Source organism: Rhamphochromis longiceps, linkage group LG2, assembly GCF_057381845.1.
Source record: "Rhamphochromis longiceps isolate RC_006_pf linkage group LG2, R_longiceps_female_GT1.1, whole genome shotgun sequence".
NCBI classification, from domain to species: Eukaryota; Metazoa; Chordata; class Actinopteri; order Cichliformes; family Cichlidae; genus Rhamphochromis; species Rhamphochromis longiceps.
This window is the reverse complement of record NC_140558.1, coordinates 38330713-38584035: the sequence shown is the minus strand read 5'-3', so window position 1 is coordinate 38584035 and position 253323 is coordinate 38330713. Positions and strand designations below refer to the sequence as shown.

The window sequence follows — 253323 nt, the reverse complement described above, 5'->3', positions numbered from 1 at the left end:
TGGCTCTTGAACCTTTGTGAGGCCAAAGTGAAAAAGGAAATGTGGGGAAAAGTAAACAACTTGTGTCTTTTTTTGGTCTCCACTTTTTGAACAGGCTTTCCTCTGGGGTCATTATTTGGGCTAAAATTACTGTGCAGAGCGGACAAGGACAGAGGGAGGGAGGAGTGAGGAGGAGGTTTATCCAAAAAGAGTGGGGGCAAAGAACCTGATTGCTTTAATCTCAGTGCTCGCGGCGCACCCCTTTTCATAAAGCTCTTTGGCCGTGTGATTCAGACCCAGGCCCCAGTGTTCTGCGCCCCACTATTGTTCTCACATGAAAATCAATTCCCTTGAAGACCCTCCTTAATCCCGTTTTTGGCGTCAACAATGGCCACTTGTGCACGGCCCTGATAGACTAAGAGCTGGGATGATGCGGCTGTCTGCTCTGATTCCAGCCCATTCAGGTAATGGCGGCCTGCATCACTTTGTAGTGCCAAGCACAGGACTCGACAGGAAGACGTTTACGATCATAATTTCCTGCAGAGCAGAGGCCCGGGCACCCTACACACCCACAAGACTTTTAATTAGGGCAGACAACCACAGAGATTAGAGATCTGCCTGTAACAATGACTGTCCCTTTGAACGGGCCTCAGCCTCTGTCCCCACTGAGCCCATATGGAGGGCATAGTGCCATGATCAGGCTAATAACGATCACTTTAGCAATAGCACACAGCAGTGGTCTCCACACTGGACCATGTGTTATGTAGATCGGCACAGTACTCTATATATACTAATACATACACAGAAAAATAATTATGATGTTGGCAGTCAGACTCAGCTAAACTTCTAAATAAAAGAGTCAAATAAAATAAAAGTTAATTTCTTTTTTCATCAAAATACTCAAAAGGAAATCAAAGCTTCTGAGGAGTCCTAAGGGCAACTCAGAATGGCTTCTGTTCATAACTCTGTTTTCAGTTTCAGGTAGATTTTCAGATGCTCGACCCTCTTTTTTTTGTCTCGAAGACAAAAACAGTCATGTCTCGGCCTGTCAGGTGCTGGTTTTCGACAAGTTCTGATGTCCGCTCATCTTTTTATTGGATTCATACATCAAAACAGTGCAGTTTCCATGATTGCTGGACTTCAGATATAAGCTTTGATGCAGCCTTCCTCTAACTCTCCAAAGACCAACAGGGAAGGCAGCAGAGAGCAGCATCACAGCAACAATCCCCCTTAATTACAGTCAGGGCTATATCTAAAAATTCCGGCTGAGGGATACAAAGGCCTAAGTCTACAGAAGAGATTTCATTACTCGTTCTTCTCCTTACCTTTCTGTGTTTGGCAAAAAAAAGGAACAAAGGAGGAACCCTACTGATTGAAAACTAGCAGAACAGTGAAACAACAGGACACAACTGATCGCTCATGCATGGCTGGGATTAGGATAAAAGTAGAAAGAGCATGGAGAAGAAAGCACACAACAAAAGAAACAGGGGACTGACAAACTTTTTTTCTTTTTCTTTTGTGGTGAAAAGGATGGAAAAAAGGTCTGGTCATATGAAAAGATAGAGCGAGAACGATTACCAAACAGAGGCGGTCCTTTTCAGCCTCTGTACGCCTCCACTCTTGTTCCTTTTAACCAGCTACATGAAAGATGACGCTCAGGTCTCTGGTGACCAATATGACACAAACACAGCAGATAAAAATGAATTGTTTATCATGATATTAGTATTAATCCATTCATTATTTGTTTAAAGGCAAGCTGGTTGCATGCCAGCTATCTTCAATGTGAATTTCTAAGAGCAAAAGAATGGGACTTTGTGATTCCCATTGACCAACTGGCTTGTGAAAGTTGTTCATTGCACACTAACTAACAAGACAGCAGTCTTTTCAGCCCCTGCCTCCACTAAGTGGAGATCATCCAACAATACTCTGAGTGCCTCCCCTGCTTTTGGACTCCGTTCAAATTGTATTCTATTCGTTATTTATCTCCCTCAACAAAAAAGGAGGGGAAGGCAAGTGATTAGAATTTCTGTCTTTGACTTCTTCTCATTTAAGGGGGCATTTGTGAATGTGGGGAGGTGATGGCTACGCCTTTATTTCAGCCGGCTTGTTTTAAGTGGTGCACCACTAGTCCTCTCTCAGTTTGGACTAAGGGTGAGTGCGAGGGCATAGTTAACTTGTCTGAAGGTGAATGAGGTCATATTCTAAGAGTGAAGTGAAGCACAAGCTTTCGAGATTGGCTCTGGAAATCTTATGGCAATTGTGTAGACATAAGTAAAGCTTTAACTCACAGCTAAACACGTCGGAGTGGCTGTTGTGTGGCATTCAGCGAAAGGTACAGATCCCAAAAGAGCGGGTTAAAGTGTAGTTGCTCCTTTGTGAGACTAGCTTTAGTTCTGCAGCTTTTAAGGCACTGCTGCAAGTGTAAAAGCAATAACTATATTTGGACTTCTTTTTCTCGTTCCTGTTTTCTTTTTCTCTTTTCTTCTGACACAACATAAAAAAATTATGTGGCAAACAATGCTCACATATTTGGCAAATATGTCAAAATAAACAAACCACTATGCATCTTTTATTGCAAATTGTTCCTGTTTGGTAAAAAATAAACACATTATACATTTCAGCTTTTTAACTAATTTGCTGAGGAAAAGTATTAAGGTGATATACAATCATTCAGCATGTTTTCAAGCTGCCGCAGAAGCCTCAAGCTCTCCAAGACCCAAAACAACACATTACATTTTCTATACCACACTGAATTAAGACAGTGTGGCTGCATTTTAGTTCAGTCGTGAGCTGTGAAATGTTGTCTTCAGTAAGCAGTACACAATTCAAATTACCACACTTCTGCAAATTTGTTGCAAAAAGTTTCATCATATTGTTTTGGGAAAATGGCAAAAACTAAAAGAATAGGGCCTAAGCTGAAAATAACGAGAATTGAATATTGTAAGTTAGCAGAATTGTGAGCATTGATGGATGTGAAATAAACCTACAACAATAAGAGAACTAAAAATTGGTTTGATAGATATTGTGTGCAGCACCACACCAGTGCGTCTCTGGGGTGCACTAAAATCCCCAAAATACAGCTCAGCATAAATGAAAGAGATGAGTCTTTAAGTGGCTGCTGAGGGAAAAGACTCTGTTGCATTGACCAGCTGTGCATGTAAAAGCAAAAAATAAATACAGCAGTGTGAAAGCTGTATACTTTGTAACGAAAAATAACAACTGTCTACAAAAAAGAAATCTAATCTAAGGCTTATAGTTTGCTCCCTAATAGACTTTTTCATTCTCTTTGAGTCAACACATTTTATAATAAATATTTTATTCCATTCATCTGAATGTTCACAATTCTGTGTTCTAAGCTGTAAAAAGAAACATTTAATCAGTGCAATTACTTAAATAATTTTTGATGATATAGGTTAAGATTTTTTTTTTATTTCATTGGTTTTAACCAATTGAAGAAGTATGTTTTGACAAGAAAGTCAATGTTTTACTTCGGTTTTCCTGCAGCACTTAAAAAATGAACAATATTTCTAATACTGGAGGACAAACATGTTAAAAGACAGTATTTAGCATACACAAATGTGTAATAATTAAACACCACAGAGGCCTCAATTTCATATGTATGCCTGAACATAACCTTGAGATCATTTCTGCCAGTCGTCTTATGTTCAATTTACAAAAGATGTTGAGCTTTACAAAAGCTTCCCATTTGTAACTCCCACACGTGCAAGGTATAAATCTTGATTTAAATTCATGCTATCAGGTTTGCGAGTTGCCTTTATATTATGCAAGCTCAAACAGTGCTTATTCAGGAGAACCTGTGGACCAATTGAGAAAAGCAAACTTTTTGGGAGATGAGACGTCAGCAGTGACAGAAAAGTCTAAAGCCAAGCAACTTTGAATATTTTGACAGACTAAATAGAGTAAGGTGCACCATCCCCACAAAAACAGTGAGAAAATCAGGTTGGGCCCAGCCATTGTTGAGAGGTAAGACCACTTCTATGTCACATAAGGTATTGTAAATAATTACTAACTTATATGTCAGTTGCTGCTTAAATTAGGATCAAAATCAATCATGAGTCCATTTTATAAATGAGGCCTCACACCTTTAGGTAGCAGCACAGACACTGTTGCCTTTATTCACATGTTTACTTAAGTGCTCCTTTGTCTTTTGAGGAAGTTCTTTCTATTATAGTGAAATATAAAACACACGTGTTGTCAAAGAGGCGTTTTGGAAAACAATAGTGTCTGTCCTTGAATGCATGGAGTCTATGGGGGATTTTTTTTTGTGCCACCCCCAATTCTCTCGCATCTCGTAGATGGCTCCTCTAATCGCCATGACTGACTGACCTTTAGGCCGGTCCCCTTCTGGGATTTACAGCTTTCACTGGCTTGACCTTTGCCACTCAACACTCCTACAGACACTCCCTTCACATGAATTCAGCCTCGAAGCTGGACAAGAGCTACTGCTGGCTGACGTGTAGGCTGCCACTGCTACCTCAGCATGTCAAAACCTCTCTAGGTGGTATGATTCAGTCAGTGGTTCATTAACCCCCACCTCCGACCACCCCATCTGCCCCCCACCTGCACAAAGAAAGTTTCCCTTTGGCCTGGAGCTAGGTAGATCTGCTTAAAGCTAGTCCTAATGACGTGTGCCATGGTAGGAGAGGCTAAATGCCACCGCCACATGTGGGGATGATTACAGGAAGTGGTTCAGAGTTCCAAGGGACCTCAGGACTTTGAGGGTGGGAGCGGGGGAACTCAGTTGGGGCACAGAGGCAGTGAATTCCCAGAGGCCATTGTATGGAGCAACTCAGCAAAAGCCTCATCTTGGCCAGGTCACGCAAATTTAGGAACCAATAAATTGCAGGTCTGATGGGGGTTGTGCTTTCTTTATTCTTTAATTAAACAACAGCCGTGCTTTGTCTCAGCAGAATTCAAGCAAAAGCTAACAAACAAACAAAAAAGGAGCCTGTGCTCTTCTTGGAATGGTCAGTACTTTTATAAGCTGCACAAAACTGCAGTTTCCAGGGTTTTGAATAAAATTCACCAGACTTAGGGTGACCCTTATTTGATAACCCTAGTCAGCATAACCCTCCTATTTCTAGAAACACAGTAGCTAAAGCAATACAGCATATCCTCTTCTGGGGAGCAGTTAATCACCCCTGGGCAAACATGTGTACTGAAGCGTGAAGGCCCCATTTCTTGCACACTTCATAATGAATCTTGCTTTACTCCGCTGCTATTCTTCACCACACTGACCAGTACAGCCAAATCAGAGATGGTATTTCTGTGATCGTCTGTAGTCACTAGAAGAAAAAAAAAACAGAGGGACAATATGATAAAACAATAAGAGTAACAGATTTGCCCTTTGCCCAGCAAACCGTTTCAACAGGCTGGAGGAGCATCTATGTCAGTTTTTATTTAGACTTGCCAGAATGAAGCTCATTCTTCCCACTTCTCAGTCTGTATACTTAAAAGGTCACAAGTTATTATTTATTGCTTTGTTTGACTGCGGCTAATGAAATCCCTAGTGCCTTAATAAAACAAGTTGGTAACCTCCTTCCCAATGAAGAGGTCGTTTCTCTCTTTTCTCACAGACAAACAAAAACAAAACAACAAAGAGAGGCGGTACATAAAGGAGCTTTGGTCAGATGGGTCACATGCTGTCCATTGAGTCTCCGGTCCATCAAGACCATTCAGCAGGCACTATAAAACTGGCAAGCTGCTTAAATACCTGACAGTAAGAAAAGAAACAAAAACAAAGAGAGAGAGGGGGGGGCAACAGATAAAATAAATAAGACAGCCCCTGTTACTGATGTGTATAGATGGTGCCGGAGAGTCACTGACAATTCAAGAAATGTGGCAGTGGCTACAAAAGACGGCTGGAAAATACTGAAGGAGCTTGCTGGGCACATTTTTTAGTCCTTTCCCACTTGGACCCCCTTTTGAGTCTTTGTCTATGCTCTGAGTCCATGAGAAAAGTCAATCACAGACACTTGGGTGAAGATTCTTGCTTTTCCTTTCCTTCTGGCAGTTAGTTCCTCAGTATTAAGCCTAAGCCAAGATACTCAATGTTTACATAACTAATTAAAGATGTGGATCTCTATTCCAGCAAAACAACAATTAAAGGAAATACTAGAAATACAGTGATTTTCCTGTCATAGCCTGATTAAGATGTTACTCATATTTTAGCCTGAAAATATGGCAACATCAAAAGATGAGTGGAGAAGAAAGATAAATACTGGGCAGTCATTAAAATCCATATTTATGCAGCCCAATTTTCCTTGTGAGGGAATTCAATGTGTTGGTTAGTTGGCTCCATTTGATCTGTGCTGAGAAAAGAGATGTCTGAACCTCCAGGGCTTGTGATCCCAGGCTAATGCATGGGCAAAAACAGTCAATTATATTGTAAATTACGGGGAGAGGGGCATCAAAACGTTTGAACGACAAAGTTTATTTTAATTTCTTTTTTATAGGCTATAAAATCTCTGGATTGCAAAGAATCGTGGAAATAAACAGGTTGGACCAGTGAGCATTTGGAGAATGAGATTTATCAACAACGACGTTTAATCGCAGCCAGGTAATGAACAATTTGTGCAGTAATGCAGCACTGTTCAAGAAGACAAACACACAAAATATCATCAAGTTAAAGTACCTTTTAAACCCACACACCACACGACAGGGACACAAGAAGTTTTTCGGAAACTATAAAGAACAAAGTTTACATCAGTGTCTCTTCAATCTGTTTCTACATCTGTGACTCTTTTTCTTGCTCTCTAAAAAAAAAAAAGCTAAACAGTTGGATGTTGCTTAGTCCTTTTATTTCCCAATTCCAGTCGAGTAAATGCACAATAGTATACACTCCCCCTTTTTCAACAGAGCCCCACAAGAATTCAAGATTCTGCAAAACTCTCAACAAAGACTTTCTTGCCTGCAAACGAACACTAGTATTAAAGTTTACTCTTTATTTGAATGGGAAATGGCTTCATCTTCAAGCCAAGGAATATATCTGTGTTCCATTTTTTGCCATTTTTAGCTACAACTCGGGATGCATGTGCATTTGAGTTGTGAGGAGTGCATTTGTGCGTCAACCTGCTCAGTCTATGTCTCCAACCCCATTCTGCAGGTCACAAATAATAACCTTAAAACAGTCTGCTGACCTTTACACACTTCTGACCGGCATGGTGTGACCCTCTAAAAACAAACAATTCACCACTATATTGTGAGGCATAAACCAAATTTTTCACGCTATTTTTCAAAAGTATCTCATATTACATGGAGGAAAATATAAACTGTTTTGCAAATTAATACTGAATGCAATTGAAAAATTTGGATCTTATAAATACACGCCATGCACCCCATGCTAAGACAAACGATAATGTGTGCACATTTTCATTGATCTGGGTACCCTTCGCATGTGCATTTCAAAATTGAAATTCCACTTTGTCACTGAGACCAGTGGGCGAAATCTAAATATCAGTTTATTCTCTGCTTGAGATAGCATATAGATGAGTAATCATCTGTCATAATCTTAGCAATGTTTCTTTCTGTAATGGAATAGATATTATGCCATTTCTTGCATGATGAGATGTGGTCGGCTCTCCCTTTGATCTTGTGCACTCACTAGGAAGAGGCAGATTAAAAGGTTCATGAAATCAAAATAAATCTTGGATTGTTTTTTAGAAAAGTGCTAAAATAAAAAAAAAAATGTGAAAAAGCTTCATGCAAAACGGTGTACATGTGGTGGCAACACCAACATCTGTCTCACGCTCATATAACCTGGTATATTTCTAATGTCCTCATTTGAAATGCACTGCCAGTCAGCATGCTGCAGATGCATTAAGGGATCACATGCAACCTGAAAATCTACACTTTTAGATTATGCTTTAACATGTGCCCAGAGATCACAGTCTATAAAATAATAAGCATGTCTTTGGTGATATTGCTGTGTGGTCAGAGGAAAGATGAGGGCTCCTTTTAGTGCTGGGCTAAATTCAGGGGGGTGGCTATTTGAAGTGTACACAGAGAGCTTGGTTTGATTGGAGAAATCTAGGGCTTCACAGAAGAGCTGCCCCTGGTACAGGAGGCGGAGAGTAGATTTTTTTTTTTTTCCTGTGGCATTTTTCCCCCATATAAGAAAAAAAGATGGGCACTGGAGCTAGGCTGGAACGTGATCATAGGCCAGCACCAGACCAGAGAGCTCCCCATTAAGGTTTTGGGTTATAAACAGCATCTGTTTCAAATGGGGCTAAGACTAGAGGAGCTCTCATTCCCTCTTTCCCTCTGCCTGTACCACAGATCTGGCACAAACCATGAAGTCTCTCTTTTCTCCCTTTGCTTTTCCCATCTCATCTCATTGCGTCTCTTTTCTCTTTCCTCTTTCGAGTTTTTATATGCCTCCTGCTCATTATGGTCCTTTTCTTTTAAAGAAAGGGATTTATTTAGTGGGTGGAGGTGCGGGGAAGCTGAACACAGTATTGGCATGCATACTAGTTCGAGTATAGTGCAATAACTTAACTGCTGCAAAAGTGACAGTAAAAACCACAAAATCACCAGTTTTCTGAGCTGGCTTCTGTAACCTTTTCCTTATTATTCCTGGAAGGAGCATTAAGAAGGAGAAGGTCATTTCAGAAGGAAAAGAGAATTCCATGTGGTCTTGAGATGAAAACAGTCCACACAATTTTTTCAAATCTTAGGTAAATGGCTTGATATTATAATTAATAATATTTTACCTCTATCTTAAACTGAAAAGAGTCTGCCAGCTGAGACCACTTTTCTCACAAGGACAGTCAAAAAGGCGGTGTGTTGCCCTCTGCTGGACAAGATATATAACAGCTTGCTGAGACGTTTCACTTCACAGTGAAACAATTTTCGTTATTCATCAGATTCTGATGTAGACATCACTGTTTTTTATTCTTTATTCTGTTGGTCTATTGATCTATTGGTGTATAATTAAAGTGGTCAATGGCACATCGGCCTGGTTGAAGAGGTTGAAGCTGCAGCAACATTTGTAGTATGAAAAACAACTGCTGCTTGAACCTGAAGAAGGCTACAGGCCAAAACACATCAGTCAAGCAATAAAGTTGTTTTTCATACTACAAATGTTGCTGCAGCTTCAACATCTTGAGACTTGGAAGCAGGTGAACTTGTGCCAGAAACCTCTACAGTATTTCCAAAGAATTTGGTCTGGTTGTAAATGTTTTAGAAAGTCAATTTCAAATGCACAGATAATTACCTTTCTGTCAGATGTTGTGCATCTATCTTAAGACATTACAAAACCTGAGACAGGTTCAAGTATCTTATGCTCAGAGCAAACAGGATGTGTGTTATATTTACACCAAGACCTCAGTAATCCTTTATGTGTGGACTGGTGTCATTAGAGACTAGCAAGAAAGGATTCTTGGGACATGCATTTCTTTAACAGACATGGACATTTAACTTTTATTTATTAGAAATATATTGACTATTGCTGTTCTTTGGACTGATACACTGAGAAAAAAAGAAATGTCACTTCATTAAAATCCAGCGTGCCTTTGTTGGTAAGTGATAAGGTGGCTGATTTCAAGTTGAAAGACTGGAGAGAGGGTGGAGGTAGGTCTTTGTTCCCGGCTTGATGAGTGTGTATGCAGAGCTCTAAGCTGCACGCTGAACACTATGTATTAAAGGTTACAGCAGATTGAGGTGCCTGGAGTAAGAGGGGGAGAAGAGAGGGAACGGGGTGAAAGAAAGGCAGAGAAATAAAGACTTTTTCTCAAAGAAAATCACTACTTTCTTCTATTCAGTAATGACATGACACAAAGTTTCTGCTTTGTTTCTCGCTTTTTACGGTGTGACAGCTGAGCTGAAATAAGAATTTCAGTTGGGGGAGTACGTATGTACACTCAGCCACTCTCTTTCTGACATCTGTGTCAAAATAAGCCCTTGGAAAACATATTTTTACCCATTCCGTTTCCTTCAAATCATCCAAGAGAGAGAAATTAAAGCATGTCAAATGGCTCACTGTGTGATTTAAAGGACTTTCTGACACAACAGTACTACACTGTAATCGACTGTCCATGATGCTTGGAATGAAAGGTGGGTGAGCACTGGCTTACACTATCATAGGACACTGTCTGGACTGAGACTGGCCAACAGATGGTCACCTGGATTAATGGAGTCAATTAATTCATCCCATTATGTAATTAAGGCTGGGGTAAAATGAGCAGAGAGGGTCAGCCTTAGCTTCCTCAGAGGTATCTGTTTATCTGCTTTAAGTCTTGAAAAAACTAAACAAAGCAAAAACAACAAAGCAAACTAGGAAATCCAACATTTATATTTTGCTGCATTCCCTGTATCTCACAGCTAGCCAGATATAATCATGTGTCAAAAATGTGTTCAAAAATCATAACAAAAATCACTTAATAAGTGTAATTTCATCCTACATTTAGGACTGCTACCTACTCCGAATCTTTGATCTTGATTTTTTTTTCTTTTTGCTATGGCACACCCTCAAAAATGGCAACATGTCTAGAGATGTTGATGCAAAGGTCTAATTTTTATTGTTTTAATAATGAACATTTTAAAACTGAATAAATTCAACTGCATTCAAACAATAACTTCATGTCCCATACAGTAAATACTGTATCTATAACGTAGTAAATCTGTTGTCATGACACCTCTTTGCAGTAACCCGTTTGTGTCCACTAGAGGGAGATCTAGTGTAAAAGTAGCAAGTCCCATTTAACTCTGATCTGCTCCCGTGCACACACTGACTTGCTGAGAGGGGATCTGAGGTGAAAACACTGTTTTGAGGGCACAGCTGATGAAATGTTGAATCACAGTGAGAAAGGGATGACATGAAAGTGTTGACATCTTACTGTTCACTCCCTGCCTTCCTCCCCTAAGATCCGTGAGCACATCCATTACATCTGGATTCAGACAGAATTAAGTAGTCTTCATTATGTGGCTTCCTGCATTACTGCAATAGCTTTTTCCAACCATCTGCAAGTCTGCTTGCATATTTAAATTTGCTTTATTGTATAATAAATCCTCTAATTGCTCATGTGGTGAGAATGCATGAGTATCGGGGCTGAAAAAAGTCAATGAATGATGCAAAGCATTTCCTGTCAGGATCAATACATCTAGACTTAGGCTGCCACCAGTTACCTCATGTTTCAATTATAAACCTCACTTCTATTATGTTGAAAGCTCCCTTACAACATGTGCACCGAAATGCAAGATGAAAGAGTACAACACTTCATGAAGAGCATAACAGATTATCTACTTGAGCTTTAAGCCACTCAGTTCATTCCAATCAGAACAAACTGTTCTGAAAGCTAAACACTTGTCGTTGGATGGTATTTAATTCCACCATTTATATTAGGGTATCTTACAAAAGTGACATTGTGTTAATTTGGCTGAAAGGGCAAAGATAATAGCAGAAAACCTCTCAAATAGGGACTTCGGAAAGGCATTTCCCAGTGGGAGGCATGCTCATTGGGGGGTATGTCCGGCTGGAGACCTCCTGTGCACATGGGGGTGAAACACACATACACACAAGCACACACACACACAGATACAACCATTTTGTAAGCTCACCTACTCCTATTAATTGCCACTGTGTAATCTCCCAGGGTCTCCACACATATTAAGAACAGTCCCTGTGCTCATTTAATTTAATGTAGGTTAGGAAGAAAAGATAAGAGGCCGGACAGTTAAGCTGATCTTTCTTGCTGCCCCCTTGCTTGGTATCTTATTGAAAACCCAGCCCAGCCAGAAAAGAGGATGTCGTCTAAGACATGACTAATCTTGGCAGAAAAAAATCCTTGTCTGTTCAGTGTCTGAAAACAACATCATCTGTGAATCCATTGACCTTTCTGTCTGTTTGCCCTAAAATACTGTCATTTGGGAGCTGGTGGATTAGACTACCTGTTTATGGGTTTGAGGAGCCTTAAGGTCTGAGTGATGCAAGAAAATAGCATGGACATCAGTGCGGCCAGTGGGGTGTCTCTTACTGCCCTTTGCTGGATTGCATTTGCTACATCAAAGAACCTTGCATTCTCAGTGCTTACACCAGAGCAAAGCTATCTGGTTTGGAGATTAGTTCTCACTGGGAAGCTTGAGAAAATATTGTTGGTGCAGCTCACTTATGGTTAGAGTAGGTTAGAAGGTAGAGTAGAATAGAGTAAAATAGAGCAGAGAGGCGGAGGCAAGAGCAGAGGAGAGAAGAAGACATGAGGTGCGATGAGGTGACACCGTATTTACTCATTATATTTTTAGCTTAGAATTTTCAAAGTCAGCCTGTGAGGTGCTGTAATTAAACATTTCAAACTTCACTTGGAACATAACATTCCTCAAATAGAAACTTTACTGCACTGTGAAAGCTTTTACCCAACGTAAGTGGAAGAGCGGAAGGACAAACCTGTCTCCTTATCTCCTTTGATCCAAGCGAGATATGACAGTCGGGTGGCATGAGCAAGGAACGTGCCTCTCAGGTGTTAATACTGTGCTGATCTCATGTCGTAATATGCAAATATACATAATATTAACCCCCCCCCCGAACCCCGAACGAATTGCAGGGTGGGGCCTTCATGGATTAAGCTTGTTCCAGTGTGTCCCATGGATGCCTGATGGGAATATAATCTTGGGAGTTTGGAGACTGGATTTGGTCATGCTCATCAAAGCCATTCCTAAACAGTTTTTCTGGCTTGGAGGAAGAAGGTGGCTGGCGTTGGGATGTAGCTTTGTCCTATGTATGTAGTGTATGTCAAAGACAGGGCCTGGTGTTTCCACGCAACAGATTTCATTGTAGCAATGTTCATTTAACTCATCAGTGGTTTTAATGCTTTGGTTAATTGGTGTGATCTGTTATATATCAGCTTAAACATAAAAAAAATAATAAAAATAAAAATAAAGGTCTGTAATTTAAGAGTAAAAATAAGCAAGTCTGCATTTTTTTTTGATTCACAAACATTCCCTTTGTTTTGTTTGAACCAATTTGTTCGTTTGTCAGCAGATGGCAGCATTGCACAGAAAATGTAGCCCAGAATTCAGAAAAATGTCACAGGGGCCTTAATTAATTCCATCTCTTTCCTTGATGTATTTATATCTACTGAATTTTTGCTCTTATTGGGAACAGTTGCTTTTCTTGCTGCCACATTTGTTTTTACTGGCATAACAATGACAGAATGCACAAGAGCATGTTTTGACAAGAGTCTCCTGGGGCTGTTATGATGTGCACCTAGGTCACTCTTATGATTTCTCTGCAATACTATCTGTTTGATCAGTGAAAATGAATGGACAAGTTGAGTTCCATAATAAAAAATATTATTTAAAAAAGCTTTCTGCTGTCTTCCCCCCCCCCCCAAAAGAAGTACAGATATGTTTCAGATTCCTTCCTGCAAAGAGCACAGCAAATAGTTTGTAGTGCATGTAAGTAAGCTGTTCTGTCCCTTATCATATTTCCACTTGAAGCAAACTTACTCGAAGCTTGTATCTTCCACATGGAGCCCTAAGCCCACTTAGTTGTAAAGAGCCTTTACTTGCTCCCGTATCTTATCACGGGGCTGGTTAATGACTATGCAGAGTAAAATGGATCAGCTTGACAGGCCGTGGCTCTATTGGGAACATTTCCACTTATGAGTGCTAACCTCTAGAGCCACTTTGTGTAAGCACTAATACAGTTTGTGGCTGGCTGGCTGTGGACCCGTAATGCACCAAAAAGGAAATAGAGGCTGAGTGAAATCAGGACGTTGGTGCAAAAATGAGATGATGTGATATGACTGAGGAGGAAGGAGAGGAGGATGGCTGGTGCACTGAGGAGATGTGAAGCTGCTAAGAGAAACATGACCCCGGGGCATTTTCCCCATTGCAAAGAACTGTGTAAAGTGAGATTAGCTGGACTGCAGGGGATATTAACACTGGAGTCTCTAGCGCAAATAGCTCGTTTATCAGAGTCTCGAAAACATCCCTAGACAAGATAAGGTGTGTGGTACTTTACCACGCACACTGTAGCTGGCAGTATTCTCTGGACTAACTGGGCATTGAGAAAAATAGTATACTTGTTCATATGGTCTTTCTTCTTAAAGTGTAAAACAATAATCCGCAACCTGCCAATCCATTTCTGTTTTGCAGAAATCCAACGAAATCTTTTGGAAGCCTATAGCATGGCTAAAATTACTCTCAAGAAAAAAACAAAACAAAACAAAAAAACTGTTACTGTCTCTGAGGGCTTTCTCCCCAAAACAAATGGCAGTAGTAGAATAAGCCTTTTGTAGCCAAAAAATAATAATAATGATGAAAATTTTTTTTTATGTGAGTTTGTATGTGTGTGAGGAAGGAGGGTTTTAAGTTCAACATTGTTTGTTGCTGGCTATAAGAATAGTCATATTAACAATCAACTGCAAACAGAGAAAAACATTTGTCATTTTCATTTTGTATATGCCAGTATTCATTTTACCCTTGAAGAAGATGAAAAGTAGCTGCTGCAGCCTTGTAACACAGCTACCCACCACAGGCAGACATTTGTATGACACTGTGTTTAAAAATGCATTTTTCCACAAAATCTTTACACGACTCTGATCTTCTTCCTTCTCTTTCACAATTTTTCACACTGTTAAATTAAGGAAAGGCATACTTTTTCTCTCCTGCTCAAACTTTTCTTGACACAGAGGTCTTGCCTTGGCCCAGTTCTGTTTCTTTCACGTCTATTAGGCATCCAGGGTCTTCAGCTAAAATTAGCGTTTTCTTATTGAGCTGCCTTTGATCAAGACATGGCATATACCCTACCCTCTTCACACCTGCAACCTCCGAAAGAGTCTAAATTTATCTGAATGACCAACCTTGTTTATAAGATGTAAACCGCTCTCGATAGCTCAGGCTTTAAGGTTTATAAAAAAGATCTCTATCTGCAGCCTGACATTCAACGCTGTCAGCCTCCACAGACCAGGCATGCTGCTATTACATAACCACAATCTGAATATGGGAGAGAAGACAGTAAGAAACAGACATACTGTACTGATGATAATTATCTAGCACTCCATCCCAGTGCTGTAACATCCTGATAATACTGAATGTACAGTAGATCAAAGACACAAACTTCAAATTCAGATTTCTCTAGATGCTTTGAAAAGTGACTAGATGTTATCTCATTTGTGGATGGCATTTATACTAAAATAGTCTTTGTCACTGCAGAGAAGAATTTCTGTAGTATTTAATATCTTTTCAAATAATGGCTAATTAAATGTTGATTATTCTGTAATCTGACTGCACATCAGTTAATAAGTGATATGTCCTTAATAAAACAGTGGGCAGATAATTTAAATTACATTACAAAGATAAGGACAGTCTTCATTTCTGTGTCAATTAAAATTGACACAGCTGCAGTTTAATAAAGCAAAGACTAAGTTGAGATGTGACCTAGACATCAAAGAGGAATAACTATCTTGATGAAGATATCGTATCAAACTCAGCTATGTGGACTTAAAAAAATAAAAAAGATGGATGTGCTCTATTGATTTTCTGGCCTGAGTTTTCTCATTTCTTTGAGGTACAATGGTGCATTTTTGTTTACTCTCTATTGATTGATGACAATAGCTTTCCCATCTAGCTTAGCCACCTGCCATCTGGCTGAAGTAAAAATGAGTTTGTGACGTTGTTGTGGGAGAGAATTTCTCTTTGTTATTTGTGGAAATGCCAAGTGTTTATACAGTGTGAACAAATGTGAATACAACCCTTTACGTTATCTCTATTATTTAGCAGAAAAAGGATAATCTTCCTGTCTCCTAATGTTTACATAGGATTTATGAGACATTTGCTCCATCACAGTTTGTATTTTGGGGTCTTACTGTGTCTGATTATGATGTTGCGTCCTTCTGGGAGCAGTGAAGTTAGGGTTAAGTGCTGTCAGGGGTTAGGTTAGGGTTAAGGGCATGAATGGCATGATTGGACTTGTAAATCAAATGAAGGAGGAAATGAGGCAGAGAGAAAGTGAATGTCCGTCTGTTTGGAAGGAAGTTCAGCATTTTATTTTCCCTGTGATACATCTAAAACTTTGTGACCAAAGGCTTCTTGGTACTGAAACAGCTCAGCGGGCTTGATGGAAGCCTAGAAAAGAGGCGTTGCCCTCCCATGTGTCAACAAAGAGTGGACAAGACAACCGCAGACACGGAGTGCTTCCCCTATGTCTCTACAATACAACAACATAAATGCATATAAGACCGCATAGAGCCTTATTATCCTCACAGAGCACTTTACTCTCACACTGCATGCTTTCTTGTGGTTCCTTTGAAAGTACAATCGGAGCCAGAGCCTTTAGACCCTCCATTATGGAACCAGCTCCCAGTTTGGATTTGGGAGACAGACACTCTTTTTATTTTTAACATAAGAATTAAAACCTTCCTTTTGATAAAGCTTAAAGTTAGGGTTGGGTCAGGTGACCCTGAACCCTCCCTTAGTTATGCTGCAATAGCCTTAGGCTGCTTACTGTTATTGCACTGAGCACTTCTTCTTCATTTAATTATTTTTATTCCCTGTATGTTCCTCAGTAATTATTAACTCTGGCTTTTTTCTCCCATGCAGCTTACCCCGAGCCTAGTCGGTTGGATCTTTCTTTCCGTTAAAAGTTTTTCTTTCCCACTGTTCATATGAATATCATGTGATTCTTGGTTTCTTTATTATAGTGTCTTTAATTTATGATAAAAAGCACATTGAGGTGACTTTTGTTGTGAACTGGCGCTATATAAATAAAATTAATTGACTTGAATTAAAATTTTAATAGAAGGGTTCTGAAGTTAGAGATTGCTATCTAATTAAAGTTAACAAATTAGTTACCTTTTTCATCATTCATGAAAATATAAATATTGCAAAGTAGTAATTTGCACATACAGTGTGCATGTTTGTAAAAATGTTGTAGTAATAGGTAATCCATTGTGTTCATGACTATAAATGCACCTTTGGTTGCACAGCTATATACAAAATGTGTATGTTACATGTTTGTGTTTGCAGAAGCAGTCAAATATAATAGTCTAAGGAGCTTGGAAAGAAAAGCATCTGGAGTTGAAGATGTTTCACCTCTCATCCGAGAAGCTTCTTCAGTTCTAAGAGCATCTGGTGGAGAGTCCCAGATTTTAAGCCCTATGGGAGTTTCCCAAGAGGGTCATGGACCCCTTATTGGTCCTCTACTTAATCACACAAGTCAAGGTGTGAAAACGGGTGGGTCATAATCAGCCAAGGTTTCAGGTAAACCCATTGTGAAACCTAGCCCCACCCTATGAGGATGTGAGTGGGCATCCACCTCAGGATGTCCACTCACATCCTGAGGTTAAAAGGCCCAGGATGTGAGTGGGCATCAAGGTGTCAGGGAAGGGATCTCAAAACTGGATTATAGATGACAGACGGTTGTTGTCGTAAACCACCGCCTCTGTTCAAAGATGGTCGCTCACAGTGGACATAGATGGCTTTTTTCACTCCTCTTTCAAACCATCTGTCTTCTCTGTCCAAAATGTTAACATTGGCATCCTCAAAAGAGTGACCTTTGTCCTTTAGATTCAGATGGAGAGCTGAGTCTTGTCCCATGGAGGTGGTTCTTCTATGTTGTGCCATGCCTTTATGAAGTAGTTGTTTGGTCTCTTCAGTGTAGAGGTCTGAGCATTCCTCGCTCACTTCTCAGATGAGAGGTGAAACGTCTTCAAAGAGACTTAAAGAAATCCAGACGCTTTTCTTTCCAAGCGCCTTAGACTACAATGATCTGGATGGTAAATGGTAAATGGCCTGCATTTGTATAGCGCTTTTCTAGTCCCTAAGGACCCCAAAGCGCTTCACACTACATTCAGTCATTCACCCATTCACACACACATTCACACACTGGCGATGGCAAGCTACATTGTAGCCGGCGAGGCTGCCGGACACTGGTGCCACCGGGCCCTCTGACCACCACCAGTAGGCAAACACGGGGTTAGTATCTTGCCCAAGGATATTTGGCATGCAGGCAGGAGGAAGCCTGGGATCAAACCACCGACCTTCTGATTAGTGGCTGACCTGCTCTGCCACCTGAGCTACAGCCACCCCGGATGACTGAGAACCTTCACAAACTGTCAAATATAATGTTTATGTACTTTATTCTACACTAAAATGGCTGATTTCAACCATCAGGAAGCTAAATGAAAATTAATAAATTGTACAAGCAGTGGAAAGCAAGGCAAACTTGCTACACTGTCATTTGTTTGTAATAAATAAACATACATACATACATACATATATATATATATATATATATGTATGTATGTATGTATGTTTTTGCTTGCATGAACAGTAAAATGTTTTGTAGAAAATGTCTCCTGAAAAAGCATCAATTTCTAGCTCTTATCAAGTCTCTATTAACAACACAAACTACTGCAATGAAGTCTAAAACATCTCCCCTTGTAGCATAACTGATTAACTCTGGAGCAAAAAGCAGAGTACTTCTACAGTTTGTCATAGAACATTAGACGTGTTGTTTGAGATTTAGCACCCTGCAGTAGAAAAGAACAAAAGGTTTCAGCTCATCCACATGATGTCATATTATTCTGTCAGATGGGCTGGCTTTAACAGTGTGACTAATCCAGAAAGGGTAGACTCTCAGTTTAATATTTGCAAGAACACTAATCAACTGAAATGTCACAGTCATATTTAACTATTATAACTTTCAGCATGACACTTTCTTCCTTAGTTCCTTACAAATATTTTTTGTGTCCATCTGACTATTTGACCATTGGCGCACTTTTCTTTCCTATTGCCTCAAGGCCTCGATCTCCCGGTCAATTTTTCCAACTTTCCATTCCCCCTGTACCTCCTGATCTACCCACAGGATCAGTCTCTTTCTCAGTGTCTCCCAGTGTGGCTCCTCAGCTGCTGTGCACACTGTCCTGGGTGACATGAATTAATGATAACAGCAGCAGCTTCACAGAAAAGGCTCTTCGATTACATAAACCAGGCAATTCTGCAGCAAATCCAGTTTTTCTTCCATTTAATCCAGAGTACCTTCTACGAATGACCCTTTTCACCTTCTTTTCCCATTGCCAGTGCCTTTATCACTCCATACAACAACTGTTGCAGCAGGTATGCAAGCATATAATCTATCTATTGAGGCAACATAAAAAGGCATAGTCTGATTTCATTGTTGTTGAAATTCTTTTTTACTTTTTTACAGTTTTTTTTAAACTAAAATCAAGTCAAATGATGTATTAATGTGCTTTCATAGAGGTAGGCACCTTTTAATGAATAATTTCAGGGCAGAAATCTTGTGTTATCAGGAGGCTGTTGTATATGATCTCAAATTGAAAATGACCTGCCTCAACCTCGCCAGAATGCCTGAATAGCATGAATATCCTCTACATCACGATCTCATTATGCATTTTCTGCAAAGCTACACAGAAGATTGTAACTAGACACTCTCCTCTATTAGGCTTTTGTTAGAAAGCCCTTTCAAAGAGCAGGTGAGCCATGATAACACACCCTCAAATCTATTCGCAGAGGTATTCAACAGTAGAGGTTTCAACATAAAATGGGTGCAGAACCTTCAGAACTGTGCTACCATCAATCTAAAAATTGTCCCTTCAACTTTTCACATTGTAGGCGCAAAGATGGCTATTACTCTTTACAAAGTGATGGTATCCCAGTGAATTACCTAACAGTTACGTAAGGTAAGCACAATAAGTAAACAAAATTACTGTTCCAAGATGGGATTATCAATTTATTATATTAAAAAATAAAATAAATTGATGCAGTCATGTTAATGTATAATGTAACCACATATCATATATGTTAAAGAAATGAGCTGTTATTCTTTGCACTACTGGTAGTCCCCCAATAATATAACAGATAAAAAAAACTGTTGTTTCCCTATAGAAAAACAAAGAAACAATTTATTCTTTAAAACTCATGTTTGACATTTAAACTTTTCATGTCACAGTATGGTTTCTACAATTAAAGCAGGCATTAAACACAGCTATCTCAGGTTTTGCAGAACAGAATGTCATGAATTTCACAAATAAACAACCTACCTGACATGAATACCACAGTACTGAGTCATTTACATAAAAAAGACAGTTGCACTTGCTATAGTTTACACTCTTTTTTGTTGTCGTTGTTTCTTTGTTTATTTGTCTGCAAAAATCCCAGTTTCTTCTTACTGAGTCCCCTCTTAAAATCTTTCACGTGTGTGTCTTCTCTGTGCCCCTTTTACTTGTCCTCATGCCTGTCAAACCTCCACTATTAAAGTTTGCCATTTAAACTGTCGGGAACCAATTAGCAATGGTTTAGCTGTAATGGTTACGTTTCCTCTCTCTCCTGATGCAGTTATCGCCCAATCAGATGTTATAAAGTTCTAAAAATAGGCTGTTTCTGTCATTGTATTGATACATTGTGCTGCACTGAATGAACTGAATTTAATTTACACAATTCTACTATTTTACAGAATTACACAAATGACAATTGTGCCAATTTCTTTGGTTAATATATTCTGTGTAATATATCCAACATGGGTTAAATGCTACAATTGTACTGCAAATGGTGTTGATGTTACTCTTTTCTGCCTGAGCAGTTATGCTTTGTGGCCAGGGTGAAATATCTCCAGAAACTCCAGCCTTAACGTAGTGGCAAAAAGTAATTCTAATCCCCTCTGACCTCTGCAATGATGGCAAGTTTGCACAGCTGTTAAAAAGTAGTGAGAAGCAAGAACAAACACAGTTGCTGTAATGGAAGTGCCATGAATAGTTCATAGCAGTTTTCCTGTAGGCAGCAGCAGCATACCTTGAGGCCTCTGAATTACTGCTTAGCTTTACAGTGGGAACTCCTCCAAAATTACATAATGCAGCAGTAGTGCACTTTGTTTGCCAATAAGCTGGAACATGATGGTGCTCACATTAGATTAAATTGGGATTCTTTCAGTGTTGAACACACAAACACTTTCACCACATACACAATAGATACTGTTTGCTTATGCCTACATCTACATCTACATACATTACTGTATAAACTAGACTTTCCTTTCCTTTAATTTCACATCTGAGAGTAATTACTTACTTGCCTCTTGCTGTTTAAAGTACAAAAACACGTGGCTATTTGTGCATGTTTGTGAAAGTCGATTGAATTGATTTATCTAACCAATAATCCTGATTTGTGAAAATGATATTTGCATATGATCACAGCTTAAATGCTCACTTTAGAATACATTTCATCTCTGTGCCTGCTGGAAAGACATCATGGAATCTAAGCTGATTAGCAGAAGACAGAGACCCTATATTGTAAAGGAGAACAAACCTTGAATGAAGCAGGGACCTAAAATGGAGGCTTAGCAGGAACACAGCTACTGAGCATGTAACCCTAAATCCCCTGTCTAAATATTTCCATTAAACAAGCCTTTATTTAGACATCATTAGGGAGGTGCCTTTCAGCGTTTGGCTCAATGCTTATTGTAGAATTGAATCAAAGCTGAGTTTGAAAAGAGGAGGGCTTTTGGGAAGAAGAGGGTTGCAGTGAAACATTGCCTCCGTCATGTCTCACTGTTTTTGTCTTTTATTATTGCTGCCACCACTGAATGACCATAAACAGCTAATGAGACTGCTCAGGAAAGGAGCGGAGTAATATGAAACCTGTACAAGGCAAGCAAATGTGATTTAAAGTGACTAATCATCAAGATGTACATCTGGAGCCTTAACCAAACTGTGACCTTTAGTGCCTGCGTGGAGTGGCTGTAATTAGAGTCAGGAACTTTAAATCAATACAATGATGCACTGCAGATTGTATCCAATGTGTCACAAGACTAGATTGATGAGGAAAGGCCTTTAAACCTCTGGGACGTGTTGTACGTTACTGTTGTGATGAAAATCTAGCTAAGTGTGAGGTGCTCTATTTACCAACTAATCTATGTACTAGCTCTTTTTTTGACTGCAAGTTATTACCCAGAGAATGCAATTTACAAAATTAAGTATAATTTTCAGGTAGCTGGCAAACCCCTAAAGCTCAGAAGCCTAGATCTCGATTAGGGTGCCCTTTGGAAGATACACTGTGGAAGTATTCTTAAGTGGGAGAAGCCCAAATCCAAAACATATTGGAGGGAATTTAAGTTCCATTTGGCCTACAAACTTCATGGAATCCTCCATGAATACAGAAAAAAGATATTCTAATAACCCACTACAAAACACAAATAAGATATATCACATGTGCAGCTGCAAAATGATGAGCAAGAGGTTAAAAATACAATTTGTGAACATTTTCCTTTAAATAGTCCAGTCATTGGCTGATCCATATTAAGTAGACCTTTACACTAACATTGCTCCCAGACATTGCTCAGAGAGCTTATTGATTGTGGTGGACAGCCAGACACCACAAATGCATCCTCACTCACAAATAGAAGAATTAAACATGTCCTTACAAGACCTGGGTATCTGGTACAAGTTTGAAGAGGGATAAACAATTTTTTGTAGAGAAAAATGAGAGAAAATAAGATAAGAGTTTGGCCTTCACCCTTACAGTGCTACTTATGGTGAATTGTTCTTGCCTGTGGAAAGTGGACTGCAGTATTTCAGCATGAAAGAAAGGCCACTGAAAAATATCACAGATTCACTGCTTATGTCAGGCTGGAAGATACTGAATAAGCATAGCCTGTCCGAACTCACAATAGTCTGAAAAATCCCCACAACCAGAACGCTGTCATGTTATATCGATCTGTCCGTGTAATATTTTGCAATTAATCTCATCATGCTGACATTTTCTTCATGAGACATTTTTTTTTATTATTATTTACTTCATCTGTTCTCCTTGCAGTGCTGCTCTTCTGTGATTTTTGATAATGAGAACATTCTCATTTATCTCTGTGGTATGACAACTACAGTGCAGAACAACTTTGAGGGCTGCTTTCTAAATTCCAAGCTACATGCCACATATGACTGCACCCGCTTCATGAGGCTTGTTTTTCTTTTTAATCCAAAAATGTGTCAACCAAGAACCTGGTTATTCTCCCCCAGACCCTCTAGACACTGATTAAATATGATCAACCATATTCATCACTATTCAAACAATATCTATCAGCCTTTGTGAATTACCTTGACTTTTCTCCATTTAGGACCACAGAATTGGGTTCAGAGTTGGCCATGTTTACATTAAAATATGTACTTATGAAGAAAGAGTTAGCTGACCCTGTATTTTGTATAACCTGAATGTAAGTCTATTTATTACAATGAGCTACTTTAAATAAAGTTCAATCTATCAGGCCAACATGCTGGGCACACTGTGCAAATTACATCATCCATGTAACTTTAACATATAAAACATCAACAGCATGCTCAAGATACTACATATCAAGACTGAAAAAAATCTGAGGAGTCAACTGCAGTCTCCATGACAGCAAAATCCAAAGGTGGGCGGCAAACTGTTCTCCAGGGACTGGCCCCCGCAGTGTGACCCTGATCACAGACATTTAAGGAACGGAGCTACTCGCCTTTGTTGTCCTGACCTGACACCAGGCTGTCGGAGGTACGCACTTCTGCTCTTGGCTATAGCATTCTTAAAGGCATATTAAGTCTTAAGATGCTTTATTAAGGAACACAGTCGATACACAATTATAGCAACTTGCATAGTGTTTGGTGTGGACTGCCAGTAGGAAGAATGTGTGGGACTGGATCTGCATACTGTATTTGGCTTTCTGTGTATGAGCATGTTGTGGTTAAAGACGCTTAACATATAAAACATGTATTTGTCATAAGTAGGTCATGAAATGAGGAAGATTTGATGGGCTTGCAGATGCATTTGCTGCATGCATGTACTATGTGGGTGTGTGCATGAATGTATGAAGGAATATAACTTTTCTCTGTTCAGAGACTGACGTCAAAGCTTGCCAGGACAAAATTGATGTAAATATGGATATAATTGTACATATATATTAACACACTTAAAAAATATAAAAATAATCTAACAAAAACTCCAGGGACAATGATGGTTGTGAAACACTGTAATAAAATGACTCTAACTGTAAAATTCAGAAAAGATTGCTAGCCAAACAAGCTATTCTGTTGAAGTTGTATGATCGACAGGGGTACATTTCAGCCCCCTGTTGAGGCGCAGCGGGTGAATGTGTTAAAGGTGGAGTACTCGGTCTCATAGTCCACAATGCAGACCCCCTGGGAAGGGTAATCACCATGAGGCCAGCAACAGTCAGCACAGCAGTAGCCCCTCGCCACAAAGGCACTCCTCTACAGAAACATGGCTGTGCTTTTGTGCTCCCCTTCTCCCTGAGTGTGTCCCACTCCAGGGGGCTTGAGAGGCACCACAGGGTGCCCATTAAACCATTAGTAGTGGAGGACAGCCCTGACAGCCTGATATACAAATACGCACACACTCACAAATACACAAGCATTCAAGATCTACACATGTACTGCAAGTATGCAAATGTCCCAAGCTGGCAAAGCCAAAGTATTGTTTATTTAACATCACTGTCAGCTGTTAAGAGCCTTAATTGCAGAATAATCTTTAATTTTTATTTGTTCCCTCTCTCATTTGTCAGCATAATAGCTCATTGACTTTTTCATTTACTGGGAGACTTGCTTATTGAATGTACCATTCAAGTTCAGTTGTTAACTGCCATGCTCCACATGTTAACTGAAATTTATACAAGCATACATCAGAATAAATTACAGGAAAAAAAGAGAAAAGTTCAAAGCAGCACAATAATCATCTCTATAATAATGGCAACAGTGATAAAAACAAACCATAGAATGTTAATGATACTTTACAATTCATCACTGATTGTTAAGACTGGTTTAAGGGGATGGATGGTTCATTAAATCTGGAGATTCAGATTCAGAACTGAATATCTCATCTACAGGCTTGTTGTCCTAATTATAATAGTTTCCTCAGGTTTTTAATTAAGAGGCCATACCAAGAGGAAAGAGAACATTTTGAGGGTTAAGAGACAAACCTTAAGAGGTATATGCCATCAAAGTTCGTCAGCATATTGTCTTTTTAGACCAGCTATGTAGTCATGGTATATATTTGATAGAGCAGAATTCTGTCTTCAACTTCTGACATAGTAAAACTTTGTGGCCATTAAGAAGATGTGATGGAAGTGGGGTTGATTTAAATACATTCAAACTGTCAAGCATTGCATTCCAGCCTGGGCTTGGTAGATTACTAATGTCTGCAAGCTTTCATACCTTTCATATCTTTCTACGGAGCTTAATTGTTGCAGAAAGTTTCAGGTTTTGCAGTCTTTTGAAATTTATAGTTCAGACATTACCACTAAAAACTAATGTTGTTCTACACTGCTGTCTCTCAGCCATGACCATTAAGGTAGTTATGACAGTGTCATTGTTTACAATAATGTCCTCTCACTCAGTCTAAGAAGGAAAAAAATCTGCCCATGACACCTGGCATGCTGAAGGCTGCAGCCAGTGTTTCTATTCCTCAACACTTGCCACAGAGACCACTTGCTTACTAATTTTAACACACAACCCACATTTTTTTATCTATCATTAACAGTAACAAAAGGATCTCAAGTCTACAAAATAACGAGTATCAGCAACATCATATTCATTCAAGTTAGATTCACTTTATATACTTCCCCCTGTCTATTACGTTGTTGACATCATGTCAAAATAATGGGTAGGTACAGGAAAAGAAGACAGCTTCCAAGATGCGATGACATATTCTAGACAGCGTCAAACTGCTGAGGGTGTCTATTAGAGTAAAATAGCTGTGATATTATTAGAAACAATTCATTATACGCTATCTAATTAACTGAGCAGTTGGAACTTAAATTATTTTTCAGTTCCAAATTATCTGTAATTAATGAGTGTTTCTAGAGAACAATGATAGCTTTTCTTTTTGACCATAAAAGACAAAACCCGGAAATGAACATAAGTGTTGTGTAGTGGTGGGATTGAAAAGTTTATAGAAACTTCACTATGCTTCTTTATTTATTTATTTAGAGTCTTTGCATTCTGAACATTTTGAACTTTGAAATTTTTCAAACTGTCAAAAATATTTCACTGAGAACTCAGTGGAGAAAGAGGACTACCAGCACATATCTCAGAGATAGTTGGGAAGGACCGATAAGATATTTTTAAACACAAAAGGAATAGCATATTGGACTGATGACTATCATTTGAGTCATGTTGTCATCAGAATGATCTATAAAAGTGGCACAAAGGCTTGAAACTGTCGCCAGAAGAAGTAGCCTATAGGCGAGCAGCTATTATTGGTCATGGCTTCTGTCACACTCCCGAATGTTGTTAGAACTCAGGACTTGTTTATGAAAAATCCAGTGAATCTTTATAGTGGGGAGTTTTTTGCTAGAATTATATTCTGGTGTTACTGCAGATTTATTTAGCACCTGCTTGTGTCCGTCTGTCAAGTTTTATGATGTGACATGAGGCGACATGTCCATATGGTGTTGGTGTTTGTACGTGAAGGAAGAAAAAAAAAAAGAAAACAGGATTGTGACAGTCAGAATCGCTTTCACAAATACGCCTCACGGTAATGTTAATGCAACTTCTCCACACGTTTTAAACTGTCCAAGTTACTTGCTTGTGGTGGCAGATTTGTCTCCCAGCATCTAGATTGTCAGCTAAAAGGATTTAATATTGTATATGTATATGAAAAATATATGTGGTAAATATTCTATACAGGACGAAAGTAAAATATTCTCTTCAGTTATGTTTTTGAGGTCCATCAAGACTTACAGTGCACAAATCATGAGAACAAAGGGAAAGGCTCTGTTTCTAATTAAAATTTCATGACTTTAAGTTTTAAAAAACCTTTCACTGCATTTTTCAGCATCACATGGTACAACATACCAAGTTCAGCATAAATAGAACACAAACTATATTATATTCAATATATAATATTAAACAAACTTTCATAGAACACATCTCAGCTATTTAATGCTCTTTTTCAACACATAACATTTATTTCTTCCTGTTTGAACTAAAAATAGCTGTACCTGACATAAGGGTTCCTCTGTGTTTAAGGTGAGTGTTGGCAGGTGGACCGCAATGTTATTTTACACATGCATACATGCAATGCGGTAGCCTTTACTGCAGTCACTGTGTAGAATAGTCCATATATTTTAGCGGCAGCTGGTAAATGCATATCTCATTGTGTTTCTCCTGTTTCCTTGAATCTGCTGAGCAAAGAAGTGGGATGCCTCGCATGCTCAAGATTATTATACAGTTAAAATTTAACAGGTGTAACCTTTTTTGTGGACACAAAACCTTTGAATGTGCCTGTAGTTTCCTGGTATTGTGTTTTCAGATAGTTCTTTAGTTTGGGTCTCTCCAGGCTTTGATTGCTTTGAACACAACTCATGTACTCTGTTTTTTACTAAGAAAAGCAAGAAAAAAAAAAAAAAAACAGCTGGCAAATTCATGAATGATTAAAAGCTACAGCTATTCAAATGATGCGGTACAGTGGATTGCTTACATTAGCATTCTATTAGTTTTTAAAGACCGCAGAAAGACACTTTCAAATAAACTTGTCATGGCTGTGTGCAGGCAGGCAGAGAGGAAGGACCCAAAATGCAGGACTCACAAAATCACAAATCAAATCACTTTTTATTGTCACATCACATGTGCAGGCACACTGGCACAGCACATGCGAGTGAAATTCTTGTGTGCGAGCCCCACAAGCAACAGAGATGTGCAAACACAACAACACAAACGAGCAAAATACAAGAATGGCCAACCTGAAACTAATAAATATATGTACAATATATAATAGTGTATGCATTTCTGGATGTGTATACTAAATATTTTCCTACGTGTGTGTGTGTGTGTGTGTGTGTGTGTGTGTGTGTGTGTGTGTGTGTGTGTGTGTGTGTGTGTATACACATTTTTACAAATTAAATAGTAAAAAAATAAAATAAAATAATAATAATAATAATAATAATAATAATAATAATAATAATAATAATAATAAAATATATAAAATATACAGAGTTGAATATGTGCAAAACAAGTGGCACTTATATACAGTATGGAGTGCATAATGTTAAAGTTCCAGTAGTGAAGCTGAGGTTTCTATGACGTGTTCAGCAGTCTGATGGCCTGATGGAAAAAGCTGTCTCTCAGTCTGCTGGTACGGGACCGGATGCTGCAGAACCTCCTTCCTGATGGAAGCAGTCTGAACAGTTTATGGCTGGGGTGACTGGAGTCCTTGATGATCCTCCCCGCTTTCCTCAGGCAGCGCTCATGGAGGCAAAAATGAACTCGGAATAAACTGCTTTATTGCAGGCTGCTGATAGAACAGAAGACTAACTAAACTGGAAAATACAAACTAACAAACAAGCAAAACAGGTAGCAGAACACACAGCGTAAACTGAAGGTGATTAGACATTAACGACGCGACAGAGAACAAAGGAAACACAGGGCTTATATACACAGGGGAGTAATCAGGGAATGGAAAACATGAGGGAGACACAGCAAGAAACAATTTACAAGGACGCAGACAGACACTGAACTTAACCTAGAATAATAATCAATAATATAGAAACATACCAAAATATAAGAAACTGAAAAAGCTGGGTCAAAATGACCCAGAACCGTGACAAAACTCATACTTCAGTCTCTATTACTCCCTGATGTATCCATTCCTATTTTTCTTTAGTGATACTCACTCCTGAAATCATTAACAGGCAAATGGATCAGTGAATGTGCTTGTACACCAGGGTTTTTAATAGTTTTGCAATTTTCATTAGTTTTTTTAATTTTATTTATTTTAATAGGTAATAAAATAATATCACTACAGTAATCAAATATGACAATTTTTTCACCTCATCATAATGTAACTGGTAGTAAAAATTGCTCCTTGTCTCGGCAAACCTCTGACAAATTTTGCCTATGGATACAAAGTTTATAGTGGTTCTGATGCTGCAGCTTACACTCCAGTATTTTGTTGGCAATGTATCAACTTTGAATTTATGTAATGAAGCACCTCCTAAATCTGAAATATATTTCTGCTGAATTAGCCATAAACAAGCTTTGAGCTTGTTTAGCAATTCACTTGAACCAAAATTACGAACACCCGGTGCTGCAAGAGTTAATGGTCTCATTGGGGCCAAGATATATGTTTTATAGTTGCCTGGTATCAATGGTTGTTCATCTGCCCTAATTTTTAAAATTTCAGGTTATATGTGTAATGGTGAAATGAGGTATTTTAGTATTGGCTTGACTGCAGATATCTAAAATAATGAAATGGGTTTGAAAGCTAATAAACATGGGTTTGGATATTTTAAGTGCAGTGCCTTAAAGGATGCATATACTGAACAACCACACAGTGCACTTCATAAAAATACACACATAAATACACAATAAAACAGAAATTATAACCCTGATTTTGAATATAAAAACCCCAATACTGCTAGATCGTTGTCTACCACGCGTCAGTGAGAGTCAAGCTACAGCTCGAGCTAAGTCAAGCGTCTATTTGTGAATATTGTTACTCATTCTTATTTCCTTGTCTACAGACCTCCTGGATTACCTCCCCTGTGTGAATCTGTGTATCAAGTGTGAGGAAAGGAACCGCGGTCGAGTATGTGGAAAGTTGGAGAGCAAGTGATTCCCCGTCCCTTACATTATTGTATATAGCACTGCCCTGCACTTCATGTATATACACCTGGTGAACTCTGTGAATAAATCTTTGTGTTCAGCTGATTCAGGAGTCCTGCATTTGAGTCCCCCGCATTGAACCTTAACAGTTCTTTGCTTTGGCTGTATGTTTAGTTATATGTTTTTCCATGTTGTCTGACCAAGGTGTCTCATGTCCCCTTCCTGTTTACATGCCTCCTCCTTGTGCTCTGTTTCATGTCTCCCCTGTTTGTTATGTTTGTCCGTGTATGTTTCTTCATCCCGTCATGTCTCGTCCCCTCTTCCCACATCCCCTGTGTTTAAATCTCCCTCTTTCTCTCCTGTTTTCTCCCTCTGGTTCTCCCTCGCTCTCTAGCTATCTTGTGTCAAGCTTGCGTGTCCCAGGTTACGTCTCCCCTTGTTTCCTGTTTCATTTTAAAAGTCTTGTGTTTCCATGTTCAGTGTGTTTAGTTTTGCTTTCCCTGTGGCGTCATGTTCAGTTGGGTCAGCTGTGTTCCCCATGCATTTCCACTTCCCTCATTACCCTTCTGTGTATTTAAGTCCTGTCTCACTTTGTTTAGCATTAGGTTGTCTGTTATTCTCACCTCATGTTCCATGGATGTCATGTTTCTCTAGTCTCTGTATTCTCGTGTTCTTGCCATGTTCATGTTTAGTTTTACGGTTATTGTTAGAGCTTTTCCATGTCCCGTCTTAGTTTTTTCCCAGTTTTGGTTATCCTTTAGTTTTTCACCTTTGTTCGCCTGTGCTTTTGTTTTTGTGGTAGTTATCAGCCAAAAATGAATGCCTCGCTTTTTGTTAAACTTTAGTCCTGTCCCTCCTGTATCTGCTTTTGGGTCTGTTCCTCAGACACATCGGCCATTCCAGCCATGACATCCTCCAGGATTTTCTGCTAGAGGGTAAAATTTATATGAGTGTTCAAAGACCTGAAGCAGCAAAGCAGCCGCAGGTCGTCACAGTACCGCCACCATGTTTGATTGTTGTTATACTCTTTTTTATGAAATGCTGTGTTAGTTTTATGCCAGATGTAATATGACACAAAACTTCATAAAGTTGAGATTTTGTCTCATCAGGCCACAGAATATTTTCCCAAAAGTCTTGGGGATGATCAAGACATTTTTTGACTTTGTTCCCCTTTCCAGACTGATGGATCTCACTGACTTTGTTTTCCTGTTGTTTCTTTTGAGTTTTTCATAATGTGTTGCTTTTTTAGATTTTAGAACTTCTTATCTTTGTGCAATTTCTTGATTTGACAAGTATAGCAGTAATCAGACCAAGTGTGGCTAGTTAAATTAAACTCAGATTTCCAAAAGAATGTGGTTCACAGTTAATTAATGATTTAACAGTTTTAACAACACTATACCTACATATGCCCTCCTGGCACTTGGAACTGTGCTAGGTAACGAGCTCTCACAAAGTGTCTCCATACACAAGTCAATCAACCTGATATCACATCAAACCATGTAATAGATGCACCAGTCCATGTCCGTTTGAAGACAGACGGCAATTATCAGTGCCGGAGAAGCGCCCGAGAAGACATCGCGAACACTTCCTGGCCATCCAGTGTAGATGTCAGTGAAACTGTTGGGAAGACAACATTGGAGAAACGTGAACATTTTATTTGTACTGTATAATCTGCAGATTCTGACAGAAATCTGCAGCTATCCTTTGAAGCACCGCTCCTCTAAAACAGCAATAAGGATCATTATTAGGTTATTTACATTATTATGTAAATAACAAAATAACTTAAAGCAAAAATCGGGAAACGTAAAGTCCGAAGTCTTTATATTAAGGGCCATCAGTCAAACAATACTGTTTGCTCTGGGTCTAACCAGAGCGCGCTGTGTGTGACGTCTTCTTTTGCGCATGCTTTGAGCGTTCACACTAGGGCAGCGGTCCCCAACCTTTTTTGCGCCACGGACCGGTTTATGCCCGACAATGTTTTCACGGACCGGCCTTTAAGGTGTCGCGGATAAATACAACAAAATAAAACTAGTACCGGTACCGAAAAAAGAAGATTTATTCATAACACACGGGAAAAGACCCAGGAAAACCGAGTTAACGATAAAAACCATAACAAAAAAACCGCTGAAAACCGATAAAAACCCTGAAAACCACACATTTCACACCTGAGCCTCAACTCTCGCGGCCCAGTACCAAACGATTCACGGACCGGTACCGGTCCGAGGCCCAGGGATTGGGGACCGTTGGACTAGAGCATGTTTGCTGTCGCGTTTTATTTGTAGTGTGAACAAGCAGACAAAAAAATCGGATTTGATCAAAAAATCGGAATTGAGCATTAAGACCTGCAGTGTGAACGTAGACACTCCAAAACGTGAAATGTACACGCATGCAGAAGTTGCAGTAAGTTGCAATAACTTGCAGTAACAGCAGAAGGAGATTTTTTTTCAAGCCAGCATGAAAATAATCAAGGGGAGAGCATTTAAACAGACATTATTAACACATTTACATTTACACAGTTGCCGAGCTTAATTGATTCTGACAATTACGTTGGAATGTATTTAATAAATTTTTTGTTCACTACCGACTTTGTGGCTTTAAACATATCATCTCCCTCTGCTGGTAATGCAATTTGTGCATGCGTGTCCATAGACTGGTGTATCTATTACATGTATACCATATACATTTATAAGAGTGTTTATTACATCGATACCACAGACATTCAATGTTTTCATTTGGCTCTTTGAATAACACTTAAAACAGTAGAGTTGTAAATACTGGAGCACTCAAAGCAAAAAAAAAAAAAGTGCTAAAGTATCATCATCAGAAATGACAAGAGAACAAATAGAATTTCTTCTGTATGAAATAATGCATCAGATGCTAAGAACAGTGACATCCTATATTTGCCATCCTTGTGTGTATCATCACTATTGTCCATTAAATTATTATTATTTAATTCAGATATGTGACGTGTTTAGCCGCTCCCATTCTGGCCTCTGAGGTTATTTTGGTATTTTCAGAAATCCACAGTACTATTTGCTCAACCATTGTGAATTATCTTGTGACACAGATTTTGGATATATGGGAATCTTTACAGATCACTTGAAGCGTGACCATTTATTAAGTTGAAAAATTGAACAAAAAACTCATAATCATTTGTTTAAAAATAAATGTGTAAAGAAAACAGAGCTTTCAGAAGGAGGACCAGTAATTAAACCTGTGGACAGAAATTCATGGGAGTTTCAGCTTTATCATGCAGGGAGAACATGAATCAATATGTACAAACATAATCTGTCAGCTGGTATTCTAGGTGACGCAAAAAGTCCTGCCATTGACCATTAGAGACCATGATTTATAGCCGTTTGGGAAATGCTAGCATTCTCCAGAAATGATGAATTACCTGCTGCATCCTTCGGAGTGGATCAATACATTGAGTTCATGGACTGGTGTTGTAGTGTGTAGTAGTTCTGCATTTACCAACTCTTCTCCATATGCTCTCATTCTTGCTCTCTGGTAAAGTGCAGTTCAGCTTAGCCGAGCAGCAGCCTTACGCCTGCGGTGAGTTTCTTAGCTTAATTTCACTGGCCTTCTCCATCTCTGTCATCAGAGGGCTGTTTTTGGACCTGGCTAGCACATTATTAATAAAGCTGATACATTCTCATTTGGCCCGCCATGGGAAATGAATTATTCTAATGGGTGTAATTCCACTGTCACTTCAGTTCCCCCTGCTTTGCATGTGGGCAAGATAGATGAGATGTGTGATTGAGTGGAACAGTGACTTTGATACAGCTATTAAATGTTCTTAAGCTGAGTGAACAAGACTCAACTGTCTGTGTGGGGTCTGTAAGAAAACACTTTCTCAGAAGCATGTATTTTATCAGGGTTTTATTTAAGCAAGCATTGTAAGACATGCAATGTTCAGTGTAGGGAATCATTTAAAGCAGACCTTTTCTCATGTGTAGCTCTATATGTGTATTTATAGGACTCAAAGACCAGGATTCTAGTTTGTGTATAGTAACACTATGTTGCTCTATATTTATTCCACCATGCCTTAGCATCAGTGAATTCTTTCTTTGCTATGAGCAAAAGTTAACCACAACCACATTGACAACTATGAAAATCTTCTGCTATCACTTGGTTCTCTCTCACTCACTCACTCTGTCAGTCATATGTTCAGTTTAACGATGGTTGTGAAGCTTAATTGCTCTTATAGTGACATCAACTTTATTATTATTATAATTTATGTGAGTGTAAGATATATTCGCAACGAGAGGTCCACCAGATCTTAATTTGGCCACTCCAGAACCGTCTTTTTTCCAGCTATTCAGAGTTGGAGTTGCTGGTGTGTTTCAGATCATTGCCCTGCTGCATATTCCAAGTGTGCTTGAGCTTCAGGGTTTATTTAAGGATTTTCTGCTCTCTACCATAAAATCCTGAAATCAGATATTCTCATTTCAGGATTTTATGGTATAGAGAGCAGAATTCGTGTTTCCACCAATTACGCAATTTGTCCGGATCCTGAAGTGGCAAAGCAGTCCCAGACCATCACACTACCACCAGCATACTTGAATGTCACTATAATGTTCTTTTTATGAAATGCTGTGTTAGATTTATGCCAGATGTTACAGGATGCTAACCATTCCAAGTAGTTCAACTTTTATCTCATTCGTCCACAGAATAATTTCAGTTATGTTTTCCGACAATGGTAAGACAAGCCTTTGTGTTCTTTTTGGTCCAAAGTGGGTTTCGCCGTGGAACTCTCCAATGCACTGGTAGTTAAAATCAGAAGATAGCCAAAGACCTGGTATCTATATTGTACTGGGATGGGAAACTTTTTTGATGATTGGTACATCATTCTGTGTATTGGCCTACATCATTATTGGAAACTATGGCTGTGTTAAACTGAGAATTCATTTTAACAGAGCATCTGAGAGAGGAAAAAAAAAGTAAAAAAGGACATACATAGGTCCACTTTAATTAATAAATTTATATATGTATAAAGTAGAGACTGTGTATACAAACTCACCTCTCTCCTCAAAATCTTTTGGCTGTTCATTCAATTCAGTCAAGCCAGTACCGCCCAAATATGAAGAATGCTGTTTGTTTATTGTGATGACTGCTCCATTTCCACTATCACCCTCTCCAAGCCAATCTGTGCGCTGTCCATCTCTTTCTCTGTATAGCTGTCTGTGTCTGTCTTTCTCTCCGCTCATTTTCCTGCCAGTGTTTTGGTTTAGAATAATTCAGCTCTTCTACACCCAACTTTGACGAATGTGCTGTCCGTGAGATATATTAAAAACCCAGCAACCAGTTGGCATTGCTTAGTTTGGTAGAGAGCCATATTCTAATTGGAAACAGTGTCGCCATGCTGGACTCTAATTATGGTTTCCATAGAAACTGCAGAAAAAAGGATTTCTACAGTAGAGGTGAAGAAAAAAATAAAGGCTGCACAATATGGTATGCTATCATCTGTGGTTCTCTTGCTCACATACTGTCATATTTTGTGTGGTTACAAAGAATTAATGCCCCATAGTAAGGAGATGGTAAGTTCTTTTCTGCATTTCATACTGTATGCTGTCTCACTATGTTTAGACATGTCTTACGAAGGAAGATAGCACAGGACTGCGAAGTTATTAAAGTTCAGAGTCGTGGGCTCAGTGATCCTCTGGTTATTGTTTTCAGCTTCCACCTCTGCTTATCTGCCTTTCTAAACTTTCTCAACTAAAATAACATGATGCACACATATGGAGTTTTAAAGCACAATGGAAGCATCTTCCAATAATGTGCATTCAGTTCATGTGTTTGCTAAATTATGAATTTAGCAATGTAAACTGATGCAAAACATTTATGATCCTAAAATGATCAAATAAGATAGAATTATATCATCAACATCCAAAAGAAGTAATGCAGATGGCCATTGGTATCTAAAACCAAAATGCATTTCAAAGGTGCATTTGCTTCCTTGCAAAAAAAGTACTTTTTGCTCTGTATTTCTTGCAAAGGTTCTAAGTCTACTAATCAAAATCTCTACTTGTATGTAGTTGACGTCATTATGCCTTGATGACGAAGATGCTGTCACATAAAAGGCTAAGAGTCTGCTAAAATCAGTCACAACTCCCCATGGAGTAGTGTGATATGTGTAAATGTGTGCATGTGAGTCTGTGTGTCTGTGCGAATAGGATAATGATGACGGGGATGATATGACACATGTAGGCGAAGGACAGCGCCTGTGTGTTCCTGAAAACGTGCTTTGCTCCATCTGCTGCTGTTAGGCAACCAGCTGCCTGCCTCCCATCGGTCCAGCAGCACCAGGCACAGCTACTCTGAAACCATGGCAACCAACTCTCGTCTGTGTGCTGCCCAGGATGACCCTTCTCCTCTTTCCCCCTCTTCTCATCCTCTTTTTGCAAATAATGTCAAGGGTCTTTAATTTCTAAAATGATTTGTGAACTCTTCCTGCTCCTCTTGTTTAAAATGTGCTCTTCAGATGTTGAGAAATGCAAAGCAATGTTGTTACATGTGTTGCACTGTAGTCCAATAAAATCCATGTGCTGTTTATATACAGTGGCACTGGGACTGAACATAACCTAGTGCAACCAAGTGCACCCACTTGACACACCCACATACACACAGGCACATTAACTTTGAAACAAGCTATCGTTCTCTTTCCCTTGGCCTGGAGGAGACACAACAAAACAAAAGATTTCTTCCAATTACTAGGGGCCTTTCTCAATCTCCTGTTGAGAGACTGATTATCAGCGCTCACAGTTTCAGGCACCTCCCATGCTCACCATCTCTGTTCTTACCATCATCATCAGACATTTTACATTACCTATTGTGCTTAATAGTTATGAAAAGAAAAGAAAGCAAAGAACAGGAAAATACACACAACTATATGGATAAAATTCAGAATAATTCATAATCAGTGAGTAGAAGAGTTATCCCTATTTTTATACATGATGATGCATTAAAGGCTAAAAAATTTATAATAATAAAAAAATTTATTAACTACGTTGTGGTTCCCAACCTTACTTGATAACTCCCTGTTACTCCAGGAAGATTTGGATGAGTATTTTCCATGAGCATGAAGTTCCGATGCCAAGAATGCCTGATGTTACGTCTCAGCTTCCATTTACCAAAAATAATTCATCAGCTATGTTTTTCCCTCTCATTCATGGTGAACTACTGGTATAAAGTGCTTGGCTTTGGGTTTTGCTAAAATGGAAAGAGTCTTAAATATTACATTTTACACATCATAACTGTTGATAATTCCCATGTTTACATCAAAATAATAAAAATATCCAAAGAATTTGGTTATCATTTGTTTATAGTGATACACAATGTATTGCTTAGCAATAGTTCAGCAGCAATATCTTAATACTGATTAAGACAGCTGTTTGCTTAAGCTGCAGTTATTGATGTTGTCATGGTCCTGGGTCGGTGACCCAGCGCTTTTAGTTTGTTATCATTTTCTAGATGATGATTGTTTAAGTTCTGTGTTATTTTCGATCTGCCTCTGAGTCTGCGTCTGTATCTGTCTGTCTATGGTGTCTCCCCATCTGTTTGTGAATCTGTCTGTTTAGTTCAATGTCTTGTCTGGTTCCATGTATCTGAGTTTCCTGTTTTATTGTGAAGGTCCGTGTCATATGTGAGTGTGATCAGTTTACGTTTCCCCTGTCCCGTCAGCCCAGATTTCTCCCAGCTGTGTTGCCCTCCTGTCTCGCATCCCCTGATTACTGGTGTGTGTATTTAAGCCCTGTGTGTTCTCCTGCCTGTTGCCGGTTCGTCTGTGTTCCTCCGTGTCAGTCTGTGTAACTCTGTGTCAGTCTGTTACCCTGTGTTCCACGGTGTCCTGTTCCTCGTCTGCGTCTCTCTGCTATTCATCATCCGTTGTCATATGCTCCCAGGTCTGTTATTTTAGCTCTCCCAGTTTAGGTGTCTTTAGTTGTTTGTTATGCCCCACTGTTTGTTTGCCACTACACCTCTGTAAAATAAAACCACCGGTATCTCATCCACTGCCTGCATCTTGGGTCCTCCTCCTATATCCACACGGCTCGCCTCGGCAGCCGTGACAGATGTGCTGATCTCGTAACAAATTAAATTTTGAACAGGGAAATGCAGAAGTTCTCTTAATCATAAAATCAGCATGCATTTTTTTGAAATGAACATGATTAACCTCCTAAGACCCGAACTCTTCCACGGCATGCATTTTTAATTTCTCTTTCATATTTGGTCATATTGGGGCCCAATGAATATAAAAACAAAGAATTACCAGATTTTTTTTTTTACCTTATTTTTGTTTTTAAGAAAAATAAGAGCCACATATGAGGATATTTGTTAGAAATGTTGATAGAACAGTAGCAGTATAATGTCCTCGTAAGTGGATATCAGACCATTGTAGAGCAGAATTGAGTATTTTGGTCTAAATAACCCAAAATGTGATGTCCACGTACGTGGACGGCAGGTCCTAGGAGGTTAAAGTACATTTGTTGACATAAGGAGCATAAAGGTATCCTTGCAGGCCTTTTGACAAGCTAATCATTAATGATTTTAAGTTAATGCAGTGCCTTGTTAACAGAAGTTACATATTATTTGGATAATATAAATATGTACAAATACAATTTCCAGCCATGAATCCTATTTTTAAACATGCAAATTTTCCACATTTTCATTTTGTTACTTAACCACAAAAAGACGAAATCAATAATGACTAATGCTCACTAAACCTATCTTGCTTTGATTGGAGGAGACAGGGGTGTCTATTTTCCAAGTCATCATCCATCTGGTTGATGTGTTTATGCTTGCCATGTATAGGTGCACAGGTATAGGTTGTTTCTGACAAATAACGAAAAATTCAGAAAGTGCACCATGGATGTTGTACAGCTATAGTGACACATGTCACTAAAAAAACTACCAAAAAGAAGGCAGAATCATTTCATCACACTTGAACAAATGAACAGCTGTCACTGCTTAAACATCTGCTGTTATTTCACTGATTAGGATGTAAGTATACTTGAAGCATGCCTCATTTTTAACACCGTAGCGCACACTCTTGCTTTTCTGCCATATGTGCCATGTAGTGTTTAATTGCTTTCTTTAACACACCAAGAGAACAAAAGAAACATTAACAGCAGAGAACAGGTTCTAAATCCATGGTGACAAAAGTTTTCACTCAAAAATAAGTAGGCTCTGCTATTTATTTATTTAGTTCTTACTTTAAACATTATGTATCTCTACAGTATATGCTCTGTAACTTTGTGTGTGTGTATTTGTGCTTTTCTGTATTTATTCTGTAGACTCATATTACGAAAGGGTTTTACTAAATGGCAATGTTGGAAAGTCTTGTGTTTTTGTGTGGGCCTGTATTTGCAAATCTTTGTGCACAAACATACATATGTGATGCTGATTAACAGCGGGCGACGGAGATACCTTCTTCTTGCCAGCTCACCCAGTGATACTGGCAGACAGAACTGCCTCTTGGTGAAACAAGCTAAACTCTCTGCTTCCCAACGTAAACACTGAATGGCATTATGCAAATACGAGATCAGATAGTTCACTAAAAACATATTCTATGTACATATCCTGTGTAAAAAAAAAAGAAAAAAATGGTTCAGCGGGATTAAGCTGCCATCATAGTACTGAGGTCATTGATGTTTAGGATTTTCAAAGGGCCAACTTAAACAATAAGAGTGTGATGTCCATGTAAATTAGTATTAAAATATTAGACTAACTGACATTTTTAGTGGGATATCATGTACTTAAATCAGCTTGGTTTATCTTAATTAAGTAATTTAGACAATTAATTAATTATTTAATTAATTATTACATTCCTTCAACATGGTTTACATTTTTACAAGTTCTCAGTAATAGGTGTCATTTTGAAACAAAGCATTCACTTTTTTTGTTTTTTAAATACTGACCATAACAATTTTATGTGAGCTATTTATACTGATTGTTAGGCATTTTTGTGTGTTATTTGTAAAGGTTGAGCTACCTAAAAATCATAAGCCTAAACAGCTTGATTACTGCTATGTTACCACAAACTTTGATTTCAAGCAATGTTTAAAACTACACATTTACTTATTTTAACATTTTGGCACAGGTGAGACATTTTAACCCTCACATCAATAATAAAGACATGATAAATAACTGAAAAGGCAAAGGAATGCTTGACTTCAAAGGAACGAATTGGCCACACCTGTCATTTGAAGCGACTACTTTCAGCATTTTGTATATTTGGAAAGACTTTCCCTCTCACTTGATGAAAGTTGATGAAACAGTCATTTTACTTGATTACCATTGTCCAGGCACACGTTAGCAAACAGTGTATGGCCTCAGATACACCATTTAGGAGTAGCATTTAAACCTTGTGCCTAAAATTCTGTAGTTCCCCCTTGTGATATCAAAACAAGTTCTCAAGCCAATCCTGAATCATTTTTGCCATGCAGCAATGAGCATTATGGGGTTTAAAGAGGCTCCTGCCTTTGGGGAACGCCAGTGAAACTCAAGGGATTTGTATGGGATCTGCAGTTTTCTATGAATATGTCACACTAACATTTCCATGAAAGCAGAAAACGGACTTTTCTAGCAGAACATCATCCACAGTCATGCTGCCTTGGGTCACTTGTTTCCTTCCCATAGTGCATTTTGCTGCATCTCTTCCACAGATAAATGCACATGGCTGTCAGGATGATGTCAAAGAAAATGTGATACAGCCATGGTCCGTAGTCTAGTGATGACGTTTGTGTACCATTTAAAAGCATTTTCAGAGCAAGACAGGGGTCAGCCTGAGTACTCTGGCTAGACTGTTGCTTCATAGATATGCTTGTACCGCCATTTGCTCCCCATATGCATTAATGAGCCCATGACCCTTCCGCTGTCTGTATTTAACCACTTTTTGTAGGTACTGACCAAACTCTGAACCCCCTCTTTTGTGTGTTAAGATATATCAACCTCATGCACCAGCTTTATCAATTTATTTATTTATTTATTTATTTAGGACAGTGCATGTTAATGAACATAAATGTAAAAAAAAAATTACATGAATGTAAACATACCAGATTATAGCCAAGGGCTAATTTCCATCTGTTTCCATCAATCATGTTTGGCTTTGCTTTTCAGTGACATCTGGTAAAATGGAAAAACACTAGAATCATTAAGATGGTCATTTTGATTCTTTTGGCATTTTAAAATTATGTAATTCTGTTAGAAAAAAACGCTATCATGTATTTTGTGACTTTTCCTAAATGGGTTTATTCGTCATCTGGTGAATTTTTGGTCTGTGTGGGTTACAAAGAAAAAATGACAACGATTTGATGACAGTCATTTTGACCTTCATAGAAATTGATGTAAAAAGCTCTGCTCAGCCGTCACAGCAAGCCTGGTTGCTGAGCAACACGTATAGTTTAAACAAATTTAGAAATGAAGGCCACTATATCATGACCCATAGCTAGCTTGATGTCATTGATAGATAAATATATAAAGGGCTAGAGTTAGATAATGGACAAAAAATTATTACAGGGCTGAATGGGTCTGGGATGGTCGGGGAAAAGTCGAGCAGAATGGAAAATCGGAAAGCGGACAGGTTGCTGTCTGTACAAAGCAGTGGGGAACCTTAGTTCAACCAAGCACAGTACAGACTGTGGGAAACTAATCGAAAGCAAGTAAAGGGTGAAATCCAGAGCAGACCGACTGAATCAGGCCTCAGAAGCAGAGCTAAGAAGGTGAATGGCTGAAGACTGGGATGGAGCAGAGTGGATGAGGGATGACAGAGGCCATCAGTCTGGTGATGCTGAGGCACTGATGTACAGTGGGAAAAACCTTCGCTCTTCTAATTTTATAATAATTTTTAAAAATGTGTCCCTTATTTTGTTGTTGCAAACTATAATGTAAGTTTTAAAATGTGGTCAATGACCTATTCAGTCTGTTTCACAGTGAAATTCAAATGTATGTTTTTTGTTGTAAGTCCTGTGATCTCATTTGTATGTGATACAAACACACCGCAACAACGTGATGGTATACATGCTACTAAACTGATGGAACTCATCATTATACCATGGTGTTAGTGTGTGTAGCCATTTACCTGACCATTTGCCAGGTTTCAAAACTGGCGTGTTTGATTCTTGCAAAGGTGTTGCTCTCATGACTTATTCAGTAACATCGCTCCCCGGCCAATCAGTGGCATGCAGGCTGTAGATGTCACATTCTCGGCTCAACTCAGGTCACTTGGAACACCAGCCAAGTAGATACTAAAAAGTACCTGGTACCAGGTACTACCGCCTAATTTAAAACCATAAAAACTGAGCGTGGTCAAGCTGAGCCAAACAGGTACTAGTAGAAAGAGGCCTCAAGTGGCAACACCTCAACAGGTACCAAAGTATTTATATTTAAATAAATAAATACAGTAAAACAGTAATGAAAGGGAAAAGACTAGTAGTTTATTTCATGTGAGCAATTTTGCAAGACCAAGTTACTGTGTTTGCATTGCAGGAATAGTTGTCAGATATAAGATGCTAACCCTAAACCTACAACCCTTAAAAATCTAACCCAACCCTTAATTCCCTGATGTAACCCTATCCCTAAAGCCAGAACTTCTATAGGCAAACAGTAAATATCTCTATTTATATTTTACAATTAAATTGATTTTTTCCCTCTCAGTTTTAGCTAGAATACCATATGGAAACTTTACAAATTTATTACAATTTATTGTTTGATAGCGCTGAAGTTTGGTTATGCGTTTTGGCAAAGCTGTGTGTGTCTTAATTCATTCTGCAAACAAATACATCCACTTTATTATAATACTGTTACAAGGAACAAAAGTGACTCATGCACAAAACTCAGTACTTTACAAATCACTTGCAAAAACAAACACTGCATTCAAAACAATGTTATCTCTTTCAAGAAGAAAACACATAAGAGTAGACATGTCTAAGAACACCAGTGTTGTTAATAGAAAATACTATGATGAGCAAAAAACAAGACTGCTAACCTTATCAGCAGGCCTTTAATATCTTGCTGTAGCCTGTGGCAAACTTGTTTCATATTTAAGTGATAGAACATATTATTTATTCCAGAAATGTCAGCAAAGAAGTTGGTTATGTAAAACATCATTTATATAGCGATGAGTGAAATTTATAAAAACTCCATCTACATCATCTCATTACAATGTAGCCACAGAATCCCACAGAATCACAGGTAATTCTTTTCCTGGCCAAGCAGTGATGAAAGTATTGCCTGATGTAACAAATCCAGCCTTAGTATGCTTCAGTAGTTAAATCCCCTCATGAGTCTTCATTGTTTGTAGGAGTGGTATGCACTCATGGGGATTGTTCCTTCCAGCAGAATGCTGAAAACTTACACTCAAAAGATTTGATAAATTGCACACATGCTATTGAATGAAATACAGGACAATGTGCATATCCGATGGACCAGTTATATAGTAGAACAAGCTGGGAAAGAGTTTATATCATGTAACGTAGTTAAAGAACATGGGCTATCACAGTAGCTAGGCTAAGAAGAGAGAGCAAAAAGAGAGCAAAATTATGGCTTCATGTTGAGAATGACCACCACAGATGTGATGTTTCCTTTGAGAGTGTTGATGGAGAACTATAGAGATTAGTGCCAGGGATGACGTGTGACAGAAGGATAGCAGCAAGGCGGGAGGAAATGGGGAAGACTACGTAGAAGGTTCATGGATGTAGTGAAGTAGGATATGCAGAGGGTTCACGTGACAGAAGAGAATGATAGAGATAGGGTGAAAGGGAGGCAGATGTCCTACTGTGGTGACCAAAGGGAGCAGCTAAAAGAAGAAGAGGTCTGAGTATGTGCATAACTATTCACTATCTAAGTTCGTCATTTATAATAAGTCACACTGTTGACAAGACAAATCAAAATAAAATAATCAGTCAGAGTGATAGTGTGAAAGCTATTTCCACAGTAGTACACCACTTGTATAAACAGAGACAGTCACTTAGCGAGAAAAGAATAATATGACACAGAAAGCACAACAAAGCTGCAATTGGAGGGAGAGAGAAAGTGATCGTGCATAAGAGATAAGAGCAGGAGATAGCAGAGAAGAGAGCCATGAGAGAAACTGAGAAGGCATTGTGACTATGTGAAAAGGGGGGAGGGAAACAGTGTAGAATATTGAGGGATGAAAGAGCTCAAAATAAATGGGTTGGAAAGACTCTCATTGTAATTTTTTGGATCAACAGTACTAATAATCCAGGCATCATGACTGGACCAAGCTTAAGTATGGGCTAGCTATTACTCACAGTTACTAAAAAGTGTAACTGTTACATCCTGTTTTAGTAATTTCCCATCATTAAAGTGAGCAGTTTACCTTTAAGTTTGGGTTTTGATGTGATAACTTTAACCAAAATATTAAAAACATCAGGGATATATCCAAAATCAAGTAAGTATTGCCAATGTAAGAAGGGAAAGAGAATTCAGTGGAAAAATCTGTTGATGAAAATCATCAGCAGTAAGAAGGCACTACTTGAAAACTGAGAACTACTTTTTCTTTCTTGAAAGGTCATAGCTGTAATGAGAGTCATACTGAGTTAGTATTCTCTTTCATATCTATAGATGTGTTTGTTTTCCTTTCTTAATGTTCTTAATCTTTTTGGTGGACACATCTAATACCAGTACAGGGATTAAGATGGTACAGATACAGCAGATTTTTTTCTGAGTTGGGAAACCAGCAACATCCTTGCTGCCTTTACAGAATTGTTTTGATTCTTATGGCCAGCCTGTGATTAAAAAAAGAGGATAACCTTGGATGTAGCTTTATATTTGCCCGTTTTTCACTGTAAACTTCCTTTCACTCTTTTATGTTCCCCCTCAGCTTTCATGTCTTTAAATCCTCACACCATTCTCCTGCCATATATTTGATGTCAAAACCACGAATTTGCAAGGATATAATATGCAGAAGAAGAAATAGATTTCTGTCTTTTTTTTTCTTAGCCTATTCCACCAACATGATAAGGGCAGCAGTATTGATTAAATCCCTGACCTCGTCTTGTGCATGTCAGTCCTACAGGATATTAAAGCTGCACTTTTATTTTTGACTAGGACACGCATCATAGATGGCATCTTCAGCATCTTCTGTTTTAGTCTTGTTGTTTACCACTGATAAATGTTCAGTGTGATATCAAAACATTATGACACATTTCATGTGTCCTCACTCTGTAATTTTTCTCAGATATTCTGAAAATATCCGCTCACATCTGTCTGATCAGGCATCTTACAGTTAGATTAGATTAGTTGTCATTACTTTTTGCTTTTTTTTATTTATTATTCCTTATGTCTCATATATCATTTGATAAATGTGTTCCATGGTAATAGAAGTAATGGAGGACCAACAAAAACATCCTCACACAGCTGTTTACCAAATGCTGTGCTATTAAGTAGCAGAATAGAGGAAGAATACATTTATGCTGCAGGTTTAATGCATATTGGATGCAGCTGCTCCCTGCATGCCAATTCTTAGTCTCTTATTATTGCTGGGCTGCATTATAAAAGAGGTGAGTGCTGCTTGCCTGACTCGCTCACTCCTAGTTACATAACACCTGACCTCATCCACTGCAGTGAGGCAAGAGCTGGGATTCCCTCCTGCACGTGGAAATAAGCAGTGGGGAGAAAGGAGTGAGACAGAGAGGAGGAAGGGGGAAAACCATGTTGCATAAAGAAAATAAGGGTGGTCACTGATGCAAGGAGAATGTAACAGAAAGGTTTACTCACATCCCTTCAAAATGCAGATTAAATGTCATCATCCTAAATGGATTCTGTTAACTAAAACAACACCAAGAAATGAGTAATAGTTGATTCTTGACTCTAATGGACATCTTTAATATACTTTGTTCAGTATGAGTGACTGACCGTGGAAATTCAATAATAAGAAGGGGTGATTCACAGTGATGGAGATGACAAAGTGAGTAGTTAACCATGGGAATAGTGAGCCAAGTGTTTCCTATGGTCCTGAGGGCTCAGCTTGGCTTTCTATGACCGGTTTGATTGATGTGTGTTTCATTGTACTGAAGCAACTCCAGCTGGAACAGGTAAAGAAGTAGTGACAGAAAAAATTGGAAGATTGTTTTTGTTTTTCAAATGTACCACAGTTGCATAACACCTCATGCCAGTTATTTGGACAGCTATTGAATGAATCCAATTAAACAAAACAACAAACAAACAAAATTGACTTTAAGACAGAAAAATAATTGATGATGTAAGAATGGATAAAATTTATTTATATAGCAATCTGGTTGCAAAGTGTTCCAGAGACTTACACAGAGCCCCAAAGACAGCAATATCTGTTGGATATAACACAGGAAGAGTTTTAATTGCATACTATGTTCACATGGACCTCACAAAAATGTTTCAGCATGTCCCATATTCATGAAATGTTCACACATTTTTTTTTTTTAAGAAAATGATGTAACATCTTTTTTCTTTGGCATGGTGTGGAGGAGAGTGCCTGAAAAGACAAAAGACAGTGAGGACATGACCTCGGATAGTGGTTGCTATTTGAACCTGCAATATCAAAGTGGATGAAATGTTTCTGATCCACTTCTCATACATAAGTTCTCAAACAACTAACATGTGTTGTTTTTCCCATGCAACGGTAAACTCTCACAACAATCAGACAATAAAAGAAAAGCAGGAATAAAAATATAGCTGGTCTTTTATCCATTACGTCCCCTGTTGTGATATAGTCAATGCTGGGTTTCTTATTCAAAAAGATACTGTATCACATGTCACTTGTTACATTTCTTAAAAGTGATGCAGTGCATTACTTATTTATGTTACTTGTTGAAGAAAGTAATTTGTTACATTACTCATTACTTTCTCGTTCCTCCGTAAAATCATCTCAAATGCATTGTTACAGAATTACTAGTTAACAATGAAAACCTTAGGCTACTGTTGCACACCGACACAAATCCCTATCTGGATAAGGACATGCATACAATCTTTCTTTTAGTGTTTATTTAGGAACACAAAGCCGACAACACAAAGCAAAGTTGAAAACCAGCCCAAAGAGACTTTAAAGTGATCAGCGCAGTGTTTCTACTTTAGAAACGTGAAACAAAAGTAAACAATGTGAAGCGTAATGTGTAATGTGATGACAATAATGTGTTGCTTTGTAACATGTTACATCCAGCATCCATCTTTTTTAATTGTTTAATACTGTGCACAATTTAAAAGATGTATATTATCACACCTTTTGAGAATCATTTTGTCTAATGTACATAAAAATAGGCCTTCTAAAGATTGTCTAATGTATATAAAATCAGACCTTCAAAAGATGGTATTATACATTTTATGTTAATTAGCTGCACAAAAAGATGATCTAACATCTTTGACAAGAAACATCAGGCTTTGGTGTCAGTTCCTCAGTTTAAAGAGGAAGAGCTTCATGCCAGATAACATTTTCCACTGACATTTAATTATCCTTCAGGGAGAAATGCATTTTTAATGAGCTGGAGATAGAAGCTGTCTCTAGACGTTAACCTTAATAGACGAAGAGACAAAACAGCCACAAGGAAATACTGTAATTTATTTTAATTTTTGCTGGTTTTGTGCAAAAATGACACCAGGCATTTAGTGATCACATCCTAATCACATGCAACAACAAGAAGATCATGTGGATTAATTGCTAAACTAGTGTTTCCTTATGTGTATTGACCTTATGTGGGTTTCCTGTCCCTTTTTTATTTGTTCCATTTCCACTTTTTTTTTTTTACTTTAACTTAACTTTAACTAATTCTCAAATCACTTCAAAGAGCACTCTTATAATATCTTAAAGCTGAGAATATAAAATCACATTAATGAGGACTTTGTCAAACCTTAAGAAGTGAAATGTACCACCTTTATTCACAGCTTATATAAAGTTATCTTTTGTGAATGTGTTGCTGTATTTTTATCCCCTTCAGACTTAATCCAGTTTTCCTTGTGCCTTGAGAATAGGTATGCCAGAAACCTGTACTCTGTTGTTGCAGCTGCATGTAGAGCACGCTTTAAACTAAATTCAAATTTCCGTGTTTCAAATGTTCTAAAATGCCATTCACTGCCAGTTTTAAATAAGCTATAGAAGTAACGGTATCAACTCCCATTTATATAAGCATTTCACATTTTACTGATGACTCAAAGCACTTTCCATGTGGTGTTTTATTCTATATGCTTTAAGCCTTCATCTACTTCAACTCAATGGACAATTGAGAATCATCAGTGAATTTAACATGCATGTCTTTGGACTGGAGGAGGAAGCTGAAGTACCCAGAGAGAGCCCATGCAAGCACAGGGAAGGATCCATGGAGTATATCACTGTGAGGTGGCGGTCCAATACTGCTGTGAAACTAACCTGGCCAGCATTAAAAAAAAGACAAAAATTATGTTAATGCTGACTATAATTAAAATAAAACTACGCTATTACACATTTTCAAATTGAAATTGAAATTCCCATGCTGCTATAAACACTTTAAAAACACAAATACTTACATTTTGTGACCAGCTGGCATGACCAAAACAAGGACATAACCCCAGCAGTACATGGGAGGTTGGCAAACATCGGTGCCTCCAGTTTTCTTCCTATTATAGAACTAAACAGGTATTTTGCTAGCTGGTGCATTTACCTCTTGGAACAAACATTCACACCCACACATGTATGCACATATAATATGGTGTGACTGTGTGGCAGGCCAAACATTGTTTCTCCTTACATTGTCCCTAATTCACATCCAAAGCTGCTCAGTGTTACTAACTGGAGATTATTCATGTCTGGATTATGGTTATGTTAATCTGACTTTCCTGACTGAGACTGAAATATGTGACTCTTGTTGGTGGGTTAAATCGCTTTGGAGCTTTTCTGATGCTACATTGACCATCTTTTTTTCTCTCTTTAGTCTAATTGCTCATAATGTATTATGCAGTCTTTGACATACAGGTGGACTGCGTGCAAAACATAAACCCAGTGCAAATGATGCCAGGTAAAACATCCAGAAGGTCATGATGTACAGCAGACAGATGTGCAAATTAATACACCATTACTGGATTTTACAAACATTGCTTAGATGGGACAAAGGGTTTTAAAAAATGGATTTTCCATCAGCTTTTGTGTAATTTGGCATACTGTGTGGTCTAATTCTGTTATCTAATTCTGAAAAAATGCATTATGCTGTAACTAAAAGCTTAGATGATGACGCAATTTCCCTGTTTGCTAGCCTTGAAAGTAGCAACACAGTTTTTCGGTAATACTCGGTAGGTGTGGTTGTTTCCAAGGTTATTTAAGAACTTGCCAGAATTGCTCTGGTAACTAAGATCATCCTATTAGCTTTCTGTTCATGTAATTCCAGATTAACTCAGGTCAGTTACCTACTGTAAGATATTAAGGGTTTGAATACAAATCGAAAAAGCTGCCTGCCTTTCTTTCTTTCTTTCTTTCTTTCTTTCTTTCTTTCTTTCTTTCTTTCTTTCTTTCTTTCTTTCTTTTGCACTTGATCTCTGCATTTGATTTAATTGAACAATGACCATGATGTGGATTTATTGACTTTATTAAAACCAAAAAAATGGTTCAACATATTTAAGAAGTGTGACGGGAAAAGAGAAAGCCCCACCAAGGCGTTACAACTGTCTGCTGATGTCAGTGTACTAGACACCAAAACTGGGGAATATTACTTTTAAGGAGTTATGTTTTCTATCTAATTTGGCATTCAGCATAACTACTGTAAATCGTCAGCACTCTGTAGGAACTATGACCCATAATATTAGACCAGAAAAGAAGAAACAAATCAGATGATCCTCTATGTACAACCACTCGGTGATGGTGGGAAGGAAAAACTCCCCTTTTACAGGAAGAAACGCTGACTGAATCTGCTACCATTGACTGGAGGTGCATTCATCCAACCAACTTACTTTTACCATTTTCCAGCTCCTATCTCCATAAACAATCCATATTAAATAAAATTAAGAAGAAGACGCTACACAATACCAACACTGTACCTTTAATGGTGATGTCTGGTGCTATTTGTAGTGGGTGTTCTCAGCGTACATTCTGTGGGCAGTGTGTCTTTTTTGTCTTTTCTATCCCTGGTGCTCTGATACGGTGGTAGCACTGATAAGCCGAGGTGTAAGACACTTTCTGCTGAGGGTAAAATGTTGAGAATGAAGTTGTTGCTTTTCCTGTGCCTACCAGGGCACATGGGGAGGATGATGGAAGAGAGGTTTTTAGAGGGACAAAATAACAGCTAACTCTATTTGGATTCTCTGCTCTCAAAGGGCACTGAGGTGCTGAGGGCCTGGCAGGTTTGGCACATTGAGGGTTAGCAGCAATGCGTTCCATTCGATTTAATTCCTCGACCTGACGCTTTTTCCTTGTATGAGCTGAAGGCCTGCAGAATGTTAGTCAGCTTATGTTTCTAACTGTTGCCACCTGATAAACACTTTTTGGGTTTTGTTTTGTTTTTCATGTGAAAGCTCAGGCATATACATGCCAGGACTATACAGTGTTTTTACAATGACTAAACCCAAGTGTCAATCATTTCTGCTGTTTTTCCTCAGAAGGTCTTATGCACAACTTTCTTTCTTCATGCTAGCAGATGTATTTTTTTATCTGTTACTTTTTTTTCCCCACTCCAGCCTCTTTCGTCCTTAATATCGCCAGGGTTTGGAGCTATATAGCTTAGCATTATTCAAGTGTGTTATCTGCAGTTTGCTTCTTAATTTGTTTTGGTTTAGTCTGCTCTCAGGAATTTCAACTTGTTAAAAAATAAATAAATAAATAAAGGTTAGCGTGAAAATAGACCACTTCGTAACAAAGCACAACTTCCATTTACCCATTTCATCTGCAAATAATTGTACTGAGTAAACAATTCGTAAATTGTCCACAGCAAAATGACAAACAGAGAACGAGGAGCTGCAGCTGTCCCTCGTGGGAGGTTTCTCCACCAGCGAGTCAATTAAATTCAGTTGTCTGTGCTGCACTTAACTCATTTTGCTGTAAGTAACACCGTGTGCAGAATGTAAGGAGAAAAAAAAGAACTTTGATAATACGAGTAATTTCATGTGTTGGCTTCCTGACTGGGTAGAATTTTTTTCCCCCACCCAATAAACGAGCCGCCACACACGTATTCTTTAGTAACCTTGGTTACAAAGGAAAGTCTAATCGCAATGGATAAAACTGGTAAATCTAAAGATCGATGCATATCTTCTATATGTTTTGTAGGGTTTTCATGGCTATTTTGAAGTACTAATGAGTAGTAACCAGTAATATGCACTTTAATAACAAATAGCATTAAAAGAACAAGTGTGGCCCTGCCATTAGTTTTTTATGAAGCACATTATAGTGACATTCATTTAATTTCTGTTTGGGTAACTAATGTTTGCCTGAGAATTAAAACTGAGCGACACCACAATAGTGATGGAAATGACAAAGACCAACAGAAACGAGAGACTGGGTGAGAAAAAGGAAGCCAGTCAGCCTGCGGTGGAAGTGATAAAGGGTAATGAGTTATAGCATTCACAGGTACATGGTGATCACATATATCACAGCTCCGTCAGCTCTGGCTGATTCGTGACAGAATATTTCTGCCTGATCTCACTCACAATCTCAAATGATTATACACTGAAGTGGCAATGGCTTTGCTTGAAGTCTATATGTGTGTGGCTGTGTTTGAATTAGACACTCTGTTTTGGGGGGGCTCCATGCAGACTTATCAGTCTATCCAAGTGAAAATAAGAGTAACTGGTCTGTGAAGGAGAGAAAGAGAGAAAGTGGCTTCTTTTCAGATCAACATCTCTGAACAAAGCCGGAAGCCTCCGTTAATGAATTGGACTGTCCCATACTAATGAATGGAGTCTAGAGATGGGCAAAGGAAATGAAGGGAGTAGGGGGATGTCAAACTACATGAACGATGAAGTCGCTCATATCAGGGCCCATATTACAGAAGCCTATTAGTCCTCCTGTCTCTGATGGCAATGGGCGTAATGAGGTAGTCTCCAAAGACCAGATTGATGCCTGTTTTAACACTCACACTCCAAGGATGATGAGAGAGCTTATTCTGAAGATGAACAATGGGCTGTGATAACCAGAAAAAGTCTTGTTTGCTCCTGGAGTGTTGTATAATTACAGAACTTAAACTTTATCCCAGAGTATGAATTTCTTTAAGTTCATTTTTAAAATCTTGACATGCGACATTGCAATCAGAGGAATGTGACCCTATGTTAAGCAAGATGCCATTTCTCATATTGAGAGGTTTTATCATATTACAAATAAACTTGGTAGGTTAACACACTGTAATGCCGTCATTTGGAGTATTCTTCCCTAACTTAGTTTTCTCAACTGCCTTAGGTGATTATCCCAGCAACCCTGCGACCCTGTTAAGGATAAGTGGAAGAGAATGGATAGATGGATATTTTATTGTTATTAATATTAAGTAAAGACTTTTTGAATCATTTTTACTATGACCAACTCATATTTAGCTCCTTGGAAAAAGGCAAACGCATTATTGCTTACATAATAATTTTACTCAGCTAAACCAGCACTTATTCAGGCAACAGGAAAGGTTACAGCTGTGAAGCGATTTCCAAATACCCAGTCTTCTACCACATTGAAAAGATATTGATTTTTTTTTTGATAGAATAAGCCCTTTAGGCCTGTGTAACACTCAGAGGCAATTAAAGGCTTTTTCCACCTAGGTATGACACATTGATGTTCACAGACAAGAAAGATGCCAGGAATTAGTTTATGTTCAAGAGTTTCTCAAGGGTGAATGTATTTCTGGGTACAATAAAACACAGATTTATTGTTTAATTGTAACAATCTAGTGTTCTGTATGACTGCAATAGCTAATGAGTGTAATAAATGAAGTAAACGACTGAACAAAGAAGAGGACTGACACATTTTAAAAGTATATCTTAATATAAATATTTTATTCAGTGCATTTTTGTGTATACAACAAATAATAAACAACTGGAAGTTATCAGCCAGCCACAATGTCTGCCTGTATATGTTGTTTCATCAGAGTATCTGTCTGGTAGTTTGGAACACATGATCCAACATGGGTTAATACACATAGCCTACATCATGCAGCTCTAGACCAGAATTTCCCTGCCTTCTCCCATGCAACAGATAGGTTCACCTAATAAAGACCACCTCCAGAGGAAACCAAGAAAAGAAAGTCTCCCAGAAGCATGTACCAGAAGGAAGTTATGTAGCTGAAGGGAAGCGTACATAGCCCACAAAAGGGTCCTTTTTGTACATATGTGTTTGTACATGCCCAGTGCAAGAAAGGGAAGATGTTCATTTTTGTATGACTTTATCTTTTTTTTTTCTTCACTTTTACAAATATGACGTGTCCTATAAAATGTTAAGCCACCTAAAAGTCCACAGTATTTTTTTTAAATATAGAAAATATTGTCACCACAATAAGTTACTCAAACACATAACAAGCATCCTGGGAAGGGTCATTCACCATCCTATGGTGAAGTGTATCAGTCAATAGAAGTCGACAAAAAAGGATGGTTGGGGTTTCGAAGTATGACACAAGCACAAAGGGAGGAACCGATTACGAGGACAAGAGCTAGAGACATTGTGACACTGTGGTAACAGAAGGGAATGGGGACACAGGATAGTCGTTTCATACCTCAGTCATCGAGTGTATCATCAAAAAGCACGTCAAGCACGCTGCCAACTCCAAAGTGGTTAAAATCACTTCCTTTGTCTTTCTTTTTTCTTTTTTCACAAACCTTTGCTTTCTCTCATCAAAAATGTACAATAAAAAAACAAAAAGATCCAGCTTTGCTTTTATACTGACTTGGCTTTCAGCGGCTTAAAGGGACACTCTTTTTCTGTCTTTGGTTTGCTGGAACCATTTTTCATTAATGAACAAAGATGCAAATGCTTAACGATGGCAAGGGAAGAGAACAAGAAGGAACATAATCAGTTATTAAACAAAATCTCACAGCTAATTCAGAAAATTAGCAAAAACTAAGGTGCAGCTGTGGCATCTCCAAATTTTTAAAAAAATAAAATAAAGGAAAAGGTAAAACTGCAAGAGAGCCACACTGCCCCTTATATCTCAGGTCAGTTGTACATAGGCTTCATTTTCCCATGCTAGAGAGCTCAGTCTCTGAGCGTGTGCACTAGGACGCAGGAGAGCTACCATCTGGCTGGCCACAGTCTCAGTAGCACTAGGCTGTACCATACCAGGGAGTTTATAGGCTTTGTATTCACAGAAGCATGGATGAGACAGAGATCAGGGCTTGTACGGTACCACTGCAACCTTGTAGACCAGCACCATTACTGACTGCCCTGAACACCTGCATGTCTAACTTCCCGTCCCTGTCTAACAGATACACGCGGGCTTGGTGTCTGCATGAAGAAAACTTACTGTGCACAGTAAAGTAATTACCAAAATAAGATAAAAATGAGCTAACTGGTATGCAATCATCACAAAAATAGAGTGTCTAAGGTCGTCAATAAACCTCAAGCCCAAAAATAACGTTTTAATCAGTTCCTTAATTCCAGAATGATCTATGTGCTGTTAAGTTTCTTACTGTTGATACTGTTTTGATGATGACCGACCAGGATGATAGGTGCTTTTGATTGACGGTGTCTGGTTGTTTATGTGTGATTTGTTGTCCTAGCTAGTCCTGAACCGCTGATCGGAGAAACAAGTCTGCTTGGATTCATGCTCTGCTAGAGGTAAGGTTTCACGGTTCGGCCCCAGGCCTGGGTTGGGCTACCAGGCTACGTTGATTCGTTCTGGCTCACAGCTTTCCCTCCATTGAGTACTGCTGAGGCACTCCGACTCTTGGTGGGTGTGCCACTGCCAGAGCGGGAGAACTCTGTCAAGTCGTGGAGAGATGGCTCTCTGTACATTGCAACTGTGAAAACACAAGAAAAATGCAAATCAGGCAAACTGACATGTTTTAACAATATTAGTGAAAGAGGCAGTGTTTTGTCCACTGGTTAAATGTCTGTTTAACCAGTTGTAACCATTATATTTCCAGATCAAAATACTGCCGAATATAGTAATTTCATGAGATGTTATCTGTCTCACTTGTCACCATCCTGGATTACATCATCCATTACGGCAATTAGCCTAAAAAAGGAGAGCTACCACAGCTGAATTACTGTCTCAGGCAGTAATAGGTGGCAGCTAGGGAGGATAGCAAAGTTTAATTGTTTAGTCAGCTTATTAATCAGATCATAAGCTATAATTACTCCTATCACCAGAAATACAAAACTTGTCTTTTTTCATTACTTTCAAACATAAATATCATCATGTACCCAGGAAAAAACAGATAATATCTATGTATAACATGTTATTGTTGCTGTGCTGTTTGTTTTCTGTGATCTCACCATAGTTGTTCTTGCTTGACAATTGTTTTTGCACTATTTTAGCACATAAACATTAAAATTTGATAAATAAAGAGATTTACATTTTAAAAACCTGTGTCAGTTGATTAATGGTTCAAAATTAGCTCAGTATCGCTAAGAGACCATCCTTCTGCACACACATAAAACTACCTGCTATATTATTGTTTAAATGACAAAATAATTATTTGTCTTAGTCTTTTCTATGCATTAAAAACCTGTTCATCTAATATTTTGTGACGTTATGGAAGATTGCTCTCAGCTTATCTGTCCAAGTACTTTTTGGCACCACGTTATAGTTCCCTCCAAACTGCTGAATCAAGTAGACCCTCTTGGTGCTGAAGTAAAAAGAAAAATCTTATATTCACAGCATGACATTATAAATTCAAGAGTTGCTAGTGCTTCAGCTTTGCTGTGTGTGCAGCACTGGTCCAGTCTGCATTTAACAGCACCTTTTTCAGGAGAAATATCAGTAATCTGAGGTTCATAGTCTTTGGTTTCAGGATGTTGTCAACATCCTTCTGCCTAGCATGCTATTTGATGTTCATTCCTCAGGGAGTTTGTGGCTGAAACAGCAAACCCAGTCCTTCAGACACTTTACTTAGTCCAGCATTTTTTGTGTCAGCGGCAATCCAGTGCCCATCCTTGTATAAAAACATAAATCATTGGGAGGATTCGGTTGGGAAACTGCTGATTGGTTCCAGTCTTGTTTGTAACAGCAGGCTATTCTGTTATTACAGTGATAAGTGACTGACCTCAACATTACGGTACTAGATCATTGCTATCCTCAACACCTCTGCTATTTTATGTATTTAAACCCAGAACTAACCATATTGTCATTTTTCACATTTCTCCAAACAAATCACCTAGTAGATGCTACTCCACATAAAAGCAGGTGTTTGCTTCATGTATCAGGAGTTTTTGGGAGAGTTTTAAGAGGCTTTTCCACTTGGACTTGAAATGACACGAGCTAAACTCGCTACATCCAGAGGAACACAGTATGAGAGGCTGTAGGCTGAGGCTCACAGAGTGCAACCAGAAGAGCAGTGAGTAATGTCTGAAAGAGATGTCATCGCCAGTGTTGAGACAGATTCTTAATTGGTGCCCTGTAACACTTCTCCCTCTGAATGATTTCAGAGGGAATGATTCTCCAGTGCAAAGTTATTTCCAATCAACTCGCTACATCTGAAATTCAAATGAAGATTTAATAAATATTGTGCACTACAGGATACCATACTAAGTTTGTACACAAGAAGGAGTATTACAATAGTGTCTCATATTATATTTGCTATTGAAAAAAAGAAAAAAAAAAACTATATTTCCTCTCCAAGTTAAAATGCAGCCACAGTCGATAGTTTTCGGTATCAGTTACAATTACTGTGTCACATAGCCTCGATCTATCCTCGTTATTCAATTCTTCTCTTTCTCTGTATTTGTCTGTCAGCATAAAGCAAGCCAGTCATTCACCAGCTGTTTCTCTTCAGTGTGTTTGAGACCCTCTGGATGGCCTGTTAAATGAAGGTGAAAAGCTATTATCGTGATCTCAGAGGGCAAATATGGGTTCTTAATAAGATGCTGGCTGGGGAAGCTTCCCTAAAGACACAAGAAGGGGGACCATCGATTCAGCAAATAGAAGAAATGAAAAAATTAACTCTAAACTGGAATATAAAGCACTCTACCGCAGCTGAAATACTGAAGAAAATTCCTCATATACTACTAAGGTATTCTTTTGTGTTAAGATGATGTTTTATGATTTGGTTCTTTATTGCCATTAAAAACGTAATATTTTAGGGGGGGATTTAACGTGGGTGAGTGGCAGATTTGACCCCAGGCATCTGCAATAGCCCTAGAGCTTATAGGTCACCTGCTTAACCCAGTAAGGTACACCAGCACCCGAGCGATGGCCAACTTGATGCTGTCTATGATTGCATAATAACAATAACAACTTCCTCAAAGCAAGCAAATGCACACTTATATTGCCAATATCTTCGACTTTAAGAGGTGTGCATAACAGCTGAGTCCTTATAAAAAATCTTCCTCATTCAGTCACTTTTGTCAGTTATTTGCAAAGTTTACATTGTGTGACAATCAAATTGTTCGAAGTGAAGAATACGGCCAGCGAAAGTACGTTCCAAGGACATGCACTTGGATAATTAAGCAGAGTTTAAGAGCCAAACAAACTTTCACACGACTGTATTCTGACAGAGACAATGTTTAGCAGGTGAAAAAGGACAATTTGAAACATTTTGTCTTGTTGCTGTTGCTAGCTATTATTACTGGACAAAAACATTTTTGTAAAGTGTCAGGTTGTCTACAAAAATAAAAATGAAAAATGAAAAATGAAAAATGTCAAAGCAGAATCCCAATTTGGCTGAAAACACAGAAAAATGAAATTTTCAGTCAAAGTCAAGCTTCAACATTCCAACCAGCTTCTTGGTCGTTTGCTTTCAACTGTGTACTCAGCTGAAGTGAAAATAAACTGAACTGTGAAAATTTCTACTTTACAGGAACAAAGACCTGCTATTACATCAGAATATGCCAATAACTGTGTTTCATGTGCAACCATCTGATGTGCCACAATCTCAAACGTGAAATTTGAGCTGCAAAGCAAAGATGGGTTCAAGACTAAGCACAACAATCTATCTCTTCTCCAGTTCTACAAACTATGTATGAATATGAACAATTTCCCCATTTTGAGGAGGTGGTTCTGAACCAATCTGAACCAAGTTCAAGCTGCAATTATCATCATCAGTACTACCATCACACTTCAGACACCCACCCAAAAAAAGGTTGGTCCAGCCACTGCATTTCAGAGACTAGTGTGAAATACAATATGTGGGGAATATCTGGCTTTTGAAGAATGTTACAAAAATTTAAATGCCTCTTAATAGGAAAAAAGACTACCATTGATTTAATATTCAATCTTAACATAATTTTAAAAATTATAAACATAATTTTTTTCCAAAACAGCCAGTGTAAAGCCAACCACGTACCGCATTTAATGCAATATAATGCTAACGTATTAATGTAAGTTTGACATGCTGCCATGTTCTCAGTGAATTTACAGTCCTGCATGGGGACTGCTAGTGAAAAGTGTCAGCCTCGCTTCGCATTGTGCCTGCAATGGAGTGTGACCAGCTTGAGGAAGCTATTGAATAGGTTAATGTAAAATTCTCTGAAGAAAATGCTTAGTGTAAAGGAGCCATATAGAAAACAATGCACTTAGTTTTTAGCCAATAATATCTACAAAAAGGTCTAAAATATAAATAAAATAAAAATGGGCTAATTGAATGGGAAAACTGATACCTTTTTGAAAAGCAACCATTTTGCAAAGTAGTGTTGTGTGTACATACTTGATTATATGCCAGTATTCTCTCTCTATTATTTCTGTTACTTGTCAGTATTTTTCATTTTCAGGGAAGACTACAGTAATAATAGCTACTGTTACCTTTTACACTTTTGAATATAAGCAATTAGAACATTAATGCAACCAGGTATGGATAATACATTCCACAAACTAGTTCCTATCATATAACAGATATATTCTGAACCTTAGTATTGAAAAGTAAAAAGTAAAAGCTCTGGAAAGGCCTACCTTTTAGAGGTTTGGGAAGAAAGTGGGCTGCTGGCTTGTTCTTCTTGACATGATTCCCCTTCATGATTTCTCCTTCCTTGTTCAGACCGAGGTACCAGCCCCTGCCCGACTGCTGCTGCCGGTATATCATGGAGGAGTATGTCACATAATAGTTCTCGAACACTGACTCCTTGAATTTGCACTCCGGTGTAAAGTGTTCCTGTCAGAGGATGAAGACAATCAGATATACAGGTAGTTGGACAGTAGTTTACGAGATCTAACGTTAATTTAAACTATATCTATAAATGGAAGCAGATGAAATAAATAGTTAATTACTTGATAGTGAAACCTAATCATGCTACATGTGCTGCAAGTTCGACAAGAACTGTATCTTAAGTTTCAAGCGTCTGCTTTAATGTGCCATGATAATCTTCTAAAATCTATCCGTTCCATTTACTGTAGTGAAGAATGTAGCATAGATAACAGTGATATGACAGATATAGAAGAGTATTAATAAAACATACAGGCAGATTGAATACTATATTCTTATTTGGTCCTAGCTGTTAAATATGTATGAGAAGATCATTATCTTTCTGAGTTAGGGAACTTTATGTGTACTTGAAGTTGCACATGCATCTTTTAAGGTTTTTTGAATACTTCTTTTCTCTGTCACTGATCTACTGGGTGTGGCAGTTTTGAAGTTCATCTTCTGGACTCCATACTGTGCAAGAGTTCATATGCCCTTTGAGTTAGGTTTAGTATCTAGCACTTGTATGGGTTTTTCTCATTATTGCTACAACAGCATCACTGAGGCTTATTTCCCCTGAGACAAGTGCCTATGTGTGCGTGCATGTGTGTGTGTGGGTGTGTATGTGTGTGTGTGTTGGTGGTGGTGGTGGGGGTATGTGCTTAGCTGAATGTTTGCAGTGTTTGTGGAGCTGCTTGGATGGTAAGCACAGAAAACAGTGTCTAATCTGTTAGGAGACAATTTCCCTTGAGAGAGATCAAGGGACAGTGCGTAAGACTGTGCATAAGGCAAGTAGGGCAAGTCACTGGTGATTGTTCCTGCTTTAGAGTTTTCTTCTTTGGACACTTTGAAAATGGAAGTACATAAAGTGCATGCAAACACCAGCATGTGCACAGTTAGTCATATAAGATAAGATAAGATAAGATAAGATAAGATAAGATAAGATAAGATAACTCTTTATTGTCATTGCACAGTCATACATAGTACAGTAGTACAATGAAATTGGAAAAACTGTCCTACGTCGGCACTACATATAACACAACACGACACGATATGACACATCACAACGTAACAAACAACACAACACAGTATATTAACTTAGTATAAAAAAGAAGAATAAGTGTATGTGTATTGCACACTGTTATTATTGCACATTAATTATTATTGCACCTTGTTATAAATATAAATATTATTGTTATCGTTTTAAACATTGTTACCTCCCCCTAAAAAGTCCAGGGAGGTATCCAGTCAGGTCAGCTATTTGCATTGATCAGGGCTATTGCCCTGTTGTAAAAGCTGTCCTTGAGTCTATTTGTTCGGGACCTCAGCAGCCTGAACCTCCTGCCAGACGGCAGCAGCTTAAACACCCGGTGTCCTGGGTGTGTGCAGTCCCGTAGGATGCTGCGTGCCCTCTTGAGACAGCGAGTGCTGTACAGGTCCTTCAGGGAGGGAAGAGGATGTCCAATGATTTTTTGGGCCATGTTGATGACCCTCTTGAGTGCCTTTCTGTGTGCTGTGGTGCAGCTGGAGAACCACACACCGATGCAATATGTCAGCACACTTTCAATGGAGCAGCGGTAGAAGACGGTCAGCAGCTCCTTCTTCAGGTCCATTTTTCTGAGGATTCTCAGAAAGTGGAGACGCTGTTGGGCCTTCTTTAAGACCGCAGAGGTGTTAGAGCTCCATTGGAGGTCTGTGTCTATGTGCACACCCAGAAACTTGAAACTGGAGACCCTTTCCACGCACTCCCCGTTGATGCTGACAGGCTGCAGCTCGGACTTCCTCCTTCTGAAGTCAACTACCAGTTCTTTTGTTTTGGTGGTATTGAGGTCCAGGTTGTTGTCTGCACACCAATCTGACAGCCTCTGAACTTCAGCTCTGTATGCAGTCTCATCTCCCCCTGAGATGAGCCCCACCACAGTGGTATCATCTGCAAACTTGATGACTGTGTTGTCTGGGTGGGAACTAACACAGTCATGTGTGTACAGAGTGTACAGTAGGGGACTCAGTACACAGCCTTGTGGAGAGCCGGTGTTGAGGCTGAGGGCTGAGGAAAGATGAGGCCCCACTCTAACTCTCTGTACACGGTCTGAGAGGAAGTCTCTGATCCAGCGGCAGGTGGTGGAAGGAAGTCCAATTTCCAGCAGTTTATCTATTAGTCTGTCCGGGAGTATCGTATTGAAAGCAGAGCTAAAGTCATATGTAGAATAACCAGTAAAAAATAAGGATGCCTCTCACAGATTAGAGTTAGACTCAGTCTTAATCCAAGTTAAAAAAAAAACCAAAACATGACAGGTGAAAGTGATGACGTGTCTCCAAGGCCAGCAACCCAGTGTGAGAGCATGACAAACAACATGTCACTACCAGACACAGTCATCTGCAACAGCGTATCTTTTTTTTTTTTAACAGTTCAACAGTGTCACTTTTGTGAGCAGTAACAGGACTTCAAAAGGCGGAATGTCATGTGTGATGGTTTGGTTTGAAGCGTGTATACAAGACAGTTAAAGCACACAAAAGACTGGAATTTGTTGAACTTGTTAAAACAGCTCTACCACATCACACTGAGCCTTTTGTCACACAAAGCCTCAGAAGTTACTCAAGACATAAAATCTACACCTAGCTACAGTAACTGAGAACCAAGCTCATTTATCACCCCCTCTCACTGATTTAGCCTTCACAGACCATGCATCAAAAATCTCTAAAAGAAGCAGAGTGAAAGTGAAAGAAAGATGATGACACATCACCTTAATAAGATGTATCCAGTAAGCTCAGACCTAGTTCTCAGTTTTGCTTCAGCATCATGAGTACCAAAATTCTACTGATAGATCAATGTTTCCACTACCATTGAAATAAGAGACAGACTCTTTTTTGCATATCTTATGTAATTTACAGTCACACTAGTCTCTCTCCTTGCCTCCATTCTGGGCTTTTCCGACTTTGTGTCTATGTGTGTGTCTTTCTACCATGGGTCGAACTACCCAATTACCAGAGTTACTAATAATCTTGTATTCAAATGCATGAAAACATATTAAAGGCTTCTTTTTTTTTTGCTTTGTATATTATCACCATCATCTAGCTTTCAAAAATAAAAATTAGAGTGTAAGATCTTCAGTCATGTCCGTGCAGCTGTAGGCGGGCCTATAAGTTTAAGCAGTTATGTAAGTGGCTTCAGTGTGTTCTTACTGGATACCCAAAGATCGTGCTTTATTTTTAAAAGAGCTAGAAACTCCACATCAGGAGGTTTGAGGTTTGAGGGGTGGTTACAGAGCAAGTCACAGGTTTTTCAGTCTAAAGACTGGAGTTTGCTTCCTGATTTTTGCAGTTTATCCATTTTTTCTTTCCAATTTGTTTTTTTTTTTTTTACCACTTGTTATAATTATTCCTTCTTAGCATTGCATTGGAACCTACTATAAGAAAATATGTTTGCATGTTTTTAAGTTAAAATATGCCCCCTTGTGATGCAAAGGGTCCTTTTCCATGCATCTTTTAGGTTGGAAACCTCTCTCTCACTACTTAAGACCAGTGTGTCAGGACACAGATGAAAATGTCACCCTGTGCATAATTTTGAGATACCAGAAGTTTTGACAAATCAGCATTTAAGGCCTCAAGGAGGAGAAAAAAAACTGCATATCTCAATTGCAGCAGCCTCCTTCAGCAGGACAGTCACTCAATGAACTACAAAAACTACTTTGAACACAGAGCACAATGATCCATGGGTTGAAGTAGAACAAGCCTGAGCTGGCAATCCATTAGCAGGGGCACAAGGGGCAACATACATAATATGCTGGTGGTTTTAATGTTGTGGCTGACCAGTGTAGAAAGACTAAGCAGCAGCCATCTCAGTTATGCACGAGCAGCAATTGGAACCAGAACAATAAGCTACTCTGAAGCCAAGAGTTCTGTTCTACCTTTAATAACGAGCCCATGTGGGTTTGGCTCATTACTCTCCTCCTGGAGAAGAATAAGTCCGAGTCTATTGATAAACAGACAGATACAGACACACGCACAGTTAGAGCCAGGATGGAGGAGAGGCTATTGGCCATTACAACTGTATCTGAACCGATCTCTGGACAGAAGCCTCGCTCAAACTGACGCAAAGAGGGGCCAAAATGGCAGGGGATCCCCATTTCTATTCTAACAGGACTGTGATAGACAGAAACATTCAGACTCTTTGGAGTTTGCTCCAGTAGCATTTTCTTCAGTCAATAGCATGCTGATTGTTCACTAAAACCAATCTCCCAGTGAAAAAATAAGAAAATCTTGCATCACTTTAATCACGACTCGACTGCTAGACGAAGCAGGGGGAAATCACTTTAAAAATAGAAAGCAGCCTTGTCATCTCTCTCAAAGCATTTCTCTATGGTGGATTGGCTAAATAGACCTTTAATGATTCCATAGCGCTGCATGGCCTTTTCAATGTGCAGCTATGAAAAGTCATTTTCCTAATGCTTCACAGCTGGCAACCTTACTTGGAAAAAGTTCAGAAAAGCTGTTTCACAGATACCAGAAATGGCTGAAGTAAATCAGATGAAGTAAGTCTCCCGTGTGTTTGATATAACCTGGACAACTACCCCTGCTGTGCTAGTACATCACCTTGTTCCTAATAATGAAGCCTGGAACTGTTAATAAATTTTTTACATTTAATACAAATGGAAAAAAAAAATCTGTCCTTGTCTATTCATATATTCCTTCTAAAGAAGCTTTGTAAAGGATGCTTTTATTTAACTTTATAGACCCTCTTTGTATTAGCATGCTCTTTGACATGCCTGGTAGGCAGAATAGAGATGGAGAATTAAAGGTTATCTTTTCACAATTTATTATCATGAAAAGAGTCCCTTTTTATTCACACATTTTTAAAAAATATTTCCCTGTTCATTAATTACACATTGAATTGTATGATTTGTGGTTCACAGGTTGGCTACCCATATATTCTATGTTATAAAAAAGATGTCATACCAGTAATTCTTAGTTAGTAATTGAATTTTTTTGTGTAGTTTTTTTTTATCATTATTAAAACTTCACAGCGTTCATACTTAGGTTTATTAAATTTTGCATTTTGAAAACGACAAATGAGCTCTCATTTCAGCAGTCACAAGCTTATCCAAATGTAGTCTTATAAACAAAAGGCTTTTATTGTCAAATAATATTGCATACAGAGAACCGTCTGCTGTTTTACAACAGCTGAAGGCATGGTAGTATTGCCTGAGCACGGTCTAATAACTGCCTGTAGGAGGGAGACATTTAAAAGCTGATGAAGTGTTAAACATACTGTGCTAAAGGATGTTTCCTTGTCATTTTAAAAAATACATTGACATGCATGGAAAGACCCACAATCTCCATCTGGGGAACCTGCACACACACACACACACACACACACACACACACACACACACACACACACACACACACACACACACACACACACACACACACACACACACACAATTAAACAAATCAAAAGTGGTATGGGTAACCGTTAAATGAGTATTCCATTAGCAAAGCAATCATGTCAAGAAACACTGTCAGTTACGATGCACTCTTAAATTGTTTGCTTCAGGGGAGCAATTGCAGCCCAGTAATGTTTTTCTGATCCAATCAGCTGGAGGAGAAATACTAGCATAATGGAACTGATCTCCTCTGTAAATATACTGGCTGGATTTCGACGAGACAAGACAAGCCAAATCAATGCTATGTGCGTATTCAGCTGCCATATCAAAACAAAAATGACACCAATTATACCAGTGCATTCAGAACTGAGTGTTGTTCTTTGCAGACACATTAATTCACAGTGACTGACTGGGCAGTGGAGGCAAATCTTACTAAAACTGTTTTTTCACTGCCAGTGAAACTGGACTAAAAGGGTTTTTTCTGGGGTTTTTTTTAACTTTAGCTAAAGAAGAAGAACATACTGCCAGTGGTGTTCAGTTGTTTGGGGATAAATTGAGATTTTTAATCTAGTGGAAAAGACCCTTGCAAATACCAAACACAAACAGGCACACCCACATAGGGTACACATTTAATTTACAAGCACAAGCACATACACACAGCACAAAGTAGTTAATGACACAGCTCAATGGAGTGAAACCATACAGCAGTGGCTATTTACCAAAGGTATTGTGCTTGCTAAATAGCTGAAAAGGCGAGCGCCAACCACATATCAAACAGGAGTGCACTAAAACACAAATACATAATGTACAAGGACATAATACACTTCTTTGATACCCTTCTATCTGTAATTTTATTTGCTGTGCAGTGCTAGTTCTGAAGAGCGTTCATGGGATATTTTCTGTAATTACAATTTACAGATGACTCTTGAATGCCCCACATGCTGACAGCTTGTATTTGTGATTGCTGACACAAACCTCACAGGCAGTAGATTGTCATGAAAAGTGAGAAAAGATTTTTTTTTACTACAAACACATGTTTTGGTTACATTTTAAAGAATAAAACATGCCCTTTAATGGCCTCTGAAGAAAAATATTCTGAGTTAAAATGCATTTCTAAACATAAACTAAAATAGTAAGTGAGACTTCAAAAAGAACCTTTTTCTTTTCCAACCCACTCTTCTGATGATCTGTCCTTTAACTTTTGTATTTTTTGGCACTTTTTAAATGAGCATGCAGGACTTCACAGAATGTATGACCATTGTATAGATTTAAATGTCAGGTATTTTAGCCTATAAACTTCAGTAGTTGCCTGATAAATATCTTCACCCCAAGAGCCCTGAACTCTCCATTTTACACGTATGCTCACACACAGCAGTCTAGACGAGACTCAACTGGAGCCATAGTGACTCACACTAATTCAAATTTGACCCACCAGGAAATTAATAACACCACTTCTAAGGCACCTCGTGAGATATGTGCACACACCTTAGCTCAGCATCTAAAAACATGCTTGCAGATCTGAAACTATATCAGCAAGGATTGTTTTATCCATATTAAAAAGCAGTGAGTTGGTAACTGCATGTTTTTGTTGATTCTTTTAGATTATACCAACAACAGTTATTCCTTGTTAATAATATTAGTCGAATTCTAATGCTAAACATGCTTCATTAATTCTGACAAAGGAGAGAAGCAAACAGAAAAATAGAGGATAGTAAAGTAAACTACATATTAATTGGATCTTCCTCTCCCACACGTTAACACTGATAGATGAATATATTTTCACTGGTGCATTCTGTCTCACCCACACATGTGCATTCTTTTTTCTCACTTTTCATTTCTCTCACACTACCTTTTTCTTGGTGTATGTCTCCTGCTCCTAAATGTACGGAACACGTCGTAATGTATGATCAAATACACAGGGAGGCAAAGCAGTCTATGCTCCAAAAGGTATTCACTTATTGGGATCAAAGGAAATGCAGAGCACTGGTTGAATCTAAAAATGCATATACATTTATAATAAATGACAAAATAATATTAGTGTCTAAAATGTAATCTGTAATCTGCCTATATATGAATTTCGGGAATCCCCTTTGTTTTATTACAAACGTGTTTCCACACTTATTTATGCACAAACCAATGAATGCAGAATAACTATATAACTATATCTATAATATAGCAGCACCACTCAATTCCCAACCCAGAGCACATTATCTGCTGTTCCACTGTTGATTAGGATTCTCCCTACAATAACTGACTCCTGGCTTAATGTGTGGCTAGAAGCCAACACTTTACCAGAGCAGCTATCCCAACAACACAAATACTAATTGTTGGCTTTCCATTCACTTCGGTTTCATTTCTAATTTAGCTGAAATAGAAAACTCAACAACCCAATACTTATCTGCATTCATACAATTTAAAAAAGAACAAAAAACAAAACAAAAAACTACTCTATTTGATCTGAGCTCTTTTATATCTCTTTATATCTATTACATATAAAACAGCATATGTAAAATACTGTTTTAGCATTTTGCCCTGGGATTCCCTCATTGGATAGAAACTGAGCTTTCAATATGGTGATCCAGATACTTGTTTCCCTAAAAGATGTAAATATATATAACTCACATCATCCCACAACATCTTTTTCACTTATAACACTGATCATGCCGCCAGACTCAGCCAGAATCTCACCAGGATGAGAAACAAATGGGGTAAAATTACATTACACACCATCTAGTGTTGTAATGACTCATTATCTATGCAGATGTCTTACCAGTGGAAAGTTCTTAGTGTGATTATATAGACTTTGAATTGGATTTTGAGTTCAACAAGAAGGCATCAGTCAAACATTTCAGGAAACCTGGTCAGAAAGTTTGGAATAAATGAATATCATCTGCATAGAAGTGACAGAACCAGAAGTACCACCGTCAAATAGTCTATTTTGTAAACGGGTTTTAAAATGTTATTTCAAATTCACAACAGAGTTGTTGCAATCAAATACAACACATGTAACCAAGACTGAAATGTAAAAAAAAATGCATACTATGCCAATCTAAGGCAATAGATTGAGAGTGTTTGCTAGCGCTGTCCTTAGAAAACGTCGTTTTTACCGTTTCTTGCCGCTGTAAACGCCACTGTTTTGTTCAGAAAAAGTTGAAATGGAGATTCTGGGTCGCTGCATCTTGTTGCTGTGTCATCTTAAATCAGTCGTGTGATTTTGACACGCCGGCGCGTCCATCGACCCCAGAGGGTTCATTTTCATATAACAACTATTGTTATGTTTTTAATTTTCAGTCTGTTTTTTGAGGTCATTATTTTTATGCTAACATTATTTTTTAATGCAGACACTTTCTCCTCAGTGATGTTTTTTTTCCTTCAACTTCTGTTAATGTTTTGGCATGTAGGAAAGGTGTTTATAGAAGGGGATAGCCAGAGCACAATTTCCATATAATCTGCATAAAATTTGCATAAATCAGAGTGATTGTCACTCTTCCTGTCTGACGTCTGCCTAAAGCACGGATATATTCAAGCCTACAAACCGATGGAATGGTAAGAAAATATTTTAATAGATAAAGTGAGTATCTCAGAGACTTTCAGTAAAGACTGAAGGCTGTTGAAACTTTCTCACTTGACTGTAGATTTTTTTAAAAGGTCATATTCATATCATCTCAAATGAGTTTAAGTCTTTGCTAGAGCTGCTGGTTTGAATCTAACTGTTTTTTTGCAATGCCACCTCTGCAACAGGCCAATCATTTTGTTTTAATACATATAAATTGACTGGGTTATAGTTTACTTTTAATTTGCCAGCTAGCATTATTGCTTGCTTGGTCGTGGCTCAGGCAGTAGAGCAGGTCATTTACTAATTATAAAGTTGGTGCTTTAATCCATGGCTGCTCCAGTCTGTATGCCAAAGTATTCCTGGGCAACATACTGAACCTTGATTCGTCAAAGCATGAATGTGTGTGAATGTTACATAGAAAGCACTTAGGCATAGAAACAAATGACTGAACTGTTGAATGAAACATGTATTATAAAGTACCTTAAGTGCTCAAGTAGAATAGCAAAGCACTATATAAGAACCAGTTTATTTACTGTATGTACACATACTAAATTCTGCCTTACTGGATGTTGAACCTGCCAGATATTTTACATGTTTGTAAGACATTGTATAGCAGCAGTAATACTGGCCTCTAAGAGGGATATCAAAGGCTTATCTGCCTTTTACTATGGGTTAATTAGCAAACATAATTGAGTTAATGTTAGTTAATGCTCAAGTGGATCTCTGTAAAATGTGCATATGTTTATTAGTCAAGCAAACTTTACGCCTGATCCATTTTATTTTAGGGGGAAAAACTGCAAAGACAAACAGACACACTTGCAGCTTGGAAGTTCCACATGAATTCATAGTAGCAATTGCTTTGTCAGGGAGCCAAAGGCTTAAGGCTGATATCGGCTTAAGAAGAATGTCCCAGTATGTCGTAAACAGCATGCAAACTATCCCTGGATTGCCAAACTTTCTTCAGTCCCTCCCACCACCACTTAACCTTCACACCAAAGCACCAGCAAATCTTTGTTCAGTACCAAAAAGAAACTTCCAGAGCTGCAAAATAAAGCCAACACAAAAGTGGAAAAACCTGGAGTTTAGTTTCTCCAAATGGTAATCAGACTCCACAGACTTTCATGTTGAAATGTCCAGCTTAGCAGCGCTGAAGAATTATATTTACGTCAGGTACAGAAGACATTTTTGGCTCTGTGGATAGTTTCCTTTTTCATGGGATGATCATTAAAGTGGACTTATCTGTGTGCTGTTAGTGCCTTTAGGATCATTTTAATGGATTATGTGACTTATGTCATGGCTTTTGTTTTGGTACAGTCAACTAAAAAGTTTATGTCTTAGTTTTGGTGAGTGAAATTTCAGTATTTTGTTACTTTAGTTTGTTACTTGGCAACAATTAGCTGATATGTCTGACTATGCATTGTAGCCATACAGTAATGATTGCAACTTGCTAACCAAGATAGCAAACAATAAATGATAAATTTGCATTCCACTTTTCATCCGTCCAAGTTCACTTGTGGCTCCAAAAAATCAACAGAGGCCAAAATATTAATCACGATGGTGTGTGTGAAGTACAAAACCAGCGAGTGACTGTGGCTACATATTTTATGCTGCTCAGTACTTTTCAATATTTTCTTTTCACATTTAAGGTTTTAGCTCTATTGCCAATTTCAAATTTAAAGTAATGGTGTCAGCTCCATATAAACCTATTTATTAAGTGGTGCTTGTGTGTGTGAAAGAGTACATTCAGGCCAGAGACAGAGTGGCCAGGAGGTTTGATCGTCTTCTTTGTTCATCTCATTATTTTCAAAATGTGTAACAGATAATTTGTCAGCAGCAACTGCAGAGTAAAAAGTCACAAGATCATTAGGTTTGTTGTTTCCAAGCTTGATGCCATTAATTATTTGGGAGACCTTTTACCATAAAGAACAATTCTTAGTAATTTGATTATGAAGACATTCCGTCTACAAGGAATGTGTACATGGAAGCCCTCTGGGTGCACATCTAACCAGCCTGTCAGTCTTCTTAGTGGCACCTGCCACTGAGAGGTAGTACGGTGGTGGCATTTGCAAAAAACAAAAAACAAAAAAAAACCCCACTAACAGGGGTAGGCAAACAACTGAATGATGCACTTTTTCACTGCTAAACCTGCTTACACACTCCTTGAACTCCTTATTCATGTTAAATTACATCATTTTTTGTTTTGTTTTGTTGTGTTTTTCTTTTTAGTCAGGCTTAGTATGATGTGTCTTACCGATGTGTACAGGAAGCCCTCACTGTTCATAGCCAGATAGAGTTTGGTCTGCACCCCCTGGATGGCCACAACTCGTAGCCCCACTGGAATAAGGTTGAACATGGCTAGAAAGAGATTGGACAAGAGAAACAAATGATAACAAATTTATTCTGCAAACAGTGCACTTATGTTAAACAATATATATGGTAAATAACAAAAAATGTCAATGTAAACCAATTACAATATTGTTTTATGATTTTATTGTTTCACTGATATTACAGCAGCAATGTCATCTAACAGTAAATGGGGTTACTATGGCCACAAGTGCAGGAGGACATGTCATGCTGTTTTTAGTAACTGTAGTCAAAGCACAGTCAGTACAGCAAAATGCAATCATTGAGAATCATTGAAGAATCCACTGGTAACGGTAACAAAGAAAGCAACCATATGTTTATTGTTTTAGCTCTTGTGTTGCTAATTCTGCATTCACATCTAAGAAAGAAAAAGAAAACCTTGCATAACTTTGGATGCATAGACCACATACAAACACACACACACACACACACACATATATATAAAAACCTGTCTATGACCGGAGGGCTGAAAGCAAATTGTGAGGTTGACAGAGCCAGCGGCAGCCCGGCTGCTGTGTAGTATATCTCTACCTAATTAGTGTTAGCCTGTATAGTGTGTGTGTGTGTGTGTGTGTGTGTGTGTGTGTGTGTGTGTGTGTGTGTGTGTGTGTGTGTGTGTGTGTGTGTGTGTGTGTGTGTGTGCGCACGTGTAGATTTCATAAGTTGCTGGCACTGAACACTGCAGGCTGACTAGAGGAAAGCACATGAATGTCCACCTGAGAGTCTCCATGCTTGCTTCTGTTCCCAAAAAAGGAAACTTCTCGCCTATTGTACTGACTATTGTTGGACACACTCCCAAATTCCACTGCCACTGCTGTGGGTTGTTGTTGTAACATTTGATGGTACTAAATAAAGCAAGTAAAGTCCATAGAAAAATAATGTTTCTCTTAAATTTCCCCTTTTGAGTGTCAAGCGTTTATGTTATCACATTATAAGAACTTTTCGATTTAGACACACGAGAAGACAAAGTAAACTTCTGTCAGTTGAGCTGTGAGTCAGTGTGCTTCCTTACTATAGATCCTCTTGTCAGCCACTTAGTAGATCTGTAAAGTCCTTAGAGCAAAGCACACTATATGGGTTTTATGATAGGCTATTTCTTTTGCTCTTAATAAAAAAAACCCTACTGACTCCCTTCTCTCTGGGTTTTTTATTATATACAATGCTCAAAGGCATGTGTGATATATTTACTTTGTACTGCATTTTCAGGTCATTTCTGGTCCTGTGAAAAGCCCCAGAACCAGTCACTCTCTAGTTCTGTCTCTTTCTTATCTCTCTACTCCTTCTCTTCTTTTAATCCATATTTTTGTTTCCATCTTCAGTCGCCACATGAAGTATTCTTCCGAAAATACACTCTTGTCTGTTCTAATATCCTTATTGACATGTTTCAAATCATCTATCCCAGCTATCCTTCTGCTTAATGCTAATGAATTTTGTTTATGCATGGTGGATGCTCTCCCATGCATCCACAATTTTCAGAGACATTCTTAGGTGCTTGTGTAGTTGAGTCAGTGCAGAGTAAAAAGTCACAAGCCCATTAGGCTTGTTGTTTCTGAGCTTGGAGCCATTAATCAGGAGACATTTACCATAATCTTCAGTAATTTGATTATGAAGACATTCCGTCAACAATGATTGTGTACATGCAAGACCTTTGGGTGCACATCCAACCATCCTGTCAGTCTTCTTAGTGACGCCTGCCACTGAGAAGCACTGCAATGGTGACATTTGGAAAGAAAAACACTAGCAGGGCCATTGTTAGGCAAACAGCTGAATTATGCATGACTCGTTCACTCTTGGACCTGCTCACATACTTGTCTATTATAATATCTGTTATGACATGTTTCAAATAATCCATCCCATGAGTGTATTTTCCAGCCATTTAAAATGACACATGAATTAGATGGTGACTTGGCTAATCAAAAGTAATATATGAGAGCTGCTTATATTCTTAAAGTACTTTGGTAAAGTCTAGTTTATAATGTCCATATTATACAACAGTTATCATACTTTTTCTCTAATCTATTCATTATATAATCAGACCTTCTGTTTATTTCTCCTAACAACTCTAACTCTTGCTCACTGCTGCTGAATGCTGCATTTGTATGGTAGATTTTCTTTCATGCAATTCTCAGTGAGATTTGTAGTATATTTAAGTCAAATTGTTAATTAACTTGTCTGGCTAAAGATGCATCCCCTCTCAAACAGAAATGAAGACCGTCATCATTAATGCAGCTTTCAAAAAGATGGCACTAAAAATCATAACGCTCTATATTGAAGACGTAAAAATTACAGTCTGGTGCATGTTGATGTTTTATACAGCTCAAACGTAGGACCTACCACAGAGTTTCTGCAGTATTTTTAGGTGTACCTAACTTATGCATTTAAGCTGATAAATATGATTGCCAAATATATATTTGGTGATTTTGGACCTCTGTAATTGTATTTGGACCTGTGTAATTCAATTTTGCATCAACTATTCCTTGTCTGTAATTTTGACCTGATTTGATGGCTCCTTTTCTCTAAAACCTCTTGCTGTTCTTGTCTTTGTAATTGCACCCTTCTCACTGCATCATTCCACTGAGTTTTCTGCCACGATACTCCCACCAAGATGCGCACGTACGCATCTGCACTCTACTTCATTTCAGAAGGATTACCAGCTGGTTTACTGATGGGGATTTTCGAGAGGTGAAACTCAATTACTTCTTGGATCCTAGAAACACCTGAGCACACTGGAGAGGATGATAGGTCTACCACCCACTCACAGACCTTTCCTGCTGCACAGAGGAATATGGAGTAAGAAGGGCGAGGAGGCCTGAGGGATAGTTTTCACAATTGCTTGCAAGCTGTCTAAGTTCCACGTACTAACAGCCATGAAGTCACAGAACAGTCAAATTTTAAATACTTTCTTTTACTCATTCTGGGAGCAACATGACAGCAATTAGAGTAGCCTGAATATGACAATATGACAAAGTATTGAAGCTTAAAGGGAAGCTGCGGTGACAACAGTGTAAGGCACTTCTGTGGTGAGATTAGTGTTGAACTAGTGACTCGTTGGTTGAGGAAAGTGGGTTACTTAAAAAAAACCAAAAGACTGAATTAGATAAATAATAAATAAGATTCTTGTGATGTGATTTGACTATGTACGACATAACTGATGTGTTACCCATTAGGAGCCGTGCCAATTAGTTTGCCCTTTGGGATTTAGAGTATCTAAAATTATGGATTCAAACATCTAAATCTATTTACAAAAATGAGGTATGAATGCCTCAAGATTGACAATAGTGTGTATGCTGAACCGTAAAATGCCCTCCTTCTTTCCTCCCCAAAAATGAGTTGTCTCATTGTAGTGCTTGATTTTCCTACTAGGTTTTCTTAGTTGTGATACAACACAAGAAAATATCTGATACTGTATAATATTGGAGGAAAAATCCATATTATTCTGTGAGACGTGTATGTCTTATTTGTGCCACTGGTTTAACAGCCACACTTGGTCTTCTAAACAAGTGGAAGTAGCAAACATCAAATCTTTGTTTGTTTTTTGGTTTGATTTTTGTTTTGTATTGTTTTGTTTTTTCTGTGTATCTGTGTGTGTGTGTACACATTTAAGAAGGTCCTCTCCCACCATCACAAGACACCAGTAGCTCCAAGAGGACTGTGCTCTCCGTCACCATGGAGACAAGCGCACCCAGCGCCTAACAACGCTATTTTTGGAGCAGTGCAAAGAGCTTCACTCTTTTTCCTTTTCCTATTCAGCAGCAATCTTTTTTTTTTTTTCCTCAAAACTATTTTAGTCCCATAATGCAGGTCAGTTGTTGCATAAGTTAATAAAAATGAGACCATCCAGATATTATGGGTGGGGTGGTCTGTGTAAGAAGTGAAGTGCAACATTTTGTGGGTGCATGTTTGTTTAAAACGTTTAATAAGCTTTGCTTATACTACTGTACGGTGTGCTCTGTGTATTATGGAACTTGATATTCTTATATTTAAGAAACAAACTTCACAGGACATTATAAGGTATTGCTCTGCTTAGAAAACATCCTACATCCACAGAGTTGCTATTTATATGTAGGAGACACCAAGGGACTCAATGAATACTAATTCAAAGGCCTCAGTAGTGTTTACATCCACTTAATGGTGAGATTACACAGCACTGAACAAATCCTGTTTCACAGAATACTGTGCACACTTTTCCCACATTGTTAGATGTTATTTTCACTCAGCAGCTATTTTATAATTTTAATCTTTCAGGGATATGTAGTAGTGCTCATTGCACCATCTAATTAAAAGTTGGTCAGTGTCTGTTGTATTGTTACGAGACAACTGCCTGTGCTATTCCACTTCCATTGATCTCTTTAATCAATTGGAAAACAAAGAGCTAGTGGGTGTGTGGCAACGAAAGGAATGCATCCACACATAGTGTAAGGCAAAACTAGATCTCATGACAGAGGCAGTGTGTAGGTGTGAAAAGCCAGTTATGACCTGTGTTCAGTTTGGAAAAGGATGATTTTGATTAGATCAAATTAAACAGGGTCACTACTTCACCGCTTAGTTTGTATACTTGCAAACATGTATACAAACTTAATATTTTCTATGTAATAAGAAATATTTAATGGCAAAAAAAATCAAGATCCATTTTGAACAGTTTAAAATGCTGCTCTCTATTAGAGTTAAAAGAAATGAAGCATTTAAAGTCAAGCCTAAGAAACCCACAAATAAGGAGAAAAAATATATATATCAGCTCTCCTATAGCAGTTTAAGGAACATGGGCTTTATGACAAACCTGAAACAGTCTTGACACACTGCAAGATGAATATAAGTGGTGTAACCTCAATTATAGTACATAGTATAGCACAGTGCTGATAAAAGGTAAAGTGGGTGCATGATTGAAAAATAAGTGGCATCCATACACCAGTACAATGGAGTGAAACTTACTGTAACCATTGTCCTCCTCCTTTGTTCCATCAATGGTTCCATCTGCCTGCAACTGCAGGTGGAAACCTTGTCGACTGTAGAGTTTCGTCACAATCCCCTTCAGCTGGGGCTCTGTGGAAGAAGAGAGCAGAGAGGAGGACACAAGGATGAAACCACAGAGTACAAGGTGGAAGATAAAGTCGTTCGTAGGTTTGTAATGGGACATACTGCCGCTTGCATTGTACTCTTTCCAACAGCTTTTCAGCTATTAAAACCACAAATAAAAGAAAACAAAATAAATCATTTGAGTCGACAGGTAATTAATGAGGCTGCGTGGCACACGTGATGGGAGATTTAAAAAAAGGAGAAATAGTCACAAATGAATGTGATGTTGTGAGACACCTGTCAGTCAAACAAATGCAACCAAAATGAGCAAAAACATGCTGGAAGGAGTATATTAACTTACTTTGCTCTCACCTTCTCGTGAAAAGGAATTAGAGACTACTGTAATTATGTCTTTCTAGACAGCATTAGAGACAGATTCTGGCCTCAGTTAGAGAAGCTGCAGTCAGACACGTTCAACTGACCATTTAAATGGTAAACTATTTAAAAGGTATTTAAATGGCAAACTATTAAGAGCTACAGTTATATCAAATTGTGTTGTGTCAACATTTTAAAAAGCATTATTTCTGTCTTTCGTCTGCAAAATCTAAGGGCCAGTAGCTTGACAACAGAGATGAGATCAAAGATGGACAAGAGTATCCAAATAAGAAATTGGTTCTGAGGGCATGAAGTGATTTAAAATGGCTGAAATTATGCAAGTAACCCCTCTTTCTCAATCCATGTTTCTTGTCAGTCTCTACTCCATCAGACCTGCCCAACAGATGGACAGCTACAAAAGTAAAAAGGAATGCTAATAAAAATCTAAACTTCAATGAAAAATGGTATATTAAATGCTCTCAAAATGTTTGAGGCACACTTTAAGAGACAAATAGCACCGCAAATTACAGCGCATAATATTTCTGTCTAATTTTGCATGGTAAGGAAAGCGTTAGAGTTCTGAAATATCTGTTGAAAGCCTTGTGTTCTTTTGACCGTGTTCATCAAAAGTATGGTCTTAAAAAAATGATAGTTTTAAATATTAAATCTGTTTTGCCTGTCTGAGTTACATTAGTGTCTGATAAGTGCTAAGTGCTCTTCAGTCTTTGGTTACTGTCCCAAGTGGAGTGTCCTTTACTGTTGTTAACCACACCATTCAGCTGTCCTATCATCTCATCCATCTTTCAGTGCTGTGATCACCAGCCTTACTAAGGTTGCTTTCGCTGCGCCAGGGTTTATTCAGTCTATAGAGTGGGGATAGCGTAATAATTGTGGTATAAAACTTTGCACAAAGACATAAAGGAGCCTAAATGCATTAGCTCTACAGCCGCATGTACATATAATGTATTTCCTTAAAGATGAGGCACCATATACCCGCCAAAAAGACAACACCCATTGCTTTCCCTACAGGATAACTGGAAATTGGATGTTAGAAAGATGCACAAACTGCAGGATAGTCAAAGTGTTATATAACCGCATGTCTTAACTTTCAGGTGAATTATACACAGAATTACAACAACAACAACTTGAAAATGAGTGAATTGGATAGAATAAAGTGGGAAGAAAATACAGAGATGAACGTTGTAAGGCTATAGGGTCATACCCACAAACATAAGGAGACTGACACTATAGCAAGATGTGATGCCACTGCAATAATGCAAGAAATTGCAGCCACTTTGGACTTGGATTTACATCTCACAGTAGAACTACATACCTAAAATACAGGAAATTCTTAAAAATACTGTATCTGCCAATGCTTTTATTCCTGCTGGATAAGTTTCAACAACAAAGCATTTGGCAACAGCATGCAGGAAATATTATTTGGAGCTAATTGTGAGGTTTGCTTAAAATTCTAAATGAAAGTTGGGACCTGCTTATTTAAATGTGTGCATCTGAAGTTTAATATTAATCTGTTTTTAAGTTCTGCCATCCTGGAAACCAAATATTATATCCATTTTGGAAACTAAAAAGAGTGAAATTTATATTACTTTTGATGGAGTGATTATCCAGATTAATTGGAACAGTAAATCTTATTAATTTGTGACAGTGAAGTCTTATGTGATTGATCACCTAAGCCTTTTTTACATCTAGTTCAGTAGATAGGCAACGAGCGATTGGTTTGATTTATCTCGCACTATTATTTGAGATGCAAGGCGACTTCTGTGTTGATACACTTGATAAGCATGCCTTTCAATCTTGCACCAACTTTTTCATCCATCTTTTCCGAGAAAGTGAGCGTTACATAGTAAATATCTTTTTTAACTGCAAAAAATGGCACTCGTAATAAGAAAGGTGATGATCAGAGTGATCAAAAATGTGAGAGCCTGATGAAATTGGAACAACAGACCTGGTCGTCTCCTTCGCCTTTTCTTGGAACCAAAGAGTTTGACTCGTGAAAAAACGTTCAGTCGACTTGGTTTTTCACAGCTTCCTTTGGTTTTACTGGGGCTGCTAACGCAGCGGCAGGCATTAGACTTCTCCCGCTCCCTCGCCTGCCTTTTCTGCCTTATGAGGGAGCTGGCAATCGCTGCCGCCATAGCCAGTTTGGCAGCTCTCTGGGGGAAAAACTTCCTGAGAAACGGGGAAGATAGCACCCCCTTTGAATCCAAGAGATTGAGGGGAAATGTCCAGAATCCGATGCAACAACAACAACGATGTGTTAAATATGGGCTACTATAGAGCTTTCAAAGTGCACTCTAGTGAAAATGGAATAGTCCCAGGGGTGCAGCGAAGATGGCTAGATGCTGTCCACATGGATCATTTTGATCATTAATTTAGTCGCTTTTCAGAAACTGTCCGTTGTAGCCTCGAGAAAAAAGTGAAACGTAACGAAAAGGATAAAAAACAAACGTTCCATCCGAAGCTGTACAAAGACTTTGGTCTCACAGCACATTGCATCTTCTTCCGAATGTATCATTTTCTCGGTATCACAACAAATGCGCACAAATACAGTTTGGTGAGCAGTTTTCCGCTAAACTACATGGTCGCACACATGGTAGTCGTGAATGAAGCTCGCTGCGTAGTCATAGGATGGAAACACCTGTTTGCAGACGCCTGGGGAGTGTGCAGTGCTCGTTATCTGATTTCCCTAATCTCTTGCTGTAGCTGCTACTGTTAAGAAAAAACAACAACAACAACGAGAAAAACAAGGAAAGGAAAAAGGATTCAGACCGCTTTCGCAGATGATGTAAACGAATAACAACAGAGATCCCATTGTTTTTCTCTTTTTTGTTGAATCGAAGCAAGACAAGGTAACAGCAGGAGCTCCCTCATTCTGGGTCAGTATCCGAGACCGGCTCAACCACAAACTCAGCTGATCTACCGAGAGCATCCCACCTACAACCAAGAGAATGAGCAGTGGGGAGGAGGGAGAGGACGGGGAGTCTAACTGGTGAGACACAAACCAAGTCAGTGTGCACACTCACACACGTTTGACTTAAAGTAGTGATAATTCATATTAGGAGAAAGGTACGTAGACGTGTGGAGGCGGAAAGTCCAGAGAGAAAGCGAAAGAGAGCGAGAGAGAGAGAGAGAGAGAGAGAGAGAGAGAGAGAGAGAGAGAGAGAGAGAGAGAGAGAGAGAGAGAACGAGTAGATGAAGAGAGAGAGAGAGCATATTAGAGACCTTTCTGGTTTCACTTGACAGAAGTGAACAGAAAGTTACTCAAAAACTACCAATATAACTCATTTTCCCCTATGGAAATATGAGAAAACAGCATGTGAAAAATAAATCCCGTATTTTAAACTGAGGTGAGAACGAACTCCCAGCCACATACTACTTGAATTATATGCATTTTAAACATTTAAAGTTGTAGTATTATTAAATATTTGTTATTTCCAATGCCCACCTAAAGGTGCAGATGACTGTAAAGAATAAAACCGTCAACTGTTCAGTTAATGTAAAATGAAAATAATGTATTAAGACCCAACCAACAAAATGACAGTAGATTAACCATCAGCATGTATCCTTAAAATGTCATAAATCCTCACTTAACACTAAACATCAAATTGAACAAATTGAAATCACCCCAATCTAAAACCCTTTCCACCAACATCGTGGTGAAATTTTCATTTCTTAATGTTACAGGAGCTACAGGTGAATTATGAATTGACTTTATGAAAATCGAAACTTAGTGTCAAACGTAGTGTCAGAAAAAAAAAACGTAGTCTGGAATCTAAAGCTGAAAACAACTTGCCACGGTTTTGTTGTTTTCAAGCCTGACTTACAGCGTCCGTTGCTTTACTGAGAATATTTAACAGACTAACCAATGCTGCCATCTAGAGTTCTCAAGAAAATATTTTTTTAAGTAATTAATATTTTATTTATATCCACTGCTTTATAAATGAGACCAGTAACACACGTCAAGTTTATAACTAGCGTTGAATAAATATGAGTTTGCGCATAACTAAGTGTAAAATCTGGGGAAGTAGAAGTGCAATAAAATCAACTGAAAGGCATTTAGAATTAAGCTCGACAGAGTATAACCCCTTTTTTTCATAATTCTGAAAATAACTCGCTTAAAAATACCACATTTGAAAAAAGTTTGTTCAAACAAGATAAAATCAGTGAAGCACATAAGCGAAGATGAGATCCCCAGACCTTTTTATGTGTGTTGTTGTTGTTTTTGGAGCGATCTCCACTTCAGCACCATGGACAGCAACTTAAATGCAGTAGGATACAAATAAATGGACCAAATAGACCAGACGACAAAACACAATAATCGACTTTACTAGAAACTCTTTTACAAAAAAAGAGAGAAATAAATACGAGTTTAGTCCCAATAATTAAAGATAATTGCTTTTTCTTTTCCTTTTTTCAAAGCAGCATAAATTCTAAAACAAAATAAACAGCCTACCTGAAACTGATTTTCTCAAGGGAAAAGTCATATTTTCTCAACAGCGTAGCCAAAGCAGTGACTTGGATACTTGCAGTCCTTGGGTGGTGAAGTGAAGGCGAGTAGACGATATATTCAGCAAAGTTCAAACCATTGTCAGACAACTGTCAGAGGCGTAGTGAAAGAAAAAGCATCGAGGCGTGGCCACCAACAGGAAGATCGTTATAGGACATTAGCGACAGGCCATTATGACTTCTAAAAAGCTCATTAAAGATTAATTTAGAGGTCTTTTTTGTGCGCCAAAAACGTACGTGTATTCAATGTATTGCTCCGCTCGGAGGGGAAGTCGGACGAGCGGGGAGCAGATTGAAGACAAATGAACAAAAAAACTCAGGCGAAGCTTGTACTTCCTTCTTGGGGCAGTGCAGACTGTTCTCATATTACAAAGAAATGTGTAAAATGATCCGATAATGCATTGACTAAACCTGTTATACAGGCCTGTCTACTTTCGACGGAAAAATATCGATAAGCATTCAGCAGAGACAACAGTACACATTAGACAAAGTGTATTTTGTCCGTATTTGCACTCAGTTCCTTGAAACTGTTCCTTTCTCAAAATGCCCAGTAACACTGAGGCTGACCAAATATAAGATGGGATTGTTATTCATTATTGCAGTATACATTTCTCTCAGTGCAAACCACGAAGCATGCTCTATTGGTTTAATTATACCATTTAATTTGAGTCAAAGTACAGCAAAATACAGTGAAAAGGGACTTGATCGCGAACGGGCCTAAAACCGAGAGCAGAGTGACGAGAACTACAACCTGAGTGATGAGGGCAGTGTACCCTGACTGACCATGTGCGCTTTCTTAACACTAGATGGAGCAAGTGGCCAGGCTATGGGGCAATCAATGCACCCGAAAGGGAAAAACCTACATTTGTCTTTGTAAGTGATTTTAAATTTAGTATACAGTAATAGAGAAACACTTAAGCTCTAATCTAAACTTAAATCCATAATGTAATAAGATGGAGTATGTCTATACTATTATACCAGACATGCCCCCATATTTTAAGGGCCAGTAATTGTCTCCTTTTTCTCCTTAAGGCATAGTTACATTTACAACTGACTTGTACTGTTGTTGTTGTTGTTACAAACAATATGGAATATTGTAAGATTACACCTTTAGCTACTACAGATTATTTAGTTAAATGAAATACCTAACACCAACATGGCGAAACAAACAAATCATCAAGGTCAAGAGTGCAAAAAAATGAAAAAAATCATAGTAAGTCTTCCCTAATGAAATTCATATATAAATAGATTTCAGGGGTTTTGTGGGCCCTGAATCAGAAAATATATATTTACTGGGAGGTGGAGTGAAACAATTATAACCGTGTTACATTACAGTGGTCTGCTAGAAAAGCTTGGATACCATAATTCACATGGATATTAGTGAGTTTGACACGTACCACCCACTAGAACATTCGTGCACACTAAGCACACCCACCATGATAAAAGCACTCCCAGGAACAGCCTCTCCCAACTGGAAAATGTGCCATCACACTACAAAAATAGCTCTGAAGCGACTTGAGGAATTGATCCAGCCTCCAAACCCCCCAGATCCCAACTTAGTCTGGACGTTTCTGAACAAGATGGATTCACAGGGGCACCACCTTGCAACCTAGAGAGCCCAAAGAATCTGATGTGTCCTAGGCCCAAAAACCACTGTAAACCCACAACCCTGTGTCCACGTCCGATTGATTGAGAATTGTTTGAGAAAAAGAAGGAAAACTTGCACAATACATATTAGGTAATCACTTTGATTGCTTTGATAGATAACTGTAAATTGTTCGCACTCAGTTACAATATACTGATTTACAAGAGAGGGGCTCAAATGGGGTGAGAGTTGAAAATATTTAATTTTTCCATTCACCATCTTCAATGTGCTTCATAGATAGCTCAATATAATGGTCTAGAAACAAAACTAACCTTTAACCTCGCATGTTCTAACAGTATAGGACTGCTAACAAAATATAATTATAATATTAACATATTATATCAGTAACAAATACCCTTTAGAGGGTCATTATCTGTATAGCAGTTTGCACCATAATGTATGCTAGCTGTAGGGGACATTTTCACTGTGATTAATATCGCAATGCAAAACCAAATATTGGCTGTTGTAATCAATTCTGCATACTTTTCATATTTCCTTTCATTTCCTTCCTCCTCACTTGAAAGGCTAAGCTTTTTAAACAACAGAATTACAGATACAGACAAGAAATATTTTACGTTGAAAATGTGAATTAACATACTGTAGCTATGCTGTGGTTGTCAAGAAGCATTTTGTGATTTTTATCTTTACTTTACTTACTTTACTTTGTAATACTGTACGCGACAAAGGACTAACTAAATAATGAAGCAACTAGTTAAGCTGATCGGACTTGGCATGGTCTGTGACTCTTGCAAGTTAAATAGGAGTAGTTTATAAGTGAAACGTTACAATATACTGTATGTTTAGGAGATTTGCTGAATATTAATATGCACAGTATTGTACGTGCCATAAAAACAACTCAATCACAGTGGGAAAGGGGAATATTAAAACTCTGTCCAATCTTATTTATACAATGCAGCATACATTACCCACATCTGGTACTATCCAAAGCCTCTAATTCTGCCCATGGGTAAACACAGAACAGCAGCTTTCACCAATAATCTCACGTTTTGCGTCAGTTGTCCTACTATTGATAAAGCCAGACCATCACTCAAGCAAACAGTGTTGCAAATCTGGAGATGACTGGATTTATCACTGACAGTTAGCAAGACAGAGTGAGGTGATGAGAGTCGAGCTGCTGTGTACAAGCACACGAGATACAAAGAAGGTCCCTCTTGCTGTAGTGCTTATCTTTGTAGCAGCCCTTCTATGAAGGAAAGGTGGGATTGGGTGTGGGGATGTGCAGTGGCACAATAAACAATGCTAACAATAAAATAAAGTTATATTTTATAATGCTTCTTTAAATCTTGAATCCATCATTTTTGTTTGAGAAGATATTTCAGAATAAAACATACCTCTACTCCACTTTTGTCTTTGTATACTGTATATATATAAATATTTTTTTTGTAGGACAAAAGTGCAATATAGCTGTACTGTGCTCATTTGAAGTCTTGCTCTCATGAATTATGCTGTCATAAAATCAACAGATTGGCGATAACACAGCAATCTCTGGCTTTTGTCCAAATGCAAAATCTGTTCCTTTCTCAACAACAGAAAGAAACAGAGTGACCTCTGTAAACAACACCTATAGACACAGTATATAAGACAAGTCAGTAAAACACAAGGGCACACACAAACACAGAAGCTGTCTGTCTGTGTATGTGTTTGGATGCTTGTGTAGCAGTATGCCCTGGGTACATTAATTATTGTAGTGCCCCAGAATGCCAGTCTACTGTAACCTCCCTGGGGCACCTTGCCTCTGCTTTGCCCACACACATGCATTCATACACAAAGGAAGACTGAGAAAATAGCTTAAAATAGCTAAAAACATACAACTTTGATAGTATCTGTCACAACTGTAGTAATGCAGAGTCTATAGGGTAGTCTGCCTGCACCAGAATCTTAGAACAGAAAACATACAGCATACTTTTTCCCCATTTCCTTTAATTTTCTGTAATATACGTAAATGTTTACATTAATATCTAGATTATCTTTACTTATAATGCAGACACATTTAAACTATAAAAGATGTTTAAAAGCCAGGACTTGGGGGGGCGGGGGGGGGGGGGGGGGGGGGGGGGGGGGGCAAGAATGTTTGTCCTGTGTATACATGTAACTGTCCAGCAACCACAAAAGAAACCCAAAGGGTCACCCTAGTGCTCCATCATCTCTGGCAAAAAAGGGTTAAACATCAGAGGAAAACTAGAAGATAGCGTGTGTATTCCCAAGGTTGAGTGCTGTGTTAACCTTTATATTATTAAATATCACCCAACAATTAAAGCTATCTCATCTTTTTAATAACCCAAGGCTGTCATGATAACACCTAGCTTTTAATCATTTTTTCAAATTGTGAAAGAAAATTGGCCTCCAAGGGCAAACACTGAAAAAACTACAGCGGTTAACCTTGCCAGTGGTGTTTAATAGTGGGCAAAGTTGCATGGTACGATGTGCTACTGACTGTATAAAGATATTTAATGTCAAAGTAAATTGTTATCTTCACGCACCATTTCAAATGGCAATAAGAGGATATTTAACCTTTTTGTACAGCGCGAGGGGATTAAGTGAAACATTATAAGGGAGACAGGAACAGTCTCATAAGCTCAGAGGGTTGCTGCTCTAATCATTTAGCTCTTTGGCAACATTCTCCTGGCTTTCTGCTCTTTGCGTGCGTGTGGGTAACAGTCACTCCACTCCAACAGCAGCTTGCAGCATGCTAGGCCACCAGTGCCATAGTGATACCACGCATTGCCATGGAGACCGCACATACGTAATAGGGTGTGTGTGTGTGTGTGTGTGTGTGTGTGTGTGTGTGTGTGTGTGTGTGTGTGTGTGTGTGTGTGTGTGTGTGTGTGTGCCTGTGTGTGAAAGAGAGACAGTGAGAGAGAGAATGGGGGTTGGGTTTTACAGAAAACTATCATTCACTCAATGTTTCAGTAGAGCATGGTTCTACAAGTCAGTCATGGGTGACTGGCAGACCCATAGCAATAATCGCGTGATCTCTCCAACTCTTTCTGAACCAGAGGGCTGTGCTCACTGTATGAAACCAAGGAGTTGGTAGACTGAAACTAGAGGACAATCTATTATTCCTTCCCGTGGATGATTCAGGATCATGTCTAAAGCCCCACCATGGGAACCAATATCTATTTTTTCACAAGCTTATATGCTAAAACATTTCCACAGTGGCTGTAATGCCTAAACAGCTGATGCAATTTGAAAAAGTTTGCACCTCCGTTAGAATTATTAAAATGGTGTCGTAGTCCAAATATTTATAGACCCAAGCGCCTTTTTCACTGTCTTTAAGTAATTTACATTAATTGACAAGGTATGTTTGCTTTTAGTTGGAGTGAAAATACAATAAAATATATTTTTTTAAACATCTAAAAGGCATTAAGAAGATCATCTCTGAGCTTTTTCCAAGTCTGCTTCTCATTAAATCACCAGTTCCATCTCCACCTCTCTTTTAAATGCTAAAGCTAATTAGGAACAGACGGAATGCCTGGCATTTGTCAGCTAACCTCTCCCCTTTTGTACAACAACCATCTTCAAAGTCTTTATCTGCTGATTAGCGCTGCCATATTTCCTCTCACACAGATGACTACTAAGCTTTCTTGTACCCAAGTGACAGGAAAATAATTCTAATTCATATATCAATGGAAGCTAAATATGGCAGTGAGACATAGGACCTGAGCACTCTGCCAGACACTTTGTGCCTGTTTGTTTGATAGCAATACAGATAGATGTGGAGATTCACTCCTGGGTAATTGCCATCATTTAGATGTTTATTTGCATTCTGAAAATTTGCAGCTAAACGTGAGGAATAAAATTAGACAAAGATTGTAATTGTGATTTTCAAATAATATGACATTGATATTTGTGATGTTATTTAATTAAGTATTTAAATTATATTAACTATTGAATATAAGAAATGCTGCCATTATGATGGTACAAACAGCACAGAGATTAGGCCATCTTTCTGCTTTTTAAGTGTTAGTGTTTAACTCATTTAGTTGTCTGATTTGTAGAGAAGAAATATTCTATGTTTAGAGTCAATTACAGCCTTTCATTCAAATATATGTTTGTTTAGACATAACATGTCCTTTACAGATGTTTGATATACTTCACAAAAGAAAAAACACAAAATAATACAAAGAATACACTGTTGGATCTGTTTAAACATCTCTGACTGTAGCTGTCACTTGTTAATTTACATTTAGACAAATTAACAAGTGACAGCTTTCGCTGGGAGCATACTCAGGGCTTTCATGTTCTCTGACCTTTGCTCCTATTGTGCCTCAAAATGTGAGCACATGCCTCTGTTCCAGTCTGAGCGTATGTGTGTACAATATGTGTGTAAAGGTTCCTAGGCTGTAATGATGTGGCAAAATCTCTGTCATGGTGTAAGAAATAGCAGCATCCTGCTCTGGATGACTAATGGGGCAAATGTTCCCTCATTATTTCAGCACATATGTAAATATGAAACGATTAGCTAAAGAGACTACCAGTTTTCTTGTCCTCTTACCCTTACTTCTTTTCGGACTTCAAAGATGAGGATGATTGCTGATGATTTGCTAAAAAATCTCCAAGTCACAGACCCTGAAGACCTTAGAGTTAAATCATGCCAATAAAAAAACTCATTAACCAGCTCTGGCATGCCTTATTTGACCCTCAAGGTGCTCTAAGCAGGTTTGCAGAAAAGTAGGATGTATGAAAAATGTAAATTGAAATGTAGCATCTATGTTTTACGCTGGCACATATTTGTGCAGTGTATGTAGATGAGTCATGCATTGCATGACCCTGCAGTTTTCAGGTCCCACGTGAATTATGGCTGAATCATAACTAACTCTGCCGGAGGCAAAGGAGAGGTTCTTAAAAGCTTCAGTGACAGATTGCTGTGCACGGAGTCCTAAGCAACGTGACTGTGAATGTTAAAACTGCAGAAACTGTTCTTACAAAAATAAAGCTATAATACAATAATCATTTAATAAACTGCACTCAGGTCAGGTTATATGAAATAAAGTTTAGCTCCAGAGGAATGTGGAGGACCAAGTTCATAGCAAATCACAGGCTTAGATTAATATAAAATACCATATATTATTTTTAAGTCTTTTTTTTCTTTCATTAATACTTAACTCCACATTGCTTTTCAGTTGGCCATTTAAGGCAGGGTACTAGGAAGAAAAGATTATACACCATGATTTAGATGTGCATCAACTTGAATATACTTCTAGCTGGCCAAAACTAATAGGAGTCTCTAAATGCCTGTTATCAGAACAAAGTCCAGCATCTGTCCTTGCCAGCATCACAACAGGAGTTAGCTGGAGGAGGGAATCAAGTGCAGGAGATGCTCCCTTGCCAAAACGGATGGTTGAACAGTCACATGGGTGAATCATAGCTAGATAAGTCAGTCGAAGCCCTTGGGCAATATCCATCATGATGAGACAGCTACGAGAAGATGGAAAGAAAATAAATGACTAAAACACTTTGATTTTCTTTCAGCTAATCTCCCCTTCAGTACCCTGAAAATGGGCTCCTGTCAAAGTGAAGAGGGACATCTGGTATCAAACATGGGATATGCAATATTAGTGGCTTCACTCGTCTTCTAAAGTGATGGGTAAGCCACCGTACTGTACATACATGATATTTCCCAAATAAGCAAAATTGCACATTACATAAAGTGACTTATAGAGCATGAGATTTACAGCTTTCATACTACATGTTGGATGAACATAAATATATCATTAACTGCTATTTCTATGGAACAGTGACCATGGTGCTCATTGAGATATGAAACCAACCAAGACGTTTTTTAGCCGATCAATAGAGAGTAGCGCGTGTCTGAAAGAGGATATAGAGAACTCGAGGATGTATGTTGCAGAGTTTCTGAAAGTTTGTATAAAAAGCTTCATGCTAATTATACCCCATCAAGTAGGAGCAGTCTTAGTCCCAGAATACTGTAAGTGAAGTGATGTTGTCCTACATAGTTTTTTCTCCAGTACGACACATCAAGGATGAGTATGGAGTATGATTAAAAGCATCATCTCAGACACCGGCTGGCTTAAACTGTCTGCTTACTGATGGAGACACAAAGAAAAGCTCAGAGTCTGGCAGAGCTCAAGGTCATGCTTCCTTCTTTTAAGAGTTGCTAACTTTAGACACATTTATTTTCTTGAAGGATGGGCTCTGTCTAAAAACAGATGATGAAAGCAAAAACATTTCTATTGATTAAGCTAAAACTACACTTACACCTAATATCGTGTCGCGATTTGTAAATTAAAAGATTAACTCTTACTTGAGATAAAAATGTTTTCTTGTCTTGTGTTTTTTAATAAGGAAGAACACTGATAATTGTCTGTATCTTTGTCATTTTGTGGCAACTTGTCTCTGTTTTTATAAGTTTGAGTTTTATTTTGTAACTGTGTTTTGTGTTTATACGTCCCTCTTTTCTTTTGCTTCCTTCACAGCTCTGTGTATACCATTTTCAATGTACACTCCCACCTTCTTTGCACTTTTTTTCCAGAAGTTATTAAGGAACTCTTTTATTTCACTATCTGTCAATTTGCCTGCAAGGAGATTTTTTAGCATTAATCAGGTCTCTGTCCTTAGAAAACCCCACTAACTGGCATCAAGAATAACTGAACATTATGCAATGAGGTCAAATGTGCAGTGCAGCGAACTGGATGTGAACAATATGAAGCTCAATTTAGTCTGGCCACGCACTCTGGGTTTCTAATGCACCTGATACATGTCCTCATGAAAGGTCTTGGTTTTTCATTTCCCTGGGGGGAAGCTGCGGTGCAGTGGCGTGTCATGAAACCTCATTAAGGTTCATAGACAGGAAAGATCAAAAGAATGGCTCTTGTCGTGCATACAGTAAGTGATGAGTGGTTGTACTGTATATGGCATCCCAATTATTATTAAAATTATGATAGTGTTTACAAAAGATCCGAATGTATGTGAACATGCCAGTGTGATTGCACGGTGTCAGATTAGGATGGATTTTTTCAGTTTACTTAAAAGCGTTAGAAGGAACAGATTGACTAAGCTGAAAATGACATGACAGGGGACATGAGTCAACTGATGGAAGTGGGTGGGTAAATAGGTCATGTTCCCTATCCAACACAGAGTCTCTCAGCTTTCAGTTCCATACCCCCATTCCTGTTAGTGAAGTTAGCACATAGAAAAACCAATGTAAGCATAATGAAAATGAATGGCAGTGGGCTAGTGTTTGACATATACTGGTGGGAGGAACCCTACACAGAAAAGATGGAACAAAACAAAACACTAAAGCAGCAGTGGTGCTCTGTGGTCTGAAGCAGGCATATATCAAAGAACAGAATTAGATTTGGAGAATCATACCAAAGTCTTCAGACAAGATTTTTTACATTACATGCTGAGTGGTCAAGTAAGGAGTTTTTAGCAACCTTTAAACCTGAACAAAAGTGTCAAAATAAAGCAGATTTAAGGGTGATAGCATGTTTTTTAAGTGTGAATTGTTCTAAAGAATCAGAAAAAATGTGTTAAATAATAAAGGACAAACTTATGTGTGCTAAAGCTACACTAATAATTAGCTGTTCACAATTTTTCCCAAAGTATTGTTTTCTAAGAACTATAAATTAGACTATTTGGTAGCAATGACATGCTGGCCTGACTTCACTCAACATGCTCTTATATTAATAAGAAGTCTCTTAGTACTGCTGAATCATATTTGTAGCACAGACCATGGGGAAAAGGCCACTGGAGAATCTTAGCATGACCTGCGACATGCACCATCATCCTGGGTCAATGTGTGTGTTTGCAACTGAGGAGATAACATCAGGAGATTATAACATATTAACCAACGCTTTGGCAGTCGTAGCAGATTAGGGAAGGGATGTTTTGTTGGACTGGCCTGATGTGGTGATGGTTTATGTGTGATGTTCAGTGCTGCTGATGGACTGCCTCACTGTCTATGTGATTGCTACCCATTACATCATTCTGTGGCCTGTGACATCCTACTCACACACATCAATAGGGACAAGCAAAGCGTACACTCATCATACCTACTATTCATCATACACAGAAGAAGCACTCATGTTATTACAATACACGAGCGGTGCCTCTCAGTTGATTTGGCTGCAAACAGTGCCCACTTGTACACAAAAAAACTAGCCGATTGGATATTTATCAATGTACTACCAACCTGCGTTAATGCAAACAGTTACAGCTTTTGCTACTCCTGTTCAGATACAGAAAAAACAGGCGGTGAGAGAGTGGTGAGGTCATGTCCCACTTCCTGCATTAACAAAAAGTAATGTAAGCTATTATTAGTGGAGGAGCACTGAATCTTTATTAACCTCATTCACATACGATGAATGACTAAGCCCTCTGCAAATAGTAAACAAAAGTGGATGGATTCTAGTTGAATAATGGAAGGTAAAACGGTACTAAGTTTTAACATTTCCTTCTTTCCTTTTTTGTAATTCTAAAAACTGGTACTGTTTGTACTGTAGATGCTGGATGGGAGGGCTCAACTTGTGTGCAACACAGCTTGCAAAACAATTGTAGAAATCCTGGGAGGCAGATGCTGTGCTGTATGTGGTTCTGGGAGCGGGGGGAGGTAAGGCAAAATGCAGCTGGCGGGTCAATGAAGCAACAGCAGAATGCACTAAGGCTCGGAGAAGGCTTTGGGGGGATATGGCAGAAGTCTGCACTGGGTTGCCTCAGCAAGACAAAGCTTGGTTGACCAGTCTGTCTTTGATGTCTGCACATATGTATTTGCATGCACATCTGAATCCTGCATTATTTGGTCAGCATTTGACAGCTGAGGTTAAGCACATCCAAAGAGATTCAACATCTCTGTGCTGCTGTTTATTCAGTCCAATGCACTGACCTGTCCCTCTTGGTGACTTACATGCCTACTGGAAAATTAGATTTCAGGCTTCAATAATGACTTCACAGCATACTGATGTAAGATACCTGACAGAGGTTATGTGCTTGTATGTAGGAGCAATGGGGGGGGGGGTGACAAGCTTGAATGACATAGGAGCACTACACTCTGCTGAAACATGTTGAAGGCTACTGGTTTGTATAGCAAGGCCTTCAAGTTACCTACATTTCTGAGTTTATTTTATAAAGACACACCACATAATTAAGAAGCACTGAACATCTTAAACCTGAAGTAGCATGCAACCACTAAATCTATAGATATCTACAAGTCTAGGATACCAATGTGAACACCCAGTTTGATGCAGTATCATGATTAAATCGATGATTTGACAATTTAAGCCTTTTTTTTAAAACTACAGCTGGTTCCTCAAAACTCTGGAGGAGATAGTCATATCTACACTGTGCTGACTTGGAATTAAAATGTCAACTGTGGAATGCTCTAAACACTTTCCAGACATAAACTCCACTGAAAAGAAGGTAAACAAACAACCTGTCTCAGATTTGTGCAGCACCCCAAAATACAACAAAAGAAATTGTGAAATGGGGGTTGCATTAAATGCTTAAGTCTCAGTTCCCTATAATCCCTTTTGATTAAATGTTCTTAAACGTCAGCTTACAGCACCAACTTTTCTGCAACATTTGGCAATATCACTACACATAGTACACCCTCTGTATGTGAAGGACAGCAAAACTTTTCTAGTCCTTAATCTGGTTTTGTCTGCCTCAACGGAATTGCCAAGTCATCTTAGGGGGATGGCAGGCGACATGATGGGAACAATTGGGTGTCTGTATGAATCTTACCCAATATTAGCCTTGGATGGCAAGCTGGCACATTACTTGGTACCCCTGAGAGTAAACACTCAAGGGTTTTACATAACCCCGCCAGCTCCCAAGATGACCCTCCAACCGTCTCTACTTGTCTATTGTTCTTTCAGTCTCAGCTGTTGCAATGTTTCAGCACTTGTAGTGTAGTGCTTCTGCAGATTAGATTAGATCAGAAGGTCTTAGGAGCTTTTAGTGTCTTTAATGGTAATCACACTTTTTTTGACAGTCATCAGTTTGCCACAACTGATGATTTCTGATAAATATATTTTAAAAATGATTTCACTCTGTAAATACCGATCAGATCCTTCAGAAAGAAAAAGCATCCAACCTCAGTTTATTTAGTTATTATTCAGTATTCAGCTGAGTGTCTGAACTCAGCAGTAAAACCTGTCTAATACTAGACCTTTAAAACATATATGTTTATATGCATATTTTTAAGCATATAAACATAATATTAAATAACATGCTTAAAAAAAGCACATTTGGTTATCAGACACTTGAAATCAAAGGTTAAAAGGGGTTGGAACAATCTGGACAATCTGGCACATTCAGTTAATGAGCAATTAAATCTGGAGGCAGGTTAATGCATGTTACTGTCACATGAATACTGCAGCCTGGCATTCTTTCCCGTGATGGCATGGGGATATGCTCTATTACCAAGAAAATAATGACATCCCACAGCATGGGGTCACCCTCAACACATCCGCTTTCTCTCCTTATCCCTCTCAAGCGATCATGGTGCAGATGTGAATTAAGTTGCGATTGTAGTACTAATGTACTCATGTTATGAGTGTAATTTGTTTTTGTTTTGCAGTTACAACAGTAACTAACTATATATAAAACTACAGCTAACGTTTATAATTTACTGTATATAATTTCTACATACCAATAATAGAATGTAGAAAAACTTGCTGAAGCCAGAGTCAATGAGGGCTAAATAACACCACAGAAAATTATTGAACTTGTTACTGTGGGTGCAAAAGGAAAAAAGAAAAAAGCTACAACTGTAGGTAAAAGGAGAAGGTTTAAACACTAATTTTTTGTTTTTTGTCTCACATCTAGGAGGATACGGGTAATTTAACTTTTGTTTTAGCTCTAAGAGTAAACACAAAGAAAAAATGGACACAATAAGGACAGTTGGGCAGTCTCTACCAGTGAATCCCTGTGCTATGACTTGGCAAGGGGAACAAGCTATTGAATAACTAGCAGTGCCATGCTGCAGTGCTGGCAGAGGACCAAATACAGTATAGTGTGCAGTGTATTGATTTTGACTGGTATTGTTTGAGGTTATTATGTAGTGGCAGAAAAATTGTAAAATAAAAGCAAAAAAAAGGAACAAAAAAACACGATTTCCATCCAGGCTCCATTTAGAATATATGTATTGTCCATTTGAGTATTTTGCTTCAGATTCCAATGTGGGATTTAAATTTAGTCTCAGCTGCTATCAATAACAACAACGCTTTCAAAGATGCAAGGCTCTCAAACTGTTATAGCTTATTTTCTCATAATTATCTAAAAAAAAAAAAAAAAAAGGAAAAGGAAAACAATTTAAGGCGCATTAAGAAAATCGACCCCTGCACTGTTTGTTTTGGCAAGAGCAACTTATTTTTTAATTCACAAATCACCAACTGCCAGTTTTTAAATATATATTATTAGCATAGCAAGGCACTGTAAACTGAAGAAGTGATGATCTGTATAAAGTGCAATGTTTACCAATACAAGAAGGAAGAGAATGAACTTGTGTCGTATAGAGGCACAGTTTTTCAGTTGTAGTTGTAGATAAGGTCACAACAGCATCACAGAAGCAGCCTGTTATACTACTTAAAAACAGAATGTTTTTGAACTGTTAATATATTACATCCACTGAACATCTTCACCTTCTCTCCAATAAGTGACACTAATTTGTGTATATCTGTAATCTCCATCCTGGCAGCTGTCAGAAGCTAATTTGCTCGCTTCTCATTAATGTGGTGCTGACTCAGCAGCGTGCCTCATTGCCCCCATTAAATAGCTTAATGCTTGTTTACTCTGAGAAAGATGTACACACTGCTTGTGTCACAGTTACTTTAACGTGACTCCTCTAGTGTGTGGTTTAGACTCAGATTGTAGTCAAACATGAACTTTAGTGAATAAAACAAAGTCCATTAATGACATAAGCTGGGATATTAGTGTCAAGCTGGGTGAAGAAGTCAGGCAGTGATGGGAACTACTGACTTCATTAGACCGACTAATGTGTGCCGGGCAATAAACAGACGTGAGAAATTAAAACAGACCGTTTCTGCTGTCCTTGGACTGCATGAAATAAACAACTAGTATTTGTCAATTAATTACGATTTAGCATCTTTTATTTGCCAAACCTCACTTTAATTTACACAATATGAAAAAAAATATCATATACTGACTAAAATAAAGCCTTTTCTCACAAAAGTATGTTGCTCTTATCCACTTTTTCTTCTAGTCTCTGTTAGAATTCTCTGCAATCAACAGGGAGCAGCTTTGCTGAAATGCTACTGTACATATAATGTACAGTGTTCCATTTGATGTGTGCCCTATAGTTATCACATACTCTGTTTGATTTAAATCTAGCCTTAGACGTTTCTAATTTATTTAATAGAGTTTCTGTTTGTAAGGGAGGTTGTGGGTGACATGCATCTCCTCCCGTTGCATGCACAGCACAAATTTTGATTAACTATATGACATGATGTATATTTAAACTGTGTACTGAACTGTATATCCACTCATGTCAAAGCAATTTACTGTATCTCTAAACAGAATGGCCCCGGTTATTTGCTGTCTTATTTCACTCTGTGTGGATATTGCCATGAGGAGAGAAACTGAGGCGTGCAGGGGAGAGAGAAATGTTAATTAAATAGACAATGATGGAATGTAATAAGCCTGGCAACTTGACTTTTCTGCATTGGTCTCCTGAGTAATTTCTTGTTAATGTTGCAATGAACTCCCGCTCCTGCTGATTGTTTATGCTTTCAGCTTAAGCTTCAAAGGTGCCAGAAATTAATGCTACATTAATATTTCTGCCAAAATCAGAGAAACATTTCCATGAACATACGTACTATTTTTACGTATATGACTTTGAAACCCATTTGGAGAGTAAAAACATAAATGTGACCATTTTATTTCTAGGTTTGTATGTCTGTAAGATTTAAGTCTAAGGCCATGGTTCTCAGCCCAAAAAAAGTGTGGAGCACCAGCTATGGGTCAGGAGTGAGTTGCTGCCCCAAATGGTGGAATTTAAGTATCTCTGGGTCTTGTTCATGTTTGAGGGTCGCATGTAGATTGGTGTGGCGTCACTGTACCAGTCTGCTGTGGTGAAGATAGAGCTGAGTGTGAAACATAGGCTGTTAATTTACTAGTCAATCTATACCAGCATATGTGGTTGAAACCCCAATGACACCTCTCTGGACTCATAGAAAGACGAATGTAACTATTTTATCCACGTAGAATAAAAGTTTTATCAGACTTACAAAGTGAGAAATATTCATCAGATAATTGCAAAGAGAAAGGTAATTGCATTTGTCCTGGAAAAAGTAGAAATTTATTCTAAGGCACAAATTTTCTCTTACTAGAAAGTTTAATTATAATATTTAGGTGATGCTGAAGTCCTCAAACTGACCTTGAAAGCACACTTTGGTTTTGACTTCTCCTCGTATACCACAGGTGATGTGGAGGTTTTGTCTAAGTGGCCAGAATGGGAAGTACTACTGTACTTAGTAGAATTTTTAAGTATCGGTACTTTACTTGAGTATATATTTTTCTGGCAACTTTTTACTTTTACTTCCTACATTTTAAAACAAATATCTGTACTTTCTACTCCTTACATTTTCAGAACAGGCCCGTTACTTTTGGTTGAACAGTATCATTTATAGCGTTAAAGTGGGCAGGAAGGAGTAGAGGTGCCCGTAAGTTGTGTTTGCGGTACTTCAGCATCTAGCTAGCTCTACAGAAGGAGAGGAAATATCAAGTGAGCAACATTTTTTTAAAGTGTCAGGTAATTTTATATTCAACAGTTCTATCAGCTCAACAAACATCAGCAAACACATAAGCTGTTTGTGCAGTTTGTCACACAGTGTGTTGCTAGCTAAAAGTCCAGCTACTGTATTTTCTAGGGAGAGAAAAGAAAGAGAACTTCACTCAGAGATGGAGAAAGACGCTGGGAGACAGACGGGACAGGAGAGGAAGAAGAGAGGTTTTATTTAAAGATAAGGATCACTCAGGGACACTTGATAAACTGCAAATTCAAAGCTTGCATGTAATGTCATCATTTTGCTCAGATGTATCTATCTATGTATGATGTGGTCTAATATATTATATATTTTCATTTTGTGAGACATCCTGCAAATTAAACTAAGTATACTAAATGTTTTTTAAATGTTGCATGAAAATTCTGGTTAGATTTGTGCAGAATAAACAGGTTTGCTTGCTTTAAAGCACTGTGTGTGACTGGTGCACAGTGGCTGTGGTTCTCAGAGTCACATTTAGGTTATATCAAGTGTAGTGGAGATGAATTTGCATTTAAGATGAGAGTGCTTAGATTAATTCGCTGAATTTCAACTTTATACCAGCTGTTTATGGTCTAGTATAAAGATAGTATAAAGACCATACTGTCAGTGTAGAGGATGGAAATCAGCCATGATGGCACTGAAACATCTGCGTACATCTTGTTAAATTCAGTTGTGTAAATCCACAAAGAGCAGCCGTTCAGCTGATCCTGTGCACTAAGAAAACCTAGTGAGGCTCACATTAGAAATGACTGTGAATTGTAATTCTTTTCCCTATGCTGAGCCACTACACAGATCCTAGCATTCCCCCAATCTGCTGAAACCCTGGCTGTTCTCATTTTACTGTTTAGGTGTGGAGGCAAAAGAAAAAAGTTTGTTTTTTTTAAATTACCTTTTACTGCATGTGACCTACATAACAGATTAGAATCCGAATTTAGATTAGAATAATATTTGTATTCTCATACACTAATAATATTTTATTATTACATTAATATAGCACATGGTCTCACTGTCGTTACCCACGTGAGCATTCAAGTCTCCCAGCCGGAAAAGAGTGGAGTGCCCACTCCGGGTCGGGGATGAGTTCCTGCCCCAAGTGGAGGAGTTCAAGTATCTCGGGGTCTTGTTCGCGAGTGATGGGAGAAGGGAGCCGGAGATCGACAGACGGATTGGTGCTGCGGCTGCAGTGATGCGGACGCTGCACCGGTCCGTCGTGGTGAAGAGGGAGCTGGGTGTAAAAGCGAAGCTCTCAATTTACCGGTCGATCTACGTCCCTACCCTCACCTATGGCCACGAGCTGTGGGTAGTGACCGAAAGAACGAGATCGCGGATACAAGCGGCAGAAATGAGCTTCCTCCGAAGGGTGGCTGGCCTCTCCCTTAGAGATAGGGTGAGAAGTTCGGCCATCCAGGAGGGGCTCAGAGTAGAGCTCCTGCTGCTCCACATCGAAAGGAGCCAGCTGAGGTGGTTCGGGCATTTGACAAGGATGTGTCCTGGGCGAAGTGTTCGGGGCATGTCCCACCGGGAGGAGGCCCCGGGGCAGACCCAAGACACGCTGGAGAGATTATATCTTTCGGCTGGCCTGGGAACGCCTTGGTGTTCCCCCGGATAAGCTGGAGGAGGTGGCTGGGGAGAGGGAGGTCTGGGCTTCTATGCTTAGGCTGCTGCCCCCGCGACCCGGCCTCGGTTAAGTGGAAGAAGATGGATGGATGGATGGATGGATGGATATAGCACAAGGTTCAAAAACGGTTACTAGGGGCTACTTTTTTCTTTCTTACTTTGAGTACATTTCAGAGCTGGTACTTTTTTACTTTAACTTGAGTAAAGAAGTTTCCTCTATTACTGGAGTATATTTTAACAATAATATCTGTACTTGTAGTTAAGAAAAGAAAGTCTGTACTTTTGCCACCTCTGTAAGTGGCAATACCTATCATTCTGAATCAGAATCAGAGAAACATTATTAATCCCTCTGGTACACAACTGTGATGATATCACTGTTTGTATGCAACACAAGGCATGAAGTGGGTGGCTTGACTGCGGGCCCATTATACCCACCGTTATGGTGGCATATGCCAAAAGTAACATCACATATGCTGGTGCAAGCTCTGCTTAGGCGTATTTCGGCTGGTCATGAACTTCTCGATTTTTGTAACGTTGTACACATGACACAGCTAGCTTGGTGACCACAATCATGTAAGTTTTTAAAAATAAAATTCTAATAATGTCAATGCAGAATCTCATAAATGTTCAGATTATACAGAGGGAAATCCTACTGCAAGTAGAAAAGATAAGATGAAGAAGAGATGTGTTCATGATGTGTTCGTTTCCTTCGTTTCACGTCTTTTATTGGTATACCACTGCTGATGTAGAGGTTTGGTTTTATTGCCTATCATTTAGGAGAAAACTGTAACAACTCTGGTGTACCCTCGATACCATTATAATTTATGACGGGGCTGTGATGATGTCATATTTAGTTCATGACACAAGCAGACCCTATTTGGGCCCATTACAGAGAGGGCAAGGAGCTTGGTCATTCAGGTGAGGTTTAGAGTAGAGCCACTGCTCCTCCACATCAAAACGAGCAAATTAAGGTGATTGGAGCATCTTACTAAATGCGTTTCAGGCATGTCCTACCAGTAGGAGGCCTCTGCATAACAACTCTTGAGTGGCTTTAATTTGCACTCTTTTTATTGTCTGATCAAAATGACTAAAAAATTGAAGTTTGTATAGCAGTTGTACTTACATCTGGATAAGGCTAAAAGCACATAAGAGAAACATAAGACTAAAAGTACACAGTAGGACTTTCATAAAATTCAAAATACAAATTTCTCCTCTTACATATGATCAGAGAGGTTAGGTAAATGCAGAAGAGCATGCAGTGCTGATATGACACTGATGCTTTTCTGCTACCCTGCGCTCTCCAGGTACCAAATCGCATTATCATACACATGATTTATTCATGCATAGTCTATTTATGCATCAACTTGGAATTATTGCCTTTATGCGGAAAGACAGACTGCAAAGGACAGAGAGAAAATTAGACAAGCTGCTACTGTAGAATGAGTGCATCTAATGGTTGCATGTTTGGTCTTGTTGATATTGCAGTAATGTGCAGGCTGCAGTGGGATCCCCCAACAGACTGTGCTATTATCAGCAGCAAAAGTAACCCCCTGAAATGTAATTGCAACTTTGTGGTGATTCACCATCATGCATAAGTGGGAAATAAATGGTGCTACTACTTACTCCTCTGGCATTTCTGTTTTCATTTCCTTGGCAGCAGATTAAATATTTGTCAGTACAGTAGAAACACATTAGGTAGTAGCATAAATGTTGCACAGGTCCTGGTCCCCAATGTGTCAGCATTACAAGTTCAGCGACAGCTGTGATTGGTTCAAGATATCAAGCTGTTGTGAAAAGAATGAAAATAAAAGGCCTAACGGGATGGAAATCTGCGACTACAAACAGGCAGTTACTCTTTGTATCCAGCATGGCTACAGCTTTTACAGAATGGCACCAGTGGCAGCCTTGCTTTCTGTGTAAGGTTCTTTGTGGGTGACTCTGTGCCCATTATAATTAAAAAAGAAACAATTTGCACAAACACAAAGAGAAAATCCTAGAAAAATTAGGTTTTCTTACGTAATTCTTTGGCTAAAAGTTGTGTATAGGTATAAGTCTATAAGTTGACAATGACTAAGCTTTTTGAGAGAACAAGGACTGTGGATATTGTCCCTCATCACTTCGTCTAAAAATTGATTTAGAAGGACTCTCCCAATAACCACAATTTAAAAACATTATTCATCTATACCATAACTTATTCAAGTTCCTCGTGTGCATTTGAATGCGAATATGTGTGACACCTAAAATGTCTATGTGTGTGAGAGACAGAAAAAGAGAACAAGAGACAGGGATACATATGATAAAGACAAGTTTGTGAAATGGGTATCTCAAAAGTGACAGCATGTGACATTTCTTTCTGCAACACAGTCACATTTCTACGTCAGTTAGCATTTTAAAACTCCTGCAATTTAAAGTCAGCCAATGTGAAAGAACATCTTGTGTCTGAAATGGACAGGAAAGCATAATTCAGCTGGAAATACTTCTACAGCTTATTAAGTATGTCACACGCAAATACTATATATATATGATTTAAGCACTTTACTTCCCAGATTGCCTTAGAAAGTTGTCTGTCTGTGTATATATCATATAGCCTCAAACTATAAAGACAAAGTCTTGCAGTACTTTGAATTATGGATGGATATTTACACAGATCTGCTCCTCAGGCACCATCTTTTGTTTCTACTGTGGAGACACAGAACAGAGCTAAAGAGAAAAACAGAAGCAGAAAACAATGATTTGAGTATAAAGAGAAAAAGATGGTTACACAGACTGAGTCAAGGAGAGTTTGGATAATACAGAGAACAAACTCTTTGACAGCAGGCGACCCACACAGGCCTGAGAATGTCACACATGTCTCTGGACGTGTAAAGCTAATATACTGGTCCCACTTCAGTGTAGTTCTGGGATATGCATCAGAGGAATTGGATTGACTTTCTTAAAGCCTAGGTAATTAATGGATCTTGCTGTTCATACTTCTTCAAAGCAAGTGTCACTGTTCACAGTTCAACAATCTACTCCTGCTGGCACAAAAGAAGTCTTGTTTTTACTACTTATTGTGATAGTTTTTATTTACTGTCACTGATGTAGTTTAACCATAGAGGGAAAAATGTAACAAACTGCAACAGCCTGGGCTGCAGTCCACTGTGACTTACAAAGTCTGTTAGACACAGAGCTAAGTATTCTAGAAGCTAGAGTCCATGAAAATCATTAATAAGCAACACAAAGCAGTTGAAATGCTGTTGCCATGGTAACAGTGTGACGGGACTGACTTTCTTGCCCAGATTTCTCAGAACGCATAAACTTACATTAAATGCCGTCTTTTCAACGAATGTAAAAGCTAATTTGTTGCCATTCTACCAAAAAATATAAAACATTTTTGTTTTGTTTCTTAATGTGGGAGTTTGTGCTTTTGCAAAGATTTTCAGGAGACAATTACATATTCTTTATAATCTGTGTATCTGTCTACACGGCCTGTTCCATAGATCAGTTTAATAACACAGTTTCCATTCACATCATGCATCAGCATAAATGACATCCTCATGAACAGCTTACGTAAGAGCTGTAGTCTCCCCTCCTTCCTTTGTAAATTCAGTCACGTCCAACTGGAGCTGCAGACAAACTGAATAATACATCTGTAATTCTCCAGCCAGACCTCTGTTAGTATACCACTACTTTATCTCTCTCACCCTCACTTTCTTTCCTCACAAGGATAAGAACGTGTGTGCAAGTCCTTCAGTGAGTAAAGAGAACGTTATCAACAGGTCAACTAATATGACAGGTCCAGAAACTCTGTGCCAAACATGACATTTAAATACAGCAGAATATAGACCAGCACACTGTAGACAACATGTGTGAGAGAGTTCATCTCTTACCAATCACGATGTCTGTAAAGGAAAGCAATTTCTACAATCGTAATACCATACAGAAGGTTGAATGATAAATGAGGTAGCCAAAGAACCTGAATGCCAGAAAGAGCAAGGTGCAATGACATGCTAGGAGCAGAAAGTTTTTATTTTGTTTTTTATTTTTCTTATACATGGACTTCTCTTAACAAATTCTGCGTACTTGTACTATATGCAGGTATATTTTCTCCCCATAGCTGCATACAGCAAGTATTGAAGCAGGAAAATGAAACATGGAGGAAATGTAAAACAAAATAATGTTAGGCAGGGAGAGAAGGAAGGAAGCAATGGTAGGCTGCAAAAACCAAGACCACTGAACCACAGGCAGAAGCATAGGAAACACGGGAAGGAAGGAGAGGGAGGAGGGGTTTGCTGACTTGACAGTCTGTGGATGAGTAGATCACTCTTTAGTCATGGATATGAAACATAATCTTCACAGCCTTGTGTTGTTTTGTTTTGCTTTATTGGGCCAGTTTAAGTGGAAGCACATACTGAAATCGCCTAGTCATTGAACTCATTAGGGCAGCAGCTGCCTCCATCTATAACCCCTTTTCTTTTTGCACTTTGTTTTGGTCTGTGCATGCGCCTCAGGGTGGCAATGACCGAGTTAATGGTTTGGGGTAGGGAGGGGTGGACAGGAGCTACAGATGCTATGCTCCTCAGTCCAACATAACGGGTATGCAGGCAGACACACATACGCTCACACAAACACGCACTAAACTGGACGAGGCCCAGGGAGAGACGCCGTCCTACAAGTTCTCTGCTAGCGAATATCCCCTCAGCACTGGGTCGTCTAATATGCCCAACACGCACACTTGCACACACGCCTTCGTGCACAAACACACACATGCAGAAGCGCACCAGATGCTCTCTAAAAATGGAACAGAAATTTTGAAAAAAAACTTCGTTTGGAGGGACAGAATATGAAGAGGGGGTGAGATGAGAGTGGCCGAAAGAAGCGAGGAGCATCAGCAAATCAAAACAAGGAGGGGTGCAAACAAACCTTCGGGTTCTGCGTTCTCTTTGTGGACGACTTGCTTCAGTGGGCAGCAGAAGATTTCGTGACACTTAGCACGAAAGGGGGACCCTTTACTCCTTATATCCGCAGAGTGGATGGAATCCTGCCGTAACATAATGTACTCCTGGGTACCTGGGGCAGCGTCATCCTGGACTGCGGTGTGCCATAACAGAATGAACTGGGGTTAGAAACCACATAAAAACAAAAGAAAACAACAACAACAGCAAAAACACAAGCAAATAAAAAGGCATTAGCAACAGCAACAGCATTAAATAACGGTACTAAAATGCATACTGACAGGCAGAGCAGGGAGAGAGAGTACAGGAGGATAAAAGAGAATAAGAAAGAAATAGACAGGCTCAGATAAAGAACACTAAGATCACAAAAATAACTCAAATAACAGACAGACAAATAAACAACAGTGGGGGTTGTGTTATATATATCCTTAGTCTCTGAAAAGGAAAAGTGTTAAAATAACACAAAGAAAAGATAAGGGGACCAAGAACAGTTCAATGTTCAAACTCAGTGTTATGGCAGGTTTTTAGCAGGCACTGGACCAGCACTTAAATGAGGTGATTGGGGTTGGGAGAATAATATTAAGTTGTGGACAAGCCAAAGCAGGCAAACGTGCAGTCTGCTACAGTATATATGAAGCAAGCATCCCAGAATCTTAAGGCCCCTTTCTGACAACATATCCACCCCATTTATTTTGAGTAGGCAAGCAAATGCAAGGCCATGCACAACCCCCCAGATCACACTGGGTGGCCACATTTGCTTTCATGAAATCATGCTTGGGACAAGTGACATTAAGGAGAGTTTTTATAACTTGACTCTGCATGTCTCTATAGGATTTCTGGGGTCTTGTGAAGATCCTTGTGTTTCTGATTCGGTCTGGACTGGGCCTAATGCATCCGTCCTCTTTCAGGCACAATGCATGGGCTTTAATCATTGACCTATTTTCTCTCTGTTGATGGATTAGCTACAAGCAAACCAGTCCAAATAAATTGTATCTTTTTATCCTAATGGATTTCAGTGTCATGCCTCTCTCTGACACACTTATTATTAAATGAAAATGACAAAAGAGAAGGCCATTAATCATCTGCCTCCACTGAACCACAAATAGGAGTAATACCCTGTTCATCTATGACATGTGTGACCAACATAATTATCTTCCATTTGCAGAAAAATGACATTATGAATAATTCCAAGGTTTTACATATAACTCATGACTCATTTTCCCTCACATTCAACTGATGATCTGATATTAAATCTTTTTGTATTGCATGTAAACTTCAGTCAGCCTCATCCAGAGGGCTAATCCATGAATTGATAAATACAAACTCAGATGTACAAACACGTACACAGACCCTCAGCACACATTGATGTGGATGCACTGTACTTTAACACCTAGTATGTCAAGGTACATACACACCTCACACATATCTTGAAAAAACATCTTGTACTCTTGTTTTGACTGTTTAATATTATACCTGTCATTTATTGACCTTGATATGTTGTAACCATATGGAGGAAATCCTGACAGAGCAGTGTGCAATCCACTATGACTTCCAAACTCTAAGATTAAAAAACAAACAGCATGAAAAAGTATATAAGCAGCACATGGCCTTACTTAATGTTTTTAACTAGTCTTCAAGATAACCTATAAGTTACTGAACACTGTGTTGTAGAGATAAAATGTTCTTCATCTAGTCTATGTGCTGCACACCAGCAACAAATCAACAATCCCAAACATATAGCTAGACTAAAAAAGGAAAAGGAGTCAGAGCCCTGAACGTCATAGACATCTGTGGTTACAAGAATCAACACGAGGCACCCAATGCCCTTACAGCCAAAGAAAGCTGTTGCAAGTTCTTTATGATGCTGAAGAACAACCAACCTTCCAAGTAAAAACTATGCAGGTGTACATGGACTTTACTACTTTAAAGATCATGGGTGGGTCCATAAAATATTAATTTGAGTTTATTCTCACTCACTCATTCTTTTAACTCATATTTTTATACTTTGTTTGAAGTCACTTGGAAAAGAAAAGTTAAATATAAGCTAGATTTTTTTTAAATGCCTAAAGCATCTTCACTTTTAGTCACTAAAATGTTTTCAGAGTGTGCTGTATTGTTATTAATGTACTCATAAATTGTTTGACTTTCCTGAACTGTTGATTATCGTGGGGTTTAATGGAAACAGTGGACTCTGTATAGGAGCAATATGTCTATCAGCAAATGGCAATCAGTGTGTGATTATAGTTCAAAAATCCAACTTAGGCAACATTATGACTATGATTAAGATTGTTGTTGTTAATGTTAATAATTATAATTGTTATTATTAAAATTATATATATAAAAAAAACACCCAGCACGCCCCTGCGGGCGGTTTATCCTTCAAGCTCGGGTCCTCTACCAGAGGCCTGGGAGCTTGAGGGTCCTGCGCAGTATCTTAGCTGTTCCCAGGACTGCGCTCTTCTGGACAGAGATCTCCGATGTTGTTCCCGGGATCTGCTGGAGCCACTCGCCTATCTTGGGAGTCACCGCACCTAGTGCTCCGATTACCACGGGGACCACCGTTACCTTCACCCTCCACATCCTCTCGAGCTCTTCTCTGAGCCCTTGGTATTTCTCCAGCTTCTCGTGTTCCTTCTTCCTGATATTGCTGTCATTCGGAACCGCTACATCGATCACTACGGCCGTCTTCTTCTGTTTGTCTACCACCACTATGTCCGGTTGGTTAGCCACCACCATTTTGTCCGTCTGTATCTGGAAGTCCCACAGGATCTTAGCTCGGTCATTCTCCACCACCCTTGGGGGCATCTCCCATTTTGACCTCGGGACTTCCAGGTTATACTCGGCACAGATGTTCCTGTACACTATGCCGGCCACTTGGTTATGGCGTTCCATGTATGCCTTGCCTGCTAGCATCTTGCACCCTGCTGTTATGTGCTGGATTGTCTCTGGGGCATCTTTACACAGCCTGCACCTGGGGTCTTGCCTGGTGTGATAGACCCCAGCCTCTATGGATCTTGTGCTCAGAGCTTGTTCTTGTGCTGCCATGATTAGTGCCTCTGTGCTGTCTTTCAGTCCAGCTTTGTCCAGCCACTGGTAGGATTTCTGGATATCAGCCACCTCCTCTATCTGCCGGTGGTACATACCGTGCAGGGGCCTGTCCTTCCATGATGGTTCCTCGTTTCCCTCCTCTTTCTTGGGTTTCTGCTGCCTGAGGTATTCACTGAGCACTCGGTCAGTTGGGGCCATCTTCCCAATGTATTCTTGGATGTTCCTTGTCTCATCCTGGACTGTGGTGCTGGCACTCACCAGTCCCCGGCCCCCTTCCTTCCGCTTAGCGTACAGCCTCAGGGTGCTGGACTTGGGGTGAAACCCTCCATGCATGGTAAGGAGCTTTCTTGTCTTTATGTCAGTGGCTTCTATCTCCTCCTTTGGCCAGCCTATTACCCCAGCAGGGTACCTGATCACGGGCAGGGCGTACGTGTTGATGGCCCGGATCTTGTTCTTACCATTCAGCTGACTCCTCAGGACTTGCCTGACCCTCTGCAGGTACTTGGTGGTTGCAGCCTTTCTAGCGGCCTCTTCATGGTTCCCATTTGCCTGCGGGATCCCCAGGTACTTGTAACTGTCCTCTATGTCTGCAATGTTGCCTTCTGGTAGTTCAATCCCCTCAGTTCTGACTACCTTCCCTCTCTTTGATACCATCCGACTACACTTCTCCAGTCCGAACGACATTCCAATGTCATTGCTGTATAGCCTGGTAGTGTGGATCAGTGAATCGATGTCTCGTTCACTCTTGGCATACAGCTTGATGTCATCCATGTACAGGAGGTGGCTGACAACTGCTCCATTCCGTAGTCGGTATCCGTAGCCAGTTTTGTTAATGATCTCACTGAGGGGGTTCAGGCCTATGCAGAACAGCAGTGGGGACAGAGCATCTCCTTGGTAGATCCCGCACTTGATGGTGACTTGTGCTATGGGCTTGGAGTTGGCCTCTAGTGTTGTACGCCACATCCCCATTGAGTTCCTGATGAAGGCTCTTAGGGTCCCATTGATCTTGTACAATTCTAGGCATTCCAGTATCCAGCTGTGGGGCATTGAGTCATAGGCCTTCTTGTAATCAATCCAGGCAGTGCACAGGTTGGTCAGTCTGGTCTTGCAGTCTCGGCTGATTGTTCTGTCTACCAGTAGCTGGTGTTTTGCGCCTCTGGTATTCTTGCCAATTCCTTTCTGTGTCCCGCTCATGTATTGACCCATGTGCCTGTTCATCTTAGCCGATATGATGCCTGACAGGAGCTTCCATGTAGTACTGAGGCAGGTTATTGGTCGGTAGTTGGAGGGGACCGGTCCCTTCTTGGGGTCCTTGGGGATCAGGACCGTCCGGCCTTCAGTTAGCCATTCCGGGTGTCTCTCGTTAACTAGCAGCTGGTTCATTTGTGCTGCCAGACGCTCGTGGAGTGCAGTCAGCTTCTTTAGCCAGTAGGCGTGAACCATGTCGGGCCCTGGTGCTGTCCAACTCTTCATACTGGAGACCCTTTCTTGGATATCTGCCACTGTGATGGTTACTGGACCCTGTTCAGGGAGGTAGCTGTGGTCTGCCCTCAGATCCACTAGCCACTGAGCATTGCCGTTATGGGTTGCATCCTTCTCCCATATGCTCTTCCAGTATTGCTCCGTCTCCAGCCTTGGTGGTGCTGTTCTCTTATTGTTCCCTTGCCACTGAGAGTACACCTTTGCTGGTTCTGTGGAGAACAGCTGGTTTATTCTCCTGCCTTCTATCTCTCTGGTGTACCTCCTCAAGCGGCTGGCCAAGGCTGTGAGTCTTTGCTTGGCAGTTTCCAAGGCCTCAGGTATGGACAGCTTGCTGTATTTCTTAGGCACCTTATTTGTCGCACCTTGCTGCAACTCCGTTAGTTGGCTAACCTCCCTCCGTGCTACTTTGATCTTGCCCTCTAGCCTCCTTCTCCATGGAGGGTACTGCCCCTTGTCGCTGTTCAACTTGTAGCCAAGCATCTCACTGATCACTGCTGCCGTATTGTAGATCAGCTTGTTAGTGTCAGTAATCGTGGTTGTAGGTATTGCCCGTAGTGCTGCATTAACATGCAGCACTAGCAGATGATGTTAATGCATATATATATGCACTAACATCATATATATATATATATATATATATATATATATATATATATATATATATATATATATATATATATATATATATATATATATATATATATATGTATATATAGTGCGGTGACTCCCAAGCTAGGCGAGTGGCTCCAGCAGATCCCGGGAACAACATCGGAGATCTCTGTCCAGAAGAGCGCAGTCCTGGGAACAGCTAAGATACTGCGCAGGACCCTCAAGCTCCCAGGATAAACTGCCCGCAGGGGCGTGCTGGGTGTTTTATATATATATATATATATATATATATATATATATATATATATATATATATATATATATATATATATATATATATATATATATATATATAATTGTAACAGAGGAATTATGACTTGATAATAGTTACACCAAGACTCCAATCACAGTGGAAAAAGCCAGCTTATTAGACTAAATAAACAACCTTTTAGCAAGACCAGAGTCCTAAAAAATGACCATAAACTCTAAAGTTAGTACAGAACGTCCCTTGCTTGGCACAGTATGTGTCTCCTCACATATTTAATAGATAGATACGCAGAGCATATATTCAATTTTCCACACCTGGAACAATCAGTTATCACATAAATTGTGTCCTGCACAACTCAGCGGCATGTTTGCTCCTCTTTGATGCTCTCAGATAACCTTTCTCCAGTAGTTCAACTCAGCAAAAAATATATTTATATATACCGGTAACTTTTCATATAAATAAGTAGCTCAGACTGATTCAAATAGCAACACAAAACAATGCCAGAAAGGAGTCAGTCAAGAGAATATTCAAATATTCGCTCCATCTTTTAGCAGACTCTTTTGCCATTATTATAATTATTCCAAAGCTCGATAGAGTTAAGCTGTAAACCATTTACTACATATTTAATCCTTTATATAATTTTTACTAAATATACCTTTCTGAGGTCACTGCTGATGTAGAAAATGGGAACGGGTGTAAAAGACAGGGAGAAAAGACTCTTGAGAACTACAACAAATGTCTAATTACAGCCAGCAATTATTAATGAGCCAGCTAACTGTTGGCTCATTAGAGGTAATAAAAAAGAGTGACGATGGGGCTAAGAGGACGACTGCAAAGGAGGGGGTAGGCACTATGTTTTACAGCTTTCATCCTCTCCCCGGCCTTGATGAAGAACGCATATTTGGGAATGAAGGAAGCATGATGGATGATACAGCGAGGCTTGGTACCTCACTCTCCATCAGGACAGCCACTCACAGACAGAGTGAAATGTCAGCCAGGTTCGTGATAGTCCGTGATCTATAGACACCAGTGCTGCCGCACTGGACCTCCAGCAAACTGCAATAGATATTCCTGCCCCTCTGACAGGAATAAATCTAACAGTAAGGAGAAATACTTACAAATAAAGTGCAGGGCAGTGCAGGATATATCTTGCTTTGGTTAGTTGAACATCTATTTAACACCCCCTACCATTAGGTCATGTGTGCAACAGTACAGTAGATGTGCTGCGTATTTATAGTATGTAGAATAAAGTAAGTAAGGCACAATAACAATGTTGTGCTCATTTTCATATTTGGGTTTATCTATGTTACTGTGGGACAAAGGAGCAGGCTTAATATGAACAGGTATTATTGTTCACATGCTCAAACTTCCATCTGCCATGTTCAAATGAGGTTCAAGGACAACCAACTGATGTAGTGTCAGATCTAGAGAAATGGCTTTGACTTCCATAGGTGCACTGGTAATTTGCACCAGTTACTCAAGTCATGGCTTGTATCCATCACGAAGGCGACACACATGCATCACGTGCTTGACAAATAGCATACTCACTAAATTAGAATCAAAATTAAGCACAGAAAACGGGTCTGTAGCCTGAGGTTTGTGTTTCAAAAATAGCCTGGCCTCAATGTAGTTTTACAAGAAGCAGAATCTAGCACATTGTCTTCTGGGATGCTTTTGGTTCAGCGTGGCTCAATCTCAAGAAAGAATAGTTTTATTTTGGTTGTAAGTCACCTTGCAGGCAGCAGAGAAAGTAAGTCGAGTTGAACTGGAGGTTTTCTTTGAAACGCAGAATGAGCTTGCATTTTTATTCCTGCTCTATCATGCCTCTGAACTGTCACACTCACTTTTTCTTTGTCTCTTTTTCTTTTGCTTCTTTTTTTTTTTTTACATAACCAGCAACTTTATGGAGTGGTAGTTTTAAATACCATAAGCTCATCTAATAGATAACCTTTCTAATTACTATGAATCTGATCCAGCCAGAAAAACACTAGCAGCCTTATTTTGTTTTATCTTTCTATATCTATAATAAACCCTAACCAAGGTTTCTGCATTGCTTAGCCTTCATTATGTCTAATAGCTGTTATATTTTATAGATGAATTAAACTTTTAAATTGTGGCTTTAGCGTATGGAGAAATGTAAAATATCGTGTATGTTTTCAGATAATTTGTCATGCTCCAGTAGTATTATAGTATATTAAAACTTATGTCAGAATCCAATTCCATTAGTAGAAAGAAAGCACAACTTGTAAAGGACCACAGAGCAATTACTCAAATGCAACATGATATGGCCATAGCTCCAGTCATGCTCCCCCAGCAAAAGCAATCCATTTACACCAATATGTACCATGTATAGAAGCTATGAGTCTGCCTCAAAGGGGCGGCAGACATCGTGTCCTATTTATTCATCTAGAAATGAGTAGGTGTTGAAATATTGTGTCTTTTCTCAAACAATAAGCTTCAAAACAATGTGGAAAAAACAGGAAGTCTTGGTCCACTGAACTAAGGCGCAACAGAACAAGGAATTTAAGACGTTGCCATGAGGAGAAAAAGGTATGGCCAAAGGAGGACAATGAGTAGAAGCTTCTGACCAACTCTTCTAGTATGAGCCCAATCGACTGAGTTACTTTTGGTGGCTTTAATAGGTTACTAAAAAGAAAAGCCTTTTTAAAACTGCTGTAGTAACATGCAGAACACTTGTTTCTCTTCTTCTAAAATTGCATCAGTGGTCTTAGAACATAATTTGTGACCCCTGTTGAGGTGTCTTAGCAAGTTACTGTAGGAGTTACTGTGGTAGAGCGCTATCAGAAGTTCTCATAGGATTTTCTGCTTGCAAATTAGTGAAATAAAGGTGTATTTCTGAACAGCGTGGCATTGAAAATAATAGGGTTCAGTATAACAGACTTCCAATGTAGGGATCCCTTAATAATAAGAAGTATAAAAGCTATCATTTATATTTAAAAATGTAAATATTGGTATATGTAATGATAGACAGTATAATATACATAATAGCACCATAACCAATAGCACCAATAGTTATCCCGCTGGCACTCAAACAGTGCAGTATTGCACCTACCATAATACTACCTACTACGCAAGTGAATAAGGAAGAATAAGAATAACTAGCAGGGGTTGACAAAGTTTTTGTCAAAGAAAAAAATAATGGATATTTATGAGAAGTCTAGAAAGATCATTGTAAACCTAAGTGCTTGGTTATTCTTAACCTTACTATAAAACATGCCCTGAGAGTAATTTTTTACATGTAATTTCACCTTTTTTGACACTTTTTTTCTCACCTTTTGCTCTAATGTGCTACTTTGCATGTATGCACACAAGCATTTATAGACGCACAGATGAACATGTAAAATGTTTCATCTCCCTCCCCGTCATGCATTCAAATATTTCTGGGTTCAAACACGCACTCATGCTGAGAGAGATTAATGTTAAAGATCCATTTCACCGCAATTAACAGCTGACGAGAGCAAACTGGATCATAAAGTCTATACTACTGCCTGCTGATTAATAGGCCTTTGACTGCGGGATGACTGAAACATTGTGGGAGGTGGTTCAAGGGTAATAGGATCAACAAAGCCTGAGAGGTAAGTGACTCCAAGTAGCTTATGATATATCTCATGTCAAATCCACTTCAAAGTCACATACGATTTATACTTTCTTTTCACATCAACCCCACGCTCGCTGTAGAACATTACGAATAACGTTACACCGATCGAAAGAACATATAGCTTGTCCATCACACTATATGGCTTGCCGGTGTTTAAAAGCATATACTTTGATGTGCAGTCATCTTCCCATGGGGATTTTAATAGGAAACATCTGTCTTTTAAGCATAAGACGATTAGCACAGTGTCAACTATCTCCTCCAAAAGCCCTTGGATTTGAAGAAATTAACCAGGCATTGACATGGTAAGAGTGGATATTAAAACATAAAATACATAAAATCTTCATAATCAATTCTGGAAAAACAGACAGTCAATCTTGTTGCAAGATTTAAAAAAATTAAAAAATAAATGTTTTGGTTACATTTTTGATGACATTAAGCTGCCTGTGAAGCTTGTAATTGATTAATTTTCTGGAAGTGGCCGATTGCAGCCTTTTTGTTTTATTAACCAGTTCAGAATGTGATATAATAAAATTACTCCTTAGCCTAAAAAAGAAATTCAAACAGTTGCTGCTTTCAAATGACATGGCAAGTTCATTAATGCACTGCAGAAGTCTGTAGCAGCTGTTTGACTGCTCTTGGCTCCAAGCGGAGCATTTGTTGCTTTTTGATGAAAAAACATGTGATATAGCTATGAATGGGTGAACAGAAAGATGCCACTCGTGTTAATGGATCGATGCACTTAATTAAAGTGGGCAATTGCTCTTCAAAAGCACACCATGTGGTGCACAGAGAGCAAAGGGAGAGAAAAATAAGTAGCATGTAAAACACTTTGCAAAAGCCATAAATGTGTCCTTGAGAGGTCCAGTGGTATTTGTGGCCTTAGATGCTCAATACAAAAAAATTAGAAATTGCTTGCTGCCAACAGAGCACTGTCATCTAGTGAGTTGGATAGAAGGAGGTAATCTCAGTGTGAGACCTGCAGCTGAGTGCAAGAGAAAGAGCGAATCCATGCTGTTGGCCCATGAAGCCAAGTATCATTGTCTGGAGCAAAAGCTGTAAACTAGCATCAGTATTTGACATAATCAATTATTTAAACCCACTAAGTTTGTCATTTCTTGTTGTCCAATAGTATTATATAATGGCATGCAGTGCACCTGCCTTCTAGGTAGCAGTGGCAGCAGTCATCCAATAACTAACTGCACTAACTAATGTCTGAGTTCATGGTTGACTAAGTGCAAATGGCAATCTCACATTCTATATTACACATTACTATAAGTTAGTATGAGGTCATCGGGTCTTGGGTCAGTGTTAAGTAAACTCTACCTCAAACTACATAGAGGTAAAGAGCAAAGTAGACAAAGTATTGAGCGGTTCAAACACTATATCACTAAATTCAAAGTTAAAATTTGAGAAGTTGTGTAACTGGATGTGAGTACCATATAATCATATCACCACTAAGCCTTCACAGGTTGTGACAAGACTCTTTATTAATTACTGCACTGAAATAGTCCTTGAACCAAGCCTTTCCGCCAAGAACACAGTCTCTGGCAGAGCAAATATGGAGGGCAGCATCTTCCTGTGCCTTCTGCCAACCAGATCAGATCCCAGATGGGCATCAAAACCTATCGTACTGTAGTTTATTAATGCACATTTACAGCCTTCACTGTTGTTAGAGGAGGAAAGGTAGCAGAGGGAGAGGGGGCGGAGAAGGAAAGTGGAGGAGTAAAGCCATTTGCACAGTTTTAAAGAACAAGAGTACGAGGTGGAGAAGAGAAAATCAGGGTGACCTTATTAGTGTGAGTCTATTTACTGAATTTCTGCAGCAAACATGCTGAAGAGTCTTCAAGTCTTTTATGACAGATCAGTATTTTTTAAAAATAACAGCTCCAGGGATGGAAATGAGAAATGTTAGATTTAAAGTTGAAGTGGTCAAGAAAAATGCCTCTCTCCATATCGCTTTGCAGAGATTTGGAAGAGAAAGAAGTCACTGAATACTTTATAGGACCTATATTTTTTAAAGACTAAAAATATGTAAACTATGTAAATATAAAACTCAACAAACTTAGATAAATATTTTAATTTGTGTTTATTAATTTAAAAATAAAGTACTGTTAAATTATCACAGCTGTGGCAACCAAACACTTTAATTAACAAACACCTCAGACACTACAGAATTAAATGTTAAAAGAGTAGTGAAACACACTTGTTTTACAGGGTTTTTTGTTTGGTTTTTGTTGGGGGGGTTTTCCAGCCAAGTGTTGTTCACTCTGCAAAAGTGAACATTACAAAAAAATTACAGAAAATGTGTTTTTGTTAACCTCATTGTGTTGTGACTGTGTTGTTAAGAGCTGCAATAAACACTGTTCCATATGTCTTCTTTGATTAATATGCTCTATAAAAGTCCTGCAGTGTGTGTTAATAATGTGTGGGTATTGAGGGGGAGTTTATGAGGAAATGAAATTCAAATAAAAAGTTATGAGCCTCTGGTGAGACCTGGAGATTTATACTGCAATCCATGGTTTTTAAAGCCACGTCTGGTATTATTCCTTGTAGGAGCTTTAATTATATATTCACGATAGTTTTTTAAGTAAACATGCTGTAGATATGAATATGAAGGATAAATAAAACTGGGTAAAATTTGGAGAACATGTGAAGCGGGACAACTTCTACCAAATTAATTTTTTTAAAAGCACGGGGATCAGTTAATAGCTTCTTTTAGGACAATATCAGGTAATATAGCTAACCCTTTCTGCTATATTAACATGTAATTAACATACTGTCAAATTCTAAATTGACCCAAGAGTCCCAGCTTGCTTGCCCTTGATGTAGGATTACATAAAGGATCCAAAATCCAGACATTCAGAGAGAAGAGATTTAGGAACAGCTAATCCCAAAATCTGAATCATGAAATATATGTGATTGATTTTTGGTGCCTCTGATTCCTCATGGTGTATTTTGGAAGGTTCAGAGGTAGTTTTTTTTAACTGTATCATTTAAAAAAAAAGATATTTGTTATGTTTTATGAAAAAAACTAAAGCAGTAGACTGCCAAAAAAAAGGGCAAAACAAAGTTCTGTCTCAACTGTCTGATGATCTGAACTGGAACAAATCAGGTTATTCCAGAACAGTATGGTGCAAGAGTAACAGGAGGCCTTAAAATAAGGGAAACTTGATCTTCTATTGGCTTGTATGCTTTGCATTAGTATTTACTCAGTGTCAGTAATTTTCAGATATTTGATATTGTTTTACCCCTAACACTGATCAGCAAAACCAATTTCTATTTTTTTTTTTTTTTGATGAAGATGGTAATTTTTTCAAAATTTATTATAATATAGAAAATAGATAAAGACTATATGTAATAGATACAGTTATGCTTACCAAGATGGTAAATGTAAAAGGTAAATGTAGAGAATATAATGTACCACTTTGGAAAGTTTGTCCTAGAAATTAGATTATGTATTTGCAGATCCATTAATTTCTCATTGTATTATTAGAATATGAATTGAACTACATATTCCAGTTCTTGTCATGTGACAATTGACAAATCCTGTTCATTCGCAGCTGTTACACACCCTCAACCTTTCCTACTACATAAGCCAACATCACAGCTGCTGAACCATCATGTGCTCAACACACTCTCCCAAACACACCCAGCTACATTCTCAAATGTTCAACCAGTAGAAAATGGCACATGGGGACATTTAAAGTGGTGTTGGTAGCAGTCATCAGTCATAGTATTGCCAAAATAGTTCATATGATGTTCAGCACATCCCTAGATGCCATATTCACACAGAAAAAGAATGTTTCTTTTCTGGTGCTTTGCTCCTGTATAACAGTGTCTGCATTTGTGAAATCACAATTATTTGAATTTTTGTCTGTTGTTTTGACACTTTAATAACCGTTTAAAGTAAAACACAGATCCACCTTTTTTTTCCTCTTTTCATCTGTTTTATACCAAGTCTTAGTCCCCAGCATAATACGTCAGTGGGAAATGGTGACTGCCTCACTTTGTCTCCCTGTCTAAATCCTACACAAGCTCTGACGATGGTCTGCCAGCACAGTGAAAAAAAACCTACCTCTTCTGAGGCCTCTGTCACTTTGAAGAAATCAAACTGGAGCTGTAGCACGTAACACCCACGTCACAGCATGACAGCGCCGACAACAATTTCATTCCGGCTGTTTATGGTGAGCTCATTGTCTCTGGTCATCTTGGCTCTCGTGTTTCTCACAGCTGACTGACTCAAATGTGATTGTGTACGTTGAACAAGCCTGCATACCGCAGTTTGCATGGGAGGGAGTATCTGGGAAGTCCATCTGCCCAAAGGGCCTAGGGGCATGTGAAGACTATGCTTGTGTGTGTATTTTTATATTCATGTTTTACCTTTATGAGCCAGGACAGTTACGGAAAGTGAGGACATTCCTGCTATTCCTCTGTTTGAACTATCAAAAGCCCATTTCACAGATAAGTCAGAGTTAGGGCTTTACACATAATACGTTTATGTGTGATAATAAAATGTGCTATATAAGCAAAACTGCCACTGCTAATTGGAGGGCATTTTAACCCATTGTTAGATCGTTGCTAAATAAGAACCTACAGGGGTCTAATATTTACTTGGATGCCAAATCCTTGTGGTGTAGGACTTTACAAGAGAACACATACATCATACTAAGATGTATATATAGTTCCAAGACATAATCGAGACTCGACAATAGCTAAAATTATTAGCCACCATTTCTTACTGACATCTACTGATATCTTATGCTGGGTACTAAGGCTTGGTACACAGATGGAAAGTATCTAAGTATTTTTTTGAAAGTGACTTTCTATTGGCTGCTAGGGCTTTTTATGTGTTTGTTTGGCGACCGCCTTTCAAAGACCCTCAAAATTCAAGTTGTTCTTTATCTGTGGTGCTCTCTTCATGTTTTTTGATCTTATCATTTGAAGTTATCATATGGTAGTTGATATTGAATATATTTTTCATAAAGTCCCCCGCCAAGAATTTTTTAAAGTGCCCATCTTTTTACAGTTTCAAGGACAACTTCCAAGATGTTTCCGTGAAACGGGCTACCTGGTGCATTAAGTTACTGTAGTTTTATGTCACAGCTTGAAAACCTTGTTTTGCATAAAGCTAAATAAAGTTGACTATTTATGGTTCAAATATTTTGCCAGTTTAACTACAGAGAGAACCTTTTGGGTGGGTTTCCAAGCAGGTGTGGCAATGTCTCTCTAATTTATCAGCATATCTTGTGTTACAAGGAGGGTGGTTGAATCTAAAACTTTAAAAGAAAGCAAATGTTTGAAATGAAAGACAGTGTGATAAATAAACTATGTCTACAAAGTGCTGCAGCTGAGTGCAGTTCTGGTTCTGACTTCTTACCAGGTTGACATTCTGAGTCTGTGCGTGTGTTTTTGTGTGCGTGTTTGGAAAGGATAGGATGGGCATCAGATGACGCAACAGTACCAGCATTTTATGACTACACAGAAGCCATTACAAAGTTGAAGAGTACAGCGGAGAGAGAGGGAGAGAAAGAGGGATGAGTGTAGGATTTAGCTTCACACCAAGACATAAATTATGCATTCGGGCCATCCAGACATGTAGTTGTGTATCTTTTATGAATGCCTTACAGAGGCAAAGCAAGTTTAGCTAACATTTCAGTGCTACACATTAAGTGAGAGAGAGAGTGAGCGAGAGTGGTAGATGTAAAAGGGGCATTGGGGGGGTATTTTAGCAGTAACGTCTGACACAACCTATGATAAAAGCTGTCATCCGAGAGCAGTGCAGCAAAAAAGGTTCATTCCATCCGTCTTATGTGGGCACTGCACTTGAAGGATTTAAAAAAGTGATACATGGAGTAGAGTTCTCCCACTCTCGCAGTTTGATCCCAAGTGAGCGTTTTATAGGAATTGCATCCAGTCATAAACAAACAGGGCAAATGGCACCATCTGTGCAAACTGGATGAGGGGGTTATCATTTTAAGTCCTGCAGATAGTGACCATTAAAAAACAGGACCACTATAAAAGACCACACTTTTTCATCAAGTGTCATCTCCTTTGATCTTAAAGAAAAGATACATGTGTGTCAGCATGTAACCAACTATAAGTCCAGGTGTAGTTGTACTGCCAGTAGTAGTAAATATAAGTGGAAAAACTGTGCACATGTGCGCGTCCAATGCTGAGTGAAGCTCCAGGCTAGGTTTACTATCTAGTGTTTACAGAGAGCCTGATCAGAGGGATTACAATTACACAGGAACTGCTTAAGACAGCTGCTTTACTCAGTGTTATCAAGCCACCCACACTCACCATACGCTGACACCTAACAACACGCACAAGTGGTAAATGGAAATCTACACCCTTCCTGGTATTTACGAGCACTTAAAACAGTAACAGGTGACGATCTGGGGTGCTGGTAGATTTATTGACAACATTTCTCCAGGGATTACTGGCATCCGGACATATCAAACAACAGGCAAGTAACATAGCATCAGAAAATACCTTTGTTTTTCAGTCTGTATGTCATACTGCAATTTCTTGTAACTATTCAATTTTAAGGCACTAATAGTGAGCATCATTCACAAGTATGTATGAATAGTGTAGACTTAAACAGAGACAAAAGACATGGGTTTTGCCAGTTTGACAGTGTTTACTGGGATTGGAAATGAAGACAGAAATAGCTTAAGCCAAATCAGATCAGTTCTCATACTTATTTATTTATTTATTTATTTTACAGAAACATTTTTTACAGTCACTCCAACTTGTTATATATTTGAACAATGAGAGACATCTGTCTTAATCTTGCTCATCATTTGCCCTAGGCTAGGTAGCCTACCTAAACACTCTCAAAACACTCGCTTACTGAAATACATCAATTCAGCCCAAAAATCAAATAACTTTTTTTTTGTTGCTCTATTTAAAATGTGACAATTTGGTTTCTAACAAATGTGGTTCAGCTCAACACCTCCCAAGAAAATCAAATACACTAGATTTAGTCTGATCTGCCTCAAAATAAGCTTTTCTCCAGTGTGACAGAATGAAATAAAACTACATCATAGCAGTTATCCAGCAACTATTTTTAACACAACACAAAAAGCTGCCAGATTATTTAGTGATATCATGTGAGACTAAATGTCAGCTCCAGGGAGGGGAAAGAAAGCACCAGTTGTTGGTCATCTCCATGATGTTAAAGTGCTTCTGTAACTGAAAACCACTGGTTAGCCTGCCACACTTTTCCAGAACATTCTACACTGCAGGGTTTGAGGAATAACTGGTGAGCCTCACTAAAATGCTCCAGCTTCATTTTTTATATGCTTTCATTCATTTCATTCAGACATTCACCCACTGATAGATTCCTGTTGCCTGAATGGATTGCTGAAAATAAAGTACCTGGCCCATGCCTGCATCCTCTTCCTCCTGTAAAGAGAGATTACTGTGTTCTTCCCTCATTAATGGTGCCACAGCTGTTTGATTTTTGTGTATTTAAACAGCCAGCACTGATGAGCAGGCACCAAGGCCACAAAACAGTAAACCTGCTTACAGCATTGCAGATAATTGCTATGACAACATCCACAGTGGATAAGACATAGAGCGGCTGGAATAGAAACAAAGCAAATGTTTGCAATGTTCGATCAAATGAGGCAGTTTTTCCCATGAGATATGGGCTACAGTATGGTCGATACTTGTTTAATGAGGAACTATTGTATCAATTAGGCACTAATTACTCCATTATAGCTCTTGTGACTTTATAGTTGGGTAGTTTGTTAGTGGGATTCATCCAACAATTAATGCCATGGTGCCATGATTCAAATGCTGCTGACACTGTTCACAAGAGCAAAGTGTATATGTTCTTGTCTGTGCTGTTAACTTCACTTTTGTACACTGAACTTAAGTACAAGGCATGTTTGTCAGCTACATCAGCTATACTGTTATAATAATTATGCGATTGCCATATTTATACAGCAGAGGCTGTTTGCAGCAGTGATGGTATACTTTGATTTAATTTCTTATTTTAGTTACAATATGCTGTATTTTTATATTTTAATTATTTAAATGTCATTTGTATTAAACCTATCCCTAAAATGTTGCCCAGAAGTGCAGCTTTCCTATTTAAAAAAAAAAAGAAATGCATTTTTCTTTAAAATGATGCCTCTGATCATATATCATAATTGTCATGTGATGACAATTATGAGCATTCTTGACAGTTTCATAGGTCAGTTTGTACTAACAGTGCTGCCCTTTAGTCCTAACAGAAAGCCAAGTAAAACACTAGAAACAAATGCCACACCACTGCACTAGACCAATGAAAATGGCACTGAGAAAGATTCTTGATGCAGCATCCCTTCCCTCATGTTATTATAGTTGTATTGCCACAGCTACAGGCAAGATGTCATATTCAGCTGAGATGAAGAGATACTAAGAATAAACCCAGTATGCTCGGTGCTTGATAATAATATTAAAATCAAAAACACACGCACACGCATCAGGAGTGCAGGATTTGAAATTACGCACCACGGCAAACTATCACAGTGATCAGTAAAGCTACAGATTTTGTTTTGAATCACACCCAAAATTTGACTGCATCCATGACAATTTACGCAGATCATTGAAAGTCATTATCAGCTCCAGCTCCTGCGCTATCAGTGTCTGTCTTTCTAAAGACATCGAGCTCAGTCTTCATGGTAGCATACAAAGGTATTGTGAAATAAATGGTTTAGATTTTCTTTATTATGCTGTGTAACTGCTAATAAGGATGGTTTTCAAAGCAGTAACCAAATAATGTAAATTATGTATTTTGAGGAAATGATTTTGATTCTTTGAGTAAAAAAATGAAAAAAGTGCCAGTCACACCTAATTTATCTGAAATATACTTAATGAGGCTCTACATGTGCTTATACTGCATTTCTATTATAGCTGCAATGATAGAGCTATACATTTTTTTTGTTATTGGGTATACTTGTGTTGTTTTTGTACAATAGTAAATTAAATATTTGTAAGTTTTAGGCTGTTATTAGGACACAAGAAGACATTTGATGGCATTTTATACTCTACAATATTATGATTGTTCTATTTTCAGCCTTATGTTCATTTCTCTGTGCTTCAAAGGCTCTCTAAGACAACCATAATCCTACATATTTATGCAGCCTGTATTCCTGATAACAAGTCAACCAAAAATGCAAGATCAGTGGCGCACTTCTTCTATATATTAATAATACAGCCAACAATTAAGAGCATAATTTCTCTGTAATTTAATTAAATTTCAATGCATTATAATTTATATTAGAATGTAATTGTATTTGCCTAAAAGCTACATGTAGTGTGCCTACCTACTTCATGGTAGGGACTTCATGTTCTGCTTTACCAACTTGCAAAAAAATAAATACTATCAAAATTTGCAGGCCTTATAATAGTACAGGTAACATTATAATGATAGAGCTAAAGTTAAGCAACTGGCACACACCCCAAACACCCCAGTGCACTCACAGTGTGACATAGGGAAATATTGTTTGTTTTTCCACAAAATTACCAAGAAAGTACACAGTAATTAAAATTACTTCCTGTAAAATACCATGAATTTAGGCACTACTTTAAATGAGTTTTGGACTTCCTAAATATAATCATAAAGTATTTTTTCTTCTTTCCTATAAAATACATGAAGTTATGCCCTACTTATACATGTAAAATTACTTACGCACTAACTAAAATTCTCCATGCAATTCTTAAAGTTATTTACATAATAATTTGTGTTTCTTTTCCTGTAAAATAATGGAAGTTATGAACTACCTAAAATTACTTATTAATGATTTCTTTGTTTCCTGTCTAAACCTGGCGTGTTGACCCTGATGAAGGCCACAGGCTGAAACGCGTTGGTCAATTATTAAAGTTGTTCATCTTCCCTCAAGTGTTGCTGGAGTTCCTGCATTGTAAACCTGGCGTGTTACCCAATTGTTATAGTGTACCTGTTTTTCAGTATTTGCAGGAAAATGTGATATAATATAAATATAATAGCATTTAATTACAGGAGGATTACACCCTTAGTCATTAGTTGTATTATAAAGTATCACTATTTTTTTTTCATTATGATACATAAGATATTTGGAAACTTTAGACTTCAGCAATGCCGCAGAAAATAAGTTTAAATCCCTTTAGACACATTACATACAGTTAGACCCAAACAGAACAGCATTTTAGATGCTTTCTGATTCCACAACTTATCAACAGGATTTTTAAACAAGGGTAAAAAGACCAGGTGCTCTTTTTAAATACAATAGCTCTCTGCCAGCAATCTGGAGTCATGGATCTGTCAGATTGTTTTGAGTACAGGTTTTCATTAAACTGTTGTATGCTGCTGTTTCCTATCTGATGTTGATAAGGGCTCTGACATAAAGTCACAGCCCTTTTTAATGTCAGAGCAGCAGACCTAATCCAGCAAACATGAACATGCTACCACTGGCATCAGTACTGAGGCGCTTACAACAGTACACATCATTCTCACAGACTTACAACTGATGCTTTCCCCACAGTCTATCAGGTCTAAATCTAATGCAGACTGGATATGCCTTTGTCCTTCATGTGACCTAACCACAAACACTCCATTATGGCTTGACACTATAAATCCCAGAGGGACTCTGGTTCAGTACATAAAGCACCTTTGCTCCAGCACAATTCCCTTAATTGAACTTTTTCATGTTACTCTGATTACCATGGTATGTCAAAAAGCTATTAGGGTAAAGTAGCCATTGCACACACTCAGCTTTTACTGTACTTCTAATTCTATCTAGTATGAACTGTCAGTCGCTGTGTCTTTAAACTGTAAAAAAAAATGCATGTATGACATGTAGCATATAGCACAGTAAAATTTGGCAGCAAAGTTGAGTGATAATGGTTAGGAACTCCAATCACTAAAGTGAGCAGCAGTGCTTTTCCGTGACCTTTCTTGCTGCTAGCTTGATTTTCACCAGCCACAGAGGATTGTGTATAAAAGGGAAGAAATGATGAAAGATCTCTTTCAGGGTAGAGGCGATCTAATTTGAAAGAGGCCGACAGATGCAGAGTAGTATAGCCACAGACTATACGCATACTACAGTTTAAGACACAACAACCGGCTAATATGTATATGGACTATAAAAAGACACACAGATTGCTCTTATGGGAAAAACGTTTGACGGTTATACAATAATCTGGAAGGTGATCATTGTATAATAATGTTCAATAGTCACCTTACTTTTCAATTTAAATACCAACAGTAGATTCAGATTTTAAGAGCATGCTTAAATTTTTCGTAAGCAGATGATTGTTGGTAATAAAAAAACGAAAGAAATATAGAATAGCAGCGTCTGTGAACCCGATGACCTGACTACCTTCTTGAAAATTTATAGAACGCACTTCTGCACCTCTCCACCTGTCACACGTCGGTACCTTCAGAGCTCATCCACAAATACTAACACTTCAAATACTTTAGCAGTAATCAGCACCACATCCACAATCATTCTCTTCATTCTTGGCCTGCCTTCAGCCTACTCAGTGACCTGCCCCCTGACCTCTGCCATAAACAGGTGTGATGACAGGCTGTAGGAGCAAAGCTGTGAACGTGGCACAAAGTTAAACGCATGACGACAGCTTAGCAACCAGTGAGTGTTTTAAAATAACTCGTGTTTTTGGCCCAGCAAAATAACTTGATAATACTTTAACCAAAAATACTGTGGACTGTTGCACTTAGACTTTTAAGAGAAACATTTAGGAAAATGCTGATTACTGCAGTTTGAAACCTGACTTTATTTTAATCACCGTCACTGATGAGTATTTCGAAATACCTCAATGATGTCATACTTTGAGACCAGCATATGTGTCACATGTGGTCAAACATTTGTAGATCCTTTAATGGATTCCGATCTGCAACATTAATAATTGCAAATGCCTCGCCAAACTTAAACTTCTCTGCGAGAAGTGTAACTTCTGCAGGACACGAGTGAGTAATAGGTTTTACTGCTGTGCCAACTGGGGTCCTAAAAGTCATAATCATTTTATTATTATTAATGGAAACACTTTATTTGAATACAACATTTGGCTCTTACAGTATAGTAAAAAGCAACTTTACATTTTTAAACGTATTCCAGTGTAACTGTAGATATAACTTTTAGGGCAAATAAAATATTAATTTTCTCTATCTTTGGCAACAACTGTAAACAGTGAACACACACAGCTCCAAGTGTCCAAAGGATCAGGGGAATACAGTCCAGAGCAGCCCAGTTTCACAGTATTTTTTTTTAACTGGTCCCATTGTATTTACTGGTATGAATGAGAATACACACACTGCAGCATATACTGCATGTGTTTGACACAGAGACAGTGGATGCCAATCACCTATTTACAGACAAGCGTGCTGTGTTACCATACTTAGAAAACACATAGAGGAGCCTATAGCCTATATTATGACCTAGATGGGAGAAAGAGGGGCAGTGAGAAGACTTAAACACTCTTCTCTGTCTGCTGTCTCAGTGGAAGTGTAGAATTTTCCTTCTCCGACACACTTAGCAACTTAATGAGGGCTTGTAGATATTGTGCTGTGGAAAAAGTATTTACCCCCTTCCCAATTTTGTACTTTTTTTGCATATTTGTTACATGTACATGTTTCATACTCAAACAAATTTTATTACTAGACACAGATAATCCAAGTAAATACAATGTGCAGGTTTTAAATTATGATTTCATTTATTAAGAGGAAAAAAAACTGGCTAAACCTACCTGGCCCTGTGTGACCCTGCCCCTCATTGTTAAGTCAATAATCACCTCATCGAGAAATTGCTTAAATAGAACCTGAATGACAAAGTGAAAGCTCTCAAAAAGCAACAAATCATGCCACGAGAAATAAAGTCGGTGACATCTATCAGTCAGGAAAGGGTTACAAATCTATTTCTACAGCTTTGGGACTACAGCAAACCATCAAGAGAGCTATTTTACACAAATGGATAAAACTTGGAACAGTGGTTAACCTTCCCAGGAGTGGCCAGCCTACTAAATGTTCTCCAAGAGCACTGACAAGCCATCCGGGAGATCGCAAAGATCCCACAACATCTAAAGAAATGCAATCCTCACGTGTTTCAATTAAGCTTCGTGCTCATGAGTCAACATAACAAACAGACAAAAATGGCATCCACAGGAAAGTTTCAAGGTAAAGACCATTGATGATCAACAAAATAAACATTGAAGTTTTTGAAAGGTTTACATCCTATTACATCTGGAGTAAAGCTAATACAGCATTTTAAAAAAGAGAGCATCATACCAACAGTCAAACATAGTAGTGCTGCTTTGATGGTCCAGGGCTGCTTTACACTTGAGTTTCAGTTTGTGTTTTTGTATGTGTTTCCTTATACACGTGTGAGAAACAGAGTGGCACGTTCATCCCCCTTCAGCTGTCATCGCCACCATGACTACCTTACCAGTCACACAAGCCACAGGCCAAAAGCCTACTCATTAAAGTTAACTGGCTAACACGTGAGCCAGTGATTTAACAAAATGAAGGGCTTCACAGGAAACTGGTTGCTGCACTCAGCTCTTTTATGAAATGGGCTGAGCTGTACAAATTTCTGAGTAGCGGGGGTGATAACTGTCATAAAACGTAAAGGCAAAGTCCTCTGGAAGAACTTTTGCTTTGTAAAGTTAAAATGACCAGTGTGAGCTTAAATGGCCTGAGTAACTGGGATGGTCTGATCTGGTGTAATCTGGGCCGGGTTGTTCTGGGTCTGTCTGTTGACTGTCCCCTGCTCAGCTCTGCCAGTCTGTACCCAGAGGGCCTGTTATTTTGGGAGCTCAGCTGAGAAGAGATGACAACATCATGGACTGCTTAAGCTGCTTACATTTCCTCAAGCACTCCCAATGCACCCTGGGATCTACACTCTTGTGTTGCTACACTTACTGTTGCTCCACAAGCATTGAGTGTATGTGAGCAGGCACTGTGTTGCATTCTCAACCAAAAACCGTTCAAATCTTAACAGTTACACAGGAAGAAAAGTCCTGTTAAAAGTGATAAAGAATGATGTGCAGAGAAACATGTTGGAAGACCAAGCAATATGCAAGACATAAGAATAAGTAAAGTTTAGGATGGAAGAGACTGAAGACAGGTGGGGTTGAAGTGACGCAGAAGTGGTATGATGTAAGGTGTGCATTTGTGTTTGTAAAGGAGTTCCAGATATCAGACATAGATTAGCAATGAACGAGAGCTTAAGTTATCCATGATTTAGGAGCTTTTTTCCATAAGATGTGCAGGATTTACTATAAATGATTTCAATTAATTTACATTTTTGTATTATTAATGAAAAACTCTTATTAGATGCTTATTGCAGACTGCTTATTGGATGAACCCTAGCTGATAAGGTCTTTACTATGTAATCAAGAATCCTGTAGCTTTAAGCAATTTTATGTGATTTGTGTGTAATGACTCTTATACAGCACGGCTGCTCTCGTTTGGGTAAAATCTGTTTAAGTACTGTTTTTGATATCCTATGGGCTAGACAGAGGGGAGGTAATAGGTAAACGGGGTTCAGGCCATGAACTGTCAGAGAGCTGATATTTTAACAGCAAACATAATTCCTGTGTGCCTGGCTCAGGACTTCTCAGCTATCATTGCTCACCCTGCACTCAAACATCCAGCTCTCATCCAACGGCACAGACAAACCACCATAAAACTTCTGGCCCAGGATATTACAAGCTCATTGGCCTGGAGAGTGACATAAAATTTAATGACATGCAGTGTAAGTGTCGCTGAGGAAAGAAGAGGAGGAGTTAAACAGTATGTTACACAGAGTTCAGTGTTAACAGAGTAAGTTGGAGTGGCAGGGATAGAAGGGGAAAGAGACAGGCAAAAGGATTTAAACCTACATGTGACAAAAGCAGTCTACAAGTGCATCACTTTAATTTTAGACTGGGCTTAAGAGTTTTAAATATTTATTGAAACCTACTTGTTTTACAGTGGGGGGTTTTAAAGGTCCATATTACTTAGCTAAAATGAGATCTACTGTGTTTTTTGTTTGTTTGGGGTTTTTTTTTCTTTAAATCGTTTTTATTTCAGTTCTGGAAAGTAACCGCCATTTCTAAGTTGCAGCATTACTGTACAATAGATGCAGACCTTTATTTACAATTATCTCTGTTTTAGGGTGGCATGATGGTTCAGTGGCTGACACTGTCAGCTCACAAAAATAAGGTCCTAAATTTGAAGCCAGTTTGGATGTTTTCCCTGTGTCTGTGTCGACTCTCTTGCGGTTCTCTGGCTTTCTCCCACAATCCAAAGACATATACGGGGCTAGGTTAGGGAGCCTACATTTCTTATAGGTGTGAGTGTAGATGGTTGTCTGTCTCTATGTGTTAGCCCTGCAGACTGGCGACATGTCCACTTCTGAAGACTATCATCAGAATACAAGTAAATGAGGCAGTCAACCCTACTCAAACTCATTGATTTTACCTGTGTGTTTTACATGTGTTTAATCCTGATCAGTTTGTGAATACTGTAGGTAGGAATGTTTGTTAACTTCCCTAGGTGCAAAGGGTTAAATTGGAGGGCAGATAGATGGCAAGATCAGTCACAGATTATCTGTCCAGACATTCATCACCAATCAGACTGCTGCTGGTGCAGACAGCTTCCTACTCCACGGCATGCTTCAAAGTAGGAGAGACAGAAAGCGAGAAAGCCTCCAGCTAGAAGAGTCACACGAAGTAACCTCACAAGACCGCATACATGGGCCTCTAGCATGCAAACTTTGAGCATACTTATATTAGCAGTCACGCAGCTTGTACAGAAAGGGTAAACCACCATATGGTGCTACTCACATGCAAACATAATTTAATCTTGTGCCTTATGTTGGTTTTCTTCTGCATTCCTTCATAACTACGTTTATAATTTACTGCTTTTAAACTGGAACTCATTTCAAAAAGTCTGTTTCTCACCCTGTGCTGCTTGGCTTCATTTCTGGGAAACTGAGAAATGATGCTGTGCCTAGATTATTTTGCATGTTTACAAACTGTCACTTAATTGATGCTAAAATATTCACACTACACAACATGCATTGATATAATATGCATACAGACATTGACAGAATCTCCTCATATGATTATAGAGTCTGACATGCACGCTGCCCCACGGTATTCTCTGTAATGTCTGCAAACCAAGCTTAAATTACTTGTCTTGCTCCAAGTTGTGTATTAGATGACATGAAGGAACATGAGACCTCTCAACAGTCTCAACATTGCTCAGATACAGCAGATGGTGAAGTAATTATTTCTATACTGGCTTACACAACCTCTGCCTCCAAGGGTTTGCTTTTACATACTCTGAAGTAAGGGTTCAATCTCTAAGCTTTCAAAATAAAAGCTGGAACCTCAGTTTTCACCATCCCCATCTGTAGGAAATAAACTTGGTGTGCACACAGGCCAATAAACTATAACAAAAGCTGACAAAAATGTATTGTATCTGGCCATGATCAGTGTTCTTAACAGCTCCCTGCAGACTTGTAAGTTGGCAGGATGCAGTTTCACCTTTATGAAAAACTGCAAATAAAGCAACATTCAGTGTATTAAATTCAAAGTTCAAAGTGTGAACAAAATTATAAAAACATACACTGCTTTAATGAATGTCTGCCATTGTCGGGTCATTTTTCTTCCACCTTTCTGTTTTCCGTGACTCTTCAATCAGTAGACAGGGTGCCATGACACAACTACTTATTAGTAAGAAGCAGTGGGCAGGCAGAGATCGCTTTGCAAAGACAAACAACTTAATTAGTGGCGGCACAGCTTTAATAAGTTCAGCTCAAAATAGTTTGGAAAAGCTGGTGAAAAAACAGCACTGTAATTATGACTGTGCTTTGATTCCCAATTTATAGGGGAGGCCACAATTACTGTGTTTGTGGAGCTTTCCGTGTATGGTATTCTCCTGAATGTGTGGTCAACAAGTGTGTGTGATGTAAGAACTCACTGTTAAGAAGTTTTCAGTTATGTGAAGCTCATCTGTCTGGGAAAAGCCAGAACAAGCCTGCAAATGTAAAGTCCTTTCCGCAAAGAACACTTGGATTTTATCTTCTTGTGGCACACCCAAAATGCATGGCCACTTTTGTGTTAATCATTTAATTTAATTTATTTAATTTGTTTATCAGTTATTTTCTGTGGCTATTAATATCCAAAATGACTTTGACAACATGACCAACCTAACCAGTGCATTATTTTGTCACATAAACTGTATAGAAGGTACAAAGAAATGGAGCAACACCCCAGGTGGAACTATTATTCCAAGACAGGTGCAACCCGGTTGCTTTAGGGGGATGGACTTCCGCCCACGAGTCAGATGCAAGCTGAGAGGCAAACCGAGTGCACTGTCTTCATTGCTCCTGAACTTTACCTGTGTTTGCAGGTTGGTACCTGGTAAAGAAATACTACCACTGTTTGTACATAACAATGTTTTATCTCCATGTTAACTTGTGAAGAAGTAGAACAGTACCTGTAACACTTATGGGCACTGCCGCGCGGTCGACTCGCATCAGTGTGAGACAGCGGCGTCAGGCTGCGCAGGCCGCTAGCAGAAACGGCGCGGTAATGTTTTGTATTGTGGGTCGTTAGCGCCCAGAGCATTGTCTTGTAGGAAGGTCATTCATATCGATTTATTTTCTTTTCATTATGAAGGTTGGTACTCCCGCACACTTTACTATTTTATATAAAGCTTATGATACAAAGATGTTTTATTGTTAAGTGTCATTGAGGTTTGAAAAGTATATAGCTGTTTAATATGTGAGTGTTAATGACATGTGAAGTAGAAAGAAGTTGTCCATGTTATGCAAAAGTGAATTTCATCCTCAGTGTGCTGTAAATGTGTGTCTAATTCTGCTCAATTTCAGTATTCAGAATCTGTACAGTCGTATATTGCTGTAAATTCATTGTAGATTACAGTGGCTTCCAACTGCTTAAGTAAGAGCAGGTGTGTACTTTTGTTTTGCTTAGACTGAGCGATCGCATGAAGTACATGTAAAATAGTGGAACGTGTAGAGTGTGAATTCATTTATTTTTCTACTTGTGACTTTGGGGAAATGGACAGATATGGACACTGGGACTGAAAAAGTCATGCACACGTGGATATTGTCAATGCTGTTCATGTTTGTTGAAACTTGAATAAGAGATGCAAGCTGAGAGGCAAACCGAGTGCACTGTCTTCATTGCTCCTGTGTTTGCAGGGATTTCTTCTTTGTTATTGTGGCACCATTCCTGGGGCCCGTAACAAATTGTGGGGGCTCGTCCGGGATCCACTTCCTGTTGAGTCTTCTAAGGAAGAGGGTCCAGAGATACTAGAACCAGAAAGTCAACGTGAGATGGCATCGCTGTAGCCGAGACGACAGCTGGTGGGTGTCCACAAAGAGAAGTCAAGATCTGTACGAGGGTCTTCACTCCACCAACGGAACTGCACCTCTGTGTCTCATTAGTCGAAGCTCATCATGGCAGCAGCGCGCAAGGAGCTGGTTTGGAGCATCAAAAAGAACTTGTATAAGCTTTCAGGTGCAGAAGCCTATCAGCTCGCAAGGGACCTGGTCACAGACAGCCAGAGTAGTGAATTAGAGTCCACTGATGAAGAAGGTTGTGTGGATTGCATTATCAACTATATGCAGTCAGATGCTTTGTTAAATTCTGAGGATGAGGGAATGAGTCAGTTGCTGGTGCTAAATGATCTTGTATGCAGTATGGTTGAAAATCGTGGCCTATTGAACACTGCTAATGGGGTGGCGCAGCCACTGGAGTCACCAGTTGTTAGTGCTAAGACAGTCGAGCGCACTACAGTGACACATGCTACCTTAGGCCAGTTACCACCAGTTACTAACACTCAACAGCATACCACCCCCTTACTTTCCATCCCCAGAGAGCCTACAACATCACAGCAGACTGACTTTGGTGCACAGGCTCGCACCACCAATCTGAGTCCAACCCAGCCTAGAATCATAAATGATGAGCGGGGTGGAGAGCCACAGCATTTTAGAAATGCAAGTAACACACATCCTAGTGGGGCACACAGTATAGGTGACCCAGTAACACATGCAGCAATACCTCACCCCTCATCACATGTAACCACTGAGAGAATGGTTTCCTTAAAGGACCTCTCTTACCTCCAACGGAGGGAATTTAAGGTACATGGTGGCCAGATTGGGGACCACAATGCTGACATAACTTATAGCAGCATGTGTAAACAGATAGATGAAGGCATTAGAGAGGGTTTCACAGAGACTGAGGTTCTCCGGGCTGTACTGAGAATTGTAAAGCCAGGTGTCTTCAAGGATATGCTCATCAACAAAGATGAAATCACTGTGAATGAACTCAAGGGCTTTCTCAGATCACACCTGGGTGAAAAGGCCAGCACTGAATTGTTCCAAGAGCTTATGTGTGCAAGACAGAGTGAACAAGAAACCCCACAACAGTTCTTGTACCGCATGATTGGACTCAAACAGAAGATCCTGTTCCAATCAAAACAGGTCAGTACAGACATTCGTTATGAACCCAAAACTATTCAGGAAGTCTTTCTTCACAGTATCCACCAAGGCCTGGGCACAAAACATACTGACATCAGACAGCAACTAAGGCCACTCCTTTCAAACAGCAACGTCACTGATGAGGAGATTCTCAGACAGGTTATGAAGATGATTAGCGATGAAAATGAACACCAGCGTAGGTTAGGTCATGCCCCCCGTCAAAAAACAACACATACACATAGTGTCCAGGGGCCTGTTCTTCGTACGTCGCTTACTACATCCAAGATCAAATGACACATCCAAGACCAAACCATCGCGCTAACCGTGAGCTCGCTAATCCGGTTCCCCGAACACACCTGCTGTTGACGATTAGTACAGCTGGACGCAGTAATGTGACATCAAAGGGTGTCGTAAAAGGGGCTACGCATCGATAGTAGAAACATTGATCGGCAACCCGCTGATTGGTCGGCGAAAATGTCGAAGGGGCGTGCACGGTATTTTCCGGCAGCAGAGCAAGAACTCTTGAGTGCGGGATTTCAGGAGTTTCAGAGTTTAATTAAAACGCAAGAGAACACTGCAAAGGCTGCAAAAGCAAGGAGAGAGGGGCTGGCAGAAAGTTGCTGACAAATCAAACTCGTAGGTAATTTAATAATAATAATAATAATGGATTGGGTTTATATAGCGCTTTCCAAGGCACCCAAAGCGCTGTACGATACCACTATTCATTCACTCCCACATTCACACACTGGTGGAGGCAGCTACGGTTGTAGCCAGGCTGCCATATCGCGCCATCGGCCCCTCTGGCCAACACCAGTAGGCGGTAGGGTAGATCTATCATATGACACTATATTGTCCAATATCATATGGCATTATATTATATTATAATATGTTATATTATATCCCCTTTCACATTAGAGCCACAACAGGACCCACAAGAACATGGGAACAAGTAAAAGTGGAATACAGGAGTATTCTACAGAATGGTAATATTTATCTCTTAGATTGCTTTTCGTCTCTTGGCAAGGTAATACTGGCCTGTAATACTCTGTTAGTTTGTTCATAACAGCAACCAAGAAAAGGGCAGAGGAAAAAAAGACAGGTGGTGGTCCTGCACCCCCTCGTCAACAAGTTGGTTAAGTAAATAATACCCTCACGGGAATATCGATATCTCTCAATGAGCACACTGTCGCGCTGAGCTAAAGGATCCTGTCTATCCCGCAATATACGCTGAATTCTGAGGACTCTCCTTATCAATCTTGCACCTTCCGCAATGGGTTGGTCGCGTATACGGACAGGACATGGCTGCGACAGGCTTCCCAAATCCACCTTCGCTTTTATAGCCGTGGTCTCTCATCTTGATTACACGAAGTAATTTACAATTACTACTCTGAAATATGAATTACATCTGTAATAATCACATACATGTAATAGAATGTTAATAGTACATTTCCCTTTTTTAGGAAATGACCTGTATGTATCTGTGTGACATCAATAAAAGGATCAAGTGCTGCATTATCTTTAGTTACATTGATGTTATTTATTTATGGTGAAACAGTGGTGGAATATCGCTGTTGCTTTCGTATAAATGAAGCGGACATACCTGCGTGGCCGCGATCTAATCCTGTTTACATAAAGTAAACCTGCTCCCGAGCAGGTTTACGCTTACGGCTCTGTTGCTATGACAGCAAGTTCCGGATGAGCTTCGGGGAACCGAACGATCCAGGATCACGCGAAATCGTCAACAATCTAATCCAGCTAACTTACTTAGCGAGGTACGAAGAACAGGCCCCAGGTGGAAGGAGGGGATGTGAGTGCAAACAGTGGGGATAATGATGCGATCCAACAGCTTAGTGCACAAGTAGAGGCTTTGACTAACATGGTTGCGACTTTAATGGGCCAACAAGCGGCAGCTATTCATACAACCCAATCAAAGACTGCACCTTTCCAAACGCCAGGCCAGGACCAATTCCATGGCACCCAACCTCTTGTTAACCAGGCACTCACTCCTCCACCAAGTCAACCTTCAGCTGCAAGGAGAGGTAAAATACCCAGCTGCACCAAATGTATGCAGCAAGGCTCAGAAAACTGTAATCACTGCTTTGTGTGTGGGGATGCCGGGCATAGGGCAATTGGCTGTTTAAAACGAACCAACCAGCCGGGAAACGGGAGCCGGTCTCTGTTGAGGGACAGACAGAGACCATCCCAAATCCCCAGTCCCACTCAGTAATGCCCACTAGCAAACTGAGACGTCTGAAGGGAAAGGGAAAAAAACGCTGCAAAGAAGAAAGCCAGCCCTCCCCACTGAAAAGCCAAGCAGTTACTGACAGTACAGCCCGAACAGTGCCATTGATTGGTAAAAAGAGCCTACTAAATTGTTTTGTCAACGGCTATGCTGTGACAGTACTATTTGATACTGGCTCACAAGTGAGCATCATTGATAGATCCTGGAAGGAGACGTTCATTCCCCAATATGCAGTGAGGCCCTTACAAGAACTTCTTGATCCTGGGGAAAGCCTTGACCTGTGTGCAGCAAATGGACAGCCAATCCCATATGATGGGTGGGTGGAGCTAACAGTTCATCTCCCGGGGAACACCGATCCCAACCTTACAATGGAAGTACCCTTCCTAATCAGCCAGCTCCCCCTCCCCCAGCCACTACTGGGAGCCAATGTCCTCCAAGGGATGATTAATAGTCATAAGTGTGATGCAGATGCACACACTATGATCCTCAGCCTTCTCCGCAAAGCCCTAGGAGTGGAGGAAGAACAGGCAAGAGCCATGGTCAACTTTATCAATCTGCAGAAAGAGTCAAACCACAGTATAACCACCATTAGGGTAGGGAAGGAAAATGTTTATGTTCCACCTGGTAAAACGGTAAATGTGCGATGTAAAGTACCATCTACCTTTGACATTTCCAACCCTGTTGTCCTGTATGAGCCACTAGAGGATAGCGCCACGCTAGAGCAGCTGAGTGTGGGGAAGGATTGTTGGAAATCAGTAACACCAAACAACCATTTGTTAGAGTGCCAATTTCCAACCACACAAACCAAGTAATCACTCTGCCAAAGAGGTCCCAACTTGGCTCCATCCAACATGTTGCCAAAGTTCTGGAGCCAGGCGAACAGGACGTTGGAGATGGGGGTCCAACACAAGCTTGTGTATTGAAGGCTGAAGTTAATGTGGCCTCTCCTGGCACTCCCCCTGCTGACCTGTGGCGACCACCGGTTGACCTCAGTCACCTTAGTTCAGAACAGCAGAGAATAGTCGAGAAAATGTTGAATGAGGAATCAGCTGCTTTTGCACGGGACGGCAGTGACATTGGATGTATACCCTCTCTCCAAATGTCAGTTAGACTCAAAGATGACACCCCAGTCCAAAAGGCTTATGCGTCAGTCCCAAAGCCATTGTACAGGGAGGTTAAAGAATATATACAGGAGCTGCTTGTGAAGGGGTGGATTGTAAAATCACACTCGCCATATGCTGCCCCTATTGTTTGTGTGAGAAAGAAAGACGGATCATTGCGCCTGTGCATTGATTACCGGCTTCTCAACAAAAAGACTGTGCCAGATCGGCACCCCCTCCCCCGCATACAGGACCTGATTGACTCACTCGGAGGCTACAGGTGGTTTTCCATCCTAGATCAGGGCAAGGCTTACCACCAAGGCTTTATCGCGGAGGGGTCCAGGCACCTGACTGCATTCACCACCCCATGGGGCTTATATGAGTGGGTCAGGATCCCGTTTGGCCTTTCTAATGCACCAGCAGCCTTCCAAAGAAGCATGGAGGAAATGTTGGACACACTCAGGGATGAGTGTTGCATCCCTTATCTGGATGATGTGCTATGTTTCTCCAGGTCCTTTGAGGAACATGTTGAGGTCTTGCGGCGTGTACTTCAAGCTCTGCAACGCCATGGAGTTAAGCTCCGCCCTGAGAAATGTGAGCTACTTCGCAAAGAGGTCAGGTATGTAGGCCGCCTGGTGTCGGCAGATGGAGTGAGGATAGACCCAAAGGACCTAGAGGCAGTACAGGCGCTAAAGCAAAAAGCCCCTCAAACAGTCGGTGATGTCAGGCGGCTACTGGGTTTTCTGAGCTACTACCGGACTTATGTGCAGGACTTCTCCCGCATAGCCAGGCCGCTTTATGAATTGCTCAAGACAAACCCCAGCCCACTTCTAACTAACCTTGTAAGAGAAAAGGGGAAGGGGCCGCAGAACAGAATTGCCACCTCCATAGTGGGAAACTGGAGTTTCTGGCCTTGAAATGGGCAGTATGTGAAAAATTTGTCAACTACCTGTACTATGCGCCCCATTTCACGGTCTTCACGGACAACAACCCCCTGACCTACATTATGAGCACAGCCAAGCTCAATGCTGTGGGTCATCGCTGGGTGGGGCAGCTTGCCGATTTCCATTTTGAAATCAGGTATCGGCCAGGCAAACAGAACATTGATGCAGACACGCTTTCGCGCTGTCCACTTGATATCAGTGTTTTTATGGATCAGTGCTCAGAAAGACTACCAGAAGAGGCAGTGTATGCCACCTGGGAGGGAACTAGGACTGCAGAAAAAGGGGATGTAGCATGGGTGGCAGCCCTCAACATAACATCACAACACCAGACACATGCAGACACTGGAACATTTCCAGTCATCAGCTGCAAAGAGCTCTCAGATGAGCAGCGGAAAGATCCTGTTATCAGCAAAATGTTAGAGTTAAAGGAGAATAACAGAGATCTTTTTTTTTTCTTTTTTTTTTTCTTTTTTTCTAAATGACATCAGAAACAGCAGTATGCGACATTACGTGATGGCAGAGCTTCAGTTCATCCTTTGTCATTTTTTTTTTTTTTTTTTTTTTTTTTATAAATAGGACAGGGGGAATGAATGAGAGAAAGAGGGGGAGAGGAAGAAAGAAAACCAAAGGGGAGAAGAGACGGTGAGAGGGGGGGGAAGAGAGAGAAAAGAAAAAAAAAGAACTCCTGGGTCACCTGTATGGAGAAAAAAAAAAACAAACAAAAAAAACAAACAGAGGAGACAGCAAACAACAAAGAGCAACATAATAATAGAGAAAACAAAGCACCATCACAATAAACTAGCTAGTCATAGATATCAATATTTACTAAATAATAAACGATATTGTGCAGCACGCAAGATAGACAGCGCACAGTGTGCTTTGAGGCAGCAGCCAAGAAAGCTTTAGTCCGCGTCTGTGAATACCCATGTGTGCATACCTGTGTGGATCAGCATGCTTGCATTCCAAAGGTTTCTCCATGTAATGATCTGCTAGGGAGTGTGGGGGGGCCACAGCCCCGTCCTCCAGGGTGTGAAGCGGGTATGGAGGAGATCAAAACTCCAGACATCCAGAGGCCCCCAGAACACAAGAGACCATGGAAGACCAACAGTGGAATAACAGAGATCTAACTGATGAGGTTCGTAGAACATTGGACAAGTCCACAAGGAAATTGTCACGAGAATGGAGTAGGCTGCAGGTGGAAAATGGCTTACTCTATAGGAAGACTCCCAGCCGAAAGCAGTTAGTCCTGCCTGCCATCTACAAACAAACTGTCCTCTCACACCTCCATGACAACATGGGACATGTTGGTGTGGAAAGAGTCCTTAGCCTAGTAAGAGATCGCTTTTATTGGCCCTTTATGAAGAGAGAGGTTGAGGAATATATCACCAGACGATGTCGTTGCATTAAGCAAAAAAAGCCAGCCTTACCTGACAGGGCACCTATGGGGAGCCTTACATCGAGCTCGCCCCTAGAGCTCGTATGCATTGACTTTCTGCACCTTGAGACCAGCCGGGGTGGGTACGAATACATACTGGTTGTAGTCAACCACTTCACCAGATTCGCACAAGCATACCCCACTAAAAACAAGGCTGGAAAGACAGCTGCGGAGCGAATCTTCGGTGACTTCATCCTACGGTTTGGCTATCCAGCTAAGCTTCACCATGATCAGGGCCGGGAGTTTGAGAATGAGTTGTTTAGGGCTCTCAGACAACTGGCCGGTGTAAACCATTCTAGGACTTCCCCATACCATCCACAGGGCAACCCTGCAGAGAGGTTCAATCGGACTCTGCTACAAATGCTCAGGACGTTGGGCGAGAAAGAGAGAGAGAACTGGAAAGATCACCTGTCTCACGTTGTGCACGCATACAACTGCACCAAACATGAGTCCACTGGGTTTTCTCCATATTACCTCCTTTATGGTCGCCATCCACGTCTCCCCGTCGATCTCCTCTTTGGGTTGGTAGCTGAGGACGAGGCCGACACTCCAAGTGGATATGCAAAACGATGGAAAGAGAAAATGATCGAAGCGTACAAGATAGCCAGCACGAACAGCCAACATTCGAGTGCCAAAGGCAAGCACTATTATGACAAACGGAACAGGGGTGTAACCCTACAACCAGGTGACAGGGTTCTTGTTCGCAACGTTGCAGAAAGGGGAGGTCCATGCAAACTGAAACCCTATTGGGAGAAAACTATCTACATTGTCAGAGAGCAGGTTGGTGACAACCCAGTTTATAAGGTCAGCCCTGAAAACAGAGGTCACCATACTCGCACCCTCCACAGAAATTTGTTGCTTCAAGTTAATGATCTACCAGCAGACATTACAGATGATCGCATGCCTGATAGACCGCCAAGGGCAAAAGGAAAGTCAAATCAGCCACGGGAAACGGTCGACCAAATAGAGGCTGGTGATGTAAGTGGATCTGAAACGGATGAGGAGGCACCTTGTTACTGGCTGCGGGTACCCAGAGAATCATTAAGGACCAATCGGGACATTCCTAATCAGGTCCCAGTGAGCGGGTCATTGGTTAGTCCTGAGACACCTGGTGACATGCAGGGTGGCGATGCTCCTATGGGATCAGAGTTTGACCGAGTGAGTGTAGGAGAGATGGAGCAGGAGAGAGAGAATGACATTTCGCCCCCTGTGGAGGAACCAGAGTTTGGCGAAGAGCAGCTGGCGCCCCAGACCAATGACTCCAGTGAAAACACTCAAGGGTCTCAACCTGAACCTCAGCCCGTACTAAGGAGATCTACAAGGCAGAGGAGACCTGGCCAGATACTGACCTATTCTTCCCTTGGCCAGCCAACGTATCAGCCACGTCTTGCTGTTAGTTCTGTGGGTGTACAGCCAGTGTTCTATATGCACCAGTGTCCACAATCGTACTGGCATTCAGTCCAACCCATCCATATTATGCCTGGTGTACACTCCGCTGTCACTTACCCGATCTGCTGCTGAGTTTAAGACGGGCATAGGACCTTGGGTACATATAGTGTTGGGTATTCAGAAAATGTAGAAAATCATTGCACACCCATATGTATTTGTAATTTGTGAGTATATTGAGTGAAGAGTTAAAGTTTGATTCAGAGTTAATGGAAGTTTACACTGTTAATTGCAAGTGTCGGGAGCCACTTTTGGTTTGTAGGGGAGTGTGTGGCACACCCAAAATGCATGGCCACTTTTGTGTTAATCATTTAATTTAATTTATTTAATTTGTTTATCAGTTATTTTCTGTGGCTATTAATATCCAAAATGACTTTGACAACATGACCAACCTAACCAGTGCATTATTTTGTCACATAAACTGTATAGAAGGTACAAAGAAATGGAGCAACACCCCAGGTGGAACTATTATTCCAAGACAGGTGCAACCCGGTTGCTTTAGGGGGATGGACTTCCGCCCACGAGTCAGATGCAAGCTGAGAGGCAAACCGAGTGCACTGTCTTCATTGCTCCTGAACTTTACCTGTGTTTGCAGGTTGGTACCTGGTAAAGAAATACTACCACTGTTTGTACATAACAATGTTTTATCTCCATGTTAACTTGTGAAGAAGTAGAACAGTACCTGTAACACTTATGGGCACTGCCGCGCGGTCGACTCGCATCAGTGTGAGACAGCGGCGTCAGGCTGCGCAGGCCGCTAGCAGAAACGGCGCGGTAATGTTTTGTATTGTGGGTCGTTAGCGCCCAGAGCATTGTCTTGTAGGAAGGTCATTCATATCGATTTATTTTCTTTTCATTATGAAGGTTGGTACTCCCGCACACTTTACTATTTTATATAAAGCTTATGATACAAAGATGTTTTATTGTTAAGTGTCATTGAGGTTTGAAAAGTATATAGTTGTTTAATATGTGAGTGTTAATGACATGTGAAGTAGAAAGAAGTTGTCCATGTTATGCAAAAGTGAATTTCATCCTCAGTGTGCTGTAAATGTGTCTAATTCTGCTCAATTTCAGTATTCAGAATCTGTACAGTCGTATATTGCTGTAAATTCATTGTAGATTACAGTGGCTTCCAACTGCTTAAGTAAGAGCAGGTGTGTACTTTTGTTTTGCTTAGACTGAGCGATCGCATGAAGTACATGTAAAATAGTGGAACGTGTAGAGTGTGAATTCATTTATTTTTCTACTTGTGACTTTGGGGAAATGGACAGATATGGACACTGGGACTGAAAAAGTCATGCACACGTGGATATTGTCAATGCTGTTCATGTTTGTTGAAACTTGAATAAGAGATGCAAGCTGAGAGGCAAACCGAGTGCACTGTCTTCATTGCTCCTGAACTTTACCTGTGTTTGCAGGGATTTCTTCTTTGTTATTGTGGCACCATTCCTGGGGCCCGTAAGAAATCCCTGCAAACACAGGTAAAGTTCAGGAGCAATGAAGACAGTGCACTCGGTTTGCCTCTCAGCTTGCATCTGACTCGTGGGCGGAAGTCCATCCCCCTAAAGCAACCGGGTTGCACCTGTCTTGGAATAATAGTTCCACCTGGGGTGTTGCTCCATTTCTTTGTACCTTCTATACAGTTTATGTGACAAAATAATGCACTGGTTAGGTTGGTCATGTTGTCAAAGTCATTTTGGATATTAATAGCCACAGAAAATAACTGATAAACAAATTAAATAAATTAAATTAAATGATTAACACAAAAGTGGCCATGCATTTTGGGTGTGCCACATTCTTCAGTGTGCAAGACTAAAGTTAGAATTGTGGTCCTCAATTTCATCCCGGTAAAGTCTACAACGTAGTCGTCTACGTCATTTTTTGCACTGTATTACGCTCGTGTGCTCGTGTATCTGCCCTGCTCTGCCAGCACGACAGAAACTGAGCTGATCATGTTGAAATTGGAGTTAATAAATAATGAACAACTGAAATGCAGGAAAAAAAAAGGACTTCAGAACAGACTGAATCTATACATAGATTGTATGAAGCATGAAAATGAGAAAACATACTCTACATTGGGAGAACATTTCATATTGCATTAGCATTATCAGCAAGCTAAATACAATAGCAGCCTATTGGATTTTAATAGAGGTACCCCAGCCATGTGATAATTAATCCACTGCACTGTGTTTACGCTGCATAATACTACCATGTCTCATGTTGCACGTCATGCTACAGTGTAGTATAAGCATGTGTGTGTATTTCTGTGTGTGTTCACATTCCATCTGTAAGGTGTATTGAAAGAATTTTGCTTTGCCTTCAGTACACACTCAGCTTTTTATCTGTCTAAAAATGTGCTACAAAGAAGAGCAAATAGAGAGATGATTAAATAAAACACTTCTGCACTGCTACACAGCTGCTCACACATGCAAATATATACGCATCCCACTAGGGTTTTTAGTCTTATTCAGAGCAGGATGAGAAGTGCCGGAGCAGCAGTCATCAACTGCACAACGATAAATTCCACTTTTTTCATCATTCAACTCTCTCTTCGGTATAAACTGTGGATCGCTAGGGCCAGGTTTAGGCAGGGCAAATTTGCACCGCTTCCTTTATTCAATTTGTGCTACCAATCTGTGGGTAATTTGTGCTTTATTATTAAGGTAATGGCTAATTACTCAATAAGGGACTGGGACTCCCTTCCAACATTGCAGTTCAGTGGCAAGAGAAAGATTATAAAGGTTCAAAAGTCTTTATAAACATTACAGTTTATAAGCAAATAAATATGTGGAAAAAAATCATATAATTTCAGGAGATAAAGTTGCATTGGATTATGAAGGTAAGTTGTGTCATAGAGATTTTTAAGCTAAGTTTCTCTTACTGTGTATTTTGGGTACAGTATACACAACTCTGCAAAACAACATGGTTCTATTAAATTTAATGAAAAAACTGCTGAGCTAAGTTACCTGTCACAGCGATTAGCATGCTGGGGTCAGGTCACTTGATGCAGCAGGGTTGGTGGTTATTACAGAGTAGGCAGCTTGATTAGCCTGCAGGGTAAAGACCAGATACTTCCAAGTATGTGCTTGTGTTTGTGTGTGTGTATGTGTGTGCGTGCATGCACGTGTGTAAATGTGGATTGTATGAGTAGGTGGGTACTATTGTTTTGCCAAGGCCAAGACAGGATGGCAACCCAGAGCCAAAGACAAGAAACCGGTAGAGCAACTCAACAACAAAACTGAGCAGCCATCTGTGCCTCTGAGCTTTGAAGCATAAATTGTTGAGAATCAACCCACCCACTCACACAAGCACAACCTATACACGTCTATACTATGTAAAATTACATAACATATTCATCAGAGAGAAACTGTGGATTTGTAGAGCATGTTGTGTGCATCATGCCTGAACATTTCACAATTTGTGAGGGAACGAAATCATAATGTAAGACCCATGAATGAACAAAAGAGTTAATGGATTCAGCTGAAAACCATTTTTACAGTTGCTACTATAATTAAACATTTGCTTTGTCAATGCATTACAGCCCTGTACATCTGTAACAAAAACATACATGTTCATTAACAGAAAGTCCTTATATTTCATTCAACAATAACTGCCAACAGTTGTGTTTTTGTTTTGTTTTGTTTTTAAGATTAAAAAAAGCAAGAAACAATAATAATGGCAATCATTTTTAGTGACCTGACAGACAAAAATATTACTTTTATATTATTTTTTGGTTTTCTAGTGTCTCACAGCTGAGAAGCCATGCAAGTGCTTTTTTTAATGGGTGTGATGATTTTAGCGAAAGTGTGAGGACTGCCTCCACACAGTGTTAACAACACATTCTGTTCCTCCTACCAAATAAGCCCACAGGGTTCAAGTACAGTCTCTGAACAGACACACCAACATACACAATGCATCAAATCAGAAGCATGGGAGACAATCAGATTTATTTATATCGTTCACAAGGCTCATCTCAGCACTTGATACCAAAAGACAGAATGAAATGTATAAATCACTTTTTTTAAGTGATTTGTTTGTTTTTACTGGTAGCATGATGTAATCCTGTGGAACTAGGATCATGTGTGAATCTACAAATGTTCTTGTTTCTCAATATTTCCATCCACGGTGGACCTCAAAAGTTTTACCAATTTTGCTTTCAGCGCTGACTTAATTTTTCATGGCATAGATTCATCCACAGATTCATCCATAGGTGCTGATGGAAACATTCCTCAGAAATTTTTGTCCATATTGACATGAAAACATGACACATTTGCTCTAAATTTGCACATTTGCACTCATGATGCAAATCTCCCATTCCATGACATCCCAGAGGTGTACCACTGGATTGAGATTTTGTAACTGTGGGGAGCCATTGGAGTACACTGATTTTAATGTCATGAAATTGTTACACTGTGGTCATAAAGGGACGGACATGGTCAGCAACAATACTCAGGTAGGCTGTCAAATTTAAACAGTGCTCAAACTGGTAATAAGGAATCCAAAGTGTACCAAGAAAATATTCTCCAAACCATTTTATCATCGCCGTGAGCATAACCCACTGATACAAGGCAGAACTACTTCAGATTCAATATGGTGCACGAAAAGGGATGCTCTTCTGCACACCTTGGTTGTAACAGATGGTTATTTGAGTTGCTGTTGACTTCCTACAGTCTTAAAGCAGTCTGTTCATTCTCCTCTGTCATCAACAAGCCATTTTTGCCTAGAGAACTTCCGTCACTGGATATTTTTGTCTTTTTTGCACCATCTTCTGTAATCCTTAGAAATGTTCGTGTGGAAAATTCCCAGTAGATGAACAGTTTCTGAAATTCTCAGAGTAGCCCATCTGGCACCAACAACCACGCCCATTAAGTCATTTAAAGTCACTTAAATCACCTTTATTCCCCATGTTGATGCTTTTTTTTTCCAGCAGGTTGTCTTTACCAGAAAAGCTCAGAGTTACTGCCATGCGATTTGCAGATTAGATATTTGTGTTAACAAATGGTTGAACAGTTGTGCCTAATAAAGTAACCGTGAGAGAGTATGTGAATGTTTTCATGTCCTCTGAATGCATTTTTTTTATCATCAGCAATTTTTATTTCATTTTAAACTTCAATAACAGAACTGAAAAAATAAATACATAAATAAATAATTTAAAAAAAATAAAAAAACAAAGGGAGATTATCCTATTCTTTCTTCGCACACCAATCCCCACACCACCACTCTCTCATTACTCCTCTGTCCATCAAGTTACAGAAAGCCAGCTTGTAAAGGGAGACCAAATACAATCATATTGATGCAATTTATCTAATAAACCATAATTCACTTTTTCGTAAGATGCCAACTCTCTGAATTCATTTTTGTCTTCTTTTTTTTTTAGCGATGCTAGCACTAGAGCTGATATTTGAGTATTGATCATTTTAATCATTATTAGTATTAGAGTTCAAGGGGATTTCTTCCAATTTTTTATTTTGTCCAAATCTAGATTTCAACGTATAAAGAAATCTGTAAAATTGGAACCTGTGAAAGTCTCCAATTTTATACCTTATTTATCAGCTAATTTTGTGTAACACATAGATGGAAGATAATGTTTTCTTTTAAAATGCACATATAGTGAACAAAGCAAAGATTTATTTAGCAAAAGTATCAATAGATGTAAAATTCCTCTTCAGAAAAAGTAAGCACATCCTCAGCTTTTGAAGCCAGTTCAGCCTCATCCACCAGGAAATGGTCCTTTTGAAAGGGTTTGCTACTCTTCCTTCCAAAATGTTTTCAGTTCAGTTTAAGATGTTTGAGCTTTTGCTTGCATGTGCTGCTCTCTTTCAAATATCCTACAGTTCAGCAGAATTCAGATCTTTGACTACCCATTCCATAACTCTTCATTTCTTCTTCTTGAGCCATCCCTGGGTGGATTTGCTAGTGGTGCTTAGGATCAAAGGTATACTTACAGTTTAAGCACTTTTTTGATATGATGTGAAATTCACAGTTAAATCACGTAATGTTCCCCAGTCGCCAAGTCAGCAAAGCAACTCCAAATACTACCATTTCAAAGCAACTATGTCACTGATTCATCTGTCCAGAGCACATTCTTATTGTAAATAATCTTTCCTGTTTGTAAAACCTCTTTACAATTAAAGATGTATCCAATTTGACACCATCAGTTGTGACAACTGCCTACAGATGAGAAGACATTTTTGAGTTATGGCAGACTTTTTTCATCAAAATGTATGTTCTTGTATTTATACAAGTTGGCAGTCGTGTGAAACACTAATAATCTCGCAAGCATCCACAACCAGTTTTTTCCCTGAAGTTCTCGTGGAGCAGCTTAGGTCTTGGTAGATGACATCACACACTTTAACAGCACAAAAAACACCTGATGACATGGAGTTAAATAAGTCTCCCTAATCATTAGCACCTACTCTGAATCCTGTGACACTAACATTTCTATATTTGAATAATATAGACTAAAGAATGATGTAGACTACTCTTACTTTTCCATGAAATACATCAGCTTTTTCTCTCATTGAAATTCTAATTGATTCTGTGTCACATTTTCAGGTAATTTTTTTTAAATGTTTACTTGCTCAAATGTGTCCGAAAAGCCAACAGTCTTCTACACAGGCTGTATATCGATCTGTATGTGCATAGTATAATACACAGAATACTATCACAATACAAACATGAAAGAAAATCACATTAAATCTACATCATAAACTGACGCCAGATGCTGTCAATTCTGATTTACAGAGTATAGCCGAACAGAGAAAGCCCTGCAAAATCCTAAGATAACTCTGGCAGACCAGACATAAAAAGCATTAACACACACACACACACTTGTACCATGTGAAAACAAGAGCTATTTCTGACTCTGCTGTTTGGGGATTTCAGTTTATTTCCTGCTCTGTCAAACATGTTCTAAATGTTGGTGCGAGAGTCACGTCTTTGTTCTATAAGACCAGGGGAAACAAGTGACCACTTGATTACACAGCACAGCAAACACATGACATAAAGGTCAGGAACACAAAGGAGTGGGTACACAACTGCAGAGCATTGTGCAGGACGCATTGGTGTTCTCATCGGCTCTTCTGAAACTATACACATCTATTACTGATTAGAAATATAAAATTAAATAAAACTGGAATCAGCTTTATTTTAGGTGACATTGCTACTATAAGATATTGCGCAAGGTCCCCCAGTAACCAAAGGAACTGAAGCAATTTAACATTGTCTTTGTCCTAATTTTCCACTGTAACCTTTAAGCAAAGCTGAAATATTTTGGCATTATTGCACATAACCTTTTCATCTCGCCTACAGCACTGTTCATCTTCTTTATGCTGGCCAGTTCTCCTGTTATGTATTACTGTTAGATCACTGACTGCCATCTCTCTCTCTCTCCCGCTGTCTCTCTCTCTTAACTCTCCATCTCTTTTGTCTTTCTCTATCTCAGTGCTGCAGTGTAGGCAGAGACTTGTCTCCTCTAATTACATTGAAAACGATGTGATCATTCAGTACAGAGAATCTCTAATGACATCTGGCAAAACAAAGAAAAAAGTTTTAAGGCAGGAAACTGAATCACACTGCCGCCTGGCTAAATGTCCATTGACTATGAGGTTAACGGTGGGGAAACTGTAGCACCACGGTGTTTGCTTTCAAGCAGTTTTAACCGTTTCCACATTATCAAGTATCCAATCCTAACGCAGCTTGTACAAAAGTTTCTGGTAGGGTAGTACTTAAAGTGCTATGGTTTGTGTCAGGAATGCCTGGAAAAGACTGTGTTAAGACTGGCCCTCGTGTTTCCAGTGAGACTTCGTGTTACTCTTACAGAATGGATCTCGTTCCCCTTGCTTTCAAACCTCCATCCACCCTTTTCTGTGCTGAAGGTCAATCACAACAATTATAAGGGTTGATATGATGACTAGCATCTCTGACATTCCTCTGTTGATCAGTGCTATTTCACATCATCTCTGTTTTGTTTTGTTTCTTTCTCTGATTAGTAGCTGAGCTGTCCAGTAACATCCCAGGGACATGCGGCCTATGCCTTTAATAAACCCTGAAGAAGATTTCAACTGAACTGAGAAGATGAAAACTATTTTGCATTTGTCTGTCAATGCCAGACTAACTTCAGGGCAGTTTATCAGAAGATGTTCTGGCTGTGGCTTTTTTTTCTGGTAAGTACTGGAAAAAATGTGATTCACAATTAAGAGTAAAAGTTGCCCATTAAACTGTAAAGTTTTCCTTCTTATGTTATATGATTTTATCGGGCTATTAGCGTGATGATGATTTCATGCGGAGAGGGCATTCTACCACTCTGGTTGGTCAGTGTTGTGCTAGTTTTAACTGGTTTTCACTATATAATCCTGGGCAACATAATCTATGAAGAGCTCGGGAGCTAAACCTTACATATACTTTTGAATTGTTAGAAGCACTAATAAAATGTTATTCAAATTACAAATTTATTTTAAAAAAAACAATAGGGGGCACTAATTTACTGTTGCCTTTCCCTTTTCATTTTATAATGAGCTGTGTATCAGCATGCATTTTTCTTTGTCTGGGTCACAGCATGCACATTTGCAGCGCTGCGTTCAGTGCATGTAAGCAAGCCACCTCGATATCCTCCACCCATGACTGACGACTTCCATGCTTATTGGGGCTTTGTTGCCGTGGCAGCGTCTCATTATGTAAATGATGTCTCCCTGATGAAAAGGAGGCAGGCGCAGCCGTGATGTTCACTGCTCCAGACTGTGTAAAATTGGCTTCAGGGACCAGTGAAGGAGCATTGCTATATTTAGCAGTCATCTTAACAATGTCTTTCTTCTTTCTTCTTTCTCACATCTTTGAAACAGAAGGCCCACTCACATTTAACACTTGTGTCATCTTTTTCACACAGTGAGTACTAAAATATTACTCCAAATGCACATAAAGGCACATTACCAACATTTCAGTGGCTGTGGCATTTACGTCTTCAAGGCTTAATATGTTGTATTTCTAAATTCTTGAAAGTTCTTTCTGTTGAATAGTTTCCTAAGAATGTATTATCCTTCCTTTCTCTGCCATATATCATCACTGTCATGACCCAAGCTCAAAGGGTTTTATTCCAGCCCAATAAAAATGATCCTTTTAATGTTATAGCCAGTTTTTAAAATAGACAAAATATGTGCTGCTATTGAATTAGATGCCAGAAACATATTTTAATAAAGTAGGGTTAGGGATACCAAAAGCTTGAGCAAGCTTTCAGCATCAAAGTCTGACTCTTTGAGAAAAAAATTTTTAAGGAAACTGTGTAAATGAATAAATAATTCTTGTTGTAGAATGAAATTGCAAAGGATTTGGAAATTTCATCATCTAGGCGCCATAATATGATTTAAAGATTTCAGAGAAATCTCTGTGCGCAAGGGATCAGGCAGAAAATCAAATACTGAACGCTTGTGATCTTCGGGCCCTTACATGGCACCACATTAAAAACAGATGCTATCTTATAGTAGAAAATACTGTATAAGCTCATGAACACTTTAGATCATACTTCATAAAAAATGCTTTTGTCTTTCCCAATCTAACAATATATTGGATCAGTTAAGTATTACCCTTGTGCTTCCAACACTGATATGTTTTTCTCATAGACATCCAGTGAACTGCTAAGGTAGATCACTGATGCAAGCTGAAGTGTGGCCCTGCCTGTAACTTGCGTGTGAAACAGCTGCAGGACTGGAGGAGAGCAAGAAGCTGGTAATCCTTTAAACTATTCTCTGCACGTTTTGCAGAGGAGATGGTGGTCTGCTGCTTTGGAGTCTTCCGGTTGAATTCACTCTACAGAGACTACAGCCTTGTCCGGCATTAAGAGACTGTCAATCACTAATCTGCATTCTGTTCAAACCTGAGGCAATCATTTGCCCTTACCATAAGCACTGCTGGCCAGTTAGATGCTGTTTCCCAGACCTGCTCAGCCTGTAGATCCTGTTTATTACCACTGGTTCATCCTTATCTTGTCCCTTTCCTACCTCGGCTTAATCCCCTTTATAATTATCATCAACTTTAATTAGTTAATGTGCAGAGCAACTATTAATCCTGAGCATCATTTCAAATACAGAAACCAAGGCCATGAAACCTTTGAACGTGACATGATGTTAAAGCATTAACAGAAACATTTCAGTGCTGTCACTCTGAGCCAAAAATGTCCCCTTTTGAATCTTTATTTCACAATAACTTTATGTGACACTGTTCCCGTCCCACTAGGCTCCATGGATGACAGGACACATGGTTTCTATGGTAACCTTGGGATGCTGTAATTGCTTCTGTGACCTCTTTCTGCCCTCAAAACATCCAATAGCTCCTCATTCATTGTCTGTTGTAGTAAGTACAGTATTTACAGTTAAAAATATGTTGCTAAAATGTGCTTAATGTAATTAACAATGTCTATACTTAGAAGCACAAATTGCTCAGCAATAAAAGATCCACTTGGTTCCATATGTTTGGGGATAATTGGAAAGAACATCTGTGGTAAAGCTTCTGCAGAACTGCACGTGTTGCATACCCTCCACAAACTGTATGTGAGCCCAAGGTGGCGTGAAGGCTTTCCACACAAATGAGTCACTCCTGCCACATGCTCAGTTGAACAGATGAACGCTTTCCTTCATCTCAGTCAGGCTAACAGCACTAGATCTGCGCTGAGTCAATTAACAATCAGAGCTGGATTTTCTCACACCTGGCAACAGTATTATATGAGAAGGACATAATTCTGTTTACCATTTGTCATCTCTAGATGATGAGCATAAAAAAGAAACTAAGCAATGCCATTTAAACATGCTTTCATTATAACAGCAGCGGAAAGGAGACCAGAAAATGATTCAATTTTCTGCTTGATTTTATCTTTGTTAAATTTAGCAGATAATAGACCACTGGGAAAAATGTTCTTCTTCCCTCATTAAATCCCTGAGCTAACATGAAGGTGGCTAACCTCATTCCTCAACCTCAACTTGGCTTACTGACATGAGCAGCTATAGGAAAGTGTAAGTAGGTCCAATAATCTGAAGCTCACACTTGCATAAAAGTGGTTTATCTCGTACTTTTTAAGTAAGCAAAACACAGCAATCCCAATCTGAAATATTTCTGTTCTTTCCTTATTGAGAGAGATTTTTATTTTGTTATCAGCCAGTTTGACACACACAACCACAATTATGGGGGATTATCTTTAGATGGGATTAACTGCTGTAGCACGGAGTGCATTTCTGAAAGTTAAACTGCAGTAATCTAAAATCCACAGGTAGTGAATAATCCCAAACCTACTGTCAGACTTTTAGTACACACAATCATTTTTGATGAAATGATTCAAGTGAAGTAATAAGATTACTATCATGAACCATGTTAGCATTAGCAGGCCATAGTCAGATCTGAAGAGGACTTTGGAAAAGAACATGTTGTTGTTGTGTTAAAACGCACTCGTTTTGTGCAGAAGTCAAAAATACGAAATGGCAAAAAACATTAATTTTGATATTTTATCTGTTCGCGTTCTGTGACAAGGAAGTCAGTAACTTCTTTTTGTGTATTCCATTTAATTTCCATCTACTGTGCTGGTATAATGGCACTACCTTAATAACTGGAATAAAAACTACCTTGAACATCATAAGAACCCTTTAGATCCCGGATCCTCATACAAATTCTTACTCATCCCAGTTCCTGTGCCAATTCATGCACACCCCATGTACTGTATATTGAGCCTTATTTTTCATCCCATATATTTACATGAGTTGGTTGTTAGCAAACTGTCAGAATTTTCAGCTCTGGACACATACTTACTCCTGAACCTAATTTGGGGGGATAATGTTAATTACAAGACCATGTTGAGTAACTTTTATTGGAAGAATTGGAAGTTAATACAATGAACATAATATTCAAAAAAATGTTATTATCATTGTTAAAAAAAACAAACATGGCCTATTATTTTTGAGATTAGATTAACAGATAATCGCATGCTTGCTAAACAGCTGTGATATTCAGCAAAGAGCATTCATGGCCTTTTTTAAGTAATAAGGATTAAATGTCTTTAGCCCCTCTTAGTCACAATATTTATGGAGGAAGCCAAATGACATGTGTAAATTAACAACCAGGTATTTCAAAGTATAAAACTGCAAAGATTAGTTGAAAAATGAAAAGTGCAGTATAAACTATAGGGGCACTTTAAAACCTTTCTATCGGCCATATGCTTCTACAGTCTGAAAATACTCATGTGATCTTTTCTGAAATGGCAAGAGGTTCACAGGAAGAGCCAGGCAGAGCAGGAAGCAGCGTAATTGTCATTTGGGACCTTTTTTCACTCATCGTTTAAGCACAAAAAACTATTTCAGGTACTATGTTCCAACCCCGTGAGCTTATTACATGAGCTTATTTACATGAGTTTATTCACACGGCTGGTAGTGGTCACTTAACTTTAAAATTTAGTACTAGGTCATCTTACACAGCTTACACAAACAACCTGCGGGTTTGTTTTCTGAGGGAGGCCAGCCTCTCACAAAAGCCTCACCTCAGAAGACACGCAGCTCTGTGGATTACCAGCAGCAGGCAGACTAATGCACCCGCAGTGAAGCATTTAGAGATTTTAGGGGCAGAACATTTCTGGCAGCAATGACGTAAAACATAGCATAGTTTCCATTTCAAAGTTGAGAAATTAATAAGATTAAAATGTCTTCATCCTAAACACATACGTTCAGATGTATTTCACTGCTAAATGATCAATACATAACCATTTCCAACAATGCAGCTGTCATGCTGAACCAAAACACACCTTTCATGTGAAAGAAAAAAACATCCTAGGAACTCTAATGAATCACGCACCAGAAACCAGTCACAGGGGACCCTGAGTCAGAAACCCAAGCTTAGGAACTGAAGAGACAGGCCTTCAACATTCTCAAACACCGATCAGCACACAATTCAGCAATGGAAAGTGGCAGATCACTGATGCCACTCGGAGATCTGAGTGGCATTAGACTCCGCTCAGGAGGTGAGCCAGTTTCCTTGAGGTCGTGTAGCCGGATCTGCGTCAGTACAAGTAAAGCATCTGACAGTGCAGAACCACGCACTTTCACACATTAACACTTGTCACTAACTTCAAAGTTGGGACAAAGTTGGGACAGAGTATGGTACAGACTTGTAGTGTAATGAAGAACATAACCTGTTTGGATTGACATAGAAAAGAAAAGACAATCTATAATCTGTTCATTCATGTTACCAGATCCTGACATACTCTGACAAGATTAGAATATCCAAACACTTCAATATCAAGGGAATGTTAAGCTACTTAAACTTCACAATTTTGGTAGGACAGTCACTAAAAAGGACATAAACTGGGGGAAAAGATTCATTTTGTGTTGATACAGTATGCTGAATAAATATTATGAATCTGAGCCAGACAAATGTGAGAAAATCCTGTGAGTTTACAATGTTGAAACTTTGTTTGGAGTCATTTTTCACCCTGGCGTGACTTTTGTTCGACCCCTGCATGTCAAACTATTAACTACAAGTTGATCTCACAAATGCCAATCCTGTCACTGCATGCTGTGTCTTATTTTTGTTAAAACATCCCGAGAGAGTTCACAACAGTACGGGTGCTGAAGGCATTTAATAGAGTCTTAATGATTAAAGTAGTGGATCCTCCCTTCACCACATATTGTTCAAAGGAGATTCTTGAAGAGCCTCATTAGATTAAAAGAAGTTAATGACACTGTAGACAGTATTTGGTTTTGCTGATGAGACCAGAGCAGGTGTCAGTGTTGTGGAGGATAGAGTTGCCTGCACTGTGATTAATGAAGCAGCTCCAAACTGTTCTCTGCATATCTATTGATTCATTTCTGTGGCTGGCGCTGAGCTGAATTAATCTCCCTGCAAATATGCAAGACTTATGTCTTCTTCTGCACTTTGTCCTGCAGTCTGAGGCAGACATGAATCGACTGGATGACACTCATAGCCAAAGAGGGGGTTTATCAATGCACTGCGCTAGGATCAAGTCTGAGGAAAGTAACAGAAGCACAAAGTTGTTGTTTTTTTCAGAAATATGGAATCTTTAACTGATTATAATGATAAATTAGCAAAATGATGATAAAAAGCAATCAGAGAAATGTACGTTAAATTTGACCATAAAGTAAAACACATACGGTGCAAATGTTTGTATAACCAATGGAGAGTTAATCATCTCAACAGTTAATGCATATGCACGAGCGTTATCTGAGAGAGGCTTCAAGCCCTGGAAAGTTATAAAGCCGAGCGAGTGTATACGTCATGCTTTGACACATCACTTTGTCCGCACAACTAAGCTTCAGAAGGACAAGGGGAAACTAACACAACGTGATTCACTGGTGTTGATACTGGTACTCTACACAGAGCCATGTTTCTCTCTTTCAGTCTATGCATGTTTTCTGTTTTCACATGCTTTGCTAACAAAATAAATCCCTGAGGGAGTCGGAGAGAGAAAACAGTGCCCTGTCACAAAACTGAGTCACCAAGAAAACACCCTGTAACAAAAAGTGACTTTCTTACTGAGTGACAGCTTGAATAGCATGTCTTTGTGGTATGACTACTACTAGGACCCCCACAGAGAACATTACTTGTACTTTTCAGGATTTAAATCTGTCTGTAGATGCAAAAACGAGATGCTCATGCTCGACCCCTCTTTTTTTTTTTAATTTTCTAACCAAATAATGTTTTTGTAAAGATGTAAGCATTCAGAAAACTACAACTGCAAAAGACATACTACTAAAATAAAATTAAAATATGCCATCATAGGTAATTTAAGCATCTTGGCAAGAGAGATTCTTTTTTCAAATTAAGAAAAAAGGGGGTATCACTCTGTTAAAAAAAAAAGCAGGGCAGTGAGAAGCTTCTGCAGTCCAACAGCTTGCAGGGGGAAAAAGGAGCTGTGGAGATGGCAGGTGGTTCCGGCTTTAATGGACTGTTTCCCTGAAATAATTTGTGGGACAGGTGGTTGCCAACATTGGCAGGGTCGGTGGTGATTTTCCCCATGCGGTTCTCGGCTCTTGTGCAATTCAAGTCTCTGATGGAGGGCAGCTGGTACCAAATGACCCTCTCAGCAATTCACAGTCTACTGTCCTCCCCCGAGCCCCTTCTATTTTTTTCCTCTCACATGAAAGCACGTCAGCTACACCACATTTGTGTGTTTTTCTGTAAATTTATAAAAGGAGACAAGCCTTAGTGAACACTCATAGTTAAGTTGAAGATGTTTTGCTGTCATCTGATAGTTTTGGCGATAGCGCTTCCAGAGAGCGTGCCATTGATTTCCAGTGGGAGACAAGAACAAAAGCTCCCGTGGAGGTTAATCTTGAAATCAATTAAAGCATGTTTTACTCACTGCACATTCAGCAAAAAAACTGATAAGCTTCCCTTACTGGTGTTTTATTTTAGATGCAGAAGTTAGTTGTCAAGCATCTTATACTATAAACATTAAAAAGACATACTATAGACATACTAGACATAATATGGATCTAAAGGTTATATAATATCAAAAGAATATCTATTTTTCCATTATATGTTTTGTTAAATGCATCAACAAATTAACCACGGAGGTTGAGAAGTAGAGTGGTTTAACAACAAATGCACCATGACACCAAATCTTTCCTTCTGTGCCCTCATCCAGGAAAGCAGCTTTGGATGAGGTATGCTCAATAGCTCACTAGGCAGTAATACTTTATTAATGCCTATTAATAAAGATTAAATGTTAATAAAAACGGTAATATTCTGTAGTACCCTGATTAGGATGCATCTGTACCATATATAGTAACACCAAAGGTCAGGTAGCAGTGTTGCCAAAATAAGCCAATAAGTTCATTGATTTGTTGTAAGCACTTCAAGCGGAGTCAGAACACGATAGTAGGAAGATTCAATTGCATTTCTATACTGTAAGTAAACAGGAAGACTGTTTTGGGCACGCTGCCACGGTGTGAGTGTTGGGTATTTTATTCTGTCACTAAACCTGGGAAACAGCCGTTTTTACTGGTTGCAATTAAGAGTTATTTTTTAAGTTATTTTATTTTAATACCCAGATATTTACTGACGCGAAAAGTCCTGTCCTCTCTGGTGTGTGGTTTTTTTAAATCTTTTAATAGAAAACTGAGCACGAGGACAAAGACGCAGTAACGTGTGTGACGGTGCGTAAGCTGTCCCGCACATCAGGACGGAACGGTTGCGATTAGTCCCTCTAGGTTTCTTTGGCAACCTGTCTCCATTCTGTCTCCATGGCAATGCCAAGGCAGTTTACTTCCTTTTTTCTCAGGGATACGGAGCCTCTTTGTTACGCCACAGGTCATAAACTCGAGCTACGAGACCGAGAGGGCTCCGCGCGTCGTGGCGGTGCAGATGTGACGAGAGTGTGCGGCTCAGTGTACGAGCGAGAAACACAAAGGGACCTTTCAACAGGATGCCAGTGACACAATAGGATGCCACCACCATCGCTACACTGGTTATACTGGTTAGCTTATTAACATCCTGTAACACACACCCTGTAACATATTGCCTTTGCTAAATCATCTGCGTTTCTGACGATCACCAAGTCAAGGCAAGAAACGCATGTGATCTCAAACTCAAAACATCGTGCAGCGTATAGGCCTGCAATAGCATATCTCAAAGAGCAATATCCACATGCATCGTGCTGGGAATGGTGAACCATCCAGTGGTTGGTATTGTTTTCAGTCAAACCTCAAAGGGTGATTTGAGCACCATGCAGGGAATGAATGAGCGCATGGTCGCGTTTAAACCTGTGATTTGGGGATAAAGCAAGCTGTGCAAGCCAAGGCTCTTCTCTTACCCTTGGAAGCATCCTTGTCTTCTTTAGGCTTCGCCACTTTTCCGCTCATAGATCCCAGTTTGGATGTGTAATTCCCGAATTAGATAAGAATCGAAATCCCCTTAATTGCTGACAGTCCTCAATGAAATCCTGACCGGAGATTCCAAGTGATGAGATAAGGCTTCTGTAAAGAGAAATATTCATCAAAATTGCATTTTCTCTCATAACACAACAGCTGCGTTTGGTGTTACAGCAGGGCCAAAGAACGTAACAATGGAGCTACTCGTGCTGCAAGGTGTTTCTCAATTGGGTATCAATGAAAACATTCAACTATTGATAGACACACTCACACGCCACACGACAAAGACCTCATGTAGTTTCAATAAACACAAAGAAGCAGCCTATACGCATGCCTATCTTCGTATAGCCTTTCCAGTGATTTAACACCGCGCTTTAACCTACCTTATCTCCTCCACGTTTTCTGCTACATCAATGCACATTGATGAAAGGAAACGTCCCCACTATGAATCCCGTTATGTTGCATACGAAAAATCACGACCTACTCTATTGTGACAAGGGAGACGAGCAAAAAGCTGCGAAATGGAGCGCACTTTTGCTCCCCACAGGTCTTCAGTCAAGAAAAATTCAAGTGAATAATACACTGAGCTGTAGTGTCTAACAAACCCCGAGAGTAATCCCATCCAGTGTGGCTTTTGGCGACCAGGTTTTCTTGTCTGAGGCTTTCACGGTCGAGCTCTGCTCCTCTAAACACTCGGCAGATAGAATCAACAGGATACACAACGTGAGAGCGCTCTACCAGTTACAGCGCCCGTTCACACAGTGGACAATTGTTTTTTGACCCGCGTATGACGGCTGTGGTGAAAACGAGCTGCTCGATCCATGAATGCAGTCAGCATGTGAGCTGTGATGTCGATGCGGAGAAGAATTAAAGCAGGAGGTTGTGCTGCATGGCGCGCACCATCTTGCTGTTGCTCTCATTCAGTTGCCTTTGCAGAGCTATGCGTTATCCCATTCACATCCGAGATGCGCATTTTCTAAATATATATTCGGAGGTCTTTCCTTTGACTTGATTAAATATGCATTTGGAAGTCAGTAAGTGGCTGGAGGATAACACATAAAAATAAAAACCGCAGTAAATTCTTGTTATGCTTTCTTACATACCTGCAGCTTTATCATTTTACAGTTTACATAACCTCATTAGTTAATAAGATATTTGTTGCATATGACTAATACGATGGTGTTATGTAAAACAAGCTCCGATGGATCGGACTCTTAACTGAGAACATAACCCACCTAGTTAAGACTGGATAGTGGAACGTATCAGTTTGTTTTAGTTTCATGAACACTTCTCAGGTCCTTGAAAGTTTTTCAGGTCCTTGAAAGGACACATCCAGTTCTACAGCAGTGTTTTGAGAGTGCCAACCACATTAAGTCCTTTCCCCCTTCTGGCACCAGATGAGCATTTTTTTTCCAGATGCCACCTCACATTCCTGTTACATAATCACAAGGTGAAGTTTATCACATAGGTGTCTTTTACACCGGAGAAGCTAATGTCGCAGTCCCACCACTGTTTTGAAATGCGTTTTGTCCCCATACCGCACAGATTTTTACAGGTGTAATTGGTTCAGATAAATAAAGATGAATTGTTTGAGAAATGCTTGCAAGTTTACACATTTAAAAAACATGCAATACAGTTTCAATGTAGATAAACAAATAGTATACTGAGTAACTCGTTTGAGTGTGACGTGATTCACTGTGGGTCATGACAAATCGATTGTGGGAGTGAGGAATACCTCAATTTCAGTGCACTCACTGTAAAATGCATGCAATAAAGAGTTAACTATAATTATCTTTTTGTAAGTGTTCAGAGACTATCAGACTAATGAATAAAGCCATTTATTAATATTACTGCAACATATTACTGCAGTAATATGTTATATAAGTGTCCTTACCTTGTGAAACTTGTAAAGATGAAGCCTAAAAGCTTCACTTGAAGTCACGTTAAACTGTTCAGTTTCAACTGAGCCATATCAACAGCAAAACATATTGATTTCCATTTTTAAGGACACTATAATCTTTTTAATTAGGGGTGCTATTTTTTAGATTCTGTTCAAAAGTCTTTCAATCCATGTCCAGTTTTTAGCAGGCTCTATGTCACAACCCCTGGTCATGCAGAGCTGTAGCATGCAGTGGCAGCAAAGGGAAAAAGACCCCTAGGTTAAGGGTTACACGCCATATGGTTGCTATTTTTAGAAGAAACTGGAACCACTTCGAACTTTCTTCACATCCGCAGATCTTGCTGAGACATTTGAGACATACTGGGACCTGTCTCGGTGAGTTACTTTCCCTTAAAACAGTCCAGTCATTGCATTGTTTTTTAAATTGCACTCTACTGAGTTGAGTTTAGTTATATTTCTGACACAGGATTTAAAGAAAGTGAACCCCAGTTAAGCTAAATCATAATCTTTTAAATACTTTTTTAGACAGAGGATGGTTATTAAAACATGATATGCATCAAGCAGCCATAACATATTTTGTAGGTTCCCCCAGTGCTGCAAAAACACCTATCACCTGGAAACAGAACCTCTGTGGGTTTCCAGGGGAATCCTTTTGAGTCTTGTGGATTACAGGATGGGGTCTCGATGCATAAAACACAGATGTATGCCTATATTTTTATATCTTTAGATTGTATTGACAGTGGTGATGCTACAGAATCCTTGCTATGAAGTTATGAAAAAATATAGACAGATTAATTATAGAGCTTCAGTTTAGTGATTTTTTTGTAGATTTTTTTCATAAAAACCATGTTTTTCACAGCATAGTCACTGATGAATGTGGCTGTACTTTGATGAGCTACATGAAAAGTCTGCTAATTAAGATTGCTTTAAAATATCTACTCTACCACAAGTCATTCATTTATATATAAACTATACCGAACAAGGGTCCGGAAGGTGTGTTCAGGTGGTGTGGTGTGCATATGTTTTAAATTCCACATACATGCAGAAAAAAAGCAACTGAATGTTGGTTTGCTTTCCTTTGTATCATTTTGAGTACTTGAGTATATATATACTCAAGTACTCAAAATGATACAAAGGAATGATTATAAGGTAGAACACTGACTCCCCACCTGGATACTAGAGTGGGGTGTAGAGAGTGATGGTAAATGTCAGTGGCTTGTGTTCCCGCTGTGTGCGTGGCCTGTGGCCCCTTTTGACCTTTCCAGCAGGGCGTCACACTGTAGTGGTACATCCATTCCCAATCTGTTTAAAGCAAAGCCAGGGACCCTGTTCAATATGGTGCACACAAACTCCTGACTCACACTCTATAACCTCTGACGTCAGTTAGAGGTCATAGAGTACCAAGCTGTATCCACCCATTCTACAGAATAACCCTGAATTTCTTTTTTTCCCCCACTGATTGTAATATTTGTGGTAGAAAATCCCCTCAGATTTCATGCTGTGCCACACTCATGCAGACACGCTCAGTAAGCTGATTGATTTCATTCACTGGTGATGTGTTGAGAGCTTTGAATGCAAAAGTAGTAATAGTACAGTTTTAGTATTTAGTATTAGTATTTATTAATTTATTGTCATTGTCAAGAAAGTACTAAATTTGCACCAATATATGAAAAAGCATCCTGATTAGAGGGATTTCAATCCTGATTGGTTGATCCTGATCCTAGAGAGCTCCAACACATGAATAGAAAGGTTTGGTCAAGGGATAAAGGTTATCACACATTACAACTTGGTATTGATTATCACTGACCTGGAGGTAAACAAAAGCAAACTGAAGCCCCACCCCCTCTACGCCACAGTATAAGATGGATCCCTTCATTGTACATATGCAGAAACAGCACTGAGGCCTGTACTGTTCTCTTGCTTTACATCAGATATATACTAACAAGAATATGCTAAATGGTGATTCTGAATATTCTGAACACATCCCTGCAGGTCTTTGTCTGTTTTCTTGCATCACTGAGCACTTAAATGTACTTTCTTACTAATGAGAAGCTTTGCAACCTTACTTTACGATCTAATTTTTGGCAGATTTTTATGCTGATACAGTCTCTGTATTTTTTTTTTTAATGCCAGATTAATACGTAAGCATCACCATCTTTAAACATGAGTTTTCCACCCCGTTTACTGAAGCATCTCCAATAGATGAGAATGCCGGTCACTTCAGACTTCTTATCAAAATGGTAACTACTTGATCTTGATTTATCCATGTTCCAACAACAAAACCTCTTTCGTGGTCACTTAGGTCTTTTTCTCTTCCCATCCTAATGTAAAATCCAAATCAAATCAGCCTGCTCAGCATTTTCTTATGCTCGGCACTAGGCAAAATTGGACTTTAACTGCTTAGCTGTAGCGTGGAGGGAGTGGGCAGAAGCCTATGCAATCACTCTGGTTCTCCAGTCAGTTATAAAGCCTTTTCCTTTAATTTGTCACATGTAAACATCAGGCAGTTTTAGTAATTTGTTGGTAATTTGCATGAGATTTACTTTTAAAGTGAAACAAGAACAATTATCTCAACTTTAAGAACAATTATCATTCCTAAAGATAAATACAAATAGCATACACACACATACACTACCCTTATTATCTTTTCCTACAGTAAACTATAGAATACCAGTGCAGTTTATTCAGCAGAGGAAGGCTTACTGTGGACTGGATTGTATGTTGCTACTCTTGTGATATTAGGTGGTTAATTGTTATTTCTATAAGTGTTATGTAAGATGATAAGATGACTCGGTATTCCAGAGAAAGATAAATCATTCAAAGCAGCACAATGGCATTTGGTGAAGAGATTGCATGTTCTGTCTTTGTTTGAGTGGGCATCTTTTGGATGGTTTCTTCCAATATTTGTGGAATGCAACATTTGCGTTGTCAGATTTGTGAAAAGCTTGTCTTTTTTTTACACCAACTACTTTGATTTCCTATGCCGGTAATGAAATAATACAGTACTATGTGAAAAGTCTTGAACCAGTCCTCATTTCTTTATGTTTTGCTAGGAAAAGGGGAAATCTTTGGGAAATCTGTTTCTTAAGGACATCACTGTCACATACTGTTCATCTGCTGTAGATGTAGAAAATTCTGAGGACACCCTGCACACCACACTGAGAGATCCCATTATAGTTTTTAGCAGATACGTCTGTGGGAATCACCTTGTTGGTACAAAAGTACGACTTGATCGCGTTATTTTTGGCATTGTTTTGTTTTGGGGTTTTTTGTCAATTTGACTAAAGAAATGGAATCAAATGATGTGTTGTTGTGGCAGGCATCTGGTAACAAAGTGCCTAAAGATACAACTTGAAACTGTATTTTTTTTCTAAGTTGCCTGTATTGACACAACACTAGCCCATCCCTTGAGTTAGGTGCCCAATTAAAGCTTGAATGAGTCAAAGGTCAGTGTTACGTGGCTTAACAGGGGGAAAAAAACATTCTTCTAAAAATGTTCAGTTATAAGGACTGAACATGAGTTGATACTAGTGCTTCTACTACTACTGTCAGCAATTCTTGTTTTGTGCTGTATTTTGCGTCTTAGTTTTAAGTGACTGGTCATTATTAAGTATTTTTTTTCATGGTTTTGGGGGACACAGTCTGTTTCTTTGCTCAGTGTGTGTTATTCATGGCAGGTAAAATCAATTTCCATTTACATGGACCAGCCAAACAACCCATCTGGACTCTGAGCTGGTTTATAAACCAGTTCCATCAAAAACCAGCAGTGAACAAGCTGCTTGATTTGCTGCTTGCCTGTACTTAACATCACCCAAGGTTATACTTGTGGAGGAGTCAGTACGGGTGTTATAAGGATCAGTCCCAAAAGATCATTCTTTAGGACAGGCAGTGAGGTGGAGGGTGATTAATGCTCCAGTATTGTGCAGCTGGGTTAGTCATCTTCCCCCGATTGTAGGTGTTAGCCTGATTCAAGATGAGTGTGGCTGATAAGGTAATAAGCCTGGTGCTGTAACAGGGGTGCTGGTGACAATGTATGTTGTGTAATATGAATGGGATTTAACAAACACTAACTTCTAACAGTTCAAATGCGCCCAAACTTTTAGAGATCACTACATCTTGTAGTATTTCATGTTATCAGTGAATTGCAGGTGGACTGCTTATAGAATAATGGAGTAGTTTGGGATTTCTTTCAGTGAATTTAAGACCGGAGGATTCTAAAAAGAGATTTCATTTTAGTAGAGCAAATGATGTCATGCAGCAGAGGTCAGTGTCATCAAGGAAAGCAACTTCCATAATCATATTTTGATTGTCAAGTGAATATAATGAATAATAATGCAGCAGAGAAGCAAATGCAGGATAATAAAATCCAAGGACTGAAAATGAAACTAAAGGTGGTACTAGTCTTTGTCCATTTGTGTGTATGTGCCCATACAGTTTGCACATAAAAGTGATGGATTTCATTATAGGACTGCTGCACACGCTCGTTTATCTCTGACTCCCAAAGAGCTCCAGCACACTTACCTCAGTTCCAAAGGTCAAGATGGGGACAGCGAGTTATTTCAAAACCAAAGAGGTCAGGGTTAAAAGATGAGAAATGATGTCATATTTCTTCTACATCACACACTACATAATTGACTCGGCCACTCGCCGGATTGCATTTTTACAGTATATCTCCCATGTCACAGAGTCACAGTATATTTCAGCTGTTGGCCATGTGACCTGCGTGGAATTGGTGCAGCTGACACACATAGAGCCTTCATGTCTGTATTTGCAGGTGAATAATTATCAGCTGTTCTTTGCTTAAAGAAAAAAAAAGATTACAGATGCAAAAACTGATGCAATCAACTATCAGTTCGACCCACTTCTGCCTCATTGGCTCTGTGCAGTTTAGCTTTCTGCAAATTCTCTTCTTGACATTCATCAGGAAAACCATCATCTTCATGGACACTTTCTGACCAGGAGGGATAGGAGCTCCACTTTTAGTAACAGTGGCTGAACATCCCTGAGCCAAGAGCGTCTGTCAGCTTGGCTGAATCACAGCAGTAGATTTGAGCTCTGATTTCCAGGGAACTCTGAATTTTACAGTGTTTCTGGGCCACTGTTGGGAAACAAGTGAGCCGTGGTTAAATGTCAACCTTTGGTAGAGCTTATTTTTTCCTCAGATTATTTCATAGGATGATGAAGGGATGGTTTCATAATGAAGTCATCAGTTATATATTATTATCAACAACTATAATTCATTTGTAGACTGCGTGCAACTACTTTTTCTTACATTTACTTCTTTATTACTATTTTTTTAATGGATGTATTTTGTATTTTACTCAGGAGGATTTTATCAAAAAGGCTTTCAACAGTTTAGGACTATTACACTATGAGTGGTGTTATAATCCTATAAATCCTATGAATAAAAAGACAGTTGTTAAAATGTCACTGTGTTTGCCTTAGTGGGTAGTAGTCCTGTGTGTGCAGGCATGTGGGATAATGGCCATGAAACATTAGGCTCTTAAATTACAGAAATGATTAACAGAGCAAGGCTCTCTGAAATATCACATTAATGTCAATGCGTTTATCAGAAGGAGGGGCTGACAGGGTGGGGCGGCTAGTGTGTGCTTCTTTGTACAGTTCCCTGTTGATATAACTGTAAACACTAACAAGACTGGAGTGCTGTGTGAAATGCCCTTTAACACAATTCTCCTTGCAGTCCTTGAGCATCTAGTGATGTTAATGTAAAATATGTCTCTAATAGTACAATACAGCTGCAAAGATTCAACACCTAAACCATTATCATAATATTAGACACAGTTTCAGATATGTAAACAACCAAGAGTTAAATTTGTCTTCTTTCTAGAGACTGTTTAAGCATTTCGGTCTGGAAGTATTTGGTAAGTAATACAGTTTTGCAGCTTTGCCTCTGTATGCCAAAACTGTGGATTTCAAATCAACCAGCCAAGATGTAGCTGAAGTGCAAACTTGCAGATTCAGTTCAAGGGGTTTTATAAACATTTTGAATGAACTATTTAGGAATTACTGCCATTTTTATATATAGGTCCAATTTTAAGACCTTCAAAAGTAGATGGACATAGAAGCAGCAGGTTAACAGCCCTTGTTATTCCATGGCAAAACGATAAAATGACACTCCCGACTTGACCTCTGTAAGCACTTTCCTGATAAGTTTATGCTATCACACACTCATTTTTGCCCATGTTGAGTTAAAAAATTAAGTCTGTTTTGTAAATCTTCACACATGTTTCAGAATGGAGGATTATCTTTGAAGCCACTGGCTAATGAGTTGTCAGTCATATGCAAACAAGAGATGCCTTTATGAACAAACGAAGGACAACATCTGAAAGAGCTTGCACAGTTCTGGAAAATAGTTTTTGTGTTTTGTTTTTTTTTTTCATTTGTTTCCAGGAGGCAGTGAGCCTAGCTATAAACAGAGAAAATATTAACCTGAGTAGCACAAAGTAGCTGTTTCCCTACTTTCAGTCTTTATACTAAGCTAAGCTATTATGCACGGCCTCTTGGACTAAAATAAACCACCTTTGTCTCCACTTGGTATGCAGGGATCACTTTAGAAACACACACTGTTTGTTTAGGCTCCAATTTTTGTTCAGTACTTCAACAGCAGCTCTTTTTCTTCTCATTGGTCTAATTATACAAAATTGTCTCAGAGGAGAAAACGTGATCATAAACTAACCGAGACAGAGTGTTTTAGCTTCACTGTAGGTCACATTACACAAGAGTTGATCCTCTGTTTCTTATACAGTCATATAGGTACAAGTGTTATATATGACATAAAATTTTAATTTGCTATTGGAATGAATTTGAAGTGCGTGTGCGTGTGGGGGGGGGGGGGATATTTCTTTTAAATATGCGCTCACATTAGTATAACTTTAACATGAATAAGGTGTGTCCTGAAGAAGCCCTGAGCTCATGTTGTCTCACTGTAACAACTGGAAGAAATGAGTGATCTAAATAAAACATAACTCCTTCTGCTGTACCCCAGGGCATTTTCATATCATTAACATTGCATCGCTGAAATGTCACGCTGTACCAACAATTTATTTTTGCACATAATGTTTCACAAACACTAATCAGTAGAAAACATGGAGTCTAATGAGTAGAAGCAAGGTCACCGTGAGGGTGAGTTTCTGCAAAGGTTAGACGGGACAAGCACAGTAGGTCCTGATTAAGACAGTCAGTGATGTCTTGACGACGAAATCCACCTTTTTGTGGGTTTTTCAGACGATCATCAACCAGATTGCAGCTCACGATCACGCAGCATCAACTGTTTGTTTACTTTTTTTCACATTTAAAAAGTAAACAACTAAAAAGTTCTGTTCAAAAAGTTTATGTTGGATCTTTTAAAAAATATTTTGGTGGTTTGGTTATCCTTTTTTACTTTCATCCAGATAATTGATTCAGTCACCACTGCATATTTAACGTACGGATCTTCCAAAATCCTGCTGCTTTTGTTTGAGCTGCACAAACATTCAGGTTGAAAACAACAGAAAAAGGTTTTACCGAAACAAAAGATAAGCCCTCAGCAAACGACAGCTTCTCCCTGGTGAAAGACTGCGGTCTAGGCTGCCTGATCTCCTGTGCTGCCCAGGAGATACTGTACAGAAACAATCAATAGCACTGAGCAAGCATCAGAGTTTTTATTATCTGCAAGGCCCTGACTCGATCCCCCACTGTAGTGACTAATCTAATTGGAGCCGACACAGACTCCCATGCTGTGTGGTGCTGCCAAAGAATGAGAGAAGACAGAGATGTCAGGAAGATCTTCATAAATCAATAGTTAGTCACAGGCAATTTTATTTCCTTCCATCCATTCATACATCCACTCCGTCCATTTAAAACAGTGTTGTTATGCTGCTTTACACACAAGTCATCACCTAAGTTGTAACATTTAAAACCATTGTTTCTATTTTCTCCTGCTCATTCTATAGTAAGCCTTGTCAATTGCCTGCAGCCATTCTGCTATTACACTAGAGTGAGACACTATGTGGAAAGAATGCCATTGGGGATATCATGCCCAAAGACTGTTCACAAAGCTCAGCAACAGACTCGCATTTAGATGCATGACTCAGTGGGGGAAGTTCAGGTGTTAATGTTTTGGACTGAAGTTGGAATACCTATCAGTAACATTCACTCAGGAAAAGTCTGGTGACTGTTGGTTCAAGCGGTCAAACTCTGGTGTGATCGAACCACTTTACTCACACTCTCCTGCAGAAAAAAAAATCGAGAAGCTCTTGTATTGAGTAGACAGTGTTAATTACTCAGGTGTGAATTATTCATCCTCTCAACGATTCTGTGAAATATAAATGCCCTCAGTCGATAGTTGCCAACACTTGAGAAGATTGCAGACTCCCTGTGGGGGGATTCCAGAGCCAGTGATGGTTTTGCATCTTTTATGCCAGACCACAAAATGACACTAGAGTTAAAACTTCAGCTGGCACGGTGAATCAGCACCCTTGACTGCACGCCATGACTGCATCATCTTGATTATTCTTTGAAAATATTGAATGATTATGAAAGGCGTGAGCACAAGTGGTAAAGATCCAATACTGCACAATATTTAGAGGTTTTGACTAACACTGAAATAGAAAACTTTGAGAGATTTTGAAGAGCTTTGAGTATCTTCTCTCTGAGTTAAGTGCATGTTTGGGGATCTGAAAGAGCCGTCACTAATTCAAGTTCAAACGCTAAAATTCACCATTGGTAACAACAGGTATTTAAAGGCCAAAACTCCCATTTCATCCACTAGAGCAGGGGGGTCTCGAACCTAAACTCTGGAGCTGTATGCATCTTATTTGCTTTGTGGAGCTTTGACAAAAAACTAGATGAATATGGATGATGGTAATAAACAGTCATTTATTTATAATCTCTATAAGTTATATTCTCATACATAGTCATTTCATCTCAAATATTCAGATTTTCTTTGGCTTCTCTGTCCTGGTGTTGTTGGCTCGTGCCATTTGAAACAAAAACAAAAAAACCTTTTAAAAACACACTTCATACATTCAGTAAACTAAACGTAATAAACAGGGCTAGCAACAGCCAGAGAAGATGAACATTTAGATGAGATATGAATTTATAGACCTGTGACTGACTGAATGATTTAGATTTTTATGGTGTATTTGTATTATCTGTGAGATGTTTTGGGTTGTATGGCTGCTATCTTGACCATGTCTCTGCTGTAAAAGAGATTGAGAGCCCAGTGGGACTTCCTGGTAAAATTAAGTAATAATTTAAAGAATCCTCATAGTCTGACATTAAAAGCATATTAGGTGAGAAAGTAAAAACAAGTTGTGATGGAAAAAAGTTTTTGATCATTAGAAATATGATGAAATGCTAAGAAACGTGATAAAGACGGACGAGTATTAATAGATCTGTGAAAGTGCGTCTTCAAAGCTTAATGCGGTATTTGTTGTCTGGCTCACATAGTAACAGCTTTTATTGTCCATAGAGTCACAGCATTTCCATTAAAACCGTTTTCTTGACTACTCTTCAACTAGGAGTTGGAAAAATCCTACTAGGAAAATTAGAAACATGTTCAAACATACACGGAAATACAGTATATAAGGCAAAAAACATAGTTTGTAAACATTTGATTCGCTTGAATATATAGTAAATATTTATTTTGACCACCTTTTTTCTTAAATGTAGCCTGAAGTCTTCAACAAGCTTTCTTATCATTTCTTTAAGTAGACTTTGGGAAGAGTTTTCCAGGCTTCTTGAAGAACACTCAAGGCTTTTCTTCAGATATTGGCTTTTTTCAGTTCTGTATTACAATGATCCCACAATACTTCAATATATAATTATATTGAGGTCTTGGCTCTGTGGAGGCCAATCCATGACTGATAATGTTCCACTGTGTGTGTTTTTACTGCAGTTGGAGTGTGTTTCAGATAATGAAGCAAAGGTTTTTGCAAATAAGATGCTTTCCACACTATGCTGCATTATTAGCCTGCCATAATCACATCAGTATAAATTTCTATGAGATAAAAAAAAAAGTGTCATATTGTGATATCATTTTTGCAGCCTTTACATTTCCGAGTATCCACAACAACAAGAGAAGCCCAGGCATGTCTGAGAGCAAGAGCCATACATCAGCCTCCAATAACAATTTAATATTTAAATCAGCTTCAACAACTTCTGACAAAGCACAGTACTTTGCAAAAGTGTTGTTCCCCTAAAAGTGGAAAGAATAAGCTTTCACCACTTGAAGCAAAAATACTCCTTCAAGTACAACCTAGCAACAAAAGACTAGATACTATCAGCTGGTGACGTGTGGTGGACAATTGATAACATAATTTTTCCATAACAGTCCAAGGTTCTCATGTGACCCCTTGGGAAAATGAATTGTCTGCCTCTTCTATGTGAGTTATTAGTTCACATTTGGGTTGCACATCAATAGCTGCTAGTATCTAAGATTTATCCTGGTGCAGTTACATGGTGGAAAAGCAGCACTTATATCTGATTTATACTTTGTCACTATTATTGTACAGGGTGCGCCATTTATGTGGATACACTGTAATAACATGGGAATGGTTGGTGATATTAAAGTCCTGTTTGTGGCACATTAGTATATGTGAGGGGGCAAACTCCTCAAGATGGGTGGTGACCATGGTGGCCATCTTGGATACAACTTTTGTTTTTTCAATAGGAAAAGGGCCATGTGACACATCAAACCTATTGGTAATGTCACAAGAAAAACAATGGTGTGCTTGGTTTCAACTAGAGATGGACCGATCTGATATTAAGTATCAGTATCGGTCTGATACTGACCTAAATTACTGGATCGGATATCGGAGAGAAATAAAAACTGTAATCCGATCCATTAAATATCAAAAAAGCACCTCACAAAACTTGCGACACGGCATAACTCGGCTCATAACCGTAGCACGTCGGAGCACTATGCATCACGTGATAGAGCGCTGTAGCATGGATCGGCGGTCTGGTTGAGTATTTGGAGCCTCGCTACCAAACCAGCATTTCATCTCGGAGAAAGCTATTGCAGAGAGAAGTAAAGCAAATGTGTAAGTTCATCTCTGAATGTTTGTAAAGCATTCCAGTGTTAAGCTTAACAACCGATATATGGAGCGACTGCCTCTATCTACCTCCCCTCCCTCTGCTACTTCAATCGTGAAACTGATTAATGATCCGCTGATCGGCTTTTCTGTCGCGAGTCCGTCTCTCTTGTTTGTTTTTGGCCCACTTTGCACCAGAAAGAGGAAACCAGCGGCTGAACAACAGCAGCACGTTTAAGCTTGATAATCTGTTGTTAGAATTTATTTAATATTACTTTCTACACCAGGATCCTTTTCTATGTAGCTGACGGCTGGTAACTGTGCAGGGGCGGATCTAGCAAAGTTTAGCCAGGGGGGCCGATAGGGCATGAACAGGGAAAAGGGGGCAAAGACATACTTTTCTTTCTTATTCTCATTTAAAATGAGTTATTGGTTGGTTATACAATATATTGGTTATACATTAGTTAGGTTGCTTACTCTTTAAAATACCAGAATAGGGAGGATGGAGTAGGTTTAAGTTTATTAGATTGAACAGTATTGCTGAACTATGAAATATTTTGGGTGCAGTGTAGTTTTTTGCATACAGGTATAACAGAATAGCTTTAGTGTTTTTTTTTTAACTTGAGTTTGAACTTATACAAAATGCAGTAAGATATAAAAAAAAAAACAGTTTTATTGATTAAAAAACACACTATATCGGATTCATATCGGTATCAGCCGATATCCAAATTTATGATATTGGTATCGGACATAAAAAAGTGGTATAGTGCCATCTCTAGTTTCAACGTAACTTTATTCTTTCATGAGTTATTTACAAGTTTCTGACCACTTATAAAATGTGTTCAATGTGCTGCCCATTGTGTTGCATTGTCAATGCAACCCTCTTCTCCCACTCTTCACACACTGATAGCAACACCGCAGGAGAAATGCCAGCACAGGCATCCAGTATCCGTAGTTTCAGGTGCTGCACATCTCGTATCTTCACACCATAGACAATTGCCTTCAGATGACCCCAAAGATAAAAGTCTAAGGGGGTCAGATCGGGAGACCAATCCACTTTCCAGGAAACTGTTCATCTAGGAAAGCTCGGACCTGGCACCCATAATGTGGTGGTGCACCATCTTGCTGGAAAAACTCAGGGAACGTGCCAGCTTCAGTGCATAAAGCGGGAAACACATCATCATGTAGCAATTTCAAACATCCAGTGGCCTTGAGGTTTCCATTGATGAAGAATGGACCCACTGTCGTTGTACCCCATATACCACACCATCACTTTTGTTGTTCCAACAGTCTTAGAGGGATCCATCCAATGTGAGTTAGTGTCAGACCAATAGCGGTGGTTTTGTTTGTTAACTTCACCATTCACATAAAAGTTTGCCTGATCACTGAACGAAATCTTCTGCGTCCTGTTCCAATTTGTTTTGTCCATTCTGCAAATTCTGTGCGCCGATCTGGGTCATCCTCATTGAGATGCTGCAGTAGCTGGAGTTTGTAAGGGTGCTATTTGTGAGTAGCTAATATCTGCCGAAGGGATGTTCGACTAATGCCACTCTCCAGTGACATGCGGCGAGTGCTACGCTGTGGGCTCTTGCTGAATGAAGCTAGGACAGCCAATGATGTTTCTTCATTAGCGAAAGTTTTCTTGCGTCCACATTTTGGCAAATCCAACACTGAACCAGTTTCACGAAACTTAGCACGCAGTTTGCTAACTGTAGCATGGGAGATTAGAGCTGGGCGATAGAACGATAACGATATGTATCGCGATATAACTTTTACTCGATAGAGAAATTAAGCTATCGCGATAGACCTCGCAGCGTCACGTTGCGTGACTTGTTACGTACAGCACAAGTGCCAAGCCGCACGTGTGTTTGTTTGGGAAGCAGCCAGCGCGTAATGGAGGAAATGAGTGTGCCGACTAGAAAAATCAACCGAGCGTGACCGAAGAGAAAACAGATGATGGTTCCAATGCCGGAGAGATTGTCGAACGGAAGAGCCATAGAAGTTCCGTAGTGTGAAGGTATTTCGGCTATTTCAAGTCTGACAAAAAACAGAGTAGCGTGCACTGTAAATTGTGCCGAAAACAAGTCTGGAAATACAATAAACTGGTGCATGCGTCACACTGTGCGCCACGTTATTGTTTCGGTGAAATGAATTTCTACAATACTGTTACTGTTAATTCTACTCTCTGCAGTGTTTAAATGCTTACATATACACACAGTTACTGTCCGTCCACACATACACTCGGTTCTGCTTCTATGCCCCAGCTTTGTTTACTTTTTCCCACCGAGGCTTCTAGACTTCTGATTGGCCAACATTTCTGCACGGTTAGGAATCTAGCGCCACCTGCTGCTTTGGCATGTTCATAGCAGCGTTTTCCTTCATTTCTGCCTTTATGTGTGGACGGGATTATTTTTTAAAACGAAAACGGAAAATCTCCGTTTTCAAAAATACCCGTGTACGTGTGGACGTAGCCTCAGTCTCTGACTGGAAGCGCTAATTCGTCATTCGGCTTTTGTCAGACTAAAGTAACTGTTAAAACTGTTTGAAAAGCTAAGCTATACAACAAGGAGAGATTGAGAATTTCCTTTTAGTTCTCAGTTTATTTGATATTGACAAAAGTTAGTCAGTTTTGTCTGTTCTTCTGTAAAACAAACTAAGATTTATTTTTAGAATTAATATTTTGTTTCTAAGTGGAATTGACAATTTAGTCTGTTTCGTTTGTTCTATTTTGAAACTTAAACGCTTTAGCGGCTGCCTTTTGTGTAGTTTGCAATATTTGCCTTTATTTATCTGAAAAAGTCTCATGTTCCTTAAGTACATCTACCCTGTTGAACTTATTATGGGAAATAAATATTTAAATAAAAACAAGCTGCTGATTATTTCACATTTTACTTGTGAGCAACGGCACATTTAAATCTTACAAATATAGTTATTTGGCTTATATCGTGATAGATATCGTTATCGCCTGAAATGAAAAAAACATATCGTGATATGAATAAATCTCATATCGCCCAGCTCTATGGGAGATGGGTGGTCTTGTAGGGTGTCTTGCATTGAAATGACCCGGTTACTGCGTTCACCAGATATCAACACAATTTCGATCCGCTCCTCACGTGTTAACCTCTTCGACATGTCAATGGCTGTGAACAAAGAGAAACTTGTAAATAACTCATGAAAGAATAAAGTTACGTTGAAACTAAACACACCATTGTTTTTCTTGTGACATTACCAATAAGTTTGATGTGTCACATGGCCCTCTTCCTATTGAAAAAACAAAAGTTGTATCCAAGATGGCCAACTTCTAAATGGCCCACCCTTTATTATAATACTGATGCTGCTGCTGGCACTTTGTCTCAGTAAAGTCACACTTTGAATGAGGAAGTGTGTCATCAATGACAGCAGCTTATTGGAAAATGATGGAAAATACCCCTAATTTATTTACACTTATAAATGCTGTTCTTCAATTTTTGTTCTCCTTCCTCATCAGTAATATAATTTTATTAAAGTTTCTGGGAATGTAATGATATAATTAGGACCTATACAGCTTTCTCCTATCCAAGCAACATATGGTGGCATATTTCTAATTGCATCAAACCACTAGCACTGCAGACTAAAACCATGAAAGATAATGATTTGAACCAAAAATTATCAACTTGGATTCATAGCTCCCTAAGACCTGTGCCCACTGATTTTTTCACTCCACTTCTTAAGTAATCTGGCAAACCTCAACCTTTTCTGCCTTTCCGTACACTCCCTTTTCACCAGCCACCCTTCCACTGAGACCATTTCTGATGTGGTTTCAGCGAACAGTAGATGGATCAATGGAGCCCAGATGCATCTCTCAGGTCCTGTGTCAGGCCTTTATTGGATTCTTTCCTATTTGTCAAGGACATGACTTTGTGATACTGTTTGTCTGCTGTAGATAGCTTTGTTTTGTTTGTTTGGTTTTTGTCACTTAAAAAAATTACAAGCAAGCCTCGCTTATTGGAAGCACAAGAGACTTTTGTACAGTACTGTAGATTCTTCTTTTCCGTTATTTTCACTGCATTATTTATGTATTTATTTTGAAGAACTGAGTTAAAAAAAAAATACATTTAAAACTGTTTTTCAAAAAAAAAAATCCAGTGATTTAGTTCCATGTTTTACATTATACGGCCTTCACACGTGTATAGTATTATGATGTTTCTTAGACTCCTTCTGCAGTGAAGTATCGTCGTAAACCCTGTCGCCTACCTCCCTTACTGAGGTGTGTGGACGCCATCTTGTGGCGCAAAGTTTGAAGTACACTTAATAAATTAATTTCTGTGGTCTGGCCACCATCAAGTCGAGTTTCTGAAAACGGCACACAATATTGGACGGATTTTATTTCTACCTCTGTTAGGCAAATTAAATAACTGCTTATGCGTAACTGTATATAGACGAACTGGGAGAGATTTTAATGCCATGTACATGTTAATAACACGTTTTTAAATGGACTGACTAACAAATAATTAATGGACAAATCAACCTTATGGCATGATTTTAGCACAACAATGGGTAAAATGCCATAATTTTGCACAAAGGTAATATTAGCTCAGGCTTATGACTGAGAGCTGGAGCCTGAAAATTGTCCTTGGAGCAAAGGTTAAAAACCAGGACATAAGTCATTGCAGCTGACTGGTTTCAGTACACCATTTTCAGAACCCCTGTTTCCTTAATGTAAGTAATCATTTACATTTCTCACAGTTCTTTCATTAATAAATGACTATCCTTGTATTCAGGAGGAAATACCCAGTGTCTTTTGTGCCAGTGGATGTCGACACTCTAGTTTTTCCCTGACAGACTGTTTTTTTTTCTCTGAACAAACATTCAATTAATTGTTGGTGCACATGTGCAAACACAGATTGTACTTTGGAGTAGCAGTCGAGAGTGTTTCTGTCAGGATGGCAGAAAAATTTGGAATGGGACTCATTTCTGTGTCTTTGCTGCAATTTCTGCTTTTAAATGTTCGACTGGGTTCTGGAGGTATTGTGACATTTTAGTGATGCTCTTTAACTTTAGGTACATTTTCGTTTTGCGGACTTTTTAGCAGCATTTACTTTAAGAAGTTGTTGCTTTTGACTTACGAAATGAACCAGTGGATAAACACAAACTAGCTTTTTCTTATTCCTTTGTTTACTCTAGCTCCGGCTCCATCTGCGGATGAAGTGTTTCTGTCCGGTCAATCAGCTGACAGCATTTTGCGCAGACACAAACGTTACAACACTGGACTGTTTGAGGAGTTTCTGCAGGGAAACCTGGAGAGAGAGTGTATAGAGGAATTATGCGACCTAGAAGAGGCGAGGGAGACATTCGAGAATGATGAAAAGACAGTGAGTATTCACTTACTTTGATTTTATTTGGCTTTGCTGGCTGCACCGATCACTGACTTTACTCTGTATTGTAGATGGAATTTTGGACAGGATATACAGGTAAGAGTGTGCTTAATAAATGATTGAATGTGAGCATCTTTTTAGGTAAACTTCTTTATTCTAACTAATTACTACTTATCGTTCCTAGTTTTAAAACTTCAACACTAAAGGTTTGTCTTTTATCTTGTAACATTACCATGTTTTTCTTAGATATTCTTTATGTATATTTATGCATGTTTATCTGTAAATGCAAAATGAAATGAAATATTTTCACCTCCCTGATTTTTTAGATTTTTGTATATTTGTCACACTTACGTGTTTCAGTACATCAAACAAATTTTAATGTTAGACAAAGATAACCCAAGAAATACAAAATGCATTTTGTATTAAAAGAAAATATTTATTTTTTTATTTTTATTTATTAAGAGGAAAAATACTATCTAAACCTGGCCCTATGTGAAGAAGAAGTCTTCCTACCCCCTCTTTAAACACATTTTGTAAAGCTGGCTTCAATTTCACTAAGCATACCCAGGCCTGATGACTGCCAGAGGTCAATAATTCTCTATCTGCCAAGCTGAAGTAGGCTAAAAGAACACATCACAATCTAACCATTTCAAAAGCATTACAAAGTCATTTTAAGGCTTTAGGGCTCTGGTAAAGCACCGTGAGAACCATTATCCAGAATTAGAAAAACTTGGATCAGAGATGAACCTTTACAGGAGTGGCCAGCCTACCAAAATTACTCCAAGAGCACATCGGCAACTCATCCAGGAGGTCACAAAAGAACCCAGAACAACATCTGAAGATCTGCAGACATCACTTGCTTCAGTTAAGGTCAGAGTTCAACAATAAGAAAGAGGCCTCTGTGTGCAAACTGCCTCTGTGGGAGAGTTCCAAGGTTAATATGACAAAACACAACACAAAAACTCATCTCCCATTTATTTTCTTCTGTGGACAGATGAGACAAAAGCTGGAAGGTTTGCGTCTCCATCTGGCATAAAGCTAAAACATAATTTCTTAAAAAGAAGAGTCAAACAGTTAAACATGCTGGTGGTTGCGTGATGGTCTGGGGTTGCTTTGCTTCAGGACCTGGACGATTCATGCTGGGAAAAACCTCCATTATAGCTGAATTAAGACTATTCTGTGAAGAAAAGTGAGCCAAAATACCTCCGAGTGACGTCAAAGAACCTTATCAAAGGTTTGACAGTAGTTCTAAGGGTGCCCTGAGCAGCTATTAGGTTAAGGGGCCAATTACTTTTTTACTGCTTTAATATTTATGTATAATATATAATGATAATATAATATAAAATTTTAAAAATAATATAAATCAATATATGTAATATATAATATCAAATTAATTTCAAGTTCTGCGTTTGGATTTCCTCAGATGATAATCAGTGTATGTCAGGGCCATGCCTGAACCAGGGGTCATGTAAAAACATCCTGGGCTCCTACACCTGCACATGTGCATCTGGCTTCACTGGGAGGAACTGTGAGATTGGTGAGTGAATGCCATGTGACTGGATATATAAACTGTAATCAAACAAAATTGGTTTTGTAGTGACATTTCCTACATTTCGTGACAATCTGATATCAGCAGTGATCAGATCAAAGGATCAAAGGATAAACAAGCAGATGCATTTCAGTCTTCTTCTTCTTTCTAAATTAAATCAGTGTCTCGCATTCAGCATCACTCTGGTTCCAAAATTAGGTTGTTGGCTATTTTAGATATTCTAAAAGCAGCATCCCACAGACCTGGATTTACCTGAATTTTTATTTCACTTTTCAAAACAGATGGTCTGTCTTAAAATAGCTATGTGAAATGGCTATGTGAATCCCTATTTAAAGATAAAAACAAAAATTTAATTTGTTCATACTGGCTATTATAAATTAGCCACTAGACATCCATTATTGATGTAAATTATAGAGAGGAATTCACAGCTATTGTTCTGATTTAAGATGCATTTTAAGAAAGAAGTTAGGAAGAAAATATGAGGCTACAGAGTTGGTGGATGTCTAAAGTTTTATTCCCTCCACAACAGGTCAAAACTCAGGGGAATAGTTACTAATAGTTACTAGTTACTAAACTAAAAAGATTCATCAGAAACATGAATTCTCATTTCTGCTTTGAACACATTTGTGCTCAGAATGTGGCCTACAGCGCTGAAAGCACATTTAGAAAGGTTTTATTTAAAATTTAGTATTAGCAAGTGAATAACAACATACGAAACCTATTTCAGTGATTATATAAAATATTAAATATTATTGTGTTACAAAACACACTTCTATATGATATGGTAACAACATGTATATATATTCATTAAGAGGGTTGTTTTGAATTAATTATGTTTTGCTTTTGTTTTGTTTTTTCTCCTCAGCTATAGCAAAAAGATGCGATGTGAACAATGGAGACTGTATGCACTTCTGTGACTCATTAGGAGTCTTTAGAGCAAAATGCTCCTGTGCTAGAGGATACAGGCTGATGCAGGATGGCGTCAGCTGTGAAGCAGAAGGTATCAGCTTATTCCTGCTATATTCAATATCATATTAATGACTTTGTATCAATCCTCTTTTCTCACATCACCAGTTGAATTCCCATGCGGCAGAACTGCCCTGACAGCACAGAGTGGAGTATATACAAGATCTGTGCTCCACTATGAGAATGCAAACACCACTTCACTGACCAACACGAACACTACTCCATACCCTCCCTCAACTCCAGCCACTACCACAGTATCGTTTATGGACACAAGAAATAGACGAAAGAAACTGCCCCTGTGGGTATACAGTGACACTGAGGCCCCCACTGAGGAGCCAGTTACGCCTTATAAACGTATCGTTGGAGGTGAAGTGGTCCTACCGGGAGAGATCCCATGGCAGGTACTGTAATGTCACGAAGCAGACATACCCAATGCAATTTAAGCAGTTTGCTACAGGAAGTACATACAGGAAGGAAACTCTGGTAGTGGCTTATTCTCAGCTCAGGTCTTCTCTCTTTTTCAGGTAGCCTTGGTAGCACATCCCAGTGGTCATATATTCTGTGGGGGATCCATTCTGAGCGAACACTGGGTTATCACTGCTGCTCATTGCCTGATAGAGGCACGAGGCTCCTTCTTCGTCAGAGTGGGTAAGGCTGACATACAATAAAATGGCGCTGTTTAGAGTGTTACTGCATCTACTCCACTTAACAGCTACCAGAAAACAAATGAATATTAACTATTTGTGATTACTGGCTCTCCTGTTTCTGGTTTCAACAAGATTACAAGATTTCATCCTTTTCTTTTTTTTGTGATAGCAGCCTGAGCACCTTTGGATCTTGGCCCAGTGATCAGAACATAACTTTATTTTTTAATGGAGCCTTTTACCATTCCCTAAGCTGTTAATTAAATTATCAATAAATTAACATATAATAATAAAGAAAATAAGTGGGGTGGCAGCCCTAGTGTAGTTTTATGAATCAGATTTTGATTTTTAAAAGTTAATTTCTTGCACTTGGGAGAGGAAGTTCATCTACTTTTGAAATTCTATTTCATGCATTGTGTTGTGAAGTTTAAAAAACAATTCAACAAGATATGATATCTTTGATTATAGGGGAGAATAACATCAACATCAACGAAGGCACGGAGCAGAATCATGATGTGAAGGAGAAGCACATTCACCCACGCTACAATGCCACTCTAAGCTTATACAACCATGACATCGGCCTCCTCTATCTCAAAAGCCCCATCACCTTCTCCAAGGCAGTGCGACCCATCTGCATAGGGCCCATGACGTTCATTGAGGCCTTAGTGAAGGATTCATCCCCAGCTACAGTCAGCGGCTGGGGCAGAACACGCTTCCTTGGAGCCACGGCCAAGACGCTGCAGAAAGTCGAGGTTCCCTTCACAGATCGCACAGAGTGCACGCAGAGCAGCAGCCAAAGGATCACCCCTGTCATGTTTTGTGCAGGATACTATAATGAGGCCAAAGATGCCTGTCAGGGCGACAGTGGAGGCCCTCACGCAAACAGCATTCATAATACATGGTTCCTCACAGGCATCGTAAGCTGGGGGGAAGAATGTGCAAAACAAGGGAAATATGGTGTGTACACCCGGATCTCTCTTTATTACAAGTGGATAAACCATGTTATGGGGGTAACTAAACACAGGATGGCATTTGATTATGAAAACCCTGACCCGTAAAAATAAAAAGTATTGAAGCATTCAAACCCACTTCAGGTTGGAAAACTGCAAGCTGCTTTTTAACTGTAAGAATTTGGCATGCAAATGAATTCATATAAATACGAGTACAGCTTGTAGATGTTGTAAAGAAAGCGCAACGTTTTTTTAAAGGAGTGAAAATTATTAGACTACAAAAATTCCAGCATTCAATTCAACAACAGAAGCACAATAAGCTGTAAAAATGCACGTGTAAAGAGAAATACATGAATATGCTTAAATAGTGTTGAGACCTATGATTTAATATGCCCTTTCATACTATGCAAATAAATATAAGAGAAAATACCAGTTCATCTGCCCGTATCAGAACATCACTTACATGTTATGTGAATGAATTTGATAAGAAAGATGAATAAAACGAAAATCTGAAAAGCCAAACATCAAATTAAATTTGACCAAAAGCTCAACAAAAAGAGAAAATTCTGCAGTTTTATTATTTAAGACAGCTGCTACTGAAACATGACAGAAATAATAGATTAAATCAGGGTGAATGACAAAGACCGGGCTTAGTTGTGAGCCACCATATCACCGTGTCAAAACAACTATTATTTTATCACTTAAAAAACATATTATTGCAGCAAATACTTTTGCATTTGGCTTTCTTTACATAAGAAAAGCTGTACAAAAAATGCCTGTGTAGAGTGATGACTTTAATAATACAAACCAACTCATTGTTCGGTTGCCATGCATTTTTATCGAAAGAAATGTTCAGCAACTAGCGTAGGGTATATGGCTCATCAAGAGACAGAACGTCTCAAGCATGATTTTTGCTTCCCGAGCTGGAAATCTGTGCAAATTCTGCAGCATTTTGGATTGAAATGACAAACAAACAATGTGATTTTTCTCATATAAGCTAATAGAGCAAATAAAGGAGATGTTGCACAAGAATCAAGCATAGCTCCTGTAAAAATATGGGTATGTAATTTCATTTGGGACTTGACAGTAAAATAAATAAATTAACAACACAGGAAATGGCCCCTTCTGCTTTCTAGATTCATTTCCATATCAAATGCATCGTATCAAAGCCAGCCCTCCGACCGGGGGCTCAATTTGATGTGGTAAATTCATATAAGTCTGCAATCAATATTTAATTAAGTGTTCAATACAGAGGGTATATTTCATGTTGGCTGTATGATCCATTTTAAAGAGGAACCCAAGATTAACTGAGCTGTAATGCTGGCGAAGAAACAATTTGCCTCTGTGATGGCCGAGTACACGCAGCATATCATTCTCTCTCATTCTGCTTCAGGATTTCTTCCTTTGCTGCATTTGACAAGACAGCTCCCAAAAGATCATGATGAAAATGACAGTGTTTGAGGGCTCTGTGGCATGTGCCTCCCACTTGTCTATGGCACACACAGAGGAATACATTGCCATCAATCTTCATCATATTTGCCTGTGCCTTACATTACCATCTTTGACACGTCAACCGCTTCCTGCATGCAGGAGGCATGTGTCTTCCCTGCCTCCCTCATACATTCATCATACATCACAGAAGAATAAACAAAGACAATAGCATCTAGAACACAAGGAAATGCACAGTAAGAGAGGTAAAGCAGCGAGCAATGAACACATTCGGTAAACAATAGGTGGATTTTTAGTTTCCATCATTCTTCCACCATATTAAAGTGCCCATTGAATGTTTGTGAGGTCAGTTTAAAGCAAGGACAGAGTATTTGATTTTGCAAACAGTATACAAAAGACTCTACAAGAGCAAGAATAAAAAAGGCATTATGGCATGGCACAATTTGGCATTGTAACTCCCGTACTGTACAGAAGAGGACGCCTTAAGGAGCAAAATGTAAGAAAAATGCAATGACGAGATGAAACGCCGAGAAACAGTAAATGTTAAAAATGACACCGCATGCGGTGGCATGTATATGTTTTAAGAAAGGTTTTTAGGCAAATCCTGGGTTAGCATCCATTCATCACATACTGAGACAGGAGCTCACACACACACACAAACCCATAAAGTTACTTTAACCTCAAGTATTAGGATTGAAGAGTCCACAGACTGTGAAATGACCCATTGTTTAAGCAGCAAACTCGCATCCCGATTGCATGTGTTGCAAAGTGAGCGCCAGAGGGAAGAGATATTTATCACTAATGAGAAAAGAGGAAGACCAAACAAGATCCGGGGGTAGCTTGTTGATTGTCCGTAGTGGTTTCATCAGCTCCAGTGTCTTTGTGCTGGTACCTCTCCACACCTTCACTGTCAGAAAACTCTGGTTTAGGAGATTGTCAGTCAAAGCCATAGAAAAAAAACTGTTGTGTAGATTTCCATGTTTGTCTTTTTAATGACTGAACGTTGATGAAAGAAGACGGCATGGGAGGATCAGTTATGAGACAGCTATGGCTCAGTCTGCTTTCTGTCTGTTCATTCTCACCCAAAGGTAAATATTATCACAATATGTGCTTTCTTCTCTATGGGGAGCTGAGCTTTCTCACCTTCAGGTTTCCTGGGTCTACGAGAAAATACACAGACTTTTAGAGAAGAGAATCAGAGTTAAGAAATACTCAATATTATTGTGAGATGGAAGTCTAGGTCTCGTCTTTACCCCCTAGTCTGGAGGAGTTTTCGTGCCTGCTGCCTCCTATAATCAGCTGCAGGGTGGCAGCTGGTAAGAAGCCCTCTTGTTGCAGAGTCACATTTTTCACCAGCCTTTCCACCAGGATGAAGAATTGTGAGGAAAGTGTTTACAGGAGGGAAGGAAAATAACTGTATCCATTCACACGCTGGTAGTTCGGCTGATCACTAAGCCCCATTGACAGGGTTTGCTGAAAGTGGCTGAAAACTCACCAGCGCCCCCTGTTGTCTTCACATTGTAGTTGGATGACGTCTCCACGTTTGATGATGATGCTGTCTGGTCCATTTTGGAGACAGTCAGCCAAAACCCTGTATCTGCCTGGAGACTAACAGAGAAGGAAAACTGTCAAGCAGATTTATTTATACGTCGCTTCTGAAAGCAGGTGTTACAAAGTGTGGCATAAAAAAGGCACGATGAAGAAGAAAATATTAAAGAGAGCGATTAATAACAGGCACAACAGCCCCAAAATAGATTTTAAAAAAGGTTCAAAATTATCTGAAAAAGTAACAGTAATAGTCTTAAAAAGTACAATAAGTATGGTTGGGTATTTTGCAGTAAAAGATGACTTACAGGCAAAAGCAATATGGGAAATGTTTCATAATATGTGTGGGGAAATTTCAAAGAGAGATAAGACAACTTTCCTTTTTTGGCATTTAACTAGATAATAGAGGTTACAAAAAAAGCTGGGAGAATTTTAGTTTATACAGTATCTGTAGTTGCATTTGGTCTCACCAGTTGCACCAAAACCTCCTCCTCTGTGTCAGATGGATGGAAGGGGTCGCGACCTCCAGGCCACTCCTCCAGACCCTCGCAGATGTCTACGGAGTGAGGAGCTCCTGGCCAGCCTGGGGCACATACATGACTTTTTTCTGTTAAAGGCATCAGCAAGCACATTCTTCCAAATACCACATCTTAAAAGGCACCACGTAGATACTTAGTAACTATGTCGACATCACAATGACCCCTTTGTCACTTACTGGGAAATTAATAAGAAGGTGGAATCAAAAGCTAATCTCAGTAGATGGACCTTTTTCCCTTGTAATCCTCGATGTACTTGTTTCTTCAGATCAAAGTACACCTGAACTGCTGAGGGGGGAAAAGTCAAATATCTATATTAGTTTACGATTTTGAAGAAAATCAGCAACAGCGGCACAACAGTGTGCAATGCAGGTATAGTTTGCAAGATTCCCTTTATTTTATTTTTTTTTGTGATTTAGTTACTAAGTATCTACTTGATTATAACATAAATGCGCAGCGATGAAATTTTACTCACTCCTATGGTTGTGCTGGTGTTTCGGGGAGTGGGGCTGGGGGTCTGGACTGCTCCTCCCAGACTCTGTCTCCTCTGAACTCACTGATGCCCTCTGCTGTTTGCTGGGAAAATAACACAAAACAACATGAGACCAAATAGTGCACAGAGTCAGAAACACTCAGGACAGGCATTATCCTCAACCATGCACTGGGGTCAGACTATGACTTCTACAGTAATAACACATGGGAAGTGTAAATGCTGCCCCAGGTGAGTCTGTTAAGAACAACTCTTTCCTGTTGTTTCTCATACACCAATGGCCTCTTAGGCACCAGCCATACAACACAGAGCACAGCAGCCATTTGCAAGCCTCTTTGTAAAGGGTGGGAAGTAGTACTTACAGACCACTGGCACAAGGAAAGATCTGGTCTCGATTTATTAAGATCCAAATGTAGAGATTTAACAACTTTATTATTGGATGCTGAATAAGAAGTTTTCAGCAAAGCAAATTTCCCGGATGCTTGATCAGATCTCAAAAAACGAGGCCCATCTCAAGAAGCGGCTGTCATGAAGAAATTAAAAAATGGAATGAAACTTAAACTCTTCTTCTGTTTGTCCTTACAATTACATGCAAAATAGAAAATCTGAGGTGCAAGAAATAAGATTGTGTTAGAAACTGTATTAGAAAGCTATGATGGAACTGCTGAGACGCTGGCAGGAGTATTTGGGGATCAATTATGGACTGGAATGAGGCTTATAAAAGTGGGTGTAGCTGGCGATCAGTTTGCAAACACAGCAGCCCAGGGTTTTTAATCCTTAAGGCGGGCCACATGGGTCATGCCAGGGTGAATCAAGCCAGGCTGGGCCAAGCTGTTTACCACTGAGCGTTAACAGCAGGTCAGTGGCGCTGTGGGTAGTGGCAGGGACGTGGCCGGGGGCGTTGCCGGGGGCTTCGGGGACGGGGGCTCCGGGACCGCAGGCACAGAAACACGTCAGCTGACAGCGATACAAAGTCCAGCCCCGGCAGACAGCCCCTGGGAACCCCTCTGGACGGCCGCATGCCCCTGCAGGTAGGGGACGGGAGGAGTGGGGATAGGCAACTAGACAGCGGTGAACACAGTCGGGCATGTGCCCATTTTCATACACCGCCACACACAGCCTCCTACCAGGGCCGTGTGAAATGTCTCATTCACTCAAGCTCTATCACATGTGAAAACTCAGCAAATGCAAATGTTTTAGCACTGACTACATATGGGCGTGTTTTGCATAGGTTTGTGTGTTTGTGCAACTACAGCCTACAGTCATGCACTTACAACAGTGTAAATAACCGTCTATAGTCAGCTGTAGGCACTGACCTCTCAGAGAGTGGTGGAGAAAGTGGCATATGGTCAACGATGTGGCCGTGTTGATATGCTTCATCTGTGAGGAAAAGGTACTATATTATAGACATATAAGGAGAGATGAGCCAAGTCTGTAAGTTGACTATTAACTCAATTTCTTTCTTTTAAGAAAAGCGCAGGGTGAAGAAACTGAGCATAAAGGCTAACCCACCAACTGTGGAACTTTGAATCTGAACTCTTGCTCTCTGAGTGCTGTGAGAGTCAGTTCAAAGCTCTGACGGTTAAAGGGAACCTTTATGCTGAGAATTCTTTTTCCCATATTAACTTAAGTTGCTCTCAGACCTCTAAGCATCTTCTGCTGGTTAGTCAGGATTCTACGGAGCTCATTGAGCCAGGCCATCTTCACCTCCACTGTAGGAGCCTGAAGAAAAACACAAACAATAAACAAGAAGAGTCATTTGGATTTTAAAAAATCTGAACATGTTTTTCTCCAGCTACGTTACCATTTCTTCTTTATTTGTAATTAATATGTGCAACAATATGATGACTTTAAATAGATATTTTAAATAAATAATAATATATCTTTTTTTTTGTTTGAATAACATCCCCAAACCATATATATCTTGCTAACTGGGAATGAATACGAGCAAAACCAACAGATTTTGCATTACAGCTTTAATTTAAATGTTTTTAAAAATGCTGCCTTACCTGAACCACATACACTTCCTCCCTGCCACTGTACCAGATCTCAAACTTCTTCACATCTCCCTTGACATTTTCTGTGATCCCCACAGCAGTCATCTGCCAAGAGACATACACTGTTTACACCGAAGCTGGGACTGGCAGGGCAAACAGCACATCATACATCAGTGTTACATCATGTTAACACATCTGTCCCGTCGCAACACAAGCATTTGCGGTCACACGCACACCTCCGCTGTGTGACTTCTTCCTTCCCACACCCTCAATAATAAATCAAGAGCTGCAGCTGTTAGTGTGACACCAACTGTGACAACTTCAACAAATCTACACACAATAAAAGAAGTGTTACAGGAACACACACATGTTGTGTGAGCAGCACATGTGCTAGGAGCTCACGATAAAGACAGTAGTATTAACTCAGCATCTTCAGATCTATTTCATCACTTTTTATTAAAACAAAAGAACAGATTAGATGTCATGGACAGACCATTTGTATCCAAAGTATTGTGATTTTTTTAAACTATAGGTTGGCTTTGTTTCAAATTATTTTCTTCTATTTTCATCCTTAGATTTCTGGAATTCCTCAATTGTAATTTACAAATCTATAAACTCATATAAATTTTGCCTTCTGTACACCATGTATTGCATGTTGTGGACACTATAGTGCATACATATTTAAACATAACAAATGTTTAAACTAAGAAAACATACCATTTTAAGACAATACTATCTTATTTTGAATTTGATGGCAGTAAAGTGTCACAAAAAAGTTGGGAGAGGACAGCCAAAGTCTGTAAAAACAACAAAAATAAACAGCTGAAATAACTAAACAAGTTCCATGGCAACTGGTCAGCATCATGACTGGTGATTAAAAAAAGTGCATCTTAGAGAAGCAGAGGTTTTCAGCAGTAAAGGAATGCAAATATTCACCATACTGTAAAACCTGAATCTACAAATCATGGAACAAGTTTTCATTTCATTTAAAATCATAAAAAGTTTGAATATCTGATCATCTACAGTTCATAATACCATTGAAAGGTTCAGGGAATCTGGAAAAATCTCTCCTGAGATCCAGATAAGGCCAAAAATCAATATAAGATGTGTGCGATCTTTAGGCCCTGTGTTAAAAACAGGCATGACTCAGTCAAGGAAATAACTGTATGTTAACACAGTTCACTATGGCATCCACACACTGAAGGTTAGAGCTCTGGAAAACTGTTGTGTTGTCAGATTAATTGAAATTTGAAATTTTCTCATGACCCCTGCGGTGAACCAAAATGTTCTAATTTCTACTCATCAAACCATAAGAAAGCACTGATTTTCCTTAAAAAGAAGTGGCCACTCTTCCAGAAAACTACTGCATTGCTTAAAATTAGACAAACCTTGAGACAATGCTTGAAGCTGTATGAAGGGGTCTTGTCACAGCCATCTCCATGCTCCTCCCTTCGCTTGCATAAAAGTAGAGCTCTCTCGTACAAGAAGAGGTGCCGCTGCATTGGCTTGAAACGAGCCATCTCCTTCATGCGAGTGGGGCCCTTTTTATGGCTGATCCACACACTGAAGGATCCCTGCATCAGCACACGGCCCAGCTCACAAATATCACCCTGTGTATAGTAGAGGGGAGGGGATGTATGCATAAACCTTTGTTGCAAATATATTTTGGCTATTTATAATGTAGCAATTCATAGATTGTCACTCTTATCAGTCAAAATGTACTTCACCTCATATCCTGTGATTGCAATCTGGTGCATGGAGTCATTGACTGATTTGAGAAGGTCCAGCATGGCTGCTAGTGCCCCCTGGAGTTCAGAGGTGCCCTCACAGTCTGTGCTATATTTTATCAGCTCCTGAAAATACAGAAACACAGCACATGTAGGTAAATACACACACAAAAGAAAATGCATGCAAACTTACACACAAACATGGCACAAAGCTGTGCATTTGGATGGTAAAGACTGTAAGTGTTGTTGGACCTGAGCCTATTCAGCAGATTCTGTACTAAGAGTTAACGAACGCCAGCAAATTGGCACATTTGCTACAGCAGGTATTTTCAATGATATCTTTTTATTAATTATAATGAGTGCATTTAAGATGCTGTTTGCTGTATTTGCATGCTAGGATATATGAAGTGCACATTTAAAATAATCCCACATGACAGCTCTGTGTGAGCTTGTATAAAGCAAGTGTGCTGGACCATCTGAAGAACATATTTAAGGCCAGTGTTGTGGAAATAAAAGTATCCCACCTCACATGCAGATTGACTTCTAAATACATTTGAATCATATATTGACTTTCTATACATTTGCATAATATGGTTTAGCTTTCTAACCTTCAGCAGCAGCTGGTATTTTGTGAGGCGCTGGATAGGTTTCAACAGATAGGAATCCAGGCCCAGTTTGTGCTCCAGCTTTTTTTGACACTCCTTCAAAAGGAAGATAAAAAAAACATCAATCAGTGCAATGTTGCCAGTGACACATCATAGCATTTCAATTCTTACTACAATTTAAAACACATTTATTCTGAACTGGTGGTATTAAAATTGTTTCAAACGGCAGTGGTCTATGTTGTATGCTTGTGTGAACTAATAAATGAAGTGGGCACTTAAAGTAATCTTTTACATTGTGTCAAAACAGTTTAAGAATTTCTTGATGTAAAGTCAACTAACCAAAAAGAAGCCGCAATCTGAGAATTGTCTCCACAGTGCCTCTGAGCGTAGTTTATTCTGACAGTAGCTTTCGTACATTTGGAAGCTTTCTTTCTGAAGGGACAGGAAAAAAGGAACATGTCTTAAAATATGTCTGTAAATTATGTACAAATGATCAACATATAAAAAAGAAGCTGCAAAAACCCCATCATCTCACCCGCTCCAGAAAACACGCTCCCACAGCTTCAGGAGCCTCCAGGCATCCTTCCAGGTCCTGAAGGAAAACTCTGAATTCCCATAAAAGTCCAAAAGATCAAAAAAATAGATGTCAAAAGCCAAAGAAAGCGGTCTAAGAACAACCATTCTACAAATTACCCTTTATACAATAACTGAAACATGAGCTCGCAGCTCACACTGCAGTAAGCACTATAGTTAAAAACAGCCTTTTACAACAGAATTATTGTGTCCCAGCATATTTGACTTGTAAATTGAACAAATATATGTCTAGATCTCATTAATCATTATTATTTGTCTTTATTTTTTCATGTTTTATCAAGTCTAAATGGGATATGAGTCCTTAATCATTCACCTGCTGTGAAAATTGTAAATCTCTGGCATGTTTCCAAAGAGAATGTCTCTCTTACTGCGAAGTATTGGGGGCAGGACCCCCGACAGAGCTGGGTTGTCCATTTCAGCCCTGTAACCCTGCATTATTTAGAGGAACATGACAGAAGAAATATATGGTTTATGAAAACAGCATTACTTATTAATCACAAAGAATCATTTGACTCAATCTGAATTCAAACGATCGTAAACATACAGTGCACACATTTAGTAGTATTTAACAAGGAGAATCTCATATTTACTTTAAATTAAAAGAAACTATGATTTCTTACCAGTAACACTGACAGCAGCTCTTCCACATAGATTCTTTCAGTTTCTATGAGTTCCCTCATTACATGACTGTGACACAAACATATACAAGCATGCAAAAGTAGAAAGAGATAGAGGACATCATTAGCACTGAACAAAGAGAATAGCTAAGTAAACAGCATCAAGAGCAGTACTGATGACAGACAGATGGGTGGACGGATGCTTCCTCCTCACCGCTTCAAGAGATCTGGGCTGTCGTCTCCATCCAGACTGTACGACACACAGCTCCGGCTCTCCTGGTAGTCGTGCATCACCTCTATCTGAACACACCACAGATGGACAGCACTGACTCTTCCATTTGGGTTTAGACAAAATTTTAATGCACTTAACAATTTATTGGGCCAAATAAGAAAAGTTACGTAATGAAATGACGAAGTTTGGAGATGGCGTGAAAATGGAAGTAAATAAGCACAACTTTTATTTGTTACGTACTTTTCGAGAGTTGGGGACCTTTCTCGATGCTCTTTTCCCAGGCAGAGAAAGATCGAATGTGAACTTCAATCCATCACCTATGAAAGCAAGATCAGCAACAACTCATCAAGAGTGGGATTCAAAAACAGTTTATTACCGAAGAGATGACTAATTAAAGCATCAACACTAAATAATACACAAGTGATTTGTGATCCACAGATTTATAATCATAATTTGCATTATGATAAGTTGTTTTCTGTAAAGGTGTGATACCAAAGCAGCATGTACAGGTTTAAAGCAGGCCTGTGAGTGTATTTGTGATCCCAGCTGAATCCCTCCACAACAGTCGAAGCTCAGCTGAGCGTTATCATCAGTTATGTGGGTATACGCATGTGTGAGGACGAAATATATATTTGAACCAGATAAAATGAATCAGATCAGATCTAACCCTCTTTTTCATTTATCTCTTTTCATACAGAGATAAAGGTGTACCGAGTATCTAAGAAGCCTCTAAGGGGCTCATAACCACTGCCGCTCTTTCTCTCATTAGTATGGTTTCCTGCTATGCAGAAAAAAACATTAAAGACATGAATGGAGAATAATCTTTTTACAGTTGCACATTCTTAAAAAACACAAACACAGACACCAGATAACACATACTATGTCAGTTGGATATGCTGCATAATGTTAGCTTTGTGCAGCCTCCCGTGAGACATAGCAGGAGAAGAAAAGTTCTTCAATGTATATGAACCACATATGGTTGTATAGCAACCAACATGACTAATAGCTTAGTCAGGCATTTCCCAGTGGACCGATTATACCTGCGACCCCTGCTCTAGCTCATTTGTAACGGGGGTGTGCTAAACCTGACGGCCATTAAGGAAAACCTAGTTGCTAGACAGTGAATGTATCTGATAATGTTACATGTCATGTGTTCAATGAATCATGGTGCCTAAAAGAAAGAAACAAGAAGGAGAGCCAACAGTGTGAGCTTATACCATACGCTGCAAATCTGGGCATTTAATTGAGGACAAGTGATACTTCATCCAGTGTGAGAAAAAAAAAGAAAAAAAGTCATCATTTGTGTTCATAAACGGGGTGACAAATTCTCTATTTCAATAACGATTCTTCTTTTGAAGTAAGCTGGTTTGTATCTGTGCGCCTGTGCTGTACCATGTTTTGGAGAGAAGAGCGGAGACTTGGATCGTGGTGTGTTTTCAGGCCTGGGGGCCACCAGTTGGACCGGTCGTACGTGTTTATCAGCCAGCTTCCTTAGACAAGCCTGTCGATTCTGGATCATCTGCTGTACTGCTGCGTGCTTCTCAAACATTTTCCCAATCTGGGCCTACAGAGAGCCAAAAAGAAAGGGAGAGGGAGAGAGAAGAGATGTAAGGCAAAGGAGTTTTCATTTTAATGTAACAATCCAATAATGCGACTGCTTGAATTAGGTCGGAATTTCTCTCATTATACGTTTGGTTTTGTAACATTGTTTTCACATATTAGGGTCGGTTAGCTTACTTGAAAATGAGGTGTAATAACAGCCTCATATTCAGCGGTTACAATGTCAAGTCCTGAGCTCAGCATAGACGGAGCCCCTTCCAAGAGCTTCTCAATGTCCCTCAGAGCAGCCTGGGCCCCCTCCTTAGACTGAAACTTATCTACTAGCTGATTGGCCAGTAGATATGCCGCATCATCACACCAAGTCTGGGCCTGAAGACAAAGGGCGCATGCGTATCATACAAGAGATATGAGTGTGCTTGCATGTTCGTATATAAATGTGTATCTCTAAATACCTGCCCAAGACAAAGCAGCATCTGGTGTGTTTGCAGAAGACGAGTGTGTTTGGACTTGAGAGCAGCAGTGAGTGTATCACAGTAGTGACGAAGCTCATTGCAGCGTTGCATGATGAGAGCCATGGCATAGTGGTGACCAGCTGATAGCTGGTGTCCATGAAGGATGATTATCTGGGCCCGAGCTGTCACCTCCTGATCAACAGGGAATCACACCAAGGAAGGAGTCAGTTTTATTGGACGTACTATAAAAACTGAAAGATTCTGGCAACACTATACACATATACAGGTATATGCAAAAATATAGTACCTCCGGACATATTATACAGTTTAGTTATTTAAAGGAAATTTGAGTTAGAATTTGGTGCTGTAAATACACACTAAAATTACCTCATTTTAATTTAAATAGTAGCAGAGCAAAAAAAAAAAGCTTAATTTTAATTAATGTTGGAGAAACACTGACCTGTGCATTGGACTCTAGATTGTTCAGCCTTTTGAGGGCCTGTTCTGTTTCAGCCAGACTGTTCGCAGATATGCATAGTTCCCTCTCCTGAGCTGTGAGATGCTCTAGACATAACTCCATCTAAACAGAAAAGAAAAGACTAACTATAAAGCAGACCTCTGTTAGATTCCAGAGGCATTAGTCACAAAAACACAAACATAGACAGACAGGTAGATGACAACCTTACCTCCTGAAAGCTTTGCTCATATCTGAGCAACTGGAGATACTGATGGAGCTTTAGATGATGCTTCTCAAAAAAGCCGTCAAAGGCAGACTCCATGTCTCTGAGCTGGGCGAGAAGCCTAAAAACACGAAGTGCATTCCCTTTGATCTCATTTGCTTCTCCTATTAAAGCTACTGCTCAGTAAGCATTAGTTTTACACTTTGGCTAGAAGAAGGACGGTGTAGATTACAATTTTACTTTGAAATATACTTTTTTAAAACAGCTACAAGACAAAAACTGTTGCTTGAAGATAATTTACCTTTGCACAGTCTCCCAGTCCAGCTTCACGTCCCACTGGGAGTCATCCTCCTTCGCAGTGGTCTCCAGGCTGGAGAGAAGATGACGACCCTCCTTTGACACCGACCTGATTGCATCCTTCCAAAGGAGGAAAAGATTGTAGCACATAACACTAGATTAATGTCAAAGTTTTGATATTACTAAACGTATCTCAATGGAAAACATCAGTTTTCTGTACTTACTTTCAGTTTTCTGTACTTGTCCGTGTGCAACTCGAGGAGATACTCTATGGCTTTCGCCTCTTCAGGCAGCTCCGTCTCTGCCAGCTCAGTACCAAAGCCCTGTAGCATCTGTGCAATGTCTTTGACTGTTACAGCGAAACTTTCAATGGCCTGTATTGAGAAATGCAAACGCAAAAACAAAGCAATATGAGTGCATAGACAATTAATTACACTGTAGTATTCATTTGAGTAGGAAAAAAGAAGAATCTTTGACTCACTGTTCTTAATAGAGTTTTAACAGTAAAAAAGGGCCCTGATGTGACATATGCAAAGAAGCAAGACAGCACAGCCACATTAAGAGCATGCTGATGTCACTCTGGAGAGGTTTGAAAACTCAAGAATACTTTGGAAGATGACAGAATGTATATTGAATATCTGTAAAAATGTCAGCTCTGTCATAGAGGGAATGTAGAACGATAGATTTTTATTGTTTGACTGGACTGTGCTTTTGAATCTGGAGCTCACCGTCCGCAAAACAATCCAGTCACTGTGACAGTAGTCCAGAGTGCCTCCAAACTCTGACGTCAGCTGGTTCTCATCAATGTAGCGCAGCAGGTCTGTGACAGAACTCAGCATCACCACCTAAAGGTACAGACAGAAACTGAGACCTGACAGATGCTCACTTTATAACTCTTGTTTTAAAAGATATCACAGGTTGTTTTTGTAGATGAGAAAATGTCCAAATACGTCTGCCATACTGAAGATGGTATGATCAACTACTGACACGTCTGTGTGGTCTGTAGCTTTCTGGCTAATGGGATTATTAGAACCATTTGGCATGCATAAGAGGTTGCTATAATTATTTAATAATAATTAGGTCAAAAGTTCATACTGAAATCAGTTCTCGGTTCTTGGTGGTGTTCACCAAAAAACATGTGACTTATGGAGCTCAAGGTTGTAATAAGAATGAGGTGTACCTCGTTTTGATGGGACACATGTTTGGTAACTGAGGAGGAGCTGCCTTACTGGCATTTTGAGCATGAAGTCCTCCTGGCTGAAGCGGAAGCCTATATCAGTAACAGTACGGTGGAAGAAGCTGGTAGGTCGGAGCACCAAGACCAGGTGGAGGTTCCCAGGAAAGGAAGCCTTGATGTGGATAAAAAAAATACAATAAAATAAAAAACAGGGGTTAGTGTATGATTGATGACGAGGCATATTTAGGAGGACTCAGTATAAATCTAAACTTTTGTAGCTAACCTCACTATGTTGGACAAAAACAAATATATGAGCTTTTTTCCAGCATCAACATAAAAACGAACGTATGCTTTATAAGCAGAGGAAGAAGGAGAGAAAGGGGTGAATGTTAATCAGTAATCGCTAGAGTGTGCCACTCAAGCAATTACTGTCAGACTGATGAATTCAAGGTTCAGTCAGTGAAGACTGCTATTTACAGGCCTCTGGATTTCATCATCAGGTTATCTGAGGTCATTGCGTGTAGGAATTTCTGCTCGGGATCTACATTTTACCTCAAATATAAGGGCTGCATTTCACCAGCATTCTAGTCAAGTCTAACTGAAGATGTGCTGAAAACCACAAGTAACTAAGGCGTATTGCATTCGAACCTAAAGGGCAAGCAAATAAAATAAATGCCTATTTTGGGGGCAGTTGGCAGTTCGTCTTCAGAAGGTTGCCGGTTCGAGCCCCCGGCTCCGACAGTCTCGGTCGTCGTGTCCTTAGGCAAGACACTTCACCCGTTGCCTACTGGTGGTGGTCAGAGGGCCCGGTGGCGCCAGTGCCCGGCAGCCTCGCCTCTGTCAGGGCAGCTGTGGCTACCATGTAGCTGCCATCACCAGTGTGTGTGAATGGGTGGATGACTGAATGTAGTGTAAAGCGCTTTGGGGTCCATAGGGACTAAGTAAAGCGCTATATAAATACAGGCCATTTATATCTTCAGGCATAGGCAAAGTACTTTACATCGTTTACATTATGTAGCTTCGAGTGGTGCAGGAGTCAACTCTGCAGCAGAGTTATTTATTTGTTTATTTTATATGCATGGGACATTTACTTGTCCCGAATCGACCTCTTACCCTCAGGATGCATGCACTACAAAAAGTCATCAGTCAAACTACACAGGGGATCGCTCAGGTATCACACACAACCGACCGCATGACTAAGCACAAAGCGCGTTCTGCACCGCAGTGCTACACTCGCCAGCACCCACAGCTGATGCCCCCGCTGCATTCGCCCTGCCCGCCTAGTAACTTCAACTTAACTCTTCACATGATGGATTAAAACAAACCAGCGGCTTATTACCGGGCTCCTCCGGATCTTCGGCATTCGTCGCCGGTAAAAGCAATCGGCCATGGTATTGGAAGCCATCTCGGCAAAGTATAAGTGCCCGCCCGATCACTGAAAATCTGTGCCAAGCTGAGGTATGCAGCTCCCTCCGGATGCCTGCCCACAGCCGCAGCACTGCTGCTGCCCGCTGCTGCCTCAGACAGCAGAGCGTGGCAGTACACTGCAACGTCTCCCCTCCCGCTCGTCTTCCTTATCCCTTCCTCTCCTCAGCATCCCGCGTCATCACTCAGTTTTTGCTTACTCACAGATTTGCAGCCCTATGCGACGGGACATTCGATACAGACCAGACCGGGGTCTTCTGCAAACTATGCACTACTCGCAAAAACATAAGAGAAAAATTAACAAATTACTATAATGAAAAAAATATTGCTTTAATAGTGCTATTCAGGTATTGTTCACGGTTTCAGTACCAGAGAGAGCAACTCCTAAATTAAATAGCAGCTTCTGGGCAACGTTGCAGCTTACAGGTGAAGATAAATAATGTATTTGTTCTGCACATCGATTAAGTTAGAAACAGTTTTTATGAAATAAAATATACGGAACTTACTGCTATCCTGGCAAGCGCCGTTTTGATAGATGCCCAAGTGTCCAGCCTTCGGTCTAAAATAATGATAAATTTGACTCCAGGTTGCCTCGTTCTGCAAGCAGTAATAGGCATTTGTATAAGTCTGTGCAATGATTGTGAATTTATTGTTTTAGAGCACACAGATACAAAATAAGCAAACATAAACAAGCACATATTTGGTACTGTAATTCCATATTATCCATATTATTCCATATTATCTAAAAATGTTTATACCAATCAAAATCATGTGTGAGGGAAAAGAAAGACCAATAATCTGATTTAAGCTTCCTTAATCTCTTGAAAGAATGAGGCTTAGAGGACACCAGAAAGGGCATTTGACCCTGAGATGATGAACGCTAAAGGCCAGTTCAGCTGTGCTCAGAATACAAGCAACTGAGGTTTTGGTGCACTGCAGTGAGTGAGAGAGTCATAAAAAAACGAGCAAGAACACACCGAGGGATGAGAGTGAGGTAGGTAAAAACTTTGGTTAGAGCTTCCTCTGGAATGTCACTGAAAGCTGAGCATTCTGGGAGAGTGATGATAACGCTGGAGTCTTCCCCACGGCCCCCTGGGAAGCACAAAAAGCAATGACTATCTTTCAAAGATACAAGATACATAACAGTAAGGAAATGATTAACAAAACTCACCTGACAGGTATGCTACCTGTTTCTCTATATAGCCTCCCACTTCCTTCATGCTCACAGGCACAGTCACCTCTGCAAGAAGGTCAGAAAAATCCAAGCTTTTAGGAAAGCAGTGCAAAAATATAAACAAGTAGTCACTTAAATGTAAAAAACAAAAACAACAAAACAAAGCATGGATTTGTTTTGTGCTTTATCCTTAGAACACCCGTTTGGTATGTATCTAAATTAAAATTAAGTTAGTTGCATAATTTTTTGTTTTCCTGGATAATACCACAGTGGATTTTCAGTGGAAATCAACCCATGATTGAAGTGCAGACTTTTATTTTTAATTTTAAACAAAAATTTTATGTTAACTGTTAAGGGATTACAGCCGTTTTTACACATAGTCTCCCATTTTCAGAGGCTCAGCCTGATTGGATGGTTAAGGATTGTTTTTAATACTGAAAATCTTTTGTAGCCTTTACTGCAGCCACCTTCAGCTCCCGCTTGTTTGTGGGTCTTTTTATGTTCAGTGTTTTATTCTAATAACTGAAACGCTTGTTCTATTGGGTTGAGATCAGGTGACTGATTTGGTCAGTGTAGAATACTTTTTTTTTCCATGAGCTGTTTCTCTCCTCCGTACTTTTCTCTTCTCATCACTGTGAGACAAAGTGTGCCGTATCATCTGTTCAAAGCTATTTTTGAATGAACTTGCAGACTTTTTTTAGATGTTTTGTGCCAAAGTCTGATCTGAACTTCCTGTAACAAGTGGTTTGCACCTGGTTGTAAGCGCTTTGTATTTTCATCCATGAAGGTGCCTCTTGATTGTACACTTTGACAAGGATACTCCTTACTCATCAAGAGTGTTCTTGACTTTGTTTGATTTTATGTAGTCATGTATTTTGAACATGGAAATAATTCTGTGATCATGCATTCATGGCTTTTTGGCCTCATATTTACAATTACCATGTAAAGCTGTAAAATACAAATTCAACACGCTGAATAAGGTTCAGATATTATTCCTGCTTCATTGTCATTTAAAAAAAAAAAAACAACAAGAAGAAGAAAATAGGTCTCATTTCACCATAAAACTGTCAGTCAAATTTCCAATTACCTTTTACTCTGAAAATGAAGGTCACAGTTAAACAGTTACTGCTATACTTTTGTTCAGCTCTTTGAATTCAAGCTGAAAGTCTGCACATCAATCACATCTGGGTTGTTTTATTTTAAATCTGCTGTGGTGGTGTGCAGAGGCCAACAAACTATGGGCCTAATCACATCAAAAAAAGTTAACTATGAGTTGCTGTTTATAAAGACAGTAACATAACACAATCACCTTTACATCAAGGAAGAAAAGAATGGCTCACTGAAACCTGACCAGCCTCTGTCTACTTGGAATTTTGCTGATGAATTATTAAACATCAGCATGTACAATCCATGGTCATGAACTTTCAGTAGCTGCGTCTGTGGTTAGATGTAAAGCCTGCATCTGAAGCCATCCTGTGAGGTGAAATTACAGCATCTGAAGTGATATTGGGGTATATAGTTCTATATATATATATATATATATAGTTCTATATTGTGTATTGTGTATTTTGTTGTACAGTTATTTTATTTTCAACTTTAATTTATATATTTATCTTTATCTTATTCTTCCCAGTTAAATTTACCCTTCATTCTAATTTGTGTTGTACAGTTATTTCATTTTTAACCTTAATTTATATTTTATTCCTTCCTAGTTAAATTTACCCTTTTTAATTTTTCATATTTATTTCCTATCTTATTCATAGCCTTTTCCTTTTTTGTTCTCTTTAGGTCACGAGCAGTTGTCCAAGCATTTCACTACATATCGTACTGTGTATGACTGTGTACGTGACAAATAAAATTTGAATTTGAATTTTTAAGTCTGCCTGCATATTTTATGCTCAGTGTTATTAGTGTTCTAGTCAGCCATATGTCCAGGAGGCAAACACACAGTCAATGAGTCATTGTTGTGTTGTGACTGCTAACATATGCTCACTTTTCTGTTACAGTACATCCAGTGGATCTAGTGGATGATCTCATTTATAGTGAAGCTTAATGGGGGGAAATAAGCAGCATCACCAAATAAAGCTTCCTGGCTTTCACTCCAATTATGACAAAACTGCATCCAGGAATATTACTCACATTATAAAAGGTGGTTATTTGTTAAAGCAATACTAAAGGTCACTGTGTGCTCATCTACAATGAACAGACATTAAAAATTAATTGAAGCTGCGAGAGAGAAAAATCCATCCAGAAAAAGATTAGAGAAGGCTAACCAAACAGAGGAAGAGTAAAGAAGGTGTTATTTTCCATGAGTCGACTGCAGTAACAGTGCCCGTCAGGCTGTCAGGGAGCAAGTAATGAGCTCTACTTCTACCTGCTGAATATTTGATGTGTTTCTGTAATAGAGAAGAGATAAGCCAAGCAGGCCCCTGCAGGACCAGTGATTGGACTGTGCACACGTAGATTCAGGATGAAATTACCGCCACACTGCAATAGTTATATAATGATCTTTATCTGATGCCACAACACACTCAGAAGGTTAGGACAGGTCTTAAATGAGTAGATCTTATATAATGTAAATTCATGATAAAGCACATTTTCCAACAGGTTAATGCAGCATATGTGGATATAAAACTGTGTGAGCAGGAAGAATGTAGAGGAGTGCATGATGCATTGGATTAAATCATGCAAATGTGTAAAAAGTTTAATGTAAGCAATTTTATTGTCACCCTAACATGTCCAGAGTACAAAAGTGTACACACTGCAGACTTCAGCTTTATTTGATCAAATGAGAGGTAGCCTGGGCTGCAAACTGCAGCGTGTTTAATAAACGTGCCAGTTTGTGGAAACACTGCACTCGCCCCCTCGCCCTCACCCTGCAAGATTACCAGCCTATCTCGTGACTGAAAGCACTTAAGAACACTGCCAAATAAAATGCCCTGTGGTCCTTCAATCAGTCCTTGTGCCTCACTGTACACCACTCAGGAAAATGTGGAAAATATAAAGCACTAATCATTGTGTACCATAACAACTATAACGAAATTTATAAATAGGTAAATCTTTGTGTACTTTACCAAAGTTATTCCTCTGAGGAAACACTGATTCTCTTTTATCTTGCGTCATGACCTTTCCAGGTGACATTAGGGTGAAAGTCAAATAACCTCTGTTTGCTCTTCTGTTCTTAGTCACAGAGAAGGAGGAATGTTTGCCAGTGTGCTGGGAAGCAGAGATTTGATACCGGTCAAGAGATCTAGACTCAGACCAATCCTCTGAGTCTGCTTGCTGAGCTGAAGGCAGAGGAGCTTATCTCTATTGTCCAAACAGATGAAATCAGTGTTGATTTCGTACCACTTCTATATAAAGCAGTCGCCGCCACTGTTCTTTTCCATTTATTAATCTTTTATAATAATGAATCGCATGCTTTTAAACAACGATTGCTGGAGGAAAATGTCACGAGTGAAAATAAATCTCTACAAAATGAGGAGTGCCTGCAGAGCACACCCTTCAATATAAGATAGCAGTATTAATATGTTGATAAAATGTCAAGTCCAATGCACTAAAGCTGCTGAAGCTCTTTAAATGTGACTTTCAATTTAACACTTACTAAAATGTTCTGTAGAGAAAAGAAATGTACCACTGGTGATTTCATAATAAAGTCCAAAAAACTGTTCATATTGCCCAGTTTATTTACACAGAACAGCAATTCTTAGTAAAATATAAAAAGGCTGATTCAATGCAGAACGTGCATTCTCATGGATGATATTGTAGTCTGATATTACAGAGTCCCAAAACGTAGACACACGTAATCTCTTTCAGAGCAAGAAATCCCCTCTTAAAGATACAAACAGCTTCGCAGTACAGAGTGGCCTAGCCTCATACTGCTTTTAGGTCATGAGTTATTTCGCTAAATGAAGCTTTAAATGCTAAGGGGATTAGACTGGTGGGTGACTGCATTCTGATAGAAAAGGGTAGAAGAAAATTAAGTATTAAAGTATTCTACCCGCTGGGATACAAGCAATCTAGATTGGTTTTAAACCAGAAAGGTCTGAATTGCAGAACCTGCACAATCACAGAAAAAGGCTTCGGATTGGAAGTCCTGGTGCTTTTAATATTCACTTTGAGGATATGTGACCTGCACCAAATACTTTCAGTGATTTTGTTAGAATTTGTTATACTGTGACTGTATTTATTCTGAATATAAGAATATATATAACTGGATATATTTGCTAATGATGTGCTACATGCCATTTTACTTTGTAGTGTTCAGTCATGAGCTTCCCTTTCATATTTTATTAATCTGTGGTATCTAGAACACAGCTGCCTCTGACTCTGCAGGTATAAATGCCATAAAATTATAGATGTCTGCATGAAACTGAGTGGGAGAGACATTCCAAATTGAGGCACTTAAAGCAGCTCAAGTGTCAGTTGAAGCTGAACCTATAAAAGGGTGTTTGAGTGTCAGCTGAGATTAAAGCGACCCATCAGAAATGTCAGTCAATACTTAAGCACTAAAAGCTTCTAAACAGTCGATGGGAGAGAATTTTTCAGAAACAGAAATGTTATTATCATTGTATTCTCAGTTATAAAGTTTGGTGTCAAGAGTATGGTGGAAGATTGCAAGACAAAACTGCTTATGGAATGCTAGGGGTAAGCCTAATAAAGAAAAATGCACTTTAGCATGTATCATTAATGATAAATGCATGATTAGTTTTGTACAGCAATGTACAATAAGGAGATTATGACAATCCCAGAGAATAAAGTTTAAATGTCATCCAGGGGACAACCATTTTTGCTTGACTTAGACAGAACTTTTCCATGCTGTCTGTTATTTCCACAACCCACGGCAGACATAAGGAGACAAAGTTCCATCAATTAGGCAAAGAACTCTCGCCTCCCAAAATCCAGAAATAATCTCAGGATCCTCTGGAGAAAGGTGTTCCGGTCACAGCAGGTGCTATATATGTTCATTCCATCACCTTCTTTGTTCAGTTCACTTCTGTAAGGCAACTTCAAAATGATGATTGGCAAAAGCATTAGGGTTTGGAGATGTTATTACTATGTATTTAGTTTTTTTATTATGTTCAACCTTTTCCTTTCCTCCACCAAGTGTAGTAATTAAAATTGGGTGACAACTGTAAACCATTCTGTAAACAGTAAACTAAGGGTCAACATCCAAGAAAAATTACAAGCTGCATTATGTAATTTATAAGAAATCTATTCGTGTTCTGTTTGATTTAGTTGACAGTAATGGTTTGTTTTTCGCTTCCTGCACTCCCCTACACTGATCCAAAATCCACAGTCCTCGCATATCGAGGTTACAAATCCTTACTATGGAAGAATATCCATCTGTGATGGCCTAAAATAGCCAACATAATCCCTGCAATAGCTCACTGTTGAGGCAGAGATACAGGAAATGGCACATCAATAATATTTCCTAACCCAAGAGAGTGCAGCTCTCCTGTTACCTCCCATCACGTTTCTCAGAAGTCACAAATGAACACTGTAAATCAAACCAAATGCACCCTCCTGCTACACTGTTCAGAAAGCACCAATCTGAAATGTAATAATAAGGAATTAGTTTTAGAGCAGATAGAGGATTACATTCAAAAGCCTGGTGGTTACCACAAGTCTAAAGTGGGTTGTCAGCATCACGTGTACTCACGCTGCAGAGTGCTCTCTAGCTGGGAGCCTGCCTGTAGAAGGCAGCGGTAGCTCTCCATCTCCTCCTTGGACTCTTTCCTCAGCTCTCTGTCCTCCTGCAGTGAGGCTGGGCCCATTCCCTTCGTCTCTGACACGAGATCAGCCAGAGGAGAACTGACGCTACTTTTGGGAGGTAGTGACAGTATCCCGGGCCTCACATCCTCTTCACAGCCCCATGGCTCTCCATAGCCATTTATTTAAACAAGGAAAGTTTTCCCACCTCCCTCCGCGGGTCCCAAGATCCAGATGGGACAATTCCCCGAGGCTGCCGCTGGCTGTTCCTGACCTTGAGCTGCATAGAGCGCCTCCACACTGAGCAGCACAGCTACGACAGGAGAACTGTCCACACAGGCAAACAAAACACTAGTATGTTGTCTCGTTGTCGCCCCGAGCGAGTGCGAGGTTTCCCCCTCCACCCTGCCCTGCTCTCAGCAGCAGTCAGCTACTTCAAAACAAACAGAGCTCCTCCATCTGGACACTGCTGCCTCCCTCTCCCCTCTGCACTCTCCCTCTCTCTGAACATTAATGCGTCAGCTCTGCATCGCAGGGCTCAAGAGTCCGGACCCGATATAGTGCCAACTCCCTCCCAACTTTTCTGCTCTCTCACACACACCAAGCCTTCAGCATGTCACTGACTAACAGTAGCCTGAAGTGTTAGGCTGCTTGGCTATCATGCTCATGTGCCTATTTCTCCAGTGTCACTATAATATAGATGCACAAACTGAGGAGAATAGCGCCATTGATAAAAAATTAAAATCTTCCACACCCTCAGCCAACAAGTTTGACCCTTGTGAAACAGCCTTTAATACACAACAATCACATTCAAACCGAAGAACAAATATGAAAGAGTGGCATTGTGTACATACTGTTGCAGTCTCTCTCTCTCAACCCAACTCCCCACAGCTCAGCCCACAACTCCCTGGAATAGATCAACTGCAGAGTGCAGAAAACGTGTAAATATGCATGTATGTAAATCTCTCCTATACAGTGACGGCGATTTAATGTTTTGTTTTTTTTAATCCGAGGCCATGCATGGAGCAGTGGGAGAGCAGTCACTCAGCTGATCCAGCTTAGCCTCTCAGCCCCCCCCCCCCCTCTCAGGCACACACATTCAGATCTTCCATCAGACAAAACCTGCTGACACAACATGTGGTGCAAAGCAGCACAAAGCAGTTTGTATATCTTCAAAACATTCTGCTTTATTAAAGAACAACATCTGGTTTTTAATATAATTTTTTTTTCAAAGAGGTACATTCAGCTTGGAGGTTTAGAGTGTTGAAGCTGGAGACCCAAAAGGCTGGAGGTGGCAAGATGTCCCTGCTGTGCAGAACTGCTGCTGTGCCCACCTCCACCCCTCACAGACAGGGTCCGCAACCACAAAGCCTCTCGTGCTTATTTTTTTTCTTATTTTTTTAACATTTTGATTTTATAAAAAAAAAGTGGCTGGAAAAAGGTTGCATTAAAAATACAATCCATTCTTTTTACTTATAATTTAGACAGGCAAAATTAGATTTGAACACATTTTAAGCTTCGAAAATAGCATTTCTTTTTTCCATATATATGTAACTTAAAGGTTTATATCTGGTAACAAAGCAGGCAGCCCCTTCTGTGAATCATCTTACATCCAGTTATCTCTGGCACAGGTCTTTAGGTGACCAAACAAAACAAAAACAAAACAAAACCCCTGCTTTCCATATAAATCCTTAAAGTCCCTTAGGCCTAACAGCTGCATTTGCCATTGTGCAGATGATTTTTTTAAATTTTATTTTTACAGCTATTTAGGTTACAGTCAGGGAGATTTAATACACAGCATGTTTGAGCAGAGATCAGCGAAGCAGTAGTTAAAATCATCATAAAGACATATTCTATACAGATTGGCATCTAAACATAAATAATCAGTAACAATGATCGCTTTCAACTTCAACTTGCAGTTAAACCACCAGACAAAAAGTAGTGGCATTGGGTCCGAGGCTAATTTTTGGGATGCTGAATGTCTTCACAGAGGAGGGTCTGCCTGCCTTTGTGTAGATAAAATTGACTATTTAATGACACTGGCACAGTCTCACAACAGAGCTGTAGTAAAACAGGCCAACTAAAATGACACAAAGCAGAACACGCTCCACAATTTAAAACTGAAAGTAATAAAAAATATAACATTTGTGAGTCAAATTACATTTACTTAATAAATATGCAAAGTACACAATATACACTTGTGAAGAAAAGAAAGGGGGGAAAAAGAAACAAACCAAAGCATCATCAAAAGTGTCTGAAATCATGTAATTATGTTTAAATGGAATGTATGAAGCACTACACACAAGTTAAAGGAAGAAACAAGGGGCCGAACGGTCCACTCCAGAGAGTAGAGTCTCACAGTGGCATTAACTATTCCGATGAAGCTGGTTTTCTTTAATCCCCAACTTCAGCCTGACTGAGACAAAATAAGCAAACTTGTAAATGGCTAAGAATACAAATACCTCATTTAGGCTCTAGTACATGTGTGACATTATGTGTAAGGTGGTTACTGTTCGTGTAATGTTCTTCTCTGATATGTGCGTGTGTGCGCTCAGGCATATATTCATGTGCCTTGGTGACCATCTACACAATGCAGAAACCAGTTTCCTTAATAGTGCAGAAAATGTCTAACAGAACTACATCAGTAAGGTTTCAAGTAATCCTGGTTTACATTACACACAGGCATTTGTGGCTATTCTCACCCAGTGCATTTGCCCTACACTTGTGTCACACCCATACAACAAAACATCACTTTTAGGGCACGTGAGTGCGGACAGACTCTGATCGCATTGCGTTCATGTTTTTGGCTTCGAGCAGATGCTAACAATATATCTCTATACTACTGTACATATATTAACTTTCTCATTCAAATCTGACTCTCTTGAACTATCTCTGAGGTTGGAATATTGGAGGTGACGCTCCAAGCAATGTCTCATTGCCAGAATATCCTTAAAATCTCTAATGCATTTCTTAGCCTTACATAAACACACGCAGTTTTTGGACTGAGGGTTGATATGACCTCTGCTGACCCCTCATATCTTAGTATTCAATATAAATGGCATTATTAGATACAAATAAACATCTACAACCAGAAAACCACTTTAACAGTCGTTAAGCTGATCTGAGCTGGGCTGAAATCACATTCAGTAACTTTTCATCCCAAATGATTTGGATCCGTTGAGGAGTGTGTTTACTAAAATATTTGAAACAATTTAAAACTTAACAGTTGAAAAGTGTAATAACACTAAAGTAGAATAACCTCTGAAACTGTTGATAATATATTAAAAAAGCTTGTAGAATGCAGAGACTAAACGTTGGTGGAGCTCTTTTGAGCCTTCTTTCATGCACATTTAGCATTCTTGAAGTGGATATTTCAGCTGCTTGTTAAAACAGCAGATGAATAGAGCTACTGACAAGGCAGCCATGTATGCATTCGCTTCTATAGTAAGGTACAAAAAAAAAAAAAAGAAAGAAAACTCATGCCTGGGGTCTAAGTAGATACTGTATAAAAGAATGTAGAGCACTGCTCTGTAAGCATGCATGAGAGGTGGCTGCTTTTTGAGGTTGGACAGCGAAGGACGGAGAAGGAGACACACAAGTCAAAAGACTTTTAAACCCTCTCAAAGGACCGAACGCGTTTCTTCTGATTTTTTTCCATCTCCTCCTTTCAGATGGCAGACGTTCTTCCTTGGTACGGGACCCTGAATGAGGTTGACGTGACTGTTATGAGTCCTCGATGCCTTTTAGTCGCGCTCCTTTAGATGCTTGTACGATAGTGGCATTACTGCTGCAATCTGAAAAGGATTGGGTGAGCAGATGTTACCTGATGTCTTCGTCATAAGTTCATACCAACAAGAGGACAAGGACGAGACACCTTGAAATCACACCCCAAATGAATAAGCAGTGATTAACAACATGAAGGTCACTACAATGCCACCGGTTTCCTCCACCAGATTAAAAAAGAAATTAATAAAGGAAATGATCCCGATTTGATCCAAGTCTACTGAATTTCTGAAGCTCAGCAGAGACACTAAGCAAATACAGAAGGTTAGTGCTGACTCTTTGTTTACCTTGATGTTTGTAGGAGGGATTCCAATGATGGCTACAGGGAAAGTAGAAATGTGAGTTAAACTCTGCAAGCTGTCATACAGTCTCTTTCTAAAATTGCGCAACCAGAGACGATGGTCAATAGTGACAGATATGTGCAACATTCAGTCCTTCATCCAGGGGGTGGACAAAAACTAAATGTAAACACTTAAGGATATTTAGCACAACATCACAACACAATGGCTGCTTTTCATTATTCGCGGTGTTTACATTTTTTTGTGTTTGGTATTTTTTTCGTCTACCCCCTGTCATGAAGTAGCATTTGGGCAGAGCTTATGCCAACATCACATCATGCACCGAGTCATGCAATGCACTCACATATAAAACAGTAAGCAGACAGCCACGACCAATTAGGGTTTGGATATACACACAGAAGACAGTGACCACGACAAATGATTAAACCACATTGTTACAAACAGCACATATATTTCAGAAAATGGGGCCAAAATCATAGGCCAGCCCTGCTGTTTCACACTGTTGGGTAAAGAGGATGAAACCACCACAGACACTTCACACACAGACACTCTTACAAGGTCCAAAAATGCGAGAGGCTGAAATAAAAATTTGGATTTGAAAGCACATCTGCGCATGCAGAAAGGTAAATACAAGCTGGGCATCGAAAGGGAGGCTGAAAGGAGCACGAGCTTGCACAAAAAAAACAAACAAAAAAACAAAAAACTTTTGAAAGATTAGGTCAATGGATGCTTTCACATATCAAGTGAGTGCACCATTTGGTCAGTTTAATAGAAATGATTAAACAAAACAAGAGGCATGGGAAAAGTGCATCTCTTCAGCCAGCCAATATGAGCCTAACACAACACACAAGAACACAAAGAGTCTAAATAAATGCGGCCTTTATGCTACCGTCTTTGATTTCCTTGTTAAAACTCAAAGTTAGAGATGAGAGAGCTGCTGGACTGGTTGACTGGGGGAGCAAATCACTGATTGGCTTAAATGGCCTGAAAGTTGGCTGGTACCTGTTTAACTGACAGTATTGGACTCATCTGAAAAGGTTCTCATGAGCAGGGGCCTGGCTGACGACCGGGGTGACTGGATGCCCCCTGCGCTTGACTGAACCAGCTTCTTCTAGAAGGGTGAGGCAAGAGACACCAGTGACGACACTACGCTGATAATCACATACATACTTTGCCTTTCTCACCATCTTGTGCTCTCTTTTGCACACAGACATAAATATATAAACAAAGAACAATTAAATACATTCAGAAAGACTTCAAAGTAGACATGTAGACAATGAAAATTAATCCAGGAGCCATTTTAGACAACCCTTCTAGGAATGATCCGTTTTGGAAGCCCTTTAGTCGACTTTTTAATAGGTTCAAATAATATAGGGTTACTATTCTTGCAAATTTCACAAAATAAGTATGTCTTAAGACATATACAAACGCACACTCACACAAACACACACACACACACTGTCAGGCTTGAGGATCCAGGATGAGGTTGTGAATTTGGGCCTCATGCAGGTACGTTTGGATGCTGTGATGTGCTGCAGCCACCTGACTGGACATGCGAAGGCAGCAGGCAGTGGAGCAGCAAAGGCAGCTGGGAGGAGACACTGACTGATACAACTAGGCAGACAAGCATGGCAGACTAACAGCAAGTTTTTAGCATGGACAACCTGTCCTACTCCACACTGCTGGAAGAGATGGCAGCGTGCCATTCTTCCCAGTGTCACAAAAAAGAAAATCCCTCAAGTCAAGGTTTAAAATGGTGCCTTCCAAGGATAGCATTCCTGATATGTGACACAGTACATCAGAAATTTGAAATGTCTGACCTAATCTGTCCAAGCAAATTGGACTATTAAAATCTACAAAACAGCAGCCTGAGTTATTATAGGTGAAGAAAGGAGTCGAAACAGTGGGAGAGGAAGGACACAGAAGTAGGAAGCAGGCAAGTGGTGCACAGACACAGAAATTCTGAAGTATAAAAGCTGACAAAGAAAAAGAGACCTCAGTCACTCCATGAGAAGCTGTGAGAGCTAGCGGTCTGTGACAACATGAAGATAGTGGATGTCCCAGAGGAAGGAAGGCGATGTTTCATCTTTAGGGAGGATTGTCCAGAGAAGTAAGAGAGAAGGAAATAAGAGGGTGAGATACTTATGAGTGTGTTAAAGAGCAAAGCATTAGCACTAGTTAGGAAAAGTAGGAAAGGTGAAAAATGAGCCTAAAAAATAAAAATATGTGCACCATACGTACGCAAGTCCTGAATATTGTACAAATCTGCAAGTTATGTGGCTCTCCACAAATATGAGCAAAACTTCTCATTCAGTTTATTACTTCTCCCCCATCCAAAAAAGGAATAAAAATCAAGTCTAGACACAATACCAAAAAACCCACAGAAAAGAGCAAGAATACCACCAATCATTTCCATCTGCTTGCAAACACATTAGAGAGCCCACTGAAATGACAAAATATGCCTCTGGCAGACTTCTGGTGGAAGTTAAATAAAAACAGCCTTCAGAAATAATTCAACAACAGGCATAATTTTAAAGATGCACAGACACTTAAAAAAATTATCTCTTGGTACACAAAATATGTTTTGGGGGTGGTTGGCTTGTTTTTTTAGGTTTCTTTTCAAACCCTTTCTTCTCTCATTAAACATATCTCTTAAAACTCTCATAGCTTTTGGCAAACATGTGCAACGTAATATATGACAAGCTAACCGACCCCCTAATATAAACCTGCATAATGTACGTCATGCTTTAAATAGCCAGCAGAGGGCTGTAATAGATCAGATATTTGTGCTTTCAAACGTCTTTTTTCCACTTCTGAATAAGGTCAGATGTAATTTACCCCTCCCACCATCTTCTTCCCAATGATCTAACACCAAAGCAAAGGAAGTGTGAAGAGAGGCAAACAGCTCTGTAAAGATCTGCATTGCTCTATGTTAGCAAAGCCATGCAAATGTTACAATCAGCAATCGCATTAAAATTCCTTGATTTAAATCCTTCCCTGAACAGTACTTCATAAACCTCTATCAGTTCAACCTAAAATATATTAAACATATGCTCCATCAACAAAAATAACCATTAGCAAAAATAATAATTAGAAAAGAACGAATAAAGGGAAGGGAGAGAGAGAAAGAGAGGGGGAGAAAAGAGAGAGGGAGACAGAGAGAGAGAGTTATAGCACTACCTGTCGAGCGTAAGGGCCGCGGGGCTTGCGGAGCACCACGTAGAGGATTTCTGGCAATAGGCTGAGCAGGATGAGCACGATGATGACCAGCCAGGCTGACACCGAGCTCAGCATGTTGGCAAACACAAAGTATAACCGTTGCTGTCTCAGGAAAGGCCTGGGGGAGAGATGACACTTCAGTTTATACTGTCTGGAGGAGATACATGTTTGACTAGAATGAAAAGGCCAACTAAAATGACTACAATAAGATTTGTTTTTTTGTTTTTTTTAATCCTCAGTTGAATTCTAACCATATTACTCCTCCCCAGAAGAAGCTGAAAAACACATAGAAAGCCAGGGAACCCCATATCACAAAGTGGTTTATCCATGTCCAGTGCCGTGTATCCAGAGCCAACTAGAATGTTGGAGAAAAGAAAGTAGTAAGAGATCTTTTAAAACACATATAAAAGAACTTTGCAAAAGACATGACTAACAAAATATCTACTTCAAACTCATATGTCCACTCTAATGATAGACGTTTTATAAATGTCAAAATAAACAGGGGTAGAGCTTACCTTTAGTGTTACAGTGAAAACAAGGATGGTGAATACAATCGTTCCATATGACCAGTTCCCAAAAGCCTAGAGTCAAAACAATAAAACAATCAGCAGTTGTAGTTAGGAGACTGTAGATATGAAACCTGTTTAGAAGTGGATTTAAATCAAACCTGGCCATTATCCTGCAGGGCTGGGTTGCTGAACAAAAACCAAACACCAAAGAAGAAGACCAAGCCGTGGAAGACTCCCAGTAATGTCCAGTAGAGAAATGGTCCCCACCGTAACATGGCATTCTTACCGATTTGTCTAAAGATTTGAAAGAGGAAAATTAACAAATTTATTTACTTACTGTGTCTTTGTGTAACATTTCCTGTTTATCACACAAAAGGACAACACCATTATATAACATATTAATGGTGGCCAAAAAAGTTACTGTGTAAATACAAATGAGCTACCATCAGAATTAGTTAACTCAACTTCACCAGAAGAACTTTGTAACCTGTTCATTAAATATTTATTTTTACTTTTTTTTACTTTTAAATTACGCCTGAACCCAAACCAGGACTTTATTTAGTAACAATATTGTATTGTATAGTAAAAGTATACAATATAATTCTGTACCTAAATTCAAAATAAACACATTAGTCTCCGGATAGTGTTACCAATTCTTTAAATAGTGAAGTGTTGCACAGACACAGAAATCCTTCCAAGTCTAGATTTAAAACCTAAGAAAAGAATCTCCTAATCTCCATTACTGTGGGATTTTTGATGAAAGGACAGAACATAACAAGCACATCTACTTTTATATCCCAGTTTACCTGTAGAGGGTAGCATTTTCCAGGAGCATCTCAATGGAAATATGCTGTTCGAAAAGACTGTAAGCCAGGATGGGCATAGAGGTGAAGCAGATGTTGTACATCGTCAGATAGGCCGCATCATACAGGGGCTGGGGAGGATGGGAGCAGGAGGAAAGGTTGACGAGGGAAGGGTTGGTAAGGAGGAGGAGGGGTTAATATCACAGAGAGGACACAACTCATACACACAACCATAACTTGAGCACAGAGCACGTCATGAGCAAGCTTATATACATCTTTCATGTGCTTGTGAAAGATCTATATCAGAGACCAGTGGCATGATGGGGAAACCAAAAAAAAAAAAAACAACAAAAGAAAAGAAAATCACCTTCACCTTTCACACAAAAATATAATCACTCGGTGATCTTAAAAAGGATGACAGATGTCATAAGAATAATAAAATGAATCCTTGTGCTCAAAAGAATTTCCATAAGATTTTTCCCCTATTTTAATTTTTTTTCTAAGACTAGGAAAACAAACAAATGCCACCAGGATTCCAAAATATCCATATTGTGTCATGGTGTATTCGTGGTGGCACAACATGACCGGCATGAGTTTTGCCTATTTATATTGTATGACGATAACAAAGTGCATACATCCCAGGGACAGTGAGGAAAGGGGATTGTGAGGACAAGAGCTGAGCAATCGGGAGCACACAGAGGTGTGATTTTAGGAAACACTACTTCCTTTCATGTTCAGAATGTCTTTGAACCTCAATTAGATATACTTACTTGCTGGGAACAGCCGCAGAAGAACTGGTACAAAAACTGTGGTAAGATGAAGCAAAGATTCTGCAGGCGAACAGAGAATGAAAACAGGGTCATACAGAGTTCAACCTAAATAAATCAGTCTCGCATGTAAGACTATATGTGTATGAGCGTGTGTGTATCCATCCATTTCCTTCTGCTTATCAAGGATTCAGGATTGCGGTGGAGCTAAAGGTTGTCGGTCTATGGCTAGACTGACAAAAAGAGACAATCACTCGTGCTCACGTTCACACCTGCCAATTTAGATTGTGGGAAAGCCAATGTATACAGTGAGAGGCCACGCACAAGCAGGGAGAACATGCAAACTCCAGTCAGCCAGTGGATCCAAACACAGAATCTTCTTGTTGTGAGGTGACAGTGCTAACCACTGCACCAGTGTAAAGATACCAAATGGCTTTTGGTGGGTACTAGATGTTGACCAATATAGGATTTTTAAGATTGAAACTGGTATTTACTGATTTACAAATCCAATGTATGGGTCAATATTTCTTTTCATTCAGGCACACGAAATGCCCACATATATCACAAACCTTTTTTATCTGACAAAATGTAACCATGCAGGTTAAACATTAGCTTGTTTTATTTCCAAATCAAGATGCTGATTAGTCATTTACACTCTGAGCACCTGATCGTTGTGTTTGTAGCATTCCAAACATGTGTTTTCACAAAGGGGAAGTTACAACTGGTGGAAAACATTGAGACCCATATTATGGTCATGTTATGCTGATACTGACATATCAGCAAAAAGCTAATATCAGTCAAACAATATATCTGTCAGGCTCTAGTGGGTGCTCCTAGTGCTCCTGGACACAGAATCTCCACTTACCTTATAAAAGAAATACTGCACCAGGTGTGCAATGCGAACATAGTAGAGATGCCCATGTCCCAACAAAAGTTTCTTGAGGTGCTTCAGTTTGGGGATGGCATAATCACTGTTCCTCACCGCCTGTCGACCCTCTTTCCCCTTAATGCCTGAAACACCAAGGCCCAAAACAAATTACACATTTCTGCACTCCACTACACATAGAAGAGTAATTAAAGATGGCTAAATCAGCTTCAGCATCACATCATCACATTTCTTACCAATGCCTACATGAGCTTCCAAAATCATGCTGACATCATTGGCTCCATCTCCAATGGAAAGGGTGATTGGGCTGCCTTTGGAGTTCTTCACCATTTTAACTATCTATAGATAGATTGATACAGAGGCACAACAGCTGAATAAAATCAGAAATAATCTTTCACTGTGAAAGAAATCAATTCAGTTTTATTTCTCAGCTTATTAAATCACTGTTCTGACCTGTGCCTTTTGTAAGGGAGCCATGCGGCAGCAGAGCACAGACGTGCAGTTTTGACATATCTGTAGAAATAGGTCCTTATAGTCATGTAAGTTGTTTTCAGAGGATGAGTTGAGCACCATCGACAGAGTGGCTCCATCTACTATAAAACCATAATCCTGGCTGGACCAATTCCTGCAATACAGAGTAGACAAAATAGTTTAATCGTTACTAATGTTTTTGTTTTTTTTTAAACTACTGCCCCACAACCCCCTAATAAAAAGCCAAAAAAATAAATAAAAATCAGAATAATGTCAGTACATAGCACACAGGCTTTTGTAATCTAAGGTGCCAACCTGGCAACACATGTCTTTGCTGGTGGTGCATCCTGTACAGTTTTCTTGTGGTACTCGAGCAAGAGGTCATGCAGTCGGTCCTCACGCCTTTTTCCTGGAGACTCTAGAGTACGCACTGTTAGCTCCAACAGCTCTGTGTTCCTCTTGAACAATCTGCAAGCATAGCAGGTGGATTTGGCCGTCTCCATCTTGTCTCCTGTTAAGACCCACACTTTAATACCTGCTCCCTGCAGAGCCTCCATAGTCTCTGCTGCCTCCTCTTGAAGACTGTAGAATAATAAATAGAAAAGGATCATTATGACTACTAGCAGCAAGAATGCCTACAATTATGTATAGTTTATATACATGTGTTTAAAAAAAACCAAAACAAAAAAAAAGCTAAGCTAAATTACCAAATTTCATGTCATAATGGTTTGGGAAGGCGTGGTCCTTTAAAAGTGTGAGTGTTTGTGTATTAAATGATGAATAAATGGTGATTCAGGAATATGTTTACTTCCTTTGTTATAGGCAATGCATGTGTTTTAGACCTAAACTTTTGCAATTTATGCAGTCTATTTTTAAAAGCTGGAATCTTTGATTGTAGGTCACAACTTAACCACAAGATGGCAGTGTGAGCTTAAATTAAAACGCTCTAAAAAGAAGGGCTTTTAGCTGATATCAAACTAATCAGATGAAAATAGAAAGCCAAAGTCATACATGGTGAAAAAAGTGACAGTTGATGACATTTAAAACATCCCCAAAGGGAGGAATTAACTCATTGCAGCAACATAACAAAGAGCAAGTCCAGACAAGGCTTGGTGATATGCTCATCACAGGCTTTTGCACTCCTTTTTGTGCTTTTGCACTCACTCCTCTTCCTTTTGGCACTGATGTTTATTAAGGGGCAAGAACAGCACAAGTATGTGGATTTAAGGATATTCAGCAGGTTTCAACACAAAAAACTACGTCCAGATGAACAGAATCAACATATTTGGGGTTTCAACACAGCAGTTTCACAATTAAGAGCATCACAGTTATACATTTTGTGTGAGCACCCACCGATCTTCAACAGCAGTAGCTCCAATTAGATTCATTCCAGTCTCCACTTGGTTGTAAACAGCCATGAGCTTCTCCTCTCTGTCCTGCAGAGCCAGTCTAGCTTCCCTTAATCCTGAATCTACCTGGTCATACTCCTCAGCAGTAAGATGTTTGTAGGCCACACACAGTGTCCGGTAACCATCCTAAACAGTAAAATAGCAGCTGATGTTATAAAAGCCAAAATGTTATGCAATGAAATCATTCCAACAGTTGGAAATTTAGGAAAACGAGATGTTTTCCACCACGTACTGTTGCATTACGCTCCACATGCATGCGTATCTTTTCAACTTCCTCCTGTTTGACTCGGGGGAAGATGGAGGAGTCGGCTCCCTTACAAAAGAGCAGTGTTTCACCTGGGCACGAAAAACACACTATTATACAGACACCCAGCATCAGGGATGTGCTGGCCAACGCTATTTTATTAGCATTCCAATAACGTTGACAGTAACCTTAAGCTCACCTGATATTGATCTGACGATTACACTCATTCGCCTTCTGACTGGGTCAAAGTTCAACACATGAAGCAATTCATACCTAAAGGATGTACGCAGAGGAAATAAAAGATGTAATTTAAATACAAACAATAACTGAGATTTTAAAAAAAGAAAAGACATTCCAAGAAATGACTAACTTACATTTCAACGTCATTTGTCCTGTTGAGAATTTTCATGGTTTTACTTTCGAGGCCAAGAAATGTGAAGCCGTACCTGAGATCGAGACAAATCAAAACACAAATGGCTTTTATGTTCTCAAAAAATATTATAACGAAATTATACCAGTTACATTTTCCTTAGGTTTATCAATTCCAACTGTGTGCTTGTCAAATAGCCACCTGAAATCACTGAGTCATGACACCCAACCTCTTACCTCATTGCACCCTGGACCAAAGCAATCTCATCAGGTGAGGAGGCTATAAAGCCCCTCTGCTCCTGCAGTGGAGGGACCACTTGTCCATCTACCATTAATCCATCCACCTGGTCTATCCGTCCATCTTGACCTTGACCCTGCTCTGTAGACTCCTTTACCTGGACTGTGTGGCACAGGCACAGGGCACGCAGAAACAGCTCTTCCCTTTCCTATGAAAATTACGTAAACGTGGCTTAATACTGTTAAAAAAAAAAATGTAGGGCTTTACAAGTAGAAAATTCATTCATAAACCTTAAAATAAATTCATAAATCTTTTTTTTACTTAATTATTAACAACCAAACAAGGAGCTATATACAGTAGCTGGAGTTTGGATAACGCCTAGAATTTATAACCAAACTGACCCCTTATCAGCACAAGTAATTAAGTGCAATAGTCTGTGAAGTGTTATCAAGCACTCGTGTCAGGAGCATGCAGCTCCTTCCCTCCGCTATGTTATAGCGCATATGTCGACATGTCAAGGAGAATGTACCAGGGTGACCAATAAAGGGCCTTTCTGGGCATCGAGCTATGTAATGGCCATATGTTAATCCTTGTATGACTTTTACAACAGATGGCGGGACACCACAACACTCACCCTGCCAGCTTTCTGTTGTACTGTGTTCATAGGTCCATCTGTAACGCAGAATCCGTCCACTTCCGAGCTCGCATCCCTGTACTTGTATTGGTGGCCATCAATGCAGCACTCTATGAACTCCATGTTATTCTGAGTTAGGGTCCCCGTCTTGTCTGTGAAGACGTACTCCACCTACAGGCAACATGAAAATAAAAATGACACACACTTCCAAAACCATAAGAATTCAGTTTCTCGTTTAAAAGCCTCCAACAATAATATTAGGCAATTACTTCCCGGAGGAAATTACACTGCATTAATCAGTTTAACGGAGCATCACCTTTAACTCAAATAATCATCTGGCAAACCAAGTGTGACTGATCTATGGCAGCGCCCTTTAAGTCAGCAGTGCCATAATAAAAATGAAACAAGGAAAATTCATTTTAAAGAAGCACTTACATTAGTCTCGGGTAGAAGTTTTGCTTTTTAAAATACACAAAATTCAGTATAAAATATAAACTTGTTTGGATGGAAAACTACATCATAGTGCTAGTGATTGTTCTACAGATTACATCTGGACATCGTTCAGAGATGCTGGAGATGAAATGTTCAGGAAAAGCTTTAGAGTTTTTATAAACAATAGAGGAATTTAGTTAATATAATTGAAAATTTTTGGACACAGAAATGCAGAGTTTACAGAAAGCATAATGACAGATATTTCTGACCTGTCCCAGCTCTTCATTGAGGTCCGAGGTGTTGACCAGTGCCCCTTCCTCAATTTCACTGTCAAAGAAATCTTTATCCCAGGATATGAAAAACGATCCCAAAAACTTCTGCATTTCAACGGTCACATACATGGACACTGGAATGATGAAGTTGAAGAGCACCATGAAGGACAGGAAGTCGGTGAACATGTTAAGGTACTGTTGGTAAAAAAACAAAGAGGCACATAATATATTTACACATATATAGAGAGATATATATACACACTGTATTTATATGTATAGAGAGAGAAAGAGTGAGTTGCGGTTTGCATCATTTTCTCCATAACCTAAGCAATTCTAAGAAACCATTCTGCAGTCCTAGACGTCACTGTTTATACTTGCAACAAAAATGAGGAAATGGCAGTCACAATGTTGAATGCGGGCTAAAGCAGAAGGTTAACAGATGACATGAAACGGACTACATCATATGGCAACAGTGGCCATTTTGCTCATTTATAAGAACTTTAAAACTATGTATAGAGTTCCCTCAGCAGCCCTTTAAGGATTATAATAATTACTATTGAATTAACATAGGCCTCAGTATGTATGTATGTATGTATGTAGTACACAATAACAGTATGATGAAACTTATCTAACAAGCCATATTAGCCATTTTTCTTGCAACAGCTGTTCTTCTAGTTCTGCTTTAGACATGTTTTATTTTCCTCAGTCACTTTTCCTTTTTTTTTCCTATAATGTTTGTTTTCATTAGTTTTCTAAAATGCAAACTCACCAGATTGGTTTCCTTTTCTTTCAGAGTTTTCTCGTTGTACCAGGGCTCATCCTGTCCAGGCTTGCTCTGCCATACATACTTAAGTGTAGTACACACTAAGGCCTTGCTCACTAATATGCAAAGGTAAACCAAAAGGAAGGCATTGATAGACCTGTAGACATAAAAACTCAAATTAGTGAGTATCAAATGTATTTTTTAGACTTGTTTTATACATATTGTTTTTCCCTGTAAACTTACTTTTCCACAACAGAGCGTTTCTGAGATTTTCCTTGGTAGTTAAGAGCCATCTTTGTCTCCATGCCGGTGTAAACTGCAACACCTTAAAAAAGAAAATAAGAAAAGACATCAGTCTTTAAGATATCGAGCCATCTTTAATATGGTACCAGTAAAAAAGCTATTACTGACTTACCACAGATGCTTTGAGTGTTCTTTAAAGTTGCTCCTTTCAGCAGGAGGTTTTCTGGGCCCAGTGACCTGCACAATCACATCAGTAGATCCACCTATTTAGTCATACAGTTGCTGTGGAATCCACACCTCTCTATCCTCTAAATGGAAACCTGGCAGGGAAGCTGGCATCCACTCTAATATACGCAGTGACAGTACACAGTATGCCTGCAGTCTGGGCTCACACCAGTTCCAGTGTTCTTGAGAAGGACACTGGCATTTGTTTATATGGTCATTACAAAGCAGTCAATGATAAATGCCTGTGGGAGTGCTTTGGAAGCAGTGGCTAAATCCCTGCCAGTCTGTTTTTATTTTAATGCTTGACTGCTATAAAGGATCAATGAAATAATGATTTGCTGGTTATGTAAAGGGAAACAAATAAACAACTGTTTAGATTTTGTTTCTTTAAACTATGCAGACTTGGTTGGACACGAGTGCTCTCACCTTAGCGAAGGCTCCTCATTGTTTTTGTAGATGTGCATACGACCGACAAACCTGGAACACAACGGCATATGCTCAAACAGATGAAGTGATTTGTGAGCAACTATTGTGTTAAGAGTGGAAGAGATCTGAACTTGAGGTATTCGAATCTTTTCTGAGTTCATTAATTACTCAAAGCTAAATATTCATTGACCTTAAAATCTAGAAGTTTAGAGTACTGCCTAATACTTGTAGTCAGCCATATTGTCACTTTCATTAGCTCGGAATATTCACGCCTTCATCTTCAGGTATGATTTTAAATTATAATAGTTTCACTGCTTGCCCCAAAGTTGACCTATATAGACATATTGTCTTTAGACATAGAACTACACTTAAGTAAGAATTAAGTTCGTCTTGGAGAGACCAAGTTATTATCCCATAAATGCACTATGGCTTGCCGAAACATTTTTTTTTAACAATCTGCATGTTAATATCAGAGTCATTGAAGACATTTTTTTAAATCTGGCATTAAGTTAATCCACTCCTCAGCAGATCACAAGCACCACATGCTTGTAGTGTAAATCCGTTGGGACCACATGATGATTGCCTACTTGTAAAGGTCAGGCTGTGGCTGTTCGCACTCAATGGTGGCGTTGAGAGATTCCACATCGCGCTCTGTGTCTGGCACTGTGTAGTGTGTCTGGACAAGTAGAAGAGGCAGACCGAGAAATAGCGTGAGCTGTGACCAACTTAGGTCATTGATCGCTTTAACTTCCACTGCTTCTCACTCACACACAAAACGGAAAATTAAGAAGGAAAAAATACCAATACACTCGAGCACAAACAGACAGGAACACAATTTTGGCAACTAAACAAAAGTGAAACCTCTTTAAAGTGAGACCAGCATTCAATGAAAATAAATCAAGATTCCCTGAATTATAACTACACAATTATTTTAACATGTATCTAGGCAAGTGCAAATGCATTCTTTACTGTTCTTCTACATCCACTCCTCCTCTCTTATTACCTAATATTAATCAAATGAACGCACATTAACTATAACTTCATCTGGAACTACTTTTAATTCAAATTCTTCTATGCAAAACGATTGAAAAGTAATACACTTATCTTACTTTATGATTCGATTCTCCATCCAGACTTGCTGTGGTAACAAAACATGTGCCATCATCTCGGCTAGACTGCAGCAATATTAAATCACAGGGAAAGGTCTCGTCTTCCTCCACCTCCAAAACATCTCCCACCTAGAGAAACACAACCAAAGACCATTTGTGAAGACACGGTGTGCTTTCTCCCTCTTTTCAGAAGAATCGCGCACAGGATGAATGGCAGAAGTTCAAACAACTTTAAATTACTTTTATCACTAAGAAGACTTATAAATACATATGACTGCCAGGTCCCTGTGAAGTTGTTGTGATCAGTGAGTAAAAACCCAGATACTAAAAGTGAAAACAAGAACAATCCATAATCTTCTTTGAGCTCAGGTTTGGACTGCCAAGCAGTGACAAAAACCTGCCTGTATTTTAAATGTTTATTTTAGCAAAAGTAGCTAGCAGTAAGCTTATGTTGGCTCCTGTGCTGGGAACAGCTGTTTTATACAACGCATAAACAACACATAACAAAGCTTTGGTATTGACAGCTGTATGCCGAGTGGTGTCAGCTGTACGAGCAGATCTCTACCGTAATAAAGTTAAATAAATAAATAAAAGATGACCAAATACAAAATTTGTTCATTTTAAAATCCTGAAAGCTACTTAAAGTGAGCCAGCCAACTATAGGTCTTTAAAAGTAGAATGCACTGGATAAATAAGTTGCCTTTACAAACATGTCTGAGCATCAGATCAGCTCAGGAGACTATGTTCTCCCTTGTGCATATATCCCAAAAAGTCCTGTATAGCTGCCAGCAGCCTTTCTCTGCATATATATTGGAGGAATTATTTTATTTTTCACTTCAGCTAGGATGCATCTGCTGCTACAAAGTACCTTGATCTTCTCACTCTCTTTTTGTATCCTCCGGCCATCTTCAAGCACTGTCACTCGGTACTTATTCACCTCATTGTCAGCCTTGTGCCGCAGCCAGTCCTCATATCCCTGTGGCAATATATCAAAATCAGAATAGCATTGCTTAGCACAACAAAAAGTAGAAACCTTTTCCGTGACATCTGTACCTATGGGACACTGACAGTTATAACTGATGTCAGAATAAAAAGGCACACAGTACAGCACTAGCTGTCAAACTAAGGGGTGTTCCCTGAATGTTTTACGGCTTCTTAATGGTGAAAGAAGTTTCAGCAGACTACAAGCGGCATCCGTCATTTCCATGGAAGAGTATAAAACATGAATGTCAATTCATACAATTAAATTTCCACATCCAGCATGTCATCATTACGTATAGAAGTGCCTACAGCAGCAGAATGAGATGGTGATTGTCCAGCAGTGCAGAGAAACAGTATAAAATGAAATAATACTGAGTCAGGTAAAAAGATAATTTCAAAGGCTGCAGCAGCAAGAGCCACAAAACCAAGTGTGGACTTTATGAGGTCTCTAAGATAGTGATGGATATGGAGGAGATGAGAATAGAGGGGTAAACCAAAATGTGTGCCAAGGCTGAGTGTGAGCCAAAAAGCAGGATTACAGGATAATAGGAGGATCAAGTCTGGTTTAGTGATGCAAAGATTCTTATTCCTATTATTATTATTATTATCCATATAATTATTCAGTCAAAAATACAAACAATAATGAAGCATCTGCCATATAAATTAGTTCACACAACCAAAAATGTGAGGTCTTGGTCTCTGTTAAACAAAAATTTCACTTAAATACATGAACATTTTATATAAGGTTATCGAGAATCATTTAGTTCTTAACGGGCTTCTCGTTATTCTTTTCCATGTGTTATATCGTCCTTTTCTGTTGCCAGTGCTTTGCCACACTCAGTTTGCATTAATAGGATCATCCCTCTCCTTCATCCTGGACTCAGTTTAGTTCAAAAGTCAGTTTGAAATTATTTTTCCAAACTTTCTGGCAGGAAGTATACAGCCCGAGAGGAAAGACCTATTTAAGCATGAGTAACACCTTATCTTCACCATCTCATTCACCGTCTTTATGTGTGGAGGAACTGCCTGAGCCTTGTTCACAGAACTCCACAGTATAAACCAGTGTGAAAAAATATACTAACAGCACTACCGTGAATGAACACGGACATGTGTTATCAGTGCACCCCATATATTATTGTAAGGAAATCCACCCATTATTGTGCATTTCAAAGCCGCAGCTGTAGACTAACTAAAAAGCCAATCTTAAAACAATACATCTAAAGCTGGGACAGGGAAGCAATAGAGTCAAAGAAACAGATACTCCCCTTGATAATTTGTACCTCTGAAATAGACTCTCTCTCTCTTCATTTGCTAACACTCCCCTAGAGGCTATTTCATCTACACCCCAATCAGAATTCACCAGCAGAGCACATTAATACAAAACCCAAGAGAGCATTAGGCACGTACTTTACACAAAAATCACACCAAGGCAGTTATGAAGAAAGGGGGGCTGTGTTATACAGAGAAGGAGGACAATAAGACACGGCTATTTAAAAAAACAAAAAACAAAATCACAATAAAGTGACTGCTACCAAAACTTACTCTCATTAGGAACATATCTTACCTGCTTGATAGCAGTTACTGTAATCACAAAAAATAATGGTAGGCCACTGGTGACTGGGCTGGTGGGGGTATCCACTATCACCTAATAGGAAGAAGAAAAAGAGAAACGCAATGTTAACGCTCAGCAATAAACATATGCTTTTTTGTTTCAATGCCAATGTATTACATACATCACTAGAGAGTCCTCCTACAGCAGCAATGTGTGGTAACGGTTTGCATGATGAGGCAGGCCCTCTAAATGCAGGGTGTAGTCCTTTTCTACTACTTCCCATATTTGTTCATCAGTAGGGAACACAAGGGAGACATTTACATTTTGGAGGGGAGAGAAGGAGGTTCTGGACCACGGAACTTTTAATCAAGTGAGCCAGGGATAGAGTGCTTAATCTGCAGGCATTCCAACACTACTGTGTCTCTGCCAAGGCATGGAAGAGGGCCAGCAGAAAGCTTTGACAAACCGACCTTACCTGCCTGAGGATTTCGTGAGAGAATCTAGAGGTAGAGTATGGGGATCAGACTTGGTTTTTTGCATTTATAAGTCATGTATGTAATAAGAATGTGAGGATCAGGTAAACATCCAGCTTAAGAGCAGTGGCTCACAAGGCACCCAGCTAAAATCTCAGCAAACAGAAAGCTCTTTGTGTTTATGTCACCTAAACCTATCAGAAGGATTTACGCTTGCATTTCTGATCCTGCAGAATGCAGTTGGGCTCCCCATGAGCCAGACTGGATGTTACAGCACATCCAGCTCATTCATATTCTGACCAGGAGCATTACAAAGTGTCAGATAGACATCGGCTCAAGTAGGATATGTTTTGATGCAGTCTCCAGTGTTCCTCAACTGCACTTGAACTGAAAATTAAATAAAAATGGCAGCAAACTTAGTAAGCACTGTCTGACACAAACACAGATCCACATACTTTACCCATTCAAAAACACACTCATAAAAGTACAAGGGCAGTGCACTAGAAATCCATCCGAACCTTACTGTGATTACAGTTCATTAAAGGATAAATCAATTACAAAGCAGAGACAGACAAGTTCACCTCCACCATTTGAAGATTTAGAGTAGTGCATTATGTTTGTAGCTATTCTGGTGAGACAAAAGTATTAATATTGCCGCAGTGGCCTGATGTGTTGGAGAGCCAGCAATCATTCAAGAGTATTTGGGGGTATACTTTCAAGAATCTTTAGATCTTAAGACTAGATAGCTACACAGTCATGAAAGTGTCTCTTGAGAAAAGCAGCCAATGAGAACTGGACTAAAGAGAAGGTGACCCCTAAAGGCAGATGAGCTAAATCAGCTTGTTTGAGATAGTGGGTAACCTAAGGATTTGCACCAATGCCCAGTATAAGATTGCAAGTTATTTTGAGCTTTGAATTATGAAATGCTAAACTAGTAGAGATCAGTAATAAAAATATGGAGTTGAACATGAGTATAATAGGCCCCCTTTAATGTCCATCACCTCTTGTTCACATGACTGGATTTAGATTTGTCTGATCACAGAAAGAAAAATAGAAACTAACGTCTCTCTGATGCAGCAGCCAGATGGCAAAACCCAGCAAAGGTTTACCACAGTATAAAGAAAATGCTTTACAAAGCCAACTTTCAGCCTCAGAGTTGTTTGATTTTGATTTATCCTTAGCCACTGTTCAATAGAGGACTAAAAAAGAAAGAGCTGATGGTGGCATTTTATCTGTTCATCAACAAAACCCACACAAAACAACCTTAATCCCACACTATAATACAATTTCAAATCACTTGACAGGCCTCGAAGACATAGCTGTATCTAGGACAGCCTCCATTTTTGGAACAGACGGGTTTTTTACTGAAATTTAATGCATCTATATTAAACCTGCTTAAACTATTTTTGCTGTTTAGCTATAATTTAAAAAAAATTTATTTGTGTTTAATACTAAAACCACTAAGTGGTGCTTCCTTGTTTTGGTGATTTAAAAACATCAAGGTTGTGTAGCCCCAGGTGGTTTCTGAACATACATGCAGTTTGATCTCACTCAGCACAACGTATCCATTGTCAGGAATATCATGGACAAATTCTTGGAACATTTTTGGAAAGCACGTGTGCCTCTACTTATACAACAGCAATGGCTCAGTGGCAATTTAAGTATAGCAGAACGTCACTATATACACAGCTACCCCTAAGAAAAATAAAACATTCATATACTCAACCTTTTATCAATTCATCTGCACCCATTAAGAACAACCGCCACCAACTTTATACACACTTGCCTCCACTGCACCAAATGCAAAGCCAAAAAAAAAGAAAAAAATCACAGCAATAAGAGTGTACTGCTGCTGATGTGCTGGTGTGATATCACAGCAGCAGAACGGGGCAGCAGAAAGCCCTTCATCTGAGCCGGGAAGTGTGTCAGAGTGAGAGACAGACAGCAGTTCCCCGGGGTCCCAAAGCAGTGGGTCCTCGCATCCTCCCACCCCTTCATCCTCTCTTTTTTTTTTTTCCACCCTCCTCGGTCTCTCCTTTTCTCTCACCCTCTCAACACCATTTCTCCCACTCTCTCACAGTGCTCTATTCCCATTCAATCAAATTCAAGCAAAGACACGCAGGGCTATTTATAGGAGAGTGGTGCTTTTTTATCAGCCTGTGTCTATTTGTGGCACTCAGATGTACAGAGGGCTTCCTGGCTGCTGACGTCAGCAGTGCAGCGCTGCAGCGAATTGGAGGTTATGTGAGACAGAAAGACAGAAAGAAAGACACCAAATGACAATGTGAGACAAAAGGAGGATAGAACAGAGTTGGAGGATGCATGACATTTAGTTGTTGGTAGAGTATTTGCATTAAGCCTCTCGGGGGAAATGTGAAGGTTTATTTCTGTCTGTAAGATCCAAGTGCAAAATGAGCGCACAATCTGTGTACCTGTTTCACACTATCTAATATAATAGCAAGCTGCATAGGAAAGACTGAGTGGTTAGGATAAGGAACCCCTCAAGTGAAACTGGATTAGTGGAGAAATGCCAACCACACTGCAGCTTGGGTAAACACCCAGGACACCCACTGACTCATACATAACATCCACAAGCTCACACACACATATACATTTATTCACACACAAACATTGTAAAATGAACACATCACAGGTAGAAATTCCTCATATTCACATACATACATTGATTCTTCTCACATTAATTCCATACAATAAAAATTAAAAATTCAGCATTCATACGCATTAGCTAAGACAGAATACAGAATAATATATATAATATAGAATTAATCCAGACAACTGGGGGAAATGAATATTACACTTAATGTGATATTGTTTGAGATTAATTTCATTTCTGACACTGAAACATTGGGTTTCTGGGAACAGAAGCTCAGAGTCCATGACGAGAGAAAGGACTTCCTTCTTGACAAGGTCTAAAACGAGCACCTGTTTACACTAGACGGCTCCTTTGCTGCCATAGTTTAGGTTATCGCTAAAAGGAAACCAGTTAGTTTCCATTTCCATGGACCACAAAAATGGATCATTAGGAAGAGGTAATGGAAGAGCAAAAGCAGATGTATATAACAAATCTTCAGAGAGGAGAGAAGTCATTTAAGAGTACAGCTGAAGTCTATTAGTTAGCGTCCTCAACCAGTTCAGTTTCCAGTAATTAAGCACGGACAAGACAAACCAAGGAAACAGTGACACAAAAAGAAATTCAGGGATTAGCATGAGAGTACTACAAACCTGTTAAAATGGGCTTCTCAGACAAAGTGAGAAGCAACTTTCAACTATTCAAATTTCTTTCCGTTTTACTTGAAAACCATGTGAGACCAGATCTTGGATGAATGAGTTAGTTGAATTAAACTGCTGATGACTTGCCATAATGCTGAATTTTTCATGTTCTTTGAAAGTTATAAACAGGATTAAATGACAGACTGTGCATAACGCTATAACCTGAGCAGGGTGTAAGGGAGCGTAGTAAAGCAAGGCATTTAAACATGACCAATTGTACTGATCAGTGTGCCTTCAATATAAACTTTTTTTTTGACTTTCTGCAGTTCACGCCAATGAACACGCCCAGTAAGGAAATAAGGTAGAGCAGTTTCACATCTGTTATAATTGTACACACACTTATCCTGTTACTATTGCACACCTGCTATGGCTACATGCACATGGATGTAGTTTCTCACACCCCTTTTTTATGCAGGCAACACAGTCAGCATGTCGATCACTTACACTGATCTATTCAGACTTAATTTAAAAAAAAAAAAAACATAATGCGGCCCGAAACTAACCTTCATACGGAGGACCTGACTACAAATTAACACCATCAAATAAACAAAAGGCACCCACGAAGTCCTTATTTTAAAAAGATTATATCACTTATCACTGTTTGAGTTGGCAGACAGACAAAGCTTGCCCTTACCTGCACCAGGAAGATGATAAGGAAGTAGAAATTGGCAATTCTTCTAAATTGTTCAAACAGGTTCTTTGGTAGAAAGTTCCATACTGTATACTGTTGGGGGAGAAAAGAGGAAGCACATATGTAAAAACATGAAATCACAGAAAAAAAAAAATGGAAAAAACTGCATGTGGACTTTCTTTGTTGCTCTGCGCTCTGTGGTTTTTCTACTCTACCATGTTTTGTAACCAGACTCAGGAAAGTTAAAGAAAGGCTTGGCAAAGGAAGAGAGATTAGAGACATTCAATATCCACAGTCCTGTATTTGTTTATTCTGTTTGAGCTGGGGAAGGAAAATAGGAAGGCAACTTCAATAGCTTATAGTCTCTGTTCTTTGCACCAACTAGGGAGACAGGCCTTGGGGGACCACAGGTATTCCACTGATTCAGATTAGATATGTATCTCTTATATTTGGCTACCCTTGAATGCAGAGTCAATGAACTTACGAGGTGGGTGACTGTTTTTGTGTTTTCTTTTTTTTTTTTAAGTGGCCATGACTGTTGATATCATCGGCGCTGAAGCAACACTTATCTGCAAAACTCCCTGAGAGACCTCTCAACGATACCCCGCTGGTAACCTTGTGTCAATAACAAAGCACGTCTACACAGCTTTGCACAGAAACAAGAATAAAGCCCTTTTTTGTGGAGTGCATGGGGATAGTGTTGAAATGCCACACGAGCAGAATGGATATCTCATTTCGCTAAGAAGTAAAGAGGGTGAAAGCAACGAGAAAGAGAGGTTGGAGGGTGCAGGTGCAATGAGAACATGAGAGAAGAGGCAGAGATTGGACACTGCTGGAAAGAAACAGGAAGAGCAGAGGCACAAGGGAGAATAAACACTGCAGCTGGGGTAATTAAAGATTGCTTACCCTGACATACTGGCAGAAACCAATAGATTGACCCTTCCTCGCTGAGATGCGCTGCATCACTATAAATCCTAGAGCCATTTTATTATCACTTCACTTGCTTCCCCTGATCACTTTCACTTTAGATATTCAAAGCCAGTCAGTCAGTACTTTCCCAAGCCTGCTGTTGACACAGAACTAACAGGTAGAGTAAGACTTGGGTGGTGAAGAAGGGGGGTTGTAGTCAGAGCCCAGGGGAAGCCTGAATTGCCCACCGTTCCAGTACATTAATAGCAGCCATGTATTTCCTTGCCACAGTCTGTGCTTCACTGACAGACAAATAATCGCCTTCCATTGGGAGCCAAGACAAGTATGAGGAGAAGCAGTCGGAACAGGAAACAAAGGAAGGAAGCCACTGGAATGCTGATGACTGTTCAAGAGTTCATTTTGCAAGTGTTAAATAAAAAAAACTGCCTACAGGTAGATAAAACATAACACAAGCTTAGGAACAAACAAAAGTCTTGGTGCATTGCCAGACTGGAGCCCTGGCAAATGCATGGGAGTGTAATGTTTTTACCTTCGAGGACACAATCCTGTTATCACAGAACTTGGGTGGGATGAAAACTTCATTGGCAGGACACGGCCGATGACCAACATAGATAGTCCTACTGCCTACTCTTCTGTCCTCACCACCAAACTAGAGAGGAGGGATGGGGGTTAAGATAAATAGAGGAGAGAAAAAAAAGGAACAGGACATGTTAGTAATTCACTCTTCTTCCTGTCATTTAAATACTGAATTCGGGTACAAAATCAAGTGTGCACCATACAACAGTCATGAATTTGTTGGGAGAAAAAAAGTCCAAATTTTACCCATGATCTAATACAAATTTAAAAAAATTGCATATTCTTTAATAGTTGCAGACAGAGGCAGTCTAATTATGCCTAAATTCCAGCCATATAATTATGAGATTAAAGTTTCAACTGTGAATCAGAAAATGAAGATTTGAAAAGTGGAAAACTGTTGGGCACTGGACAATATATTGTAAAATGGCTAGATAAAAATTCAATAAGGGCCAGAATCTTCAAGAGATTTCAAAATAAGGTGAAATTTATTTTCAGATTATATAAATGCATGTGCACTTTCTGTTATGTCTGTCATAGTGTCAAAATGTTCAATACAGTTAAAAAAAAAAAGTTAAGAAAATTAATCAAGTGAAAACAGAGAGGCCAAAACCTGCATTTTCTCGTATATCCACACAACTCCATTGGGTCCAGATGTTACCAATAGCAATCCGTTTAATATCAAAGTGAGTGAAGCAACTTATAAACTAGGTAGCTAGACATTTCAAACTTTAGCAGATAAAGCAAGAAAAAAAAAAAGGAAAAATAAGTGGATTTCCAAATTTTCAAATGCCAAACTTGACACTTGGGGGATGTTGCATCTTTTATATACAGCTTAGATTTTTGGATTTTTGTTCTAATGCAGTATGCACTCTAATGTGGATGTGTGTGTTAATTTAATATTTGAAAGAGAAAACATTTGAGGAACCTGTTCAGAAACCAGAGGTATACTGTGTCCTGCCAAAATGATAAAGGCACATAAGGTAAATCAAACAATGCACAGAAGCCAGGTTGTTGTCATAACTTCCATGGTGCTCACCTTACATAAATCTCAAGAGCAACTGTAAATACCAACCCAAAAAAGGAAACTCACATGAGAAATCAAAGTGATAAATTGTCAGGTAGGACAACGGTTTATTCTTCTCTGTGTGGAAAAAAAGAGAAGACCATGACTACACATCTCCCACACACAATGAACATTATTTTATTTAAGGTTTGTTAAATATGTCACTACACTGTTCCCTAGAGAGTTACAGAACTGATTTTGCAACTTTATTATTGTTCAAGGAAATATCTAGCCAATATCCATTCCGTTAAATACAGAAAAGATCAGTGCCAAGAGTGACGATTCATTATCACTGAAAAGGAAATTGGTCTATCCAAAATCAAAACAGAGTCCAATCTCAATTTTTTTGTCCCCAGAATGCCAAGTGTGACCTAAAAGTATTGGCCAAGCCATTAGGTGGACAGCTACAAGGGCTGGAAACAAAGCCAGTACAATGCATTAGCCAGACCTACAACAATACTTGCTTCCAATTCACATCTTTCTTATCTTCAAGGATATTCCCATCTCACTATAGAGAGATTAGCCTGACTCTGTTGACTGTAAATAATTAACCCTATTACAATAAACAAACTGTTGACCATTTAAATTATATCTATATTGTTTGTACACCTGAATATTTTCTTTCCCATGTTAAAAGGTTAGGCTTTCCACTGAGAGCTTTAACAACATGACGAGGATGTGTAATGTCAAGAGTTTGTGAAAACTTTTAAATTCAGAGCCAAAATGATTTGGAGAGCCTTAGTGGCTTTAGTTACTACTTTAACAGTTGTCAAAATATAAGAGACAGTTGTTAACTGCTTCTTTCCCCATTTCATATTTTGACATTTCCATTTGTAACCAATAGAAAAAAGGTATTGCACATGCAAAAAGCCAAATATACTGATAGACTGTGGCATTTTTTTGTGTGCAGCTGGGATTCTCAATCAAGAACAACCAGCCTTTACATTATGTCCAATCTTAACTTGTATCTCATCTTAATCGAACAGTATGTCAGAAAAATGTAGCTTACGGAACAGTTTTTGATGTATGAACTGCAAACAAACAACACCTCATAAAGCAAACCCCCAGTCACCCAGCAACTGGTCAACCAACTAAATCTGCCTTCTTAATGACGTCGGCAACTTTTCCATCTTTGGCCTGGATTGTGATTGATGCGTGGTTTCTCAGAAACCTAACAGAGTTTTTAGGTTTAACCATTAACAAACATGCTATGGGTATTTATCCCAATGCATCATTGCTAAACGACAATAATTTGAAGAATAAACATGGCTTGTGATCTTTAAGTTAAAAATTAATAGTAGATCAATGAAATATTTTATGCTTAATGATCTAGAAGTTTTGACATTTTCAGAAACATAAAAAAAAGTAAACCATGAAACCTTTTGGACTTTAGCTCGGTTTTCACAAACTGTATCACAAGATAGAGGAGATTTATGTAATACCTTTTCTGTTAAGCTTATCTGCCGTTAAACAAGCTGCATACTGTAATATGCCATTCTTTGATGTAGGAGTGAAACAAATTATCAAGTGTTGTAATTTTTAAAATCAGCAGGTTCTATGATTCTCTATGGAGGAGCTTAGTCAACTTATTTTTATACTGTACTCATACGTTGGATAACTAGTGAATTTAACTGATTATTGGAAACCTGGCATACAGATTTAGTTTCCTGCTGGAATCACAGTGCTCTCATTTCAAAGTAGTACACACTCACCAATCAATCACTTCAACTGGGCGTTGGGTTGGATACTCAATAATGGCAGAAGGGAAACTACCTCGGGCTGTCAGATACTTAGTCTTACAGCACTATAATTCTTCAGAAAACTCATATATAATACACAGCTGACAGTGGTTTTCAGTGTACTTTCAATTTAATGTATGTAACCAATATCAAATTACCATATTTGACGCATAGTCCAAATGTACATGTCTTTGTTTAGTCCCCTTGTATTTATGTACAATTATGCACATTAACATTAATATCTAAAAAAAAAAAAAAAAAAAAAAAGAAAATGACCACTCTACAACCACAACAGAAAGCACTACTTGCCAGACAGACAGGCGATTCATCTCTGGGATTAATCATAAACTCTTGATATTGTGAACAAGTACTTCATTTTTACCAGCCAAATTATTTTTAAAACAAAAAACAATGATGAATGCCTACTTTCAAATGTCATTGCATAAGCAAAAAATATCAGACACTGACACAAAGAAGACACACAGAAAGAGTGTCAGAAAATACGCTTGCGTGCTGTAGTCATTTTATTTCATCGTCCAAATGAGGAATCTAGCCACATGTTTTAAAAATAGCTACATTTTCTGTTCAAGCATAAGTTGTTCTGCTAATACTGTGACTGTAAATAATTAAAGTTGTGCTGGCAGGGGATCTGCTTTATCTAATATAAAAGGCCAGTAGCATGTGGGCTGAGACGACAAATTATCATGAACATCTGATCCTGGACAAGTGCCAGGGAACATGTGAATTGCGGCCACCTGGACAGCAAACTTCCCAAAGTCTGTTTCAGACAAGGGGTTAGATCAAAGAAAATAAATAAAAATCGCAGCATTCATAATGAATTTATGCAGCCATTTGCTTCTCATTAATAGTTGGGGGGGGAGGGGGGGGGGGGGGGGGGGGGGGGGCTAAATAAGAACAAATTCTTAGTGTTAATTCTGTAAAAAAAACATCCCATCTTTCCTATAGTCCAGACTAGAAAAGGGAGCCAATAGGTTTACATAATGTTCCCTTATGCATGAACAGCCACATTCACACCTCAGTATGGATGTCAACTTTAGCATCCCCCACCCGATCAGCACACAGTTACACTCCATCAGGACCGGATGCAAACAGAGTGTGAGTGGGAAGAGGAGTTTGAGAGGAAAGAAGTACAACAGGATCCAAGATTTGATGCATATCCATATCCCTCACCCATATCAAATAGCAATAATCTGCCCCCAGGAGCAATAACCCAAGGATCTCTATACTGACTCTGTGTAGAAGAAGTAACTGTGAAAGTTGTCCTATGGACTCTGAAAGAACTGTAAAAGCAAATTTTTAACTAGTAGTAAACAATAGAACACTTTTACAAAGGGCTTCTCTATCACAGCATAAAATGCAAGCAAACACACCTTCTACAACCAGAATATCATTGAATCAAAGTATTCAAGGGCTCTGGATTTTACTTTACGGGTTCATAGACCAGACAGCTAGCAATACTAGGTTACTGGCTTCTGTCCATAGTTTTAAGGTCACGGATCAGTCAGGAAAAAATGCTACTTGTAATGCAGACTAAGCCAACAATAGTGCTTAAAAGCTGTGAAAGAGCACACATAAGCAAACCCCGTCACCTCAGAGAGGGTTCTCAAAAAGAAGCGGCACCTACACAAACATAACTCATGGTGAAAACTGGAAAAAGTATTCTGTATTGAATGAGGAAATAGTCTATGCCCTACGGCACTAAAGATAAGAATAGAACTATTGAACGGCCATTGATTTAGTGGTGGAGTCACTGTAAAATATAATGAGGGTCAGATGGTGGGGGCCACTTCATTTTTGAGCAGTTACGTGATTGCAATGCTCATCTCCAAAAAAGTGAGCTAAAGCCCGTAGAAGAAATGCTAATGTAAGGAAAAACAGAACTTATTGCATTATCTCTGCTTCACTGTCAAAGGTCAAACAAATCTATTCAATGGCAGTGATGTTAGTAAGTAAAGCAGAGTCAAGTGCCAGTATGTCAATATCAAACTGTATTCACCCTTGATGATAAAGCACCAACTACCAAAAGTGAATGGAGATCAATAAAGCAAATAGCCGATGGTCAATCGAGCTGAGATGTAATTGCTCAGTCAAAAATAAATGGTGCATTAGAAAATTGAGCGGGGCTTAAAACTTTATATTAAAATATGCCCTAAATTTAATTATGCATACATTGTGAAATAAGCACAGGCTTGGACGGAGGGGGAAAGGTGCTCCGCTGAGAGCGAGGGGAATGTAAGACTGCATTCAGCTGGTGCCAAACACCCAATGATGACTCTGGTCTGATGACACTGTGCGCTGTCACACCATCTCACTATTCAGTGACTATCCTGTTTTGTCAATCTGCATGTTGTAAGCAGAACTAACTGAGTAACCAGAAAATTACAAGGCCTATTCATTGTATCACAATCCATCAAGACCACAACTCTCTGACAGCGCAGATTTTTAAATGATTATTTCATGTATTTTTAATGCCTTTGGCACTGTATCATTGAGATGCTGATACCACTGTGGTCATTTTTCTTGTGTAGCAGTCTGAAGTATTTTATTTGACTGCATTATATTTCTTCCTCACACATACAGACACACACTCCTATATTATATTATAATAGTGATAGACCGACTGAACAGCTACTATGGTGTACCTAATAATTATTTCTGCTCTAAAAATGATACAACCAAGCCAGAAGTAGGTCAGATGTGGCTGTGTACGAGAACATGATGTTGTGCCGTTCCTGTGAGCAATACTTGCATAATTCATACCATAAGACACAAAACACTCCATAAACCAACCAACAAACTGCAAAAGACCGGGCAGACCATTTCACCACATTGTACCACAATAGACAACCGTTCACATTCACACTAGCAATGAACTAGCACTTAGTTAAAGTTAAAGGGCATTGTAGAACCTTCGGCAACACTTATTAAAAGATTTAAGTGATTGAGTGATTTGAGCCTGTTTCAATAAGTTTAACTCTATGTGGAATAGAGAAAGAGAAACAGTTTCAAGGAATCATCAAAAGCCCAAAACTCCCATGATGTTCATGCCCATGGGTGTATGTAAACTCCTGACCACAACTGTACATCAAACAATCTACAGTAAAAACCACACAATCAAGATAAACTGAGTACTTTGTGGCTGTGCTGTTATACATTCTTTCTGCACGTGATCGCTGTCTTTACATAACAGCATATGCTTGTACACTTCATTTAGAGAAAATAGCAGATTCAATACTGCTGTTTTTTCTTTGTCTTCCAGAGCAGAAATGCAAAACCATCAGATGATCCTGAGGTGTAAATGACACGGGAATGTTAGAAGAAATCCAGTTCTTTGTCACGCTGCTTCATTGACACAAACATGTTACCATTTATGGCCAGCAAGTCTGTTACAGAGACCGCCAGAAGTGGTTTTGGGTCGCACAATTTCTCTCTCTGGACAAGAAAGTGTTTTCTGATCTTTTGCTGTTAAGCCTTCTGTCAAGGTTTAACTGAATTGTGTCTCCAACAGCTTATACGTGCATGTCTTGCAAGAAGTAAAGATGACACTGTAGTGTGCAGAAGAAAAAAAATCTACTGACAAAGTGTGACAATGGTTCAGCAAGTGCTGTTTTTCTGGACACAAATAGATTTTGTGGTCAAACTAAATCGATGCTGTAGCTTTTTCTTACTAAACTGTTGAAGCAATTTGAAAATGTAAGCCCAAAAGAATACAGTATGCTCAGCTTTGTTCTGATCAGTCTCCATTGGTGGTTTTATAACCTTGTGCAGCAGGGTTATAAAACACTAAGCTCTTCCAGTACATAATGCAAGAGCTGTGCCATTAAGCTTCAAAAAATGCACTCAGAAAAGCTACTTAAATATATTTAATGAGGTGTGAGGGAGCTTTGCAAAGAAGAGAGAGCACTAGGGACGAATGTTTGTTCTTGTTCATGCTGCATGTGTACAACCTGCACTACACTGAGAATGTCACTGAACTGGATCTTTGTTTTCTATTTTCCCCACATTGAGGAGAAAGTGTGAGCGAAACATAAAATATATGCCTAAACACCCGAAAGGATTCTGACAGTATTGGAAGGCTTTCCAGAACAAATGCTTCGTCTCTAGCAAACTGTTTTAAAAACCGTTAATGACGACAGGAAAAACATTCTAACAGAAACTTAAAACTGTGATTATGACAAGCAAAAAAAAAAAAAAAAAAAAAGCTGAGTAATGACTGTTTGAATAAAAGGGGAAAGATACATGGGCTGAGTTAGTGCTGTTTACCCTTGCAGCTCTCTGGCACATTGCTCCGTTACATTCTCTGTTTTTCTTGTCAGCCCACTTGCCTGTCCTATTCCAGCATGCTCACTCGGTCTCACTAATTGTAACTCTCTCAATTTTGATTACACATCAAAGTGCTCACTGCCCATACCAGAAGAATTTAGAGTGGCTACATTTTCCTTTGAGGAAAATATAGCACAAAGGCACAAAATTAAAGCTTTGTTACTACAACGACTTTGAGGAGTACTCACCTCTTTGTTGTATTTCTTGTGTGGGAAAACAATTTCTAAATCAAGCAATCTTACGTGGGCTATTTTGTCTAATTTCAGCACAAAGTCCTTTAGCTGTTTTTAAACCTAACAGATTCAAAATACAAAAAGATTTCCAGAATTGAAATCCCCATTCCTTCATCCAAAGACATTTTGAGCTATCCCGGAGTCTATGCTATGTAAGCTAGTCACATATTGGTAGTTTTACACAGTTAGCGCCACAGATTACAGGATGTGCATCCAGATTATTTAATAGCATATGTGTTTGTCACCTGTTTGATCATTCAAAGGCTGCTCAAAGGTGCTCTTCATCCTCATTTAGGCCCCTTGGCTGCTCAGTTTTGTCCAGTTTAAAAGAAAGATGATTCAATAAATAGTCCACAAATATATCAGCAACCACTGGTTACGTGGCTGATGATGCCTGCAAAATCTGAACACACTACAAAAACTCTACTGCGCCTATATTACTTTAGAATTCAAAGTCAGCTTCTTTCATCTCATTATGAGTGGAACACCTAGAATAAAAACAGTTTTACTGAAGAGACTACAAGTTCAGACAAAGTTCACTTTAAAAGTTTTTAAAAAAGGATATTTACTCTCCTAACAAAGCAGAAGGACTATTGCTTCATTCCCATACAGTGTTACATCAAATCGACTTGTCTTTGTACAGCACCATTAATTTCATGCAAAAGTGGTTTTGGGTGGTTCAGCACATAATAAAGCAATCGCACAAAAAGCTTTAAACAGCATTTGTCTCTTAAGCAGCACACTTGGACACAATGCAACACACCTGAATTTTGCAATTAAGTTAATAAAGTTCCCTCTCCAAAAATAAATAAATAAAACATTAAAAGCAGCAAATAACAGTTTCAGACAAAAGGTTACCAAATCAATAAAAGGTAGATACATTAATCCATATGATACTATAATAGGAGTTACCTCCATTATGGATTCAGCAACACTTGGCCCATGGCATTGAATCAAGGCCCCATATTAAAGGCTACTCTCTTCCTCTGTCCGCTGTTTGCACATTGTGATGAATAGCCTTCAGAGTAATAACAGTCCAACTTGAACTGCGCGCTGATCCTAAGGAGCTGTTGTGGATAGGCAAAGGCTCATTGTTCCACTAGCATGCCTGCAGCTGTACTAGACACAGAGTGTAGTGTACCATTGGCTGGTACTGACCTATATTAGACTGCATCTCTCGACAACAGGGAGGAGGGAAACTCATCATGACCTTGCACTGGGAACAACTTCCTCAAACATTTTGGTCACAGACACATATAGCGACACTTTTGGTATAGTGACAACTTATAAAATGTCTAAAAGCCATAGTTGTTTTGTGAGTAACAGGTTTCATGAGAGGCTTTTTAAAGGTCATCCCCAAGCTGAAGTATTTTCTGTGAGTAACATCAAAAAAGATGACCTTTGAAATTTAAAGAAACACAATAAAAGCCCATTAATATTAAAAACAGGAAATGCATGTGAAGTCACAAACTGCTGACAGACAACTGTGGTCAGACAATATAGACATGGATGTTTTTAACCGGTTTAGTCTTGAAACATTCATTTACTAACACATAACTTAATCCGCCTTCAGGAGTGTGAACTTTGTTCACCTATTCACTTTGTTCTCAACCAGTTAAATTAAAGTCCTGCGGAGAATGAGAAAAGCACATTATTTTCCAGGGATTTCACGGAGAAAACCTCCAGACTTCACATTTTAAGGCCTGGAAAAGCAAGCACATTTTAAACTACAGCCTAGTCACACTTAAATTTCTCTTTAATTATATATCAAAGTAGTTTAGCCTTAGATGGGGTATGGTTTTTCCAGCTAAGTGCACACTCTCTGTACTGTACTCTGTTTGTGTGTGTGTGTGTGTGTGTGTGTGTGTGTGTGTGTGTGTGTGTGTGTGTGTGTGTGAGACAAATCACTAGATTTAGCTACTTAGACATAAGTTCTTGATGCGGCTGCTTTTTTCCCCATGTAGAGCATGGGTTTCTAAACTGCAGTACACTACAATGGTTGCTCCCCCACACCACACTGGCAGAGAGCCATGCAACACCAACAAAAAAAACCAGCATTTACAGTATGTCCTAATGCTGACAAGCTTTAAAAAAACTCCATCTCAGCTACAGCCCCTCTGATGACATTATCTTTAATAATGTACCAAGCTACACTGACTGTAATTACTACTCAATTAATTATCCTAAGACGCTGCATAGGAGAGCAACAAGACTAATGACAAAAATCAATGGTGGCCCTTTCCTTCCCCTGCTTCCACTGCTTAGAAGGCATGGTTGACTGTGGTATTCCTACAAAGCATTTCTTCTCAGTGAACTGTAGCCACATTAAAAAGACAAATCTTTCACCCTTTGACTAAACAACACTTCCTTCCTAGCCAGGAGTTTGCCATGAAGATAATCACTGGAGGCTGTTGCTTTACCTAAGTGATGAACGTGTAGGAGGGGACACGTTCGTCTTTCTTCCAGCATTCGTTAAATCCTAACATGCTGTTCCTCTCTCTCTGTGTCAGCGAGTACCCTATCATTTTGGGTGACGATGAAAAACTGGGATGATGAAACAGCACAGATGCTGACGTCCCCACCCAACTTCCTCCATGCGCAGACACACGGATGGAGACATAGACACGAAGCAAAAAACACAAACACCCAGAATACACACGTCTCAGTATTCTCTTCGCATCTCACAGCAAACACTCTGAGTAACGCTAGAGCTGAGCCATAGCACAGAAAATCTCTGGATGAGCCTTTATACATATATGGATGATGAGGATGCATTTTGAGTGCCACTAGCCTGGTGAGGATAGGTGGGGGTCAGGAACGGCAGGAGGAGTGTAAGGAGAATTCAAAATAAATGAAGCAACCTGAATTATTTAGAGGTACAAACTGAGAATTCAATCCAGGTTTTAAAAGGAAGTGGAAAAATTGCCAGAAAAAGCCATCCATGGTCCCTTTGTATTGAGCCTGAACTGCCCCCTCCACTATAGGAAGGCTGAAAATGTCCGTCCATTCGAAAGGAAACTGCGAGGCGCAAAGAGGCAACATATCTAACCCCCAGATTCACTACAGTTTTTCAGGCTTGAGTCACGCAGGTCTTTCCGGTCTCCCCCACTATATTTCATCAGCCCACTATCTCACAGCAGGCCGTTTATTCTTTCATGGTACCTCTCTCCCCACGCTAAATATATTTATTATCCCGCTGTGTGTTGCAGATGAGCTTCTTTGGCTGTGTTTCTATTACTGGGCAGAGTGCAAGAGATCAGACGGAGACAGGAAGGATGAGAGAAAACAGAGTAAGCAATTCTCTTCACCAGCCAGTTCACGGTTGCAAGACTAATGGCGGCAAAACTGAGCACACATAATCAATATGCATCTCCCCTAATCAAACAGGCCTGATAAATCAGATGACTTTACATGCCTTCTATGGGCTGTGGCACTTAGATGCACTGTTACCCTTACTGCTAACCAAAGAGTAACAGCTCTGTTCGGGAATTCTTGATTCTCATCAGTTACTGAAAGCCCCTAGCACGTTTCCAACAGGTGCTACTAGTTGTTAACAGTAGTCAGCATGTCAAAAGCCAGACCAGCATGGAAAAACACATCTGAAGCATTCTGAAGGACGGATAATGCTGCAATAACTGAATGCTTGTAATGCTGCAGTACCGGTAGTTGCCCCAGTACTTGCAGGCCATAAGCAGATACTGTTTTTTCTTATTGTACAGCAGCAGATAAAAACATTTCCTTTTATTGCTGAATGAGAAGTCAGCTTTTATTGAGAAAAGTGGACATGTGATAAAATCTGGAAGTTTAAAATATAGTTCACTCAAGTAGCGGTTTGACCAGAATGGAGACCTAAAGCACCTATATCAAAATTCTAAAAACACCTCAATACTTGCTTTTTTTAGTGTCCTTTATAACAAAGGCAGCTTATGTATGTATGTAAATAAATCCCACCTATAATGAGATACTAATCTTATTACTTAATACAAACAGTACTGCCTTCATCTTCTCTAGCTGACATACAGCCTAACATACATACTTCACACAGTCTCTCCACTCTTTACCAGTTGAGCACTCAAACAGAAGCATGGCAAACAGAAAAGTACCTTAAAGAGTAACACCCTGGTCTTTATGGGGTATATTGTGGAGTCAGTAAAGCTTCCATTTCAACAACATATAAATAGTAACCAGTTATTGGAAACATTAACCTGTCCAGCACACATGTTAATGTCATACATGTAACTATTAGCAAATACCGGTACCCAACTGCTACCTTAGCTGTCTGTTGACTTACCATTATTTCAAACCCATCTTGTCTGGCAGCTTTTGCAATCAGAATTATGATCAAACACATTTTGTTTTTCCAAGATGAGCTCAATAAATTCTCTATAGGCTCCTCTTGTTGTGTTTCTCATGTTTCTTTTACTGGTTTACTTTTTCATTAGTGTCATTTCAGTTATTACAGTATATGCGTAGTATGACAATGTCCAAGCTGACAGGCAGGAAAACAAAAAAAGAAGGGAAAAAACTGGAGAAAATCTAATAGTGAGTATTAAGGAAATGAAACGACAACAATGATGGAGCTAAGCACCAAACATCATCAGTCCTACATTCTGTAATGTAAAGAGACAATGTTAATTTAACGAGATTAAAAAAAAATTAGCAAACAACTTGTGTTACAAAATTGATTTAACATAATTATTTGTGTCTAGAAAGTGTTATGTTTCTCTTAAAAGTCACAGATTGAGGCGGAGAAAAGGTCATCAGCAACTAGACAGAAATCGTGGCCACGGGTCTCACCAGTGTCGCTGAGCCAAAAATAAACAGGACTGTAGCTAAATATACAGACAAGTGTTATTCTAATATTTATTTAAAAGACAATGGACTCTTAATTTTTAATAGTAGTACTGAGTTTGAAATTCTAATGTTGTTAAAGCCCTACACTTGAGTGTGAGCAACATTAATTGCTACATAGGTTTGTGAAAGATGTGTACATTTCAAAACTGCGAGTGCTGCTGACCGACTTGCCAAACAGGTTTGCAAACCTCTGGGAATTTCCAAAGCATTTGACATGCAAACCTCGAAACCCCTGACATATAATAACATTTTCTCTCAGGAAAAGACTTGCTTTCTAGTTCTTTGGTAATGTCATGTAGTCTCAGAGTTGAGGCAGGCCTCAGATCATCATGGAAAGATTGATGAGAGATGGAGAGGTGGTTTTAGACTTCTATATTTTACAGCAGGAAGAACTTTACATATGCTAATTGTAATTTAAGGCTTTCAGTGATTTATTTGAACTGTTCTGTTGCCAGGGTGAAATGATTGTACAGCATAAATCTTTAACAAATCTCAAATACATACACTGCCACTAATATTTGATTAAAGGTCACTTAGCAAGTTGCACCTTAGCTAGCAAGATGCTTTTGGCAGTTATTTACAACCTTCTATCATAACTTTGTCAAGATACTTGAATCGGTTTAAACTGGTTGGTTTACTGGGGCATGGACACAGCTTTTCAACTTACTCCATAACTTTTTGCATATTTTTGGGAATGAAATTCCAGGATTCCGCTTTATCCATTCCAAAACCAATTTAGTATCATTTTCCTACCTAGAAAATCTAATTGTGTCTAAGCTTCAATTGTCTATCTGTTGAGGTAGGCAACTGAAGATTGTAAACGAAACTGGTGAAGCTGAAGAATTTGAAGGTGGTCCTGCTACATTTTTCTATCCACGCTGTGCAATGTAGAAGCACCACTGGCAGAACAACAGGCCTGGAACATGATGCCACACCACCATGCTTCACAGCTGGTGCAATATTGTTTGGTTTGAAAGCCTCACCTTTAATCCTCTTCCTACTTGTCATTGTAGCCAAATAGCTCAATCAAGGTCAAGTTTACTTATTTAATCAATGTCTTGTCTTTCCATAAAATCTTTTTCCTAAAGGCATTTCTGTGGGCAGCTGCAAATTTCATTCAAGCTTTAAGGTGTCAATTCTGAAACAGGGGCTTCTTCCTTGGTCAGCACCCACTAAGTCCAAGGGGGTGTAAAACTTGCATCACTGTAGACAGTGATATTTGTATTATGTAAGTTTCCAGTTCATGGCAAGAGCCTTGATGATCCCTTACCAGTTTCCCCTCATCTGACATTTTGGTGACAGTTTGGGTCTTCTTCCAGACGTTGGCACGGTGGTGACATATCGGAATAACTTGTACTTTTTTTAACTGATGATCTTAGATTCTGCATTTGTTTAGAAACGGCTGCAAAAGAAAACATAAATCTACAGTTCTTTTTTTAGATCATCACTGAGATCCTTGGACTTTCCCATTGTTCTGATCATTGGTCAGTCCAGTGAGTGCTGTCAAACAAATTCTTTTTATGCTAGTAAAGAGAAAATACCAGTTTTAGTGAAAACCTACCTCTCAGAATCAGATGGGAATTTTATTATGAACTAATCTGTCAGTTAGGTTAGTTCCTTGTCAATTTGCATATACAAGTGAAGTCCAAAGACAAAAAGCAGCAATCTGGCACTGGAGAATTTTTGGTATTTTCCCAAAGAAGGATTTAAACAGCTGACTGATTTTTTAATTAAATGGAAACCTATTTTTAGCACACATTTTTTGATCGTGGAATCCAAAAACAAGTTAGCCTTGTTTATGTCTATATGGTTACTTCCTGCTTTTGTGCATACCAAAGCTTCCATTCTCTTAACTGGTGACTGCATCACATGAGGCCTCGGTGTACTTCACCACTGAGCAGAAGAAATATTTTCTACAGCACTGTAACATAATCCAAATAAAGGACTGAAACTTCACGTGCGGGGTTTTTAACCGAGCTACTGAGTAGGAGGAGATCTAGTAGTTACCATGGTGCAAAAGGAAAGGAAACTGAGGTGCTGCATGGGCAATGTTGTTTTTATTTGCTTGCACTGTTCTCCTTGAACACAAGGCAGGGCTTCCACAATAATACTATCACATTTTTGCCAGGCTCCACCTCGCACAGATCACACTGCTGCCTTCAAGGGCTTGAATGAACATCAAAGGCAACTGTGTGATTTTGCATTCCTGTCAAGAGCATTACAACCTCTGGAGCTTCCCTACTCATGAAAAGCCCCCTCGTTCCCACAGCCATCTTTAATGATTTTCTAAACACTCCGGGTTTAGTGGCACGGCACATCATAGTGTGAGAGTCAAGTAAACACACGAGGCTTCCACTGTGCCTTTTTGGTCACTCTCCCTCCTCTCCATCTTTCTCCCTCTTCATGATGCACGTGTACCTCCCGTGGGCAAGGGGAGGGTGGCAGAGAAAAATCAGGAGGCAGAGAGCCAGAGCCTCAGATACCAGCACTGCATGCATCAATGATAGTGTGGCTGGCTGCCCTGCACAAAATATTATTTACAGCTCACGCTGAAGAGAAATTACAGCAGCAATCCTCTCCTCAAGCAGGAAAACCAGCTGACCTGGCAACACTTAGAGAGAGGCCAGGAGGAGGGTCAGGAACTATAATTATTATATTGCTTCTCCCTATTCACTCTCGGTGTCTATACTGCTCACACAGCGTGTGAGGGATTCAGCTCAGTGGTGACAACAGGTTACTGGTGCATAAGAAGTGGATAAAGAGGCAGTAAAGGCGGTGTAGCATTTATAAACGCAGATACTCCACTTTCAACTAGCCCACTCATGATTAACCGATGAGAAGGGCAATGAAACCAGTGGATGAACTTTAAAGAGGCAAGCATTTATTTCACCAATTATGAAATATCATGCCTAAGCGATTAATGTTGGCAAAACACCACCTTCCACCACTGAAAAAAATGTTTATGGCCAAGCACATAGCAGGGACTGTGCGATTATGCTTCCTGAGGACAAATATGCATTCATTATCTGGTTAAATTGATTTCAACTAACAGATGTGTCGTTTCACTTACACTAAGACTAACAGTATAAATTACCCACTGTATGTACAATATATATGACCAATTTTCTATATTCAAAATTTAAGAACCTGCATCAAGTGACATTCACAGCATTTATATTAACTGAATGGATGAAATAGTTGTTTTCACTAATCAATACTGAGTCAACAGATATGGACCATAAAGACAACACAAGGTGGCACACCTGGTTTGATAGATTATGTTTTGACTTACAAGTGAATAAATTTTTGGAGCCCAGAGAATAGAAACATTTCCCTGGGCATAGGTGTCTTCTCAATCGAGCTGTAGTTTCCAGGTGTTTACTGATATTATTGCTCTTGTGCATTGTTATTTATTCTTTTTTCCCCATTTTGTATTTCTGTCATTTTTTTTGCTTTTTTAGAACTTGAAAACCATTTTAAAAGGTTTCATTATCATCACTGTAATATTGAAAGTGTTAATGACGATAATAATATTGTTGCTTAGGATGACGACAGACTGTACTTCCCTTTATCACTGCAGAACTTGCACTAAAAGTGCAGTTGACTCCCCGTTAATGCTAACTTGCATCTGTCGTGACTTCCTGGCTGGTAAGAACTTACCTAACAACCAGCTGCTTGACTAACGAGAGCCGTGAAGTGAGACAACAGCTGGTTCGTGTTATCTGGCGGTGTGAGGAAAACTGTTTGTTGCAATGTGTGTGGATTCAATCGCAATTACAACGAAGACAGCAAAGGGGAAATACATCACGCAAGGGCACGCTCAGCACTTCATTGTTATTTGGGGAGGGGAAGCAAAACCACAGCGGTTAAACGCTAGCAGTGGCAGCTGGACGTCATAAGCTAACCGTGTGTGTGTGCGCGCGCGTGTGTGTGTGTGTGTGTCAGGCACACATACCCAACGGTTCAGTCTTCTCCGTAGCATCTTTTCTTCCTTTAATTTCACAATGCTGATGAACTCTTCAGATTCAACAGACGCCTCCGGGCTCTGCTTCAGTTTCTCTGGTGAATAACTTTACATGTATGTTAGTAAACGTGCTAGCTCCTTGGCTATCTATTCTCTACTCTAACGTTAGTTCTAGCTATATGAAATGCCGCAGCGACGCTACATCGTTTCCATTTTGTTTGATTTCGGTATCTTCGCACCATTCGCATTCTCTCTCCCCTCTGAATATTTTCCCCGTTGCGGTGTACTAGTCGCGCTTCACGCTGCTCAAGGCTGAAACAGTGCCTGACATTTCGCTCTGAGCCCTGTTGCTTACACGCGAAGGAACCATTTGTCGCCCCCGAGTCTCGCCTTCCCGCTGACTCAAAAAGCTGGCTAACGCCACGGTAAAAACTAACTTCTCCTGCGAGTCCCCCGTGCACAGGTCGCCTCACCTCCCTGTCAAACAATTTTCACTCCAGCAGCAACAGCAGCAGCCCACCAACGTTCACAAGCTCCACCCGGCGAAGGTGCGGCTTGCACTGCACTGTGGGTAATGTTGTCTAAATTCCCGTGCTGGGGGACCAGCGTGACACCAAAGGTCAGGGAGTATGGACGCCCGTCTCTAGATGGGAAGAACTTCTAGGTTTTAGTTTCATTTTACATATTTTTCTCAGCTGAATTATTTTGTGTATGTTTCTGCATTAGGCAACATCTTATACCCCCAAATAACTTAAATCAAGGCTGTTAAAGTCAGTGTACTTTGTGGGCCACACACAACCCAGGAACATTTCCTTTCTGTCAAAGGCTTAACTAAACATTTCATACCTGACTTGTCTTAATATAAGAAAAATAACTCTGTTCTTCCATATGACAAATGTATAAAATTACTGGTAGTGCATTGTCCAGACTGTTTATGAAACATTTACAACAAGTTTATGTTAATTCATAGAAAATGCAGACATTTCTATAGTGCATAGTTTAAAAACAGAAACTTTTCCTTCATTTAATTGTTTATCTATTTCTTAATACTTTGGTTTGGTGTGGGCAATGGCAATCAATAGGACAAGCTGTAAAACTTATGAAGATATAGTTACAAATGCCTTCTGTTTGACAACCCTGACCTAAATGGTATGCGCACTGGGATACAAGCAATAACATCAGCTTAGTGAAAGCACACCAACATTGACACCAATGACAGGCAGAGTGACCAGATAGGCATAGAAACAAGTTAAATTTGAGGCAAAGAATATGTTTGTGCATTATGTGACAGATACCAAAAGGCGGTTTGATGCAATGTTATTATAGTTAATTTTAAAAAAAAAAGTTCTCATATAAAATAATTATTTAAAAAAAATGGAAAAAATTAAAGATAACCGAAACTTTACAAACTAACTTAAATAAAATACGGAGAAAATATCCTTAGTTCTAGCGTTTGTTAGTGTGGTAAAACTTTCTAAAAATTTGCCTGATTAGGCTTTGAAAAACTTATATCGTCAGACTTTGGATGTCTACAAGGCTGTGAGTCACTGCTTTCAAAAAGTTCTGTTTTTATGGTAATATCTATACTGGTTTTCCCAAACTTGCCCATTCTGGAAAGCCTTGGGTTTCAACCCCAAATAATGAAACTAACACTGAAACTAATAAAAACTCAACTAAAAGTAGACAAAAAGAAAAACTAGGTCTAAACCAGCCAACTCCCTCAGGACACTTAAACTCAATCATGGTGAGACAGTAACTGCCATTACTGTAATTCCTCACACTCAGTAGGTGAAATACAGAAAGTATAAACAGTTGCTGATGTCTGTCGTTATGGTTTTATTCTATAGTCTTCTTACAGTCACCTCTTCTCTTTCTGTTCTAGTAACTATGAAACTGGTTGCTGTTCTGTCTGCTAATCATCTCTGTGGCTTTGTGACTTAAGTTGATTTAGAATGATTCATTCAGAATGTGGGACATGGTCTCAGTATGTGGGACATATTGTCCCTGACAGCAGCAGTCTTGAAACACCTACAGTTGTTCAGCTCAAAGAAACTCAAAAGCCTAGGACGCTCACCCACAATACTAGGTCTCCAGTACCCAACCCAAGAGCATCTCTGGGACGTGCCAGAACAAGCCCTGACTGTAGAGTCCACAGAGGATTTATTGCCAAAGTCCAAATTCCAGACAGCACAGGAGTCCCATGGAGGTCCCTCATGCCCCAACAAGTCAGAACTGTTTTGACAAAAGGCATCTGCAATCTTTTATTACTTAGAGTCAGTATTTATGAAATAAGAAAATCCCATTTGAAATCATTTTTATACACCTCATGCTGTTTGAGGCATCTCCTGATATGATTACAGGAAGTGAGCAATCTTTCAAGTTTGGAAGGAGGGGTTCTGAAAATTCTATTTTAAATGACACAAAAAATGATCCACAAAGCCAGCACTCTGACTGCATGAAAGTAAATCATAAAAGCAACGCTGAACGTATTTTGAAACTATGCAAATGAAATATTTCAGATCTTAACTAGAGCATAATCCAGTTCATGATTTCTGTCTTCAAATCTCCCATCAAATTCTCTTCCGGCCAGCCAAAAGTTATATGCTTAGGAATTTCTAACTGCTTTTAGAATCAATGGTCTATAAGAGCTACCATAGCTTAATGCCAACCCATGATTATACTAAAATAGCAAAAATAATATTAGCCAAAATAAGTTATGATTAAAGATTTTTTAAATTTATTTATTTTTATAGAATAGATCTGTATTAGATTATTAACTACTGGTGTCATGTAGTATAATGTGTTGTGTAATGGACAAGTATGCCATTGTGTCACACTTCAAAATGCAGAATACGCTTGAATCATGTTAATCAAGGAAACGGAAAGAACTAAATGTTCTTTATCTGAATCTTTGACCTTAAACGCCATCGCTCAGCATGCTCAAGCTAGATGCTACAGGGCAGTACAGTGACCCTTTAGTTCTGAAGTTCTTGTTTGTATTTGTGTGGGTCATAGCATGAGTGGTGGCCTCAGCAGATTTTTTTTGCATGTGGCATCAGATTTGCATTCTTGCTTTGGTCACTGCCCTGCTTTAAATGAAATGTGCTCATACTGAAAAGCCATGCACTTTGTGAAACCAAAGGAAGTTCATTAGAAAAAAATGCTCACACGTTATCCCTCACATGAGAAATCAGGCATGTATTTGTGTGGTTGTGAAAGAGTGTTCTGAACCAAAAGAACAAACAAGCTACTAGGTATTCACACAGTTTGTGCTTAATACTCAGTGGAAACTAGATGTCAGCTCTGACAAAGAAGTGCATAAGCTTATTTTAGTCTGAAACCACAAAAGGGCAACTCTATGAAGTTTACTTATTCTGAAACTTATGAAAAAACTTTCAGAATAAGTTTGAAAAAAATATTAACATTTTAACTTTTTTGGTATTAATGTCTAGTATTATTGCTTTACCACTTTCAATTGTATTCAAATGTATGAAACAATCCATTGGTTCAAACCTGAAAGTCTTAAATGTGCTGTACCGCTACAAGAAAAAACAGACCATTTTAGAATAACCACATGTGTGCCAGAATAACCTTTGGCTTTAATAAGTTTAAATTGTTTCTAAAGAACCTACTAAAATATGTATAACCAGTGGTTTCCTGTAAGAATTACCATATAGCTTATGAGATTACATGTTTTGAGAGATAAGCAACCATTCACCCAAGTCCCTCTGTGAGTCACTTTTTTGTTTAAAGTCTCTTCCTCTTTGGGGCTTCTTTTTTCATAAACTGCATGATCGTTCTATGTTCCAAACTGTCTCTTTTGTTTTTATTGTTGTTGCTGTTGTCTTGCTGATTTAAACATATTAGGCCCAACCAAAAGTTAATAAAAGGCAGTTCAACAGCTGCATAAAGAGGTAGTGTCTATCACAAATCGTCTCTCAATGAACAGCTCCACAGCTGTAAGTTGGACTCTATCGCCACCACGTGGCAAAAGTAACAAATTACTCATCACATTTTACTTTAATTTTTTCTCCATGTTGAATCTCAAGAAAAATGTGCACTTGTTTTGTTAGTATTTCTTGTTTCTGGAATACTAAATCAATTGTATGCGACTTATTATTTAGTCTCAAGGACTGAAGATGTTATCTTCACTAGATGGACCGGTTTCATACCTGTGAATCTGTCAAACTTAAAAAGTGGGCCTATTGTGTGTTCTTATTTTATGTCATGTATACTGTTGCAGTGGCGGATGTTCACTGTAAACACAGCAAAAGTTTTAAATAATCAAGTCAGCATATGCGCTAGTAATCAGAAGAAAGTTGGCCACATGGGAGAACACATAGGCAAAATGCAGCCTGAGGTCCTCAGTCAGGCCCTCTGTGTCCTAACAGGAAAACCAAACCAATACATCCCACAAAAAACAACAAAAGCCAGCAGTTTCTCAAGGAATCTTCTTGCATTTTAAAAAACAAACCTAGGTCTACTGGTTATGTCTAACACAATTCATGAAATTTCGTGTCATTCTGTGTTCAAGTTTCAATCTACTTGTTTATGGCTCTCAAAATTTTGCACTACCCTCCATATTAAGGTCTTCAGTATGGGACTGTAGTAACTCTAATAATACTGTGATGTTTTTTGTAGATCATACTATTTTTATTTCTGTCTGTCTGTCTTTCATACAGGGCTCTCTGAAGAAATATTACACACCAAGCTAGAGGGATCAGTACAAGATAAATAAAGATTATTATGATTTGAATCAGGAAAAGTTCCCGTGCAGAGTCTAAAAATAAGACAATGTAAAACTTCAAGTGACTACAGGGTCATAAAAGGAAATGCTCAAGGTCTGTATTAGAAAAAATGGAAGAAAGAACATATTATAAATGTATCCACAGACAAAATGGTTTTTGTTGTTTTTGCTTATTTGATGTTTTTTTCTTTTTCTTTTGCGACTCTTTGATTTTGCATGCACAACAGTGGAGCGTTTTTTTCTGTTGCTGTAATTCAATGCATGTCCACATGGTGGCAACGCCGTAACATCAATAGGATGTCACAAACCTGTTGCTCCAGGAAATGATCATTGGTGTTGTATAAAGTTTATTGCTATAAAAAATTAGTCATGTTTTTCTCTTCATTACTGTTAGCGTTTTTTAACACTCCATATGAAGTGATGAGGGAGGTTGCACATCTACATACTGAAGCATCTCTGAACACATTTTATTGGTTGTGTTTACAAGATGTAAGTATTTCAAATTTGAAATGAGAAAGGGATAAACACTGATTTCTAAATTGTAGAAAAAAGATGAAGAACATACTAGTCATTTGAGGTATAACCAGCTGTACCTTCTTGCTTCTGCAAGAAAATGTGATCTCAAAGTCAAAGTTCAGAGGATAACAAGAAAAATCCATGATTTTTTTGCAGTAGGTTCTTTTGGTCTATTTCATGACTTATTGCAGCATTCCACACGTAGCTTCTATTTTTATTTATTTTCACATCATTTAAAATATTTGTGAACATATCAAGGTAAAAACTTTGTTAAATTACTAATTATATAATGCAGTTTTATTTGTCATCCAGAGTGTGCTGCGCCTACTGCATTCTGGTCCTGCATGAAGTGTACAGTACCTGCTGAATAAAGTGGGCATTCCTGTAGTGGTTCTGCCCCTGTGTGTCTCATTCGTAGCTCTGAATTTAAACTGACAGCCCCTGTAGAGGAGTCGGGAGACTTCCCTAGCCATCTGTCTTAGAGCAGCCCCCCTTCCCTCCCTCCACACATCCCTCATTCCCACACTGGGTCTTTGTCAGCAGTTCCTGTCCCTGGACTAGGCGTGGCGTGCGCAGAGGCTGGGGCGACCGTGGGTGCTTTCAGAGGCACCTGCAGATGGGACAAAGGGCCAAGGGTGCTGGGGCTGAAGACAGATTGATGCTTTGTGCACTGAGGCTGGAGAGAGTGAGAGAGCGCAAGAGAGAGAGAGTGAGGGTGGGTATGGGGGGGTAGTTAGCTGAGAAGTTTTCAGGGAGAGGATTTTAGGGGGAACAGGGGTGGGTTGAGGTGAAGGGGGAGGTCTGTCACTCTAGTCTGTGTGAGTCCAAGCTTTGGAGGACCCAGAGAGATTGACAGCTTTTGTGGATTGCATCTCTGCACAATGGTCGGGCTTTAATGGTCGGCAAAGCTAGAGTAGAGCTTTGGGGAAGGTTTCGAGGGGAGGTGGTGCTTGGTAGTGGTTGCGATGGTGGCGGTGTGGGGAGGCTAAGAGATGGGGGGCCAAAGGCTTTACTGCTTTGCTTGGTGGGGACCAATTCATGGGTATTCAGTCCAAGGCTCGTTATTCACTGAATGCATCCAGTGGAGGAATGCAGTAGCATCAATTAGAATGTGTTAGGAGATAGCAATGCAGGGAAGAAAAACCTTTCTCTCCCTTTTGCTCACAGGACAACACAGTCCCACTATAGGAGGTGTCAGAGCCACAAAGCCTTTTTTGTGGGTCTCTCTCCATTACATTACCAGTGCAATATGTAAGGTGGGGACTCTTTTGATTTAAATTAAGTGGAAAAAACACTAAATCCTATTTTTATTCAGCAGGGATAATGGCGTTATACTCTATAAAGGTCTTTAACTACTTATCTGTGGCTTAAAATCTTCCCCAGCTCCCTTTTCATTCTATCTCAGTGTCTTACTCTCATTGGGAGCATTATATTTATTCAGTGGTGGAGGGTCAAAGACAGACTGTTAAACAAAGTTGCTTGTAGCCTTAACTGCCGCATCACTTCTAATTGTGTATCACTGGGTCAGTGGTTTGTTGTGTTGTCCCCCCGCAAGAAAGGACGAGCGGATATGAATTTAAACAGTATCTAGTAAGGCATTGTTTGGAGTGGGCTCAGGCCACCTCTTCAGAATCAGAGGGCCTTTCAGACAAAAAGAGGTGTTTTTTTTTCTCTATAACTTTTAAGACAGTTATATAAAAGGAAGGGGAAGGAGCGGAAAACAGTTTGATGGTGATCACATGTCGGGGTTGACACACCATTCTGTTTTTTTGAATGTAGAGAGGCCAGTCGTACATGCCATTCAACCTAATTAGACTGCACTTAATTGAATGCTTTTTCAACTTGCATGCAGTAAACACATTCTGTATTTGAAAACAATGAAAATAGCTTTAATTTCAATCAGCCATGTCCCTTGGGGTTTTTCTTCCTTTTCCCCACTGAAACATCCCTGTTAAATTTCTAATTCACACTCCTTGTGAGAAATTTAGAAAACAGGCATCACGTCGGGGGAAAGGGGTTACTCTGCACTGACTAACTTGAACAAACTGATTTTTAAGTTTTTCATCCATGCACTCAGCATCCATTTTGTCTCCAATTTCCTTGCTTTTAACACAAGATGATACAGATGGCACGTGTGCTGAATGTGTGCGGAATTTTTGTTCTCCTTAGGTTTAATGAGAACTAACTGGCAGGAACCTCTTGTAGAAAGGTGTGGATTTCAATATGAGCAATTATGCTTCATTTGAAGCCAAATGAGCCAAATTTGCATCCTCTGAAAAGAGAACCAGAGTTAAACTGTATGAAAAGTGCAGTAAATTGGGGCAAACATCACAACGTGCAGAAATGCATCTCCGCTGTAATTGTGTAATTGTAGAAGAGCTCTAAATGCACGGCCCAATTAAACTTGCTTCTTCTGCAAGGCAAAGAATTGGCAGGTTATTATGCAGGAAAGTATCAGCAGATCTAAATAGCTGCCTCCTTCATGGGTGGGGATGGAGGGTGAGATCATTTGCAGGAAAATGGAATATCTGATCAAATATGGACAGATGTCTTCATACATGTCGAGCGGCTGTGAATTGGATTGGAAGAGGCAGGATAGATGGATGGCCTCGTCTAAGAGATAGAGCTTCCTGCCCTGAGTACTGAGGGGGCACAAGAGGAAAAGGGGGAGAGAGGGGGAAGGTTAGGCTCGCAGTGGGGGGAGACATTTCCCTGAAACACCAGTTGATGGGTTTCTCCCACAAAGGGTGGAGTGACGCATTCTGCACTGCTGCAGAACAGCCTGGTCTCTGTCTGGATTAGGCCCTGCAGCACACAAAGGAGAGCTCAAGTAAACGGTTCATGAATGTTGATTAATTGATGCCATTTTTTGCAGTGTGCCATGGAGATTTAGAGGGTAGGGTGCATGAGGGAGGTTGTGTGTAAGCCGGGAGGGCTGCGATCTGAGGCTGGAAATGTGTTTTTGTGAGTGTATTTTTCAGATATGCAAATCTTAAATGGTCGCAATAGATCACAAACTGTCACAAGTTTGATTCATAACTTTTGTGGAGATTCCTTAGTCGTTCTGCCTTCAATGAGAACAACAGTTTGCCAGTAAAAAGTTCTAAGAGCTCAATCAAGTCGGCACGCTGTGACTCTCTTTGGTCTCTGTATGCTTTTGCTCCCAATGGTGTTGTCAGATGTGCCCAGCTGGCACAGTAAGCAGCTCAGGTGGCAGAGGCAGCGAGAAGGTTCCCACGATGGGGTTTAGGGGTACAGGTGTCCTGGGAGAATGAGGGTGGCCCGGGGCGAGGAGGGGCGAAGCACTGGCCCATAGCCCACCTCAATGGAGGGATCCCAGGGGCCAACTCAATAGCCTGGGTTCCACTTGATGGAGAGAGAAAGGAGCGTTTCAGCCGCTGCCCAGCAGGAAAGATCTGGTTGTGGGAGACCTCTTTCAGGACTCACTGTTTGTCTGAAGGCTGTCACAGCAGATGAGTACTCAGCAAACAGCGTGAACAAGGATTTGAACCAGAAAACCAACAGAGCCTTGACAATATTGTGATTGGGCCTTGTCTCTTTAGAGGGGCTGAAAGCCGAATTGAGAGCAGTAACAAGTGCACATTCACCGCAAGACGGGGATGCCTTTGGGTTGTGTTTTATGGTTTTGAGGCTTGCATGCGGTGGATAAAGCAAAATCATGTTAATCTCCCTTTTCTCTCATCTAAAAGCAGAATGGCAGTGAACCTGTGGCACTTTAATGGTCTAACTAAAGTCTTACAAAGTCATTCTTCAGTCAAATGCGAATCAGACATCTGTAATCGCTTGACCCAAAACAGAAACACTCTTTAAAAGTGTAAATAAGTACACCACAATATTTACACTGACTTTGTTCCTAAATGTGTTGCTTGTTATCAATAAAACTAAAGCCGTGGATGACACGAACGCACCCGTTGCAACAGAGACACTACCATAAATGTATGCATGTGGATAATAAATAGTAAGACATGTTATGTACACTTATGTGTAGATATTTACTCAATCTTTATGACTCACTCAGACGTGCAAGCCTTTGCTTGGTAGCTCATATCTAACTCTAGCGTCCTAGAGTGCAGGAGAGGAAAGAGGAACATACCAGATGCATACCGCTGTAACCACACCATAGTACCTTTAAGTGTTGTTGTGCTACAGTAGCTCAATATTAGGGATACAAATATCACTAATACCTTATTCATCATTTGGCTGTAAAATCTGTTTTGTTAATGTGGACCTGGGTGCTTTCACACCAACGGCTCTTTTAAAATCTATCCATCAGCACATGGGAAAAACCAAAATGGATAGTGGGATTCAGTAAATTCAGATTACACATAAAACAAACAAATTATATGCTTCAGTTTTGTTTCCCCTCTGACTTTGTATACATTTATTGACCGATTTATCCATTTGATGTTGAGTGAGAGGGGTATACAAAGAGCGATGTTGTCTTTTGGAGGAGTTGGGGTAACTTTGAAGGTTTCTGAAGAGAGAGGCTTGTGATGGAATGGGCCGGGAAGGACTGTGACTTCTCCATTGAGACTGGAGGGGCACGCTGGATTAGCTCGATTTGCCTGTGAATGGGTGCTTTCCATTATTCTTGTTAGGGAGCTGTCACATTGAATTGAGAAAGTGAAAACCTCCTTTTATCAACCTTTTCCAAGTGAAACTGAACAGGCAATCAATAACTGAATTCAGACTCAGGGGAAAGTCAAGCAGAATGATATGGGGCTGTTATAAAGGGAGTATTTGTCAAATTGCTAATGCGAAAAAGCGGATAACTGATGTAACTTTGGCTCCAAATGCCATTAAGTATAAGAGAACACTGAAAAAATAGAAATAAAGTCTTAACGGCACAAATAATGGTTTACTACTAATAATAATACTGTAATTACAATTTTTTCAAGCTAACACAATAACAGCCACTAACATTATTACTATCACACAATAGTAGTAATCACAACTTTCATAAAGAATTCAATTTAAAAAATAGAAAATATAAAAGTTACATTTTTTTTTACTTTTCCTTGCTTCTTTTTTTTTTTTTTAAGAATTTTATTACAGAATAACTTAAGACCATTTGTCATATGTCAAATCGGCTTCCACAAAATGCATTTTTATTTGCAAATAATTTTACAAAGAGCTCAGTACAAGATCATGACTGTTGCAGGACTAAACAAACCGAGAGTGGCTCACATTTTATTATACGAATGACACCATATTGTTTTGGAGTTTCATTATATTGACCTTATTGTGCCATTGTGCTTGTTCTGACACCATGATAATGCCTGAATACGGAGGGAATTATGCCCTGTATAAATAGATCCCATAGTCAAAGATCGCCTCAATTATCCCTCTACACATTGACAACATGAACAGAATAAAAACTAAAGCCTTAGTCCAAGCTGGTCTCAAGGCGCTCTTCAAACATTGTTTTGGCCTTTGTAAGAGGGGCAGAGGAACATCATCGACATCAATACCAACAGAGAAAAGAAATGCATTCATCTGATACATTAAATACTTACATGTATTATAAAGAATTAACTGAGAAATCATATATATATTTATGGCAGCTCTTTAAATGCATTTGTTTTTTTTAAATAACGCAAGTCTGTTTGTTCCCTCTTTATTGTGTAATTCTTATTATGGATTTTAAACCTATTTAGCAAAAGCTATTTTTAATGTTTACTGTGTTTGCATATTAAATTGCACATACTACCACAGAGAAGGGGTTTCTGTACATGCACACCATTAATCAACAAATTTTCTCATACTGCTGCTTCCAGTTTTTACGCTGAATGAAGAAAATGAATCGGATCATTTGGTCTCATCAATCAAATTGGTAATTGATGTCTTAATCGTTATACAGTTAATTGAGCACCTTGATTGTTGCCTGTCATTGTTCAGAGTATTTGGATACATTACCCAGTAGCCAGCCTGCATCAGTTTGGGGGAATTAGAACAAAGGGATTTAATTTTATTGCAATAAAAACTATACAGTTTATATAAAAGTAATGCCATATTGCATATTAAAGAATTGTATTTTAAATTTTAAAAAGATGGTTATCTGTCTCGCAAATTGTTTTAATTTTAAGAAATTAACTTAAAAATAATGATAGCATGAATCTCTTAAGTGCTCTATTCCTGCCAAAAAAGTGTATGTGAGGTTTTCATCAGTATAATTGTCATCAATCCATCTTCTGTGCACAGTGAAGTGATAACAGCTTATGAAAAATGACTCATGGCTTTAATGAGTGCCTCACCTCTTCGTGGTAAGCAGGTTCACAGCACTCCATGAAACACCAATTCTCCATTTATTCCACTTCACTGTTTTAACTCCACCTCGTATACCATCTTGCCTTCAATTTTTCACATAACGAATTCCTCTTTCTTATTGCAACCAGCGCAGAGATTAGTTAAACGAGTAAGACTCTGGGCCAGGCGAGTGATGATAGAGGCCACAGCCTATAAACACCCTTTGATCCCCTGCAGAAGGGAATAGGTGTAGGATAGCAGTTAGGGCTCAGGGGAAACTGTAGGGGAAGAGTCCTTAATTGAGTTACAGAATACTTTAATTACAACTGTTTCCCACATTCCTGCTCTTAATGGCTTGCGCACAATATGAGCCACCAAGGGGTAAAAGAAAAAAAAAAACCTGCACCTAATTCAATGCCCGGAGCGCAGCTGCAAGGCAATTATCATCAAGCACCCCTGCATCTGTGTACAAACAATCTCGCAGCTGCTGCCATTGATACTGTACATGCAGAAAGGCACAGATTGACCCCAGTCTCTAGTATCGCCTCCAGACCATGACCCATTCATTTAGGAGGCTTTTGTGACACCGATGAAAACTCAACCTGTTTACAGTTTCTAATGAGTTTACATGCGCTGTTTATCATAGCGCCTTGTGTTTGTGGACATATACAGCATCGTTTAAATGTTGCATCATCGTGAAAAATGCTAGCAATAAAAATTGTTAGACGATTACTGGAAGGTCATTTGATTTTTTTAAACTTGCATTTTTATTTATAAAACATAAACATGCTTTATAGAACACAGAAGTAATTAGACTAACAATCATCACCTCTTTTCAGTCCATCCTGAATTTCCTGTTGTAGATGGAACCACACCTCACTACAGGGATATTTTCAAGTCATCTACAAGCCGGCAAGTTTTCAGGATTGGGAATTTTTAACTTTTTTAAGTG

General features: G+C 39.2%; 5 protein-coding genes across 19 annotated transcripts; 2 read left to right on the top strand and 3 right to left on the bottom strand.

Annotated features, from left to right (window-relative positions):
* Positions 1 to 52424: 52424 nt before the first annotated feature.
* fgf13a (fibroblast growth factor 13a) lies at positions 52425 to 156551 on the bottom strand. Of its 6 annotated transcripts, none has more exons than XM_085427697.1 (7): positions 156336 to 156551; positions 154384 to 154546; positions 101877 to 102044; positions 74961 to 75071; positions 69919 to 70022; positions 58499 to 58697; positions 52425 to 54410 (listed from the first exon to the last, which is right to left on the bottom strand). In XM_085427697.1, the coding sequence occupies exons 2-7, from the start codon at positions 154430 to 154432 to the stop codon at positions 54274 to 54276; spliced, it is 768 nt and encodes a 255-aa protein (XP_085283823.1). In that variant the 5' UTR covers positions 154433 to 154546; positions 156336 to 156551; the 3' UTR covers positions 52425 to 54273. The 6 variants fall into 6 exon arrangements, with proteins under 6 accessions (XP_085283823.1, XP_085283814.1, XP_085283839.1 ...); XM_085427688.1 differs by lacking the exon at positions 156336 to 156551 and adding an exon at positions 154825 to 155362; XM_085427713.1 differs by lacking the exons at positions 101877 to 102044; positions 156336 to 156551 and adding an exon at positions 154825 to 155364.
* LOC146677897 (uncharacterized) lies at positions 128196 to 131760 on the top strand. The gene is made up of 2 exons (XM_085427570.1): positions 128196 to 128320; positions 129135 to 131760. The coding sequence occupies exon 2, from the start codon at positions 129393 to 129395 to the stop codon at positions 130707 to 130709; it is 1317 nt and encodes a 438-aa protein (XP_085283696.1). The 5' UTR covers positions 128196 to 128320; positions 129135 to 129392; the 3' UTR covers positions 130710 to 131760.
* Positions 156552 to 156604: 53 nt separating the features above from the next.
* f9a (coagulation factor IXa) lies at positions 156605 to 177954 on the top strand. Of its 2 annotated transcripts, none has more exons than XM_085427676.1 (8): positions 156605 to 156716; positions 172541 to 172728; positions 172803 to 172827; positions 174155 to 174268; positions 175146 to 175280; positions 175355 to 175647; positions 175771 to 175894; positions 176359 to 177954. In XM_085427676.1, the coding sequence occupies exons 1-8, from the start codon at positions 156620 to 156622 to the stop codon at positions 176946 to 176948; spliced, it is 1566 nt and encodes a 521-aa protein (XP_085283802.1). In that variant the 5' UTR covers positions 156605 to 156619; the 3' UTR covers positions 176949 to 177954. The 2 variants fall into 2 exon arrangements, with proteins under 2 accessions (XP_085283802.1, XP_085283794.1); XM_085427668.1 differs by lacking the exon at positions 156605 to 156716 and adding an exon at positions 172246 to 172381.
* A 160-nt stretch (positions 177955 to 178114) lies between these two features.
* mcf2a (MCF.2 cell line derived transforming sequence a) lies at positions 178115 to 199418 on the bottom strand. 4 transcript variants are annotated; one of them, XM_085427656.1, is made up of 30 exons: positions 199060 to 199418; positions 193395 to 193463; positions 193201 to 193315; positions 192730 to 192820; positions 190851 to 190970; positions 190350 to 190466; positions 189846 to 189995; positions 189626 to 189741; positions 189331 to 189445; positions 189105 to 189224; positions 188645 to 188836; positions 188370 to 188561; positions 188025 to 188196; positions 186873 to 186949; positions 186615 to 186700; positions 186404 to 186470; positions 186097 to 186212; positions 185725 to 185794; positions 185529 to 185621; positions 185193 to 185285; positions 184585 to 184710; positions 184246 to 184467; positions 182870 to 182962; positions 182504 to 182582; positions 182177 to 182240; positions 180846 to 180946; positions 180305 to 180417; positions 179785 to 179897; positions 179543 to 179646; positions 178115 to 179449 (listed from the first exon to the last, which is right to left on the bottom strand). In XM_085427656.1, exons 1-30 carry the CDS (start codon positions 199172 to 199174, stop codon positions 179409 to 179411), a joined length of 3342 nt encoding a protein of 1113 aa, XP_085283782.1. In that variant the 5' UTR covers positions 199175 to 199418; the 3' UTR covers positions 178115 to 179408. The 4 variants fall into 4 exon arrangements, with proteins under 4 accessions (XP_085283782.1, XP_085283766.1, XP_085283774.1 ...); XM_085427630.1 differs by lacking the exons at positions 178115 to 179449; positions 179543 to 179646; positions 199060 to 199418 and adding an exon at positions 180550 to 180658 and having other exon boundaries at positions 193395 to 193460; XM_085427640.1 differs by lacking the exons at positions 192730 to 192820; positions 193201 to 193315; positions 193395 to 193463; positions 199060 to 199418 and adding an exon at positions 192138 to 192269.
* Positions 199419 to 200528: 1110 nt separating this feature from the next.
* On the bottom strand, positions 200529 to 241402 carry atp11c (ATPase phospholipid transporting 11C (ATP11C blood group)). Of its 6 annotated transcripts, none has more exons than XM_085427596.1 (31): positions 240833 to 241402; positions 224598 to 224717; positions 223142 to 223231; positions 218756 to 218836; positions 217079 to 217186; positions 216211 to 216339; positions 215689 to 215777; positions 215102 to 215152; positions 214623 to 214687; positions 214451 to 214532; positions 214214 to 214364; positions 213442 to 213639; positions 212741 to 212911; positions 212106 to 212314; positions 211874 to 211945; positions 211699 to 211772; positions 211488 to 211591; positions 211200 to 211381; positions 210162 to 210428; positions 209829 to 210000; positions 209612 to 209714; positions 209355 to 209500; positions 208493 to 208552; positions 207726 to 207853; positions 207078 to 207213; positions 206926 to 206991; positions 206662 to 206765; positions 206372 to 206528; positions 204194 to 204299; positions 203180 to 203211; positions 200529 to 202903 (listed from the first exon to the last, which is right to left on the bottom strand). In XM_085427596.1, exons 1-29 carry the CDS (start codon positions 240857 to 240859, stop codon positions 204198 to 204200), a joined length of 3444 nt encoding a protein of 1147 aa, XP_085283722.1. In that variant the 5' UTR covers positions 240860 to 241402; the 3' UTR covers positions 200529 to 202903; positions 203180 to 203211; positions 204194 to 204197. The 6 variants fall into 6 exon arrangements, with proteins under 6 accessions (XP_085283722.1, XP_085283707.1, XP_085283714.1 ...); XM_085427581.1 differs by having other exon boundaries at positions 204194 to 204302; positions 240833 to 241401; XM_085427588.1 differs by lacking the exon at positions 203180 to 203211 and having other exon boundaries at positions 204194 to 204302.
* Positions 241403 to 253323: the final 11921 nt, after the last annotated feature.

Bases quoted from the DNA above. Each gene is read 5' to 3' on its own strand.
- LOC146677897 (XM_085427570.1), top strand. From the start codon at position 129,393: ATGGCAGCAGCGCGCAAGGAGCTGGTTTGGAGCATCAAAAAGAACTTG.
- fgf13a (XM_085427697.1), bottom strand. From the start codon at position 154,432: ATGAGCGGAAAAGTGGCGAAGCCTAAAGAAGACAAGGATGCTTCCAAG. The intron at 102,045-154,383 runs GTAAGAGAAGAG...GGCACACCGCAG, and splicing joins AGACAAGGATGCTTCCAAGG to TCCAGGATGACGCTGCCCCA. The intron at 70,023-74,960 runs GTAAGTTTCACT...ATCTCTTTCTAG, and splicing joins GGAGGAGGACAATGGTTACA to CCATGTTCAACCTTATTCCA.
- f9a (XM_085427668.1), top strand. From the start codon at position 172,246: ATGTGCAAACACAGATTGTACTTTGGAGTAGCAGTCGAGAGTGTTTCT. The intron at 172,828-174,154 runs GTAAGAGTGTGC...GGATTTCCTCAG, and splicing joins ATTTTGGACAGGATATACAG to ATGATAATCAGTGTATGTCA. The intron at 175,281-175,354 runs GTATCAGCTTAT...TCACATCACCAG, and splicing joins CGTCAGCTGTGAAGCAGAAG to TTGAATTCCCATGCGGCAGA.
- mcf2a (XM_085427656.1), bottom strand. From the start codon at position 199,174: ATGGGCCCAGCCTCACTGCAGGAGGACAGAGAGCTGAGGAAAGAGTCC. The intron at 189,742-189,845 runs GTAAGTACAGAA...CTCCTTTGGAAG, and splicing joins ACAAGTACAGAAAACTGAAA to GATGCAATCAGGTCGGTGTC. The intron at 180,947-182,176 runs GTCAGTGCCTAC...TTATTTTCCCAG, and splicing joins TCTCCACCACTCTCTGAGAG to CAAACAGCAGAGGGCATCAG.
- atp11c (XM_085427588.1), bottom strand. From the start codon at position 240,859: ATGCTACGGAGAAGACTGAACCGTTGG. The intron at 213,640-214,213 runs GTGAGTTTGCAT...TTTTACCAACAG, and splicing joins AAGAAAAGGAAACCAATCTG to TACCTTAACATGTTCACCGA. The intron at 206,992-207,077 runs GTTTGATTTAAA...TTTTGACTCTAG, and splicing joins CCCTGCAGGATAATGGCCAG to GCTTTTGGGAACTGGTCATA.